The 288,358-nt window shown below is 40.5% G+C and overlaps 2 protein-coding genes and 3 pseudogenes across 4 annotated transcripts; 2 read left to right on the forward strand and 3 right to left on the reverse strand.

The window, feature by feature from the left end:
* Nucleotides 1-289: 289 nt before the first annotated feature.
* On the reverse strand, nt 290-115,950 carry AK9 (adenylate kinase 9). Of its 2 annotated transcripts, XM_037065033.1 has the most exons (40): nt 115,791-115,950; nt 109,900-110,027; nt 108,618-108,681; nt 104,451-104,503; nt 104,259-104,355; nt 101,177-101,289; nt 97,292-97,480; nt 90,787-90,915; nt 88,747-88,821; nt 86,457-86,555; nt 82,745-82,884; nt 82,483-82,663; nt 78,923-79,067; nt 76,084-76,182; nt 75,896-75,994; nt 71,732-71,871; nt 64,824-64,980; nt 63,675-63,789; nt 60,780-60,856; nt 57,856-58,014; nt 55,343-55,429; nt 54,677-54,877; nt 53,503-53,624; nt 40,558-40,770; nt 39,008-39,271; nt 37,956-38,080; nt 35,259-35,478; nt 29,587-29,649; nt 25,142-25,348; nt 24,572-24,790; nt 16,776-16,989; nt 14,388-14,589; nt 12,330-12,476; nt 12,004-12,224; nt 7,062-7,258; nt 5,777-5,946; nt 5,470-5,568; nt 2,685-2,787; nt 1,316-1,430; nt 290-971 (listed from the first exon to the last, which is right to left on the reverse strand). In XM_037065033.1, the coding sequence occupies exons 2-40, from the start codon at nt 110,014-110,016 to the stop codon at nt 769-771; spliced, it is 5,640 nt and encodes a 1,879-aa protein (XP_036920928.1). In that variant the 5' UTR covers nt 110,017-110,027; nt 115,791-115,950; the 3' UTR covers nt 290-768. The 2 variants fall into 2 exon arrangements, 1 of the variants encoding a protein (XP_036920928.1); XR_005069260.1 differs by lacking the exons at nt 290-971; nt 1,316-1,430; nt 2,685-2,787; ... (16 more) ...; nt 55,343-55,429; nt 63,675-63,789 and having other exon boundaries at nt 57,931-58,014.
* Nucleotides 42,067-42,605, reverse strand: LOC119000167 (chromobox protein homolog 3-like; annotated as a pseudogene).
* Nucleotides 115,951-117,546: 1,596 nt separating the features above from the next.
* On the forward strand, nt 117,547-221,087 carry FIG4 (FIG4 phosphoinositide 5-phosphatase). 2 transcript variants are annotated; one of them, XM_037065034.1, is made up of 23 exons: nt 117,547-117,846; nt 126,467-126,565; nt 127,823-127,946; nt 137,026-137,182; nt 140,032-140,082; nt 145,753-145,901; nt 149,431-149,559; nt 153,016-153,116; nt 154,312-154,474; nt 154,867-154,964; nt 160,218-160,351; nt 161,677-161,793; nt 164,200-164,245; nt 164,912-165,060; nt 166,511-166,677; nt 171,559-171,694; nt 175,544-175,602; nt 177,235-177,382; nt 180,377-180,460; nt 182,502-182,697; nt 184,353-184,435; nt 188,603-188,689; nt 220,593-221,087. In XM_037065034.1, exons 1-23 carry the CDS (start codon nt 117,781-117,783, stop codon nt 220,768-220,770), a joined length of 2,721 nt encoding a protein of 906 aa, XP_036920929.1. In that variant the 5' UTR covers nt 117,547-117,780; the 3' UTR covers nt 220,771-221,087. The 2 variants fall into 2 exon arrangements, with proteins under 2 accessions (XP_036920929.1, XP_036920930.1); XM_037065035.1 differs by lacking the exons at nt 117,547-117,846; nt 126,467-126,565; nt 127,823-127,946 and adding an exon at nt 129,895-129,917 and having other exon boundaries at nt 220,593-220,770.
* LOC119000361 (uncharacterized) lies at nt 150,254-150,427 on the reverse strand (annotated as a pseudogene).
* Nucleotides 221,088-245,890: 24,803 nt separating the features above from the next.
* Nucleotides 245,891-247,549, forward strand: LOC119000354 (60 kDa heat shock protein, mitochondrial-like; annotated as a pseudogene).
* Nucleotides 247,550-288,358: the final 40,809 nt, after the last annotated feature.

The raw sequence follows: 288,358 nt of genomic DNA on the forward strand, positions 1-288,358 counted from the left end.
AGATTTACCTAAGATTACACTGGTTGCATTTTTTATTTTTTAAAGAGCCAATCTTGCTACTTCACAGTCAAGATTTCTTATGCTGCTGCTAAAAATTGATAATCTTATTTTAAAAATCTCTTCCAAATTCAATTTAGTAAGTCTTCCTCTTGAATATACTACTTGATAATATCATATAAAACTCTTGATTTCATCCTTCTCAAAACCCCAGGTGATTTCTAATTACAAAATAATGTATAAAGCACACTTCATTTCATACTTAAAGAAAAAGAAAAGAGACAGCCATTCAGTTATCTCAAAATCCATTTATTTCTTTGGGAAAATGACGAAGTATCTTATGTTCATAGTTTACAAACAATTCCTTATTTCAAAAGTATAACCAATATTTCTGTTTCATTGTTATAAATGTTAATTTTGTTTCTTGAAGCTTTCTAACATTTGCTGAGTAATTTTCTATAACAGAGACTGACTTTTCTACTGAAAATGTTAAAAAGAAAAATAAACAATAGATTTATTAAGTAAAATGAATTACCTAGATATTCTAAATGGTAGTCTGACTAACCATTTATTACAGAATCAAATCCAGACAAAGAGCAGTAAACTTTAAAACTATATTAAAACGCGCCTACAGAAGAGTACTCCTCCCTGAACGGCAGAACCTGGAGTCCTTTGAGGTCTGGCAGCCGTGGACATCACTCAGAGAGGCCGGCCTTCAACTTCTCCTTCCTCCTACGTCTTTCAGATAACGCTTGACAATCTGGTTGCATACTACTCATTGATTGGGTCTATATTTTTAAGAGAGATAAAGGTCTGTAATTTATGATCAAAGTCAATTGCTCTAAACTGAGGTTCCTTGTATTTTCTGGTCATCTTGGCACCCAGGTATGTAATGAGTTCACATCTCTCTATAAACTGCTCCATCTTCTTCTTATACTTCTTTCTTGTATATTCAGAACCTTTGGGATTAAAGGCTGTAGAAAATTTCACAGACTTGTGAATGTTTTCTGTTAGGTTAGTAAATCACGAAATTACAGAGAAAGAGGACTGTGTGTGTGACTGAGCTGAGAAGGTAACCGAACCCCAGTAAAATCTGTGGATTATTCTATTTCAGATCATAACTGCCTTCCTTCTCACCTTCCTCTGTGGCATGAATTTTTGAGAGCTGCCTATATTAGTCAGAGTCCCTGCTTTAAAAACTAGGAATTCAGTTTTGGTATTTTCATTAAAATATCTGCACACGTACACATATGCACACACACCCTTCACAGTTAGTGTTAAATTACTTCTGAGTAGTGTATAATTAAAAAAGACATACCTTTTAGATGAAATGCTATATAGAGCAGTGCAGATTTCTCTATACTTAAGAAGGGAAATTTGGGCTTTAAGCATCCTGCTGCATTCATTGCTTTAATCAGAGAAGTTGCAATACCCTGCAGGTAGGGAACAATTTAAACATGTACATATTTGAGTTTGACTTCTTTTCTTAATGGCAAATAGGTAAAGAGGCTACTCTTTGCCTCTAATAGCCTCCTGGGGTTGAGAATGGGGCTTATCAAGATGGTTAGATGACCACTTAATCAACAAGAGAAAGCCAAAATACATTTGATTAGGAAAAATGAAAATCACATATTGGGTTAGTGCCAATAATGTGATGGACTTACTTCATCACACAGTTCTCTCTGTTTTTATACATTTGACATGTTGCATAGCAAAAAGTTGAAAAAGAAAGAAGGTGACACTGGACTTTGAGATGTCTTGGCCCATTTCTGCCTCTGTTGCTCAGAACTGGCCAGACTGCCTCCCACTATCAGGACCCCTGGCCACCTGACAAGGACTTTCAGAGACCGCAGAGATCACTGCGTCAAGATTCTGCAGCCCCAGCAGGCAAAGGAAGTGGGACGCCCTCCTGATGGAACTTGGCCGCTATAAGAATACCCTCCGTGGGTGGGCTGCAGCTTGTATTTTGTTTTTAAGTGAAGGCAAAACATCTGGGAGAGCTGGAAAAAAGTGGTTAAGAATTTTCATGAGAAAGGTATGAAATTGTGCCCTGGGTATTTATTTATAGACTTAAAAACAGTGTTTGGCTACTGTTAAGTTTTACTGTACGTAAAAAGAGTAATATTTAGACAAATAAAATGTCACTTCAGTAGACAACTTCAGTGACAGTGTAACTCAGCTCTGAAGCAAAGAGTAAGCCTATTGGACCCAGAGTCTGAACATTTTAAAATAAGACAATGTTGTACAGACACTGAAATTCAAAGTACGAACCAAACTCCATGTCAAATGTAAATAATGTTGTAACAATCTACTCTCTTCTCACTTTAGTGCAGGTATTTGGGAACTTACTATTTTATGTATCTTACTTTCATAACCACCCATAAAGAAAATAGGTTAAAAGTGGATTTGCAGAAATTAGAAAACTCTGCCTTGGAATCATTACCAAAATAAAAATTACTATTAAAGAAGAGATCATTGTGGTCTTCCAATGTTTGCATATATATATATATATGTGTGTGTATATATATATATATATATATATATATATATATATATNGTGTGTGTATATATATATATATATATATATATAGAGAGAGAGAGAGAGAGAGAGAGAGAGAGAGAGAAAGAGAGAGAGAGGGAGGGAGAGAGAGAGAGAGAGAGGGAGAGAGAAAATCGTGTAACTGAACCTGTTCCAGATATCCCGGCAAAGGAAGACTCGTGAGATTTATCGGTTCCTTTAATGGGGGAAGTTTGTATGGAAGCTGCTGATCCCAGTATTTCATTGGCAACCTAAGAACACAAAGTTCATTAGTCAGATGCTCTCAGATACACTCACTGTGTGAATATAGGAAAGTAGATATACAAGAGACAACTAAAAGACAAAGTTCAGTACCCATTTCTCCACTAGGAAAGTGATCCAGGTGGGAAGACTGGTGCTCCTAGAAATCCGTGACCATCATGTTTGCCCAGGTCCCTAGCCCTGCTTGCCTATTTCTTTACTTTTCATAGCAATTATATAAAATTTTCTTTGTTTTCTGCAAACTTTTGACTCTCCCAGAGAACCTCCTACACAGATGCCATGCTATACAAAGGGAAGTTCTCTAAGAGGAACTTGCTCGACTGCTTGTCACCAGCAAAGCCCATACAAGTTCCTCTTTCCACGGCAAAGTTTACCTCCCCCCTCTACCCTGTCGCCAGGTACCTTATAGAGCATTTCTTTCTCCCTCTCACCTTTGGCACTTCCTTCCCATGCACTGGATGTACATGGGGAGGTGTCTTTTTTTTAAACAGAGACTGACTTTCCTACTGAAAATGTTAAATGCATCTGCCTTTAAACACGCTCAAACCTCCTCCATTGGGAAAAAAGAAAAGAAAAAAGAAAAACCACCTTCAGTCCTTCAATCTCATATCTCTTCCAGCAACTCAGGTCTTTCTTTTTACAGTTAAACTTCTTCAAACAGTGGGCTTCCCTAGATATCACAGACTACTGCTGCACAGATCATGCCTGCGGATGTGACTGGATTCTCACATGGTTTTTTTAAATTTGAATCCATCACAAACATTTTGAAAATCAGAAAAATAAAATTAAAAGAGATTTCCTTTCCAACCTGTGAAAAACAGAAATGTCTGCCCGTAGACGAGCAGCCGCTGCCCTCTAGTTGGCATATGCACGCTCCAGGGTGCAGTGGTCCCCCCCCCCACGCCCCGCTGCTGTCCCTTCACACCCAACCTGCTGCCCTCGCTTACTCCACTTCCCAGCACTGGAGACCTCTGTGTTTGTGACCTCTGGGCTACAGGCAAGGTCTTCATTGCATCACCTTGCATTCATCCCTTGGCACTCTGCAACTGGCTACTTACTCAACTGAAATCATTCTTGCCAAGAACACTGGTGACCTGTTACAAACTAAATCTGACATACTTTTCAAATCTTGCCTTGCTTCACCTCTGAGCAGCATTTAAACATGTTGGTACACCCTCCCAGAAACTTTCTCTCCCCTTCATCTCCCCTCCTGGGTCTCCTTTCACCTCTCTGTGGGTTCTTCCTTTCATTCTCCGTTGTAAGCTCTTCTGACACTTGTCAGTGTTTCTCAGGGCTTGTCTTAAGCCTGCTGCTATTATGTCATTAGTCTTCATGAGTGCCCTCGAACATGCTATATTGTTTTGACAGGATTATTTCAACAGTATTCCTGGTGTTTCTGCCTCTAATCTGTTATCAACATTCCAGTGATGGTCTCTCTCCAAAGCAAATTTGATTATAGCACTCAGAACCAGTCCGTGTATTTGGACTGCCCATCAGATCAAGTCCAAATAATTTATGGTGACTTGACTTGATCTTCCACATTCAGGTCTGGCTCACTATCTCCAGCCTCACCTCCTGGTCCTTTCCCTCTCCACATCACACCTAGGCCATGCCAAATTTCTTGCAGTTCTGTGCTCACTGAGCCAGGTATGTAGGCCCCTCTGCTTAGAGCCTGTCCCTTTTCTCTTCCTCTAGCCAATTTCCACTTCTCATTCAGGTCTTACACAAACAATCTAGTCAGATTTTGCGGCACACTTTCCCAGAACTCCTGGCAATTTGCCCACCCTAAACCCCTTCACATTCTGTTTTGTTTTTTTTAAAAGATATTTTATTGATAATACCATTACAGTTGTCCCATTCCTCCCCTCCACATTCCCAGACCTTACAGGCTGCTTCTCTGTCAAATTTCAGTCCTTTCTCCCACTCCCCACAAGCAAATTGGGCCCTTCTGGTGCTGGTTCCTGGGTGGGTGGGCTTGTGTACATTCTAGGACCCCGTGGGTCTCTCCAACAAACTCTCCTGTGATGTTGGGAGTCTCCCCCAGCACATCAACCCCCGAAAGATTTTTCAATCATTGCTTTTAGGCTTTATTTCCCGTTACTGGGTCCCTGGGTTGTGTGGTCTGTCTCACTGCCTGTTTTTGTCTACTTATCTGCACGTGAATGTGTGTCTAGGGTCAGCCAGCTGCCTTGCACACCTCACTGGGTTGGGTCTGCTCATTTCCTCCCAGCGCCTGGGTCTGCTAACCACCACTTTTTCCTGCCATGACCCCTCTCCACTGGCCACCAACTCCGCCCCTCTTACTGGTCTGGATGAATGGTTCATTGTTGGACTTCCATACAGTTCAATTTTCTGTCTGTTCTGGTTGTGCTTTTGTTTCTAAATCTTTGTTGTCCTTAAATTTGGTTGTGTGAGGAGGCATAGTATTTCTACTTACGCCTCCTTCTTGGCCAGAAGTCTTGTTTTATATCAGATACTTAAAGTCTATTTACATCTGAGACTCAGGCTTTGGGACAGCAGTGATCAGTCCTTGTTCACCATCATATATGTAGATATAGACATATGTGTATGTGTATATGTGTATGTACGTGTGTACACACATATATATTCCAGCATGGAGCACTGAACATAGAAGATATTCAAGAAATATGTGACTTAGTGAATGGTCTCACCTCATAAATTTCTGAAGTTTTTCATTACTCTCACAAATATATATACGATCATGGTATTCTATGGCATATTCGATGTTACCAGGTACTAGGGCTTCATATCTGAAAGACAAAACAAACAAACAAACAAACAAAAAACTATAGTAAATTATATGCAGTATTGTATAAATAAAATGTCAAAACGTTTTCTTTCTTTACCTGTGTAACTCAAGGAAGAATTAGAATACTTTCCCATTAAACAGTGTAAGATTGTTTCATGAACCATTTATTGGGAGTGGAGACATCACCCTGTACTTGCACGCGGACTTACCTTTGATTTCCATCCTGATAGGTCACTGGACAGTAGCCCTGGAGCTCAGCACACTTAGGGAATCGTTTCTTAAGCTCTGACAGTGTCAGCCTTTTGGGGATCATGTCAGCAGGTGGGAGTGGATGAGGTGCCAACGGAGGCACATATAATTCTGGGTTCTCCAAAAACTTCTGTAAAGGATTACAGCAATAAGACCATTTATAACAGGGATACCATGCCAATCAAAAATCCCCTGAGGCTTTCCTGGCACTGTCCCCAATTTCAGTAGCAATGTTTGGTCTCCCAAACCACCTGAGAGCTGCTCTCAGCACTACGATCACTCCTTCCCGCCTGGAGGTTCCTTATAGTACCACTCGCAAGTAATGCATCTGTCTCTCCTCTCTCTCTCTCTCTCTCTCTCTCTCACTCACTCACCCCTAACACAAGAAAATATTTGTTGAGCTCTTATAATGTGCCAGGCACTCAAGAGGACACAGTCCCCTGCCCACCCGTCTTCCTGTCCTGTAGTATGAGAGTCCTGCGTAGGCACACAACTAGTTGTGCCTCTTGCCAGGTGAGATAACCTTTCCAGCTTCAGTTATCACTTTATAACATGGAGGGGACAGACCAGGTACATGATTTCCAATGTTACCTGCAGTTTTTAAATTTTGTGATTATTATTTAAATAAGCAGAAATAAACACTTGTATCCTTAATTAAATGATTTAAAAACTCTAATTCTTCAGAGGAAAATAAAATGTTTGGAGGAATCTGTTCAGTTTTTAACTACCAATCTTTTTATGTCATCACATTATGGACATTATAATATTAGAACACTTCTGTATTCTGTTCCACTAAACAGAAATATAAGGTATACTGAGAATTCTAGTGACAGAAAAAAATTAAAGCACAGGAAACATTACTTCATTTCTACTGACCTCGAGTTCCCTTCTGCACTCTTGGATCTGAATGCCCTGGACGCCCTTCTGTGGGTCGAGCCCCGATGTGGGCAAGCATCCCTCCTATTGGTGAGGCCCACCATTGGGTCTCCCTACCTGTTGGGCTGGCTAAGGCTGAGGGCCCATCACTGACCCTCAACTTCTGACTTGTGTTAAAATGTGTTTTGGGATGCAGTCCCAGGACTGGCCTCTGAGTTGTCTCATTGATCCCAGAACCATAGGTTTCAATAATGGGGCTCCTGGTCCCCAATTCCTGGGGACAACTGTGTCTACTCCTTCCTATCTGGTGAATTCTGAGACAGGAATTTTCTTTCCTTAGTAAATATTTGGAGTTAGGAATAAACTTACATTCAGTTTTTCCTCAGAATCCATTTTATAATAATGCCCTCTGAACTCTGCTGCAAATTCCAAAGACTTAGTTACAGAGCAATCAACTAATTCATATGATTCTGCCAGGCTGACAGGGCAGAACTGTCCGAATTCGCCCAGGCGAGAAGTCAGTTCTTGAGGGGTGATGCACAGCTTGTCAATGCAGGCAGCTTTCCCTAGTATTAAAAGACTAACTATTATTACATATACTTTTTTCCATAGAAAGCACAATGATTTTTTAAATTAAAATAACCTTCAATTACACAGCACTATAGAAATGCACACATGTTGTAATTTTCCAAACAATAGAGCAAAAAGTAAAAGTTTCTCTTCACACCTCTGTCCTCACAGTGCCGACTAGGGTAACCAGTGCTGTTTGCGTCCTGTTCAGACTTTTTTCTGTACAACCGCATGTACATGTGTGTATGTTTTGCATATAGTGTGCTTCCGCCACTATATTGTAAATCTTATGCTGCAACTCACTTTGTTAGTTGTGATCTTTCATACCAGGTTATATAACTTACGTAATTTTTAAAGTTGATGCATAGTATTCCATTGTATAAATATACATATAGTTTACTTAACCATTTTTCTGTGGATGGATATTTTGGTTGTTTTTAATTCTTAGCTATTATAAATTATTTATATTATTAACCATATATACCAACATATATATACACATACACACATATACACCCAATCACATATACATTTGCTTCATATTTCACATTTTTCTATTAATGGATTTTAGGAAGTGCAAATGGTTTGTTGACATGATGTTACTGCCACAAACTTGCCCCGAGCCCAGATGCCATTCAAAGGAAAAGAAGAAACATTTATCACAAAGTGACTACTGTATTTTTCAGACCATAAGACGCGCCTATGTTTTAGAGGAGGAAAATAGGAAAAAAAAATTGAAGCAAAAAAATGTGGTAAAATATTTAGTAACATAAATAACATAGCCCCCCTTCACCACCCCCCGCCAATAGTGAGCCAGGTAAGCTACATTCAGACTATAACACACACCCACATTTTCTCCCAAATTTGGGGGGTGCGTCTTATACTCTGAAAAATACGGTACATTTATCCTAAGGGATCTATTTTAAAAATACAGAGCTCAAATTTCTCAGTGGACATGTTTAAGAGTTTTTCCCTAATACTCCACTGGAATGGGGACTCAAAAGCAACATGAGATATTATAGAAAATAAAATTGTTTTTTACATCTCAGGTATAATTAGTAAATTTTGACACCAATATATTTATAGAAAATAAAATTGTTTTTTACATCTCAGGTATAATTAGTAAATTTTGACACCAATATATTTTGTTAATGGTACCTCTCAACAGTGAAAGGGTTTACCTTTAAAAATTTTTTTGATTTATTCATTTTTAGAGAGAGGGGAAAGGAGGGAGAAAAAGAGGGAGAGAAACATCCATTAGTTGCCTCTCACATCCCCAACCAGGGACCTGGCCCACAACTGAGGCATGTGCCCTGACCTAAGGTTGAACTGGTGACCTTTTATTTTTTGGAATGATGCCCAATCTAATGAGTCAGACTGGTCAGGGCTTACCTTTTTAAAATTATGCCAAGGAAGGTCTTAACTGTGAAATTATAAAGCAGTTATTTGATAGTAAGAACAGGTAGAATTGATCCTCGGGATCAGAGTGATATGTCTGCAAGCCACGGAGTGCAGGGGTTACTGAGAGCACTGGAAGCAGAGACTGTGGCATGGGACAGATTTTCTCTAGAGCCTTCAGAGAGACTTTTGCCCTTCTGACACTCTGATTTTGAGCTTCCAGCCTCCAGAACTGTGAGAGAGCACATTTTGGTGGTTGAAGCCACCCATCTCCTGGTACTTTGTTACAGCTTAGGGAACCAAAGCAGTTACAAAAGAATGTGGCACATGCCTCGTTGGCACCCTTTGTTACCTCCTCTTCTGTTCACTGGATAAAGCAAGCTGCCATGTTGGAAAGGTCCACATGGCACGTAACTGAGGCCCACAGTGCAACAGTCCTCAAGGGGCAAAATCGGGGCAAAATCCTGTCAACAGCACATGAGCGAGGCTCCCAGCTGATCCTTCAGATGAGGCCGTAGTCCTGGCCAATATAGCCAACACCTGGACTGAAGCTTTATGCAAGACCCAGAAGTAGAGGACCTAGTTAGGTTGCACCCAGATCCACAGAAACTGTGTGTGTTGTTAGCTGCTAGTGTGTGTTGTAAGCTGCTAGTGTGTGTTGCAACTGTGTGTTGCAAGCTGCTAAGTTCTGGAATAATATGTTATGCAGCAATAGACAAACTAATACACTATTCTACCTGCTGCTTATGAATGGCAGAGAAGAAGAAGCTAAAAAGCTCTAGTATCCCTTTCCTACAAAGAATATTACACTACTATAATACTTAGTGGTGTAACATTACTTTAAAGTATTATAATATACAGTGTTATGATATAATAGTATATGGTATTATTGAAGTATATAGTATTATATAGTGCTATCGTGTTATACTATAGTGTTCTATAGGTTGCTCTTCAGCTCAGATGTGCTGAACCTCACCGATTCTGACAGATTTAGTAATTCAGAATTATCTGGCTTCAAGTCCTCAGTGACACTTAAGTATCTTTTTCTGATTCTCGGGATATTTGTGACAACATCTGGCAATATCTATAGATCCTATTCTGGAATGTGGCAGAATGAGGAAGAATTTCTTTATTCTTCTCTCTCGGACTTTGCCCCATCTCATTAGCAGAGCAAACCTTGGCCCCTGACTGGGGAGGATCATTTGAATAGCACACAAAGGAAATGTAGAAAGAAAAAAAAAATAAAACTAAATTCAAAGAACTAGTCATAGGCTAGATCATTAGGCATGAGTTGAAGCTGAAGAGCAAGAGAGGCAGACCCCAATTAGAGTAAACAATTCCAGACAGTAAACAATTGGGGTGATGCTGTGGATACTGTGGCGCCCCACCCAGACCCCTTCTCAGTGTTCATGTACCCTCCCCCTGGCTGCTGGGAACATGGGTGCTGGTGACTCAGAGCTGCACTGGGAGTTGTCCCTGTCATAGGCTGTGCCTCCTTCCAGAGTGACCTATGGTCAATGGCAGACTAATGGGCCTGGCCCTTCTCCTTAATTTGGGAAATTCTGAAAATCCATCCCAGCCCCCCACCACCATAGGATCTACTGAGGCTTCAGCTCCCATGGCACTGCAGTTTAGTTTTTCCCTCTGCCCAGCCCTACTGTCCTTGCTTCCCCACAGGGGGGTCTCATTAGGGTTGGCAGATAAAATACTGTGTGCCTCATGCAATTTGTGGGACATAGTTATACTATCAAATTATTTGTTGTTTACCTGAAATTAAATTTATCAGGCATCTGAGTGTTTTTCTTTAAAAATTTTAACTTTTTTCAGAGATAGGGGAAGGGAGGGAGAGAGAGGGAGAGAAACATCAATGTACAATCAGTGGCCTGTCACACACCCCCAACCGGGGACCTGGCCACAACCCAGGCATGTGCCCTGACTGGGAATCAAAGCAGTGACCTTTCGGGTCACAGGCTGGCACTCAACCCACTGAACCACAGCAGCCATGGCAGTATTTTCATTTTCTGAATCTGGCAACTCTACTCCTCTACTCCTGACACTACTTTCTGATGAAGCTTCTGTATCTGTATAACTTTTCACACTATTGCAGACGTCCCCGTTCCTCCGCCCTGTGCCCATCTCCACCCAGCCCCTGCGCCCTTCCCTCTGGCCATCACTACTCTGTTGTCCGTGTCCACGGGTCCTTCATGTATGTTCTTTGGCTAATCCCTTCATCTTCCTTCATTCAGTTACCCCCTCCCCTCCCCTCTTACAGCTGTCTGTTCCATGTCTCCATGCCTCTGTTTCTATTTTGTTTTTCATCTTGAGTCTGTTTCCAGGGAACCCCATCCAAGGCAGGGAGGGTGAAATAAGGTGTCAGAAAAATAAATGAGGCATGAGTTTTGCTTTCAAAGTCTGTTGTGGAATGTTTTGCTAGTGTGATGCTATCCAAAACTTATTGGGAATAGGTTCCTAAAAATTCAGTTCTTCCTTCCCTTACAGTCTTCATGCCTTAGAACACTCAGGTGAAAACAAATTTCCAATTTGCAAACAAACAGGAACCAAAGATAATGGTTAAGCCTAAACAATGAAGCAAGTCAAGGTTCAATGATACAATTATTATCAGCATCTTCACTACATTTTTACTTGTACTAGATTTTCTTAGCCAAGTTGCTTTCTCATATCTTATTATGTCTTCTTCTTTATAGTTTCCAAAGTTAAACAAAGTCATTGAACAATACCCCCACAGATAAAGTGTTTGGAGTCATCACTGTTTTTAGACATATAACATACAGATAACTTTTCTTCTATTTTGGATATTTTTGGAGGAAACTCAAGAAACTTTTAGGAAATAAAATCAAACATTCTCTTTCATGGATTCCAAATATAGATGAACATACATTCTGTACTCAAGTTTAATTTTTATGGACTCAACATTTATATAGCATCACAATGCATGTAAATAGTAAAGATAACTTTGATTCTAGATCCCTAAACAAAATTTGGACCAGTATCGCTCCACAGACCTCTGCCTTCATACAACTGCCATGCTTGAAACTGACTTTGCACACAGTATTCTGAACACTGTAAACTCTTTGAGTGCAAGACCATGTGTTATTGTCTGTGCAAAGTTCACACAGGCACTCAGTAATAATAACTTAAATAGTAGCAGTCATTTATTAGAACAAATATATATGCCCACAAAAATTAAATAGTACTATATTTTTAAATACTGATTAAAATTGTGGGAACAAATGTTCAATTTGAATGAATTAGAGTACCATGAGCCTTGTACATGTAGACTTTAAATTCACATCTTATTCTGTTTTAACAATTGTTTTCTTACCTGCTTTTATTCTTTCCAGGTATATCTGCATGTATCTATTCACCATTTTAACGTTATTAATGGCTTCATTCCATACCCACCATATGCTGTGAAATCCATCAATCACATACCAGTTCTGATGCTGTTCTTGATAATATTGCCTAATCGCAACAACATTTTTGCGGTACTTTGAGTACCTAACAGCTGTAATCTGTGTGCTGTTGTGCAATGGATAAGGCAAACTAATAGAGAAACAGACAAGGAATGGAAAAAGCTGTTTAAAACATACTTTTTTTCTGGATCATTAAAGTGCATTCCTTAATTACTATTTTTATCACATCCATTACCTTTGTTTATTTTTTTTTTCCAGGAGCAATCTTTTGAAAATCTCCTTGGAAGGCACATGCAGCTCCAAGATGACCAGGGGGGTGATTGACCTGTCTTCCAAGAGGCTCATTTGATGCTCAGTTAAAGGGTATCCATCAATAACAACACTAACAAGGAGAGACATGAAAAAAAATTCCAGGTTTCTTTTCCCCCATGCCTTCCTTTCTGTCTTCTAGAACCACTCTGTCTCGTTAGGAGTAGCCTCATTGTCTTCCTTATGCAACCTGATTCATCTTCTTTGTGTTCCATCTCTTTATTTCTCTCTACATACATGTATTTTTACGATTTTATTTATTTATTCTTAGAGGGGAAGGGAGGGAGACAGAGAGGGAAAAGAACATCCATGTGTAAGAGAATCATTGATCAGTTGCCTCTCACACACACCCCGACAACCCGGGTGTGTGCCTTGACTGGGAATCAAACTCCTTACCTTTCACTTTAAGGGACGACGTCCAACCAACTGAGCTACACAGGTCAGGGCTATCGGTATTTTTAATCTCAGACAGCCCAAGACCCAGGAGGAGGGCAGCATACATAGGGAAACAGCTCTGAACTCATATACTTAGCATCATAAGTACACAAATCTTAGGATTCGAGAGAGAACACACATAATACCTTGATCATTGTGTTATTCAATCACGGAGGCTGGGCATGGGGAAGGGGAGGTGGAGAGCTGGTGAGAGGAGACCCATAAGACCTGGAAGAGAATCATTCTACAGGGCCCACCATGCCACTGAGTAGAACTGGAGGAGAATTTGTTAGTCCAACAGCTTGAAATAATGGAAGTGTTGCTATCAAACTGAGAGAAGGAATGAAAGCTGTTTGTAAATTCTGGGAGGAGTGGCCCCGAAAGTCAGGGGAGTGCTGGCTGATGGTCATCAGGCAGGGCTGGTTTGAAATAAGTCGCAGGATATCCTCACTCAATGCTCTCTAGCCAGATCTTTAGGTACTAACTAGTTCTACACTCCATGGCCAGCAGGATGGTAAGTGCACCTAGCCGGCCAAGCCTAACAGACAATGTATTGGGTGTTGTTGTTGTTGTTGTTGTTGTTGTTGCCTTTAATAGACAGTGGCTCAGCTTCCCTGTCTCGTGAAGGGTCACTCAGGGTTATGGAAATTGAGGGTGAATAGGTAGTCACTCTCCTAGCATTAAAGTGAAATAAAATCTTTAGGACTCAACCAAGATTCCTCTTATTGAGATTTCTTGTATGCAAAGCTGAGTGACAGGGAGGAAGTAACTCAATTTGCATAAGTCCCAGAGCCTTCACTGGGAAAAAATAATCTGATCCCCCAGAATCTGATCCCTCATAACTGAGATTGGAGAACTGTGCAAGGATTTGATTAAGGACCAGTTGCAGGGAAGGGCAAGGAAGCACCTAACATAAAACAGCTTTGAGTAAATCAGGGATTCTAGGTCAGTAACCTGGGCTCACGAGGAGGGCCTTAGGTTTCGCCATCTTACTACTGGGTGTGACCAGTGGCTGTGCAGGGGGAGCAATGATTGAGCAGAGGAGTGTAAACTGAAGACACAGCTCAAGCACAGAGAGCTCCCCTGACCTGGCATTAAGGGGAGGCGGAGGGCACCCCCACCTATGATGGGGGTTGGGGGGCACGTTCTCATCACTCCACAGGGCAGGGAGAAGCTCTCCTGGGCCGCGGAAGTCACACTATGAAACAGATGGTAATATCGCTCCTTCCCCAGAGGTGAAGTTGTCACCAGGACGGTTGTCACCAGTCCGTGGTAATGCCAAGTGGTAGACTGTGCAAGCCCAGAGACTTTTGGACAGCTCGGGGGTTGCTGCAGGGAGTCTAGTGGCCTGCTTGTTGTTCGGGCAGGTAGTATTCAAGCCAAGTTTTAGCCTGACAGAAAAATAAAATATGCGACCATATAAGTGCCTAAAGTTTAACAAGCAGATCGCATCTTTTATAAGAGCTTTAAACCCTATTTAAGATAAATGTTTTAAATTCCAGTGAGTCATTTCTTGAGTGTTAACGGACCCCTCAAGGCCCCTACTCACCCTGCAGTATTACACACATTTCCCATCAGAGACACTTCCAAGGCTTGAGTTGCCAGCTGGTCAGGCACTGTCATCCCTTTATGAAGATGCCAGTTTAACATGAGCGCCAGCTCTGTGTCTGCCTGGTGGTTTAACACGTAACGCAGAGCTTCTCCGACTGACAAACGCTCTAAGCCATATTCACTTGAAATTTTTTGGGCAACTGAAAAACAAGAAAACTTTTAAACTTACTCCATTTCATAAATTCATCAGTTAATCTTAGTTGCAGATTCTGGTTAACTGATATCAACAGCAAACTAATCTTCACATTCCTCAAAGACATTTTTTAAATTAAAATTGCTATATTTTACTGAATTAATACTGTCAAAGGTCAATCATTATTAGTATTTCAGGTATATCTGACTGACAGATCTGGGTAATGAGCCAACTCTGTGGGTTTTTCTCATAACCAAACCAACTTTTAAGTTTTCCTTCTTGCATGAGGTAGTAAAATTATTGAGAGCAAAAAGGCATCCTATGTATAGTACTATTATTGGGTATTGTGTCGCAAACAGCTCAGTTAATCCCCTAAGAAACAATTTTTTAAAATTATAATGGCAGCCCTGGCTGGCATAGCTCAGTGGATTGAGCGCGGGCCTGTGAACCAGAGGATCACGGTTCAATTCCCAGTCAGGGCACATGCCTGGGTTGCAGGCCAGTTCCCAGCAGGGGGCACACCAGAGGCAGCCGTACATTGCTGTTTCTCTCCCTCTCTCCTTCTCTTCCCCTCTGAAGATAAATAAAATCTTTTAAAAAATTATAATGGCATACCAGACATTTTAATAGTGATTTACAGCTTACAAGGCAATTTTTCTTCTGTGATTTTGATATTTTCAAGTATCCCACCCAGATGGGTACACTAGATATTGAAATTCTCATTCTATACATGAGAGAACTGAAGCCCAATTAAGTGCAATGATTTGTCCAATGTCACACAGATGTCACTAGTGGTTGAAAGAAAACTCACCTTGGCTTCACTTCTCCTAAATGAGACCAAGGCATGGCTTCCAGGAACTAGTGTAAGGGTGGGGTCTGTGTGCCCTGTCTCATCTCTGTCTGCAGACGGCAGCATGGAGGACGCTGAGAGAGCCCGTCCTGTCCCACGGAATGCAGGTGAACTGACTGCAGTTAAGATCCCTCGGAAGGAAAACCCTCATGAGAGCCTTAACCTCAGTTTTGCCAGAAATGCTAGAATCAGACCTATTTTTTAAAGTTCTAAAAATAATTAAGCTTTTACAGTTTGACATTTTGTTTAAAAATTAACCTCTGTTTCAACAAAGAAATGTGAAATCAGATGGTCTTGTCCCCATTTTTACTTTGTGCTGTGGTGTGGGATCTTATTTGAATGTCGATGTTCTGCTTTCTTTGGGAAATATCAACATCTTTGTGAAAATTTTAAATATAATTATTAAAGGCTCTCATCGTGTTAAGAAATTTAAATGGCGAGATAAATTCCATCTGAAGGAGTGGAACATAAAACTCCGCTTTATTTTTCCTGTGACAAATTCAAACTTAGCTTTGACCTCATCTCAGCCCTCCATTCTCTAGTCTGAGTCATGAAGTCCATTGTTTTCCTTGCAAATATCTCCTGTATCTGTCCTTTCCATTCCTATTCTCATTACGACAACCATACGACAATCAAGATATGGTTGATGTTGAGAGCATGTCACTTAGAAATGCCTACTCTATCAACTGTTGGACTATCAGCCTTTAAACACACACATACACAGAGTCCAAAGTCATACAATATTCAGACATTACAGGAATGCAGTTTACCAAATGCCTTATTCAATTCAGCAATAGTTAAGATAATAGACTTTCACTCTTTTAACTATTAATATAGATTATACTTGCAAAATTTTTAATACAATTTTTATGCTAGTATCTTAATATACTATTATTTGACTCTGTTTATGTTCCATTAGTTTATAATTTCTTTTCTTGTATTTCTTAGGTTTTAATATCAGGATTATGCTAATTTAGAAATGGATTTGTATTCTTTGTATCTTTTGGATTATATGGGCCATATTCCTTAATAAAAAGAAATTGAAAATAAGTCAGGAAGCTGTCTTTTCCCTCGCTCTGGACGAGTTTATAACAACACAGGAGAGATGTCTTGAGTTTTCAACCCTTTGGAAGTTTGCACACTTTTTCTCTAAAACCATTTGACCCCAGGCTGCTTTAGAGTGGGGTTGTATTTTCGAATGCCTTCTCGCAGATGGCTATCGGCCCACTGAAGTTTTCTCTCTCTCTCCCTGTCAGTTTGGACAGTTGGTTTCCTGAAGAAGCGGAACCGCCTTTTGGGGATTCTTTGATGCTTATTGGAAACAAAGGCAAACATTTCCTCACCTGTCGTCTTCCCAGACTTTGGAGGCCCCACAATTGCAATCTTAATGGGCATATTAGGCTTTGGTTTGGGTTGGCGAATGTATTTGATTGGGTTCTTCATAAATTTTTCTTTAGTTTCCTTACTAGATAAAAAATAAATATACTGACGATGGATTACAGGATAAACTGGATTCTCTGAACTTTCAACTGGCTTGAGTGTCTCTCCTTCACTTAGCTGCAATATATATAAAATTGAATTAGAAAGATAGCTTTAATTTATACAGCATTACTCCTAAATATATTTAAAAATAAAATAATTTGTTAAATAAGAATAATAAAACTAATTATAATCAAATATTAATATTTATAAAACTGTGTAAAAAGAACAAATTATTTTATACCTATATAATATATATATATATATATATATATATATATATATATATATGGCTTTCAGTTTATGACTGTGAGACTGCTCTGATTCTCTTTACAATGTCTTTGGTGTATATACTCAATGTTTCTGTCAAGGAGTATAAAGTTGTTTAGATACATTCAAGGGACAATTTATCTTTACAAATAGGTCTATTACTAAGGTAATGTTATGTATGGATATGTGTTCCCCCAAATGCACAGGTCAAAACCCTAACACACAAAGTTTCTGTATTTGGAGACAGTCCTTCAAGGAAGTAATTAAGGGCAAATAAGTCACAAGAACAGGGCCTAAATCCAGTAGGACCGGTGTCCTTATGAGAAGAGGAAGAGAGACCACGGGTGCAGTTGTAGTTCATCTTTCAGGGTATTCAACTAGGACAAATGCCACACACCTAACAGCAGCAGCCACAAAAGGAAAAAATTCCACCTAAAAGGCAGCGTAAGGGGCAGGGAAGGAATGAAGTGGGAGGAGGGATCCCACATGACTGAGGTGATGAGAGCTGGGTAATTTATTGATGCTAGGTTTGCATGTCTTTTTTACAGCATCAACTGGCCAGGCACCAGCCATCCCTGGCATTGATGGAGTAGATGTGTAACAGTTTGGTAGCAGCTCCTCCCCCAGAGCTACACTGGCACAGTTGTTAGTAGTCGGTGGTATTGCCAGCATTATCATTCTTGGGCTGCAGTGATATCTATGTCTGGGAGTAAGTGCTTCGGATAGGGGGAAACACTGGAATGGGGCGAGAATGTCTGCGCTATGTTTTATACTTGGTAACAGCAGAAAAGCTGAACGTTTAAGGGTTCCATGTCAAATTTCCCAGTTAAGTGTGAATCCTCACAGTAGGATGACACTCACACCCATGACGGCATGAAGTCAGAAATGCCAAATTACCAGGCAACAAGAGAGGCTCCCAACAGCTCTTACAAATGATTCCTTACACACTCAAACCCTCCCTCTGACTCGTTTTTCTACAAGGTGTTTTCCTACAATCCTAATTGTGTTTGCACATGGCTCGTTTTTCCTCTCGAAATAAGACTTCTGACTTTGCCTGCTTCTTTCCCTCTCTTACCTATCTCACAGAGAATGTTAGGTCCTGACCATACTCACACTCTTTCCAGGTGATTCTAATACATGCTTAACTCTACCCAATTCTCTATGGAGGGGGCTGCTATAGTGTTTTTATATTTTAGTATGACATTTGAAAAGGTTTCTCTTATGGTTAGGATAAAGAAGATAGCACAATTAGATAGAATTGAAAGTGATTGTGTTTCACAACATCAACCAAGGAGGTTTCAAGTATCAATGACACATACATGGCTCCATTTTGGACCCATCCTCCAAAATACTTTTTATCAGCAACCAATAATAATAATACATATTAATAACAACAATAACTCATATTAATTGGGTTCTTACAAAAAACAAGCACTGTTGTGAGCACTTCACAGTAATTAACTCATTTAATCATTGCAACAATATTTTCAGGTAGGGACTATTCATATCCCCATCGTATAAGTGGGAATGGCTCAGAGAGGTTAAGCAATTTGTTCAAGTGCATTCAGCCAGTAAGCAGAGGTTTTGAACCCAGGCAGTCTGGCCCCAGAGGCACTGGTCTTCTCCACTGTGCTACATCTCTGATAGAGACACACAGGCAACCTGGTTGAGTGAGTGGATCACTACTAGATGATATGCTTTTATTGTCTTATAGTGCTTAATTCTGACAAGAACCTGTTGATATGTTTACTTATTTATTGCCTATCCTCCCTCCCCAACCCAACTGGAATATAAGCTCTACAACAGAAGAAACCTTGTCTGCTGTGTTCACTACCTTATTCCCAGGGACTAGAACCGTGGCTGGTGTGTCCTTGGTTAAGATTTGCTGAAAACCACCTTGGCCATCATCAACAAATCATTAAACAACAAGTACTGATGAGGATGTGGAGAAAAAGGAATTCCCATGCACTGCTGGTAGGATTGCAAATTGTTGCAGCCACTATGAAAAGTGGTATGGAAGTTCCTCAAAAAATTAAAAATAGAACGATCTAGCAATTCCACTTGTGGATCCAAAGAAATCCCAAACACTAATTTGAAAAGATATATGCTTCCCTATTTCATTGAAGCATTATTTACAATAGCCAAGATATGGAACCAACCTACATTTCATCAGGAGACTATTGGATAAAGAGGTGGTACATATATATATAGCGAAATATTACTCGGCTATAGAAAAGAAGGAAATCTTTTATTATTATTATTATTATTATTTATTTAACTCTTGTTCAAGTAGTTTTCTTTCCTGTATTCCCAGCCCTGCCCCTCCCCCAGTGCTCCCCACCTCCCTCCCATCTCCGCCCCCCCCTTAGTTATTGTCCATGTGTCCTTTATACTTGTTCATGTGAGTCCCTCCCCTTTCCCCCTGTGATTCTCTCCCCTCTCCCCTCTGGACCCTGTCAGCATTTCAGTGTCTTTGGTTACATTTTGCTTGCTTGTTTGTTTTGTTGTTTAGATTTCTGTTAAAGGTGATATCATATGGTATTTGTCTTTCACCGCCTGGCTTATTTCGCTCAGCATAATGCTTTCCAGTTCCATCCATGATGTTGCAAAGGGTAGTAGTTCCTTCTTCCTTTCTGCAGCATAGAATTCCATTGTGTAAATGTACCATAGTTTTTTGATCCAGTCATTTACCGATGGGCATCTAGGCTGCTTCCAACTCTTGGCTATCGTAAATTGTGCTGCTATGAACATCGGGGTGCATAGGTTCTTTTGGATTGGTGTTTCAGGGTTCTTAGGATATACTCCCAAGAGTGGAATTGCTGGGTCAAAAGGTACGTTCATTTTTAGTTTTCTTAGAAAATTCCATACTGTTTTCCATAGTGGTTGTACCAGTCTGCAATCCCACCAACAGTGAACTAGAGTCCCCTTTTCCCCACAACCTCTCCAGCACTTGTTGTTTGTTTCTTTGTTTATGATAGCCAATCTGACTGGTGTTAAGTGGTATCTCATTGCGGTTTTAATTTGCATCTCTCTGATAGCTAGTGATATCGAGCATCTTTTCATGTGTCTCTGGATTCTCTGTATGTCCTCCTTGGAGAAATGTCTGTTCAAGTCCTCTGCCCATTTTTTGATTGGGTTGCTTGTCTTCTTTGAGTGGAGCCGAATGAGTTCTTTGTATATTTTGGAGATTAAACCCTTATCTGAGGTATCATTGGCAAATATGTTTTCCCAAGCTGTTGCTTCTCTTTGTATCTTGATACTGTTTTCCTTAGCCATGCAGAAGCTTTTAATTTTGATGAGATCCCATTTGTTTATTCTTTCCTTTATGTTCCTTGCTCTAGGGGACGTATCAGTAAAAATATTGCTGCGTGGAATATCTGAGATTTTCTTGCCAAGGCTCTCCTCTAGGGTTTTAATGGTTTCACGGCTTATATTTAAGTCTTTTATCCACCTTGAATTTATTTTGGTGTATGGTGTAAGTTGGTGCTCAAGTTTCATTTTTTTGCATGTAGCTGTCCAGTTCTCCCAACACCATTTGTTGAAAAGGCTGTCTTTACTCCATTTTATGTTATTGCCCCCTTTGTCGAATATTAATTGACTGTAGAGAGTTGGGTTTATTTCTGGGCTCTCTGTTCTATTCCATTGGTCTATGTGCCTGTTTTTGTGCCAGTACCAGGCTGTTTTGATTACAGTGGCCTTGTAATACAGTTTGATATCAGGTATTGTGATCCCTCCTACTTTGTTCTTCTTTCTCAAAATTGCAGCAGCTATTCGGGGTCTTTTCTGGTTCCATATAAATTTTTGAAGTGTTTGTTCTATGTCTGTGAAATACGCCATTGGTACTTTAATAGGTATTGCATTGAATCTGTAAATTGCTTTGGGTAGTATGGACATTTTGATGATGTTAATTCTTCCAATCCATGAACACGGTATATGTTTCCATTTATTTGTGTCTTCCTTGATTTCTTTCTTCAGTGTTGTGTAGTTTTCTGCATACAGGTCTTTTACCTCCTTGGTTAGGTTTATTCCCAGATATTTTATTTTTCTTTTTGCTATATCGAATGGGATTTTTTTCCTGATTTCTGCTTCTGCTGCTTCATTGTTGGTATACAAAAATGCCTTTGATTTCTGGATATTAACTTTGTATCCCGCTGTTATGCCAAATTCATTTATTAGTTCCAGCAGTTTTTTGGTAGAGGCTATAGGGTTTTCCATGTACACTATCATGTCATCTGCAAACAATGCCAGTTTTGTTTCCTCCTTTCCGATTTGGATGCCTTTTATTTCCTTTTCTTGTCTGATCGCTGCAGCTAGAACTTCTAATACTATATTGAATAGAAGTGGTGAAAGTGGGCAACCTTGTCTTGTACCTGATCTTAGTGGAAAAGCTTTTAGTTTTTGCCCATTGAGTATGATGTTGGCTGTAGGTCTTTCATATATGGCCTTTATTATATTGAGGAATGTTCCCTCTATTCCCACCTTGCTGAGTACCTTTATCATAAATGGGTGTTGTACCTTATCAAAAGCTTTTTCCGCATCTATTGATATGACCATGTGGTTTTTGTCTTTGCTTTTGTTTATTTCGTGTATTACATTTATTGATTTGCGTATATTGAACCATCCTTGCATCCCTGGGATGAATCCCACTTGGTCGTGGTGTATGATCTTTTTGATGTATTGTTGGATGCGATTTGCCAATATTTTATTGAGGATTTTAGCATCTATGTTCATCAGTGATATTGGCCTGTAATTTTCTTTCTTTGTTGTGTCTCTATCTGGCTTTGGAATTAGGGTGATGCTGGCTTCATAAAAAGAGTTGGGGAGTTTTCCCTCCTTTTGGATTTTTTGGAATAGTCTGTGAAGAATAGGGGTTAGCTCTTCCTTAAAAGCTTTGTAGAATTCTCCTGTGAAACCATCTGGTCCAGGGCTTTTGTGTGATGGGAGTTTTTTGATTACTTCTTCAATTTCATTTGCTGTTATTGGCCTGTTCAGGTTTTCTGCTTCTTTTTCATTGAGTTTTGGAAGATTATATTTTTCTAGAAATTTGTCCATTTCATCTAGGTTTTCAAATTTCTTGGCATACAGCTCTGCATAGTAATTCCTCACAATCCCTTCTATTTCTGTGGTATCAGTTGTAATCTCTCCTCTTTCATTTCTGATTCTGTTTATTTGGGTCATCTCTCTTTTTTTCTTGATGAGCCTACTCAAAGGTTTATCTATTTTATTTATCTTTTAAAAAAACCAACTCCTGGATTCATTGATCCTTAGAATTGTGCTTTTAGTCTCTATGTCGTTTAATTCGGCTCTGATCTTGGTTATTTCCTTCCTTCTACTTGCTCTGGGCTGTCTTTGTTGTTGTTCCTCCAGTTCTTGGAGGCGTCGGGTTAGGTTGTTTGTTTGAAATGTTTCTATTTTCTTTAGGTAAGCCTGTATTGCTATGAACTTCTCTCTCAGGACTGCCTTCACTGTGTCGCATAGGTTTTGGGTTGTTGTGAGTTCATTTTCATTTGTTTCCAGAAGCTTTCTGATTTCTTCCCTACTTTCAATCTTGACCCATTCATTGTTTAATAGCATACCATTCAGTCTCCATGATTTTGGGTGTTTTTGATTTTTTCCCGTGGGGTTAGTTTTCAATTTCAGTCCCTTGAGATCAGAGAAAATGCTTGGTATGATTTCTATTTTCCTAAATTTGTTGAGTCTCGTTTTATGTCCTATCATGTGATCTATCTTTGAAAATGTTCCATGTGCATTTGAAAAGAATGCATATTTAGCTTCTTTAGGATGAAGGGCTCTATATATATCAATTAGGTCCTTTTCATCTAGAGTGTCATTTAATGCTGCAATATCTTTGTTGATATTTTGTTTGGAAGATCTGTCCCTTTTTGAAAGTGGGGTGTTAAAATCCCCTACGATAATTGTGTTGCTGTCAATATCTATTTTGAGGTCCTCTAGGATTTTCTTTATATATTTGGGTGCTACTGAGTTGGGTGCATATATATTTACGATGTTAATGTCTTCTTGGTGGATTCTTCCCTTGAGCAATATGAAGTGACCTTCTGGGTCTCTCTTTATGGCCCTGTTTTTGAAGTCTGTTTTGTCTGATATGAGAATTGCTACCCCGGCTTTTTTTTTTTGTCCATTTGCTTGGAAAATTTGTTTCCATCCTTTCACTTTTAGTCTGTGGTGGTCTTTTGACCTGAGGTGGGTCTCTTGTAGGCAGCATATGTGTGGGTCATGCTTTCTCATCCATTCAGCTTTTCTGTGTCTTTTAATTGATGCATTTAATCCATTTACATTTAAGGTTATTATTGAAAGGTACTTATTCATTGACATTTATGTACCTGTGTTCCTCTCCATCTCTCTCTTTTGAAAAGAAGGACATCTTATCATTTGTGGCCTAAAGGGTATTGTGCTAAGTGAAATAAGTCAGACAGAGAAAGACAAATACCATATAATTTGATTTATACATGGAATCTAAAAAACAAAAATAATGAACAGACAAAACAGAAACAGACTCATAGATAGAGAGAACAAACTGAGGGTTGCTGGATGGGAGGAGGTTGAGGAGCTAGGTAGAAAAAAGTGAAGGGATTCAGAAGTACAAATTGGCAGTTACAAAGTAATCACAGAGATGTAAAGCACAGCAAAGGCGACACAGTCAACAATTTTGTAATAACCATGTATGGGGCCAGATGGATACTAGACTATTGGGGGAATCACTTTGTAAGTTACATAAATGTCTAACCACTATGCTGTACACCTGAAACTAATATGACATTGAATGTCAACTACAATTTTAAAAAATTAAAATTAAAAAAGAAAACCATCCTACATTTGAAGTTATTGAATTCCAGTTGGATCAAATCTCTTTGTACAGACTGTATAAAATTACAATGCTCAAATAATTTTGTTATGAACATTAACAGCTCATTCTGAATGGTGTCTCACACTTTCCAGAGGACTTAATACTCTTACATTTGGTCACAGTGGTCTGGCGGCATTATTCTTCCATCTTACAGGTGAGAAAACAGAATCAAAGAGGTTTTAAAAAGACTTGCCTAAAATCCGATAGCGAATTAGTATCACAGTTCAACTCTGGAGATGTTTAGTTTGAAAATATTTCCACTACCATCTTCTTTTGCTACAAAGTTAAAAACAAGTTGGGACTGGGCTATCTCTACAGAAATGAACAAAAGAAATTAACCTTTCAACTACTTTTTCCACTTCAGAAAGGTAAAACAACCACATATTTTTTACAGCTAGCTAAGAATACTGTACAATGTTTACAATTTTTGAAATTGCCACTGTCTTCTTAGACATACTTCAGACATACTAAAAAAAGGAAGAAATAATAGAACATAACTTTCAGACATTACTTTCCTGACCTTACCTTTACAGGATCCCAGTAGCCAAATGTGCTTGTATATTTATAGGTAAAGCTGAGCATTTTCTGGGCAAGGCGTGACGATATTGGATAACACTTCTCAAAAATGCTTGCACGATTCTCTACCAGTGGTTTCAGTTTTGTATTCAACATATATTGTACAATGTGGATTTTACGACCTCCGTTAATGACAATTACTGGTATCAAAAACCTTTCAAATTCATTCTGATGAAAAGAGCATAAAACCAAATATTTTTAGTGGGAAGAAGGCTGGTGGTACTTGGCGGGAGCACACAGACATTGCTGGTGACTGACAGTTTAGAGCACAAATATTTTCCAGCTTCTGCATGACTGCATGCTGGCAGCTGGAACCTTTAACCCTATGTGGCTCCATGTTGTCCTTATTTATTAACTTGTTTTCATAACTGTAAGTAGTGCTGACAAAAGGGAATATAGCCCTAAAATATACATTTCTTTTGAAAAGTTAAAAAGAAACCAAGGCATAAGCCAAATTTCTTTTGTTTCAACTCAAATGTCACTTTTTTGAATTATGAAAAGTAAAGAAAAATTAATAACCTGTATTGCTTGTAAATTACGCAAATCTGCTTCAAATTTTTCTCCCAGTTCACCTTTCAAACGTTCAAGTGCATCGCTTTCTTGTTCTTCGTCTTCCTCACTCATTACATCCTCATCTTTTGGAAATTCATCTTCAAGAATATTGTCAATATCATCTTCTTCTTCTTCAGCATCTTCTTCACTAATTTCTTCATCTTCTCTAGTAATCTAAGAAGGAAAATATTCCTTTTTATTATACATATAAAACATGTAACAAATGACACTGCTAACTAATTATCTGGAGTACTTTGTAATAACTGGATTTTACTTGGTATGGCATGGCAACATTCATCTCATAACATAGTAATATTTTCAATATCTGGCACCCAGAAATTGAATACCTTTAAAACTCTGAAGTTATGACAAGATATGAAATGATATTTATGTTTATGGGTTGGAATATTACATTTTTTATGGCCTTCAGTAAAACTATTTAATGCAACCCAAAGAGTATAAAGCACCCACTGTCTGCGTTAGCTTGGACAAGATCAGTCTCCTCAACTGTAAAATAGGAATAATAAAAGTACTTCCCTCACAAACTCATTGGGAACATTAAAATTAATATATGTAAAGCCCTTAGAAAAGTGTCTGGCACATGGTAAGCATGCAAATGATAGCTATTATTGCTATTATAGCTACTATTGTTACTTTGTATAAAGCACTCTACTAATAGACTAGTACATGCCCTCTAGGAAGTTAGAGCCTAGTTGAGGAAACAAGAATAATACAGCATCCTGTGACGGGATACCGATACGAAGTGGTATTATACAGGTTTTAAGTGCTATAGTTCAGTTTGTGTAGTACCGAGCCCTGTAATATTGATTCTTCTGCACTGCCTTCAAACTCTTCTCCTTGAAGCATTCTTTGTCTCGATCACAGCACTGCCTTCCAGTTGGAAACCTGAAAGTTACCTTGACTCCTTGCATTCCATCTCTGCACATCCAGTTTCCAAGGACTGTCATTAGAAATAATGTCCATCCTTTCCGATCTCACTCTACTGTTTGCTCTCTCATCTCTGGCCTGAGTCTTCTGATTAGCTTGATATTTCCTAATCCTTGTTAACTGCTTAGACTCTAGTTCTTCTAAAAGGTGCCTGAAGCTGGGATTTGAACTGAAGGTGCAGGGAAGATGAGAAGATGAGGGCCAGTTCCTCTCAATGTCTATGCTCCTTCCTCTTTACAAAAAAGGCTTGGCAATGGGGTAGTGTTTCTCAGTTCTGGTTCTTTTTTATTTACAGTTTGAAAGCACCCTGGCTGGCATAGCTCAGTGGATTGAGCACGAGCCTGCGAACCAGAGGATCGCGGTTCGATTCCCAGTCAGGGCACATGCCTGGGTTGCAGGCTGGTTCCCTGCAGGCCAACAGCACGGGACACACAAAAGGCAACCATACATTGATGTTTCTCTCCCTCTCTCCTTCCCCTCTACAGATAAATAAATAAAAAATCTAAAAAAAAAGTTTGAAAGCATTTGGTACTCTTACTACTTTTCCCTTTTTCTTATATGTTGGCAATTTTTTTCCCTGAGATTTGATTTTCTAAAGATCGTTGGAAGTATGGTGGTGGACTGGTGGATGAACCCACACTACCAGCTGGGGACATTTTAGTTTCAGATGACCTTGTGCTCACCATCGTACTTAGGGTATGTGTCAGTGGTACCTCTATGAACTACTCGCCTGGGCACAGTGTTGCACCATTCTGCTTACTTGCTGCCCTGGTTCCCCATCCTGGCTCTTCCTGGCTTTCTCCTGTCTGTGGCTGCTCCACACTTTGTAGAGGGGACACAGGCACCAGAGAAGCCAGGGGGCGGGGAGAGAGCCAAGACTGTGGAGCCAGGAGCAAGAGTAGAAGCCGGGCCTCCCGGGAGGTGGGAGATAGGCAATGTATATCTTGAGATGAAGGGGGTTGGCTTATAAAGTTTTTTCAGTCACATTTGAAGACTAAAGTTCTGCATGATGGTGACAGTTTCCTGAGAAATTACTGCAAGTAGTCACCTTCAGACTTTGAAGTGGTTTCTAATGTTAAACCACTTGAAAATTCTTACTGCTAAAATGTCAGACAGTGAAGGCAACGATTTCTGCTCAGGGTGAGATGACAACCCTGGGTAGGGCTTTATCTGCATATAGCCCCCCAGTTAGTTGTAAAAGGTAAATGACAGAGCTCTGCATTCAGTACAAAGAGGCAAATGAGGAGAAGGCTCCTGTTCCTGTTCACAAAGCCTGTGTGGTCAGGACGGATTCGACTCAGGGTATCACATTAACTGATTACAGCAATCACACTGAGTGATCCTTGAAATGCTATATTTTGTTTAGCGTTTCTTTGTCTGAGGCATAGCAGGGCATAGAAAATTTCCATCAAAGGAGTTAAAAAAATTATACAGCTTTAATCTTTGATTCATCAAAAATCTCAGGAATTGTCTTCCAAGTGTCAGTTTGTGTGGGATACATAACCAATTCTATAAAAAAGTAAGTCCCAGGAGAATTAACTTACAAAAACCTATTTAATTTATAAGATGAAATATCAGATCTTTGAATGAAAAATAATAAGAAACTCCTCATTCTAATGTTAATGAATGAGAAAGTTATAAATTAAGAACATTTAAAATTTATCTGGAAAACTAATTCTCGTAGGAAAAAATGTAAAGAATAGCAAAGAAGGAAAATTAGAGCATTATCAACTAGGGAAACTAGGTATCATTCAAATTTCCCATTTTATAATGAAAAAACCTAGGCTCAGCGAGATTAAGTAATGTTCAACGTTACACAACATCAAAAAGATGACGATAAGCTGCTGCCTGCTGTGTGTCAGCACCGCGGTACGCACGCACTGGGTACGCACGCACTGGGTACGCACGCACTGGGTACGCACGCACTGGGTACGCACGCACTGGGTACGCACCGGGCAGCCGTGGAACAAACTCAGAAAGAGCTGCAGCTCTTACACCAGTGTAGGTCAATTCCATCCGAAAGTCTGTAACCCTTTAGTAATACGTCCCTAGACGTCTGAGGCGATCCGTAAGGACTCCCAGGGGCTACAGGCAGCTAACTGTGGCTGGGCCCAGGTTAGGATGTCTGTTTTTTTTTCATCTGAGACATTAGCATGACATCTTTGACAGATTAGAATTTCAGAACATGTTTGTCCAGGGAATGAGCATTAGAATGAGGCTGGAGACTTCTGTGAATTCTGTTCATGGCTGATTCTCCAGTGTCTGAAACAGTGTCAGGCTAACAGTGAATGCTCAGTGAAGGTTTGCTGATGAACTGACTGGATGAATGAAGATCAAAACAAATAAAGAGGAGAGTTCTCATTCCTTAGATGGTGCCATAACCATCTTTCTTAGTTTAATGGTTTTAGATCAGCTTTTGGTTGTAAATACTTTGGACACAGAAATACTTGTTCTGGCCTCTCTTCTGCAATGTTCTGACACACAGATACAGTTACATTGTATCAAGAGTCTCCTGTACAAAAATCAAGCATATCCACACCAGGGTGATATATAGTTGCACGTATAGCCAGCCCTATTTTCTGTTATTCCTCTTTTATTGGATTAAATTTTTATACAGATGGAAATCAGATTACAGAAGAGTCAGCCTTCATAAGATGTTACGAGGGGGCCTTAAACAAGAAGGAAATGGGAGAAGGCAGAGACTATGTTATTGTTTGCCTTGGTTGCAGGGTACCTCGTAAGCCGATTGTAAAAATACAAGCCTCAGGACCTTTATAGAACTAGCTGGTCTAATCACACCTCCTCTTTGGCTCCTGCACCCCTAAGCAAGCTTGACTGTAGTGGGTCCGCAAGGCCAATTTGAGAATAACAGTCTTTGTGAAACAAATGAAACAAAATCCACAGTCTTCAAAGATTATGTTCTGTTGGTTTTCTTCTTAAATCAGCAGATGGAGAGAAGGAGCTGTACTGAGCATCCTACAGAGTATATGACTCAGGGTTCACAGGCTCTGCCTTACTCCATTCCTTAATTTGAAGTAATTAATATTTTAGTTCCAGTGCAGTTTCACAGGTTCTCTGTCCAGACCTCACCCCCAAGCTCCCAGTCTGTCTCCTATGGTATGGGGTGGAAGTGTGAAAGCAAAAGTAAAATTCTAAAGGAAGCATTGTTTAATGTAGAATTATATTTGGGTTAGATTATTTAAACATCTCTAGTGGTTTTCTTTCTTTTAAAAGTGTTTATTTTTCAGATTTTAAAAATAATAAAAGATCATCATGAACAGTAATGGAATAACAAAAGGTATTAAAAATAAAAATGATAAATAATCTCACTGCTTCCACATAAACTGTATTTTCTTCAAGATTTTTATCTATGCAACATTTATGTTCTGGTGTTCACACACACACACACACACACACACACACAATGCGTGTCCTGTTTTTTTTTGAAAAACCTTTTTACTTACCTGTTTCTTTTTTTTCTCTTTCTCTGCTATAAGTTCAGCTCTTCTTTTAGCAATCATATCATCCTATTAAAGAAAGATATAAAAAATTTTAATGTATAATGATAAAATTACTTCCTATGTATTAATGTTACACACACACACATTTTTCCTGAAGTGGGAATAACATTTGGGTGAAAGGGTGGCACACATTCCAAAAAAGAATATGCTGGCAGTGCTTACGTCACTGCATCCTTGTACCTTGGAACCACCTGATTAGCCGTTTCCCTTTGAGGGAGAAATAGCCCTTGGAGACAGTCATTCTTCTAGAAACTTCAGAATTCCCTTTCAAATTTATTCCTTACTGATTTGCTTTCGGTGAAGAGATAAATTTTGTACATGAATAGGAAAAAACTTGAAGGCAATCTGGTGAAAATGTTTGATAATCTTTTATCAAGCTATTAAATATAAGAGCATGATAAAACCTAAAACTGTGTCTCACAAACAAGTGAGGAAAGCACATGCACTTTGGGTGTGCTCACAGACACGGTGTGTGGGTGGTCCTCCAGGATTTCCAGGGGCCTCTATATCTAATGCAATGAATACTTATCCTTTGACATGTTCCCAAGGTTCACATGGAAACTAATCAGCCCCACTCAGGGTTTGCAGCTCATTGGCTCCAAATCAGCAATTTGGAATATAAGGAAGAAAAAAACCACATCCAATCAGAACAGCAAGGAGAAAAAGATTTAAAAAATGAAGCTAGTGTAAGAAGCTCCTGGAACAACTTCAAGTATATCAACACTTGCATCATGGGGGTGCCAGAAGAAGAGAGAAAGCAGAAATTGAAAACCTATTTGAAAAAATAATGACAGAAAACTTTCCTAACCTGGTGAAGGAAATAGACTTATAAGCCCAGGAAGCACAGTGAGTCCCAAATAAGAAGAACCCAAAGAGGCCCAAACCAAAACACATCATAATTAAGATGCAAAAGGTTAAAGAGAAAGAGAAAATCTTAAAAGCAGCAAGAGAAAAGTAGTTAGTTATCTACAAGGGAGGTCCAATAAGAGTGTCAGCTGATTTCTCAACAGAAATTTTGCAGGCCAGAAGGGATTGGCAAGAAATATTCAAAGTGATGAAAATCAAAGACCTATGATAAGATTATTTTACCCAGCAAAGCTATCATTTAGAATTGAAGGACAGATAAAGAGCTTCCCAGATAAGAAAAAGCTAAAGGAATTCGTCACCACCAACCAGTATTATATGAAATGTTAAAGGGTCTTCTTTAAAATGAAGAAAAAGATAAAAATATGGACAATAAAATGGCAGTAAATACTTATCTATTAACAACTGGATCAAAAAACAAAATGAACAAGCAGAACAGAAACAGACTCAAGAGACAGAGAACATTTTGATAGTTGTTAGGTGAAAGGGATTGGAGGAATGGATGAAAAAGGTGAAGGGGTTAAGAAATACAAGTTGGCTGTTACAGAATAATCATAGGAATGTAAAGTACAGCACAGAGAATATAGTCCATAGTATTTTAATAACTACATATGGTGTCACATGAGTGTAAGACATGGTGGGATGATCACTTAGTATGTTATATAATCTCTGGGGTACACCTGAAACTATTGAAATATTGTATGTCAATTGTAATTGAAAAATAAAAAAATGATTTAAAGATAAAAAAATAAAATTTGGGAGGAACAAAAAAAACCCCACCTTTTATATTATTCCTTTTTTTAAAGCCAGAGTTTTACCATAAGTGCTTTAACTGTATAGTTGTGAAAAGTCACCTTTGCATTTTTATAAGAGAACACCATATATATATACCACAGAGAAATGCCAAATGCGCAGAATAACACACATACATATTTTGAGTCTATTTTTTCTCTAGACCCTTTCACTGAAATAAGTTGTGGTTAGTGGTTTAACTATTGTATGTCTGCTAAATGCCATCCCTCTTATGAGCACTGCAGTGTATGCATACTTTTTGTGCCCAGAACATACCTATGAAGCAGACAGTATTATTCTACTCCATAGGTGAGTTAACAAAGTTGGGGGGTTTAACTCATGTAATGCCACACAGCTAGTGGAAGACAGTGTGAGGAGATTCCAGATAAGGGAATGGAAAAGCATAGGGTATGCTGAGTGCTGCAGAGGAGGGCTTGTATTTGCTCTAAATAAGAAACAAAGTTAGAAAAGGGGTCTGAAACCCCTTCCCTTTCAAAGGTGATTTTAGTTTTGAGAAAGGCAGAAGTCACAGGGTGCCAAATCTGGGCTGTAGGAGGGCTATCACCTGGGTGATTTAATGTTTCACCAAAACACATTTTGCTGAAGACATGATGCATGATGTGTTGTGTGATGACGCTGCCAAGCACCAGTTGCCCATAGCTGTAGCCTTTTGAATCACTGAAATAGTTTCCATGGAGGAATGTTCAAGCTTAACACAAACTTTGATGCAGATTCATTGCTCTACTCGTTTAGTCACTTCGAATGTGACAGCCGCACAGTACACAAGCTCACTCAATGGCGTCTACTGCCCCCACTGACAGGTACAGTGAAGTTGTCATTGTTCACACATGCACATTCCAGTCTACTCTCCTCGGCTGCCAGGTTCCATCAATGTTGCACAAACCATTCTCATTATATTAACAATGGCTAGATTTTTTCCAGACAGGCCTCATTGTATACCCAGAAGTGGGATTGTTGGAGCATATGATAGTTGTTTTAAATTTTTTGGTGAACTTCCATACCGTTTTCCATAGTAGCTACACCAAGTTACATTCCGACTAACTGTGAAGTGCTGCTCCCTTTTCTCCACAGCCTACCCAACACTTACCTTTTGTCTTTCTGTAACAGCCATTCTAACAACTGTGAGGTGCTGTCTCATCGTGGTTTTGATTTGCATGTTCCTGATAATAGTGATGTTGAGTACTTTTTAATGTACTTACTGACCATTTGTATGTCTTCTTTGGAAAAATGTTTATTCAATTCATCTGCCATTTATTTGTTTATTTATTTATTTACCTCACTTGAGGACATGCTCATTGATTTTAGAGAGAAGGGAAGGGAAGAAGAGAAAGAGGGAAAGAAGCATTGATTGGTTGCCTCTCCTATATGTGCCCCAGCTGGGGACCAAACCCTCAACCTAGGCAGGTGCCCTGACTGGGAATCAAACCCATGACCTTCTGGTTTAGGGGATGCTTCAACCAACTTAGCCACACTGGTAAGGGCCATCTGACAGTTTGTAATTGGATTGTTTATTTTTTTGATACTGAATTGTGTGAGTTCTTCATATATTTTGGATTTTAACCCCTTATTGGATATACAATTTGCAAATATTTTCTCCCACTTGGTAGATTGTTTTTGTTGATGGTTTTCATTGCTGCATAGAAGCTTTTTAGTTTGGTGTAGTCACACTCGCTGACTTTCACTTTAGATGTCAAGTCCAAAAAAAAACATTGCCAAGGTCAATGTCAAAAAGCTTACTCCATATCTTTTCTGTGCTGTAGTGGGACTGGAATGTGCATGTGTGAATAATGACAATTTCATTCTACTAGTCAGTGGCGACAGTAGGTGCTGTTGAGTGAGCATGTGTACTGTGTGGCTGCTGCATTCAAAATGACTGCACAGGGAGTTCTATGGTTTCAGGTCTGATGTTCAAGTCTTTAATCCATTTTGGGTTGATTTTTTTGTATGGTATAAAATAGAAGTCCAATCTCATTCTTTTGCATGTGGCTGCCCAGTTTATGAACATCATTTATTGAAGAGACTGTCCTTTCCCCACTGTATATTCTTAGCTGCTTTGATGTAAATAATTGATGATATATGTGTGTGGTTATTTCTGGGCTCTGTATTCTGTTCCATTGATTTTTTTTAAAGACTTTATTTATTTATCTTTAGAGGGGAAGGGAAGGAGAGAGGGAGAGAAACATCAATGTGTGATTGCCTCTCATGCATCCGCCGCCGGGAACCGGGAACCAGGAACTGGCCTGCAACCCAGGCATGTGCCCTGACTGGGAATCGAACTGCGATCGTGTGGTTCGCAGGCCCACGCTCAATCCACTGAGCTACACCAGCCAGGGCTCTGTTCCATTGATTTTTGTGTCTAGTCTCCTATTGAACTCTTCTGTTGAATTTTTCAGTTCAGTATTGTACTCTTCAACTCTGTGATTTCTGATTGGTACCTTCTTATATTTTCTGTCTCTTGGTTGAAATTCTCATTTTGTTCATTTACTGTTCTCCTGACCTTGCTTACCATCTTTATGACCATCATTTTGAACTCTTTATCAGGTAAATCATTTATCTCCAGTCCAGTAAGCTCTGCTTTTGGAGTTTTATCTTGTTCTTCTGTTTAAAACACAGTCTTTTGTTTCTTCATTTTCTTTGATTCTCTGTGTTGGTTTCTGCACATTAAATAAAATAGACACCTTTCCAGTCTGGACAGAGTGGACTTATGTAGAAAATTAACTTTTAAAAAAAGATTTTATTTATTTACTTTTAGAGAGGGGTAGGGAGGGAGAGAGAGGGAGAGAAACATTGATGTATGGTTGCCTCTCACACGCCCCCTGCTGGGGACCTGGCCTGCAACCCAGGCATGTGTCCTGACTGGGAATCAAACCAGTGACCCTTTGGTTTGCAGGCCAGCACTCAATCCACTGAGCCGCACTGGCCATGGCAGAAGATTAATTTTATTGATCAGCCTGGCCCTCATTCTTGGTTGTTTCTCAAACCTTTGTGATTGCCCAAGATACCTTCTTCGTTCTTTGTGGCTCCCAGTAGTTGAAGGTGAGCTACAACCCATCAGTGTCCCAAAGGGAAGATCGCAGTCAGCGCAGGCTAATGGGAGGTTAGACTCTCAGGCAGCAGCTCTTTTGACATGGGTAATAGGGGTTCTTGTTCTCCCAAAATACACGCCTAAAAGGTTCAAACTGGCTCAGCTAGTTTCTGTGTTTCCTTCAGAGGGAACTGCTTTGTTTACAGATTCAGTGTGTCCATAGGAGGAGGTGAGTTCAGGAGGCTCCTATGTCTCCATCTGGGGCCAGAACTCAGAGCACTCTAACTGAATGTCTATCACACTTAGTTTGTCCATTCATCAGGTGAAGGACACTGGGTTGTTTCCACTTTTTGGCTATTATGAATAATGTGATTATGAACATTCATATACACATTTTTTTGTGGACATATTTTCATTTCTATTAGATAGATTCCTAGGGGTGGAATTGTTCAGTTCCCTATGACACTATGGAACATTTTACGGAATGATTCTCGTGTTAACAGTTTCAGAAAAGGTGTTCTAAGATACTATCTGGATCTTTTTCACTACAGGCTTTACATGACCTTTATGGATGGTGTCACAATTTCAGGAGCTAGTGAAAAAGCCACTGATAATTTTACTTCTCTCTGTTTTAAGGCCTGCTTCACTTGCTGTCTGTGTCAGCCATAAGGGTACTTCGGTGCTACCACTATCTTTAACTTGCCTTAGAGAGAGAAGCATTAACACAATGATAATCACTTAGGCCTCAAATAAGTCTTAACTCTCTAATTATAAGAACTCTTTTATAGTTGATGAAAAATGTTTTCATGCTGACTGTGGTATTAAAATCAGAAACTACATTTTTGTAAAGACCACTTTATAAACTGAATAGATGCTGAAAAATGTACTCTCATATTTTTTACAAGAGACATACCTTGATTTTTGCCTTCATTTTTTTAATGAGTTTTTTCCTTTTTAATTTTGTCTTTTGTTTCAGTCTCCACTTTTCAATTTGAGGAGGCAGGAGGCGATCAGAAATATCTTGATCTTCCACTTGTAGTAAAACAGCAGCATCTGGGAAAAATCCATGTTCCGCCAGTAACTGGGCTTCATCCGGATAGCGTGGGAAACCATCTAATATAAAACCTGTGGAACTAGGTACACATGTCACAGTTTACTTAAAATATTATAAAGATTCAAAATGAAAAAAGTTGATAAGTCTCAACTTTATATAAGATGTATGAGTAATTTTAAAAGTGGTATCTTTTAGTTCTTGTAATGTTTCTACTTATATAAACATGATGTGTCTTCTCTCAAATGTATTAAGTTGGATTAAAACTCTAACATCTTATACTTATATTTACAATAGAAATAAGTTCTCTTTAACTGTAAGTAGCCTTAATATTTGATGAGAATTCTCCGCCAGCAAGGAGTGCCCAGCCTCACGAATGCGTCATCCTTCATAAACAGGCAGATCTGGCCACCCACCTTCACCGGGCATCCACTCCTTGGTAGTCTTCCACTTAGTGATGCTTCCTTTCCTCAGACAGTTCACACCCTCTTCCCTGGGTCCCCTCATGGCAGTTATTTGTGTATCTATCCCGGCTCATATATATTAAGATAATTATAACCAAATAGGATTATCAAACTTGTTTGACTATGATGAAACTTGAAGAATCATGAATATAACTGGACTGTTAACACACTTTCATTGTGGAGTAACTACAAAAGAATCAGGCTTTTTGAGAACTTGCCTTACGTAATTGAGAAAATCAATAGTGGTCCCCTTTTGAATGAGAGTTTATCCTGCTCATCTAAAATTTGGTTTGCTTAAATATTTGTATTAAATATGTTTTCTTCTTAATATAAACAGGAGTATCATGAACATTTGATACTTTCCGCCCTTAATTGGCATTACAATTTTTTCTATCTTATTAATGAGCAAATTTCCATCAAATGGCCATAGTAGGTGTCCTTTTCTTTAGAGATGCCTTCAGCATCATCTCTTTTGTGAGGAACAATTTCATTCCTACTCTTCCAGCTGACACTTCTTTGTCTAAATCTTCACCTTTACACCCAACCTGTGTTCTGAGTTTCACTTAGAATTTTCCAAGAGCTGTTTAGTTTCTCTATCTCAGTGCCCCTCAGGAGTTACAGATGCATTGTACTGTCAAAACCCTGATTATTGTTCATTTGTCCACACTGTTGTTCCTTCTAACTCAAAACTATTCAGGTGGCACACTTCACAGACATTTGGACCATTCCTTCAATTCCTTCTTGGTTCTCAAAAATACAAGCTAAGTCCTGGCATGCCCTGGTCTGTACCCACATTTCCATCTCTAACATTATACCTTCATTCAGGCTCTTAGGATATCTCTCCAGGACCAATGCAATGCCCTTTTTAAAATGTATTGATTCTTTCCATATTATAAAAGCAACAAATCTCCTATAGAAAATGTGGCAAATACAGGAAAGCATGAGAAATGCAAGATTATCTATAATCTCATGTTCCAGAGGTTATTGACATTTTGTTTTTCTTTCCAGTTTGTTCTTCATGTGTCCACCTCTCTATCATATCATAAATCATACTGCATCTTCTTTTTAAACTTACCATGAAATGCCATTTCTTATGCTATTATGAATTCTTTGTTGTAACACATTTTAATGGTTGTATAATATTGTTATTTTATTTAGGCTTGTACAACTTCACACTTAACTTTTAATTCTTCAAATCATATGCTTTTAAAAAAATGTATGGTATGAGGTCAGGAGCCAAATAATAAAAAACAACTCATGACTGCTATTGCAGGCAACCTACCCAAATTTACTACAAATACTGATCTAATTTAGGGAACAAGACATTACAATTAAAGTTGATGATCGATAATTCCCCTCACTCTTTTAGGCCAGGGACTGAGTGAAAGAATATTCAGAGGAGTGCGGGACTGGCAAGTTATTTGAATTCTCTATGATACAGTTTCCTTATCTCCAAAATGAGATAATAAAAGTTCCATCCCATAGGGTAGTAGCAAGGATTAAGTAAATTAATGTGAATAAAATATAGTGGAACAGTACCTGGCACATAGTAAGTTCCATGTAAGTGTTTGCTTATTAGTACTTCGAATATTATTTCACTTTCTTCTGGTGGAAACCAACACAAGAGATTCTGGTTTAGGAAAACAAAGTGAAGTTTGAAACTCTGCTGACCTGGAGATTCTTAGACTTGTCCTGTGTGGGGTCAGGCTTGTTCTTGGCTTTTGGTTAAAGGATAACACTATGGACAGCTATTAATTGTTCTTAACTGTAATTACTAAAAGGCATGTCATGGGTTTAGATCACAGATTCTCAACCACAACTACACATTAGAATCACCTGGAAAGCTCTCAGAACTACCAATGCCTGTGTGCCAACCTTACATCCTTAAAGATTTTGATTCAATTGTTTTGGGTTGGGGTCTCTGGCATCAGTATTTTAAAAATAATTCCCCAATTATTTTAGTGTATGGAATCAGTAATTTACATGAGAGTAAAGGAGAAAATTCTTAAATTTATGTTGGACTACACTTTAAACTTTTGAGTATTAAAGGCAAATTAAAGTCTATAAATGTATAATCCTATATAAATTAAAATACCGTATTGGTTCCTTAAACCACCACTCAGAAAGAATTGCATCAAGAATTTCGGGAGGCAGTGGTTCATTTTCCATTATATTTAATCTGATTGCTTCCTCTTCTTCTGTAAATTGTACTTCTGAAGTCTAAATATGAAAACAAAACAAAACAAATTTAAATGTTTATATTAATTAACAATGCTCTATTACACAGTTGATTAAAATGAGACTGGTTTTTCTCATGACATTTTTTTTATACTGTTGCTTGTAAACCTTTTAAAATTTGTGCTCTTTTCTTTAAGGCAATTTTAATATGGTTTTAAATATTAAATTATACATATCTAAGAGGAGTTACTAGCTATTAGCATAACTGATTTTCATATATGGACTCAGGATATCTGTCTTACCACTTTTTGTTAAAATCTTGTTCAGTTTATATCACAATCCTGTAAGGCTTCACTGATTTTTGCCATCTATCTTATAATGATTAAACCTAGTCCTGATTAAAGGGTGGGCCAGCTAGGTGGGCATCTGAAATACAATCTGTATCATTTACAAGGGATCCTCTGAGAAGCAAAGGGTCTAGCCATATCTAAATGGTTAAAAGGGGAGTCAGAATGAAGAACTTCCTCTTTACAACCCTGGATAGAAGCCACCTAGGAGTCACACTACCTTTCTTACGAGGCATCATGAGAATTCATATTCTGAAATCCCCACAGGCACGGGGGCTGATTTTTATGACACAAGATAAATGAAGGCAGGGAACACAATACTGAAAAACCTTACAGTCTAGGTCAGACATATCAAATAGTCCCAAGAAAATGCTACACAACACTCCTGTAAGGGAAAACTTTTCTGATTTTTATTGGAGCCACGTGGAACTCGGTAATTTTATATTCTAGATCAGCAGTAAGATCTGTATCTAACATGTGAGGAGGATGACTCTTCAATGACTTTTAGGGGCTAATATTTTCCTTTTTCTTAGAAAATTTATAGTGTTATATTGCTTATATTCTACTTGCCAAAAATAATACCAGTAAACACAACTATCCACAAAGAGAGTATCAATATTACTTCTGGCTTCTTTGTATTTTCTTCCTCAATCTTGACATTGGCCTGAACTGCAAGCTCTTCAAGTTCTTGTTTTGCAAGTTGTTCTTCCTCAGCATCTTCTTCAAATTCAGTTCCAATTTTCTTTTCAGTTTTGAGCATTAGTTTTTCTTGGAGAAATTCTTCAAACTGAATGTGAAAGATGCCCAACTTTTCTGCTAACTGTCTTGCACAGACAGTCTTGCCAGAGCCATGGGGGCCCAGAAGGCATATTCTTAATGGAGGAGCCTGCCACGAGGAATGGGTCAGGGAAAGGTGGGGTGAGGGAGAGTGAAGAAAAGACAGTTTGGAGTAGTTTAAAAAAAAGGTTAATTAACTGCCTCCCCCCCCCAAGACTGAATTACCACTTCACAAACTCAAGGACATTTTGACATTAGGATGCAAATTAACATGATTCACTGCATCAACAGTTGCTTCTCAGGGAACATTAACAATCACAAGATCATCTTGATCTCTGAGGCTAAAAGGCAGTTGCTAAAATAGAATTTTTTTAAAGTTTTTCTTTAAAAAGAATGGAAAGATACTTTTTAGCATGATAAAAACATCTGACAACTTATGTTAAAATGGTATGTCAAAATGATCAAACATTATGACATCTATATAGAAATACAAAAACTTTCTATGGTATAATGTTAAGAGAAAAAAGATAAAATATTTCATACACTAGAAAGAATGTGGAAGAGGATGACAAAGTAAAACATAGAAATGAAGACTTGCTTAAAGGTGGTATTACTATGTGTGTGCTTTGTTTTAAAGAATGAATAAAATATTGCCACAGTGTGTTTCTTTATTGTTATTATTGTGGCAAAATACACACAATGTAAAACTTACCATTTTAACCATCGTAAGTGTACAATTCAGTGGCATTAGTACATAAACAATGTTGTGCAACCATCACGAGCATCTCTCTGCAGAACTTTTTCATCATCCCAAACTGGAACTCTGTACCCACAAACAGCAACTTCTAGTCTCTCTTCTTCTCCACCCCGGCAACCACTTTTTTGTTTTCTGCCCCTATGAATTTACCTTGTATGAGTCCAATCATACAGTATTTGTTCTTTCATGTTTGGCTTTAATAAATATTTTTAAAGAAGGTAGAAAACTGGTCCAAAGGTGATAAACAAGTCAAAATAAAAATGTTCCCACAAATTTAGGAAAAGGTTGCTTGTTCTATAGCTTCTTAAAGCAATTTTAAAGCCGTTCAGTTGATCAAGGACAACCCCCCTCTGGGAATACTCTTGCAATCTTGCGAATCAGTGACATCCTTTGCTCTTCAGAGTCAAGCAATCAGGCACGAATTTGCCCCTGTAACCATGCCTCAGAGTTGAACCAGGTTAACAGCAGTGTCACCTGAGTAGCCCACTGAAGGCCGTGAACCTGTGAATCCCACACCTCCCCCAAATCCTATCTTATGATCAGCAGACTGCTCTGCTCAGAGACTAACTGGTTACGGATATAGTCTGTCCCTAAAAAGTGCACAGGATCAATGATTAGAGTAGGAAAATAGTTTTCACCTTTAATGGTTCTTTATGAGCTACATACTCCTGAGGATATGCCAAAAATTTGTCTCTAGCCTCAGGACTTGAAAAGTAGTAGATCTTTTCTCGATATTTAGCTGCATCTTCTGTGTTGCCTGGTTGGAGGACGAAGTTTTCTTTGAGAACCACTGGACAAAAATGCTTTGAGTCTCCCAAATGCCTTTTTTTCTCTTTTGTCTTATCTTCATTCTAGAAATAGTTTTTAACATTTGAAGAATATTTTTAAAAGTATTTTGATGCAATACTAAAGAAGGGATTAAAAAAGAATATTTCTTAAATAATATTTAATCCATAAAAATACATCTTTAAAACAATTTGTAAAGGCCAGTTCTTATATGGCCTTTAAAAATATATAAAACTATTCATTGACCACTGTTTACCAGTATTTACAATAAAGTAAACAATATGCAGTTGGATAACATTCTGTTTACTACCAAGTTATTGTTTTTCCTGGCTTCTGCTGAACCAGAAACCCAAATACTGAGACTGATCCTACATGTGAGGAATGATCTGGAGTAAAAACATGCAAGTCAAAACTTCAGATTACAAAATTTGTGAACTCATTTATTTTAGCACATCTAAATTGCCAAGGTCTCTAACCACCTGATTAGGTTTCCATGTATAAAGTCTCACACATTTCATGATCATAACTTTTTAGTCAATACAACCCAGGGATTTTAACTTTTTGGAAAGGAACGTCTTACTAGATGAAACCTGTAAATAAGTCTTGCTTGATTGATTAAAACACACTAGGGTTTGCCCAGTTTTCTCATTTGAGAGGAGAGGTTGTTGGTAGTGATGAGATTTTCCTTTCACCAACCTGCATTTATAATTGTAGGTATGGATTCTGATGTGGCTGCTTCTAAATTGTCCAGTTTGAATTGCTTACATTATATTTAAGTTGCCCAATTAATCACAAGTTATCTATTTAATTTCAAAGGTTAAAGCTTCAGGAAATATTTCAATTTAATGTGAAGTGATCTATTTCTTAGGTTGCTGAAAATGATGGCAGCCCAGGAACATGAGCTTATCTATGGTTTTGAAATGCTATTTTTGTTTTTGTTAAAAAAAATAAAGGAAAACCATTTACATTTACGTATGTATACACACCAACCATCCCCACCAAATAAACAAAAACCCACGATGACCCTTAGGCATATATGACTTAAGCACAAATTCTGACTGAGTAACAACAATGGAGGTTCCCCCCAACATTTAGAAAAGCTGTTCTCTAATGTAGAGCAAGGAATATACCATGGTACCAAATGTCCTTTTCTGATGAAGGAAGCAACTACAGAAAGCTTTTGTTCCAAAGTAACCAGTGCTGTAGATGCAACCCACCAACTACTCCCTCAGTACTACTTCAAAACAAACATCTCAAACTTGATTTTTATTAGAATATAATTATTTCTTCATGCTAATAAATCAAAAAGCCAAGACCCAGATTTTCATACATGTAAGTGTACATAAAAGGAATGCAAACAGTCATTGGGCTTTGTCTTCTAAACAAGAATGCGAAGTTAGAATCTTCATAAAAAGCAATTACAATTTGAAGACACTGCATATTTGCCTCTTTCGCCAGCACCGAGTCTGCCTCATCTCAGCCTTCCCATTTCATGAGAAACATTAAGTCTCCACTGCTGTCTGCGGCACCAGTTGTCCCTTCAGGATCCAGACCTCTGACAAAGCCTCTGGGTTTATCAGCAGCATCTCTTCCCTTGATTGATTTGCTATCATCAGATTCATCATCAGATAAAGGCTTTCTTTTTGTACAATCTTTTTCTTTACCAGCTCTTTGAGAATAAAGAAATGCTTCAATTAACTCTGGACAATCTAAATTTCTTCAGGTTCCCAAGTATTGTCAGCATCTGTGAATCCCTTCCACTTCAGGAAATACTCCACCTTCCTGTTCACTACACGTTGGTGCAATACTTTTTCCACTACAAATTCTTTAGGCTCTGTTTCTTCAACCTTTTTATGCCTTCCATTCTGTTTCTTTCCCATGTTTGCAAAGTAGTTTTATTGGAGGCCGTTTTTTTAAAATGTTTTTAAATATGTTTTGTTAATTATACTATTACATTGTCCCGTTTTTCTCCCCCCTTTATCTCCCTCTGCCCTGCACCCCCTTCCACCAGCATTCTCCCTCCCTTAATTTATATCCATGAGTCATACATATAAGTTCTTTGCCTTCTCCATTTCCCCTACTATTCTTAACCTCCCCCTGTCCATTTTGTACTTACCATTTATCCTTTTTATTCCCTGTACCTTTTCCCCCATTTTCCCTTCTCCTCCTCCCCACTGATAACTCTCCACATGATCTCCCATTTCTGTGATCCTGTTCCTGTTTTGGCTGTTTGCTTAGTTTGTTTTTATTTGGGGGTTCAGTTGTTGATAGTTGTGAGTTTGTTAGTTTGATAGTTTGTTGTCATTTTACTGTTCATAGTTTCGATCTTCTTTTTCTTAGATAAGTCCCTTTAACATTTCATATAATGAGGGCTTGGTGATGCTGAACTCTTTTAAACTTACCTTATCTGGGAAGCACGACATCTGCCCTCCCATTCTAAACGATAGCTTTGGTGGATAAAGTATTTTTGGATGTACATCCTTCCTTTCCTTAATGACTTTGAATACTTCTTTCCAGCCTCTTCGTGCCTGCAAGGTTTCTTTTGAGAAGTCATCCGATAGTCTTATGGAAACTCCTTTGTAAATAAGTTTCTCCTTTTCTCTTGTTGCTTTTAAGATTTTCTCCTTATCTTTAATCTTGGGGCATTTTAATTATGATGTGTCTTGGTGTGTTCCTCCTTGGGTCCAACTTCTTTAGGACTCTCTGAACTTCCTGGACTTGCATGTCTATTTTCTTCGCCAGATTAGGGAAGCTTTCCTTCATTATTTTTTCAAATAAGTTTTCAATTTCTTGGTCTTCCTCTTCTCCTTCTGGTACCCCTATGATTCTGATATTGGAACATTTAAACTTGTTGCAGAGGTTCCTCAGCCTCTCCTCATTTTTATTTGAATCCTTGTTTCTTCATTCTGTTCCTGTTAAATGTTTATTTCCTCATTCTGCTCCAAATCATTGATTTAAGTCCCAGTTTCCTTCCCTTCACTGTTGGTTCCCTGTGTATTTTTCTTTATTTCACTTTGTATAGCCTTCACTTCTTCCTCTATTTCATGTTGTACTCAATCATTTCTGTTAACATCTTGACTACCAGTGTTTTGAACTCTGCTTCTAATATCTCCTTGTCACTCAGTTATTTTTCTGGAGTTTTGATCTCTTCTTTCATTTGGGCCATATTTATTTTTTTTATTGCAGACTTGAAGAGCTATTATTCACTGCCTCCATGCTGTTCCTGATCCCAAGTCCATGGTGTCTCTGGCCCTGCACACCTCCAGCCTGAGCCACATCCAAGAAAGAGGGGGCCTTGGACCCATGCACTGGGCTGCTGCTCTGAGAAGGGGGTTGACCTTTTAATTAATTAATTAAAAATCAGTTTCTCATATCCCTTTAAGTTCATATCTCAAGCTTGTTTATTTTTCACAAAGAAAATATGCAGCACTGAGAATGAAGCTGCACCCAGCCCTCCACAGACACAGGTATAATGAAACCCCTAGGATATACTCTGGAGCAGAATTGGTTTCTAAAATAAAATTAAGAAGTAACAGCTGAATCAGGGTTACAACTTCTTACCTATTGAAAATGAAATGTGAGATGCTTCATGATTAGCTTATTTGCTACTAAGTGGATACGTAATCAAATAATTTGAGTCCTGGTTGATGTGGCTCAGCAGATTGAGTGCTGGCCTGCCAACCAAAGGGTCTCTGGTTCCATTTCTATCAGGGCATATGCCTAGGTTGTGGGCCAGATCCCCAGTAAGAAGTGTGTGAGAGGCAACCACACATTGATGTTTCTCTACCTCTCTGCTTCCCTTCCCCTCTAAGAGTAAATAAATAATACCTTTAAAAAAACAAATAATTTGAAAATATTTTATTTCATTCCATTGGTAATTTGTAACCTATTTTCATTATGAAAAATAAAGAAATTATGTGTAAAGCCCTTTAAGAATCCTTGCAATTTATTTACTTAAAGAGTTCATTCACTCATTTTTAGAGAGAGGGGAAGGGAGGGAGAAAGAGAGGGAGAGAAACATCAATGTATGAGCAATACATGGATAGATTGCCTCTCACATGCCGCGGAACAGGGACCTGGCCTGCAACCCAGGCATGTGCCCTGACCAGGAAATGAACCAGCGACCCTTCAGGTTGCAGGGCAACACTCAGCCCACTGAGCCACACCAGTCAGGCCTATTGCAATTTATTTAAAGCAGTGGAAGTACATTTAAAAAGAAGTTTCTGTGTTATAAAATACATGTTTATGTAAAATTATTCAAAACTTCTTGCAATACATAAAGAACAAAATTTTTCTCTCACATTTCCCCCTCAAATACTATATTAACATTCTCCAAAGTGGGTAGGATCAAGGGTGGGAAGTGAAGATGGCTGGGGTCGGGGGAGTGGTAGGGGGAAAATGGACACAATTGTACTTGAACAGCAATAAAAAAAAGTTTAAAAATGAAACGTTCTTAATGATTTTATGTGTACTTTTCCAGACTCTGTTTTCTAAGTATATCCTACCAACATACATAAGAGACATATAGACATCTAAAAATAGACATATACTTAGGCACAAATATATTATTTTTTAAATATAAACTAATATTTTATAAGATTACTCTACTACATGTCTCACTTTTTTGTCCAAAACAAGATATAATGAACAACTTTTGGTAAAGGTACAAAAATGAGACTAATCTCTATTTTCTTGCACTAGCCTTAAAATTACAAAAAATTTATATTATTTGATATAATTTTAAGATTTATTTTTTCAATCACAGTTGGCCTACAATATTATATTAATTTCAGGTGTACGACAAAGTGATTAGACATTTATATAACTCACAAAGTGATCACCCTGATAAGTCTAGTACCCAACTGGCACCATATACTGTTATCACAGTATTATTGACTGTATTTCCTATGCTGCACTTTACATCACCATGACTGTTATCTTGTACTACTTTTGTTTAATTTTTGTATCAGGGTTATGCAAGTTTCATAATGAACTGGGAAGTATTGATCTTTTTCTATGATGTGGATGGTTTTAAACAACATAGGAATTATCTAACCAACAAAGGTATATTAGAAATAATCTAAGACTCCTATTATTTTTGTTTGTTCAGCATTTATCTTTCTTCTTAAGCAAATTTTAGTAACTCATATTTTGAAAATCCATTTCACCTTTATTTTAAAGTTAATGTTTTAGTATAAAGTTCCTGTAATTTAAAATAACCCTCTTTTTATCTAATTATATATCAGTACTTTTTCTTTTCAAGTGTATTTGATTGCTTCTTCTTTTTACCTAATTTGACTTTATGGAAGTTTTTCTATTTTGTTGCCAGTGAACTAACTTTTTATTTTTGGAAATTAGGTCTACTGTTTTTATTTGCTCTTGCTTTCCTATTTCACTAATTTTGCATTTAATCTCCTGCTTTCTAATTTCTATTGATTTTTTTTGTTGTGCTTTTTTCTAGGTTCCTGAGTTGAAGGCTTAATTAATTTTTTAGGCTTTCTTATTTTTCAATAAATGCACTTATGAAGAAGGACCCCCCCAAAAAACTGGAATTATCTTCTGGAGGGTGGGCCCCTTGTAGTACAGGCTTCCCCTATTAGGTGTGTTCTAAGAGCTCATCTGTATCAGTGTACTAGCTGGCATTGTTGTGAGAGGCTGCATTTGGCTTCAGTGAATTTTATTTTGAAGACTCCTTCAACTCATTTGCCCATTTCATGATAATACACCTGCCCACACTACACTGAGAGTTCAACAGTATTTGACAAAAAACAGCAAGACCCCCATGTCCCACCCTGCCTACTCACCAGATCTTGCCCAGAGCTACCATTTTTTGTTTTCCCAGTAAAAAAAAAAATACTCAAAGGAAAACGTTTCTCTGATGTGGAACAAGTAAAACAAAAAAATAGCAGAAGCACTAAAAGGCATCAGAATTGACAAGTTCAGACTTCTGGCCAAGATGGAGGCATGGGTGGAGACACTGTGCCTCCTCGCACAACGAAATTTAAGGACAAGAAGGACTTAGAAACAAAAATGCAACCAGAACAGACAGAAAATTGAACTGTACCCAAGTCCGACAACAACGAACCATTCATCCAGACCAGTAAAGGGGAGGAGTTGGCTGCTGGTGGGGAGGAGTCCCGGCAGGAAGAGGCAGTGGTTAGCAGAACCAGGTGGGGAGAGGAATCGAGCAAACCCAGTGAGGCCCACAAGGTAGTTGGCTGACCATGGACACACATTCGAGTACAGAGAAACCAGGCAAAAAACGGGCAGTGAGACAGACTGCTCAACCCAGGACCCCACTGACGAGAAATAAAACCTAAAAGTACCGATTGAAAAAACTTTCAGGAGTCAAAGAGCCAGGAGAGGCTCCCTAGCCTCACAGGAGAGTTCATTGGAGAGACCCACAGGGTCCTAGAATGTACACAAGCCCACCTACCCAGGAACCAGCACCAGAAGGGCCCAATTTGCTGGTGGAAAGCAGCAGAGGGAACCTAAATCTGAGAGAGAGAGGAACAAGCACCATTGCTCCCTCTCTGATGCTGACCCCACATACAGCATCACAACCCAGTGACTGGGTTGCCCCACCCTGGAGAACACCTAAGACTCCGCCCCTCATACATAACAGTTGCAACGTGACCAAAAAGGGCTCAATCAGAAAAACAAATCAAAGCCCCAGAGCCAATACTTATAAGTGACCAAGAGATAGCCAACCTATCAGATGCACTGTTCAAAATACTGGTGATGAGGATGCTAACAGAATTGGTTGATTTTGGTTACAAATTAGATGAAAAAAGGAAGATGATTAGATGATTAGATGATTCCAGGAAGTCCAGGAATCTCAGACAGTCCCAAAGAAGTTGGACCCAAGGAGGAACACACCAAGGCACATCATAATTACATTAGCCAAGATTAAAATGAAGGAGAGAATTCTAGAAGCAGCAAGAAATAAGGGGACAGTCACCTACAAAGGACTTCTCATCAGACTGTCAGCTGATTTCTCAAAAGAGACCTTCCAGGCAAGAAGGAGCTGTAAAGAAGTATTCCAAGTCATGAAATCCAAAGACCTACATCCAAGATTGCTCTATCCAGCAAAGCTTTCATTTAGAATGGAAGGGCAGATAAAGTGCTTCTCAGATAAGCTCAAGTTCAAGGAGTTCATCATCACCAAGGCCTTATTATATGAAATGTTAAAGGGACTTATCTAAGAAAAAAAAGATAAAAAATATGAACAGTGAAAGGACAGCAAACTCACAGTTATTAACAACCACACCTAAAACAAAAGCAAACTAAGTGGACACCTAAAACAGGAGTAGAGCCACAGAAATGGAGATCACATGGAAGGTTAGCAACAGGGGAGTGGGAGAAGGAGAGAGGGGGAGAAGGTACAGAGAATAAGTAGCATAGGTGATAGGTAGAAAATATACAAGGGGAGGGCAAGAGTAGTGTGGGGAATGCAGAAGCTAAAGAACTTATTCTACATGGGCATGAACTAAATGGGGGTAATGTGGGTGGGAGGGGGTATGCAGGGTAGAGGGGAATTAAGGGGGGGAATGGGACAACTGTAATGGCATAATCAATAAAATATATTTTTAAAAATTGACAAGTTCAAAAACTGTTTTGAGCAGTGGAAAAATGTTTTAAAAACTGTATTTCACCAAATGGAGAGTACTTTGAAGATTTAAACATGTAGGAATAAATACACAATTTTTTATAAATACTGTTTTTTGAGGGGCTCTCCCCTCATATGTGTTTATCTGTGAAATCATCACCACAATCAGGATAATGAACATATTCATCAATACCACAATTTTCTCATGCCTCTTTCCAGACCCTATTTGCCTCCTACCTGCCCCACCCCCCAAGCAGCCACTGCTGTGTCTTCTGTCACTAAAATTACCTTGAATTTTCTAGAACTTTATACACATGTAATCATATAGTTTTGATTTTTTTTTGATCTGGCTTCTTTCTGTTACCATAATTATTTTGAGATTCATCCAGGTGGTTGCATGTATCAGCAGTTCTTTTATTTATTTATTTATTGCTGTGTACTATTCCAGGTTTAATTATCCCCATTCCTGATGCTTAGATCCTATTCAGTACTGCTCAGTGGGTGGTGGGAACAGGCATTATTTCTGGTCTTGTGTTAGATCTACGTATCTGTTCCACTAATCTCATCAGGTGGTACTTCCCCAAATCCAACCCCTTTCACTCCATCTTCCCCAGAAAGACTGTTGAGATTTTAATACATATCTTCCCAGAATTTTTCTTATAATGTGGTGTACATCTTTTGCTTTTCTCTGTATAGCGCATTTCTTCCCTTTTTCTAGTAACATGACCTTCCTCCCTCTTCTCATGGAGAACTGCATTTTCTACATTCTGAGGAGCTTGCGTGGACCAGGTGATCACAGTAACTCCCCACCTCACAGTCATTAGGTGGGCATGTTACCAAGGTTTCAGTCACACTAAGTCCTCTAGTTACTGTGATTAGTCAGGACAACCGACTGAGACAGGAAAAGCAAAGTTCTTTCCCACTATTTTTCCATGTGGATGTAAGGATAGTGTTCTTTTGCCTCCTAGATCAAAATTTCTAAGAACTTCTGGCAGCGATACCTGCTTTGTTTGAGAAAAGTGTCTTTGCAGATATAGTTAAGGATCTCAAGATGATATGTATAATTTACTTATCTGGGAGGTCCCTAAATCCAATGATGAGTGTCTTTGTAAGAGAAGACAGAAGAAGAGAAGGCCATGTTCAGACAGAGGCAGAGATGGGAGTTAAGCAGCTATAAGCTATAGATTGTCTGGAGGTACAAGAAGGTGCAACAGGAAAGATTTTCCTTAGAGCCTTAAACGGAGCGCCCTACTGACACCTTGATTTCAGAATTCTTACCTCGAGAACCATGAGGGAATTAACATCTGTTATTTTAAGCCTTTCAGTTTGTGGCACTTCCTTTTTCTTTTTTTAAATTTTACTATATTTTGTATCATTTCAGTGTTTTACAATGTATATGTCTTACTTTTTAAAATTATATTTTATTGACTGTTCTTACAGTTGTCCCAATTTTTTCCCCTTTGCGTCACCTCCACCAAGCTATCCCCATTCCCTCAGGCAATTTCCACACCATTGTTCAAGTCCATGGGTCATGTATGTAAGTTCTTTGGCTACCCTATTTCCTATACTGTACTTTATATCCCCATTGCTACTCTGTAACTACCTATTTGTACTTCTTAGTCCCCTCACCTCTTCGCCTGTTCTCCCCCACCCTCTCCCATCTGGAAACCATCAAAACACTCTTCATATCTGTCCTTCTTGTTTGCTTAGTTTGTTTTTTACATTCACTTTTGGTAGATATGTATTTATTGCCATTTTATTGTTCCTGGTTTTGATCTTCTTTTTCTTAAATAAGTCCCTTTAACATTTCATAAAATAATGGTTTGGTGATAATGAACTCCTTTCGCTTTTTCTTGTCGGTGGAGCTCTTTACCAGCCCTCTAATTCTAAGTGATAGCTTTGTTGAGTAGAGGAATCTTGGCTGTAAGTCCCTGCTTTTCATGACTTTGAATATTCTTCCCAATCGCTTCCAACTTGCAAAGTTCCTTTGAGATATTAGCCGATAGTCTTATGGGAACTCCCCTGTGGGTAACTAACTGCTTTTCTCGTCGTGCTTTTAAGAGTATCTTCTTCTTAACCCTTTGGCATTTTAATTATGCTGTGCCTTAGGGTGGGCCTCTTTGCATCCATCTTATTTGGGAGACTTTGTGCTTCCTGCACTTCCATGTGTATTTTCTTCACCAAATCAGGGAAGTTTTCTTTCATCATTTTTTCAAACGCTGGTGGGTTTCCAATATCTTGATCTTTCTTTTCTGCTTCTGGCACCCATATAAAGTGAATGTTGGTACAGTTGAAGTTGTCCCAGAGGCTGCTTATGCTATCTTTGGGGTTTTTTTGGATTATTTTTTCATCTTGTTGTCTGACTGGTTCTTTATTTCTTCTTTATGTTCCAAATAATTAATTTGATTCTTGGCTTCATTTGCTCCACTGTTGATTCCCTGTAAATAGTTCTTTATTTCAAGTAGTGTATCCTTCATTTCTGACTGGATCTTTTTTATGCTGTTGAGGTCCTCACTAAGTTCCTTGAGCATCTTTATAATCAGTATTTTGACCTCTGCATCTATCAGATTGCTTATCTCCATATTGTTTAGTTCTTTCTCTGGAGTTTTGATCTGTTCTTTCATTTGGGCCATGTTTCTCTGTCTCCTCATTTTGGCAGCCTCCCTGTGTTTGTTTCTACGTATTAGGTAGAGTTGCTATCACTTCGTCTCAGTAGCAGAAATAATGTAGTTAGTGTTCCGTAGAATCCAATGGCACAGCCTCCCCTATCACCCAAGCTGGGCATTTGAGGCACGCCTTTCATGTGGGCTGAGTGCACCCTCCTCTTGTAGTTGAGCCTTGATTGATGTTATCAGGTCAATGGGAGGGATTTACCCAGGCCAGTGAGCTGCAAGGGCTGGCTGTGACCACTGACCATGAACCTCTGCTCTCCGAGGAGGATCAGCTATGCAGGCACAGGATGGTGGTGCTCTAATGTGGTGTGTAGCTGTCACTGGGTACATTGGCTCTGGGGTTTCCCAGGTAGTGTAGGCCAAGGTCAGCCCCGACCTGTGTTTTGCCCAGGGCCACCCTGTCTGAGTTATAAAGCGATCTGAGATGGTTACTTGTGCTGGGCTTGGAGATTCTAGATGAAGCCAAGATATAAATCTAGGCTGGTTGCTACTAGTGCTGGGCCTGGGGCCACTTAGCAAGAGGTATAGGACCTGGGGACTCACTGAGGCTGTCTGTTGCTTGTTTGAAAAGATTTAAGAAATTGTGAAGCATGAGTCAAGATCAGCCATTCATATAGAAAAGCCACAGTTAACAGCTATAAGTTGGGTGGGAGAGAGCCTCCGGGGATTTCCAGGGGGGGACAAACAGGCCAGGTTGATAGAGTCTCAGATATGGCACTCACTGTTTCTGTGGCTCCGTGCAGGGAGCATTCAGAAAATGGAAAATGGCCTCTACCTACTTTTCCGGCAGAGAGAAAGCAGTCCCCCAGCTCCCTCCTCGATGCCAGACACTTCAGTTCCTCCCCATATGCTACTGGTACCTTTAAAGCTGCTACTCTGGTGCTGGAGCTCAGAGGGAGTAAGTCTGGGTAAGTTCGTGTGTGGCTTAAGAGGAGTTGCTTGGGACTCCAGACGTTTCTTCCACTGACTCACTGCCCATTGGTCTTTGCAGCCAGAAGTTGTGGGAACTTATTTTCCTGGCACTGGAACCCTGGGCTTGGGGCCTTGTGTGGGGCCAGGACCTCTCACTCCTGAGATACCCCTCTCAAATTTTATCCACCACACATAGATGTGGGACCAGACCATTCTGCATCTCAACCCCTCCTTCCACTGTGGATGGATGTGGTTTCTTTAATTCTGTAGTTGTCAGACTTCCATTCAACTTGATCTCTGATGGTTCTAAATGATGGTTGTTCTATACTTGAGTTGCAATTTTGATCTGTTTGTGCAAGGATGTGAGCTGCGTTTACTTATGCCACCATCTCGAGTGTAAGTTTTGGCACTTTCTTATGGTATCCTTAGGAAACTAATATAACAGGAAGAAGTGGTAAATTAGGGAGAGTGGAAGTGAGGAGAGGACATTGTTATCAATGAAGACCTTACCTAAAAATATGTTTTGAATATTACAGACAGCCTGAGACTTGTCCACAGATACAAGAAAGCAACATTGACTTTGCAGAACAGAACAAGACATGAAAGAATGGCAGAAGAAGGATGATTGAAAGAAGAGAATCTAAATACAGGAAGGACAAAACCTGCATCTAATAGCCACCTGACTTAAGTTCGCAGCAGCTCCTTAGTGATAAAGCACTGGAAGTTGTTGTCTGAATCACAGTACATAACATTTGTCGTTTGACATACACATATTTGGGTTTAAACTTAATTGGAACTGTCTGTTTGTCCAACTTATTACCTCATTTTGTTTCATTCATAAAGCCCAAAATTAAATGAATCACTTCTTCATTTATTATTGATAGATGCCTGAATTGGGTGGCTATCAATTAAGAATAGTTATCAAAATTCTTGTGACAAAGGGTAGATTGTTTGCTAAAATGAGTCATTCCTGTTTGAAAATACCACTCATTAGTATCATGCAAGCAACTTCTCAAAGTTGCTATTGCTGTATTTTACTTAAAACACCCACTTATGTTAAATTAATAAAAGATTTGTTTCTCCCTGGTTGGGTGGCTCAATTGGATGGAGTGTTGTCTTGTACACCAGAAAGGTTGTGGGTTCGATTCCCCAGCAGGCACTCTAGGAGGCAACCAATTCACGTCTCTCTGTCATATCTATGTTTCTTTCTCTCTCTCTAAAATCAGTAAAAAAGATAAATAAAAACATATCCTGAGATGAGGATTAAAAAATTAAAAAAAATACTTCTGTCCCTAATATCTATAGATTTGTCCATGAAAAACTTCTTTATCAATTTCCCTTTTCTTTTTTCATGGGTGTAACATACTGCCTAAGCAGCCCTGGAGTTTCGGGGATCAAGGGAAGCTGGGGTGGAAGCGAAGTGTGCTGAACACATTTTTTTTGAACATGTTTTTCTTTTTTATATGGAAACCCTTACTTTCCGTATAAAACTGACGAGGCCTGCTTATTTTCCTGAGGTCCAAGAGTGCTAATTCCCACTCTGGATATGTGCACTCTCACTGTGATGTGACCAATGTTAAGCAGCAGTAATAAAAGATGCATACCTCTTCCTCTTCCTCTTCCTCATCTTCCAGCTCCTCCTCAACCTCTGCTTCAGCATGAAAGTCCTCTGTTTCTTCCTCATAATCTTCTAAATTTAATTCCCATCCAGCATGCTGGAAAGGTCCTGTAAAAGAGGGAGGGAGGGAGGGAGGGAGGCGCAAACAAACATTTGGAAAGATATTTTTACAATAAAATGATATTAGCAATATTGGTTTGGCCAAGAAAGTCCTAAGTTTTTTTCCATAAAATAAAAGACACATTTTCATTATCACCAATAACTTTACTGATTTGGACACTTTGAGTGTGTCAGCTATCTCCCACGTGGTATAATGTGGATTATTCTCAGTTAATGTCTTGATTTGATCACTATCAACTTCAACTGTCCTACAGGACCGTGGAGTGGTGTCAGAAATCTCCAGCATGAACTTCACAAATTACTTTTCACACGTTTGGTCAGTCACAGCACCTTCTCCATACAGTGCATAAAGTTTTTTTTGCACTTCAGCTGCATTTTTACCTTTCTTGAAATAATAAAGCATAATATGCCAAAAATACTGCTGTTTTCTTCCACCTTCAATAGTAAAATAGCTACACAAAAAATTCACCAATATTATGGGAGAGAGGTGGGGAGCATGGGGCGGGGGACGGGCAGGGTTGGGAATATAAGACAGAAAGCTGTACTTGAACAAGAATTAAATAAAAAAATTATTTAAAAAAAATTCACCAATATTGATGTTTTTTTTAAATGCATGCTGATATGACAGCTGTCACAATAGAACCTAACAAAATTGTTTCTAATGAAGTTAAAGACAACTAAGTACTACTAGAGCCATCTTATGGAATAAACCAAATGAACGTTTTGCCCAACCCAATATTGCAGTAGTCTAAGGTTAGGAAAATTAACTGCAGTGTACTGATCTCTTACTATAAATGTGTATGCAAATTGGCCTTTAGAAATTCTTTAAGCGACAACTGACAACTGGCCAGTGCTGTTTGTGAACCTTGACTGTTCTGACTGGCGGGTGCCTGTGCTACGAGAGTCGTTAAACACTTCACACATTACCCCTCGGTGTATCGAATGTTACTCTGTGGAGCATCAGGAAGGCTGTACACTGGCAAGTGCTTTTAATAATGTCTCTTGCTCTGGACAGTAAATGTTAGGACTGCAGCCCTTACTTTCCATTGTCTCGACTGCTTTTTGAAGTAGTTCCTCTGGAGTTTTGCCAGCAATCTCCAAGTGGAAAATTTGAATGGAAGAGTCAGTGAATGTTCGTTCTAGAGATTTCCACGTGGTGATGAAAGACTTTATCTTCTCTTTAACAGGTTCCATTTCAGGAACATCAGGATAAGCGTCTTCAGGAAACTCGGGTAGTTCAACTTTTAAGTAAAGGTTAAAGGAAAGAAAAAAAGAGGCTTCAAATAAGGTATTTCACCCACACTGCCAAAATGGTTTGTACTTCATATTTTTAAAACATATGAAAGAAATATGTTGTTCTCAACAATAATGTACATTCATAAATTCATTTTTAATCATGCTTCAATTTCTTATATTGGCTAGATGAATTATTATGTATTAATAAAATTACTTGGATAATTAATATGTATTTCATATGGCATCTTTAACTGTTGATAAAATGTATAAAACTTGATAAAAAGTGTTATAAGCTGGACAGATACACTTTTAGTGTAATAAGCTACATTAGTACAACGCATCAGCTGGCATACGATGCAAAAAGAAATAAGCAGGAAGTCCGTGCTGTGCCTAAACAAGGGACCACACCCTTTGTAGGAGACTACAAAAAGCACTTTTATGCACTAACTCCTTTTATTTTACATGCTCACCTGTTTCAGGTAATTTAGCTTCCAGGCCCTCTTTGGGTTCTTTTGGAATTTCTGTTCCAACTGTAGTTTCCTCCGTAGGCTCAGATACTTAGAAAAGAAATATAATAGTGTTTGAATTTATGAAAGTTTCAGCACAAAGAAAATTTCAAAACACAGTTTAAATTGTATACATTATGTGTAACTGAAACTATAGTTCCGGTTAGAAAAGAAAAAGTATAGGCATAAAAATACCTAATAATATAAGACAGAAAATGAAGAATATTCTTAAATATACTAAAGGACAATGACCAGAATAATATCTGACACATGATACATTCAATTCTGACTGGTAACAGTCATGTATGTCTACAGCATTGAACTAGAGCTGACCCTAAATGGAACAGGAGGCTGGCTTTAGATCATCCCAAGAAAGTTCCCTGGGAGAAACAGTAGGGAGATAAAAAGCAATAAAACTAAATAATCTCCTAGACCTGTAACATTACTGTGAGATACTGTGGACACTAGAGCCCTCTGGTTTAATGTTTGATGTGTCATATTTAATGAATTTCTATTTACTTATTTGTTTTTGATATTTTATGGCCTGTCTTCTTGCACAAGGCAGGTGGGTAGGAGAAGAGTCAGCCTAACTGTACTGAAGAAAATGCTGAAGCCTCTGAGTGGGAGCAGAAGTCAGTGCAGGTGTGGGACTCTTCAAAGGAGACTGGGTGTTTTATCCTGCTAGCTCCTCTGCGGGGCACAAGGGATGTGATTGTCCCGTGAAGTTAATGCCAATCCATGTGATAAAAATGATCTATGTTGAACCTGAGATTTCTCAGTGTGAAAATTCCCATTAGTCCTGTTTCTTTTACCAGGTGACAGCAGGTTCCTAGTTACCCCAGGCTGGATTTGGCTGCAGGTATTTGAAGACCTTTAGTTCATAGCACTAGTTTCTAATCCAATAGTACCTGTGCTTGGAAGCATTTATGAGCCTCACTCCCACCATGGTTGGGTATCCCATCTTGCTGCTTTAAGCTCACTCCCCAGTCTGGAGAGTTGCTTTCCTCGTCCAAAGACTCCTCCTTGCCCTGCCCCACCCACCTCTGCAGCAGGGCTGGCTCCATGTGTGTGTGACCTGTGCAGTTGTATAGTCTCTCACTCAGGATGGCCCCACACTTACTGTAATGCTCTGTGGTTGTCAATTTGAAAATTTTAATAATTTTATCTTTGAACTTCGTTTTGTAATTAAAATCCAAAGGGGCCCCAAAGGGACAATAGAGCATGCATATGAGCAGAGATAGGTACAATATGGGTTAGCCAGTCCTCGTCATCTCACTCTTATGAGAGTTCCTGATGGCCCACCATGACTATAGAATTCCAGAGAACCCAAGATGTGTGGGAGTATGTATGACTGAGTGGTGAGGGCAGGCAAGCAAAGATGCTGACAAACACGAGCAACCATGCTTTCCTTTTGAACTAGGGTTTGCTTCAGATGCAGGAAGAAGGTGATAGCATTCAGAGAGACATGAATGACCAAGGAACCCCCACAGCCTCTCTTATTCACATCAATTTCCTGTAGTAAACACTTAGGCTGAAAATGATGATATAGAATGAAAGAAAAGATAGGGCAACCCAGTGTTCCTTTTCCTTTCAGTCTTTCTTTACTCATCAGGAAGTTAAAAGTAGAGAGTGTTGGTAGAATATATGCATATTAAGAAGTGAAATAAAAGGCTGAGTTAGTTTTGTGCACAAAACTTACCAGTATTACAGTAAGAATGAAATACCTATGTGTGTATGGGCTGTAAAATATGAACTGTGTTAATTTCAGTGATCTTTTTAAAAGATTTTATTTATTTATTTTTAGACAGAGGGACAGGGATGGAGAAAGAGAGGGAGAGAAACATCAATGTGTGGTGGCCTCTTGTGCACTCCCTAGGGGGGACCTGGCCTGCAACCCAGGCATGTGCCCTGACTGGGAATCAAACCAGTGACCCTTTGGTTCACAGGCCAGTGCTCAATCCACTGAGCCACAGAGCCAAGGACAATTTCAGTGATTCTTTATATGAGTTAAATACTCTTATATTTTTATTTAAAAATGGTATTGTACAATATAAAGATGAATGGTGAAATTCATGCTAATAATTTAAATTTTTAATTTTTCTTTACTCAGAATGACATTAAATAACAAATAAAAATCAATACATGACAACTTGTGAGAGAGATTATGGAAGAAAAGAAAAAGCTTTACATTTAGTACCTTTAATGGCATTTCTCTCCTGCTTTTTAAACAACATGCCCCACAAACGATGTAGACAGGCCTGTCCCTGAGTACTGAGCTAGGGCAGAGCAGAATCAGCTCAGCATTCCAAATCATGGGATTCAGAATAATGAGGTTTGGATGTTATGGCTGTTCCTTGGGCACTTATTCTCCATTGTTAGCCTGTTTCCATTTGCTTAACATATACACACACATGCACACACAAACACAGCAATGGACATGAGCAGAATTAAGGGCACGGCTGTCAATAAAGTCTGACCTGATTCAGATTCTGTTTCGGGCATCTCGGACACTTCAGACTCCTCAGGTAAGAAGCCCTCGGTCTCCTCAGCTACCTCAAGGGCTTCAGACTCTTCAGGAACATCAAGCTCCTCACCTTCAATCTCCTCATCAGCATCAGGGTCAGTCTCTTCCACTTCTAGAAAAAAATGAGAAGTAGTAAATTGCCATTCAGGTTAAGTCAGCAAATACTAATTGGGGGCTAGGCACTCTAATAAGTGCTGAAACCCAAACAAAGAATCAAGAGTGGTCCCCTGGCCTCCTGGGGGATGAGGTTTAATGAGGGAGAGAGAGAGAGATTTTCTATATATTTTACCTATTAAAATGTAGTGGTAAAGGATTCTCATCATATACTCAGGGTTCTACAGGAGCAACCAGCCTAAGGGTTCATTTAAAAGAGGAAATGGTTTTAGCAGCCCCAAATATTCTAACAGTAAGAAACTGAAAACATCTCAAATGTCCCTTCAATAAGGGGATGGGTAGACCTGCACCATCTGATACATGGCCACTACAATATGTGGCTATTGAACACTTGAAATGTGGCTATCATGAGATGTGATGTAAGTACAAAACATACAATGGATTTCAAAGCTTTAGTATGGAAAAGTGAATGTAAAATATATTGATAATTCTTGCATTTATTACATGTTAAAATAGTAATTTGGATACACTATATTACATAAAATTCATTTCACTGTTTCTTCTTACTTTTTATGTGGCTATTAGAAAATTTAAAGTTACATATATGGCTTGCATGATATTTCTATTGGGTATTACCAGGCTAGACTCTGTATTTTCTTATAGCTAATAATGAATAACAGAGTGGTTAATCAATACATTGAGTGGAAATTTTAAAAGCATAACTTCACATTTTCAATATTTGCTGATGACCATGTAGTTGCTGATGAACAGAAATACATGCATGGAAATCTTTCTGGAAGAATATGGGGTGAGTTATGGAGTCAGAAAATCCATCTTCTCAATTCCTTTAATAGATTTATGAAATTACTGAAAATGAAGGTAATTTCTTGGCAAAGATGATGTGAAAATAAATAAATGAACTTGATTTCTGGATTGTTGTGGAAATTCTTTCCTCTCAGTGAGTACCTTTGCAAGAATCACGTTCTAGTGGTGAGTGATACCTCTGGTGCCTGAATTTTAATAGAAATCTGGGTGATTAAGTCCCCAGATGAAAGCATCCTGAAGTGTCCTTACATCTCGAGGTCTGACCAGGACTGTAGAGCACGTGGCATCCAAGCATGTGACTTGGAATGTGGTGAATCTTCAGTGTTATACAGAGAATTTCATGGTGTTGCACAGAGGAAGAAGCAGAATTTGCTGAAACCTACTAGGGTTTGGGATGCAGTTCTGTGCTCTACACCAGAAACTCAAAATGTCTTTTACTAAATATCTTTTTTGGTTTAAAAAAAAAAGGTAAAAAGTTCTACTACTTTTTCCAAGAACCCTAGTGAGTAATCTGAGTACCATATAAGTCAGGAATGGATTGAAAAGTGTTCTAAGATCCTTTACTATCTGTGATTTTGACTAGTATGTGTTATATAATTATCTACTGCTTCATAATAAATGACCCAAAACCTTAGTGTTTAAAACAACAATAATCACATCAAATGTTAATCCGTCCCCCCCCCAAAAAAAACCCCAATGATCACATATTATATTTGTAGCTTCTGGGGTCAGGAACTCGGGCATGGCTTGTTGGTGACTCTGGCTCTGGGTCTCCCATGAAGTCATCATAAAGATGTTAATCAGGCCACAGTCATCTGAAGCCTTCACAGGGCCAGAGGACCCACTTCCAAGGTGGCTACTTAAAGTGACCACTGAGATCCTTCAGGAGCAGAGATAAGCCCCGCCCAAATTCCTGACTAACAGAATTGGGTGCACACTAAAAATGGAGGTTTACAGTGTTGTGGCGGCTTTTTGCCCAGCAATGGAAAACTGAAACAGATACTCTTTCTTCTTTTGAGGAATGGATTCCTTTGGTAGTCTGATAAAACATACGAATCCCATTTTAGAATAATGCTTTTGATCTTATAAAACAAAATACATAAGAAGCCAATTACATTCAAATACAGTCTTCAATACATCATACAAAATTCTGTGCTACAGGAAATTTGTGTATCTTTACTAATGCATTGTACAAGAACCAGCACCTGGTTTAATAATGACCATAATTTGGAAATAGCGATAAACACACACAAGATACATAAAACTGTAATGTGGTATCTTCATTTTTATTGGTGACAAAGTTAAATTATTGCTAATACTACTGTGGTTTGTTGCCTATATGAATTATTAGTTGAAGGAAGCACTACATTTTAATGAAAGATCAGTTAAAATAAAGTTGTAATTATTTTTTCATCCAAGTTCATAGATCCCTGAATTTATCCATGGACCCCCAGGTTAAGAACTCGAGTCTTAAAAGAAGTTTGTAGGGTAAGTTCTTCTATAATGTAGATTGGAAGTTTACGTGCAAATACAATGCGTATAGTAAGAGCTTGACCGTTTTATCAACTTCTGCAACACCTTTCTAATGGAAGTAATCCCAATAGCCACACATCACCCATGGCCAGGGCAACCATGAGAAGGCATGCTGCTCACACTGCCCTGCTGTGCACGCTGCTTTGAGGGTGCAGGAGTAAGTATCTGTGCCGGGAGTCTTTTTCCTATGGTCCATTACTCCAGTGACCATATAATTTATTACCCAAATTGAGAGTGAAAGGAGGTCAAATAAATAGTTTTGAACTATGGCCATAAACCTGGACTCTCATGGGAAAATGAAGAAATATGGTAACACTGTCTATAATTCACTGAAATACTATAGTTGCTGGCAATAATAATACAAAATTAAATGATATATTATTAGTCATATCGATCTGTGTTTGCCTTTTCTTTTCATATCCAGAGTGTCCAACAGCCCGTCATTTTCTTTTTCTAGTCTCAATGCCTCCTCTTTGGTTTTTCTGAAACAAAATAAAGTTCAAAATTTAATTATCTTTGGAAATTCACAAAATTATATAATTTAAGGCTTAGAATGGTAATAATAAACAGTACATTGTTCATAATAGTCATAATATTTTTTACTTCACAATATAAATATTTAATTCACTCTTATTAAGGCCAGTTAATTTTCAGGGTTTTTTTCTGAAGAAAATTTGGAATGTTACACTTTGTAAAGCTGTGGCTATTTTATTAGAAAACCTGTGAAAATTAGTAAAAGATTGTCTAACTACAAGTTAAAAAGGCAAATGAAAAAAATTGTACCTTTTTTCTTCCAATTAATTAAGAAATGTTCACAATATAATCTTAAGTGAAAAGTATAATATAGACCTATGTATAATACAATTTTAATTTTTTTAAAATATTTTATTTATTTATCTTTTTAGAGGGGAAGGGAAGGAGAGAGGAAAGAAACATCAATGTATGGTTGCTTCTCGTGCATCCCCTGCAGGGAACTGGCCCCTGCCGGAAACTGGCCTGCAACCCAAGCATGTGCCCTGACTGGGAATCGAACCGCGATCATCTGGTTCACAGGCCCGCGCTCAATCCACTGAGCTACACCAGCCAGGGCTTAATTTTGTTTTTAAAGTGAATATAAATTATTAAAAGACTAGAAGAAAACTAATCAAATTATTAATAATAGTTATCTAGATGATGGCATTATAAGAAATAAAATCTGAAATGGAACCAAAACCAAAAAAAGTCAAAGTCTCAAGTAAAGGCCTTGTAAGTTTTTTAGAAAAGAGATAAAGTTAACAGGATTAAGAATTCCATTTTAGGCCCTGGTTGATGTGGCTCAGTGGATTGAGTGCCAGCCTGTGAACCAAGGGGTCACTGGTTTGATTCCCTGTCTAGGGCACATGGCTGGGTTTTGGGTTAGGCAACCACACATTGATGTTTCTCTCCCTCTTTTCTCCCTCTTCTCCTCTTGGAAAATGAATAAACAATTTTTTTTTAAGAATTCCATCTTGGCCCAAATATCTAAAGACATGCAGAATTCTATAGCTTTTCCAGCATCAGCTTCCAAATGTGCCAGTCAAAAGCAGGATAATTTCTGTCATCACCATTAGTCTTTGGCTCATCTATCCAAGTGGTTTATCTAAGGATCTCATGACGGGCAGCAGAATCCTGCCTCATTCTTGTCAGGTCTCAGATTCTTATCAGCAGCATACTTTATCTAAGTTTTGGATAAGGTGAGTCTCACAAGAGTCCTATTCGAACTGACAATTCACACACAGTCAAAATGGGAAAAGAGTGTGGAAACAAGACCTAGTCATCGCAGAGGTCTGGTTATGAACAAAGAGAACTTGAATTATACCAATACTTCAGGCTGGATGGCAGGATTTGGCATACAGTAAAAGAACAGCCCCTATTAATAAGAAACATACCTGTTGGGAGAAGAGGTGTGGTAATGTTTTTTGAAGGAATATGTGTAACTAGAACCCAAAGAATGACGACTGGAAGAGAATGACAGGCCTACAGAATGGTCTTAGGAGGACTGTCCCAGAGTGTGCTGCTGACATGAATGGGCTCCACTTTACTTCACTGGTCCCCACTGAATACTTGGTATAGTTTTTTTGATATTATTTTTTAAAGATGCAGTTATTTTAACAAGAATGTTAACATTCTTTTTTAATGGAAAATAGAGGCATTTATTGAAAATGATACAAGAAACATTTCACATAGGACAATGACACCTCAGCCCCCTTTAAAGTAGACAGACACCTTGGGACCTCACACAGTTAGAATGTTAACATTCTTATACATATTCTCTTCTACATCAACATACTGATTCCTGAGGGCTAAAGTTCTAGATATACTTTCTAGGTCAAAAGCATACACATTTTAATTTTTTTAATCCTCACCTGAGGACCTTTTTTTCATTTACTTTGAGAGAAAGAGGAAAGGAGAGAGAGAAACACTGATGTCAGAGAGAAGTAATGACCAGCTGCCTCCCATACATGCCTGGACTCGGATTGTACAGGGGATGGAACCTGTAACCTAGGTATGTGCCCTGATGGGAAATTGAACCCACAACCTCTCGGTTATGGGACGATTCTATAACCAACTGAGTTCCACTGGCCAGGGCCATATTTTATTTTATTTTATTTTTAATTTTTTTAAAGATTTTATTTATTTATTTATCTTTAGAGGGGAAGGGGAAGGAGAGAGGGAGAGAAACATCAATGTATGGTTGCCTTTTGTGTGTCCCCTGCTGGGAGTTGGCCTGCAGGGAACCGGCCTGCAACCCAGGCATGTGCCCTGATGGGGAATCGAACCACGATCCTCTGGTTCGCAGGCCTGCGCTCAATCCACTGAGCTACAGCAGCCAGGGCCAGGGCCATATTTTAATTTTTAATAAATATTTTCTTTCTCTACCATTTTAGTTATATCACACAGTATATTTTTATTTACTTTTATCATATTATTTCTTCACTTTGTGAATTCTAGTTAGGAAAATTGTTTAAGTCATAGATAAATATGGTAAAAAGAAAAAAAATCTTATCTGTGCTCATTTTTTCTTACGGTGCCTTTTGAGAGTAGATGTTTGATTTAGAATAAATTTAGTTTGGGACTGTGAAAACATCCACAACTCTCCTTTAGAGATTCTAGAATATAGAGATTGTGAAATTACTGTTTTTCTTAGAATTAATTAGAGTTGGATTGGTTAGACCACCATTTTGATATTAAAGAGGTTTAATAAATACAAATTGTAAGTAGATATTTAACAGCTTCATAAAAGATTTATTAACCTGTTTTAATATTTCAGGCAGATTTTACCTTGCTGCTTCTTCCTCTATTTTTTTCTTTTGTAGTTCATCTAATAATCTTTCTAATATTTTAGAGTCAATTTCAGGCTTATTCTCCAAGTACAGTCTATTAAGTAAATATTTTCCTGAAATGCAGATAAAGAGAATAATATTAATTTTGAAGTTCTATAAAGTACAGTAAGATACATTTTGAAAATTTAAAAAATTTAATTCTTCCTAAATCCAAATCTATTTTCCTTTAAGCATTTATTTAAATATAGCCCAGATTCTTTAAAATATTAAGAGACCATCTTAATCCTTTTTAAAAGGTATATATTCACATGTCAAAAATTACTAAAACATGAAAAATGCAGAATATTTCCCCAGTAACTCTTTTCAAGTATATTTCCCTAAACTGCAAAATGGCAATATATTCTTGGCCCACTTGTCAAAGATTAGTTGGCCACATGGACATGGGTTTATTTCTGAGTTCTCTATTCTCTGTCCATTGGCCTATTCATTTGTTTTTCTGCCAGTACTATACTGTTTGGATTATTGTAGCTTTGTACAAAGTGACAAAAAAATAAAAATTGAGTTCTGCTATCTTGATGTACTTAATATGTCTCATTTGAGGTGAACAAAGACTATTATACAGCCTTATACATATTTCATTTAGGATTTACAGTGCTGACTGAGAGAGGAGGTGTTGAATTCTAGCTCCAAAGAGTAATTATAAGGGCCTGCTGGAACACCCAGTGCTCTAGCACATTATTCTGGCCACCCACTAGGTGGATGGATGCCTCATCTGTACACCTTTAGGTTGTAAAGGAATTGTTGGGGTGGTATTTGTCCCTAGTAAGGGTAGAACACTTTCCATTTTATATTTTAACTAAAACTATTATCAGCAATAAAAAAACTTCAGTTTCAGCCCTGGCTGGTGTAGCTCAGTGGATTGAGCGCGGGCCTGCGAACCAGAGTATCACAGTTTGATTCTCAGTCAGGGCACATGCCTGGGTTGCAGGCCAGTTCCCCGGCAGGGGACACACCAGAGGCAACCATACATTGATACTTCTCTCCCTCTCTCCTTCCCTTCCCCTCTAAAGATAAATAAATAAAATATTTAAAAAAAAAAAAAAAACCCCACTTCAGTTTCAAATTGACATGATAAATATTTACCAACCATTGTTTTCCATATCTGACAAACAGATTACTAAATCTGGTGTAATTCCTTTCTCGATTAAGGCTGTCCACAGCTCTTTTGTAACAGGGCAGTTGTCCAGTACCCATCCTCCATATCTTGGGACACCAGAAAACCTCTTCTTGTTTTCTTTGACTACCTGTAAAAAAATTGACACACTGATACTACCATCATAGCTAGATGAGTCAAGGATGCTACCACCATATATCACTTATGTGAACCTTAATCAACTGTTTTCTGAGTTCTTCTGACTTTCAGAAGAAAATAAGAGAACAACTTAATTTCAGAAAAGAAACTTAAAGCAAGAAAGCTATAAGTTTTAAAAATTAAGAATGAGAAGCAAAAGTCTTTATTAAATAAATATAACAACACTTTCCTTGCTATATTATTGCTTATTACAGAATTCAGATCCTAATTTAGAAGGTCTGGGATGAGGCCCAAAGGTCTGCATTTCTAACATGCTCCCAAGTAATGGTGATCTATGGACCACACTTTGGGTAGTAAGGTCCTAGTCCAGCTTGCTTTTTTAGTGACAACACTCTACACTTCCCTTTCGCTTTTCATCCCTCGGTGAGAGAGCTGTGAGGTATTGAGATGGTTACTAATAGCCAGAGAGGGAACTGGGTCAAAACAAATCTTCCAGGTGCTTAATGAGTTCTGCTAAACTCTCCCCTTCCCATCACTCAGCAGTAAAAGCTTCAATACAAGTATGGAAATCAGTAGTGTGGAACTGTGAATACACGGATTCTGAGGGTTTAAACAAGTTTGCATCACTTTAGGTAATCACAGTATGTTACAAGTCAAAAGGCAAGAGATGCCTATCCAGACATCCCTGGCCCACCCAGAATTTAAGATTATTTGCTTTATGAATTTCCATCTGAATGAAGTCTTTAGGAAAAAATTCAAACTTGTTGAAATGTATAACATTAAGAATTAGAGAGTAAAAAAGCTATAGAAAAGAAATACAAGTAATAGAAGACAGAGAAAGACAAATGCTGTATGATTTCGCTTACACATGGAATTAAAAAAAAACTAAACTCATAGAAACAGAAAGTATTGTTGGTTGCCAGAGGTGGGGGTGGGGACAGGGGGAAATAGATGAAGGGGGTCAAAAGGTACTTCCAGTTATAAGTCAGTCCTGGCGATGTGACTACAGCATGGTGTGACTACAGTTAACAACACTGTATTGTATATTTGAAAGTTGCTGAGAGAGTAGATCTTAAAAGTTACTACACACAGACAAAAAAGTAACTGAAATGATGGATGTTAACTAGCCTTACTGTGATAATCATTTTGCATACATTCATATATCAAATCATTATGTTGTACAACTTAAACTAATACAATATTACAGGTCAATTGTATTTCAATAAAACTGGGAAAAATATAAATGGTTAATAAAAATGTTACCATCTAGTTGCAAAGATATGAAAATTAAAGCGATATCAACATATTTATAATTTCCCCATCTCAATTTTTTGGAAAAAGTTTAATGACTTTATAGTATTTTATCAAATAAATTTTGATTTGTTTAATCATCCTCTGTTGATTTATATATGTAATTTATAAATATAAATTATATATAATTGATAACTTTATTATAATATTGTGCTCATGTGATGGACATCTGTATGTATAAATCTTTGTCCAAACATACATTTCCTCAGGCAAGGTTCCTAAAAACGTTTTTAGGTAAAAAAGAATAAGGAAACATTTTAAAGGCTCTGCATACACATTGCCACTTGCTTCCACATCAATTTTCACTTCTGCTATGTGACTATATCACTACAGTCTCCCTAACAAGATTGTTGTAAGTTTTAAAATATTTTTGCCAACTTTACAGCAATCATACCACATTGTTTTAATTTTCATATTCTAATTGAAACTTGAACATTAAAAATTTTCAATTAACCATTTGTATTAGAATTTTTTATTTATTGATTTTACAGAGATAGGGAAAATAAAAAGAGAACATCAAATAGAACATCGATTCGTTGTTCTTCTAATTCATGCATTCATTGGTTGCTTTTTTTTATGTACTCTGACCAGAGATCCAACCAGCAACCCTGATGTATTCGGACAACGCTCTAACCAACTGAGAGAGCTGTCGAGAGCTGTAGTTTTTTCCTTGATAAAATAGTCTGCTATGTCTCTTGCCTGCTTTCTTATTGGGATATTAGATTTTTCTTGATTTCTAAGAAATATTTATATTAAATAATTAATATGTCAGTTTGTAATAAATACTTTCCTCAATTTGACCTAGGCCTTAAACTATTGATTTTCATATTTTTTATATAAAGAGAATCATTAATTATTCTCACCCCTGAGATTTTACTTCCACTGCATTTGTGCCCAGAGTATTTGACAACTCCAATATCACTTCAATATAACTACACTTTCTTCTAGTTCAAAATGCAATTTTTAGGCCTGGCTGGTGTGGCTCAGTGGGTTGAGTGCTGGCCTGTGAGTCCAGGTGTTGGTTTCATTCCCAGTCGGGGCACATGTTTGGGTTGTAGACTAGGTTCCCAGCTGGGGGCATGGGAGAGGCAACCAATCTATGTTTCTCTCCCTCTTTTTCTTCTTCCCTCCCCCTCTCTGTAGAGATGAATGAATAAAATATTTAAAAATGCAATTTTAACATTTTACTTAATATTATGTGAAATTTAATTTTCATAAGGTAAGATTCTAAATTGGTTTTCCCCAATAGTTAATTTTATCAACACTATTAAATAATTCCTCCTTTCCTTTTGGATTGTGATGTAAACTTTATTAGCATATGGTGAATTATTAATCTATCTCTTTCTGTTTCTGTATCATCTCTGTGGTTCTGTTTATTCTTTTTTAAAAATACATATTTTATGGATTATGCTATTACAGTTATCCCAATTTCTCTCCCTTTGTCTCCTCCACCCAGTACCCGAATTTCCTCCAGCAATCCTCCCCTTAAGTTCATGTCCATGGGTCATCCATATCTGTTCTTTGGCTTCTCTATTTCCTATATGGTTCTTAACATCCCTCTATTTTGTACCTACCCATTCATACTTCTCAATACCTTCACTGTTCACCCTATTCTCTCCCTTTCTCCTTCCATCTAATAACTCTCTAAATGTGTCCATATCTATGATTCTGTTTCTGTTCTTCTTGTTTTTTTAGTTTGTTTTTTAGATGCAGTTGTTGATAGTTGTGAATTTGTTGCCATTTTAATGCTCTATTTTTACCTTTTTTGGTATATAGTTCCCTTTAACATTTCATATAATAATGGCTTGGTGATGATGAACTCCTTTAGTTTTACCTTGTATGGGAAGCACTTTATCTGCCCTTCAATTCTAAATGATAGCTTTGCTGGATAGAGTAGTATATTTTGCCATGTATAATGCACAGTTTTTTGCCCAAATTTTTGAGGAAAAAATAAGTATGCACATTATATATGGATAGTACTATTTCATATCTATATAAATGTTTTTAATTCTTTTATTTATGTTTATGCATTAAAAGTTTAGCTTTAGAAAGCAATAACAATATCTATATGCAAAATAACACCCTAGAATAGAATAATTGGTTTTGTTTCTAAAACCAATAAATAAAAAATTTGCATTAAAAAATTAAAACAAAAGATATTTTTCCTGAAAGTTTGGGCCAAAAATGTGGATGCACATCATACATGGGAGCATATTATATGCAGCAAAATACGGTAATCTAGGTTTTAGGTCCTTGCTTTTCATGACTTTGAATACTTCTCGCCAGTTCCTTCTAACTTGCAAAGTATCTTTTGAGAAATCAGCTGACAGTCTTATGGGAACTCCTTTGTAGGTGACTCTCTGCTTTTCTCTTGCTGCTTTTAAGAGTCTCTCTTTATCTTTAACCTTTGGCATTTTAATTATGATGTGTTTTAGTGTGGTCCTCTTTGGTTCCAATTTGGTGCTTTCTGTGCTTCCTGGACTTATATGTCTATTTCCTTGGACAGATTTGGGAATTTTTTCTTTCATTATTTTTTCAAATAAGTTTTCAATTTCTGGCTCCTCCTCTTCTCCTCCTGGCATCCTTATGATCCAGATGTTAGTGTGTTTGGAGATGTCCCAGAGGCTCCTTGTTCTATCCTCATTTTTTAAAATTATTTTTTCTTCTTGCTGTTCTAATTGAATACTTTTTTCTCTCTTATGTTCCAAATTATCGACTTGATTCCCAGCTTCATCCCCTCTACTGTTGGTTCCCTGTAGATTTTCCTTTATTTCCTTAATGTAGCCTTTATTTCTGCCTGGGTATTTTTTATGCTGTTGCAATACCCAACATCCTGATAACCAGTGCTTTAAACTCTACATCTGATAGGTTGCTTATCTCCATTTCATTTACTTCTTGTCCAGGAGTTTTTTCTGTTCTTTCATTTAGGCCATGTTTCTTTGCCTCCTCAATTTGGCAGCCTCCCTGTATTTGGTTCTGTGTATTAGGCAGAGCTGCTTTGATTCCCTGTCTTAGTAGCATGGCCTATTGTAGAAAAGGCACCTGTAAATTGTGTGGGGTGGAGCCTTAGGTAATTGCTAGGGTAGGGCAACCTGTTTCACCACTCTGTTGTTCTTTGTTGGGAAGGGCTCAGAGAGGGGACAATGCTGCTCCTTGGCCTCTGGAGTTTGCCTACGAAGAAGCTGTCTCCCAGCACTCGCTCTGTTGTCAGCCACTTTACTTTCTCCCCTTCTCCCCATATGCCACTTGTGCCCTTCCAGTTGTTACCCCAGTGCTGAATCCCAGAGGGGGTGGGTTTATGTGAATTCTAAGTCTGTTGTGGGCCCTTTAAGAGGAGTCTCTTAAGAATCTCATGGTTTCTTCCATAGCCCCAGCCTCTGCTGCTTTTTATAGCCAGAAGTTATGGGAATCTTCCTGGTGCTGCAACTCTGAGCTGGGTGTTCTGGTCTGGGGCTGGGATGACTCACTCCTGAGGTATCCCTCCCAATTTTTATCTACCACATGTGAATATGGGACCACCCATTCCGCTGCCTCTCCATGCCACTCTGCGCCTCTACTTCTCCTACCCATCTGGATGGATGTAGCTTCTTAGACCCCTGATTGCTGGACTTCTCTATAGTTGATTTTCTGATGAATCTGGGCGATATTTGTTTTGTGGTCTGGCTGTAATTTTTGCTGTAGTCGTGCATGGGGGCAGAGCATGTTTACCTATGCCTCTGTTTTGACTGGCTGTTTATTCTCGTATGACTATCGAGTCTCAACAGTAGTCTGTTGCATTTCGACACATTTTACTAGCTGGTAGAGCAAGGCTCTCTCTGTTATACTTTGCCAAACTGTTCTTTCCTAGTCTTGACTATTGCTTGTTCCAAACCACCTTTAGAGTTATTTTGCCATTTTTCAAAACATATTGAGATTTTTCTTACCATTGCATCAATCCATAAACTAATTCAATAAAGACATCTTAAGATTCTATCTTTACATGTACAAAATTAGTAACTAACTAGCTACACTATGAAAATAAGTTTCCTACTCACAGAAATCATAGAAAACAGATGATGAGTAAAACAGTCTTCCGCACAGGTCTCTGTTCTCTTGGGAAAGACAATCTGATACGAGATTTGGTGGTAAAAGCTCACGTAATTTCAACCCCCACAATCCCAGAGTCACAGTGTACCGTCTAATGACACTACATATATTCCTCTATCACAAGTATTTTATTAGTACTCCCTGTAGATTTGTATCCTCCAAAATAAACTCTGAAAGCAATGGAGAAATGCTTCAGTGAAGGGCAACGGCGGGACTTTCATAGTGCTAAAGATGTCCCTCACTTGCATGTCTCCTGCTCTGGGATGCTTTGTCTAATCTCACAGGCAGAGATGACAGCCCTGACCTTGGTGGAACTCCTACATCTGGTATATACCTATTAATCACTTAGCACATGGTAACTCAATTATTGGATTATTGGTCAGCCATCCCCCACCTGACCTGTATAACTCCTTAGAAAGAGCTGAGTTTAATCTTGATATCCCTAGAACCTAGTACAGGGCAAATAGTAGGTGCTTAGAGTGTTTCTGAAGGAATAAATCGATGACAGCATAACCTGAAGAGATGCAGGAGAAGTTGAAAGATCTCTTTTGGAAGCTCATAGGGAGATAGCAACTCATTCTGGGTACAGACTGGGGCTTGAAGAGCCCACCCAATACATTACAGAGTGGTCGTACACCCTCACAAAACAATTTTTTTCTTCTCACATAATTTTCAAATTACACTGCACTATTTTCAAATTAAAGAGAAATATATAAGTTTGTTGAGAGTCTAAAACTGATTTGTTCTCTTTGACTTTGCTCTGAATGCTTACTCAAGGTCTCTGTGTAAAACAGACCCATACAGATATCATATTCATTACAAACAAAAGATAAGCTTTCTGATTTGCCATTGGTAGGGAATAGTATCTGAGGCTTTACTTTCCCCTCAGATTGGAAAATCACTCATGTGTCCATCCATTTCCACTATGAAAACACATTTAGGGTGGTTGGATGAAACTATCTATGGAGAATAATTTGTCTTGGTTTACAACTAATTAGATAAAATATATAATTTTGGTATTGGCCTGATCTCTACCATCTTTTAACAAACTGAGTGGAATTAAAGACAATAAAATTTAGTGAAGAATTACTTTAAAAGTAATTTTAAAGTAATTATGAAATTATATTGCATAATTGTTGATAAATAAAAACTTATAAAGAACATAAGCAATTATTCACAAAGGTACATTATACATAACAATGTTGACTATAAAATGTACATGAATTTGAAGGCTACAGATTTCAGTATTGTCAATGAGACTCTAAATTAATTATACATAAACCAGGTTAACACTGTCTCAGTGTCTGTTAAATTAATGATAAAAACAAATAGCCTGGATTTCTTACCTCTTCCAGGACTTCCTCTAAGATTTCAGCATATTTTTCATTTGGCTGTTCAAAGGTCATATTCCTGGTCATTTTCACAGTCTCCTTTACCATAGAAACCACCTCGGGATGATCTGCAGTGACCTCATTTATTGAGTCTTCTGTCGAGTTTAAAGTAAAGTAAGTTAATAAATGAATGCTATTAATAATTTTAGTGGACAACTCTATTTGCAATAGAACATAATTGTTAATACCCAACAAAGTACTACCTGTGTGTTACTGTAGCACATGCTAGGAAAGTGGGGAAATAGACTCAGAAGAAAATGTCAGATCAGGAATCACAAAATAACAGAGCAGTGGCTTAAAGCCAGTGCATCAGAATGAAAGTGAATGAGGCAAGAAATCCTATTAGGCAGCAGTCAAAACTCAGAGAGCCAGAGAGAAGAGGTACGCTTCAAACGATTCCAGGGGTCAAGCTAAAACACGAGCATCTAGGGAATGAGTCAGAAAGTGAGATGAACACTTCTAATTACAAGCATGAGACTACACAGGACAGGAAAAAGACAGGAGATAGGCAAGTTGGAGGAAAAGAAGAAAGGGTGACATAGGCTGGTTTCTTATGTGTTACAGTTGATTCTTGCCCTCAGTGCATCCTGAGTGTCTCCTTACACAGCTGAGTTGGCTCACAGATGCATCATGTTGTAAATGAGACAGGAGATTGGCAGCTCCTCCTGATTCCTCTCCCTCTGTCTTTCTGGTTGTGCTTGCTGACCTGCTGCCCCATCAGAGTCTCCCACCAGAGCCCAACTGATCCTAGCCCAGGAAAACCCCAAAGGGCCTTCTGTGAGCAGCTTCCTGCTACACTCCCTGTTGTGAAGTTAAAAAGTCTGTTTTCAGCAGTGGGGAGAGCCCACAGTTCCTGGAGAGGCAGAGTGGAAGAGGCAACAACCCATGGTCTTGGAAAAGGGGGCATGGTGAGGCAGAAACAGTCAGGCAAAGATACTATATGTGCTAGAAGCTGCTAGTTTTCCACCCAGTATCCATTCTCTTCTTTAGTAACTTCCCTGATTTGGTTGGGGTCAACAAAGTGCCCAGTTCAAAACACCACATCTTCCAACTTCCATTATAGCTTAGATGGCCCATAGATAAGATGCAAACAGATTAAAAAAATTTTTGGTGAGTCTTTCTGTCATCTCTTTAACGAGAAGTAGAAGTCATCTGGGAGGAGTGCAGTTTTTGTCATTTGCCTTTTCTCTCTTCCTGTTAGGCATACTGATATGATGGCTGGAGCACCTGCAGCCATGTTGTGAATTGTTACAGTAGCCACATGCCAGGGATGGCAGAACAAACAGATAGATCTCCTGTCTTCCCAATATTCTTTTCTACCAAAACAATATTCCACATTATTTTTGTCTGTATTCCCACATGTCCAACTATTTATAATAGAGTAGTCTTTTAGATGAAGTTGGGTATTAATAATGCTTTTTAAAAAAATCTCATCTTTCTCCTTCAAATTCTGAAGGAACTGTTTGTGATTTTTATATCCACAATCTAAGAAAACCAAATTACCCAAATATTAATTTACCTTTTTTGACTCCAATTTTAGATTTGACTGCCTTGAGAACTTTTTTCCGAACTGAGTAGTTTTAATTTCTAATTTTTAATTGAATTTATTGGGGTGAATGACACTGGTTAATACAATTATATATCTTTCAAGTATACAATTCTACAATACATCATCTGTATATTGTTTTGTGTGTTCATCACCTCCAGTTAAGTCTTTTTCTGTCACCACTTACACCCTTTTTACCCTCTTTTGCCTCCTCTCACTTCCCCTTCCCTCTGGCAATCACCATGCTGTGGTCTGTGTCCATGAGTCTTTTTTTCTTTGCTTAATTTCTTCACCCCTCTCACCCAACTTCCAGTCCCTCCCCTATGAGAACTGTCAGTCTGTCCCCTGTATCCATGAGTCTGTCTCTAAGTTTATTTTGTTCATTAGATTCCACATATAAAGGAAATCATATGGTACTTGTCTTTCTCTGACTGGCTTATTTCACTTAGCATAATACTTTACAGGTCCATCCATGCTATCGCTGAAAGTAAATATTCCACTGTGTAAATGTATCACACATTTTTAATCCACTTATCTACTGATGGACACTTGGGCTGCTTCCAAATCTAGGCTATTACAAATGTTGCTGCAATGAACAAAGGGGTGCAGATATCCTTTTGAATTAATGTTTTGGGTTTCTTTGGCAATATTCCCCTTTTAAATAGAGACAATGCACTGGTTTCCCTTTTATCTGTGAATGCAATATTGTTAACACCTACAGAACAGTATTAAATTGCAGGTAATTCACCCAAAAAGATTGTGGTATGGGTCCGGGGTCCTGGGATTCATGTTCCTAATTATTTAAGTTAAAATAATAGCCATAGTGATAAAATAAACATATCTATAAGTAGTAGAAAACAAAGACAATGACTTAATTAACCTATAACAAAACCATGAGTAATTTCAGTTTCATATAATGCCATTAGATCTGAATCGAGAGAAATACGTATCAAATTTTCCCTTCCCAAGGCGAAGGCCATGTTTATCTCAGACACAGGGGGCAGGGAAGGTGAATTTTTACCAGAGACCACTGCCAATGGTGACATCCCTCCAGCAGCAGGTAGAGGCTCTGATGTCTGCTTCTACTTGGTGCTGCCTCTCCCAAGCATGGGACAGACATTCTGGGGAGGGGCTCTCTTAGTGTACTGGCTGGCAACTCCCAGAAGTCATTTGTCCAAAATTTTAATGTGTGTGTGTGTGTGTGTGAGTGAGTGTGCTAGGAGAGGTGCTGTGTGTACTTCGGGGCAGGAAGAATACCACACGTAAGTTTCTGACAGTGCCCAGTTCAATTCCTACTAGACTTGAAATACATAGCACGCCTGTCTGATTCAGGTGTAAGAACCAAACAAGAAACATCAGCTCTAGATTATATAATAAAATAAATTATAGCTGTACTTAAAAATTAAATACAAAAGGTTGGATAAATTGTTTTTAAAAATTAAAAAAAAGAGTATTAGCATATATGAAATCTCTGGTTGAGAAGATGACTTTTTTAAGCCTGAAAGTAAGTGGAAGAAATCAACAAAAAGAAAGTAATGATTTGAGTACCAAAATGTAAAAAAATCCCTTTACTTCAAACATAGCAAAGTGATTGAAAAGACAAACCATCCAATCTGGAAAAAGACTATTAAAAATAGTAATTAATATAGGAAGTTTATATAGAAATCATACAACAGATAAAACTTAGAAAAATGGGGAAAAGAAAAAAATGATTACTTCAGAAAAAAGAAATATAAATGGTTAACAAATACTAAACTTCAGAAACAGTTAGAAATTAAAATAGTATATAAAAAGAGAAAATATTGAGGAAGCAATGACATGTATTCTGCGTACTAATGAGGGGAACAGAATCTGAAACAACTTTTATGCAACACAATTTGACTCTGCCTACAGTTTCATACTCATTAAACCAGTGACTCCACTTATGTTAACTCACAGACAAAACTTTGTTTAAAATTCATTGAAGCATTATTTTTAGTACCAAAATAATCTGAAAAATGACAAGTATCCAACATAAAGAATTAGTTAAACCTATTATCTATAAATAGGAAAATTATAAAGTAAATTGAAAATGAGGGTTAAAATATCCCTTAAAGAAATAATGTAATTAAATGTTACATTATAAATCAAAAAAGGTAAAAACAGTTTACATTGTATTTTTTAATTATGTTAAAATATGATTGGAAAAATTTTATAAGGATAAATAGCACTAAATGATAACAGTTCACAGCTAAAACTCTAGGTTTATGATGGCTGAATCTGAATGCATTAAAAGAAGTAGAGAAATTTTAAGAGATAATTTATTATTATATCATAGTAATTTTGTTACACTTAGAAACATTTTAAAAAACTTAGGAGGACCTAATCATATTAGATGCCTCAGTTCCTATACTTTTCTTCTTTATTCTAGTAAATCTATTTTTGTTCTATAGCTTAAATCTGTAAGAGAGATGCTAACTCTTTTCTCCTGAACATTCCCATTTTGGGGGTATTTTAAGCTTCAATATAAACATGACAAAAATATAAAGAAAAATAAGTTCCATAAGTGTGGCATTAGCAGTTCATTTTGTTACCATCTTTATCAAGTTTAGCAGCTTCATCACTATCTGATTTCACTTTGGCTTCTTGATTGTCTTCTAATGAGCTTTCTCTTTCAGATTCATGAGCAAACCCTGTAGAGAAAGAATAATATGCTTTATCAGGCCATGTGTTTATATTTTAAAAACTGGCCAATAATAATAGAAGCAATATATTTCTTTACCATCATCATCAAGTGAAGAGAGCTCCCCTTCTAAGCTCTTATCAGAAGAGAACTTGTCATATTCCTTCGCTTTTAATTCACTTTCAAGTTCTCTTAAAGCTGAAAGACAGTAATTGGCTGTATTAGCAGAAGGTAGTGGAGGGTAAGGAGTCAGGTATGATGATTCATTCCTCTGCTTTAAAGCCAGATGGATGTGGGTGCAAGTTCAGACTCAGTCAGCATGGCTTTGTAAATCATTTTATCTCCTCATCTCAGTTTCTGCTTCGCAAAATGAGGATTGTCAAACGGAAAGCACTGCCACATGGGCGAAATACAACAATGGACACTGCAACTTAGAAAATGCATGGCTCAGAAAAACCCTGCAACTGTTAGCTGCCATCCTCTGTATTACTCTCTCATTTTCTGTGTTTGGAACCTCAATATTCTCTACTCAAGACTTTTTCTTAAAAAACATATCGGAGTAAAATTCACTGGCAAGAGTATTCCAATTTTTTAAATTTTAAGAAAGCTTAACCCTATTATCAGATTTAGAATAATTAGTGAATTTAAAAAGAGGGTTTTAAGTTTGTAACACATGAGAGATAGTATCTATTTCTATATTCTGATGGGAAAAGGCAATTTGTGGAATGCTCTAAAGTCCATGATTTTATGACATAATGGAGTGCAAGAGGAATCTCAACAAACATTACAATCATGGATCTTCCTCCAGGACCTTAGCTAGCTCCCCCTTTGTTCTAGAAAATACAACAGAAAAATTATCTCATCCAATAGTAACAAAATGACAAAATACCCAGGAATAAAATTATTAAGAAAACTATAAATAACACATGAGAAAAGTTACAAAATATTAAGGAAGGGCTCAAATGTTAGACCAAAAAATGGCGATTTCCTCTGTTTCCCTGGAAAGATTAAATAGTAGAGGTGCTAATTCTCACCATTGATTGTTTAATGTTAACACAGTTCTCCCACTGGAGAACAAATCCCACTGGGATTTGTTGTAGAACTTGAAAAAATTCTCCATGCATTCCAAAGCCAAGTACAGCTCCTGGTGCACATTAAGCACTCATTTTATGGAATAAGTGAAAGAACACATGGGAATAATTTCAAGACAAAATGTTTTGAGGAGAAACTTACATTACTAAATTAAAATGCATCAAGTTTTAATAACTGCATTCTGTATTAAAGACTGTAATAGAAAGATGAATAGAATAAAAATTCAGAAATTTACACACACATGAACTTAATATTAAGATCAAAATGGCATTTCAAATCTGTAGTAAAAATATGTATCATTTAGTAAATGTTATTTATAAAATTGGCCAACCATTGGGAAATTACAAACTTAAATCTCTATCTAACACACAACTTATAACAATAATTATATATTAATTAAAAAGAAGCATTCTTTTTAAACAAAAGAGTGCAAGTTTACATATACCATAGAATCACAATTAATTATTACAAATACAAATAGAAAAAAGAAAGGGTTGAAGAATGCATCGAATTGTTGATGGGATATCTCTGGAGTACAACTGCTCTTTCCAGTTTTCTGTGACCACCTGAGACACAGACGATAGGAGTGCAGACATCGATTTGAATACCAGTCACTTGCTGGCTGTCAACTGTGGGCAAGTACCTAACACTTCGGAGCCTTAGTTTCTTCGTGTACGAAAAATGGAGACAAAAACACGTACCTCATAGGCCTGTTATAAGGATTAAGCATGCAATGCATTTAGCATGGCCCCAATGTACAGTAAATGCCCAATAAATATATGACATTATTTTCATGATGAGAAAAACCTTACTAGGAAAACAATATGTGGAACTGTGACAGTGATGGTGCTATCAGACTACAATACACTGCCACGGCTTCCAGAAATCCAAGTAGTGGTATTTGAATCCAGTCTACAATACTGAAGCTAATCTCACATTTTGTTTCCAGATCTTCAAAAGTTAAAAATATCCCAAGTAGTGTACAGCAAGTGCTGCATGGTGTGTATCCCACTAAGAGAAGATGCTCAGATATTAAGCTACCTCCACATGTTCTAATGTCACTGGCTGCAACAGTACCAACTATAGATATAAATTCTATCAAAGCCAATCATAAGTTTCAAAAATATTCATGAAATGAGAACTCCTATTTTTCCTGGAGAAAGACAGAAAAACCGCCCCCTCCACAAGCCCTTGTGTCTATCCTTAAATATATAAGAAGTGAGTTACAGGAAGAGGCAGAATGGTCAGGAGAAAGAACAGCTGGGACTTTGGAAACTAGGTTCAAGCTATGCTACCAGCTGGGCGAGTTTCAGGAAGCCATTTGCCTTCATGTGCCTCAGTTTTCTCCCGTAAAGTTAGGGAATTATGTTCATTGATCTTAAGTTTCCTTTCAGTTTTCCTTTATGACTTTTTGAATTTAAAATTAATACTCCTCAAATAGAAAGGCTCAAATTGCAATCAGAGTGGACACACAAGTCTAAAACAGCAGCAGCAGCACCACCACTAAACTCCATGAGCCTGTTGGAGCGGTGGTATTGTCGTGATTGGTGTAGATAAAGGTAAAAATTCTGCTCAGTCTCTGGCCAGCAAGTAAACTCACAAAAGTAAAGCAATCTAAATTTGGAAGCTCTTTTTGATTCATTTCCTTGGAAGTCTAGATTGGAAATCTTTCCTCTGTTTATGAATCAGGTTGATATATACTCACTTCTTCAAGCATTTATTAAGAGGCTACAAATGTGCAAGGTGCCAGGATATTAAGATGAACAAACCAAGTCCTTGCCCACAGGTAACCAGGCTTAATTGTTAACTTAGCCTTTAAAAAACACATTTTAAAAAGACCAGTCACCTTTTCTCTTAGCTTCTACTTCTGTGCGAAGTCGTTCTTTCACAGTCTTAATAGCCACTTCAGTGGCCTCAGCTATAGTATTTTTTATTAACGTTTCAAGGCTTTTATCAAAACGTGGTTGAACATGTTTGACGTAGTCAACTACCTGCAAAGAATATTTGAGAAAACCAACATAAGCACAAGTTACTGTAAAATGTAATTGTTCATATTGTTCATCTACATCTATATTTCCATATATTTATATCTATATCTTTACCTGTCTTTAAAATCTTAATGCTACTTGAGGTATGTTATTTTTGGAATTTACTGATTTTTGAGTATTTGCTTTCATAAAAATTTGGTCATATTTTTTCATGTAAGATTATATATCTATATACGTATATATCATATAATGTTTTCAAGTTACATATATATTTTTAAAATTAATTTTGTAGGTATAATTTATATACCATAAATGGTACCCATTTTAAGTAAATAGTTTGATGAGTTTTTACAAATCTATACATATAATAACCACACTCGATATACAGAACATTTATATCTCCCCTCCAAGTATTCTCAAGCTTCCTTTTTTAAAAATTTTTATTTATCTTTAGAGGGGAAGGGAAGAAGAGAGAAGGAGAGAAATATCAATGTATGGTTGCCTCTCGTGAGTCCCCTGCAGGGAACTGGCCTGCAACCCAGACATGTGCCCTGGCTGGGAATCGAACTGCAACCATGTGGTTCGCAGGCCCGCGCTCAATCCACCGAGCTACACCAGCCAGGGCTCAAGCTTCTTTATAGTCAGAAGCTTGTCATTTTTTCCAAGGTTTTCTCCTTTATCATAATGTTTTTGAGATTCATCAGTGTAATTATCTATCAATAATCTATTAACTGTATTGCTGAGTATTATCATTATATTAATATACCATGTTTTTATTTATCCCTTGATGGACATTTGGGTTGTTTCTACTTTTTGATTATTATAAGGTAGAAATAAACTTTTTAAAAATTATATTTTATTGGTTATGCTATTACAGTCTTCCTGATTTTTCCCCATTTTCTACCCTCCACCCAGCACCCCCCACTCACTTAGGCAATCCCCTCACCAGTGTTCATGACCATAGGTCATGCATGTAAGTTCTTTGGCTACTCCATTTCTCCTATACTGCACTTTACATCCCCATGGCTATTCTGTACTACCTATTGGTACTTCTTAATCCCCTCACCTCTTCACCCATTTCCCCACAACCCCCTTCCACCTGGCAACCATCAAAAATGCTTTCCATATCTATGATTCTGTCTCTATTTTTCTTGTTTGCTTAGTATATTTTTTAGATTAATTGTTGACAGATATGTATTTTTGCCATTTTATTGTTCCTAGTTTTGATCTTCTTTTTCTTAAATAAGTCCCTAATATTTCATACAATAGTGGGTTGGTGATGATGAACTACTTTAGCTTTTTCTTGTCTGAGGTGTCTTTATATACCCTTCATTCTAAATGACAGCTTTGCTGGATAGAACAATTTTGGCTGTAGGTCCCTGTTTTTCATGACTGAATATTTCTTGCCAATCCCTTCTAGCCTGCAAAGTTTAATTTAAGAAATCAGCTGACAGTCTTACAGAAACTCCCCTGGAGGTAACCAACTGCTTTTCACTTGTTGCTTTTAAGATTTTTCTCTTCATCTGTAACCTTTGGCATTTTTATTATGATGTATCTTGTAGTGGGCCTCTGTGCATCCATCTTGTGTGCGACTCTGCACTTCCTGGACTTGCATGTCTATTTCCTTCATCAAATTAGGGAAGTTTCCTTTCATTATTTTTTCAAATAGGTGTCCAATTTCTTGCTTTTTCTCTTCTCCTTCTTGCACCCCTATATGTGAATGCTGGATATCTTGAAGTTATTCCAAAGGCTGCTGACACTATCCTAATATTTTTGGATTCTTTTTTCTTTTTGTTGTTAAGTGGTTTTTTTCTTCCTTCTGTTCCAAATCATAGATTTGATTCTCAGCTTCATCCTTGATGTGATTGTATGAAGAGGCAAGCCATGTCTGGCACCACTGCCATCTTGACTGGAAGTCTAGTAATGAACAATTTTGAAATCTTCCTGTGAACACATGTTTTCATTTACCTTGGATAAATATCCAGGAGTAGAATTACTGCATCATAAGTTGAGTATAAATTTGACTTTATAATTAACCATTGACCGGTCTCCAGAATGGTTGAACTATTTTGCATTCCTATCAGCAATATATGAAAAGTAACCACTTTACATCCTCATCAACACTTAGTTTGTGAACCTTTTAAATTTTAATGATTTTAATGGGTCTGAAGAAGTACTTCAATGTAATTTAAATTTATATGCCCTGAATTATTAGTAATTTTGAGCTTCTTTTTTTTGCTTCTTGATCACTCACCTTCTGTTTTTAAGCATTTATCAACTTTCATTCATTGTAGAAATTGGATTAAAATGTTACATGTATTCTCAATATAAGTCCTTTGTCAGGTAGGTAATAAACTTCATGTTGAATTGTTACAAGTAGATTCCTATATGCCTTTTAAGTTTAAATATAATTCCTATACCTCTAGATTCCATTTTACTTTTCCTTCAGTAGTCTTATATTACTTTATTCCATGCTAACAAACATCTACACTATCATTTTTAATGGATGAACAGTATGTATTAGCTGAATATATTACAATTTATTTAACTAAAATACCAATAATATATACTTAGGCATACATATTTTTGATGTTATAAACTAGGCTATAACCGAATACAGTTATGTGTATATGTTTGATAGTTTCTTTAGGAAAAATCTATATAATAGAATAGACAGCTCAAAGGATATGCATGGATTTTAGGTTTTTAAATGTATTTTCAATTGGCATCCCTAATGGTTATATTCTCCCAAGTAGTGTATGAGAACATACTTTCCCCCACCTGGTTAATAGTGACCTTTCAACTTTAACAGTTGACATGACACATCTCTGGCATTTTGGCATCTCTCTGTTTAATGGCTATTTGTATCTATTATTTTGTGAATTGCCTACTGGCCATATATTTTTTCTACTGGGGCTTCATCTGCATATTGATTTGTAAGAACTCTATATTTTACAATTATAACTGTTTCGTCTGATTCATATGGTGATGGAGAACAAGATCAATCAATGAGGGGAAAGGTCATGGAATTGACAGGCCAGGGAACTGGGAGGGTTACCTTTATAGCTACTGAAACCACCAAGAACTCTCTCCACAACATACTCACTCCCAGTGAGCCAGAAGGGGTGAAACCCAGGAAACAGACCAGTGGAACCAGGGGAGGTTATGGGTGGCATTACCTACACAACATAGTAGTCAAAGGTCTTTTGGGAAGCAGGGAGGGGCAATGGTCTGGAAGCTACAACAGACAGCTAGGGGGATGGGTGTCTTCCACCCTCCAAGCCCAGAAGAACAATTACCCAACTGATGGTGTTAAGAAAACTAAGTATAAATCCTATAAATCATAAAATCCTACAAATTATAATCAAGTATAAATAGGTAGAAAGCTAGCTAGCCAGCTAGCTAGCTAAGTAGTTACCTTTCCTTTGTAATGTTCTGCAAGCAAATTGCTAAGTGTTGTTTTCCCTGAAGACTGAGGTCCAAATATGAAAACTTTAAACGGTGGTGCTGGCATTGGTGGAAGAAGATAGGGACGTGGGTTCGACAAAAATGTTTTTAATGTTCCTTCTGATGACAGACAGTACATTTTACCTAGAAAACTTAAAATATGCGATAATCATAAACAACTGAAAAGAAATATGGGCAAGTTTTGAAATTAGGTTCTGAAAAATCTTACTTACCTCACGGAAAAGTCTAGCAATCCTGGAAGAATGTAACCTTCTTTTAAAACCACAGGACATGTTCGTCCCCACCTGCTTCTCTTCCATCTATATCTTGGTGCAATCAATTTATAAGATGCAAGAGTACGAAACAGCTCATCCTATTAAAAACAAAACCACATTTAATATGTCGGTGCCCTGGCTGGTGGCTTGGTTGACCGCAGGTTCAATCCCTGGTCAGGTCACATATAAGAATCAATCAATCAATGTTTCATTCCTCTCTCTCTCCCCATCTTCCTCTATCCCTAAAATCAATAAATAAATTTAAAAATAAATATGTAGGTATAAGTTTTGCTGAAATTAATTTTTTTATTTTTTTATTTGATAGTGCTTTAACTATTTAAGAAATAATTTAGAGAGTAAATTTTGGCTTTTTTCTTAATGGTAACCATTCTGCACTTGTCCAAAAGTTAATAGGCATATCATTTCCATTTCTGTTAAAAGACCTTGTTTAAATTTTACTGAGTATTTTCTATTATAAGGTAGAATAAGCATAAGGTAGACAGAGTGTTGTCTATTATCTGTTTCAGAAAACAGATACTGGAAAATTCTTATTGAAAAAGTTTGAAAATGTAACAAATTCTTAGTCAATTTACCTAAATTTTTAAATAGTAAGATATTATATATAGTCTGCTTTTGCATTTACTTAGCTCTTTCATTCTTATTAGAATGTACAGCTTCCCCCAGAAGTTCTTTCTGTTTATGTTCTCCAGAGAAGTTAACAACCACTTCTCCACAGACTGCAGTTGCTGAAAGGTTCACTGTCCTTGTGCTACCTTAGCAAGGGACAGGAGAACAGGAGAGAGATGGCATGGTGGGCAACTGCCAGGATGACAGGGTCCAGGTTGGCTCCCTTCCACCTCCAGATGTGGACCTCACATTAGCTGCTGGCTCTGAGCTGACTATGGAGAATAGACGAGATGAGAGCTATGGTCTTGCTTGGACCACTGCAACATCACAGAGCACAGAGGCATGCACAGTGCAGAGCTGCTGCATGAATGTCCCCAACTGAAAGCTAGGGGAAGTAGCTAAGCATAAAGGGAACTGTCAGTGCTTAGAGGATTTGCATGAGACTGAGAACTTTGTTGGTGGGGCTACCCACCTTCGCCATGCAGTACACAAGACGATGAGCTATGGACTGAAGTGTACCCAGTCAAGTGAGGAGGCAGCCTCTCTATCCTTATCATCCTTATTTTCTGTCCCAACTTGAGAAAAATGTGTTCACAGGAGACCATGTTTTTTCTCACCTTGAAGTCCCTGGAGCCACATGCCTACTAGTGCTGAGGGGTGCTGAGACGAGTTTTCAAACGAGTTGGATGTTGCAGTTTAACAAGGCAGATAACACCTGCATTTGTCTTTGCCACTTTCCTAAAACCCCATGAAAATGACAGCAGAGGAATGAACTCATGAGAACACAGAGTGGGAAAAGAGACCAGAGGAGCTGACAGTTGACCCTTAATGGCTACATATTTTTATAGCTGGAAAGCACATGGATGAGTGGTAGCTGACTTAGGTCAGAGAGAGGTAAAGGCTCAATGTGGTGGCAGTGATGGGAGTGGGGGTGGGGTGGGGATGACAAGAATCAAGTTGATTCACTCTGCAAAATCCTCCAGAGGCTCAGGACATGTTGATACCAGGGACATCTGAAGGCAGGAAACGGAGAGCAGAAGAGAGGAGGATTGGTTGAAAATCTTTAAAAGGATATTCTATTGGCCAGAGCCACTCTCCGTGTCACCCAATCAGCCAACAGCCCTGTCCCTCCAGTTGAAGACTGGAGGCTTACTGTCTGGAAAGACTGAAGCAGAGGGTCTTATAAGAGAAAACCCAGTCACAGCCACAGTCAGAGGGAGGCGCAAGAAAGTCAGCAGTTACAGCCACTACCCTCAAGCTCACCTCCCACCAGAGCCTCTCACTGAAGAACCTCTGGGCCCTCCCTCAATCCAGCCACTACCTCACTAATGCCCGGCACTCAGAGGTTCTTCAGCTCTGCCGCCAGCTCAGCTGGGACTAGCTGACTGAGCCTGCACACATCAGCTAATTTGCCAGGCTCTGTAGAAAATAAAAATGCAGAGCCCTTGTTTTAAAGTTCTAAGAATTTCAAGACTGTGCCAGCATAGCATTAAACTAACTGTGGGGCCCTTCTAAGAGTGGAGTTCTGTGTGACTGCACAGGTCTCTAGCTTGCCCCTTCAACACAGATGTTAGATATTTGAATATTACCATTGGTTTTAGGTACCTTACAAACATCATCTTATATAATTCTTATAATAATGCAATATGGTAGAGGATAGTGTCCCTTGTTTAAACAATTGAACAAAGGGTAAGGTTCAGCCAAGTCACAGACCTGGTGCCTACAGACCTGGAATTCAAATCCAGATGATTAGCCATTTAGAAATCCTCTTTGGAAATTTAAGTCCTTTATATTCAGCTCCTTTATGTTGATTTTCTTCAACTCACCTACCTTTAGCTCAAGGGCATTCCTCCAAAGTTCCTCAAAAACACTCAGAAACGTCAAGATTATCAACCAGGATAAGCCAGGATTCCTCAGTGCCCAAACTTCAAAGTGGCGGTTCTCATACTTAGGTGGGGATAGAAATCATCTCTGGGCCTTGTAAAAATACATTTCCAGGTCCCGCTGCCAGACAGCCTGGCTCAGCCGGTCTTGGATGTGGGCCTGGGGAATCTGTGTTTGTAGTAAGCTTCCTGGGTGATTCTTTTGGAGGTGGTCTGGACTGCCAGGGAGGAACACCACTTGAGGGGCATGAATAATGACCCCATTGTACACAGTCACAACCTCTGTCCTTTTGTGAAAAGAGGGCAGGCATCCTCAGGCACAGATCTTAGGCAATAATTTCTAAGACAAACTTTTTAGCTGGAAATTCCCACAGGTTTCACGGGTACTTTAAATTTCCCTCCACTGATGACCTCAAAGAGGAGGCTCAGGATACAGCCTCAGTGCTCACCAGGCCCATCTTCCGCCCTCCTCAGCATCGGTTAGTGTTACTGAAGTCCCAGCACATGTGCCAGCTGTGTCCGCTCATTAAGATCTTCCTTGAAATGTCCCCCAAATTTGACCACCCATTAAGATTAAGGGATTACACATTAGAGGATAACAAAAAGGTCTTTCTTCAAAGATTATTTGAATTACAATGTCTACTTATAAATTCTGGTATTTGCTTTTAAATTTCTATTCATAGCTGGGAAACTAAACTTTCCAGAACAGATTACATCTCCAATTAAACTTGTGGTCCCTTTAGCACTTAGCATTTATAATTTGATCACCATCACATCCATAATACATCAGTGCCAGGAATACAGGAGATATTCCAAAAATTGGTAGAACGGTTGAAAGAAGGAATGAACGCTCCGAGTTCAGGGCTTTTATGTCTTTGTTTTCTTTGGTGCTACAGAATTTTTAAAGTGAACTTGATTCCTTTTTTCTCATTATTCCTGACATTGGTGGTTCTGCTTTTACTGGCTTTTTGTTTCAAAACTTTGGTTTTGTTGTGTTTGATGTCTGTAAGTATATTACGCTAATATTACAGTTTTTCCCAGAAATCAAATCAATTTTTATAAAAGGCATCCCCAAACTCCTTTTAAACCTTGAAAGAATACAAATTCAGGGAATAGCACATAGTAAAAATGTTCACTTTCAAACAGTTAAAATAACTTACATTGTCCATTATATCATTCATTTCTTCCTCTGCACTCTGAAGTTTGGTTAAAATAGCTGCTCTTCGTAGGTTCAGAAACTTAAGTCGACTCATAACTGTCTAAATTTAAAGAACACATCTTTAAATACAACAGTATTTGAACATCTCAGATATTTTGAAAAAGTGATGAGCTCATGAGTAGAATATTTCCTTGCTTCCTCCAAGTTCTGGTTGTTTACTGGCAATCTTTGGTGTTCCTTGGCTTATAGACACATCACTGCAGTCCCTGCCTTTGTTGTCACATAGCCCTCTTCTGCCTGCGTGTCTGAGTCTCTTCTCTCGTAAGGGCACCAGCCACATTGCAGTAGGGCCCATCACAATTCACCAAAATGACCTCATCCTAACTTGATTCAACTGAAAAGGCCCTATTTGCATATAAAGTCACATTCACAGGTACTGGAGGTTAAGACCTCAAAATATCTTTTGGAAGGGAGCAACCCAACCAATACCAGTCTTCCCTCTGATCCCCAAATATTCATGTCCTTAGAGGTCTAGCTCTACCGGACCTCTGCAGGCAGAGGGAACAGTCACAAGAAGACAGGCAGAAATTGGAGTTAGGTTGCCACAAGCCAAGGGTTGCCCGGGGCTACTATAAGCAGGAAGTGGCAAGGATAGGTCTCACCCTGGAGGCACTGGAGTGAGCAGGACCCCACCAACACATTGATTTTGGACTTCTAGCCGCAGAACCACACAAGAATAAATTCTGCCATTTTAAACCACCTAGTTTATGGCACCCTGTGGGAGAATTTGAAACAGAGTCTGAGTTGAGAGATGGTGAGATAGACAAAGTACTGATGGTACATGGTAATCTGTAGTAGATTGTATTATTTACCCACAATTCACCCTTCCCTCCCTCTCCTTGTTTGTTTCCTAGTTCACGTTGAGTAAAGTACATTCCCTATCACATTGGTGTTGAGCTTCTCCATGTAACTTGTTTTAGCCAGTGGAATGTGGGCAGAAGTTCCAGGGTACCAATGCCAAACGGGGCTTTAACAGGCTTGGCAAGTTTCAAGCAGGCCTGTTGGAGTTTCTACCTTGAGGAAAGTGCATCTTAGGTTGCAGAAAGGGGTCAAATTTTGGATACGTTCCAAAGAAGCCTGCTGTGTATGCTTGATGCATTGAATGTGGGATGTAAGAAAAAGAAAAGAGCAGCTTGGAATTTTCAGCCCTTATCCTCCAGGCAAGAGAGAGGGGTTAGAAACAGAGTTAGTCACTCATCACGCCTTTGTAAGGACACCTCCACAAAATCCCAATAATATGGGGTTTGGAGAGCTTCCAGGTTGGAGAACACGTCTACGCCAGGATGCTGACACACCCCCAACTCCACAGGGACAGAAGCTCCTGAGTTTGGGGCCTTCTCAGACCCCACCCTATGTATCTCTTCATCTGCTGTCCATCTGCATCCTTCATTATGTCCTTTAATAAACTGGGCTTTCTGGTTCCCAGCCCCCATCCAGGACCCCCCAGGAGCCTATTCAGAGTCACCTCAATAGAACAAAAGATGCTTTTAGTGCTCTTATCACTTAGGAAATCACAAGGGTTTGGGGAGCTCTATGCCAGGAACCAGGGGCAGAGACAAATATTTATCTTCTATTATCGCACAGATGTCTCCTACTTACCTCAGATGTAAACGTGCAAGATAAAACTCATGATCCACCCTCACCACCAACCCACTCAAATACACTTCTCCTACAGTTTCCCCCCTCAGTAATGCCACATCCATCCTCCAGTGGCTCATCCTTAGAGTTTCAATTTTCAAATAATTTCAGATTATTTTTCACCAGACTATGTTCTGCCTTTCTGCTATACCATTTTACAACCCTACCAGCAATGTATGAGGTTTCCAATTTTTCTACATCCTTGCCACACTTGTTAGTCCCTGTTTTTGTTTTTGTATTTTTAATTTCATGTATCTTAGTAGGTATGAAATGGTATTTCATTATAGTTTTGTTTTGCATTTCTGTAGTGACTCAGGTTAAGCATTTTATCATGTGCTTATTGGTCGCTATTTGCTTTTATTTTTCTTTGAAGCACTTTTGATCATAAAGAGATTTTAGATTCAAGTGCAGTTTTGATTTAAATATAAACAAATGAATAAATACAACATCACATTTTTAAGTGTCAAAATGAATTTTTCAAGCAATAGTTAGAATTTAATATATTTCTCATGTTTGTTAAAATAAGTACAATCCAGTCAACAACTTTTTCATTTTCCAAACTGTGAAATATATTTTCTGAAAATTGCACTCACTGTGAAGAGCTCCTCTGGCGGCCTGTTTCCATCCAGCTCAATGAAATATAGGGAATTGTGTTCAGCCATTACTTCCTGCAAGTAATAGGAAAGAAGCATTATAACCTAGAATCACTGGGAAAACTGAATACAAGATAAGAATTTTAATATTCTATGAAGAAATCTTGAAAGCTGAAATGATATACTACATGTTATTTCCATTGCTCAAGCTATTCGAAATGACCACACTGATTTCTACTTCTTTCAGCGGCATGTGTTTGCTTTGTCATATTCTTCCTAGCATCAGGAAGTCTTGTTCTCTGCTCATCTTTTAAAATTTGATCATGGAAATAATACTTCATTATCTTGATTAGCATTTCTTCATACTCAGTGAAGCTGAACATTTTTTCTAGAGGCTTGTTACTCTTTTGCCTTTAATTTTTGTGACCTGTCTGCTCATATGTGTGGTCTGTTTATCTCAGAAGGGTGAGAACTTACAGGTTAAAAAAAACATTTCTATGACTTTTTCATAATTAATGTGGATATATTTCCAGTTTATCTTTTAATCTGAATGAGGTTTTTAAAAAATTTATTTTCCAAAGTCTTACCTGTAATGCAACTGAAGCCATCTTTTTTTCCCTTGTGATCTCATCACTTGTTCAGCTGAACATTTTCTAAGCATTTAGCACTCACCATACTTTGCACACCGCACTGGGCATTGGCGACGTGAGTATGGGAGACTATGCACTTACCCTGAAGAGACTATTTCTGCTTATTTCCCCCCTGTGAATACAGTTCTCTGATTTTCTGAATCTGCTTTTAATTATGCTTTATTTCACGCCCAGTGCCAGCCACTTTCGGACTGTGCATGGTATTTTTGTTGAAGGGAGACAGAATGTTATACACAGACATGTAAATTACTGTTAAAAGTCTATGTTTAAAGGCCAGGGACTGAAGAGGAGGAAGGGAGGAATAAAAGCCATACATAAGAAAACAAACTTGGTTCTCTCATGGACACAGACAACAGTGTGGTGACTGCCAAGGGGAGGGCGGTGGAGGAGGAGGAAGAGGGTATGGAGGGATAAATGGTGATGGCAGGAGACTTGACTTGGGTGGTGAACTCACAATACAGTGTACAGAGGATGTGTTGTGGAATTCTGCATCTGAATACTGTATAATTTTGTTAACCAGTGGTCACCCCAATAAATTCAATAAAAAGGAAAAAAGATTGGTTCTCATTTTGGTGGGTATATTACCAGAATTCAAGTGTTTACTTATTTGACTTAAAAAATACATAAACATCATAAAACAAAAAAAAACAAATAATTTTAGTTTCTCTGTCAAACAGGAAGAGGACTTGGGGAGATTGTTGTTCTACTGCCCAGCTATATGTCTGGACAAATACCCAAGTTCACTAAATGTTTGGTGAATAAATTTCCAACACAAATTTGGCAGTCTTTCTTAGATTTTTGACCATATAAAATATGTTATTTTGTAAAATAACTATAGTTTTAGTAATCATATTCTTAAAACACTGATTATTTTAATTAAAAATTCATTATTATAAAATATATAATGACCTTTTCATGTTTACATATAATTAACTTTGAATGGCATCGCCACAGAAACCAATCTGGGGATAATTCTCCTTTAGATTGCAATTTAAATAAACTAACAATTCCTTTTAAAATAAAAGATGCACCTTAAGTATACAATTGTTTTGATAAACTTATAAATTACAGATTGAAAATGATTTTACTAAAGAGTCTCTTACATGGGTTTTCCAATCTCCAACCATAAACAAATTCCCCTGGTGACTTTTGAAAACTGCAGTTCATTTAGCACTTTCAACAACACTAATGTTTTGTAAAAGTAAAATAATACTGTTCTTCGAAACAGCCTTCGGGATGGAAACTTTATTCTAAAGGCATTCTATACCAAATTCAAGAGGAGGAGCGTCAGGCAGATGATATACAGAGGTGAATAAATGTAAAAGCTGTTTAACTAGAGATAGAACACAAATGTTAATATTCCCATTTCAGTAATATATCTTGTTCTTACTTCTAAAGCATGAAGAACTGTCTCCTTATAAAGTTTAACGAGGTTCTCAACATTTCCCAAATAATCCTCAGGCCTCTGAACTAAATGTTGAAGAATTTCAGCTACGATCTTCATTTCGGCAATAAATGCCTAAAAGGAAAAAGAAAAGATTTTAAATAACTTCATGGTCATGATTACTTAAATACAACCCACATCCTTTCCTCTTTACATCTAGAGGCCATTTTGGAGGGAGAAGCAAGCAGAAGGGAACATCGGAGACTGAAGGTTTTTATTTAAGAGAGATTAAACACCCTAAAGGGCCTTTACAGATGAATAAAACTTGAAATTGACTTTGATACTTACTAATTTCTTTGTGTTCCTCAATGAGTTGGGAAGAGAAGGGAAAGAACATCAAATTTTTAGAGACCAAAAAAGGCAATTATATTTTCTCTGAATACCTGAGGTTTTAGTTTGTTCATTTACTCATTCAGAAAAGACTGATCAGGTGTTCACTATGTCCAGGCGCTTTTAGAAGCTTGAGATACCACAGGGAATAAAACCAACTAAGACACTGAGGATCCCGTATCACACATTCCAGCTGGGGGATAAAGAACATAAGTAAACAAACGAATATACAACAGGTTAGGTAGTGGATCGGTACAAGAAAGATAATGCAGGACACAGGGGATGAAGAGTAAAGGGAGAAGGTGTTACGTTAATCGGGTGGTCATGGAAAGGTCCTCTGACAAGTAACTGAGTAGAATCCAGAAGGAAATGAGGGAGAGAGGCACACAGCTTTCCGGAGAATGAATGTTTCCAGGCAGAGGGAATAGTGCATGTAAAAATTAGCCCAAGGCCTGAAAGTGTTCAATATCACACTTATTATTCTATTATTATTATCATATTTATTATCTAATTATTAATTCTAGTTTTAATCAGTGCATAAAAATCTGTATTTTATACCATTTGAACTATATTACCTATTATATAAGCTAATTTAGAACTTATCTGAAATGCTTTAATTACTATTGTGTTGGTCAAATAATATAATAACCTTAAGTATATGATTATTTAAGTATTCTAAAGTTGGAAAGCAAGGTTTTACATTTTCCACAATTATAAAAAACATTTCACCAAATAGCCCTGTAGATATATCTTTATATTGCTAATATTCTCCCTTAGAGTAGTTACTAACAGTAAAATTACTGAACCCCAAATCGTACATTTCAAAGTAGCTTAATACACAATACCTTTTCCAAAAGATGTCTTTTTTCCTCTGTAGCAGAGGATTCTGGTACATTCAGTCCCTACACAGCTTCTTATTATACCTCCTGTGTACGGAGGACGGTTACAGGCGTGGGGGATATAAATCTCTCTCCCAGTTGCACAAAGCTTACTTACATTCAGTGGTGCAGACAGATAAGCAAGTAAACAAACTGCTGAAGACTAGGTGGGAGACTAATGCAGCTGGAATAAGTGAGTAGGCTGGGAGAGACAGCGGGGATGAGATCAGAGAGGCTGGGTCCTTGGCCTTGTAAGCCAAGTGAGAAGGTGTTTGGATTTTCATCTAAGGTCACAGGTTCGTAGCTTTAAAAAATGGCTCTGGCTTCTGGAAAGAATAGAATGGGATGGGGAGGGTTGAGGAAGGTGGAAGTCACGAGAACAGTAAAAGAAATTCAGGGACATTGTTCACACTTGCCTGTATGTAAAAGTGAACACTTTCACACCATCAATCCAAGAGGGTGGCAGGTCTGCCTCTGAATACAGCTGTGCCGTTTGGCAGAGATTGCAACAGACTGGGCCCTGGGGGCTGAATCATGCCTGAAGGCATAATTTAATTATCTCCTGCAGCATTTAATTATCTCTAATTATCTTCCTATCTTCTTTTCCTATTTATTATCGTATATTTTTCCATTACCATTTAGTCCCCTTCTACCCCCAACCCTCAACCCTGGCAATCACCACACTGTTGTCCATGTCCATGTGTCCTTTATCCTTTTTGCTCAATCCCTCCACCTCCTACCTTCCCTTCCCCTTAGCTGTCATCCTGCTCTCCCTCTGTGAGTCTGTCTCTACTTTGCTTGTTAGTTCAGTTAGTTCATTAGATTCCACATATGAGTGAGATCATACGGTATTTGTCTTTCTCTGACTGGCTTGTTTCACTTAGCATAATGTTCTCCAGGTCAATCCATGCTGTTGCAAAGGGTAAAACTTTCTTCTTTTTTATGTCCCAGTAGCATTCTATTGTGTAAATGTTCCATAGTTGCTTTATCCACTCATTTACTAATGGCCACTTTGGCTGCTTCCGTATCTTGCCAATCGTAAATAACACTGTAATGAACACAGGCAGGCTTATATTCTTTCAAATTAGTGTTTTGGGTTCCTTGCAATATATTCTCAGAAGTGGAATCAGTAGGTCAACAGGCAGATTCGTTTTTAATTTTTTGAGGTATCTCCATGCTGTTGCTTTCCACAGTGGCTATACCAATATGCTTTCGCACCAACAGTGCAAAAGTGTTCCCCTTTCTCCACATCCTTGCCAGCATTTGTTGTTTGTTAATTTATTGATGATGGCCATTCTGACAGGTGTGAGGTGATACCTCATTGTGGTTTTAGTTTGCATCTCTCTGATGATTAGTGACATTGAGCATCTTTTCGTATGTCTATTGGCCATCTGTATGTCCTCTTTGGAGAAGTGTCCTTTGCTTATTTTTTATTTGGATTTTTTTTGGTGTTGAGTTTTGTAAATTTTTTATAAATTTTGGTTATTAATCCTTATCAGATGTATTGGTGAATGTGTTCTCCCCCATTTTGAGGGTTGTCTTTTTATTTTGTTGATGATTTCCTTTGCTTTGCAAAAACTTTTTAGCTTGATATAGTTTCATTTATTTATCTTTTTCTTTTTTTTACCTTGCCTGGGGAGATATATCTGACAAAATACTGCTAAGAGCAATGTCTAGGATTTTGCTGCCTATGTTTTCCTCTAGGACTTTTGTGGCTTTAGGTCTAATATTTAAGTCTTTAATTCATTTAGAATTTATTCTTGTGTGTGGTATAAGAAGTTGGTCTAGTTTCATTGTTCTGTACATATCTGTCCAATTTTCCCAAACCAGTTATTGAATAAACTATTGTTAGCCCATTGTATGTGCTTGCCTCTGTTGAATATTAATTGACTATAGAGAGTAGATTTATTTCTGGGCTCTCTATTCTGTTCCATTGATATACATATCTGTTTTTATGCCAGTACCATGCTGTCCTAGGGCCTTAGTGTATAGTTTCATACTGGGTAGCATGATTCCTCCAATTTTTTTCTTCTTTCTCAGGATCACTGTTGCTATGCATGGCCTTCCATACAAATTTTTGAAATATCTGTTCTAGTCCTGTGAAATACATCATTGGAATCTTGATAGGAATTGTGTTAAATCTATAGACTGCTTTGGGTAGTATGGACATTTTAATGATGTAAATTCTTCCTGTCCATGAACATGGTATGTGCTTCTACTTATTTGTATCTCCTTCAGTTTCTTTCTTCAGTGTCTTATAATTTTCTGAGTACAGGCCTTTTACATCTTGGTTATGCTTATTCCTAGGTATCTTATTCTTTTTGAAGCAATTGTGAATGGGGTTGTTTTCTTAATTTCCCTTTCTGTTAATTCATTATTGGCATATAAAAATGCAACTGATTTCTGGATATTAACTTTGTATTTTGCTACTTTGCTGAACTCACTTATTAGTTCTAGTAGTTTCTTGGTGGAATCTTTGGGGCTGTCTATGTACAGTATCATGTCATCTATAAATAAAGACAGTTTTACTTCTTTCTTTCCAATTGGGGTGCCTTTTATCTCTTCTTCTTGTCTGATTAATGTGGTTAGGACTTCCAGTACTAAAGAGGTGAAAGCAGACAACCCTGTCTTGTTTCCAATCTTAAGGGGAAGCTTGTAGTTTCTGCCTGTTGAGTATGATGCTGGCAGTGGTTTGTCGTATATGGCCTTTAGTATGTTTATATAAGTTTCCCCTATCCCCACTTTGCTGAGAGTTTTTATCATACACGGGTGTTGGATTTTATCAAATGCTTTTTTTGCACTTATTGATTGCTCATGTGGTTTTTATCCTTCATTTTATTTATGTCATGTATTACATTTATTGATTTGAAAACATTGTACCAACCTTGCATTTCCTGAAACAAATCCCACTTGATCATGGTGTATAATCTTTTTCATGCATTGCTCTATTCAGTTTGCTAATATTTTGTTGAGGATTTTAACATCTATGTTCATTAAGGATATTGGCTTATAATTTTATTTTTTTGAAATTTCCTTTTTTGGCTTTGGTATTAGGATGGTGCTGGCCTGTAAAATGAGCTTGGGAGCCTTTCCAAGCCTTTTGAATTTTTAAAAATAGTTTGAGAAGGAGATGTGTTAGTTCTTCCCAGAATGTTTGGTAAAATTCACTGGAAGTTATCCCGTCCAGTGCTTTCATTTACTGGGAGTTTTGATGACTGCTTCAATTTCACTAAGCATACTCTGTCTATCCAGATTCTCTTACTCTTCCTGATTTAGTTTTGGAAGATTGTATGTTTCTAGGAATTTAACCATTTCATGCAGGTTGTCCAGTTTTTTGGCATACAGTTGTTCATAATTTAATTATTTCTAATTATTTTCCTATGTTCTCTATTTTCTTTCCCCTTCCTCTTCTCCTTTCCCTTCATATCTTTCCATAATTTAATCTAGCCCGTCCTCTGTTAACAGCTTTCTTAATATCAAACTTTTCACAGACTACAGGGTGTTTTACAATTTTCAGATTACTTGCCAACTACTTTATTTTATGACGCTGATTTTGGTTTCTCTGGAGAAACCAGACTACCTGGTAAAAATAGGCCACTTTTCCCTCATGGCATGAGTTGGCTGGGCTGGAGCTGAGAGGGACATACCCTCTGAAGAAGGGCATGCACTCTCTAGCTGTGTAGAGGAAACTTCTGCAGTAATGGAGATGCTCTGTGGCTGTGCTGTCCAATGTGGAAGACAGACATGTTTGGTCACTGAGCACTCCAAATGTAGCTAGTGCTACTGAGGAACTAAATTTCTACTTTTATATAATTTTAACTAATTTAAATTTAAATACGCACATGGAGCTAGTGGCTACCATATCAGACAGTGTAGGCCTAGCCTGCCCCATTCTTCACTCTTTCCCATTATATCCCTGGCCAAAATCACAAATTGACCTATGGCCCCCATAACTGAGTTGTGACCTCTGTATCTCACCATTTTTTATTTAAGATGGTGTGTTCTATTCACACTAAAATAGCATACTTTAAAATTCCTATTTGCTACGAATAGATGCTATTATACAATGCCTTATTTGCATAGGGAAGATGTTTTTGTTTTTCAATAGGCTTTCTTATATGAATAAGTTTTTATTCATACATAATTGACATAACATTATATAGTTTCAAACACACAACATAGTGACTCAATATTTATATGCACTGCAAAATGATCACCATGCTAAGCCTAGATAACATTCATCGCCACACATGGTTATGATATTTTTTTGTCTTGTAATGAGAACTTTTAAGATCTAGTCTTAAATGAAAGAACAAATGTCAAAGATTCATTGAACCTATTAGTCAGGGAATCAGCAGTATGACAAAGCTGAAGTATATATAACCACTTAAATGAGATAGCAATTTTAGATGTAAAGCTGCTTAATATCCTATAGGGCAGTAGAACTGTGACCTCGGGAAGTTATCTTTTCTACTGAGCAATTTATTTGCAATGTATCCATCTATAAATTAATAGGGTCTAGGCCCTAATAGAAATAGTGTTTACTTGTGATATTATAATTATAAACTATAGAAAGTATAAAAATTATACAAAATTATAAATTTATAATAGAAACCACATGTATATTTCAGTAGAGAAGGAACTGGCCAACTATAGCCTACCCCACCCCAGTGGGCCAAGTCCAGCCCCTCACCTGTTACCAGATTTTTTAATATTAAATTTTCCTCACTAACTTGTGGTAGAAGATTCCTTTGATGCCCTATTGCTTTATGCTCACTAGTACTGACTTTAGGGTTGTTGTAACATCTATATGTGAAATTGGGCTATAGATTTCTTTTTATGTGCTCCCTTTGTCTGAGTTTGGAATTGGTTATGTTAACCTCATACACTGCATTATGCCTGGGCTACCTTGCTCTTCATACTATACTTTGTCTTTTATTGCTCCAACTTTTCACTAACTTGCATAATGCTTGATACACAGTATGCGACCAATAACTTTCTGTTGCTATGAAAGAAAGTAGATTAGCTGACAGCATGTAAAGGGACTTCCACCCTGTCAAGAAGGTTAAACTTACGACCTTCAGACTATGATTTAATAGCTCTTAAAAATGTGAAATATTTTTGCTATTTCCTCCAGACTAAATTAAAAAAATTTAAATATATTTGTATTATCTGTTATTTGTATTATCTAATGTAATTGTCACAAATTTTTAAGAGTACAGTATGTGCTATTAGGATATTACCTCTTCTTCTTCTTGCTCTTCTTCCTCTTCCCCTTCCTCTTCGCTTTTTCCTTCTTTTTGGGCTTCTTTCTTTTTCTTCCTTTGATTCTCAATGAATTCTAGATCCCACTGATCTCGTGTGTATACGTACCCTGTGCCACTGTGCTGCCTTTGCCCAGAAACTCTTCGACATAAATCATAGTCAGAGCACTAAGGAACATTAGTAATAATTTAAAACACGTTAAATATGCTTTTACTTCCTATATATATATTACACAATACATAAACCAAAAAATCCCTTAAAACCCTGAGCAAATGTAATATTTTTTAAGTGTTATTTTGTATCAGGTTACATTACATGCCAAGAGAGTCACAAGACACAACTTTTATGTTATGGCAACACTTTTCTTTATCCAAAATTAATATGTATGAGAAAATATCAGACATTTTAACATGAAAGAAGAGGGTTAGAAGAATGGCAGAAAGAGAGAAATACATTAGAAAATCAATTTAGCCTGCAAAGGTACACAGGAGGATTCTGTCAGATTAGTTTCAGAAGGATAAGAAGTGGTACAGACATGAAATGGAATATTACTTGACAATGATAAAGAGTGAAATCTTACCATTTGTGACAACATGGATGAACCTAGAGGTTATTATACTAAGTGAAATAAGTCATAGAGTAAGACAAATACCATATGATTTCACTTATATGTGGAATCTAAAGAACACAGCAAAAAAGCAAAAACAGAAACAAATTCATAAATACAGAGAACTAACTGATGATGGCTGCCAGGATTCAAGAAAGGCTGGGTAAAAAAGGCGAAGGAATTCAGAAGTTGGCAGTTATAAAATAGTCACAGGGATGTAAAGTACGGCGTAGAGAAAATAGTCAGTAATATTGTAATGACTATTTATGGTGCCAGGTAGGTACTATACTTATTGGAGAGATCACTTCATAAAATATATACCTAACCATTATACTGTACACCTGAAACAAATATAAAATAATATTGAATGTCAACTGTAATTTAAAAAAATAAAAGGATGAGAAGGGAGGAAAATGGGAGAATATACACATATTTTCAAAAAAAGTAATGTGTATTTACAACATTTACAGTTTTATAGGTGAAGTATTTTACAAAATGTCAATCATGAATGAGACCTGAACGGTCATCTATTCTAGTCTACGCTTTTAATTTTGTAAATGAGAAAACGAGTCTGGATGATAAAAAAAAAAAAGCCAACCCCAAACCAAAGTCCGTGAGTAATTTTCTTCTTTCAAAGTGCTTCCACATGTGTAATCTCTGACTCAATTCTCAAACTAATCATACAGGAGGAGTGATCCAACATCACGATGAAGCCGTTCTGCCGGTCAGAGAAGAGGGGCGCTGGCTGCTTAGGGCTCTGCTTAGGGCTCTCACGTTGATCACAACGTGAAAGGAGACTCCGACTGGGAGCCAGGCCTTCGGGTCCATAGCCCTGCCCTGTGGCACATTGGTAATGACAACTAGGGTTTGGGGCTATAAATCCTGCTCTGAATTTTCAGGGCAAAAAACTCTGGATTATACTCTATGGTTGTGGTTCTCAAACACTAGGGTATAACTGTACATAGAGAATTGTAAATAGAAGCTTCTGTTCCCCCTTGTGATTTATTAAGTCTGGAGTGAGGCTTAGGCATTATAGCCAGCATCCTCGGTGACTCTGATGCCAACAGTGCAGGTACCATAACTTTGAGAAACAAAGAAGTAAGAAACTTTAGAACCTTCCTTGCTCATTTTCTGATTTCTTCAGGCTACCTCTACGTGGAGATGGGAGGACTATTTATTGAGGCAAGACTTTTATTTAAGCTTCCAAATTTTTAATAAAAAAACATCCCAGCCCATTCAGGTAATTTTTGAAATGCGTGTGCTCTTATTCAGCAACACAGAACATCCACATTGTGGGTCCTTGACTAAGACTATTGCCTGGAGTTGTCTCCTGTTTCCACTTGTAGAAAGTAATTAACAAGAGGGTGAGTCTCGGACTCAGAGCAGCACTCCTCTAACTTCAGTGGTCATCAGGGTCACCTGAAGGACTTTTCAACACAGACAGCTGGACACCACCCCCAGACTTTCTGACTCATAGTTCTAAGGTGGGGTCAGAGAATTTGCATTTGTTTCTTTAAAAATTCTTCAATTATAGTTAACATTCAATATTACTTTGTATTAGTTTCAGGTATACAGCAAGAATTTGCATTTCTCACAAGCCTTCTGAGTGCTGCTAATGTGACTGGCTCTGAAGCTGGACTGTAGTACCACTGGCGCAGTGGACCACTGGCCCTTAACCATGTGTTTGTAGTACAACCCCCCTTCAGAATATAATGAAAGCTATAGGCTTTTGTTTCAGAAGGATGCACACAACACACAAAATTTTGCACATAATTCTAAGAGGTTAATGGATGCTGAAGGATTCATGGACCCTAGGCTAAGAAAGTTTGTCCTAGAAATTTCAGATTTTATCCCCATACATGACTAAACCATTAGAGAAGTGTGGGTTGTATCAAGTTCAGTCTCACATGAGACCCTTGATGACCCTCTGGCTACACTGCAGAAACTGCCATCGACACCCACTATCACACATAATATAAATGGGGTTCAGGATTACATTCTCTACATTAACAATCTCTTTCTTACATTAAGACCTATGTAAGATGTTTCTCTCATTTTTAATGTTTTGTGTTTCCTGAGGAATGGCTTATCTTTTTTATGGGTAATACGAATTTTATATAACTGGTCACATTTCCCCTTCAACTTTGGCTCATCAAACTTACAACCAAATTGACGCCCCAGATTTAGTAAGCCTTTGGGGCCCTGCAGCCTGTGTGCTCTTGTTCCACCAAGTCTTAAAGTTCCTACCCAATCTGTATGTTCCATCGCTTAGACTTCAAATGTTCAGAGATGTGATGGTGTCAATACCACAAGCATTTTGATAGGTCTCTGACCATAACCTGTGGCCCAGGCAACATGATCAGCACTGAATGCCACCTGTCTGTTACAGCTGGGTCCGCACACCTGAGCTGAGACCCATCTAATTTATTATGAGCTGACTAGCCTTTTAGGGAAGCAGGATATGAATATAAAAGCTTATCCTTCATTTTTATATAAACAAGTAGTCCTCACCTCACGTAATTCTTTTCACAACCCCATGAGGCAGTTTTTATCATTTGTGTAAAGAGAAAATTGAGGCTCCTAAAAGTGATTTACCAAATTCTATCAGCTGAGAAAGGAAAGAATTGGAAAAAGGTTTCTACCTTGATAATTTTTAATCTAATAGTGCTTTTTAACATTCGTATGTCCAAACCACTTGTTCATTCTTTCATTTTATTTAAACTGGCAAACTTGTTAGGTGTCAGCTAGGTGCCAGACATTGTGCTAGTTGATGTTTACGCAAGTAAGACATAACTCCTGCCTTCAAGTGAGGCACAGTCCAGAAGGAAAGAGTTCAATGTGAATATAACGAGATAATATGACAGAGCGAAGAGAGTGATATCAATGGTCATCAGAGAAGTACTTCCCTTTCCTGCAGTAAGTAACGTGCTCTGGGAGCAGGGAGGAGAGAGAGAATGCATTAGTTAATGAGTGTGTCGGGGTACAGGGGATGGCCCTGAGGAAAGTTCTGAAGAGATGATGCCCGAACTGACTTTCGGAGGAGAGCTAGGATTACACCTGGTGAAGCGGTGAGGAGGTGTCTGCTGTGGATGGAGCTGTGGGTGCAAAGCACAGAGGTGTAGGAAAGTCTAACTCAGTCCCAATGATGGATGCATAAATTAATATTTCCCTAAATATTTAAAATTCTTATAAATAATCCTTTCATTTCACTACCATAAAAAGAATGCTTAACTATACTAAAAAAAACTCTTCTTACCTTAATATTGATTATAATATCAGGTTTCAAATCTAAATTTTTAATTAAGTCAATTTGCTGCAAAGTAGTCATGGCATCCTGTGAAAGTGATGGTATTTCAGTGATAATATAACCTATAGAGTAAAATATAATGTTTAAAGTTTTACATTATCCACATGTGAAAGCATGGATTTATAATTATTACTTTATAAAATATCATTTGGTAATTGATGAACACTAATGAAGAACTAAAATTGCATATCAGAATTTTTTAAATCAATAGTTAAGGAAATATTACTATGAATAACATTTTTCTGATAATAAATAAAATCATTAGGCAAGGTGGAAACATCTAAAATTCCAAATCAATTTGCTTTAGGCATAGGAGGTGCCTAAGGAAATATATTTCATGTTAATAAGTCTTTTACCTCATTAGTAAAGCTCACACGATGAATGGTTAAGGTGTTTTATAGGGGTTGCATGATACAGTATTATTTTTCCTTCTTAAATTAACATTTCATAATATAACAGAATTATGTATAATGTTTATGTAAGTTATAGGGGGTAATAAAATACCCAAGTATCCCTCACACAGTCTCAGAAAGTATCAGTGATCTGGCTCAGCACACTCACTGTCTTGCATCCTTACCTGGAATCTCAATCATCCCATTGGAATCCACCCAGTTTTCCACCATCACATTAAGTTCCTTAATGCATTTCTTTAATTATGTCATTGTATTGCTTGAAAAATGTTTTCTTATTAATAGAACAAAGTCTCAACTCCTTCAGTGCTAAATGAAAGCCTCCAACAGATATTCCTGCTCCTTTAATAGAACCATTTTTTCTTTGAAGAACAACTGACAACAAACTATGGCTCTATAGCTTTAGACATTTGGCAGACACTTTATAAAAAGTGAATGAAGTGAGCCTCTCACTTCAAGGACAACTGATAGCATTTTGTCAATTATAAACTTTAAATGAAAATTAGTATTTTGAAAAACTTGTATCCACTGCCCTAAGCTTAACAACTTCCCAATTCTTAAAACTTGTCCTGATGAGATTGGTAGTGATATTAACAAATGTGATTTTTTTGATATTGTATAATGACATGTGCCAACATTTGGAAGGTCTGCATAACTCAGCGAACAATGTTTTCCAAACGACCAATGCCTGGTGCCACAAAATCACACCTGGTGATTTTGTGGCACCAGGCCCATTGTGGCACTAAGAGACCCATTCCAAGTACAAGACAGACCAATGGATTTTAATGGAGTACAGTTTGAAAAGTTCAGTGATATGTTTCAGATTTCACAGCGCAACTAACCTTTAATAGACTTTCCCTTGTCAAGTTTTGGTGTAGGATCAAGAATATCCACAGTTATTCTAGAGGCCCTCCCTTTTCCAATTACCTATCTGTGCAAAGCTGGATTTTCTTTAGGCACTTTAACAATATATTGCAACACATTGAGTGGGAGCAGATGTGACAAGCCAGCTAGGTCTTCTCTTAAGCGATGTATTAAAGAGATTTGCAAGAAATATAAAACAATACCACTTTTCTCACTAATTTTTGCCTTGAATATAATTATTTTATAAAATATGCTAATCATATTAACATGTAACAGTTTTATTATTTTTAAACAAATACTGTATACATTTCTTAGTTTATTTTCTAATATGATAACTACTGATAGATATAACCCATGCTATATCTGGAGCAAAAGCTCTTTTGAGGCCTCAACAATTCTTATAAGTGTAAAGGAGCCTTGAGACCAAAAAGCTTGATCTGCTATCTGATACTACGCCTAGCATAGTATAATAAAAAAACCTACTAAGCATCTGTTGGTAGATGAATAAATGTGTTTAATAAACCAACCTCAAAATCCTCACTTAAGAACGTGGTGATCACAATCTTTTACTTAAAAGAGTCAGATGAACAACTCCCAGGGTAATCCAAAACCTCCTTAAATGTGTCAACTTCTCCTAAGCTCAAATACTTTACTCTCTGCTGGAACATGGTGGACACTATCCAGAAAAACAGTCCTAACTAGTTTAACTTCAAAAGGCAGAAAGGGAGACCTGTTACATTGGGTTTGGATGTCTGAGTTGTATCACGATTCTCTCTTGTTTGGCTGTAATCTTTAGCTTCCAACTTGGCTTTCCTGTTTGCTCTTCTTGTTGTCTTTGAAACACTTGGAAAGGAAATCATGGTGGTATCCTAAGATAGTCACCCTCCTATTGAGGCTCTTTAAATGAGCCCAAGGCATCCCTGCAAAAATACAGCCACTGCATGCATTGATACTGTCTCAGGAACTGGGCCAGACCTTTTTCTGTTAGCCTCCTCTTTGTGTGTTTGCTTTTTTGCTTTCTCAGCACTCCCCTAGTTTGGTGTGGCTCCTGTTGTTGATCTAGCCCTCACTTGCTTAACAACCTTTTTTGAACTTGTTTTCAAGATTCTGATGTGATGATTGGCATTAACATCCAGGTCTGACACACCACAATGGTACTTTGGTTGAAGAGACAGTATGTCTAGCCCTAGTCTGAATTCAACCCTTGCCCAGCTCACCCGTCCTGGCTGGACAATTCCAAAGCCTCTGTTCAGCACCTGTTTGAGGGCAGGGAGACCTCTCAGGTCCAGAGTCAAAGGGCAGACTGGACAAAGAGGCTGGGGCCTGCCAATATCTGGACCACAGGGTAAGCTGGGGCTATTCTAAGTTTCCATTCTTGCCTGACAGGTGTGGATTAATACAGAGAAACCTACACCATTGACAGGACTTACTGTACTAATCAAACTCAGGGTGAAGGGGAGAGCAGTCAGCAGAAGCTGTCACCACTGTGAGGACTGTAGCAGATTTTTGATGCTTTTGCGGAAAATATTAAAGAAGACTAGATCACATAAACTTAATTTGTTTTTACAAGTGTAGAGTATGAAAAAAAACAAGTAAACAAGCAAACAAAACTATCTGAGCTGCTCAGTTGAATGCAGGCTCTGGGACCTATACTAGAGGCAAAAGAAACAGCAACTCCAGAAATTATATGTGCCTCAGAAGAAGCACGAGTTTTTAAGGCTGCTCTGATAGCCACTGATGTACAGAAATACACATACCAAGGTGACAGACTTCTGGGGACTTGAGCTTCTCCAGTATTAGCTTTATGACAAGTTCTTCTGGAATACTGTGACCACTGACCAGCATCGATTGCAACTAAGAAAAGCACAGATATTTTGCATTACTGTATAATAATACCTGTGATACAGAGCTTTTAAAAAATCATTATTTTGAAATTCAGCTTTGTTTACCATAACTCCTGTTTCAGATTCATTGGCAATCTGTTCTTCCAAAATTGTTAAAGCTGAAATATGAATTCAAAATATTAGCACAAACTGGTATTAGAATTGTCAAATTAAGCCCTGGCTGGTGTAGCTCAGTGGATTGAGCACAAGCCTGTGAAGCAAAGGGTCGATCCCAGTCAGGGTACATGCCTCGGTTGCAGGCCAGGTCCCTAGTAGGGGATACGTGAGAGGCAACCACATATTGATGTTTCTCTCCCACTTTCCCCTTCCCTTCCCCTTTCTCTAAAAAAAATAAATAAAAAAGAACTGTCACATTAAGAAAAACACATTCCTGTGCTTTGTAACTGATAACAAAGATTAACATTTGTATATCACTTTAGAGTTTACAAAGAATGTGTATACACATTACATCATTTAAGCCTAACCAAAATGCTGAGCGGCAGAACATATTCCACAGAGAGCATGCCTCTGCCGTCTTGGGGAAGCTGTCTTCCTAAACACTTCTGTGTCTTGAGCTCTCCATGCCCTATATAATATGCAAGAGACTATCAGGATGAAATGACATTGTGTATATGATGGTGATTTGGAAATTGTGAACCATGCCCAAAAGCGTCTGGACTATGAAACTGGTCCAGATGTTTATAACTATACAGTGATGTCTAGAGCCTATTAATATTGCACACTGGTTGTATAAAAAGAAACTATGCATCAAGAAATGATAAAATAGATAAAAACTGATCAGAAAAGGGTCTCAAAGCTGAAATTTGAACAATGTGTTTCCTTTATAAGAGGAAATACTCCATCACTTGTGGAAGACTTCCTGGGGGACAAATGACAGGGCCATGACCTAGGAAAGGACCCAAGAGCTATGTGATGTCCCTAGTGGCTAATAATCTATGGAACATTTGGTATTCTTTAATACTTCCTACAAATAAATTTTTTTGATCAAAGAAAGAGGAAAATTTAAAATTTTTTGTGCGCTTGAGTTCTTGAATTGTCCCCATCAAAAGTGTATCCACTTGCAATTTCACTAACAGCCCATGGATCGCTCATTTCATAACATTCTTGCAAACAATGACTGTAGAAACTTAAACAATTTACTGCTGGACTTCCAGTCCAGATGGAGCTGTAGGTAAACACATCTTGCTACCTCACACAACCACATCAAAATTACAACGAAACTATAGAACAACCATCATTCAGAACCAACAGAAATTGAGTTGAGTGGAAGTCTGACAACTACAGAATTCAAGAAACCACATCCATCCACGCTGGTAAGAGGAGCAGAGATGTGGAGTAGGATGGTCCCACATCCATGTGAGGTGGATAAAATTTTGGGAGGAATATCTCAGTAGTGACAAGTCCCAGACCCACACCAGTCCCCCACCAGCCAGGGTTTCAGTTTCAGGAAGGTAAGTCCCCATAACTCCTGGCTGCAAAACCCAGCAGGGATTGAGTCGCTGGAAGAAACTTCTGGAGTCCCAAGCATTTCCTCTTAAAGAAGCCACACATGAATTTACTCAGACTTACTCCCTCTGAGCTCCAGCACCAGGGTAGCAGCTTGAAAGGCACCAAGGCATATAGGGAGGAACTAAAGTGTCTGGCATCAAGGAAAGACCTGGGGAATAGCCAAAGAAAAAGGCAGGCAGAGGCCACTGTCCCTTTTCTGAACCGTCCTATCACAGCGCCACAAAGCCACAGAGCTGGCAGGTACGTGCCATATCTGAGACTCCATCAACCTGGCTCTTACTATTCGCCCTGCCCTGGAGATCCCCTGACACTCTGTCACACTCAATTTATGGGCCCACCCAAGCTGTTAACAGTGACTTTACCATATGTATGTCTAGTCTTGGATCATGCTTCACAACAGCACCCGACCTCTTGCTAAGTGGTCCCAGGCCCACTATTAGCAGCAGCCATCCAAAATCCACAGCTTGGCTTCACCTGCAATGCCTAGCCCAGCAGAAGTGGCAGCCATCTCGAACTGCTTTATAGCTCATGCAGGGTGGCCCTGGGCAAAACACAGTTGGAGGCTGACCTTGGCCAGCACCACCTAGGAAACCCCAGAGGCTGCACACCCAGTGGGCAGCTACAGAGGACACTGGAGCACCACAACCCTGTCCCTGCACAGCTGATCCTCCACAGATGGTGGAGGCTGGCGGTCCATGGTCAAAGCCAATCCTTGCAGCTGACTGGCCTGGGTAAACCCCTCCCATTGACCTGCCACAAGCAATCAAGGCTCAGCTACAAGAGGAGGGTGTACTCAACCCTCATAAAGGGTTCACCTCGAATGTCCAGCTTGGGTGATAGGGGAGGCTGTGCCACTGGACCCAATAGAACACCTACTACATTAGGACATGACATCAAGGCAGGGAGTCATAGCAACTCTACATAGTACATAGAAACAAACACAGGGAGGCTGCCAACATGAGGAGAAAAAGAAACATGGCCCAAATGAAAATACAGATAAAAACTCCAGAAAAAGAGCCAAACAGAATGGAGATAAACAACCTATCAAATGCAGAGTTCAAAACACTGGTTATAAAGATGCTCAAAAAGATTAGTGAGGACCTCAGCAGCTTAAAAAAGATCTAGTCAGCCCTAGATGGTGTGGCTCAGTGGATGGAGTACTGGCCTGTGAACAAACAAGCAAGCAAAATATAACCAAAAACACTGAAATAGAGAACAGGCTGACAGTGACCAGAGGGGAGAGGGGAGGGAATTTCAGGGGAAATAAGGGAGGGATTTAGAGGAACCTATATAAAGGATACATGGACAACAACTGAGAAGGGTGGAAATGGGAGGGAGGGGGGAGGATGGGAGGTGGGATGGGATGGGAGTAATAGACAGAAAACCGTACTTGAAAAATAATTAAATTAAAAAATTGAAAAAAAAAGAAAAAAAAATCTATCAACAATTGACTAAAAAACAAACTAAGCAAACAAGAATCATGGATAGAGAGTGTTTTGATGGCTGCCAGATGGGAGGGGGTATTAAGGAATGGGTGAAGAGGTGAGGGGAGTAAGAAGTAAAAATAGGTAGTTACAGTACAGCACGGGGATGTAAAGTACAATGTAGGAAATGGAGTAGCCAAAGAACTTGTACCTTTGAACAATGATGTGGGAACTGTCTGAGGAAGTGGGAGGTGCTAGATGGAGGGGAGCAAAGGGGGAAAAATTGGGACAACTATAATAGAATACTCAATAAAATATAATAAAAAAGTTTAAAAGCTCTCTGAGAAGGAAAAAAATGACCTCCAACTTGATAGGTAAATATCAATCAGTGTTACTTTAATTAGCATTTCTTTGAATAACAGTGATGTTAAACTCTTTTTTCTCATATTTGCCTATATTTGTTTCTACTTTTGTGAACTTTTTTTCTATAAGGGCATAAGTAGTTTTATTAATTGAGAAGATATTTATATATAATATCAATCCCTGTCTTATACATTGCAAAGAATGCAATTCAATTTATAAATAATAAAAAGTAAATTTATCACCGAAGATAGTTAAGTCCTGGAAAATACTCCCGAGAGCAACCGTAAGAGTTCCTTCTCCTTTCATTTTTCACAGGGAGACAACCCAGAGACACACATCCTCAATAGTCCTAAATCATGAAATCAGAGATTTGGAAACAAAAGAGAGAAGTAAAAACCCTTCATAAACCCCTCTAAATTCTATGAACAAAACTAGGACTAACTGAAGGGCAAAGCATGTTTGATGCCATCATCAAGATAATTCACTGGGTTGACAGTGATGTATGATGAAGCAAATCTGCCAAAATGTTAATAACAGATGATAGATAATGAGTAGATGGTAGATGATTTATATGAGCATTCACTGTGTAATTCTTTTTAAAAAATCTGTACCTGAAGATATGTTTATTGATTTGAGAGGGGTAGACAGAGAGAGAGAGAGAGAGAGAGACAGACAGACAGACAGACATCAATGTGAGAACACCAATCAGTTGCCTCCCATATACACCCCAACTGGGGATCGAGCCCACAACCTAGGTATGTGCCCTGACTAGGGATTGAACTCACAACCTTTTGGTGTATGGGACAGTGCTCCAACCAACTGAGCCATCTGGCCTGGGCCATTGTATAATTCTTTACTTTTTATGCATATTTGAAAATTGTTATGCCAAAATATTGGGTAAAAAAGTAAAATTTACCTTCCACATGAATACATTTCCATTCCTGCGCTATTTGACGGGCCAACGTTGACTTCCCAATGCCCTTAAAAGAAAGGTGTTATTTAAAACCCAATAAAATTGCTATTTGCCAGTGGAACAGATATTCTCATTTTAAAAGACTCTATTGATTGTTACTGTATTATCAAGTAAATTATTATGCAAATGAATTAAGAGTAGACCGAAGAGATTTATAGCTTCATTTTTCTCTACTAATTGTTGCATTTAGGAAGTGATTTAAATAAATCTTTTTGAATTAAGAAAATAGCCCTAAAACCAGGAAGGTCTACCAAAGTGGTATTCCAGGTATTAAACACTTTTGAATGTCAAATTTTGTAATTTTGAATATAAATCATTGTGATTCTATTGAGATACACCATTTTATTTTTTTCTTAAAGTCTATAATCATGAATGTTTGGAGACTTTCATTTAGTAACTTCCAGGAGCAAAAAAATTCTTAATGGACATCTTTGAAAAGTATCATATTTTTAAGATAAAAGATCGCTGCTATAAAGTAATAGCTGCATCTCATTACCTTCACTGTTGACTTTAAAAACACTAATTTGTTTTTAGAAACATAATAAAAGCTACTGGTATCTGTCCCAGGGTCATATGAAATTAAGTGAACAACAGGATCCAACCCTTGGACTCTGCTGTCCTGGAGAGGTTCTTTAATTAACCAGCCCAGGCCCTTTAATACCGTAACCACCCACTAGTTCCATGGCTGAAAACAGCTCTTGTCTAGAGGTTCTCATTAGATCTGCCTAGAAAGGGAAACTATCCCATCACCACCATCTTCGATTTCTTCCTGTTTTGTAGAAAGACACTGCATAGGTTCACTAACTGTGGGCAAAGGCCAGGCACCTTGCCCCTTAAGCTTCAGATATCAATGGGAGAACCTCCCATTCGTCCTTTGTTGTCCCACTTCATACATCCAAAGAACCTCACAACAAATTCCACAGAAAGTTTTACATGCAAATTGAGTCAGATATAACCTTGGGTCACATACTACTAACTGTCATGGTACAGTGCTTTGATGAGTTAATTCCTTTATAACATAAAACCAAAGATAAATACAATCTAGGTTCTTTTGGGATTATAATGCACAAGAAGAAAGTCATAAATTTACAACCAGTATCATATCAGGTTGTAAGTCATACAATGAAAGTCTAAAAACACACTGTGGCTTTCATTCTATGACAACATAAAGTTATGATTTTAAAAATTTAAAAATTATACTAATAAGTTACAAGAGATAGCTTACTGGTTTCCCAAATACAACAAAGCAAACAGGTTTAGACAACATAAAGTCTTCATCAGCTTCATCTTCACTAAATATATCCACAAAAGGATGCTCTTCTATCTTCTCTTGAGAAGTCATAATATAAAATACTGCAATGAGAAAGAGAAAGATTGTTAAAGTGTTTAATTTAGTCAGAAAAGGTGGGTAGGCTAGGGAGAACTAGAGTGTTCTGTCAGTCTGCTTAGCCCAGAAGCCTCTTCACACCATTAACCACATGGCTTTTCCTAATAACTGCAAGTTAAACTCATGTGTTAAAATCATAATAGGCCCTCAGTTTGAGGCAAAAAGCGAAATCCAGTTATAGTCTGGATTTTTAGCTAAAAAAGACAGCTAAACCAAAATGCTTCTGAAAGACTAAAGGGAAAACACATATGTGTACATGCACATACACATACATGTTAGGATGTGTATATTTTATCAAAGATCAAATTGAATATGTTATATACATGCATGCATCTATTTGTGTGTGTGTGTGTGTAGGGACTACCAATGGCTCTAAAATAAATCCTAATGATAATAATAAAATATGTAGAACTGAAAAATAATGAACATAATAGGTACCAAAACTTGTATAACACAGCTAAAGTAGTATTTAGAAGCCTTAAATACTCTCACATCAGAGCTAAAGAATGTCTGAAAAGTAAGAAGCTCACAACTTAGGAATTTTGGGAAAAAGAAAAAATATATTTTAAAAATTAATAAAATCAAATACAAACATTATATAAGGAGGCCCAACAAAGCTAAACAGTGGTATTTTGAAACAACTTATAAATAAAAAATCTCTGTCAAGTTTGATCAAGAAAACAAGATAGAAGATGCAATTAAACAATATTAAACATTAGTTTTTTACAAGTGTGTTTTCTTACAACTTAAAACAGAGATTTTTCTATGTTTTTGTTGTTGTTTATTTCTAATATTATATCAGAGGATGTTCTTCATGTTGGATTAATTCTCTGAAATTTGTTAAGGCTTGCCTTCTGATCTATCACAGGGTAATTTCCCCCCCAAAATCCCCTGTATCCTTGCACAGAATATGCAATTTACATTTATTTGACCTCATGTTCTTTAAATATTGTTTACACCAAGTTTGTTAATTTTATTGGTTGAATATTCCATAACACTGATTTACTGCCTATGTGATCAAACAATATTAGATATAGAAAAGTGGAAGGACTATAGAGATAATAATACTACATATATAGATAATAAAAGATACAAACACAGTTATCCAAAATAAATTTGAAAACTTAAACAAAATTATTTCATAGAAAAATCAGTTTCTCAAGGAAAAAAGAAAAGGAAGCTTGAGCAGTTCTATAACCATTAAGGAAATAAAATCAGTAACTAAAAAGTCTCTCCACACAGGAACCAGATGGTTTAATTGAAGAGCTCCACGTCTTGTGATCTAACATCCTTTCAGAGAAAAGATAAAGTATGGACTTCTTTTTTTCCCCCAATTTTATTTATATATTTACTTTTCAAGTACAAAGTATGGACTTCTTACATGATTTTATGTGTCTCACATAACCTCCATAGATGAACCAGAAAATAGTGTAAGAAACCAAAATTATGTGCCAACTGCATTTATGAACAAGATTTTAAAAATCTTAACCAACATAATAGCAAACTGAATCCAGCAATATATAAAAAATATAACAACATCATGATCAAGTTGTGTTTTCCTCGGGAATTCAAGGGTGGTTTAATATGAGAAAATGAAATTATCACCTTAAATAAAGGAGAAAAACCATATAACTATCTAAATAGAAAGGGTGAAATAATGATGAAATAATTCAACACCCTTTAATGATTAATCCAAGATAAACTATTAGGAACTAGGAATACAAGGAAACTTCTTTCACTTGATAAAGGGTATGAAAAAGAACAAACATTTAATGATTAAATGTTAAAAATGTCTCTTTAAGGTCATAACAAGACAAAAGAAAGAAAAGCGTAATTATTTCCAGTTGATACAATTACCTGCATAGAGAACCCAACCATGGATAAATTTTAAGAATTAATGAGATAATCCAATTTTCTGAATTCAAAATCATTATATGAAATTCTGTTAATTTCTACATATCAAAATAGCTAGAAAATGTAATAAAAATAAATATGACTTAACAACAAACATATAAAGTACCCAGGATTAAATAGAACAAAACCTATACAAGCTCTTTATGGAAAAACTACAAAACTTTATAAAAAGACTTAAATAAGCAAACTTCAAAAATGGAACAAAATTATATCACAGTGGTCTCGGACACTGTTCAGGGAAGAATAAACAAATGGGATGAGTGGATTATGTGCTTCCAGGTAAATGGGATGTAATTGTACTTTTCTATGAAAGTTAAGAATTTTCAAGTGGGCTTAATGTAACTACTTAAGTAGTACATTATTATTATGTAATAATAATGTACTATTTATTACATCTTAATAGGGTGTAATAATAATGTACACCTTATTATTTTAAGGTGTCAACATGAAACAAGACAGTGAGAAATATTACTCATGGCCCTGGCTGGTGTAGCTCAGTGGATTGAGCGCGGGCCTGCGAACCACACGATCGAGGTTCGATTCCCAGTCAGGGCACATGCCTAGGTTGCAGGCCAGTTCCCGGTTCCTGGTGGGGAACACACGAGAGGCAACCATACATTGATATTTCTCTCTCTCTCTCCTTCCCTTCCCCTCTAAGATAAATAAATAAAAATATTTTTTAAAAAATAAATATTACTCATATATTAACAAGATTTATGATGGATACTTCATCAACTACAGGGCTGAAATTTTAAGTTTTTTATACTTCCCCAAAAGTAATACTACCATAAATGTAGTTTTAAAGGGTAAAATGCATCTACACCTTTTGGAGACCTGATGAATTTATCAGAGGGACCCTATTATGTACTAAAACCAGGGCTCCAAGGCCTGAAATGCAGCTACCTAGGCAGATGTCTAAGCACCTTGTACCTTACTACTCTGAGTGCTCTGCATTAAGAGAAGTAGCCCCTCCTCCAATCTGGAACATAGCAGCCTCCCCTTGCCTGGCTTAGGGCAGATGCCTCAGGAGACAATGCTTGCCTTCCACAAGATCAGCCTTCACCTTCTCTCATTGCTTCTAGAGCAGTAGCTGGGGCTGAATGTCAGCCCAGCCTAACTGGGAGGCACTGGTACAGGAAAAAAGGGTATTAGGCACCAAAAGAGCTGAGGGGCCTGGTCATGACGTACCAATAGGAACCAGGAGAGCATCCTGGGAGATCTTGAGGGTGATTTATTGGGGGAATGTTAACTGGATAAGAGTTTACTGATATGTGGGCTCTCTCTCAGGACTCAGGCTTTAACGTCCTGCCTAGGACACCTGGAGTGGGTCCTAATACACTTGGTCAAGGGGCTGGAAGGAGCAAGACCGGAAGATAAAAGAGTTTGGGGGAAGAAGCATAAGAATGGACTTATGAGATGGATGTAATGAACACACTCTGAGGTGACCTCTAATGAGTCACACCTTTGTGGAATTCTTTTGCTTGGATTGCAGTCTGTGACTTGCTTCTAAATATAGCAAAAGTAATAGAAGTGTCACTCCCATAACATTATGTTATATAAATAAGATTCCATCTTAGTAGACTGGAGAGAGACACCTGATTGGCTCTGAAGAAATAAATTGCTATGTTATACAATGACCACATTGCAAGGAAGATCAGGTGGCCTCCAAAGGCAGAGAGCAGCCACTGGCCACCAACCAGCAATAAAATTGGGACCTCGGTCCTAGAGATAAATTTTGTCAACAATGTGAATTAGCTTGGAAGTGAATCCTTCCATAGTAGGGCCTCCAGGTAAAAATGGAGCTCCGCCAACACCTTGAATGCAGCCTTGTGAGACCCTGGGCAGAAGACCTAGTTAAGCTATGCCAGGTCTTCTGGACATGGAAACTGTGAGATAATAAACATGTGTTGCTTTAAAATGCTAAATTTGTGGTAATTTGTTATGCTGCATAGAAAACTGATACAAATCAACACAGAATATGTGAGCTTTGTGTCTCACAAAGCATCCATTTCAGAAGAGGCACTCATCAACCAGCATGTGGCAGGGATGGGCGGTGAAGGAGGCTGTGCTTGGGCTCAGCAACGAGGCTCCCTCTCACCAGGCTGGTCTAGCTACTACTTCTGCAGGACGTCTTCCCTGTCTGCAGCAGAGACTCAGGCTGAGCCCTCAATATGATACAGCATCTACTCAGTGACAAACTGATTACACAGGACCCCTTCACCTTGGAGAGGGCGGCAGGTGATAAGTGTTCCTAGTATGGTCTGCCCTCTGTACCTGCAGTGCCTTGGGCAGCACCACTTTCTAAGGGGTGGAGTTGTCTCATTTACCACCATGGGATCCCATGTAATATTGTTTTGGATCAAAGGAACCTCTTCATAGTAATGGGGATATGAGAAGGAGGATCCACCGGTCCTACCATATACCACCTCACCTAGAAGCTGCTGGTCTGAGATTATTAAAATGGCCTCTTAAAGTACCAGTTTACGATTGTGTGGGACTGAGTTGAGACACTACCTCAAAATGAGGAATGAGCTTTGAACCAAGCTTTGGGTAAGAGTGGCTCCTCCCACTATGGCTGTGATCGCCATGAGGAATTTGCACCAACCTTCTTCATAACCTGAGGAGGTCCTGGTTTTGACTGAGGAGAGAGATGCTTCTTTCAGGAGATCCACTTAGTTAGGTTTCACTAAACCTAAAATTGCTGCTGCCACCTGGTCATGTTTGGCTCCACATACATGTTAAGGAGTCATTACACTGGTGGAGACAGACCTGCATGAGTAGGGCAGGAATTACATGAGTAGGGCAGGGGGATGCATGTCTTGAACTCAGGGGATTCTCTGAGACTCCTTTTGGTGCTTTCTTAGCCAGTGAATGGGTAACTGTAGCAACCAGAACTTGATAACGAACGACACAGTAACCAGGGGTTTGTTTACATAGTTCAGGGACAAAAACTGGTCTCCCTACTAGCAAAACAACTTAGACCAGCAGAAATGCTGGCCAAGGGAAAGGGAAATTTAGAATGGGTGTTAAAGGAGGGAAGTGATGAATTACCAGTTACAGACTTAGGATTAATTGCAGCAGTGGATTCTGTAGCTTGTCCTGCTAATCATCTTTTTGTGAGTCCACTTCTTTTAAAAACTGGGGCCAGATACCACGTTAAAGAATCACTGACAGATAGCATAAACTGAACATGGGGGAGGAGTGGTTATGAGTGGCACAAATGTTGGAACAGAGCAGATGTTATTAGTGTCTTGTTCTTATCTACTTGACATATACTTTTTCTACACATGGCCAGCCCAACTTCCAACTGCTGGCTGGCATGTGACTCTTTGTCTAAGGGCTCTTTCTGGATGCCAAAATCTATTTTGCTGGAGCACAGGACAGACTGGAAGTTCCAAGGGAATAACTGGTGGGGGATGATGAACAAATCCCCAAGCTCCTTTGCCCTTTAAGAGGGAGTAAGTGAAGTAAGCCAGGGGGTAAGAGACAAATACCAAATGATCTCACCTATAAGTGTAACCTAACCAACAAAACAAAGGAGGGAGCAAAATAGAACCAGAGACATGGAAATCAAGAACAAACTGATAGTGACCAGAGGGGAGGGGGATGGGGATAAGGTGGAAAAGAAGGGGAAGAGTCATCAAGGAACATGTATAAAGGACCCATGGACAAAGACAATGGGGTGGGGGGTGGGTGGCACAGGACTGAATGTGGGAGGTGGGCAGAGGAGAGTAATGAGAAGGAAATGGGGACAACTGTAATTGAACAGTAAAAAAAGACAGGAAACAAAGAGGAAATAAGTGAGACATACATACCTCAAGTGAACTCCTCAGTGAATTCAGCCCACAGAGAAATTTGCTTAATAATATTCCTTTTATTAGCTTCTTTCACATCCCTGGTGTTGTTTTCAGGGTTACTCCTTGTATAAACTATTCCTACTCAAATTTTCATCTGAGGATCTGTTTCTGGCTGAAACAAACTAAGACAAAGTTTAAATGAAGTGCTTAATTACAGTGTAATCATTGAAAACTATATATTGGAAAACCAAAATTCAACAGATATATTAAGAGTTGTTATCCTAAATAAAAACATTATGCAAATATTTAACTCATTTCTATTATAAAATGGAACAGAACTAAATATTTTTCCCAGTTAAAAGACCCAAGTCAGTGCAAAAGGCCAGAACTGACATGGTCACCTTCCTAGTTTTTAACAAAAAGAGAATCAAACTGTGAAAAACAATGAAAAGTTATTAAATATTTTTAAAGTTTTTAAATTTCTCCATTTTGAATTTACAATATTACCTAATACCACATTGTTACATAATGTAATCTATATTACCACATCATGTGTTTATACTACAATATAATTCAACTCAAAATTTTAAGTTTCCTTACATTTTTAGCTGTTGGAAACCCCTCTACCAGTGGGTCCTGAGGTTTACAGGGGGCCAGACTCCTGGAAAACCTAACACTCTCTCTGCCTAGGCTAGGTTAGCTGCACTTATATACATCGTATGCTCTCATAGTAGGTTCTCAGTAAATATTTGTGGAATGAAAAGTCATTGAAAGGGGAAGTAGTTTTAAAAAGTGGAATTTCTGGAAACCGCGAAGTTTAGTTTTGCAAGAAAAGGAACTGGTCCGGTCTGGGGCCCGCAGTAGGTGGGATTCCATTCAATCCGTACCGCAAGGCCTTGGGTCAGTGCACTACCACCCCTAATTTACCTGGCCACTGCCGACCCCAACGGGCCCCCGCTGCGCTACAGCAGCCTCCGCGAACTTCTCAGATGTGTTGAGCGGTTGCCTGGGGAACCCCTGGCGGCGCGGCGCGCGGGAACGTTACGCGGGCGGAGCGGAGCAGGAACGTTACGCAGGCGGGCGCGGGGCGGCGGGACTGTAATTTATTGTTATTTTGAATGTTAACTTTTTGTGTATCTAATTTTGCACACAATTATAATGCACTGCTTTTCACAAATATGGAAGGCAGTCAGAGAGGGCACGTGCATTGCCACTTTGTGTTCACACGTATCAAGTGAAAGAAATCTTAACTTTTAAACGCGGAAGTGCCTGATTCAAGACAGAGCTCCACTACACGAGTTGTAGAATTTACAAACGGTTAGCCTCGGCACAAGCAGGTGGGAGAGTCCAAATGTCCAACTTCAGGTGAGCAAAAAAAAAAAACCAACTTTGAACCACACACTCTCCGAACGACAGACGTGAAACAGACAACAAAAAGACGTAAGGGGAACACACTCCGACACTCAGACGAGCACTATCACGAAGCAGGCTTCCAGAAAAATAAAGGCAGAAGTAGGGAAAAAACACACCATCTTGGGAATGGATCTGTCTACAACTCGGAGAAACGCTTCAAAAGAAGCTTTCCAGACTCAAACCTTCCTTTTTTTCCAAAAAGAAGGACCAGATTAACGAGAGACTCAACTAACGGGACCACCTACTCCACCCACTTTTCTGCTGCCCGCATCAAAGATGGCGCCCTCTCCCCGCGTCACGTGGATTCTGGGAACCTCTATCCTTCGTCTCTGTGGTGCGTCCTCCAACCCCGCCCCGCTGCTCCTGGGGCGGGGCTTGCCTGGAGGCTGGGCGTCGGGATCCGGAAACTCCTGTGATGTAGCCAGTTATCCATTTGTTTATCTTTATCTTTAGTACCCAGGAGCGTTTTCTCGGCTGGACCCGAGTCTAGGGTCTGCAGTGTCTTCTCTCTGGGCCTCCTGGGGTGGTCCGGAGGCTGCCGCCACTTGGGCCACGGCCTGGTGCCCTGCCCGGGAGGCTCCCATTTGCTCAGGCCATGCCTGCAGCCGCCGCTCCCATCATCAGCTCGGTCCAAAAGCTGGTTCTGTACGAGACCAGAGCTGTGAGTACCGGGCGCGGCGGGTGCGGGCAGGAGGAGGGCGGGCGAGCAGGTGTGGATCTGTAGGGTGCAGGCAGCAAACCCTTACCCGCGAGTACCCTCGCCCCAGCCTTGGGGACTGTGCCTGAGGGGGCTTCCCCCAGTTATCGCACCCAGGGTGCTGGTGTTTTTGCTTGTATGAATTTCAACTTAAAAGCCACGGTAGGAACACACTGCAAACAGGTCCCTGTAGTAGCGCAGAAACTTGTGCATGAGGTTCTTTAGGAGTTACTGGGTTCTTTTCAACTTTCGGAAAGTTTGTTAGAGTTCTATGGCTCACTAATTACAGTACAGGCATGGGTGTGAGAAAATATTTTGTCCTATGAATCCATAACTTGCCTGTTTTCCTCTTCCATAGCATACTGTCACTATGACTGATGTTAATTACCAGGAGTGTTATTGCTGAAATTTTTGGTTTGCTTTATTTGAAAGGAAAAGAAAAACTTTTTCTGTTTAAAGACAGCCGATTTGCTTGGATAAAATTATTTTGCTTTTCACTTGACTTTTTCCCAATACGTTTTTGGTGTGTTTGTTCTGTTACTCTAAATGGCCATGTAAACAGTTAATAGCCAGATAAGCAGGTCAGTTCTTATGTTTATGTTAGTAGCTCCCTACAGTTTAGGGAATGGAATTTGCAGAAAGACAGGATACATACTTTGTCATTTGTGTGGTTGGAAAATAAAGCATTCAGTTCAGCATTTCTGAACTGGGGTTTGGGGTCTGTTTTTAAAATTACACTCCATGATAACAAGATTGTATATAACAGGATGATGCTATGGAATATCTTGTAGCGCTCAGTAAGTGGCACTTGGGCTGTCTTCGTTAGTTAGAGTACAAGAAGGAACTTGACAGATTCTCCGTTTTAACGTGGTCGTAATAGCGTGTCTGCCTCAGGTCATCATTAGTGTAGAAAGTCTGTCGATCCCAAATAAATTTCGCTGACAACTTCATTTGATCAGATCCAGACCAGAAGATGAAATTATCTGATACAGTGCATTTGCAGATATTTCAGTTGAGTAGAGTCATACAGAAGTATCATTTTGACATTGAAGCAAAACTTTCGGCTTTATATACAATGTGCTGGTAAATAGTTAGAAACATATGGTAGATTATTTAGAACATAAATACTATTCTGGAAACACAGAAATTTCAGCCATTAATAAACTGAACTTTCATGGGGACTGCCTGAGATGTTAGTGTTCTTTGTAACGCAATTCGTGTTACAGGGCTCTTCCGCTCAGAAACCTTCAGTAGCCCCCCATTCTGAGGAGAGTAAATGCTGAATTCCTTAGTTTGTCATTCAAAATCATACACGATTGGTCCTGAACTTGTCTGTCTGGTCTTACATCTAATTTAATGCCAGTTCAGCAAACATTTGAGGATTAAGAATGTGCTTTTCTGTGCCTTACTCTGCAGTAAAATTGCATTTCTTTCAGTTCCCCATATCTTTGTGTTCTTCTGCTCTTTTCTCACCTTGTAATGCCCTGCACCTTCTCTTGTCAAAATTTTGCTGGTCCTCACAGCATTGATCTAGCACAGTGACTTGTAGAACTCACAGCTGCGGTGCCTCTCGGTCATCTTAGTAATGGAAACTAACTTTGGCCAATTTAGATATCAAAGGTGAGTTTATCACAAGGACCCGTTGCATAGAAGAACCATTACAGGAGCCTAACTCCCCAACCTGGGGGACGGCAAAAAGGGGACAGCAGGGTTTCAGGACCCTCTCAGTGCTGTCAAGGACATAGCATGGTGCTAGGAGAGGGAATCTGATTGACTCAGCTGTAATTGGGGATCTGCCCCTGTGTGCACAGACTGTGGTGGCCAGGAAGGACATGGCAGGAATGACCGGTGTGTGCAAACACCCCTTTGTTTCAGGGAATCGTTGGGCCAGGGCAACCACCAGAGAAATGTTTGCCGCATTTAATCTTTGAACCTCAGTTTCCTCATCAGTACCGTTGGCAATTCTTCCTTTTTATTTTTTTTGACTTAAGCAAAGGTATAAGCAGAAAGATTATTTTTGAGTAATAAGCCCAAATTTTAAGGGGTGTCAATAATTTTAAAGAGGCATAAAATTACTGGCAACTACATAGATCCTAGGAATTAAAAAAAGCAAACTGTAGCAGGTTGTATTATTCTAGTGGGTGTTGCCCACAGGAGATCCAGCAACCTGAAGTTACCATGGGTGAGATGGCAGATTACTTCAGATGATTCCCAGTTTATAATTCTTGCTTAATATTATGAGGGATGGGGGTCTTACCATTGGATTAAGTGATGGCCATTTTATAACACAGAAATGTAATGGTTGACTTTAAAATTGGTAGCTAAACAGAACGGTGGTGGATTTCCGTGTCTGCATATGTATTTTGTTGGGGCAAGGTTATTAGGATAATCTTTACTCTTGCTAGCTCAAAATTGTTTGTATGTATGTATGCCAGTAGGTAGGTATGTGTTTATTTAATTCCAGCCTTGTTCCTAAATGATTTGAGGAAACTTCTCCTTCCTTCCTACTCCATCATACAAAATAGAATAAAATAAGGAAAAATCACATCATGAGAAAGGCAACTTACTTAATTAGCCTTGGTATTAACCTTGATTAGTGTAATTATGAAATGGAATAGAACAATTTGGATGTGGTTGGCTCAGGAGTCAGAGCAGGGGGTAAATAATATAAAGTGGGAGAGGGAAGCACAGCCAATTTGGAGGGTGTGGTTGGAGCTGCCAGCTTCACACTTGTTTCTAGAGGGGCTGGAAGCTTCTCCATCGGCAAAGCTCTGACTCTGTAAAGAGTGGTTTGGAGTCGCTCCTTTCGACTGTCAGAGGCCCATTTCCCTCTCTGGGCTGCATTACTGACCGTGGGGTGGCTGCCATGGTGAGGAGGCAGGTCTGAGATACTGTTAGATTGTGAGAAGTAATAGCATGTGATTTTTAAAAATAATATCTTTATTCTGAAAGTTCAAGTGAAGGTGAACATTAATTGATGCTGTCAGACAACCTAAAATTTCTTTTTCAAGAAGGCAGATTTTCTTTCCTCAGATGAAAAGTGAGTGATTAATTAGCCTGTCATTCTGAAAGGAGATAATAGTGTAAGTAGGTACTGAGTTTCCTCTTAACTGGGTTACCTATTGTATTCCCTTTGGAGTTCATGTATATATTTTAGAAACACATTCATCTTATACTAAGTCACTGTTAAAGTTACATACCAGGTGTTTCCTTGAACACTGATGCTTAGCTTTTGGAAGCTCCGATCACTTTGTTTTAAAGGGAATTTTAATATGGTTTGTTCTGGTGTATAATTCTTCACCCCAACTCCTGAAGCTCCTCCCCCAACATATCAACAAGCACACACACAAATGTGTCCCCAGCAGAGGGGCGTCATCTGCTCTCTCGGGTATGAACGCATTCGGCCGTCCAGCTGAGGCAAGCCCGACTGGTGGAAATCCTGGACCCCTCCACTACTGCTCTCTTTCCTTCTCTGCTGCTTTTGGGCATTTTGTTTACCTCCCTTTCCACCTTCACTATGTGAAGTTCAGACTGCTAGTACTTGAGATGACCTTTCCTTCTTTCTACAATCCCTAATTCTTACTGCCGTGCTCTGGTCTCTCATGACGGTGTCCTTATTTTTCAGGATGCTGTGTTTTTCTCATTCTTGAGTTTTGCCCTCGTGTTGGTGGAGCACCTTTGCCAGTTGCTTCATGAGGAAGGGTTCATGGACAGTAATATTTTCAAGCCCGTGGGTGTGTGAAAATGTCCTTACCCTATCCTCATGTTTGATCAATAGATTTAATTTACATTAAAGATTGAAAGTAACTGTCGCTTACAATTTTGAAGGTATTATGTTCCTGTCTCCCACCTTCCAGTGTTGCTGTTGAGAATTTCTAATGTTATTCTATCTTGATCTTTATTTGAAGCCATTTTTTTAGCCTCTTTAGAAGCTGGTGCTATCTTTTTTATCTTTAGTTTTCTGAGATTTTATATTTCTATCTCCAGAGATAAGAGATGCCACAAATTTCCACACCTTTTAGAGATTCTGTGGTGTAAATTGGATTGCTTCTTGACTTCCTCACTGCCACCTTAGGTATGGTTTTCAGTTTTAAATGATTTTTTTAATGATTTTAATTTTTTTCTATTTTTTGCTGCTGACTCCCTCACTCTTCATATGGCCCTTTGGGCATGTGTTTAAAAAATAAACAAAAAACTTCAGAGTTTGCATGAGATGTGTGGAGGAACAGAGGTGTTCACTCCTTCGTCTTTACCCCGAGACTGCCCGGTTGCTCTTCACCCAGCTCCGTCATGGGTTTTGCCTCCACCTTCCTCACTGAGCTGCCCAGGGGCAGGCCACTCACAGGTTCTTACTGTCGGATCCTTTGGGCAGTTCTCTCTCTTCATCTCCCTGGACTTCTCAGCTGCATTTGATGTGAATGTCACTGCTCCCTCCTTCTCCAAATGAGCTCCTCCCTTTGCTCTGAAGCCTCTACAGTGTCCTCAGTTTTTCCTATTCACTGGCCCTTCCTTTTCGTTTTCTCAACTGATTCTTTTCCATATCCAGCCTCTAAAAAATGCAGTTCCTCAGCTTAGTTTTGGGGCTCTGCCTCTACCTTCACTCTCCCTAGTCTGTGTAAGCCAGTCCATGACTTTAAATGCCAAACATGTGCTGATAACACCTGCTGAGATCTCTCCTTTCAGCTCCAGGTTCATACAAAGTTCCCATCTGATCTCTTTGGGCACACTGTAAACAGAACTCTTGGTTTACCCTCAAACTGGTTTCTTCTCCAGCCATCCCTACATCAGTAAGCTGTACTACCATCTAGCGAGTTGCTCGCACAAAAGTAATTGGGGCAGGTGGTCCCTTTTTTATCAAATCCATTAGCAAGTAGTTATCTCCAAAATCTATCTTCAATTCATCTTTTCCCTCAGGTGTCTAGACCTGTGCCTGGCACGAACGAGACATTCACTAATAAGTAGTCACATCAATGATGTCGATAGAAACCCAGGAAAACTGGTGTAAAAAAACGTGAGCTCCTTGAACATGTTGAGGTCACGAAAGACAAAGACAGGGGGCCTTGTGCATGATCTGTAAGTGGATTCTGGATATTCACGTGGGGAAATTTGAATATAGATTATTTGTAGATAATATTGTATCGGTGATACCATGATTATGTGGATGTCCTTGTTTTTAGGAACTACAGTTGAGGTTTTTAGGGGTAATGTGTTATGATGCCTGCAACTTGTTTTGAAATGGTTCAGAAGAGAAAAGTTTGTGTCAAGAGGGAGGGAGTTAGTAAACAAATGTAGCAAAATATTAATCTAAGTAAAGGGTATATGGAATTTCATTGTATATTCTATTCCTCTTACTGTAGGTTTCAAAAATTTTCAAAATAAAAATTTAGAAAAAAATCAGCAGTGGAGAAGAATTTAAGGAAAAGATATTTCAGGCTAATTTTTAGGTCCCCAAATGCCGAAATCCATTTTGAAGCAAAATACTAACTGTAACAAAGTCTGAGGATACACATAGTTGTAGAGTTGATATATTTAACAGGAAGGAGATAAAACCAGGTAGAAATAAGGCCTTTCTGGAAAACTTACCACTTTTTAAATTTCGGTGTGAACATTGATGGCCAACTGCCTATGAGAGGGCAGTGCACTAGAGAGACCCTGCCTAGGGCAGGCCAGCTGAGGACTGTGGCTTTCTTTCCCACATAGCTGGCTCCACAAGAGGTCACTCTTCTCTGCACAGACATTTTTAGGATTCGTACACCGCTTTAGAAGAGAGAAAATGTAGTTGGACCGCTTCCTGATTCTTTCTCTCCGCTCAGATCTGCTTTGGCTCCTCTGCTTCCTGGAGGCCTTCCTGGAGGGGTTTGGGTACGGGAGCTGTATGTCTGCCCTCCCATGTGTCTGCCCTGAAACCAGCGATGAATTTGCCCACTAGGCTCTCAGGAATTAAATCTGCCCTTTTATTACAAACTGCCAAATTGTAGTCCTACTGCAGTTCATCTTTAGGTTTCCTAGGACTTATCTGTTAAGAGTCTAGAAATTCCATTTGGAATTTTACCTCCCTGAAAGCTGTGATCGGCCTCCTTACTGAGTGGCTGACTCAAAAGGGCTGCTTCTCTGTGTGCTTGCACACAGAGGGTGGGTAGTGTAAATGCAGAAAGCTACCCAGCACATGAAATGAGTGGTCGTCCTGTCACCTAACTTTCACCCAGTGCTGGTGGAACCAGATTGTACTGCCAGGACAGAGTTAAACACCACAGAGGTCAGGGTGTTAGCCCCAGGCTCCTAAGCTGCTTATAATTAGGTGAAGCATGCACACATGCCTCAAGTTCATTTAGACAAGGCCTTCAAAAGTAAGAGCTAAATTTAGAGATAAATAAAATTGCTGTGCTGGGGCAGGTGATGAGAGGATTGCTGCAGGTGGAGAGGGCAGGTAATCACTTGTCCTGTTTGGGCTCAGTACAGCAGGTCCTGTTTAGAGGTCCTTCAAGTCCAAACTCAACATCAGGACAGCGCCAGCCCCTCTGGATCGCCTGCTCTGACTTTCCTTAAGTAAATCGTGCTCCTTCTGTGTTGTCCAGTTCGTACCTCGATTATAGACCACTGGTTGTTGATTTGCATGTTCTTCTCCCCTGAGGACAAAGACTGATTGGTAATAGATTTGTACATTCTTCCATCTTCTGGTTCCATTCTGGTTCTGTATTATGCTTTTATTCCTCTGGGGTACTTTTCTTTCCTCTTTGTTTGTTTGTGTTTTGTCCTTTCCTCCAAAACAACAGCATAGTCTTGCTGATGCCTTACAAATGAAGGGGAGACAAGGAACCGACACTCAGCGAGTTTCTGTTTCTGTTCAGCACTGTTTAGTTCGGTGTTTTGTGAGCATTTTGTCACTTAATCTTATTCTTCTCGTGAAGGGGGAGAAGCAGGAAGCTTCTTCCCTTTTCATGTTATTGGCTCTTGCTATTTCCTCTTCCAGGGACGGTTTTTCCTGAAGTCCTCAAGAGGGTGGCCCTCTTTTCTAATAACAAACGTGCAGTTTTCAAACCATTCTTCTGAAGTTAATTTTATACATTGTTTACCACTCTCCTCTCAGTGGTGGGTAGGGTCTTTGGGAAGGAATTCTGAGGCCAGCTGAGAATCTTTGACTCCTCCCTCCCTGTGTCTCCCTGTTCTTCTAGCTGCTCCCCCAGTGCATGGAGTCCTGGTCATCTGATGTGAGCAGGGTGTCTCAGTGCAGCTGACTGATTTTTATTATAATTGTTTTTCCCACCTCATTAAAATTTATATTGTCATCCAGACTCTACCTCCCTAGGAGATAAAGAACTGATTCAGTCCTTTGGTTGGCCTTCCTCTTGAGATAGGCTAAGCCAGCATCTTTTAACATAGTTTTGTTCTTTATAACCTGGAAGTCTAGATCAGACCTTCATAAACAGATATATACTTAATAAGTAAATTAAGTGTATTTCCACAGGCTTAGTTTTAAAACAATAAAACCGAGTGCTTGTATTCTGATATACACTACAGTCTTACTTTGAAAGGTCTTACCCATCCTTTAAGGCTCAGTTCAGGTCCTGACGTCACTGGCAGGCTCGGCATCTCTAGTAACCAAATTCATCTTCCTTGCTCTGAATTGCCGTGGTCTGCTGTACTTCAGTGGGTCATTCATCTGGAGAATGCCATTTAATTGATCTGTGCGTCACACTCTCCTCGGACTGGTGAGGTAGTGAGGTAGGTGCCAGTTGGTGGCAACACTGGTGAACTTCTCAGTGTCCGCGGTCTTGGAGACGTGCCTATTTTAAAGGACATTTTTGAAGCAAAATATCTTTAAATAATTAATTTTTGCTATTGGAGGCTTATTTATTTTCTTAAATGAAATTTTAAAAGTATTCATTTGGACCAGGGTTTCTTAAATGCATTCTCATTTAAATATTATTATTTTCCTACAGTTCTATTATTTATTTTGCTCTCAGTGTTCATGTAAGAAGACTAATGTGTTCAGGTAAAATGCTCTGAGAAAGGGTTTAAGAAAAGAAAGACTATTAATTATTTCTGGTAGCTTATATATAAAAAGCCATTTAGGAAAGTACACTCATTTTAATCTTTTATAGGACTTTGGGGTAGATTTTTATGGTTGTTATATTAAAGTCATTTTGAGTCATCTATGGAAAATTTGTAAAGATTTATTTGATAAAATATAAATATTTTAATAGTGATAATTGTCTCAGCATTCCTAATTATCCGTGGATCTTTCTACCTCTTACCAGAGCTGCTTCCTCCTGGCGAAGTGTTGAACAGCAGCCTCCCATCAGTCAGGTTTATCTCCACGTAGTATGGTTAAGTCCGTCTGACCCGGTCACTGCGTACGTTTTCCATACCACACTGATCTCACACCACTATGGATATTTCAGTGTTACAACTGACCTTTTGAACCAGGCTTTCTTTAATCTGCCAGTCATACGTAACAGCGATATTCCTTTTAAAAAGCAACTTCACTTTATTAATGTATTTCATTTCAAAAACTGATACGATTATTAAATGTGTGCAAAGCAGAATGCCTTAAAAAACTAATTACATTTCTTTTTATTTATAGAGGTACTTTCTAGTTGGGAGCAATCATGCAGAAACAAAATATCGTGTTTTGAAAATTGATAGAACAGAGCCAAAGGATTTGGTCATAATTGATGATAGGGTAAGTAAGTATCTTGCAAACGTGAATATGAACAGAAACTTTGTACTTGTTTAAAGGATATAAAATGTCCTATACCTTCTAGTGATATATAATTTTTAATTATGCATCTAAAAATTACTGTTAATTTTCATTGGCTAGAATTTGAATCTCTAATGTGGTTTCCAGAAATTACTGATGTTGAGTAGTATGCTAGAATTGCACTTTGTTCCTCATTTTGATTTGCTTTACAAAGCAAACTCTTTGGATAAGAATGTATTTTCTTAAAGGGGTGACACTTTAATAACTCAATTAACTTTTAATATTGCATCTACCAAAGAGGTTGTTTATTACTGTGGTTTAATATGAAAGTACTTGAAGTCAAGGAGGACTTCTGTACTGCATACTTTATTGTGCTGCTGCAGACCACCTGCAGGGCCTCTTCTGATGGCTTACTATGCGCTAGAGAAATGTGAAGCTGTTCTTATCCTAATGTTATGTTATCCAGAGGCAGGAATATGAGATTTAATTCAGGTAGCACAAAACCATGAGACTGTTAGTTAAAGGAGAAACACAATATGGTGTGTGGAACAGTTAATTTTGACTCTTTCCAATGAAAGAACTTAACTTATCCTTTGTATCTTTTGTTCCTGTCTGTGAATATTTTTGAATCCATGTAGATTCCTGGTTTTTCAAATACATTAGTAGCTGCAGTTTAGAACTCACTTTCACTAAGCAAAACTATTTTCTGTGTTTTAATAATTTTAGATCATTCTATTTTGCGATTCCCTGAACTCCAGGGTCTTGTGGTCTTTTCCACTGCCCAAATCTAGGAGTTGTTATTAATATAATGTAATAATTCATGGCTCTATTTGGGAGCAGGAGTAGTTGAGCAGGAATCTCTTTCAGCTTCTAAGAAAAGCTATGGGCCTTCTTATAAAAATGCACATATGTACATATAACCAAAACTTGCCATGTAATTTTAAGGGGTTTACAGATTTCTTGAAATTTTTCCTTGGATCCCTTAAATCTCTGGTTCAGAAGATAAGGTTTTTATACAGTTTTTAGTATAGCAACACAATTCAGTAATTACCCTTAATTGCTAATGTTAAAGAATTTGTTGGCTTTTTAAAATTGCAGCTTAGCCTTGCACTTATTGTATACTTCTCTGTGAAATAGCCAATGATACTTGTGGGCAACTTTTTATTTTCAGGGATAAAGAATAAATAATCCATCTAAAAAGTAAGCACCACCTTACAGATCGAGTTTGCTTATTTTTAGCATGTGTATACTCCACAAGAAGTGAGAGAGCTGCTTGGCCGCTTGGATCTGGGAAACAGAACCAAGATGGGGCAGAAAGGGTCCTCTGGCTTATTCCGAGCTGTCTCTGCTTTTGGTATTGTAGGTAAGAAATGTACCTCCCCCTTCCAACCTCTTTTTTAAAAAAAATCTGCATAGACTACTTATAAAGAGCTTGTAAGCCTATATAGCTTTATAATTATAACCCATCGTCTGTGGCATTGGTTGTTTAACACGTCATTATTCATCGATCATGTATCAAACAGCCTTTATATAGCATCTGCTGTGTGCTCAGGTATGTGCTCAGTTTCATACAGGATATGGACAAATAATACAGAGACAGTTTAGGCCTTTAAGGAGTCTGCTCTCTGGCTTGTTGAGGGATGAAAAAGTAAAAATGAGCATGGATGGTGTACATCTGCCCTGTTATTTGTCAGCTGGAAAAACAGACCCAGATAAAACCAGCTATAAAACGAGCAGGAGTTTCTCCCCAGGACCTGCTGAAGCATAAAGTGTCATAACTCCTTCTCTGAATGATGGCTGCTTAATCACTGAGAAACTTGGTCCTCTAGAATCACAGACTATCTGAAACTTGCTGTTTGAAATTACATCAGTGAGAGAAAACATTCCGCTCTTGCCTGGATGATCTCAGTCACTTTGACACAGAGGAGCAACCTCGATTTGCAGCTCAGAGGCAGAGCTTCAAGTAAGGGGTTTCTGGGGACAATAGTCCACAGCTGTGCTGTTGTTTTCAAGGAAACAGCACCCTGAGTCAGCTTCATAGTCCAAACTTGATATTGATCTTTTTACATGCAGTCCTGCTTTGGTTTGAGCCTCTTTATTTAATTGTTACCTAAACTTTTCCCTTAAACCCTGTTGCATATAGCTCAGGTGGTTAAAGAGTCATCCTATAGACTGGAAGGTCGTGAGTTTGATTCCTGGTCAGGGCACATAACTGGGTTGCAGGTTCAGTTCCCAATCAGGGTGCATGCAAGAGGCAACCATCGATGTTTCTCTCTCACATCAGTGTTTCTCTCCCTCCCTTCCCCTTTCCCTAAGATCAATAAGAATGTTCTTAGGTGAGTATAAAAAATATTAAACTCTTCCCTTAAACCGTATAACTCCTTTACTTTAATTATTCAGGGACAGATAGAGATATGTGTTTGGCCTATAAAAAGTCTGCTCTGTGGCTGCTGGGGCATTTGTGAGTGTCCCATAGTTTCTCTGGTGTACATTGTCCCTCATTGTGCTGGGTCCATAAACCTGCTGTACCATGGATTTGTCCCTGGGCATCTTAGGATGATTGGACTGGGATGAGGTACAAAAACCATGGCACATGAGACAACTCTAGGAATGTAATTAAGAGCCAAGCTGTGGAGTAAAAGTTAAGTGGTGCTGGAGATTACATAAGAGGTCGATTACTTAATCTGGGATGGCGGGGAAAGACTTCCCAGAGAAGATGAGACTCAGGCTGGACCCCAAATGAGGAACAAGATTTGGATGGATGTGGGAAAGAGAGGAGAGAACTCTAGTGGGGATGAGAGCAGAGGCATAGGCGTGAACATGCCCACGTGTCCTGGAATGTTGGTGAGTTGGGTGAGGCCAGATTGCTTGCGGCCTTGGAAGCCACGAAGAGGGCACTTGTATTTCAGCCTCTCTGTTGGCAGAGCCTTATTTTGAATCTGTTTTTTTAACACTTAAAAATTATCTTTGTGCTTCTTAAATGTACTGGACTGTGTGCATTATTGACTGATTGGTATCTACAGATGTTAATGAAACTAATATAAACTGAACTATGCTGTATACCAGGTGGGGTAAGAGTATGTTTACAGTTGTCAGTATGGGAAACAGTTTATTCTTGCATTATTGTTTATTAATCATTGTGTCACTTTCCATATGAACAACTGTAAACCTACTTTTGCTCCATTCTGTATTTTAAGTTCTATTAGTTTTTCTGATTAGCACTTTCTATTTTGTGACTTGATATTTATTTGATACTTTAATTGTATTCTGCCATGTATTAGGTTTGTTTTTCTCAATCCTACTACTGTGCAGGGCTGTTGGTGAGTGCCTTGAGGTTACTTACAAGGTTACTTACACATTTCTTTCTCTTTTTTTAAATAATTTCTTTTTTTAAAGATTTTATTTATATATCTTTAGAGGGGAAGAGAAGGAGAGAAGGATCAATGTATGGTTGCCTCTCATGCGTCCCTTGCTGTGAACTGGCCTGCAACCCAGGCATGTGCCCTGACTGGGAATCGAACCGCGATCATGTGGTGCCCAGGCCTGTGCTCAATCCACTGAGCTACACCAGCCAGGGCTTACTTACACATTTCATAGATAAGTGCTTGAGAGTGTGTGCACATCTGTGTGTGTCATGTGAGTTCATGTATTTAAATTCCATAAATTCCATGTGTTAAAATTCACTTCGTATTGCTTATGTTTTAAAGAAAAAATGGAAATAAAAATGTGTCTTAAGTACTGTAGGCTTAATAGGTTAAACATATTCCTCTAAATACTGATACTTTATTACAACATTTGTTTAAATGGAAATTTTCTAAGGTGTATGTAATATTGAATGTGTTAGCCAGAGTTTATTATTCAAAATTTAACTCTCTTTGATGATTAAGTATAAATAAATAGCTGTCCTTGGGTATTCTGGAGTTGTCTTGGGCAGTTTGCCTTTACATTAAGTGCCCCCTCGATTGCTTTACTATTTTGTTTTTATGAGACTTTGGTCATTCTTTCCTTTTTTAATTTTATTTATTTATTTTTAGAGAGAGGGGAAGGGATGGAGAAAGAGAGGGAGAGAAACATCAGTGTGTGGTTGCCTCTTGTGCACCCCTTACTGGGGACCTGGCCTACAACCCAAGCATGTGTCCAGATTGGGAATCAAACTGGTGACCCTTTGGGTTGTAGGCCAGCACTCAATCCACTGAGCCACATCAGCCAGGGCAATACTTTGGTCATTCTTAATTATTCTTGGAATGTTTGCTTTTAGCAGTGTTACTTGCCTCATTTTAAACCTATTGATAACTAAGCTTGTAAAACCAGAAGCTTTATTTTAATCAATTGATAACCAAGTTTGAAACCAGATATTTATTTTGTACACAAGTGTTAGTTAGTAAACTCTGGGTGGGGGCTGAAGGTTTTCTTGTTTCTCTTAAAGGTGACATTCTTAGCTGTTGTGGTAGCTGCTTCTCAGAAAGAGGCCTCACAGGTTTGAGACTGTTTCTGGATGATGGCGTCATTGAAAGACTGACCTACCAGTAATATAACACACTAACGAGCCAAGCAGACACGTGTTATTTTTATGGAAATGCACTTTATGTATTGTTATTCAGCCATGCACATGAAGCTTAGAGTCTGTGAAGAGTAAACAGGGAGCTAATAAAAGTCTATGATTTGTCTAGTACTGTCTGAGATATTAAAATAGCTTAACACAGAATGCTTATCTTTGAAGAACATGTAGTCTGATTATCAAAATAATACATGTGAAATGACTAGAATGGTTGTCTTCTATTCTGTGGCTAAAATATTTTCTTTATTAACTTTTTTCAGCATTCTTCATTTGTGAATATTATTACTGGAATGTTTTGGGTTATCATGGTTAATTTAGTTCATAATCTATGAGAACCTAGAGCAGTGCTTCTCAATCATCTGTAGTAAAAGGACCGGATTTTTCCCCCCATCGGTATGTCACAGACCAGCACATGCTCTTCCTGTACAGACCTTGTCTGCTGCTTGGACCACACGTGACTCATCACACAAGTTTAGTAGCGTCCAGCTAGTCTGTGCCATGTTTGGGGCAGTTCCTTTATCATGCACTCGCATCCTGTGGCCATTTTCAATCTGTAAAGTTTTTTAACCTTTTCTTTCACTTTGTTTACTGTCCATTTATGAGCTGACAATAAAAGTTTGTGGATCATCACTGGTCCCAGGACATGAACTGATCTGTCCTGTGGCCGCACACACCTGGCCCATTTCTGACCTGCTCCATTGTTATTTGATGGCCAGCAGGAGGGTTGGATGGTGTCATGAGCATCCTTCACAAAGCTGTTTTGTCTGGTCCTGGGTCACATCAGTGGAGTTGGTGGCAGGCCATCTGTGTGACCCAGCCAGCCCTATTTGATACAGAGCCTCAGGTCTATGTTCTTTTTCTTCCTGTGTCACCTGTCAGAGGATACTCTTTGAAACTGCTGGTTCCTTGTAGGGGAGTGGCAGATTAAGAAGTCTCATTGTAGAAGACTAAGTGACGGCTCACTGGTAAAAGAATACCCTTAGAATCAATTGCAGATCCAAAATAACAACAAAAACAACAACCAAGTCTGAGCCTCAGGCTACTCGTGGAGCAGTAGATTTGGTGTTAGAGGATTACTTTGGTTCCAGAGGGCTCTGTTGTGCAAAGGCCTGAGGTATCTTGTGGAGGTTTTTTGTACTTCCAGAGTGCTTTCTCCTTATCGGCTGTCCAGGGAATGACTAGCTGGCCTGGTGACCTTCCTAAGTGGGATATTAGATTTGTTTTTGTTGTTGGGCTTGTGGGATCCTCTCTAGCCACAGTAACTACACCCTAATCCATCCTCTCATATGGTCCTTTTACTATATATTTTGCGTGGTGTTGTTTCACATGACAGAGTTTTCACTGCTTGGATAGACAGAAATTACTTTTGCAGGATGACTTTCATCAAGGTGCCTGGGAAGTTCCTAATGACATTGGTCTAAGATCAGAAGTCCATAGAATGATGATGAAAAAACTTACTCTGTTTTTCCGTGTGCTAAATGGTGAATAGGCCGACTCTTGGCAGATGTCTATGCCAAACTTAAGCCTTTTAATTGTTGGCTATACATATTTGATAGGAACCTTTTAAAAGAGAAAGTGACATTTCCAAATTATAGTCAAAGGAAGAAGAAAATGATCTTATCTATAATATGTGAAGACATTTGTGCTGGTAGAAAAATATCTCTTTTGTGAAGTATGCTTACTTTCCTTTATTTAAATTATAAAGGGAAAGGTAGGGTGATATAGTCTAGAACTAAAAACATAAAACTAAAATGCAATAAAAATGTAGGTTGAAAAAGATTTTTATAATTTTTTTGTATAAAAATAAATATATAGTAAGAATAAGAGGGAAACTCATTCATCTTAGAAATATTTAATACTAAACCCAATTAGAGGCTCTGGCTGGGTAACTCAGTTGGTTATTGCGTCATCCCTGTACACCAAGGTTGTATAGGTTGGATCCCCAGTCAGGGCACATGCAAGAATCAACCAAAATACATCAATAAATGAAACAACAAATTGATTACCTCTCTCTCTTGCTCTCTCCCTTTTTCCTTTCCTCTTTCTCACTCTCTAAAAATCAATTAAAAATATATACCCCATAAGATTCTCTTTTTGAGTGTTTTTGTGCTGCTTCCTAGAGCCTTACGTTTGTAAGTTTTATCCAAGGAAAAGAATAACTGCTTTCAAACTTGCTTTTAATGAGATCATCATCGCCTTTTTTTCCTTCACATTTCTAGGTCTAGCTATAAGTAAGGGAATTTTTAGCTTATCTCTAAGGCGAGGAAAGGAACATAAATGAACACATTTTTTAAATTAGTTTTCTTTTTTGTCAACTGAGAATAACAAGATACTGACAACCAGTATTTATCAATTCTAGAGCAAAAACTCATAGTACTAAAATCCTAGCTCAGACTTTATAGGTGTAACACACTGAGAGAGAGAAGGGTGTGCACAATGTGTTCACAGTAAAGTTTTAAAAGATCTTTCTGCTAGATACAAGGTTCTTGGTTGACTGTGTTCTTTCATTGCTGGTCTGCATTATTTCTGATGGGAAGTCAGCTGTATATGGCTCTGTCTGACTAGCCCTGTGAGTTGAAGTGAGGGGGATTAGGACCCAGTCTTCTTGACCAGTCGTGTTGGGGTAGAGCCTCAGCTCTATGAATGGGATCTGGGTAAAAGAAAGGAGCCAAGCTCTCAGCCATGCTTGCCTGGAATACGGCTTCTGTAACACAGAGCTGGAGGGGATGAGAAATTCTGGTGGCTGGTACCTCCTGAGCAGAAACCATGGCCCAAGACTGAAAGCTGAGTGGGGGATGGGGAGCACTGTCTTCTTGGTGACACCTGCCTAGAATAGATATTCTGTCACAGTGAACTAGGCAAGAGCTGGGGGAAAAAAGCAGGCTGTGATTCAAATACAACAGATCTCTGCCGTTCTTACCAAGATTTAGTTGGTTTTCTTGAATAAATATTTCTCCATTTGCTAAATGTCATTAGGACAATTTCTAGAAACTTTCATTGTTTTCTTTTTCTTTTTTAATATAATTTTCACCAGTTATGGTTGTTTCTATGGAGAGAGGGTCTGCCAAGCTCCTCATATTGCTATTTTGGGAATGACCCATCACCACTGCCACCAATTAGAGTCAGTTTTAACTCCCCAAGCAAAACATCTGGGGGCCAAAAAATTCGACCAAGACTGTATAGTAACTAGTGTGTTGCTGAGAACTTAGTCCGATTGGACATTAGTGATGCCAGATCTTTCCAGAAAGTATGCAGCCTTGTAATATGAAAATCTAGATTCATTTACTGAAGAAGGTACAAGAAACATTGTACATAGGACAGTAATGCCTCAGTCTTCTTCAAAGTAGGTACCTTGGGGCCTCATACAGTTCTCCCAGCATCTCTTCAACTGTTCAAAACACTCTGCTACATCCTTTGTTGAAATCACCATCAACTGCCCCGTTGTGTTTTCCTGAATCTTATCAATGGTATGGAATCTCTTCCCTTTCAAAGGTTATTGTAGTTTTGAGAAAAGCCAGGAAGTCATAGGACACCAAATCTGGGCTGTAGTGGGGCTGAGATATGTGGGTGATTTGATGCTTCACCAAAAACTTTGCATGAGATGTGATGGATGAGCAGGTGCATTGTTGTGAGGAAGCTGCCAATCTCCAGTTGCCGCCATTTTCATCATATCGCATCTCTAAACCAATGAAGAACATCGGGGTGTGTACTCCTTATTGATTGTTTGGCCTGGAGGTGTGTACTCGTGATGGATAACACCTTCCCAATCAAAAAACATAGTTAACATTTTCCTGATCTTGCTGTGATTTTGCCGTGCCTTCTTTGGTTATGGAGAAACATGTAACTTTCATTGGGATGACTGGGCCTTCATTTCAGATTATAGCCGTAGACTCATAATTCATCTCCAGTTATGACCTTCTTGAGGAAATCTGGTTTATTGGTAATGATTTAAATCAAGTTATTAGCAATGATGTTCCTTCTGCTCTGGTAGCAGAAGCCACAGAATGAATTTCGCCGTGACACGTTTCATGCCAAGATCCTGCATCAAAATCTCAGGCGCAGTAGTTTTTGGAATCCCCAGATCAGCTTCCAGTTCCCACACTGTTGCTGATCTTTGTTGATTGCAGCCGGTACATGTTCAACATTCTCAGGTGTTCTGCTTGTTGCAGGCCTTCCAGAGCATAGATCACTTTCCACAGATTCTCAACCATCTTGAAGTATTTGTGCCACACTTTTATTTTCACTACACTCATTGCATTGTCCCCCAAAGCCTCCTGAATTATCTGAATAATTTCCACAGAGGAATGTTCAAGCTTAATGCAAAATTTGATGCGGATTTATTGCTCTACTCCCTCAGTCATTTTGGAATGCGACTGCCACACAGTACACACGCTCACTCAGCGGCATCTACTGCCTCCCCCACCCCCCGACTAGTACAGTGAACTTATCGTTGTTCACACATGTACATTCCTGTCCTCTGTCCTTGGCTTCTGAGTTACATCAATGCCATGTGAACATTTCTCATTATACTAACAATAAGGCTGGACTGTTCCTGTACAGACCTCATCATAGTCCCTTTCTTTAATCACCAATACAGTATATGCATTCCAATGGTTTGACATAAAATACGACTTTATAATGTTCCAACATTAATAAAAAGCTTAACTATAGGAAGTGATATTTGTGGAAGATTACATAAAGATATGCAATTTACTGGTTATATAGTTTTGTTTGTTCAATGCCTCCACTTTTCTGGGAACCCGCCTGCCCCATTTAAGTCACTTAGTTATTGTGTTATAAATAAAACAACTTGCAATGCAGTGGGACTTTATTCCTTGTCCACAGTTGATTGGTTGAGGGCTGGGCACTCAACCCATGCTGGGCCAATCCAAGTCCTTCCCTAGGGATTCTGTAATTGAACTTGATAAAAACGTTGTTTCTTCCCAGTGAAGGTTTTAGGTGTAAAGCCTCAAGTTATTCACAGCTGTGTTTCTCACTGAGTGATCCAGAGAAGAGGAGGAGCCTGGCCAAGGGAGAGAGAAGAATAGATCACATGTTCAGAAATGCATCTGGACTAACTTTTCCCCCCTGAGGCCCAGTCATAGTGGCTGCCCATTGGTGTCATGGATCACCCCAGTATCCTTAATATTAACTTTTTAAAAATGCTGGTTCAGGTTGGGTTTTGCCTCTAGTGATTAAGGGTCAGCGGAGTTTGTTGGTACTTTTGAGCACCGTATTTCAAAGTATGTGTCTTAGAATATTTATCCATTGGCTAATTTCTTCTTTAAAATAGGGGATGAGGTTCCATGATTAAAGAGCTGTAGAGAGGTGCTTCATCTTTATCCCCTGTTGAGACTGTGTTAGCACAGTACCATGAGTTTCTAAACACTTATGTGGTTTTGTTTTTAAATATGTTTACTAATAAATATTGACTTATTTATAGCTATATGTAAAAACATAAAATTAAAAGTTGCAGTCTTAGCCATTCTGAAGTGTGCAGTACAGTGGTACTGTGTGGGTCGTGCTGTGCCAGGCAGGTCTCTGCGATTTCCATCTTGCAAAACCGAAACTCCGTGTCCCCCGGACAGTCGCTCCTCTTACCCTTGTGTATGTTTTTGCTCACTGCACCTTGGCTGCATCTGGAATGAGGCTGAATATGAAAGAGTACATGAATGGAGTAAAATTGTTTAGACTAAGATTTTTAAGTGAGATAAATGTCAGTATAGATATTTCTAGAGAATAATTGTAAGATAACTGAACATTTGTATGGCTGTAAACCACAGAGAGAAATAAAATAGGAAGTGTGTCAAAGTTATTTTGCCTTTTTAATGTGTGTCTAAAAGTATTACTATGTTGAAGAAACATTTATCTTTTTTGCTTGTAGGTTTTGTCAGGTTTTTAGAAGGCTATTATATTGTGTTAATAACTAAAAGGAGGAAGATGGCAGATATTGGAGGTCATGCGATATATAAAATCGAAGATACAAATATGATCTATATACCCAATGATTCTGTGCGGATTACTCATCCTGATGAAGCTAGGTAGGTCTTGCTGGTGACTGCTATTTGTTTAATGTGGTAGATCAATTAGAAAACAAAATAGAGCCAAAAGACTACAAATGTTATGTTAAAAATATAAAATACTGGCTCAGAGTTCTGCAACTTCAGTTCAAGGGCTATTACAGCCCTCCATTGTAACAGTTGTTTCAGGTGAGGATCAACAATGGCTGTTGAAACCATTAGGTGAGAGGTTATTATTGAGAAACAATATTTACCATTCTCAACGTACCCTGTATGAATCTATTATTTACAAAGAGGAACAAAATGGCAAACATCTTAATCACATGATCAAACTTAGCATTACCAATAATGAAACAAAACTGACATTATTTGCCTCTTAATGTGAAACAGTGGGAAAAACACAGATCCCTGTATAGTTTTCTTACTTAAAATATTTTACTTGAATCTAAGCATGCAGCGATAATCAGACAAATTCATATTGTGGGACATTTTGTAACACAACTGGTTTGGGCTCTTCAAAAACATCAATGTCTTCAAAGACAGAGAAAGCTAGAGGATTGTTCTAGAGTTTAGAACAGACATGACAACCAAATGCCGCACTTGAATTTCCACTGAGTTCTGGACTAAAATGTGTGTGCTCGCATGTGCACACACACACAGCTGTGAAGGACTTCATTGGAGTAGTGTGTAAATGGGTTATAGACTGGGTACAATCGGATCAATGCTGAATTTTGGGTTTAATAATGATACTGAGGTTATTTAGGAGGTTTTTCTTGTTCATAATAGATATATCTTAAGATATTTAGGAGTGAAGTGTGATTATGGCTGCCACTTACTAAAAATGGTTTAGAAAAATAAAATGTACATGTATGTTTAAAGAGTGAATGTATATATGTATATTTAAAGAGAAAGATTTAACAGTGAATTCTAATAAAGGTTATACTGATGCTAATTGTACTATTTCCACCCCCCCAATTTTTTTGAAAATTTGAAAAAGTTTTTTGGGGAAATTATTGGAGGCTTGGTAATATGCAAAAAAAGGCTATTAATAATTTGATAGAGACAATAATAGAATTGATTTATTTTAATAAGTAAATTTATTTATTTTAAGTATAGTGTAAAGGTTAAATGGAACAAAGTTAGTCATGCTTACAAGATTTTAGAGAAGGTAACAGATTTTAACTCTACTGGTTCTGGACACATGAACCAAAACTCCAAGGTGGTGTGGCTCTCTAAAAAATCCTTTTAGGTAATAGTTTTCTTGACTCTTGTGATACTGTCTTTGATAATATTTGGAAATAGGGTTGTTGAATAATGATTTATTTCAGGTGCAGGTAAGTAGAATTTACCAGATAAAGTGGGCCTTTGTCTTACACTAACACACACAAAAAAGATGAAGATAATCTTTATAGCTTACAGGCAGGTGTAGGATATTGATTAAAAGTGAATGAGGCACACCATCAGGTATGAATGCAAGGGTTGGAGAAAGTCAAGAGATTTATATTATTTGTAAACCACCTTTATGACTCTTTAGTTAAGACTAGTAACACAAGTTCTGTTGTTCTATATAGTGACTTGACTATTTTTAAAGAGTGAAATTATCTTATGATTAATGCTATGTTGCAAATAGCCATCCAGAATGAGATACAATTATATTAATGGCTTGTTCTACATAGACTGAAGTACTTACTACTTCTAGATAGTACTTACTACTACTAGGTAAAACTTTTTTTTTGAAAATTTTATTTATTTATTTGTAGAGAGGGGAAAGGAGGGAGAAAGAAAGAGAGAGAAACATCAGTGTGTGTTTGCCTCTCCTGTGTCCCCTAATGGAGGCCTGGCCTACAACCCAGGCATGTACCTTGACTAGGAATCAGACCAGTCAGTAACCCTTTGGTTCACAGGCCAGCACTCAATCCTCTGAGCCACACCAGCCAGGGTAGACTTGTAACATACTTATAAAACTATATAATCTGGTAATGTATTTAAGTTAAAATATTTGGTAAGATATTAGAAAGTAAAAGGTGGTGCTATTAAACATATACATGGCAAATAGATTATCCCTGTGATACATGGCTATATGAACATTAGAAAATTTGCCAGAATAATTTACCACATTAAAATATTGAAGGGAAAAATTATGATTACCTTAACATTTGTAAAAACTATATTTGACAAATTCAATACCCATTTGTGATTGAAAGTCTTTAAAAAGGTGAAATAAATATGAAAAAAATGTTAACCCATATTAATCCTGAATGGTAGACACGTGGATGTTTTTTTAAAGATTTTATTTACTTTAGACAGAGGGGAAGGGAAGGAAAAGGAGAGGGAGGAAAACATCGTTGTGTGGTTGCCTCTCCTGCACCCCCATCTGGGGACCTGCAGCCCAGACATGTGCCCTGACTGAGAATTGAAGCAGAGACACTTTGGTTCACAGGCCAGCACTCAACCCACTGAACTACACCAGCCAGGGCAATATGTGGATATATTATTCTATACTTTTTTTTCACTTTAAAAACTTTCCAACTTAAAATTAGGGTGATCTACAAACATTGTGGTTGTTTTAGTTATGCTTCATCTCTCCAACCTCAAAGCATTTACAAAGCACATTTTAAAAACATTGTCTAAGTGGCCCACAGGTGTAAGTGGGTGACTTCCCTGGCATTACCAGTGATGAGGAAGTGGTCAGACTGTAAGGTCAGGGTCTCTGAAGGATGATCAACAGACTTAAAAATTGCTTCAGATGAAATCCTTCATCCAGTTAGGGATTGGATCCCTCAGTTTTAATGGGCATATTTACAGACATAAATGTATATTTGAGTATGTTAAGCTGTCAAAAAATATGCTTTATTGTTTTCTTTTTTTAGGTATCTACGAATATTTCAAAATGTGGACCTATCCAGCAATTTTTACTTTAGGTAAATTTGAGCTTAATTTTTCTCCTATCAGCCACTTACATGTTCATCTTATTTTCTAAGAGGTAAAAACAAAACCAGAGGATATATTAATACTTCTTCTATTCTTTTTTAGTGGCTAAATTATTTTATCTAAGCTTATAATAATAGAGGTATTTCCTTTTGAAAATATGGTGTTTGAATGGAGAAATTAAAGGGTAATTATTCTCACTATAAAAGTCATTTTTGTTTTAGATGGGTTTTTAATGAAATATTCTTATTCTGTAATTTTGCAATACAAAAAATGAAATTTGCATTCAATCTCTAATATAGAGTTGCAACAATTTCACAGTTCAATTTTCAGGTACCAATTTAACAAAATTAAATAAAAATAAATTCAAGACAGGAAGAGCTCTTGTAATACCAATGTACTGTTAATGGCATTGTAAATGAAGAGTTTTCCTGGAGAGGAATGTAGCATTAAGTATATATGAAAATGTATTCTAAAGAAATAAGTCAGGAGAGAAATATTAATTGCTATTTTTAGAGACAGTTGTGTTTCTATTTAGTGTAGCCCAAACAGGCAACAGACAACATAGGGACAACTCAAATATCAAGCATTGAACAACAGGCAAGTACATACAGCAGAGCGTCATGATAGAGTATTATATCACCACTGATGTGACCCGTGTGTGGACCTAGTAGATACAGAGTTGTGCTAAGTAGAAAATTCTATCAGCTATAATGTCCAAACTACAAAATAGGACACAGAATAGCATGCATCAGTAAGGACTTGAGCCATAGGGACTAAACAAGGGCCTAGAGTGTTGTAACTATTGGTGTTCTACACTGATGGAGTGCTCAGTGTTCTTTTAAATTTATTTTTTAAATGTTGATATAATTAACCATTTATCTATTAAACAAGTAAAAATATGTCTACTATGTAGGGTGGACTATGTCTTCATTGATGTAGAACCCTGAAGGAAGTTAACTACATTAATAGTAGTACTGTGTAGTCAAGAGCTCCTAAAGACATCTTTTTCACTCCCACAAATATTTATTTAATGATAAACGTGTACTTCCATTGTGTTTGTTGCAGCCATCTGCTTTTCTGTCTTTATTGCTTCATTTTATGTTTATAGCATCTGTGAATTATTACTGAAGCTGGTGGTACTTTAGAAATGGTCTTCTCTTTCTTCATGATTTCCAACTTTGTCCCCATCCCCATTTTGACTTCTGATCAAGGCATTCCATAAGTAAAAATATGTAGGTTAAAGTTTCTGTGTCTCATAGGTAAGCTTTAGAAAACACTGTGGTACATTTTTAAGATTTAACTAGAATAAAGCAATTGTTTTAAGTAGAAAGAATTGATCATGATGAGTAAAAAGAACTTTCACCCTCCAACTTCATTGAGATATTATTGACATACCATATATGTGAGTTTAAAGTGTGCAATGTGGTGATTCCATACATGTATGCATTGCAGAATGGTTACCATGGTAAGGTTAGTTAATACCTCTTACCCCTCACATAATTTTGATTTTGAATGTGTGTGTGGTAACTCTTCTGATTACTCTCTTAACAAATTTCAACTATATAAATCAGTATTGATAATTATAGTTACCTTGCTGTGCATTAGATGCCTAGATCTTACCTTCTAGCTGTGAGTTTTTACCCTTTGACCAACATCTCCCATCCCAACCTCCCATCCCCCACCTCTGTCAACTACAGTTCTACTGTCTACAAGGTCGGCTTTTTTAGATTCCACATATAAATGAGAACATAGAGCATTTGTCTCTCTCTGACTTATTTCACTTAGCATAATGCCATCGAGATCCTTTCATGTTGTTACAAAACGCAAGGATTTCCTTTTTATAGCTGAATAATATTTCATTGTGTGTGCAAGCACCTGTGTGCATGTGTGTGTATCACATTTTCTTTAGGTATCCACTCGTTGATGCACTCCTAGGTTCTTGTCACATCTTGGCTATTGCAAGCCATCCTGCAATGAATATGGAGGTACAGATGTCTCTTTGAGAAAGTAATTTCAGTTTTCTTTGTTTATACACCCAGAAATGGAATGGTTGGATCGTATGGTAGTTCCACTTTTAATTTTTTGAGGAACTTCCATACTGTTTTCCATAGTGTCTGTACCAATTTGTATTTCCATGAATAGTGCAAAGCGTTTCCTTAACCTCCTTGCCAACACATGTTTCTTATTAGAATAGCCATTCTAATAGGTATGAGGTGATATCTCATTGTGGTTTTAATTTGCATCTCTCTGATGTGATGTTGAGCATATTTTCATGAATTTGTTGGCCATTTGTATGTCTTTGTCTATTCAAGTCTGTTCAGATCCTTTGCCCATTTTTAAATTTTATTGTTTATTTTTTGCTGTTGAGTTTATGAGTTATTGTATACTTTGGATCTTAATCCCTTATCATATAGATGGTTTGCAGATATTTTCTCCCACACCATGGTTGCCTTTTTATTTTGCTGACTATTTCTTCTGTGCAGAGCTCTCTAGTTTAGTGTAGCCCCACTTATTTAGTTTTGCTTCTGTTGATTGTGCTTTTGTTGTTATATCAGAAACATCTTTGCCAACACCAACATTAAGGAGCTTTTTCCCAAAGTTTTCTTCTAGTAGTTTTATAGTTTTGGGTCTTATATTTAAGTCTTTGATCCATTTTGAGTTAACTTTTGTGAGTTGCATAAACAGGGGTCTAATTTTATTCTTCTGCAGGGGCTTATCCAGTTTTCCTATCACCATTTAGGGAAAAGACTACACCTTACCCATTACATCTTTTTGGTTCCCTTGTCAAATGTTAGTTGAATGTTTATGAGTAGATTTTTTTCTAGGCTCTCGAATTTGTTTAATTGGTCTATGGGTCTTTTTATGCCTGGATCATACTTTTTGAATGCTATAGCTTTTTAAAATAGCTTTATAATAAAAGTTTAAAATTATGAAGTGTGATGCCCCCTGCTTTGTTCTTCTTTCTTAAGATTGCTCTGACTATTAGGGGTGTTTTGTGGTTTCATATGGATTTTAGAATTGTTTTTTCTACTTGTGTGAAAAAATGTCATTGGAATTTTGATAGGGATTGCACTGAATCTATAGCTGTCTTTGAGTAATATGGGCATTTAAAAAATATGAATTCTTTTCCATGAACACAGAATATCTTCCTTTTTATTTATGTCTTCAATTTATTTCATCAATATCTTATAATTTTTTACCATACAGAGCTTTTACCTCCTTTGTTAAATTTATTTCTAAGTATTTTATTTTTTCCCTGATGTTCTTGTAAATGAGATTGAAAAAATGATAGTTATTATGTGAGTTATTCATGTGAGGTTAGATGCTAGTAAAATTAATTTCTCTATCGTGGTAACATTGAATTTCATAGATAAAACAAATCAATTTCAACTAGATTACTTGACTAAATCAAAGAAGAAATAATAATTGAAATAATGTATGTGTCTCCAGACAGAATTGTAGCCATCTTAAAATATTGCTAAAATAATCTTGGAAAAAGAAGAAAAAAGTTGTTGCAGGGTTCATGAGACCTGAATCAAACTATACTACAAGGCCACTGTAATCAAAACAGTCTGATACTAGTGTAAGAATAGACACATAGACCAATAAACAGAACAGAGAGCCCAGACATAAACCCATGCCTTTATGGTCAATTAATATTTGACAAAGGAGGCAAGAACATACAATAGGTAAAGATAGTCTATTCAATAAGTGGTGTTGGAAAAATTGGACAGATAGGCACAAAAAAATGAAACTAGACCGTCTTCCTATACCACACAAAAGGATAAACTCAAAATGGAATAAAGATTTAAATGTTAGACTCAAAACCATAAATTCTAGAAGAAAACACAGGCAGTAAAGTTTCAGGCATTTCTCATAGCAATATTTTTTCTGACATATCTCCTCAGGCAAGAGAAACAAAGGAAAAAATAAACAAATGGGACTACATCAAATTAAAAACTTCTGCAAAGCTAAAGAAACCATCAGCAAAATGAAAAGGGAACCCACCATGTGGGAGAACATATTTGCCAATGATACATTGGACAAGGTTTTAAATGTATAAAGAACTCATATGACTCAACACCAGAAAGACAAACAATCCAATTAAAAAATGGGCAAGGAACCTGAACAGACACTTATCCAAGGAGGACATACATAGGGCCTATAGGCATAAGAAATGATGCTCAGTATTACTAGCCATAGAGAGATACAAATTAAAACCTCCTCATACCTGCCAAAATGACTGTCATTAATAAGTCAACAGACAAGTGCTGGTGAGGATGTGGAGAAAAGGGAACCCTACTACACTGTTGTTGGGAATGCAGACTAGTGCAGCCACTCTGGAAAACAGTATGAAGTTTCCTCACAAAATTAAAATGGAACTACCTTTTGACCCAGTGATTCTACTTCTGGGAATACATGTATATCCAAAGAATCCTGAAACACCAATTCAAAAGAATATATGCACCCCTGTGTTCAAAGCAGCATTATTTACAATAGCCAAGATTTGGAAACAGCCTAAGTGCCCATCAGTAGATGAGTTGGTAAAAAAGCGGTGGTATACTTACACAATGGAATACTATGCAGCAGTAAAAAAGAAGGAATTGTTACTTTTTACAACGGCATGGATGGAACTGGGGACTATTATGCTGAGTGAAATCAGCCAAGCAATGAAAGATGAATGTCATATGATCTCATTTATAACTGGAATCTAAGGAACAAAATCAACTAGTGAGCAAATAGAATCAGAGGCACAGACTGCCCACTGTAAAAAGGAGAGGGGAGGTTGGCACTAGTTGAAAGGAAATGAAGAGAGATTAGGCAAAGAACATATATGATAGACCCATGGATGTGGACAATGGTGTGGGGATTGACTCGGGGAAAAGGCCTGGGGGAGAGGGGCTACAGGGAAAAATTGGGCAACTGTAATAGTATAAGCAATTAAAAACTAAAATATGACTAAAATACTTGGCAATTTTGTAGAAACCTACAGAGTTCTAGATACTTTCTGAAATTTTGTGCTAAAATATATATAGCTAGAGATACTCATAAAAATGATTAATTATGTGAAATTGGAATTTAAAGGGTTTCTTTTGGCTTAAAGACCAAATTTTATTTGCATACCCTGTTTAGACTGTTCTAATTTCTTGGGTGACTGTTACTTCCTAAAACATGTTTCACTGTAATGGCTTATTTTGTATTCTTATTTCTGTTTTATTAAAAAGCCAGTGATGCTACCACCATTAATAATTAATAGAATTACTTTTGTTCATAGTTAAACTGGGCTACAGACTACACCGTTGCAATGAACTTTGTAACATCTATAGACCTCCATTCAGATGCACCTTTACATAAGCTGTGAAGTTAGATTAGTTTCAATGTGAAGCAAAACAGGCACATTACAAATCAATGAGTGTAGGTTGCTGACATTGTATTGTATATTTCTAGTCATGCAAATGCCTAGGTCATGAAATGATTTTTAAATTTCCAATTACGTGTATGGTTTACTATGTGTTATAGTACTTACTTGAACAGCATTGTTTTAGGTAAACTAACAGGTGCTAATTAATTTTGTTCACAATTTTTAGTAGCATATGGGAGCCAAGACCCCAGTATGTTTTGTTTTTGTAATTCCCATTAAGTTTCAGCTCTGTTCTCAGTTACAGCTATGATCTGTCCCACTCACTTCAGTACAATCTCACTGTCTTGCGGATGCCCCTGGAGATGCTGAAGTCAGAAACGACCCAGACTCGCCAGGAGAGTTTCGACATCTTTGAAGATGAAGGACTGATTACACAGGGTGGAAGTGGTAGGTGGTTTTCAGCATATCTAATGTGTGTTAATGAGATGGCATCTGTGAGATGCCATCTCATTAAATTCACTCACATTTCCCTCAGATACCTCCATCCCTCACTGCTCTGTGTCTGTACATGGGGTTGTTTCAGATATATGAACTTGACCAATTCATTTTCATAGAGATCTTTAATCACTAGGCAGTCTTATTTGTGGGCTAGACAGAAAATTGTATGCTGACATTTTGTAGCAAGTTTTCATGTACCTTTTGTAGAATACATTCAGGTATACACTTTGGTGAAGTGAGAATAAAGAATTTCGTTTTTAAGTGTTGGAAAATACATACTACCATGTTACTTACTTTCATAGTTACCTGTTTAATATGGGCTGAGTTTTAGAAAATAATTACCATGGGCTGTCTATTTTGTCCTGACATTTACGTACAAAGTCCCTAATCCTCATAAAAACCGCTCGATTGACAGAATGCAATAGAGACTGAGCAGGAGACTGAGGCCCGAGATTGAGACCACATGACCAGTGTCCCCAGGAACCAGTGCAGCAGGTCCGAGGCCATTCTTACTTTGGTCCCCGCTCACCCACTGGCCCCTCATAGGCCTGGCTTCTGTCAGGACCATGGTAGGACCACTGCAGGACCCATGTGTGACTATTCTAGGGTGACTCTGGAGATCCTGGACTAACCAGTCACACAACAGAATTGGTATCTTTACCCCTAGATTTTGGGGTTGGTCCAGAACTCTAAAACCAGAGGCATTGCTAAAGCAAATGTTGTGAAGGAGTCATTTCAAACTTAAAGCTAAGGTAGTTTAGCTGAATTGGAGTTACTATGGAAACAAAGTGAGTCAATAGTGTCTTGCTCTTTGCAGCCTAAATAATAGTGAAGGTGTGGATGCGGAAGATAGAATGAAATGTAAACTTCCAGAAAGTTTGTCCTTGTAGGTCCCTCAAGAAGAGGCTGTGCCCTGTTAGCATTTTGTCACGGGTTCTGGTCTACTCTAAGAAGACTTAGGCCATTACTGATACAGAATGCTGTTTCTGTCATTGCCCTTAGCTCTTGTTAGTTTATTAGATGGACTATCACTTGAGCCAAGATTAAACCCAGTGCATGCTCCCTACGCCAGAGCATCCAGATTACACAAATTTGCCCTGATTCAGATGTGAATTGTAACCTATGCTGTTAGACACAGGTGAAGAATAAGGTAATGTGTGCCTGAATATTTGTGCATCATTTCTTCTAAATACCTCCCTTAGTAATAGAAAAGCTTAAAGAAGTACTAAATTAGCACTACATGTCACCCCAAATAAATATTTGAATATCTGTTTTGGGATCTGTATTAAGCTTATAATGCCACGCAGTTTTTTACTATCTCTAGAGCAATTCCACTTGGTAGATATGAATAACAGTGTGTATTAGGTTTTATAACTGTTATAACAAATTACCACAAACTTAATGGTTTACAACTACACAAATTTATGATCTTACGGAGGTCAAAAATTCAAAATAGTTCTCAGTGGACTAAAATTTGGGTGTTGGCAGGGCTTCATTCCTTTCTTGAAAATTTAGGAGAAAGTTCCTTTTCTTGTTCTTTTCGTCTTCTAGAGGCCGTCTGCATTTCCTGGCTCACGGCCCCCTTCCATCATCAAAGCGAGCAGTGGACAGCCAGGTTTTTTCATTTTACATGGCGATGGCACTCCTGATTGCCTCTCTATTCGTAGGGGTCCGATTGCATTGGACCTAACTGGATAATACAAAGTTGTCTCCCCATCTCACGGTCATCTCATTAGCATCCCAATTCCATCTGTAACTCATTCCTCCTTGTGTAATGTGACGCATTCACAGGTTCTGGTGATTAGGACATAGACACGGTAGTGCTGGCGGAGTGGGAGGTGGGGGGCGACATTATTTTCCTACACACAGAGGGAAACTGACAGGAAACAGAGAGTGAGGGTAGAAGGTATATGAGTAGGCAGAAAAGAAAAATAATACACTTTTTAAAAGTCTCTGCTGCCTCAAGTAGTATATTAGTTACTTCGCATGTATTATTTAATCCAAACAATATCTGTGAGATGAGTAGTAGTAGTATCATCATTTTACAGTTTGGCAAATCGAGGCTCAGAGATGTTAAGTAACTTACCAAAGGTCACAGAGCTGGTAAGTGGCAAAGACAGGACTCTAACCCATAGCTATACTCTACATGCTCTGTAATGCATTGAAAGGTCAGAGAAGATGTAGTTTTTATAAATCAAAACAAGTGTATTTGTCATAGTGTATAAACACTCTTGGCATGTTATGTTTTAAGATAAAAGATAATATTAACTGTTGCAGTCTTTTAAACCATTATCTTATAAATATACTTTTGCACTTCATATAACTTTTGTAAAACTCTGTAGACATGTTCAGTAGACATGTTCAGTAGACATGTCTGATGAGGTTGTTTTGATGAAATTAATTTCTTCATATAGAAACAGCTTGAAATAATAACTGCCACTATTGAAGTATCACTAAGGTGCCAGGCTTGTTCCAAGCATTTTATACACATTATCGACTTAGCCCCTCTTTCTAGCTACCACATGGTACAGGTACAGGTACAGGTGAGGAAGCAGGGGCACTGAGATAGCAAGGGACACTGNGCTCAGAGATGTTAAGTAACTTACCAAAGGTCACAGAGCTGGTAAGTGGCAAAGACAGGACTCTAACCCATAGCTATACTCTACATGCTCTGTAATGCATTGAAAGGTCAGAGAAGATGTAGTTTTTATAAATCAAAACAAGTGTATTTGTCATAGTGTATAAACACTCTTGGCATGTTATGTTTTAAGATAAAAGATAATATTAACTGTTGCAGTCTTTTAAACCATTATCTTATAAATATACTTTTGCACTTCATATAACTTTTGTAAAACTCTGTAGACATGTTCAGTAGACATGTTCAGTAGACATGTCTGATGAGGTTGTTTTGATGAAATTAATTTCTTCATATAGAAACAGCTTGAAATAATAACTGCCACTATGGAAGTATCACTAAGGTGCCAGGCTTGTTCCAAGCATTTTATACACATTATCGACTTAGCCCCTCTTTCCAGCAACCACATGGTACAGGTACAGGTACAGGTGAGGAAGCAGGGGCGCTGAGATAGCAAGGGACACTGGTGGTCACTTCTGCCACCCTACTGATGAGAGGCGGAGCCAGCACTGGGACTCGGGCACTCTGCCCTAGAGCGGGGCTCCCAAACCGTCTGCGCTGCCTCTCAGCCTCACGCCCGTGTTTGCATTTGCGCCCTTCATTGCCCTGTTGCTTCCTTTTCTCTTAGGTCAAAACTCTCTCAAATCAAAAAATGTGCTGCTTCTTTGACTTGCTGCGGTGTCAGCACAGCATTACGGACAGTGAGATGAATATCTACTGAAAATGGCTCTGCGGTTCGTCAGCATCTTACTCTCAAGTTACAAACAGAAGTTTGAGGGCTTAAAAATGAGTTGAATTTCAACCAATTGCCTAGTCTTTCTGACAGCACCTTTCATCTTTCAGGTGTATTTGGGATCTGCAGTGAGCCTTACATGAAGTATGTGTGGAATGGTGAACTTCTGGATGTAATTAAGAATGCTGTGCATCGTGACTGGCTGTTGTATGTCATTCATGGGTTCTGCGGGCAGTCAAGTATCCTTTTTAAGAAAAATTAAGATACACATTATTAAATTTATGCTGTACCAACTTGTAGAAAGCTATCTATGAATTGTAAGATTATAATTATCATGCTATGTGCCCAACAGGAGAACTTGCCCATGATGCCATGTAGTAAAACCACAAAAAGGAATACAAACCACTTGAACAGATCTATTGTGTACAGAGAAAGATAAAACACAAGGAAGAAAATAGCTTGTGCATGTAAATTATATAGGTGATAAGTATTATTCTTACCTGAGAAAGGGAGCAGTCTTTGAAAGGTGGGAAGAGTGGAGAAGGCTCATAGGAAGAGTTGAACTTGGCCTGGGACCTGACAGACGTCAGGCCTTAGCAGTGAGCAGAGAATGAGATCATGGGTTGGGGAGCACTGTGAGTGAAGAGATGCAGACGCTCATGGATGTATTTTTGTGGCTTGTGGTGTTTAAAGCCCCTGGGAGGCGCAGTCTAGTGGGAAGGAGCTTGATAGGGAAGGATCAGATTGCCAGTCACCAGGCTGCTTTGGTGGTCAGACCAAGGACTTTGAGTTTGGTGCTAGAACTTTCAAAGTGTTTTTTCAAGAAGGTGATGTATAAATTAGTACTTAGGAAGCTCGGAGCTGACAGCTGTTTTCAAGCTAGAGTAAATAAAATGAGACTAGAACAAGGGACATGAGCTAGGCAAAAATCACAGTGGTTCAGGCATAGTGTAATGGAGACCAGGACTGGAAAGGCATGTGATAGATTAAATAGGAATAGCCATGGGATGAACCAATGAGTTAAATTTTGTAAATCTTCCCCCCCTTCATTTAAACTGGCAAGAACAGATACTACACTTGATCTTAGCCAAAAGGCCGAGAATGATTCCCCCTTCACTTAATTGCTAGCTGTGTTGAAACCTTTCAAGAAAGTGCTATTCTGAGGTTTATAAAGCACTGTGCATGTTTTCTAGAAGTGGTATTTACATTTTCCTATCCCTTTTTGACTCATAAAGGGGTGTTCGACCCGCGACCTGTGGGCCACATGCGGCCCAAAATGGCTATGAATGCGGCCCAACACAAAATCGTAAATATACTTAAAACATTATGAGGTTTTTTTGTGATTATGTGTCACAGTGTATTTACTGTGTGGCCCAGACAATTCTTCCTCCAGTGTGGCCAAGAAATTCCAAAGGTTGGACGCCCCTGAGAGGGCATTTGTGCACAGAGCATGTTGTCTAGTTGGCATTCTTCCTCGTATCTCAGATTTTTTTTAAGACCTATCATGAAACTTCAAATGAATGGGTGTTTTGAGATTAGTAAGTGGGTGAATGGTATTAACCAATATTGCTTTCATGCACCAGAGCATTTCAGAGGAGCGGAGTCAAGGGGTTCAGCTGGAGAGGTTAGCCTTGAAGAGGGCCAGTGCTGCCTTCTTTCTGGCAATTGAGAGAGAGGAGAGGCTAGATAAACAGGAATTTCGAAATGAAGATGAGTGAGACTTTATGTGCTACACTTGAAAACTAGGCTTATTACTTTAACAGCATTTTCAACCAGTGAGTGGTATTATCTGCTTGATTATTCACTGAATAATGACATTTGGCCCTGAATTACTTACTCTGTTTCCATTAGAAAATCTACATGAGAAGAACACAAGGTTTTCGTTGCCAAGGACACCAAAAAGAAAAGACCACTCCAAAGTGTTTTGTATTTACAAGAGAACTCAGGGCCTGCTTATATTAAGCACAATAAATGTTTGCTTTTTCAAGGTAGCAGCTACCACCATAGATTATAATTTTAAAGCTCATTAGTTTAAATGATGACTGTAGTCTTCTAGTTATCAAGTATTTAATGAATTCTTGATATCTATATGATGATAAAAGTAGTTACTATTTGTTAAAATCACAGTGGTTCAGGCATAATGTAATGGAGGCTGAACATTTATTAGAGGCCAGACGCTACTATACCCATTACCTAATCTGGTCTCCCCAACCTGGTAAAATGAGTTACTTTATTAGTACTTACACCATTCTACATAAAATGAAACAGAGGCTTAGCAAGTTTAATGAGGTGACATAACAATAAGCTTTATGTTGGCTAAGTAGTTCACACTTCACAGTGTTCAGTTTTTGCAGTTAGGTGACAATTTGGATTGCTGATGTTGGGGACTGCCCTGCCTGGTTTCAGGAATTGTAAACTGTCTCCCATGTCTAAGACTGAGTGACCTCCAGAATGCGAGCCACTGAGGAGACAGGGCTTGTCTCTGGCAGCAGATGCTGCCCCTGCTTCATCTCCCTGTCCTCAAAGTATGGTCTGGTGGTCAGAGGCAGGTGAGACCCCTCAGAGGAGGGGCATCTTAGGCCAGACAGGATCACTTGGGAGGCCATCATGGAAGGACCCTGGGGGCTGCGACAAAGAGGGAGTGATGGACCTCTCCCGCCCGCACCCCCCCCACCTCCCCCCGCTGTGATGAAGCCGAGTTCCCATGTCCCCATGTCTTCCGGTCTTCTGGGAGAAGCGTTTCCTAGGTCTATGGGTCTAATCCATTTAAGCCTAAAAACCTATGATGGGGAATGGCGGGCTCCCTGGGTAATTAGGCCTGAGAAGGAATGTGTGAAACCCTGTGAGACCTGCTTTGTTTTAGAATACTTTTAGTTAGATGATAAGGGCCTGAGCAGAAAAAGAGTTTATGTTCCCAAAGTTCTGTAGCCTTTTAGCTGACAGGCCCTGATTTAGAAGAAGGCCTAATGGTTCTTTGTATACTATCTACTGTTTACTGCTTGACAGTGATTAATAAGCTGTACCTGAACTCCTGTGCAAAAATCCCAATAAAAGCCTGACTAGGTAAGGGTCGGGCTCTCTCTCTCCCCTGGGAAAGAGTTGCCTGGCCTTTCCAAGCCACTCTCCCCTTGAGAGGGTGGCGAGGCCATTCTGAGGCTCTCCCCTCTTGAAGGAGTACCTTGCCAGCCCTTTTCCTCCACAGGACTCAGTAGTCCGTGTGAATTTGTCTCATGTCTCATCCATGACGCTGCGGGCACTGCTTGTCAGTGCACATGTCATTGCTGCTTTACTCACTCCATTCTCTCAGTTTTATATATTGCTTCATAGTTTAAATAGCCTGTTAGGTGACAGGTGTATGATCTCTGAAGACTAAGGAAGGATTAGTTGTACCTCTTTACATCCTTTAATTGGCTACAAGGACAGACTAGGTCTTCTCTTGCCTAGTATTCCTACACCTGGTTACCATTCCCTCTGAAATTCTTAGAAACCACTTCTTGGGGAGGTCTCTTTTGCACTAAATATCTACACAATTTGGAAGAACAGTTGGACCCAATGCTGCTCATTCTTGGGTGGAGCTTTTGGTCTTCTTTAACCTACTCAATAAGATGTATTTAAATGTGTATTTTAGATATAGTGATGCTCTTGGTTTGGTGTGACATTCATGAATGCTAAACAGCTTTAACTTGACCTCTAAGAGCTGTTGATCTATGGACGGCCAGTGTATGTCACTTTAATAGCCAGAAGATCCAGCAAGTTTGCGGGGACCCGTTTTCTCAAGAGAGGTGCAAACTGTGAGGTAAGATGGGAAAAACAATAGCGCTGCTGGCCTTTTAACCTTTTCCATCCACTTTGCTGACAGATGAAGTAAAGCAGATTTTTAGAAAGTGCAGCATCTTAGTTTGGGACATTATGAAGGGAATGGTTCTCCAGAGTATCCAAAATTTATGAGAAATAGGAGTAATATACAGCTGTTCTGAACTATCAGCTATCTTAGAGCAAGTTATGCAGTGCCTTAGGGAGTTATAAAATCTCTAATGTTTTGGAGGATGAACCATTTCTGTAATGTATGAAAAAATGTTAGAACATACTGAGTGTAGAGACTAAAATAGCAAAGCACCTCCAGCCAAGGAATAAATGGAGGGGAGCACTTGTTGGAAATGCATCCTCGAGAAGAAGAATGGGGACAGCAGAACCAGGGAGACTCCTCATTCTGGTCACCACCAGAATAACAGCAACAAAAGTTTATCTACCGTGCCATCGCGATGGAATCCCCCTTGAGTGTTCAGTCTCTATTTGCAATAGACAACAAGAGTCTTAAGCAGATATGTGACTGAGTGGACCAATTGAGATGTTGGGTTTTGATCCTGGCTTAAAATAGCAACATTATTCTTCATATTATATCCACAGTGAACATAGTTATAACTGGTGCTTTAAAAGAATCAGCATTTTGTAGCTGTATTATTTAGTTTTAAATATTCAAAGGGTAACCCAACAGACCTGTTATTAATGCCTCTAAAATTATTTTTGTCATATCCTTACATACTTTATAGATAAAGCCACCTCAAGACCCCCCTTTTTTTCTTCTGTCCATCAGACGTTCTGTGAATCTCACTCTTTTCCTTTCATTTCTCTTTGGTCTTCAGAGTTGAATTTTTGTATTCTGCTGGTCTTCCTAACCTGCCATATAATTCCATGTAATTTTTTCTTTCCTCTCCCTTCCTGCCATTTATGTCACTCATGATGTTTTCAACGATTTGTATTATTGGCTATTTCCTTGAATTTTTCCTAGTTTATTCCCTGCTATTTTTAATTGCCTTCCTTGATTGCATTTTAATTGATTTTCCTTTTCTAATATACACAATATTGATCAACATTTATCTCTTTCAAAACATTCTAAGAATAGGAATTATAATGTAATTGTATACTTGAAATTTTTTTTCATTAAAACATTCTAAGAACATAAAATATCTCTAAACGTACCTTTCTTTCAGGGTGATGTTGCAAATGAAGTGGAAACTGAGCAGATTCTCTGCGACGCTTCTGTGATGTCTTTCACTGCGGGAAGTTACTCTTCTTACGTGCAAGTTAGAGGATCAGTTCCTTTATACTGGTCCCAGGACATTTCGACTATGATGCCTAAACCGCCTATTACATGTACGCGGGACAGTCTTTTTAGTAGCACTTCTTCTTTCTCCACAGTTAGAGATCATGGACTTTGTCACAGAAATCTCACCAATGCCTATGTTTTGACAAACTTTTAGTACTGGAAAGAAGATCTTTTTTTCCAATGACTTTATATTTTTATTTAATTTTGGCTGCTAGTATATTATTTATATTTTACTTCAGAAATGTAAAAATTGTTCAAATTTAAAAAATACACAACAAATTAGTGTCTTGATAGGGTCAAGAGGAACTTGGGAAGTGAGACCACTGAATTAGTTGAATTGCATTTCTATAAACATGAAGTAACAAAACAAAACCCTATACTTTTATTCTCGCTTTATAGTTTCCATTCTGGTATTTATTCCTCATTTTTCTCTCCTCAGTGGATCAGGCAGACCCATATGCACATGTGGCGGCCCTTCACTTTGACCAGATGCTCCAGAGGTTTGGCTCCCCCATCATCATCTTGAACTTGGTGAAGGTATGATGTGCTCACCTTTCTGGTTATGAAGTTCAGTCACACTGGACAACCTCTTCCTCAGCACAGAGGGGTTTAACAAGCCTGCTCTTCCTTTCTCCGGACGAGAGACTTGTTGACTTAGCCTGCTCTGATGGCCCGCTGTGGCTGAGCCGTCCGAGCCGCTGTCCTTCGACTTTAGATGGCACGTGGCCTCTTCCCTGGTACCTAGGAGAATCAGCGATGAGTTTCCAGGAGAGGAGTGTGACGCAGTGTGTCAGACTCCTGACTCCCTTGGGTGAACTAGATGTGGGTGAAATTCTGCCATAGTCTCCAGGACACCTTGGAGAGGGAGCAAGGAGACCAAATGGCCACAGCCAGGCCCTGGTGCAGCCAGTTCCCTTGACAATCCAGAAGCTCTCCTGGGCAAGGTAACGCATAGTCACAGGACCTAAAGGCTAGATTCAGAGGGTGGGGTGCTGTTGTGGCTCCTGAGTCAGGTGGGCAAAGCAGTGTCATGTAGTTCTGTGCTTCCTTGTCAGGTTACACTTCCTGGTCACTGCATCTTGTGTATCAGAGGCCTAGGATGGAGGACATGGAGACCAGGTAGTGAATCGTATCTGTGTTTGTTGCAACCAAGTGGTTTGGAAGAGTCTCAGCCTGCAGCCTAGAGTATGGAAAACAAGGGCTGCATTGTTGTTTCATGAGTGGCCAACAGCCTAGTAGTGTCTGAGGTTATTCTGAGCAGTTGGTTACTAAGTCTAACGCAGTTCAATCAAAACCCAAGAAATCCTGTGTTCATTTAGTCCATTGATTAACAAGTATTTTTGAAGGTTTTCTTTGTGCCAACACAATCATAGAAACCATTCCTGCCCTCAGAGCTGGCGGTCTAAAGGAGGAGACTGTGAAGTAATGCAGGGTAAATGGGGCCGTGAGAGCCTACAGTGTCCCCTGAGGATGTGGTAGGTCAGTGCCACTGAAGGAAGAGGCACTAACTAGTCCAAAAAGACAGAGAATAGCACTCACCTCAGAAGAGTAGGTACCAAGGCCCTGAAACAGGAGGGGATGTGGTGTGTTTGAGGAAGGAAAGGCCTGTGTGGCTGTGGCCCAGAGAATGAGGGCGAGAGAGCCTGCTGGGAGACGAGGCTGAAGGGAAGGGAATCTGGTCCTGATCCTGAGAGTAATGGAAAAACTGTCCAAGGGTTTGCATGGTTAGAGGATCATGGTTAGATTTATGTTTTGAAAACATTGTCCTGGCCTTTATGTAGAGAACAAATGGATTGGTACAAGGATAAAGCCAGAGCTAGAGGGCTATGGAGGAGGCTGTTACCGTTATCTAGTAAAGGGGTGGCTCCGGCTTGTCCTGTGGGGGTGTGGTGGAGAGGCAGAGAGGTGGATGGAGGAGGGGGTAGCCTTGGCGAAGGGCAAGATTTAAGATGAGGGAGAGGGAGATGTCAGGCTTGGTTCTTAGGGTTTTGATGTACTCAGGTGGACAGATGGTGATGCCATCCATTCACTGACACAGGATACACTCAGTCTGTGGGGGAAGATGCTGAGTGTGGTGTACACATGCTGAGGTTTATGTGTATCTGAGTCCTCTAAAAGGAGATGGCAAATAGGCTTACTTGGGAGCTGGAAGCTCAGAGGAGAGGGCTGGGCCGAGATGTCATTTTTAAAGGGGCGGGGGGGGGGGGAGTGGGATGCCCCTACAGAGGTTATAGAGAGAGGAGAGGGAAGAGCCTTCTGTCCAGCCTTGAGGACCTCCGCTCTTTCTGTCCAGTGAGAATGGTCTGAGTCCGGAAGGAGTCAGAGAAAACCCAGACAAAAGTAGGAGGAAAACCAAATACGTGCTATGTTATGAAAACGAAGAGAAAACATGTCTCATGATGAAGGAAGTGAATGGAAAATGTGGACAGGTCAAGTAAGATGGCAAGAGAGGAAATACTCCTGGCGTCAGTAACGCCAGGGCCCCGACCAAAGCAGCTGAGGTGTGCGGAGAGAGTGGGCGGTGCTGGCGGTGAGCACCTAGTGAAACTCGAAGAGGAGTGGGTGTTTTTATCAGTTTTTAAAAAGAGATCAGGCCCTGGCTGGTGTGGCTCAGCTGCTTGGAGTGTCATCCTGTGGCTGAAAGGTTGTCGGTTCAATCCCTGTCCTGGGCATGTATGGGAGGCAACCAGTTGATGTTTCTCTCTTTCCTTTCCTCTTGCCCATCCTCTCCCTCTAGGAGCCATGACAAAATGTCCTCAGAGGTGAGGGTGAAAAAGAGAGAGAGAAACAGAGAGAGATCATGATGATGTGTTTAAACGACTATGGGAAGGATCCACTTGGGATCCTTAAGGAGAGGCATAAAGCACAGGAGAGAAAAGGGACGACCAGTGGCATCACGTGCTTAGGAAAAGAGGAAAGGGAGAAATCTGACCCATGGAAGGAGGAATCGTGCTATTGGGGTGCAGAGAATTGGAAGGGTGCAGGGCTGTGTGTGTGTTTTAAACCAAGGGTCTAGAGGAAGGTGGCCTGAAAGTGGCCAGGCTACGGGGAGAAAGTGGCCAGGCTACGGGGAGGAAGGCGGTGAGAGGGGAAGCCTTGGGCAGTGAGGCATTCAGCTTCATTTCTTCCGTTGCTGCTCTTCGGTTTGTGTAATTATTGCATCCTACCAGGGACTGACTTTGTAAAATAAATTGTTCAGCTATTAAATACATCATTCTCTAGGCTTTTGTTCACATTAATTTAGAAATTTCATTTTCACCTCTCTTTCCCTATCAACTCAGAATAATCTAAGGTAGCAGCTGAATAAACTATAACCTCAGCCCAGTGTGATTGAACAGTAGCTATAATATACATTATTTTAAAATTTAAGTAGGACAACTCTGGTAGCAAAGACTGTCATAAACACTTTTCTAGGAAATGTATAAGTAAGGTATTATTAAAATATAAACATCGACCTAAATTGTGGGTATTCTTCATGGTTTACAAAGTCTTGATAGCTGTAGTTAAATGGAGATTCAGTCTGTGACATTTAAAATAATTCTGCATTAAGTATACAGATTCAAGAAATAATATCTGATATATGTGATTTTGCAAAGGTTTTTTTTGCCCAGATTTCTCAAAAGTACATTAAAAAAATATTTAAAGGCCAGTCTATTGTTCTGTTATAAAAATCCTGGCAATAACTAGAGATTAACTAAAAATAGATGGAGATTGAGTGGCTGTATGTGGAATAGAAAGAAAATTGTTGTTGTTTTTGTCATTGGTTATTTTATTCACAGGATAAAAGAGGATGTTTATTCAGTTCCCTTGGAAGACGTCCTTATTAACTTGTGGTGGAGGAGCCAAGGAATGTGTGTGTGTGGAACAGTACTCAGGGATAGTCACTCTTTACCCTGCCTCCACGTGTAGTTACCGAAGTGGAGTACTTCCCTTGGTTTCTTTTCCCTTTTACCCTGTGTCACGAACCCTCCACCCCCAGCCCCCACACCGCAACTGCGGAAGTTTGAGGTGCTAGTTGACAGACACATTCCATCTATTCCTATGCCTTCAGTGCTGCTACTGGGGATCAGAGAAAGTCCACCTGGGATGAAGCGTAGCTGTACATCGGAGGTTTTTAATCTGGGGCCACAGGTGGCCATTAGAGGGGGGTCTCTGAACCCTTTGAACTTACATGCAGAATCACTTGCATATGTGAAGTTTTTATTTGGTCGTTAAAGAGGTCTCTGACCCTAAGAAGGTTGGCTGATCAATCCACTAACATTCATTCCCTATGGACAGACAATGCATGAAGCAGATTCTTTGTTTAGAGATGATGAAGGGTTGATTAAATAATCTTTTTTCTCCATCTCATAAAATCTCAGATTTTAAATTTTTTTTAGAGAGAGAGGGAAATGGAGGGAGAAAGAGATGGAGAGAAACATCGGTCGGCTGCCTCTCTCACGCCCACTCCAGGGACCAAGCCCACAGCCTAGGCATGTGCCCTGACAGGGAATCAAACTGGCGACCTTTTGCTTTGTGGGACCATGTCCAGCCACATGGGTCAGGGCTAAAATGTCAGATTTAATATAAGAATTCCAAAAAGTTTTGGTTTTCCTAGTTGATTTAAAATGCTTTTGAGAAGAATTCCAGATATATAATTTAATTTCCTCAGATGTAAAACTAAGCTAAATCTGTGTTTATCCTAACCTGATATAACATTGTTTTTAATCAGCCATTTTCTCATTTGATTTATTTCACTATACAAAAGAGACACCCTTTTCCATTCCCACAGTGGTTATCTAACTAAGTTCGTGAAACTGAGAAGTAATCACCATGATGGAGAATAGCATGGACTCATTTCCATGCCAGTGGTCATGCTGCAGTGGCCACGTCAGTTGTTGCTGCTGCCGAATTAACTGTCCCGTTGGTTTGTTTGTGTCCAAGTGAAGACCTATCAGGATAACAGTAAAAATAGTTAACTTTTATTAATACTGACCATGTTCCAGATGCTAATAATCATGTTTTGTCTCATTCAAACCTCACACAATGCTGTAACAGAGATGCGCTGGTTACCCCATTTTATAGATGAACAAGTGGAGGCCTAGGAAAGCTGAGAACCTTGCCCTAGGCGGCGTGGCTCGTAAGGGCCAGAGCCAGCTCTCCAACCACAGAGCTGCACAGCAGTGCACGAGCCCCTCCTGGATGGGCGGCAGTGTAATGTCTAAGGAGGTAACGCAGGCAGGAGGCGGAAAGTAAGGGTTAGTGTCATGAACGCCTCTCACTCTCAGTTCATGTAACCACCGTGTACACAGTAAAAGCGTACCTGCCTTGGCTGCCTCACCCGGTATTTTGTGAGCCAAATTTAAAGACATGTATAGGCTGTGAAAGCTCTCTCTGTTTGCCAGTGTAGGGATCATCCACCCAGACCCAGTCGATGTGTGTGGTCCTTAGATGGCTGGAGTTCAGGAGTTCCGCTCTTCTGGTCCTCGGGGATTCTCTTCTGGAAAAGTAGGGTGTGGAGGGTGTAGGCCGAGGCTGTGGAGGGTAACCTGGGCTTCTTGGGGCTGCAGGATGTTACTAGGAAGAAATCTGATCTCCCAGAGTCTTTATAGCTCATTATCTGTTGACTTAAATTCAATGAAGCATTTATTTCTTTGCATTTATATTACTTTAATTTTCATAGGTAGGTTTCATTTCAGTACATTTAAGATGGACTTTTTGTCTTATCTTTGCTGAAAAGTAAAACGTTAAAAGTCTGTTCCTCTGATTTAAAGTAATTAGAACACTGAAAATGTTTGATTTTTGATAAAGGAACGAGAGAAAAGAAAGCATGAGAGAATTCTGAGTGAAGAACTTGTAGCTGCGGTGACATACCTCAACCAGTTTCTCCCCCCTGAGCACACTATTATTTACATTCCTTGGGACATGGCCAAGTACACAAAAAGGTGAGTACATATTAATAAGTCTGATTGCTGAGTATGTGTTCCTTTTTTGTGATGTAAAATAGCAGAAAGTTGATTGATATGATAAAGTAAGTTACTTTTCTGACTTCTTTCATGAAACTGCTAACAGGCTGTTGAGTGCTTAAATTAATAGACCAAGTCTTTTTTGCCCACTTTTTATGCCTGTTTCAAGTTCTCTTTGAAGTAGCCTGTCATTTCAGAACATCTCTACTCCGCTCCTTTTCCTTAAAGGCCTTCATTCCACTTTTTTCTGTTCTTGCTCCCTGCCTGGTAAATCCAAACTCCTGGATGAATGTTAAAGCCCCATTGTCTGGTTGGTTCCAACTTGTAATAACTTTTTTATTCCCAGTTCTGTCCTGTTACTGAAAAACGTGACTTCACGCTCTGCCCCCAGTGTCGCCGCTGAGCCCGTTCTTTGTCCCTGGTCTTCACCCCTCCTTTCCTGCACTTCTCCCAAGCGTGCTTTCCCACCTCTTTTACTTGTCACAATTTGGTTCAGAACATCTCCAAGGAGCTTTCTTTCATTCATGTTGCATTGTCTTTTTACTCATCTACTAGGCATCATGCAAACAGTAGGTTTATTTTGAGGTCTTTTAAAAAATGTTACTGTATTGTTTTGCACTAAACTCATTATATACCTTTTTTGAAATCATTTTATGTAATGAGACACACACACACACACACACACACAGTGTTTTCTTCACCTGCCACTTGTACTACGCATTGTGCTCTCTTCACAGTCATTTTACAAATGCATATTGACTTGACTTGACCCTTGAGGGGTGAAAAGCTTTGGAAAAAGCTCTTGTAGGCACATGATGTCCGAGTGTAAGGCTTGCCAAAAGTTGATATTAAATTACGGGCCCTTGCCCTGGCTGGTGTAGCTCAGTGGATTGAGCGCAGGCCTGTGAACCAAAATATCGTGGTTTGATTCCCAGTCAGGGCACATGCCTGGGTTGCAGGCCAGTTCCCAGCAGGGGACTCACGAGAGGCAACCATACATTGATATTTCTCTCCCTCTCTCCTTCCCTTCCCCTCTAAGGATAAATAAATGAAATCTTTAAAAAATAAAAGTAAATAAAAAAAATTACAGGCTCTTAATGTCTTTTTGCACCAAATCTTGTTACTTATTGAGTATAAATTATATTCTAGAAATTGCTACCATGTCCCTATTGAGTACACACCAGAGGTTTCTAAAATTAAATCCCTGAATATCACTTCTATAAACTTTATTTGCTTTAGATATTGGGATAGATAGGTATTAAAACTTGAGTTCTCACCTTTCTCATTCTTCCTCCCCTCCTCAGCAAACTGTGTAACGTTCTTGATCGACTGAATGTGATTGCAGAGAGTGTGGTGAAGAAAACAGGCTTCTTTGTAAACCGTCCCGATTCTTACTGTAGCATTTTGCGGCCAGATGAAAAGTATGTATGATATTTAAAAACTTAAATCAAAAAATTTTGGTCTATGGATAAAGTTATTCCAAATATGAGCAGAGTACTCATCCTAATTTGGAAGATGGATGGATTTATTCCTTTGGGGAGAAAAGCAGCACATAATGAACATTCACTGTGGGCATCAGATTTCCTCAAGTGGTTAATAAGGTCTGTCCAGAAAAAGTCCAGCCATTGTTAATATAATGAGAACAGTTTTCACAAAATCAGTATAACTTCACAGCCCAGAAGAGAGGACTGGAATGTAAATGTGTGAACAATGACGACTTCACTGTACCTGTCAGTGGGGATGGTAGATGGTGTTGGGTGACCAGGTGTACTGTGTGGCTGTTGCATTCAGAATGACTGAGTAGAGCAATGAATCTGCATCAGATTTTGCAATAAGCTTGAGCATTCCTCTGGGGAAACTGTTTGGATGATTTAGAAGGCCGAAGCTATGGGCAACTGGTGATTGGCAGCTTCATCATGACAGTGCACCTGCTTATGCATCACATCTTGTGCAGTTTTTGGTGAAACATCAAATCACCCAGGGGATTTAGCCCCCTATAGCCCAGATTTGGTACCCTGCGAATTCGAGCTTTTCCCCAAACTAAAATTACCTTTGAAAGGAAAGAGATTTTAGAATGTCTGTGAGATTCAAAAAAATACGACGGGGCAGCTGATGGTGACTGGGAGAACTGTGTGAGATCCCAAGGTGCCTGCTTTGAAGAGGACTGAGGTGTCATTGTCCTATGTACAGTGTTTCTTGCATCTTGTATCTTCTTCAGTTAATGTCCCTGTTTTTCACATTACATGGCTGGGTACCTTCTGGACAGACCTTGTGTACCTTGCGATGGAAGCCATGGAATTTTTGTATCTTACTTCATGGAATAAACATTACATAAAATATTTTTATAGAGTAAAATTTCTGCAATGAATTCTATTTTTCAGTATCTAATAGGAACAGGAAAATTTTTCTCTTACAGACTAAATACTAACATTTTAATACAAATAATATTTATCATCGTACTATAGTTAGTTATTTGCCCACAAATCTTTCTTCATTACCATTATATACCAAAATATTTTCTCAGCTTGTTCAGATCAGGGATCCATGTTTTATTTACTTTTTAAGGAACCAGTATTATATGTTTTGAGCACTTTATTTTCAGTTAACAAAGTTAATTATAATGATAAAAATGCAGAAAAACAACCGACTAATCATGTCTATGTCTTTAGAGACATGTGTATGCGTATGTCCTTTTCTGTAGTTTGAATTTTTTGGCTCCTGTCATGGGGAGCTTCTAAGACCACTACTCAACACAGTGATTTACCAGGAGAACTCAGAGGACACGGTGTATTATACTCATGGCTGTGATTTTTTACAGTCAAAGGATATAGAACAAAATCAGCAGAGTGAAAAGGCACCTAGGCAAAGCCTAGAGGGAATCAGACGCAAGCACCCAGACTCCTCTCAGTGGAGTCACACAGAACACACGTGATTACCCAGCCACTTGTTATGACAGCATGTGTGAGATGTTTGCCAGCTAGGACAGATTATTGGACACCCAGTGCCAGGGTTTGGTTTTATTTTTTAAATTGAAGGCTGGTCCTGTAGGGAGTCTGCTTGGCATGTACCAAGATTGCAGACTCCCAGAAGGAAAGGGGATGTTCAGCAAAACCATATTGTTTCTACGAACAGTTCAGACCCAGTGAACCACTCGTCTGTTCTGGGCAGTGAGAACCCAAGTGCTCAGATGCTGGCCAGCGGGCAGCCTTGTAAGGCGGTCTTTCTGAGGAGAGCAGGCAGGCCTGAGAACTCTTTTCTCACTGCATCTTCTTTCAAATAGTAAAAACAAAGTATTAATATCATTATAGAGTGCTTAGAACATGTCCCCATGCAGTCATTAGCACATGGAGAAGAACACAAGTAAGGAAGGAGAATAATAAGGAAGGCCGCAAAAACAGCCGGAGGAATGAGAAAAGCCGAGGAGGTGCAGCATCCTGATACTGAGGAGAGAAGGATAAGGCTTGGAAGATTTTAATAGAAAGGTATTCTGTAATTATTACTTATCTCTGTAAAAACCAAGCAAAAATTCGGCTTAAAGTTAAGCAAGAGAGGTTTCAGTTGAACATGGGAGACAATGCCAGCGTGTGGGGCCCTGGGACAAGGTCAGACACTCCTTTCCTGGGCTCTCTTTGAGGAAAGCGTGGATAGCCTTCCATCCCAGTTGTTTGCATATTAACCTACCCAAGAGGATGAAAGTAAGCAGAATCAGCTGATTATATTGGTGCATGTAGCTCTGTTCGTTTGATTCTTAATAGAGATCTAGTAGCAAAAATGAATACAGATTATATTATCAAAGCATTTCTTTAAAAGCATGTATTTTTAAACAGGTGGAATGAACTAGGAGGATGTGTGATTGCCACTGGTCGCCTGCAGGTATGGACGACATTATATTATTATATTAGTAGTGAATAGAATGCACAGGAGATGATGTTTTCTGGACGCAATCATTGAAAGTTATACTTGTTTAATGCAGAATTATTAGTCATTTGGGAGTAGTTTTTTAAAGCCTTACTGCTGGAGTTTAAATCCTAAAGGATGTGCAGCTAGAGTAAAAATGATCCACAGATTTTTAAAATATACATTTCATTATTGGAAGTAGAAACATAAACAGAAATGTAGAAAGAGTGAGTTAGAGTGACTTTGGAAAATGAGCCAGGTATGATCACTGTATGTACTAATTTTGCTTTAAGAATGATATGACCTCAACTCTTGAATATTTGGTTTGTACAGTAAAGGAGGCGCATCAGGAAAAGAAGCACGTGTTTTAGTAATTGGTACATGTGGAAAGTGTTATGTGTTTCATCTTGTTGAACTACAGAATTCAAATACAAACTAGAAGGTGTAATGATGCCGCTGCAGCAGTGAGTGAGCGGCCGCTGTGCCCTTTCACGAGCTGAGAAGTGTTCATGGTTAGTTGTTCAGGGATAATACCCTACCTATAGCTTTTCTTCCACTTCTTAGGGAAAGGAAATCTAAGTAAGATGGAAGTTGTTTTGGTGACCGAATAATGATTGAAAGTCTTAAGGTGTCTCTCTTTAGACTGGTGTTCTTCGAACCAACTGTGTGGACTGTTTAGATCGCACCAACACAGCGCAATTTATGGTGGGAAAATGTGCTCTGGCTTATCAGCTGTACTCCCTGGGATTGATTGACAAGCCTAATCTTCAGTTTGATACAGATGCAGTCAGGTGAGCCTTCTTTTCTGCCTTTTGAATGCTGACAGAGAGCAAATGACAGAGAGCAAATCTGATTAATAATAAGGACTTTTATGAACTCGTTTGTACTTTTAGCTTCTCAAAAATTGTGTTGCTATTTATGCAAATTAATTCTGTAATAAATATTTCTGTTAAATACTTGTGTATTGTTTCTGTGGATTTTTGCATTAATTATCAATAAGCACTGTGTTCTTTAGAAAGTTCCAAAGTGCTCTAAATAAATCCAAAATAGTGGGTTTTAAAAAAAAAAGTCCAGGCTACATTATGAATAAATAATAATGTGCCTTCATACATTCTGAATTAAAAATGGAAGACATAAAATATTGGTTTTTCATTAAGGACTGATTTCTTCCCTGTCCATTGGATCCATGGCATTGTATGAAGTACGGTTTCTTGAAAACACAGTGATAGCTCTTACTTGTCATCTGAGATCGTCGGAAAGGCTGTTAGAAGAACAGATCAGCTTACAAGTAGCCGGATCCACAGATATCACAGCACTGAAGGTCTTTACCAGGCACTCGAAGGAATACAAGTTTTTTCAAACGTGTATTTCCAGGAAAGAATATGGTTTATCTCTCTGTGATCAGAGGGTGTCCTTCTTTTCTCAAGGCAATTCAGAGAGAAAGGAAAAGTCTGCCATGGAAGATAAAATGATCAGGCAGGCTGCAGAAAGTTAGGCATCCTTTTTTTTTTATGTTTTATTTATTTATTTTTAAAGAGCGGGAGGGAGGGGAAAAGAGAGGGAGAGAGAAACATTGGGCCTGGTGGGTGTAGCTCAGTGGATTGAGCACTGGCCTGTGAACCAAAGCATTGCTGGTTCGATCCTAGTCAGAGAACATGTCTGGGTTGCAGGCCTGGTCCCCAGGAGGGGGCATGTGAGAGGCAACCACACATTGATGTTTCTCTCCCTCTTTCTCCTTCCCTTCCCTTCTCTCTAAGAATAAATAAATAAAATCTTTTTAAAAGAAAAAACAAACACTGATGTGAGAAACATCGATTGGTTGCCTTTCACATGTACCCTGACCAAGGACCAACCTGCCACACAGGCAAGTGCCTTGGCTGGGAATCGAATCAGTGACCTTTTGCTTTGCAGGAGCCCAAACAACTGGGTCACACCGGTCAGGGCAAGTTAGATGTCTTCGAATAAGTTTAGAACCAACTTGGTCTGACTTTGTTGGGTTACGTTTTTAGTGCCCCTGCTGTCTCTTTAGTTTTTTTTTCTGTGACTTTGTTGCTCATTAGACTGTTACTGTAAAATATAAAATATTTTGCATTTGTGCTTATCTTCAAGATGTTGAAGAATTTACTTGAAGGAACGGCTCAGAGAATTTATAAAGTAAAAGACTTGTTTTGAGTCTGTGGCTAATTGAATAACATGTAATACTTTTTCCAAAATTCTTTAATATTTGGATTTTTTGCTTAGGTTATTTGAGGAACTCTATGAAGATCATGGGGACACTCTGTCCCTTCAGTATGGGGGTTCTCAACTTGTTCATCGTGTGAAAACTTACAGAAAGATAGCACCGTGGACCCAGCACTCAAAGGATATCATGCAGACCCTGTCTAGATACTACAGCAATGCTTTCTCAGGTAATTCTGGAGTACCTGGCATTTCTAAGACTTGTCCCAATGTGCATTTTTCTTCCTGAGCATATGCTTTTTTAGCTACTTGGCTAGTAAAATTCAAAATTAAATGTTTAAGAAGTTTAAATAAAATAGAATGTCACTTAGAAAGTGCTCAACAAACATTTGTTCAGTAAATGCATGAGTACACGTTGTATTTTTAAATAAGGCCTGTTTGTACTTTGCCACCCGCTATTGGAACTTTTACACAATGCACATTACTTTGATTCCTTGGCTTCTGTCTCTGTATTTCTGCTTGTGATACATAGATTAAAAAATGTTCGACGGTATTGAATCATTATTTTTAAAATGGATTCAGAGTCTTAATAATCGTCTAAGAATGTAAGTATCACTGTTTTTTTAAAATGTCAGCCAGAAATGCATGGTAACATTAACACTGAGTCATTTTCTTATTTGATGACTTGCGAATACTGAAAGCAACAGGTTGTTCCAGTGGCACTTTTCCTGCCTCCATTCTGATGGGATTTCCAGCACAGCATATGTCACAGAGCAGAGTGATTGAGAGGCAAGTCCCCATGCACAGAATTCACAGAAGCATGTACAGGGACTGAGTCTGCGAGTCTCTGGCTCTTGAACCAGATCAAGGAGAAAGAAGTTTATAGAATACAGAGAAGAAGATTTGCAAAGACAGTCTTTGAAGAGCACTGTGGCCGTGCAGTGACTGTCACCACCCCACTCCTTCACCTCAAAGCTAGAGAGGGCTGGTGTCAGGAGGACTCAGGGCCAGCTCGATGGGCGGCCTACAGTTGGAGGGAACCCGTGGAGCTGCTGGCTTCAGACTGCTGGGTAGAGAAGCTGGAGCAGAGGAATGGGCTGGAGAGGGCTGCCGTGTTGGAGAGGGCCTGCCTTCTCGGAGTTGGTGGGGCCAACAGGTCCTGGGGGGTTTCTTGGTGACCAGATTAGGCTCAGGGGGGAGGGTGATGGTGTGGGGTTGGCCTAAGCCCTGGTCAGAGGGAACCTAGCAGTAAGAACCAGGAGATGATCGCTAGATTCCTAAGGAAGCAGCTGCAGGAAACTGATACAAAAAGTACATGTGCCCACACCAAAGGAACTGCACGAGTCCCCAGTGATGATGAGAACCTCCGAAGCAGATTCGAAAGCATCCACAAAAGGGTCATCTTTCAACGTTTTTCACGCCCAGAGAAAATACAAAGCCAGTTGGCTACATTACTGTTTAAGTCTATTAGTTTTCTATGCTGTGTAACAAATTACTAAAAACTTAGCACCTTAAAACAACATGCATTTATTATCTCACGATTTCTATGGGGCAGAATTCCAGGCACAGCTTAGGGGTCTCTGCACAGTGGACATCAAGCTGCAGTCAAGATGTCATCCAGGCTGTGGCCCCATTTGGAGTTCTGACCGGGGAAGGAGGCGCTTTCCACTCATGTGTTTGTTGGTGGAATTCAGTTCCTTGTGCTGTAGGACTCAGCAGCCTGCTTCTTCACAGCCAGCAGAGGCAAGAGTCTCTAGAGTGTGTCTGCTAGCAAGACAGTCTTACAACATAACGTAATCTTTGGAATGATGTCCCATCCACTTGCTGTATCTCATTGCTCAGAAATAAGTCATGGCTCTGACCCACACCAAAGGAAATCTGTATCAATACAATGAAAACCACAGAGTGTACCATAGACCTTAAGAGTATTTAGATATTTCTCTTTATGCATGGTTCCTTGAACTGGGTGTAGGGATTTAAAAATCAAAGTCTATTATTTTGAGCAAAAATTGTTTTTTGAAAGTTGTAACTTACTACTCTCTTTAAACTGAGACTGCAGTTCTCCAAAGGATGCTCAAACCAGCCTGACAGACACACTGCATTGTCCTGGTGTGTTCGTTCTCCCACTCTCCAAAATGACCATTTCACACCTGTCTTCTCTCTCTAAACCTACAGCCCCCCAGTTTCAGCTGATGATCTTGCTTCATACTTTGTTAAGAAAATGAATCATTGTGACCTCCATCTCCACCTCATCACCAAATAAGATGAGTTTTCGGGCAGAGCCTGTCCTTATCTGCACACATACTCTTTCCCTTGTACTCTGTTGGAGTGGTTGCAGTGCCCCTGCCCCACCTTAGGCCAAGCCCCACTGTGCTCTGAATCCCATCATTTTTCCTGTGGTCCCTGCACGTCACGTCTCCCTCTTTAATGCCTCTGTTCCGTTAGCACAGAAGCACACTGTAGTGGATTCCATCTAACCTTTCCTTCTATCCTTAATTCTCCATCCTATTTCTCTGCATAAGCAAAATGTCTCAGAAGAGCTAACTGCATTTCCTCTCTCATATCCTATCTTCTCCATCTGCTTTGCTGGGCATGTGCCCCATCATGCCACTGAAACTGTGCTTGTCCGAGTCACCAACAATCTGGACGGTGCCAAATCCCAGTGGTCGCTTTCCTGTCTTTATCTTGCTCAGCCTTTCAATATCTATTATCACAGTTGAATAATGTTTCTTTCCATTGCTGATTTCAGAGACCACTTTTGTCACACACAAACTTTGATATTTCTGTATTATAATAACAGATATTTTAGCTCCAAAATAAAGTTTTTGGCTGAATAAAAAGAATTGTTATATTCAAGCCTGATCTATTTGAATGCAGTGCATAATAAAACTGGTTAATGTTTAGCTGTTTGAATGGAGGTTAAATGATACATATTATTTTTTCCTTTAAAACATGATTGAGTACAAAAATACGTAAGCCTTTTGTCCTGCAGAGAACCTACCTGTTTTAAGCCCTTGTCCATATCCAAAGTCCGACTGTCTTCCTGAGGGCGACTGTCTTGTTTGCTGTGAAACATAGCCAGGAAGAAGTCCTCAGGTTCATGAGGGCTGGCATGGTAGTCCAGGCTTCGTGAGTGAGCATCAACTCCATAGATACTAAGTTATAACGACAGCAGTGCAGTCGAGAAGTCTTTATTGTGATCCTTTGAAAGAATATCTTTTATTTGGTTCTTTTTCTCACATCCTACATTTTGTCATATTTGCTTAAATTAAAGGAAGCTGCTATTAGGTTTATAGGATGAAAGAAACTCCTTGAAAACATGGCTGAAAAATGGAAAGCTTCTCTAGATAAAACAGGGATATTTTGAGGTACTGCATAGAGGAATTAGGAAGGGCCACTACGGCTGTTCAGGAAGTGTAAAGAATGTGGTTACTATGAAGGCAGTGCATTTGCTTTTATATTGTGTAAAGAGGGGACGATAATGTCTGCATCATTTAATGTTTGATATTTTCTCCCCACAAATGACAAAAGACCCCAAATACATTCAGCGTATAAACACATGCCTTTTGTATACTGTGTGTTAGCCCGAAAGGTAAGTGCTGTTTTAATGGGATGCTTCCTGTTAAAATACTAGTAACTCAAATACATATTTGATGTATATTTCATTTATTGTTTTTGCTGAAGTGACTAGCCCAAGGAGAATGATGTTGCTAATTTCAGATATATCCATGTTTACAGTTGCTGTTGGAAGAAAATTGATTTCATCATAATATTATCTTATTTCAAAACCAGTCATTACTACTGTGCTGTCTTTTGAGTTCTGTACTCATTCTAAGAAAGAGGTTATTATTTATATTGTGGATGTCTGTCCCAAACTTGAATACACAGGGCTCCGAGACAAGGATGGAAAGAAGGAAATGAGGGGGAAAGAATGAGAATGCCAGGAAGAAGTCAGTGCAGATGAGAGGCGGGAATCATGAGACCGTGGCAGTGCTGGTTGTCATTTATACCAAGATTTCTTGAGAAAAGGAAGAGAAAAATACAGTATATATATATATATATATGTATATGTATATGTATATATGTATATGTATATATGTATATGTATATATGTATATGTATATGTATGTTTACACAGTCAGTAATTTTGGAGTGATCGAATGGTTAGAAGGAGGCTGTTATCTGTGTGCCAGCTCTGCCTTCATTATCAAACACAAAAGCGAGTGGGCCAGGTCCATAGCTGGAGGGTCAGGGGGAACAGAAATGCTGTGAACATACTCTCTGCTAAAGAAATGGAGAATATCTTTTCAAGGATTGAAAGTGGAAACTATGTAAAACTAACTTGTTCAACGTCATGCAGTAGAATATGGGTAGTAACTGAGTTATTTTATTTGTCTCTAATGTCTCTGCTTTTCTCTGAAATAAAGTGGACATGTATTTGTTTCAAGAAAACTAACAAATGGTGAAAATATATTTACTCTAAAAATGAAATCACTTTGGTATTATGGCACTATGGTGTTATGAATCATTCAGAATTCAAGAAGCAGTTTATATGCACTGTCTTCTACATCATGAGAGAGATGGAGTAAAAAGGAAGTATTTTAAAGCAAATTTTGAATTCTCAAATCTTGGTGACTGTTTTAGATTTTGTGTGTATGACTCTTGAAGTATAAATATTATTATTTTAAAGGTACCATATTTTGCCATGTATAGTGCACAGTTTTTGCCCAGATTTTTGAGGGAAAAATAAGGATGTACATTATACCTGGGTAGTACTAATTCTGTCTCTATATAAATGTTTTTGATTCTTTTATTTATGCTTATGCATTAAAAGTATAACTCTAGAAAGCAATAACAATATCGATATGCAAAATAATACCCTTGATACAATAATTGGTTTTGTTTCTAAATATAAATAAATAAATGAATTAAAAAAGTAAAATGAAAGATTTTTTTCCTGAAAGTCTGGGCCAAAAACGTGGGTGCACATTACACACGGCAAAATACAGTCCATTCCGTGAAATCACAGCTGTTCCCTTCTCCTCCTGAGAAATGTCTGTGTTGCATGTGTCAGCAGTGGAATTTCTGAAATATGTGTGTTTGCTTTTCAGATGCTGATAGACAGGATGCCATTAATCTCTTCTTGGGAGTTTTCCATCCCACTGAAGGGAAGCCTCATCTCTGGGAACTCCCCACAGATTTTTATTTGCATCATAAAAACACCATGAGACTTTTACCAACAAGAAGGTATTTTTCTTCTTACTCTACTATATAAACTCAGATTTGATACTTTTTTGAAAATGAGATACTTATTTTTTTTTGGAAAAATAATCACATAGGCTAAGTAGTTAGTCTTCTTCCATGTTTGCCATGGGAATTTAGTGTCGGTGCCCTGAGAGTGGTTTTGGAAACCATCGTTAACAATTGGTGTCGGGCGTTTTCCATAAGATAAAATGTTTCAGAGCTTCATTAGTGAACATAAGTCACAGCCCCACAGACCATCATTTCTGAGTGCTTCCAACAAATACGGAGCCCTTGAGCATTCTAGGAGTCCATCTCTGGTTTTTCAACTATGGGGTCTAAGCAGCATCGCTTTGGCATTCTTTCCTTCATGAAGCACAGCTGACTGTTGCTGACACTAGTGAAGACAGGGAATTAGGGCAGTGGCTTTAGTGGCAGATACTGCTCCCATCACTCCTACCACTCACTTTGGGCTTTCTGAAGTCATTCACCAGTACAGGTTATTTTGATGAGAGTTAAACTTATAGTAATAGTCTCAAAACAAATGAACTCTTTATCCCAGGAATTTTAACAGGACACCCTAAAACGTGGGCCTCAGGGTCAGGTAGACTTGAGCTGGAATCTCTGTAGTTGTATGATCTTGGACTGGTTACTTACCCTGTCTCCTGGTAAATGACAGGACACACCACACAGAGTTATTGTGAGGATTTAATGAGAAGATTCTTTCATGTTTTTAACTGAGGAGTCACATACTAATATAATAAATCTTGCCATAAGGGCAAAATGTTCACATATGTGAGCTTAGAGCCTGGCACTCACTCAAATGTCAACTTCCTTTCATAGTGTTCCTCTCTCCCAGCATCAGTGTGATACAGCCCTTATTTTGTACGATGATGCCTCCCAAGCACTACAGCATTCATTAACAGTCTGTGAAACTGTGTGAACAGACCATGAACAACTGGTGAATCAGCAAATGCTGATGTTACAGCTATTACCAAACTCTGTGTCACTTCAGGAATCTTTAAAATGTTAAGGAAATGGTTCTGGCTGAGTAGCTCAGTTGATAGGAGCATTGTCCCAATACACCAAGGTTGCGGGTTTGATTCCTCGTCAGGGCATGTACAAGAATCAACCAGTGTAGATCCAAAATCATAAAAATCATAGAGGAAATGTAGGCAGCAAAATCTCGGACATTGCTCATAGCAGTATTTTATCAGCTGTATCTCCCCAGGCAAGGGAAACAAAGAAAAAAAAAATAAATGGGACTACATCAAACTAAAAAGTTTTTGCACAGCAATGGAAATCATTAACAAAATAAAAAGACAACCCAGAGAATGGGAGGACATATTCGCCAATACATCTGATAAGGACTTAATAACCAAAATTTATAAAGAACTTATGAAACGCAATACTAAAAAAAACTCCACACAACCCAGATTGGAGTTTTTGGTCCCAGAAAGGACCTACATAGACACTCATCCAAAGAGGACACACAGATGGCCAATAGAAAATGAAAAGATGTTCAACATCACTAACTGTCAGAGAAATGCAAATTGATAGCACAATGAGATATCATCTCACACCTGTCAGAATGGATGTTATCAATAAATCAATAAATAACAAGTGATGGCAAGGATGTGGAAAAAGGAACCTTTTCACAGTGTTGGTGGGAATGCAGGTTGGTGTAGCCACTGTGAAAAGCAGTATGGAGATACCTCAAAAAATTAAAAATGGATCTGCCTTTTGACCCAGTGATCCCTCTTCTGGGAATATATCCGAAGGAACTCAAAACACTAATCTGAAAGAACATAAGCACCCCTGTGTTCACTGCAGTGTTATTTACAACCACCAAGATATGGAAGCAGCCCAAGTGTCCATTATTAGATGAGTGGATAAAACAACTATGGAACATTTAGACCTTGGAAAACTACTTGGCCATAAAAAACAAGAAAATTTTACCCTTTGTAACTGTATGTATAGACCTGGAGAACATTATGCTAAGGAAATAAGCCAGTCAGAGAAAGACAAACACTGTATGATTTCACTCATATGTGGAGTATAGTGAACAAACTGAACTAACAAGAAAATGGGGACAGACTCACAGATGGAGAGCAAGATTATAGCTGGGGATGGGGAGGGTAGGGGGTGGAAGGACTGAGCAAAAAGGAAAAAGGACTCAGGGACATGAACAACAGTGTGGTGATTGCAGGGGGGTGGGGGGGTATAAAGGGACTTGATGGTAATGGAAAAAAACAATTAAAAAAAAAACCAGTGAATGCGTAAATAAGTGGAACAACAAATCAATGTTTCTCTCAAATCAGTAAGTAAAGAATGTGTATAATATATATATATATATATATGGAAGTATCAGAGTTTATGTTTTTCAAATTTGTTATTGCAATAACCAACTTAATATTTGAACTCACTTTCCTTATCAATGAAGCACTGCTGGATTTTACATTAAATGTAGTGTAAATAAATGGCTATCTGTATGAATTTTTTGCAGATAAAACATTTGGAACTAATTATGTTTATTTCATGAGAGATGAATATAAATACCTATATTTATCTTTGGTGAAGCTGTTGACTATAGGTAAATATTGATGTTCTGAAATTGTATAATACCTTAAAACAGCAATTATGAACCTTTTTTAATATCATGATACAAATAAACTACTAAAATCTGCAGCACACCAATAATATAGTTTTAGCAAATCTGACAAAAAATAGATATAATTTTGACTCATTCACACTGAATCGCTATTATTATGTTGGATGTTATAGTCAGGTATTGCATACTTTAAAAATTCTTGTGGCACACCAGTTGAAAATCACTGCCTTAAAGTATTGAAGCTATTTTGATACAATTTTCTACTGCAAAAATTAGCCAGCATATTATAAGTGTAAATTAAACCCCTGTTTACATTGAGTTACAAAATGGAGGCAGGCAGTGTTGGAGCAGCTTATTTGGGACTAAAAGGAAGCGGGTGTTACATCCATTTTCTTTAAAAAAAAAAGCATAATATGTGTGGAGAGAATGTCTTGACTGAAATTATTCAGCTAGTTAGATGATTCTACAAGCCTGCTACTGAACATCATTTCCTTTCCTATCCATCATGAACTTTGATATAGCATTTTGCCCCTAAATACCCATTTCAGAATTTAACTTAGAATTAAGTTCATTTTTTGGAGAGAAGGCAGTTCAGGGTTCTTTCAGATGCCCCGCTCACAGTGGATGAGTGCGCTAGTAGAAATCCAGGTGACTGCAACTCCCTCCCTTACTCTGGCCTCTGATCATGTCGTGATTGTAGAGATTAACAGGGCTCACACTAGTTTCTGAGTGAACTTGCTGTTTAGGGCTATCCATTCACTTCATGACTTTGCTTGGCTCTTTGAATTAGCTGTACACACAGACCCACACACATAGAGCAGAGTAATCTAACTCTCATAACTATATGCAAGAGAATCCTGGTTGTGGGATGTGGGTTAGGGTCCTGCCGCTCCCCAGGTGACAGTCCCTGGGGAGAGTAAACAGCAGCTCAGAGAGCCTTGGGGAGGATAAGCAAGTCTTTTCTTTTTTTTAATCTAAAAGTAAGTGCATTAGAGCATCTTGACTCGTGGATGTGTTTTTAGACCTGTCACATAGGTGAAACAAGAAAGGGGTTGGGACAAGAATTAACATGTTGAAGATTTATTGTGGCAAAGGCTTCACAAACATGTTTTAAAAAGAAAGAGAAATTAACTTTGACATATGAGGCAGCATCTTACTGTGGACCGCACAACCCCGTTCATCCAGTGAATCGTAGAGAACTAATGTTTACAATTGATCCCTCTTATGTTTTTTTCATTTTTTAGTTATACTTACTGGTGGACACCGGAGGTAATAAAACATTTACCACTGCCGTATGATGAAGGTAGGTGTACTGTTTCCTTTTAGTTTTTATACTAACATACAATGGTCTGGCACAAATAATGTCCCCTTTTTATTACCAAATCATAAGCTGTAATTCTGTAACATAACAATATCACACTCGAGCACGCCATCTGATATTTCAGGTGAGATGTTAAGTTAAAACTGTACATCATTACAGCCATGTCATTACCCTACCAATCGCACTCAAGCAGACTTTACTTCTGCTGGGCCCTGTATTTTGGAATTATTCCTAAATGAGCTCAAAGCACTACATTCTTTGCATATAATTTTTTATTAGAAAGAAATGAATGGCTGCTCAGTGCTGTGTTGCTGTTACAATGGATAAGCTAAGTTATCGTGACATCTCAGCTTTTTAAAAAGCAGGGATTGTGTTAAACTTCTTTTATCTAAGTTGGCCGATGTCTTGTATTGTGTCTTATTATAGTTATTAGATATGTCCCCTAAATAGTTGGAAGATACATTTGTCATTTAATTTTTTTAAAGATTGTATTTATTTATATTTAGAGAGAGGGAAAGAAACATCAATGTGTGAGAGAGACTTGGATCGGCTGCCTCTTGCACCTGCAACTGGGGTCCGGGCCCACTACCCAGGCATGTGCCCTGACTGGGAACCAAACCAGTGACATTTTGGGTCAAAGGCCAGTGCTCAGTCCACTGAGCCACAACAGCCAGGGTAGTTTGTCATTTTGAATTACTACTGATTCTATTTCTAAATATTTGGGGAGAATGGGAAGAAGGAAAGACCATTCACAAGGAGATGTGAAAACTTTCCTGTGTCTAAACTGTGAAAAAAGTTACAAATGTGAATATAAAAGTACATATTAGTCACTAAAGTTTAGATTAAATTTTGTTGTCAGAAAGGCAGGAAAATTTTTGTATTAAAAGAGTACTCTCAGATGCACATACATTAGGATGATGTTTCCTAATGTAAACCATTGCCCGGTTTTAAATAGAGTTTGATCCTGGCTCACAGTGATGTCCCTGACTCGGGGTTTGCCCGTTTTCCAGCTTGTGAGCGAGTGATCCTGCCAGGCTGGAGCACTCTGGCTGCAGACTCCACCTGGCCACGCTCAGCCACCCCAACATTGGGTGGTAAAGGCCACAAAGTAAGAAGATTGAAAATGATTTTTAGTACTTAATACATTATTCATTGATTTTTAAATTATTTGTGACCTTGAAATCCTGGGTAAAATCATAACTTATATTGCTATGAAGTTTTCGTGGTTCTGGAACAAAGGAAAGGACTCGAACAGCCTAACATTGGCCCTGAACAGGATTTGAAATAGGAAATAATTTTAGTGAAATAACGACATGATTTTGATCTAGAAAGCAGAGGGTGTTTATTTAAGAGCAAAAGAGAATTTAAAAAGATGAGTAATTTAACTTCTACAATAACTCCCTGCTCTCATCCTGACTCCCAAAGGCCCTGCCACCTGCTTGTCACACTCTGCATTGTAAATTCCGTGCCCGGCTCTTGCTTCCCAGTGTGTAAGTACTGAGGCAGGGGCTGAGCTTTGTTCAATGCGTTCTCTGTGAATACAGTTGATGTTCCAGAAGTGACTGCTAGATGTAATCTAAGGACTTGAAAAGTAACAGACAGCATCTCTTTCAGTTATCTGTGCTACGAACTTAAAGAAGTTGACAGTGAAGAAATTTCACAGATGTGAAGAAGAGATTGACATCCACAACGAGTTCTTCCGACCATACGAACTGAGTAGTTTTGATGATACCTTTTGCTTGGCTATGACCAGTTCAGCACGGTATGTTGTGAGCAGTACTGTGAGGATGGGAACTGTGGTTTTCCTAGTTCATACAGGCATGTCTTACTTTACCGGCAGTCTGTTCTGCAGGCAGCTTTAGCCCCTGAATACCCGCTGTGATTGGGGGCCTGCTACTTCCCAAAACAGTCCTCTCTAGTGTTAGAAAACTGGACTTAATTTCTTCCCTTTAATAAGTTGAAATCTTTCTCCCATTGGTCCTAGTTTGCCATTTGCAGTAAACTCAATTTTTCAAATTGAACATTAGAGTTGAGAGCTAAAGTAATTAGCTGGAAAAAGCACAGTCTTTGGCACTGAAAGACTGGGATATGAACCTTACACCAGCCACTGTCTACCTGTGTTACTTTAAGAAAATTATCAAACTTATGTAAGTCTCAATTCCTTCATTCCATGTAGATAGGGAAACCACACATATATTCACACAGATACCAAGTGCTAATATAGTACCCAACACAGGTGGATGACTAATGAATGGTGACCATCATTACATTTCAGTTTTTATTGGGCGCACGTCAAGTCCAGTTCCTCTGCTGTGTGACACCTCTTCAGGGACTTGAGGAAGTGTGATTAGTTTTTTTCAGAGTAAATGTCCTTCATTCTTTCATAACCCATGTGACATTGTTTTCAGACTTTCCATCCTGATTCATCACCTTTGAACAAACTTTATTTTTGTGTATCTCTTGTAGACTTTGGTGGGACCTTTTAGAAAAATGGTCCCACCAAAAAAAGACTACAATAAGAAAATTAGGCAAAGCAAATCACTTCTTGATTATTATGTTTAAACTACAGCTTACATTTTTGTATTTTAAATTTTAACTGTAAGGTCATTGTCATCTCCAGAATTTTTCGGTTCAGCAAAGGATGACTGAGGTTATGTATGTGTAAGCACAGGTATGTACAGTTGATTCCCTTTATTACAGGAGTTATGTTCTATAAAGCTCCTGCAGACACCAAATTAGAAAACATGGAACCTTTGCTCCTAGAAGTACAGGCTTAGGTTTCTATAAGCCTCTTGTCACAATGTGTCATCAGCCACTCAATATTGTAACCTTATTTTCTGTGTTTCTGTTTAAGGATACTTTATTTAGTATTGTCAGTTCATTAACATTGAGTACACAGCCAACAGCATTGCAACTCATGCCTGAGTGAAGCTTCTCTAACATACTTATTTTCTCTGTAACACACAACTTTCTCATGCTTAGAAACTCAAGACTGCTTCAGCACTAGCTTGGGAGCCGCATTAGCTAGTGAGATCACAAAAATAAAAGCACAAAAATGTGAAAAGCATGGTATTGAATAGACTGTGAAGAGGATAGGTGTTTACAGTATGGGAGCTAAAACAAGAAAGCAGAGTTCTGTCTCTGCTGGGAAATGAGCATTGGGTTTCTCTAGTTCCTCACTGTTTGGCACATGGGCACATGCCTGTCTGGGGGTGATCATGAAAGCTATGAGTATTGATTTGGGGTTACAAATAAATTTTCGTAAGCAAATTCTCAAATATGGAGTCGACAGATAATGAAGATCAACTGTAATACATTCAAAAGGAAAAAAGAAAAACCACTTAAATTTTTAAAAACACACAATGAACTACTACTCATCTATAACAAAGAAGGAAATCTTACCATGAGCAACAGCATGGATGGACCCGGAGAACATTATGCTAAGTGAAAGAAGCCAGTCAGAGAAAAACGAGAGCCGTATGATTTCCTCGTGTGGAATCTAATGAACAAAATGAACTAATAAGCAAAATAGAGGCAGACTCATTGATAGAGAGCAAGCTGACAGCTGTTGGGAGGGTGTTAGGGGGCTGGGAGGGAGGGATTGAGTGAAAAGAAAAAACTCATGGACACAGACAACAGTGTGGTGGTTACCAAATGGGGGGAAGGTGGATGAGGGTGTAAGGGAGATAAATGGTGATGGAAAGAGACTTGACCTGGGGTGGCGAACACACAATATAGTTTACGGACGATGTGTTGTGGAATTGTGTGCCTGAAACCTGTATAATTTTGTTAACTAGTGTAACCCCAATAAATTCAATAAAAAGGAAAAAAATATAAGTAGGAAAAAAACAATTTTAAATTTTTATATTTGCCTTTTAAAAAAACTATGGAACACCTTTTAAAAATAACATGTAATAAGATACTGTGCAGCAAAAAACCAAAACAAAGCACTTTCAAATAGTTCAAGAAGCGTTTTGTGTTGATGCAGCATTACTTTCTTTATCTTAACAAAATGTAAGATTGACTCACACTTGGAACAGCATCCTTGCCAATGACTGGTGCCTTTCTGGCATCCAGTGAGGAGTTGGGTCTGGCTTTAGCAGTAATACATAGGCATGGCATAGTGAGGACATAGCTTTAACTCTTAGTAGGTGGTAAATTAAAGTTTCTATTTAAAGTGTCCCAACAGGGCTCTAATGAATTAACCTTAGCCTGATGAGGTAGATGCTGATACTTAATTCGTACCACTGCCTGTTTGATCGCTGTGTCAGCCTCCCTAGGTGGTACAGTGTAATAAAAACATTGTCCACAAAACTGAATGGCTTAGTGGCTTGTCATTGGTTTTTATGAGTTTAATTTTACTTGAAAACTAATCATGATATACAACCAGAGGGTATATATCTTAGCAGTAATTCAGATATCAACTCTGTACCAGTAAACAAAATCTTAAATTCATAACCACCAGGCTGCATAATCATGAAGAAAATTCACAGTGAAGACTGATGACATTGAAGTTACCCAGTGTCGTTAGCGCATGGGGTTTTATGGGCCTGTTCACCTCAGCTCCCTGAGCAGTTGGCTCAGAATACAGAATTGACTCTGTGTTTGTGCACTCGCAGCTATATACCTACTCTGGCCCACCCCTGTGTGTAGCTCCGGGGGCTAAGAAGGAATGTATAAAAATGTGAATTGAATGGAAGCAAATATTCTCTGGATGGACAGCGATTCATATGGAATGTTTTTCTCCTTTCTTCAGTGACTTTATGCCTAAGACCGTTGGCATTGACCCAAGTCCATTCACTGTGCGTAAACCAGATGAAACTGGAAAGTCAGTATTGGGGTAAGATTTGCATATATGGATAGAATGACATTTATTTTCGAGGGAAATTTTAAAGCTTCATATAAAATAACATAGCACTTGCAGTATATCCTCCACCCGAAACCAACAACTTAAGTCGCATAGGTTGGGGCACAGCCCACTCACTGCTCCTGCACGGGGAGTTTGCACCTCGCACTGCGGTCACTGGAGCGGTTCACCATGGAAAATGGAGTTTAGGGGGGTTTCAGCAACATGGGGCATTTTATTATTTTCAATTAGGAATGTCACCGAAATAAAGACAGGTAGCAGGTATTATGCGCTGTGTCCTATAAATAGCTCAGTATCCTCTATTCCCCTCAACATAAAATACTTAGGTAAAAATTTATATTCACAGTATTTAGTTTTTGTTTTCTTTGTATTATTTGCTTGTAATTGCATCCTGAGGAAACATTAAAGCAAATATGCTCAGAGAGAGATTAATAGATTTTCTGTGTGTTGCTGCAGCATGGTCTGGGCGAAGACTGTTACGCTGTCCAGCAGGAAGTACAGGGAAGAAGACAAACAATGTTTACATCTTCGTGCTTGGAGACTGGAGTGAAATGTGTTGGTTTCTAGAGTAAGAACCGCTGGTTCTGCCACTGACTTGAATAATCCCAGTGATCAGGTTTCTCCTAGACCCTCACCAGAATCCCTGACCAACTGCGGACAGTGTCCCAACTGTATTTAGGAGCATGTGTGGGGTCCTAATTAGGTTTTAGCCACGTGCGACTCATACAGTGGGATATGTTTACTCTTTTCCAGACACACCATTTCTATGGCTTAACAAAGTGGCTTTAAATAGTGACATGTTAAGCTCTGGACCAGATGCTAAGGAATTTAAAAGAAAGGATCCTCAGGAGTTTAGAATTCAAGGATTTCCTAGGACAAATGCATAAATGACCAGCTATGTTAGTGTATGGCGCAGAAATGCTATCAACTTTGAAATTTTTAGTTGCAGAAAGTCAGAGGCTAATTTATTTTCTGTGATATCTAACCTGTGGTTACAGAGTATGGCATTTTCCTTTCCTAGAACATTTCAGAATATTATGATATTTTAAGTCCCTTATAGATATTTTTTCCCAAAGAATAAAATCTTAAACATTTTTTATAAAAGCCAAAAATTATAAAATATTTTCTCAATTAAAAAAAACATTCTGCCCTGGCTGTTGTAGCTCAGTGGATTGAGCGCAGGCCTGCGAACCACACGATCGCGGTTCGATTCCCAGTCAGGGCACATACCTGAGTTGCAGGGGACTCATGAGAGGCAACCGTACATTGACATTTCTCTCCTCTCCTTCCGTTCCCCTCTAAAGACAAATAAGTAAAATCTTTAAAAAAACAAACAAACAAAAAACATTCTTACTATTCTCAAATTTGGAACTAAAACATAAGTAGTTTTGTAAGTGTCAGTTCTTTCTGTTTGGTATCCCTATTTATTTCCTACCATTAGAAGCTATGTTCAGCAAATATAATTATTTACTAGTAACAATAAATTTTAAAATTTAACTCATGTTTGTCAGTTGCTCATTACTCTGGCACAGATAATCTGCTGAAACTGCAATTGATGAAAACACAGAAAGGAAGGAAATATACATCGATTTGGCTCTTGACCTTTTTTTGAAGCTTTTACAAGTTACAGCCAATTTTACTAATATCTCAGAACATATGATCTTTTATTGTACTATACATTTTGAAAATATTGATTTTAGTTACCGAGGAAAGGCCCAGTAAGACTTTTCTGCACCGGTTTACATGCACATACAGGTTTAGTTCCAAAATTTATAACAGTTTAAATTCCTAGTAGGTCAGTACTTGTTATACGTTGTAAAATGTTATACACTGTAAAATGTTAAATTTTTCTGTTCAACTTGTACTCAGACAACTTGAACTCAGAAACTCGTTTTCTCACGGTCATGGTCTCATGCTTCACTAGGACTGAGGCCGTGGGGCAGAGTGATGATGCACAGTGATTGTTGACGGTTCTGTTTAAAGACGCTTCACCTTCATCTTTATCTTTCCAAAGAAACAAAAGCAATAGAGAAGAAGCTGTGTTGCAGCGGAAAACGGCAGCCAGTGCCCCACCACCCCCGAGCGAGGAGGCTGTGTCCAGCAGCTCCGAAGATGACTCTGGGACCGACCGGGAAGACGAGGGCTCTGTCTCCCAGCGCTCCACTCCAGTGAAGATGAGCGACACGGGAGACAGTGCCAAAGTGACCGAGGTGCCTGTGGGGGGAGCTTGTGTGGGCCAGCGTGAGGCTCTGGGGAGTGATCTCTAAAACCCTACTTTCAGTTCAAAGGCTGAGAGCAAGAGATTCACACCATTCTAATGTGTGGTGCCCGAGGGCACTGCAGAGAGAAATCTGTTTAGCATAGACAGACAAAAGGAAAGTGGCTTCATTTTGGAATAAAATTGGTGTTTTGTTCCCGTGTATAACAGTGAAATTCTTATTACTTTAGTATTGTTAAGAGAATCCTGTCTCTCTCTGAACAGCGCATCCACTTACAGGTTTGTTTACTTCCTTGCTCAACACAGTGTTGGAACTCGGGCTTTGGACCTGGGCCTCACGGCCTTTGTGTGGCCCCGTGCAGTTTGGTATTTCAGCGTATGACAGGGGAAGGAAAGGGAAGTAAACAACAAAAGAACCAAATCAGCTTTGGGGGGAAATTTGATTTCTAGAAATAGTGAGAAGTCATTAGAGGTCAATATGACAATAAAATGTGGTGATACAAGAACTGAATTCATTATCCCAGGAGTTGGCCAACTACAATCAATCAGCCCTGTCCAGGCGGCTGTTTTTGTAAACAAACTTTCCTCGGCACCCAGCCATGCCTATTTGTTTATATGTGTCTGTGGCTGTTTTTGTACTCCAACGACAGAATCGAATAGTAGTTGTAGAAATGGTATGACCCAAAGAACCTAAAATTTTTACTGTCTGGCCCTTTGCAGAAGCATTGCTAACTCCTGTAGTGTACTAAAGCAACTAATAATGATTTAACAGTTTTTTACCCTAAAACAAATTGTTTTTAGTAGAAATAAAATGAAATTAAAAACACATTAACTGAGAAGTTTAATAAATACAAGGTCTGTCCAGGAAAGGCCCAGCCATTGTTAACATAAAGAGAACAATTTGTGTGACATTGATATAACAAGGAGAGTGGACTGGAATGCACATGTGTGAACAATGACAACCTCACTGTACCTGTCAGTGGGGGCAATAGACACCGCTGAGTGAGCATGTGTACTGTGTGATCATCATATTCACAATGACTGAGCAAGGAGAGCAACAAATCTGCATCAGGTTATGTGTTAAGCCAGACATTCCCCCATGGAAACTATGCAGGTGATCAGAAGGCCACAGCTATGGGCAACTGCTGATTGGCAACTTTATCATGACAATACACCCACTCATACATCTCATCTCGTGCAGAGTTCTTGGCAAAACATCAAATCACCCAGGTGACTCAGCCCCTCTACAGCCCAGATTTGGTGCCTTGTGACTTCTGGCTTTTCCCAAAACTAAAATCACCTTTGAAAGGGGAGAGATTTCAGACCATCATTGAAATTCAGGAAAATATGACGGGGCAGCTGATGGCATTTGGGAGAACTCTGTGAGGTCCCAATGCGTCTACTTTGAAGGGGACTGAGGTGTCATTGCCCTATGTACAGTGTTTCTTGTATCTTGTATCTTCTTCAGTAAATGTCTCTTTTTCACATTACATGGCTGGATACTTTCTGAACAGACCGTATAGATTCAAGAAACATTGTGATTTCTTTTGTGGAAAAATTAACAGGTTTATTGTCTTCACTTCTGGAAGTAATTAATATGCTAGATATCTAAAAATTTGTCCTGGTTCTTTTTTTTTTAAACTGCAGAACATGGTCCAGCCCATGAAAGAAGTATATGGAATTAACCTCTTTGATGGCCTCTCAGAGGACGATCTCTCCATTTATTCCAGGTAAACTACCACGTAGAGGTTGAGACAAAATGCCAATGTCTTATTACAATAACTTATATCTAGTTTAACTTTTCAAAAATTAAAATAGTCAGTACAGAAGGAAATGAATTTACAAATGTTAAATTCATTTGTTTCTGAGTACAAATAAATACATTTCAGGTAAATGAATTTACCTGGAATACAATAGTAGCATTTAGAAGGTCAAATTCAGAAACACTGACTTACATTTGGAGGTAAAAGGCCTGTTTCCTGGTCTCAGGTTTCCTTGGTGCCTCTCATGATAAAAATGTATGATGCAGACATGTGTTTTCACCGCTTGCATATAAGCTGCAGACTTAAGCACCAGCGCAGCTCAGTAGTAACAAATCCTCAGGACGGGTACAGACAAACCTGAGATATTGCCCAGTGAGGAATATCTTGCAGTCACTTTAGCTCTGGGCTGCTGGGAATGGTATCTGAAGAAGAAAAGGGGAGCCGTGATGTTAGGTGCCCATTCAGAATGTAAAAGACCTTAGAGGGGCAGATCTAACTGAAAGGAGAGGGTCCACCAAAAGGCATTGCCTGAAATCACAGACATGAAAATACACATGTTTATGTGTATTTTTCTGAGCAGACTTGCAGTTACCAGATTCACAAAAGAATCCCTCACCTAGAAATCCTGAAGAAACTGATGAGACCACTGTAAATACTCCCTCAGCCTAGTACATGCATTGAGAAGACAATAATTTTTTTTTGCTGCTTCCATATAACTTTATTAGCTGTTATTATGCCAAAATTCAGTTACAGGATCCAAAGGACTGTCTTAGAAAATTCTAAAGCATATGTAGTTAGACTTGAAGAGTAAGATAGAACATATTCTCATTATAGTACATCCCTTAAAAAGTGAAGGATAATAGAGAATGAAGGACAATTCTGTTCAACTGGAAATCACTTGTGTGCACCATTCCCCTTAAAGTCAAGTTCCATGAAAGTATAATATATTTCTATGAATATGAATTTTAGTGGCAAACATCATTGGCTTTCAAACAACTGACACTAAAGGAATTTCCAATCAAAACGCAAGTGTGGTGGCTTTCATTAGTCATGATAATTCTGTAATGAGATCCTTCACTCATATAAGTTTGCATATGTAAACACTGTAATATAAATGAGCACTGATCATCCGTAATTTTTTAAGGAGGGTATTTAGTGTATAGAATTCATCATACTGGATATTGCCACCTTTCTTACTTCGAACTAGCAAGATCTGCGATATAATATGTAAAATATAAAAATTCACAGTATTTCTTGACTGCAAAAGCACTGGTGTGAATGCATCTCTGTCTTAAACCAGAACCCAGGTTGGTCATTCAGAACTCAGCCACGCCCTCCTCCCCCACCCTGGACACAAAGACATGCAGTCACTTCTTCATCACATTGTCACAACAGTGTAGCTAAACTCCTTTTCAGTTGAAGTGGGCATGGCTGGAAGAATGAACTATCTGGGGTTAGTGACTGAATAATATGACCTCGCTTGTGGCAGAGGGCCTGAGTGGACACATCAAGGACTAACATTTTGGCTCATGTTAATTAAGCTAAAAGTTGCTTCAGGCATGACTTTCACCTGGAGCCTTTTTAGCTCTGACTGCCCCTGAGGGCCCACCTCCAGTTCTCCCACTTTGGGGAGTGAGATATGCTTGCTCAGCCACAGCAGCCCTGGGGGACAGTCTAAGAAGGGTGCAAGCGGCGGGCCTGTAGGAAAGGGACTGCTGCAGGGGAGGAGGGACCCATGTCCTGGAATAAGATTCTGTGTTTGCCATTATGACGATCAACAGGTCCCCCTCTGCAGGTTATAACACTTCAGTGTTTCATCTGTTCTTGAGACAACTCTGTAGTAGTCTGAAGACGTCGTTATCCCTCTTTATAGGCTGAGAGCACAGAAAGCGCCATTCGGTGACTTATCCTGGAGACCTCTCCTGTGCTTCTTGGGTATCTGTGATCTTAGGCTGTGCCATTCTCTTTTTTTTCTTGATACTATCAGCTGCCTCTGCTTATGCAGACCTGGGGGAAAGGGGTGAAGCAGGGGCCTGTCCATCTCTTCCTCTCTCTGTGAATAGCCCCTTCCTGTGGTGAAATGCCCCCCATTGGCAGTTACGGTGTCTCCCCTCTCCACCTGTCATGGGCATCGCTATAGGCAGAGGAAGCCTCCCTCCATCATATCTGGGCATTGGGTAGTTGTGCTGGGGGCTTCCAAGGATGTTCAGGGACTGATTGGGACCCCCTCTTGCCCCAGCTAGGTCCTGGGGCTCTCTTCTGACTCCTCTGATCCAGAGAGCAGAGCTTTAAGGGCAGGGTGAGAGCCCACGTAGTTCTGCCCAATATTGTGAAATGCCCTCTCACATTGCTGTTCTGCACCCATTTGGCTGGACTCACGAAAGTTTGTGCATGTAAACATGGTGCCCTCTCCTGGCTTGCCTGTCACAGCTGCCACCTGGGCTGCCTCACCGCATCGTGGGGAGGGAGTCGCTACAGCTAGAACTGGCTTCTGCAGCCTGTCTTCCAGCTTCCTGTTCTCCTGCCTGTTTTTCCTGTGTTGACCTTCAACCATCTTCAGACTCCTGAAGATTTCTTGGTTTTGTTGTTTTATTATAATTGCTAAGCCCTATTCTCTGTACCTTCCTTTGCTTTCAAGTTTTCTAATAGCTTTTGTTTGCTATTTTGACCACACCCAGAAGTTAACTTACTTCCTCAAAACCTCAGCCCCCTGCCAAATTTTTTTTTTAAATTCTGACCATGACCATGCAAATGATTTGGTAAGTTTAAAGTTCTGTACAAATATTAGATGTTATATGACATTCTTTTAAAATGCATAAAAAATGTTCACTTGGTGAAGATAAATTGAGTAAAAGTAAGCTATTTATTTTAGTTTTTTGGTAGCACCATAGTGATTTAATAATTGGTAGTTTTTATGACACTTTGACCTTTAAAAAAGCTGATTAAAAAACAAATTACAAAAAAGTCCATAGTCATCAAGAGAAACTATTTTAAGTAGAACAGTGAAAAGGGAATCAGCTCTTTAATCCTGCCCTGCTGCCTTCTTGAGGCACATTAGAATAAAGCTGCCAGCCACACTTCAGACAGGTCTGCTCTTGAGAAATAAGCTGGTGGCCCTCTGCCCATCCCATGTATCCTCTTACCCTGCTGACATGGCCTGGGTGATTGTCTTTGGCTCCAAGATTTAAGACTGGCTTAGTGTTGTCCCAGTCTTCTCTAAAGAGGGGTGGTATACAGTGGTGCTCGGTGGGTGGTCTCCTCAGCCCCTCGTGGTTGAAAGTACTCTTTGGAGTGACTGGACTATCCTTGGGGATTCTTGTGGTCCTAAGGAAACTGAGTCCATGTCTTAGGTTCTCAGCAGCATCCCTGCTTCTGGAGATGGGTCCCTTGCCTGATCCTGCCCTCTCCTTGCCCTTTGTCTTACTTCAAACGTCTCCCTTAGTATTTCCCCACATTTCCTGCTGAAGTCACCTGTAGATGTGTGAGGCCCTGAAAGATCATCTGTTTGGCTTCAGGAACATTTTGGTTCAGGTGTTTTTGTTGTATTTAAATAAACAGAAATGCAATAAGTACACATTTCATGTCATTCTTATAGCTATGGTCTGACTTACGTTTTAAGCTAAATCCCTCCTCCTTTACTTCTCACCAACCCACTCTAAAATTAGGCAATCATTTATAAGTAAAGTCGTGTGGTACATAGGGTGCTATATTTTGTCATGTATATGCACACTCTTTGCCCAAATATTTGAGGGAAAATGAGGATGTGCATTATACATGGGTAGTACTAATTCCGTGTCTACCTGAATGTTTTTAACCCTTTTATTTATGCTTATGCATTAAAAGTGTAACTCTAAAAAGCAATAATGATATCCATTTACAAAATAATACCCTGGAATGTCATCGGTTTTGTTTCTGAGTATAAATAAATTTAAAAATTGAATTAAAAAATTAAAATGAAAGATATTTTTCTGGAAGTTTGGGCCCAAAATGTGGGTGTGCAGTATACACAGGAGCACATTATACACAGCAGAATGTGGTGTTGTTACTTGAAAGCTTGTCCCATTGTGTGTGATCTGCTGAATTTATCGCAAGTAGTTTCCTCTGCAGCTCACTCTTACCTGTTGTGATTTGTAGATTCGTTCAGCTGGGTCAGAGTCAACACAAACCAGACAAGAGCAGCCAGCAGCTCTGTTCCAGGTGCCCAGATGGAGTTATAAAACTGTGAGTACTAGACTAGACCTTTGTGAAAAACACTTGTGGCCATGCCATTCCTTGTGCTTTTTAAAAAACCTTTGTAAGAAAAATGTTATCTTGTCACCACATCAGTATAAGCACTAAGGCGTCCCCTCCTGGTACCTTATTTAAGGAAGACTGCGTAGCTGTGGGGTGGGGAAGAGATTAGCAGCCCTGACTGTGCTTACAGTGCACCCTCCGGAGGTGGGATTGGAAGGTGGAATTCGAAGGAGGCTTCTCTCCCCTGGGTAGAGAGGTTGGATGACAAAACGGCTCTGACCCTGCAGATAGGCTCTTCAAGTTCAATGTAAGACCCTTGAGGTCAAGAATGGGCTGGTCTCTTCTAACTGTACATCCTCACAGTTCTTTTAACTTGCTATAAGTTAAGCATGTATTTAGTAAATTCTTAAACAGTACTGGTGTCATATCCTGAATCACAGCTCTACCACTTCTTGTTTTGTTTGTTTTTACCATGAGCGAGTAACTTAAGCCTTGTGTAGCCCAGTTTGCTCATCTGCAAAATGGGACACCTGTTTTGTAGGCTTAGGTGAAGTGATACAAAGTGCTTAGAGCAGTGTCTGGAAAAAGTTCTCAATAAATGTGATCATCGCCATCATCAACATCCTTTTCTTCATATTTGTCATGATTCTGTGCTCATTGGGACCAAACAAAGCAAAACTTGTGACCAGGAGAGGCTCTCTGATGCATATGTGCTCAGTTGAATTTCTTGTAGACAGTGGGTCGGTGTGGAGATTAAAGGAGGTGGCATGGAACAGGTGTTTAGATCAGTGCCTGGCATAGAGCTGACATTTAGTAAAGGCTCTCTTCCCTTTTCTCAGCCTACTTCATCAGTCAGTAAACTATTCGGTGGACACTAATTGCCTAACCTCACTGTGCACTACATCTGCGCCTTCCTGACTGATGGCTTAGGGGCCATTGCACTAAACCAGGGGAAGACTGGTGCCTTACAGGGTAGTGGCTGGGAGGAGTTTGGAAATGGGATGGATTCGGGAGATATTTAGGAGGCGAAATGGGCAGGACTTGGATACTGACTCATCTTGGAGGAGGAGGAGGAAGAGGGCCATATCAAGGATAACCCTTAGGCGTTTTGGTTTGTGTACCAGGTTTCATCGATTCATTCACTGATTCATGTAGCAGATAGGTATTGTGTGTCCCTGTGTTAGGACCATTCGAAGCTGGTCCTAACATTTACCAAGATAAGGAGCACTACAGAGGATCCAGTTTGCCTTTAAAGTAGCATCACAGTGGCCAATTTAGGAAGCAGTTGAGTCAACTGATTTAGAATTCAGAAAAGAGCCTTCTGGGGACGTAAATGCACTTGGGTGATGATTAAAGCCACTGGCTAAGAAGACTATCTCGGGAAAGGGATGAGGTGAGAAAGGAGCTACAGTTGTGTTCAGGGTCTGGTCTCACAGCTGAGACGGAGGGAAACGCCAAGGGAGGCGGAGAGAGCCCGTCAGGAGAGGAGGGCAGCCTAGGCGGTGCTTTGTCACCGCCTTCAAAATGGCCCTTTGTCCCTTCTTCTCCTCCCTGTCACTGTTTTTTCTTTGTTTCCCTCTTTTTAAAAACATGCAAACTCATTAATTTAGAAGCAGTTTTTCTTTCTTATGTCTAATTAGCAGGTGGAAGTATGGGCTCCCAAATGAATTGAAATATTATGTGGCCAAAGAAGGAGAGTATTTGAATGTGTTAGTAAAACAAGAGACTCTGTCAACCAAATTGTTTTACACAAATTGATGATTCCATCAAAATAGTATGGCACAACTTAGGGGAAGATGATGAAATTCATATAGCATACAAAATAAGAGAAAAATGTCTTCCTATTTTCTTTAACATTGGGACTACTTTGATCCACAATGGATCTTGTAATTATTACTTTTAAATTCTTTTCTTAAAATATTTAGTACTTGCTTTTCTGAGTTCTAACACATATGAAAATCACATGGCTCTAGATTTTTAACCTTTCCAATTAATTAGTAAAGAATCTAACATGAGTGGTTTTTTGCACAAAATCTTCAGCAGGATAACAAAGAGCCTGGTAGGCTCTGCATTATGTTGTCATGGCAACTGCCCAAGAGTGGTGTTGTTTTTGTGTGTGCCTGTGTTTGTGCATTGGTGTGCATTTAAAAATGGAAACTCTGTAACTGGGTTCTTAAAATACCCACAATGCAGTTTTACATTTCTAAAGCTCTGATAAAACCAAGAGAATTTTGATTTATGTGAGATTATCAAAATTCTCATCTAGTTATATTTTAGGTTCTAGTAGATTTTAAAATGGTAGTAAGTTTATTTTAAGTTTATATCCATATGTATCTACTCATCTCTGGATAATACATAATGTGACCAAGTTTTCTTACAATCACGAGGCAACCAATGTTTCTTTTCTAAATATGTGGTAAATGCAACCCCAGAGGAGCAGTCACCTGGATGGGGGAGCTGGACACTTCCTCCCAGGGTTTGGCAGGACATTTTCTAGAGGTGGGTGTTAAACCCAGACCTGCCGAGGTCTGCGCTGTCGGCCCACGCAGAGCTGCATTTTGTTGAGCGATCCCTCGCTGTGACTCGCACCTCTTCCGAAGTGGGTGGGTGGTGACCAGGGACAAGGAGCCTCAGCCAGCATTTATTCAGCACTCAGTGTGGCACGGGCACCGTCCTACGTACCTTAGCCCTCATTCACTCCATTCCCACAGTGACCCTGTGGGGCGCATCTCACTGTCACCTTCCTTCTGCAGATGGGCAACCGGAGTGCAGAGAAGTGTGTAACTTGCCCGAGGGCAGACAGCTGTCCAGACTGGACAGGCTGGCTCGCCGTCACTAAGCTCCAATTGTCTGGTGCTACCGCTGCTTTTATAACCACAGTGGTAGAAGTTCTTTATCATTAGCATGAACATTCTTCCCTTTGACTCTCTGACATGATCTCTATTCCTACATAATATTTCTTCTCTGTTGATCTTAAATTTTAAAAACACATTTTAAGGTAACATACCCTATTCTGTTCCCAGGCCCCAGTCTGTTGTCCCGAATGAGGACGTGTGTCCTGGGCAGGCAGGCCCTGCTCAACTCATGACGTGGCGTGGAGGCTGTTTCCCCGTCGGCAGAACAGCATTGCTGCTGTTTAGGGTTATTGCTCCCCTACTAGGTTATAGGTCATAAGTTCTTAGAGGGCAGCCCGTCTTTGTGTCTTCTGCTGCCCCCAGAATAGCACCTGAAACTGAGGACTCAGTAAATACTTGCTGAAATGGACTGAATCTCACCTCACCCCAATCCCTTCCATTGTGGTCAGAGTCTGTACGAGGTCCCCTGAGCATCCCTAGAAGCCCCCCTACCTAATGTCTCCCTAGTTCTTAGCCATCCTCCCTGTGGCTCCCCTCCCAGTGCTGAACATTTCCTAGTTCTTCCCCTGTGCTGTTTTCTGCTTTAAGTCCTCCGTGCACCCCCCTGTTTCTTTTTTGTTGTTGTTCTGCCCCTACTGCCTTCTGCTAAAAGAAAAAAATGAGCACACCAAGGTTTTAGCTTTTTTTCTCTTTTTCTGTTCTGCTTCTACTTGCACCTGTGAGCAAATGCAGGGTGCTATGCAAGGGCAGGTGGGGCCAACCTGTTCTCATTTTATCCTCCTACCAGTTCTCTGGGAGTTTTAAACTAAGCAACAAATGCCAATCAGTGTAGGTTAAAAAGAACATGAGCACATATATTATTAGTGCCTGCTCTTCTGTGGCTCATCTATTCCAGGAATATGTCTCAGTCATTTAGAAATTACCTCTAAGAAATGGTTTAAAATATAACACATAGAGTTTGAATAAATAGTGTTTAATTTAGGATTTCTCCAGTTCAGGATGAGCTGAAATATAATATAAGGTAAAAAAGTATGTTTTAGGATCGTGCAGTTGAATTTGTTTCTTAAGTGCATCCTATAAGAAGCCTTTATTGACCGTAGAATGAACACCCCTGGGTATGAGCTTCTGTCAGGCAAGTGTTTCACAAATCAGAGGGTGCTCTTGCACAGTCAGAATTAGCACAACTTTTTACACGAAGAGAGGAGTGTGACACAATGGCCACAGTTGGCCACAGTTAGCTGTACTTTTTTTCCTTTTCATGATAGCATGTTCAGTCATGTGCTGCCTCTGCAGGAGTCGCGGGGGGAGGCCCCCCACCCCACTGATTTCATCAAGTCCTCTGCAGATGGTGCTCTGGCCTCTGTGCTGCAGGCAGAGTGATTTCCCCCCTAATGGGTAACTCTTGTTATCTTTCCCAAACACAGGGGAGCACAGTTTTTAAAGGCTTAAGGATTAGAGCAGTTGGGAGGCCAGGATCAGTGATTAATCAGCTAACTCCCTCCACAGGCGGGAGATGGTGATAGGAGAGAGACATCACCGCAGCCCGAGGAGGCTGTGACCCCTTCTCCCCTAGAAATCACCTCCAAGTCTTGCTTTTTTCATTCTGGCCTTTACTTTTCTCTTTTTTTCTTTAACCCTCTCTGGTTTTTCCTGTATATCTTATTTATTTATTTATTTATTTATAGAGAAAGGGGGTAAGAAAGAGAGGGAACATGATATGCAAGAGGTTACATCAGTCTGTTCCCTCACACACGCCCCCAACTGGGGACCTGGCCTGCAACCCAGGCATGTGCCCTGGGACTCGAACCAGCAACCTTTCAGTCTGCAGGCTGGCACATAAACCACTGAGCCACACCAGCCAGGGCTACTGTGTATCTTTTCTATTTCTAAATTAGCTTGTTCTGTCTCACCTCTTCCCCCACCCCCAGCCCATTTCTTTTACTTTTGTTTTTCTGTCCCCCTTTCTCCCTCCAGAGTATATTTTTCAAATAGTAGCCTCTCCAAAACACAAGTTTCCTTCGTGTATTCCAGGACAGTGCTTTTCAGGCTGTAATTCTTGACTCCTTAGTGGGTCAGGAAATTAGTAGCCCTCCACACAGGGAAATGCAATAAAACTGAACTGAGTCCAAAAGAAAATTTCAGTGCACGGCGTATAGTATGGTTAAGTCTTAGTTCATGAGAATTTGTTTCTGTGCATAAATGTAGATTCATCAGTACACACAAATAAATATGTGTGTACCGATTTGCCATGCAAAGTGCCTTCTTTACTATGGGTAACAGTCACAGGTGTTAAAGGTGGGCATAGGTAGCCGTGTTCTTGGTGATCGCCAACAGTGAATTGAACCAAACACAGTTTATAGTAGAAAGAGAGAGTGCAGATTTATTTAGCAGTGGTACACTCCACAGAACAAGGGAGCGGGTCAGCTCTGAGCAGAGACTGACCTCATGGCTGGAGGGATTCTACTCTTATAGGGCAGATCTTTCCTGGCTAGTTTTGGTGGGCTTTTATTGTTCATGTACAAGTAGTTGTATTACTTTTATGCTACTGTTCATGTGGTCTCCCATGATTTTTCTTGATTGTGGGAGAGGGATCCCACAATGCTAGTTTATTATAATGCTATTTAATGAAGCAGGGATCACGTAGCATCTTCTGCACAGGAGCAGTCATGATTCACCACAATTTAGCACTTTTCCAGAAAGTGGGAACAACTGGTCTTAGAACAGGGTCTCTGTCCTATATGGATGTCTTTTATCTTAGCCCCGAGGCACTGTGGGAGTTTCCTCACTCCTGACTATCTCCTGCCTCAGTATGACTGCACCCCTTCTGGAATCACATGGATTAAAAACTCAGCTCCATTTCTGGTCTCTAGGCACTTAATAAATGCTCGTTGGTTGAGTGAAAGTATGTGTAAATAATTCCTGGGGGAAATAATTAGAAAAGGAGAAGAGCTAAGTCAGGAAGAAAAGGGGACAGGAAGAGATGAGGGAGGTTTGTGCGGTGTATCCGTTGTAGGTGAAATAAGCATAGGCCCTAGAAAATACATTCTTCATACTTAGACCTAATAGAGAGCTGGGATGAGCATGCAAGGAAAGGATGGAGCAGGAAGCTGCAGCTGAAAGTCAAAATGAACAAGCCACTAGATAAAGTGGATGCCTCTTTGTTTGAATATCATCTACAGAAGCGTCTACATACTGTTAAAACAAGGTAAGTGTAATGGAACAGTGGATTTGTTGAAACTTTCAGGAAGGGCTATCCTGCAAGGTTTCTAGCATATAAGGAGTAATAAATTTACATTTAATTGTGGGCGCTTGTGTTATTAATTTAAGTATCCAAAATGACTTTCATATTTTTTAACTAAGTGTATTGCCTGTTTTATTTTGGTGACTAGAAAGCATACCATTTATGGAAGTTTCACAGGAGGTCTTAAGTGCCCACCCCCCTTGACATGGGTTTTTGTGGCTGTTTTTTTGAGGAATGTCAGTTTCTACGAGGGAAGGTATAACTGGTAAGAGGCACTAAAGGCACTAAGTGGCAGATACTGAGTGCTCCTCACTGTGTGCCTGGTTAAGTGCTCACAGTACAAAGCTGAATGAGATAAAACTCCTGCCCCTGAGGGCGTACCTTGTCAGGTTTAGTGTCAGTATTCCAGGTGGTGGAGAGGTATGAAGGCATTAGCAGAGGAGGCTGTGGGACTACAGGGAAGAATACAAATCAGAGATTCCTGGGCAGAAGTAAATTCTAAGGGACAGATGAAGTTATCTGGCTGAAGAAGGACAAGAGGGCATGGGGCAGAAGCTCTGGACACCACTTTTGGAGACCCATTATGATAATTCTGTGTGTCTAATGCCAGGGAATAATCAAGGAAGAGGCGAGAGATGGAGACAGTGAAACAGGATCAGGAGGAGATGCCGAGTGAGGGAGAGTGACCCTTATTTTATTAAAAGCTCGGTTTTAATCAGGAGAGTGATAGGCTTGTATTTGCATTTTAGAAAGGTCACTCTGGAATCAGCGTGAATGGATTGGAGGCAGGGAGATAACAATATATCTGTTGAAAAGAGGGCAAAGTGATTAAAGTATCACGGGCAATTGAAATAAAGAAGGGGGTTATTTTGTAGAAGTGGAATTGTAGGGCTTGGTGAAACTTGGTGGTGGATTAGTTGTGGAGACCACGTGAGAGGCTGCAGCTTTCTCACTTGGGTAAGGAGGTACGGTGGTAGGCCACCAGGATTGGAAATGCATGACAAACCAGATTTGGGGGCTCAGGTGGTTTTCTGTGACAATATGGGACATCCAAGATGATTTTCTGGAGCTAAAGAGGTTTTAGATTAAACAGATTCAGCAATTTGGTTTTTTTCTGCTCTTGATTTAAAAAGCAAGCAAAATTCCTTAACTTCCGAAGGGGTCCAGGTTAAATCAATTACTTTGTACTTAGACATTTCCTGGAAATTTGTGGCCACATTGAAGGGGAAAACAATCCTTTAACTACCGATAAAGAGGAAGAATTTATGATGGTGTTTGGTGTATTTTTAGTTCATAAAACACTGCTTTGTTTTTTTACATGAGCAAGCAGGTTAATTCTGTGGGAACACAACTGGGTATCTGATATGACCGTGTGAGGGGTATTACTCATGGGTTTTCTTAGCTCTGTATGCAAGACTCGCATTTAGTAACCATTTAACCTTTTGATATTTTGCTGTTTTACCCAATTACCATCCGTTTGTGTTTGGGAGGTAAGTGGGAAGATTGGGGGCAGACGGAATGGTCGCTGAGTCCGTGCCGTGTCACCGTGGCTTCCTGACAGCTGTTTCCATTGCACAGTGAAGGTGTCTGCCCAGGAATGACGTATTCACTGCTCTTTTCTTTGACCGTATATGAGAAATCTTTTCAGCTAAGATAAATTTTTGGTTAAAATGAAAAAAACAATTTAATTTTATATTTAAATGTAGCTTTACCATCCTATGCATGACTTAGGACCCCTTGGGGCTTTTACACATGGTTTTGAAAGTAAATCACAGATCCCATTAAATCCTAATTGTGTTTAAAATTCGCCAAGTCTTTCAAATGATACATAAGTAATTTTTCATGTTTAATATTATAATGTTGCTATTTATTTCCCTTATGGTTTCATAAAAACATTTGGGAAATACCATCATGGAAATTAATTGCAATATGTCTTCATAATAAAATGGTTGCTCACACTCTATCGATGTCTGTCTGCCATCCCTCCCAGTTCTAGGGGCACAGAGAGTCCTTGGTAAACAGGACCCTCCATGTGCTATTTTTAATCTGAAATCAAAAACGACTGAGTTGCTTGGGGCCAGGGCTCATCTGCCTTTGTCCCCCCGGGCTGCAGCACAATGTCTGGTATAGAGTAAGCACTAAACATAAGTTGCAGATGAGTAATATTTGATATTCAATATTTTTACCTCTTTTAGGAATATTATGCAAAATTAAATGTGAAGGAGTAAGGGAAATGCCAAGATTAACAAACTAAGCAAATGGCAAGGAAAGTGATAAATGTTTGTTAGGTGTTTGCTTCACTATAATTTATTTTCAGTTTTAGATGTAACAACTCAGAATTCTTGGCAGGTATCTCAGGATTTTTCAATTGACAAACTGTTGCTGACCTTATTAATTTATACATTATGTTAGTAGGATGGGCTAAAGTTACAATCATGATTTTTAAAGTTAAATTTCAGTGTTTTTCCTGCTTTTTTGAAATATAATTGACACAACATGTTAAGTGTAAGGTGTACAGTGTAACACTTTGATATATGCATGTACTGCAGAGTGATTACCACAGGGTCAGTTGACACCTCCATCCCCTCAAATAGTCTGTATGTGTGTGTGGTGAGAACTTTCAAAATCTACTCCCTTAGCAACTTTCAGATACACAATACAATATTATGAACTGTAGTCACCATGCTGTGCATTCTGTCCCCAGAACTTACAGCTGGGAGTTTGTACCTTTTGACCACCTTCACCCATTTTCCCTACCTCCCACCCCTGCCTCTGGCAACCAGCAATCTGTTCTTCATTCCCATGAGTTTGGGTTTTTGTTTTGTTCTTATTTCTACGTATTAGTGAGATCATACAGTATTTTTCTTTCTCCGTATGACCTAGTACACTTAGTATAATGCCCTTAAGGTCCCACCATGTTGCAGATGACAAGGTTTCCTTTTTTCTTCTGGCTGCACATCTGTAGACACTTAGGTTGCTCCCACGTGTTGGCTATGGTGAATGACGCCATAATGAACATGGGGCACCTATCTTTCAAGTTGGTGTTTTTCTTTCTTTTTTGTAAATGCCCAGAATTGGTATTTCTGAATCATAAGATAGTTCTATTTTTAATTTCTTGAGGAACCTATAGCTTACCTTAGTCGCTATACCCGTTTACTTTCTATCAACAGTGTATGAGGGTACCTACCCTTTTCTCCACATCTGAGCCAGCACGTCTTATCTCTTATCTTTTCCATAATAGCTATTCTGTTAATTAATAGATTATTGTGCTTTTGATTTGCATTTCCCTGATGATTAGTCATGTTGAGCACCTTTTCATGTTCCCGTTAACCATTTATATGTCTTATTTGGAAAAAAGTCTCTTCAAGTCCTTTCCCCTTTTTTAATTGGATTATATGGTTTTTGCTATTGAGTGGTATGAGTTCTTTATATATTTTGGATATTAACCCCTTACCAAATAAGGGGTTTGCAAATATTTTCTCCCATTTCTCCCATTCTGTAGGTTGCCTTTTCATTTTGTCAATCATTTCTTTTGCTGTGCAGAAGCTTTTCAGTTTGATATAGTCTTCTTTGTTTGTTTTCCCTTTTGTTGCTTGTAATTTTGGTTTTATATCCATAAAGTCATGGCCAAGCCCAGTTTCCAGGAGCTTTTCCCGTGTGTTTTCTTTAAGGAGTGTTATGGTTTCGTATTTATTTTCAGTTAATTTTTATGTGTGGTGGAAGTTAGGGAAACATTTTCATTCTTTTACATGTGAATATCCAGTTTCCCTAGCACCATTTATCACCAATATGGTCTTTTCTCTGTTGGCTCCCTTGTAAAATATTATTTGCCCGTATACATGTGGGTTTAATTTTGGGTTCTCAATTCTGTTCCATTGGTCTATGTATCTGTTTTTATACTAGTACCATACTATTTTGATTGTTATAGCTCTATAATATAGTTCAAAATAAGGAAGTGGGATGCCTCAAGTTTTTTCTTCTTTCTCAGGCTTGCTTTGGCTATTCAGGGCTTCCATACATATTTTAGGACTATTTGTTCTATTTCTGTGAAAAATGCCATTGGAATCTTAATAGAGATTGAAAGTAATAGATTAATTTTGGTAGTGTGGACTTTTTAACAGTATTAATTCTTCCAGTTTGTGAACACAGGATATGTTTCCATCGATTTATGTCTTCCTCAATTTCTTTCATCAATGTTGTATAGTTTTTATTATATAGATCTTTCACATTTTTTGGTTTAATTTATTTCTAAGTACTTTATTGCTTTTGATATTACTATAAATGGAATTGTTTTCTTTAATCTTTTTTGATAATTTTTTTAGTATATAGAAACTCAACTGATTTTTTAAATTTTGCTTTAATGCTCTGCAAATTTACTGAATTCATTTTTTAGTTCTAACAGCTTTTTGGTGGAGTCTTTGAGAATTTTCTAAATGTAAGATCATGTTATCTACAAACAAAGATCATTTTACTTCATCCTTTCTGAGATGGATCTCTTTTTCTCACCTGATTGCTCTGGCTACAGGTTCCAGTAGCATGTTGAATAGTAGTGGTGAGAATGAGCACCTTGTGTTGTCCCTGATCTTAGGCAAAAAGCTTTTAACCTTTCATAGTTAAGTATGATGTTAGCTATGGGCTTGTCATATTTGAGTTTTATTATGTTGTTACATTTCTTCTCTACACAATTTGTTGAGAGTGTTTACCATGAATGGATATTGACTTTTGTCAAATGCTTTTGTGAATCTGTTGAGATGGTCCTGATTTTTATCTCTCATTCTACTGTGATGTATCACATTTATTGATATGTGTATGTTAAACCATCTTTGCATCCCGGGATGAATGCCAATTAATTATGGAGTATGATGCCTTTAATGTTCTGTTGACTTTGGCTTGCTAGTATTTTGTTGAGAATTTTTACATGTATATTTATTGAGGATATTGACCTGTACTTTACTTTTCTTGTAATGGCCTTACCTGGTTTTGGTATCAGGATAATGCTGGTGACATAGAATGATTTTTATGAAGAGTTTGGGAAAGATTTGTGTCCTCCTTTAAATTTTTAGAATTATCAGTGAAACCATCTGGTCCTCAGCTTTTCTTTGTTGGGAGGTTTTATTGTTATTATTATTTTGATTAAATCTCCTTACTCCTTAGTAGTCTGTTTAGATTTATTTCTATTTCTTTATGATTCAGGCTTGGTCGGTTATATGTTTTTAGATACTTATCCAGTTCTTCTAGGTTGTCTAGTTTGTTGGTGTATAGTTGTTCATTGTTGTCTCTTACGATCTTTGTATATCTGTGGTATCAGTTGTAATGTCTCCTCTTTATAGTTTTTTTGAATTGGGTTCTCTGTTTTTCCTGTTTGGTCTAGCTAAAAGTTTATCTATTTTGTATATCTTTTCAAAGAACCAACCCTTGGCTTATTCATGTTTTTGTTATTTTTTAATTTTTTATTTCATTATTTCTGCTTTAATCTTTATTATTTTTTTCTTCTGCTAACTCTTAGCTTTGTTTGTTCTTCTTCTTTTAGTTTCTTGAGATGTAAGCTTAGGTTGTTTATTTGAGATCTTTCTTTTTTCTCAATGAGTGTTATCTCTATAAACTTCCCAGTTAAAACTGAACTTGCTGCATCCCATAAGTGTTGTTATGTTATGTTTCTATTCTCGTTAGTCTTAAGATTCTTTTTACGTCTCATTTAATTTTTTCTTTGATCCATTGGTTGTTCAAGAGTATGTTGTTTAATTAATATGTGTTTGTGAATTTTCCAGCCTTCATCCTGTTATTAATTTCTAGTTTCCTTCCTTTGTGGTTGGAAAAGATACTTGGTATGATTTCAGTATTCTTGACTTTGTTGATACTTGTTTTATGGCCTAAATATGATCTATTCTTGAAAATGTCCCATGTGTGCTTAAAAAGAATGTGCATTCTTCTGCTGTTGGATGCAATGTCCTGTATATGTCTGTCAGGTTTGTGTGGTCTCTGGCGTTGCTCAAGTCTTCTGTTTCGTTAGTGGATGTCTCTCTGGATGATCTGACTATCCATCGTTGATAGTGGGCTATTAAAGTCCCCAACTGTTACCGTATTACAGTGAATTTCTCCCTTTACTTCCAGTGTCAATGTTTGCTTTATACATGTAGGTGCTCTGATAATGGGTGCATAAATATTTACAGTTGTCATTTCTTCTTGGTGGATTGACCTTTTTCGCATTATATAATGACTTTGTTCTTTGACCATTTTTGTCTGATACAAGCATAGCTACCCCTACTTTCTTTTAGTTATCAATTGCTTATAATAACTTCTCTCAGTCCCTTCACTGTCAGTGCGTGTGTGTCCTTAAAGGTAAAATTAACTTGTTGTAGGCAACATAGCATCTTTGGTTCTTGTTTTCCACTCTGCTCAGTCACTCTGTGTTTTAATTGGAGAATCTAGTCCATTTATGTGTAAAGAAATTATTAATAAGAAGGGCTTCCTGTTGCCATTTTGTTCACTGCTGTTTTGTAGATCCTTTATTCTCTGCTTCTTCTCTTTCTGTCTTCCTCTGTAGTTTGATGACTTTTTGTGGCATTACACTTTGACTCCTTTATCATAAACTTTTGTGCGTGTACTGCAGGTTATTTGTGGTTACCTTCAGGCTTATGTAAAATATCTTGTATTTCTAACATCCTATTTTAACATGATAATGCCTTTAGTAACATTCATAAACTATATTTTTATAGTCCCCCCTTGTATTGTAGGTTACTGATATTACTATTCACATATTTTATACTATATGGTTATAGTATAACCATATAGTTATTATTATTATTATTATCATTAATCCTCCCCCAGTGGCATGTTCATTGACCTTAGAGAGAGAGGAAAGGAGGGAGAGAGCAAGGGGGAAAAACATCAGTGTGAGAAATATCGATTACTACTCTTTGCATGCACCTGAGGCCACTGAACCCACGGCCCAAGCACATGCCCTGCCTGGGAATCAAACCCATGACCCTTCAGTTTATGGGACAATGCTCCAACCAGCCAAGCCACACCAGCCAGAGCTATATGGTTGTTTTTAATGTTTGGGTTATTTTTAACTTTTAAACTAGAGTTGCAAGTGAATTATACACCACAATTATAATATTAGAGATTATAATAATCTGACTTTGACTATATATTTACTATTACCAGTGAAATTTACACATTCATGTGTTTTTGCAGTATTAATTAGAATCCTTTTATCTCTACTTTTCACCAAGCTCCCTGGCCAGATAGGGCCACAAGCTTAGCTCTGCAGCTGGAAAGAGCCTCTGGCAGGGATCTGTTTTCAGCTGTCCCTGAAAGAAGGAATGGAGTCTTCCCAAATCTGAGTGCTGGTTGCTGTAAGCCCTTGCTTCTCCAGTGTTTCTGATTTTCTGTGGTCAGGACCCTCAGATTTCCCCAGTGATCCCTGTGAAGCAAGACCCAAGTGGGCCTCCTGGGAAGTACCCTGCAGTGCTGAGGGAGCTGGATAACCACCTTGGGCTCTTCCCCCAGCCCCCACTGTAGAAACTATAAGCCCAGGGGGACCCTCAGTTCAATGTTGTCATGGTCCAGGGGAGGAGCAGTGAGGCCAGAGTGTTGCCATTCGTCTTACGCTGCTAATGCTGTCCTTCTCCATCTCTGTGGGTGAGGGGTTCTGGGATGCCCACAGTGATACCTTGACTATGGATAGTTGCTAGCTGGTCTTCTTGTGAGAGGGGTTGCAGTGGGGAATGACCTATATAGCCATCCAGATGCATGATTTTCTGAGTTCCAGTTCTCTGCTGCTCCCAGATGCTGAAGCACTTCAAAAGAATATGCCCCATACATAATGAGCTCTTGGGATTGCTTGATGAACATACCTAGGTTAAAACATGATTTTCTGATTTTCATTTGCCTGCTGTTTACACATATAGGACATTCTAAAAGTTTTGTTTTATTTTTTTGTATGTAATTCACTCAAAATCTTATGATTGAAAAATTATGGCAGTTTGATATCAGTTGCAAACAAAGAAAATTTTTACATTTTAAACAACCTTCTCTCAAGCCCACTTCCCATTAGCTTGCAAAACACTCTTTGTAAAGTGGTTTACATTGGTTAGTAGAGGGTCAGGGTTTCCATTCTGTGTGTATGATGTCACCAAAACACAGTTAAGCCCCAAATATCTGAATAAAATGTATCCTGTTCTTATTTAAAAGAAAGAGACTAAGACTATCCTGGCTTTTTAAACCATTTTGTTTTACTGTTTATAATTGTTAGAAGCTCATTACTTAATGTCAAAATAAAGTCATTCAGTGCTTTCTAAGCATTGTACATCAAAGTACTACTTCTTTGAAAATGTTAGGCTTGTTTCAAAGATGAATAGCTCAGTTGGTGGTTCCTTAATCATGTGGTTAGAAAACAGGAAAGTAAGTTGGCTAAACACAGTATGTTCAGATACATTTAATTTTAATAATAGAATAGAGCTATGAGAAAAACATTCTAATAATCTCAGGAGCATCAGTAAATGTTTAGCAGATAGAAAAGGACCTAAAATGTTATTTTAGTTATCTTTTGGAGAACTCTAAATTGAATTATATTTGAAGTTTTGCAGACCAATAACTTTGTCCCACACATGGTTTTCTACTCATTATTATTCTTACTTGCCCCCAAATTTTGCTTTTACATGTTTTGAACAGTTTTAACACAGTAGGCAATACCACTCTTGGATTTTCTCATGCTGTAACAGAATCAGTTGTTGGTCTTTTTATAGACCATGTAGATAATATAATTAAATTGAATTTGTTTACTAGTTTAAATTTTTAATTTCATTTTAGCCTTTAATTTTTTTAAAAATCTGGAATCCTGGGTATTTTTCAAGTCTCATAATGAGAAAATCAATTGCAGTTATCTGAATTTTTCATATACATCTCTTTCCCCAAAGCCTGTCTATAATAGCTTCTAGAGATACAAAGGTACAATCAGACTTGTGTGGGGAAGGACAAGGTGGCATTCTTAGAATGTCTTAGCATGTGTTCAGGTATATTAGGACCATGAAATCCAAGAACTAGAAAATGCCTAGGGATCATTGGATTCAGTCCTCTGATTTTTTTTCTGAGAAAATAAGGCCTGGAGAAGGTCAGCAGCTCATTCAGAATTACAAAACCAATACATGATAAAGCTAGGACTCGAATTCATTCCTTTGGGACTGAAACATTAAGCCCAATGACGTGCTATCCTGAGCCAGGCAGCTGGAATTGCCCCATCCCATCCCACTATGGGGTGCAGCTAAAAGTAGGGGAGCCTCCCACAGGCATATGAATAGTAACCAGCAGTGACATCCAGCAGGTTGCCACCAAAGGAAGAAAAAGACAAAGATAAACCTAAGGCAGTGAATTCCAAAATATGGTCTGTGAACTCCTGGAGGTTGTGGCCCTTCCCGTGAGCAGCCATTTTCTTCACTGCTGCAGTCTTGAGAGAGAGAGAAGGGAGGGAGGGAGGCAGGACAGCTGCTCACACTTAAGTCCTTGATGAAGCAGGAAAAATTGTCAACCCTTGATAAAATATTTCTATCATGTCTTTTTAGTATCCATTGTGATAAAACAGGAAATATTCATAAAGCACTTTTATTGAATATAAAAATATGGTGGCCATCTCAAGGAAAAGCAGTTGCAACATTGTCTAAGTTGCCAGCCAGACTTGCCACTGTTTTCACGGACACCAGTTGCAGTAATGGTGACAGACAAGCTGTGGTTCATTAGACTCAGGTATTTGGCAGAAACTCTCTCAAAACTGAACAAAGTAAATAAGCTTTTTATTTCAAGATAAACAGTTGAGAGTTTTTGTTAACACTGATAAAATCCAAAATCAGAAATTTAGACAATACTTGAAGATTTTTCTGATGAGATTGGTAACGGTCTTAATAAATATGATTTTTTAAATGTTGTATAATGAAATGTGTTACTATTTGGAAGATCTTCATAAGTCCAGGAATCAGTATCATCCAACTGACCGATCATGCTGTTTAAAAATTATCTATGTGTAAGAAAACCCATCCCAAGTGCAAGGTAGGCCAGTGGATTTTAAGATAAAAGCATATGGCCCTTGCTGGTTTGGATCAGTTGGTTGGACTGTCATCCCATACACCAAAATTTGGGGGGTTCGATTCCTGGCCAGGGCACATACATAGGTTGCAGGTTTACTCTCCAGGTGGGACACACATGGGAGGCAACTCATCCATGTTTCTCTCTCACATTGGCAACTCTCTCTCTCTCCCTCTCTCCTTTTTTCCTTCCCTCCCTCCCTTCCTTTCTCTCTAAAATCAATAAACATATTTTTAAAAATGTTAAAGATAAAAGCATGTGAAAAATTCATTACTATGGTTTCAGATTTCACATTGCAACTAATCTTTAAGAAAAATGTCAGGTTTTGGTGTAGTATCAAAAACATATCCACAGTTATTTGGAAAGGGTATTAATATACTTCTTCCTTTTACAACTACTTATCTCTTTGAGGTCAGATTTAACTCATGTATTTCAACCAAAACATGTCATGACAGTTTCAGAACAGATTTGAGAATTCATTTTTTTTTCTTTTTTTGGTTTTGTTTTGTTTTTTATCCTCACCCAAGGACATGTTTTCATTGCTTTTAGTGAGAGAGAAGGGGGGAGAGATAGGAAGAAACATCAATGTGAGAGAGAAACATCGACTGGTTGGTTGCCTCTCGTAGGCTCCCCAACTGGGGATCAAACTGGCAACCCTTTGGTGTATGGGACCTTGCTCCAGCCGTCCAAATCACACCGGCCAGGGCCCATTGTCTTCTATTAAATCAGGCATTGAAGATATTTGCAAACATGTAAAATATTGCTACCTTTTTTGCTAGTTTTCTTTTGTTTTAGAAAATATAGTTATTTTTCATTAAATTATAGTATTATTGTTAATATTTATTGGGTTTATTAATGTTATTTTTGTTTAATTTTTAAGATTTTATTTATTTATTTTTAGAGAGGGGGAAGGGAGAGAGTAAGAGAGGGAAAGAAACATCAGTGTGTGTTTGCCCCTCGTGTGCCCCCTACTGGGGACCTGACCTGCAACCCAGGCATGTGCCCTGAGTGAGGATTGAACCCATGACCTTTGGGTTTGAGGGTTGGCACTCAATCCACTAAGCCATACCAGCCAGCGCTATTATTGTTATTTTTAAATGAGTTAATACATATTTTAATTTTTTTTGCTATTTTATTTTGAATTGAGTTTATTGGGTTGACATTGGTTAATAAAATTATATAGGTTTGAGATGTACATCTGTATATTGTATTGTGTGTTTAACACCCCAAGTCAAGTCTCCTTCCATCACCATTTATCCTCCCTTTACCCTTTTCTACCTCCCTCTGACCCCGCTTTCCTCTTGTAACCACCCAGGAGTCTTTTCTTTTTCTCTGCAGTAAATTTCTAATACAGTAAATTTCAGTAGATACAACCCCATATAAGCCAAAGCTTACTAGGGTCCTCAGTGATGTTTTTAAGAGTATAAAGTGTCCTAAGGCTAAAAAGGCGTAGAATATTTGACCATTTATGTCCGGATGCAGTGCTGAGGCAACCAAGGCATTACTGCAGTGCAGCCTTGGGTAGTCTGTGCCAGCAGGATGACGCTCGTGACTGGTGGAATAAATGTTTGTTTATTTGTAATGTTTCTTTAAGGAATTAAAGAAGCAGCTATTATTCTGAAAGGTTTCAATTAAAAACTTGTTTGAACCTCTTAAGATAATTTCTGCTCCAGATAACAGAACATCCGACTCAACTGGTATGATCTATAAGACAATGGACAGTTTTGGCTTCACTGAGAGATTGCATGAAGAGCAGGTTCCAGAACTGGTTGATTCTGGAACTTCACAGGATCATTCAAGTGCCCAGTTTCTCTCCATTTCTGTCCTATCTTTAGCCTGCCAGCAGGGTAGCTACAGGAGGTCCAGGGGCTGTATTCAGACATGGTTGTGCCTATAGGAGAAAAGGAACATTTTCCTTGCGTCTTCTCTTTAGGAGTAAGGAGTCCCAAACCCTGCCCAGCCGACTTCTCATCGACTCAGTGGCTAGGATTGGGTCACATGCCAATCCCTAACCTTGTCACTGCCAAGGGCCGTGGGCTGCGATTGGCTTAAATTAATTGTTTTGAGACACAGGGGTGTGAAGAAGTCACTCACAATGACTTAGTTATTGAAAAACAAAATAAAACAAAACAAAAAGTTCTTTATACTTACCCAGTTGCCTGGCAGTTCTTTTGCGAAGACGCCCAATAAAAGAGGCAGTGTGAATCTGTGGAAAGAACCCCAGTCTTGAGAATTGGGAGCCCTGGGTCTGGCCACACATCTGATACTGTCTGCTCCTTCCCCATCCCTCCCATGCTCCCTCTTCTGTAAAATGAGGGCTTGGACTAGAGCGCTGGTTGTGACATCTTCTGGCTCATTGGTTCCTTTATTCACCCACCTACTCTTTCATTCAGTAATGTTTATACAGTGCTTACTCTGCTGTGGAGGAAGTCACGGGGAAGGATGCAGGTCTGCACGAGAATGCCACCTGTTTCACCACAACAGATGCTCTTCCTCCGGTTCTACACACACATTGAAAGTCCAAAGGGAAGTAAGGTCCACACCATTTCTTTACATGTAGAGTTAACTGTTCAATGCCCTCAGCAAAGAGCCCTTGCCACAAAGCTTATTAGCAAACAGTTACATCATGAGAGTTCTCTCTCATCTTACTAAAATTTAAAATTTATTTGAAGTGAGAACATAAACCCACAAATACATTCTGAAAAAGGCAAGCCCTTGTCTTTGGGAAAGATGCTTGTGGACCTGGCTGTCCATGACTGTTGCAGTCTCCTCCGTGTCAGCAAGAGTGTGATGTGGAGAAGCAGGCTGTCAGGAGAACGGAAAGACAGCGAGAAAAATGAGACCATGTTCTCTGAATACCCGAGGGCACTCTTATGCTTTATTTTTTAGGTAAAATGCTTAGAAAGGTTTTATTTTATAAAACTAAGCTGCTAAAATTTTGGAGACCTTTCTCGTGTGAATTGTTGGTTAATTTTTCATGTCACATGAAGTGTTGAGATAGCTGGAAAGAGAATTAGAAGTCATGTGATCACTCCCTCAAGCAACAGGCCCTGTGAAGCAGGGCCTTTTGTAAGTCACTTTGGGGACCAATAAGTGGAACACACAGGGAGGAAGATTTAGGGCCACTGAAGAGAAGAATCTTTCCTGTAAGTGGAGGTATCAGCAGTGACATGTATCCATCCCAGCAGTTAGAAGTTACGAGTTCTCCCATTGCTGAGAGTATGAAAGCAGAGGCTGGTTAACCTGTCAGCCATGCAGTGGAGAGTTTCTTCATTTGATCTGAGCTTGGACAAGATGATTCGGAAGGAAGGTCATCTCTAAGATTCTGTAATTGTCATTCTCACAGCCTTGGGACATCTGATGGTTGGGATCCTTAGCACCAAAAAGTACATGATTCATTTATTCACCAAATATTTATTAAGTACCCACTGTGTGAGACGTTGGAGATACGGTAAAGAACAAGCCTGACAAAGTGCCTCAGGGGATTTATGTTCTAGAGTAAGCAGACAAACATTGAACTAATAAATAGGACAATTTCACGTTTGGATAAATGGCCCAAAGAATACAAACCAGGGTGATGGGAAGGAAGGATTTGTTTTAGATTAGGCTTTGAGGAATAGTCTCCTTGAGGAGTTAACATTTAAGCTAAGACCTAAATGAAAAGGAGGCATCTGGCCAGAGATGACTGGGGAAGACTGTTCAAGGCAGAGAGAACGTGCACAAAAGACCAGGGTGGGAACCAGCTTGGCGTATTTGCGGAGCAAGCAGAAGGCTAAACGAGAGGTCCAGAGGAATGTGCTATGGATGGAGTAAGGCATAGGCAGGCTGTTCCTGTGTCCAGTGGGAAGACAGTGGAGGTTTTCAGTAAAGGGTAGGATTCTCTGACTCATGGCTCTAAAAGATGACAGGGTGCTTTCTGGAGGATGACTTGTAAGGGGCAAGGAAGTAAGCCAAGAAGGTAATAAGAAACTCAAGAGAAATGTGGTTTTACCGGGTCCAGGAATGTAGAAAAATCAACAGGAAGGTTATTGATGGCCCTGATGAGAAAATGTCGAGGACAGTAACTTTGCAAGCCCATTTGGAGTGAATTCAGGACAAGACGGGAAGTTGTGAAAAGAACATGGGGAACAGAAATCATTCTTTAAAAAAATGCTGCGAAGGGGTGCAGACAGGACTGCGTCTGAAGAGGAGTATGGAAGGAAGACACTGTTTCTAAGGGGTGAGTTACCACAGCAGCTTCTCTGTGCTGAGGGCGACGGGGCTCCCGATGCCGTAGATGCTGGGGGTTCTGCGCAAAGAGAAGCATTTTGCATTTTTATTGAAATCCGTAATTTCATTACCTTTGATGTTGATTGGTGTGTTGAGATTTTCGGTAATAAGTTGAACCACAGGAAATTACCAATATGCATATGTTTTTTTACCTACAAAGCAGCAGTGTTGTATAATTCTACCTAACGGAATTCAGATTTTCTACTTTAACTTAGACCATTTTAATTTTCTTTCATAGGTCTTTATAACTTGTATATATTTTTAACTTGGAAACCATCTCAAAATTATCTGAAAGCTGTAATTACAGAACAAAGAACATTCCTCTCCCCCCAAACCACTTGAGAGGAAGTTGCAGAACTCATACCCTATCTTTCCCTAGCACTTGAGTAGGTATTACCTATAAATAAGAGCATTCTTATTTATAAGAAATCATAATACATCCAGTAAAATCAGAAAATTAGCATCAATACATTGCTAGCAGCTAATCTTCCAATGAAACTACCAAAACCTCATTCAAGTGTTTGCCCATCATTTTAATATCTTTAATCTCCAAACGCTCTAATCTGACACCTCACTTTGCATTTAGTCGTCATATGTCTGTAGTCTCCTTCATTTGGGAACAGCTCTCCAGTCCTCCTGGATGTTCATGACCATGACACTTCGAAAAAGCCAGGCCCATTATTCTGTAGAATGGCCCTCAGGTTGGGTTTGCCGCGATCACCTGCAGGTTGTGAATCTTTGTCAGTGAGGTAGCCAGCCTTCCCATTGGCCCCACCTCCTGTTAGTCACACGCTTTGCAATGTCCTCCCACATTGTACCCGAGTGGATTTTTGTGACCAAGAGCATATCTCGGAAGTGATCAGGCTATAAAGGTGGTCTCTTGGATTGCTTGCTCTGGGGGAAGCGCACTTCATGCTGTGGGTAGGCCCGAATGGTAAGGAACTGAAGCGTCTGGCAAATAGCCAGCAAGAAACAGGCCTGCTAGCCATGCTGAGTGAGTTTAGGAGTGGATTCTTCATCGCCAATTAAACCTTGAGTTGACTGTTGCCCTGGCAGATAGCTTAACTTTGACTTTGTGAGAGACTTTGAACCAGAACCACCCAGCTAAGCCCCTCTCAGATTCCTGACCCCCAGAAACTGTGACATGGTGAGTGTTGTTAGCTTAAGGTACATGCCGATTGCAGGCAGAAATGTCACAGAAGTGACGGAGGCTTCCTTTCATTGCACCCTGTCAGGTGACACAGTTCCAGTTCATCCCATTACTAATGATCTCTTGATCACAGGGCTATCTGTTGGGCTTTTCCACGGTGTGGTGGCTCTTTTTTTTTTTGAAATTTTTCATTTATTTATTTTTCTCAGTATGAGACCTTGGTTTCCTGTTTTATTCATCAGGGAGTAACTTGTTGCTATCATTATTTATTTTGATGTTCAAATTGTCCCTAATTTCACAAATGTACCTTTAATCTGACTGCTGTTCTTAAGACATGTCCTCATCATTTTTTTTTTTGAGCACTTACTTGATTTCTGGCACAAGATGTTCTAATCTCATCATGTTCTTTTCCTTGCCCTAGCCCCGAAATCAGTCCTTTTTCTAAAGATCCCTGGTTCTTTTTAGTGGAAAATGGTATTAAAGTTAAGATGTGGTCACTAGGCATGCCTGTGCCACTGGAGTTCTGCTGTTCCCAGGCCCATTCATAGGACATACGCACATTTACACACACATCTATATGTAAACTTATGTAGACCTGTTATTTGTAAATGTATACATACATGTATGTATATGTAAGTATATACTACATATGTGTTTTTATATTATATAAAATAAATATCTATAAAATATAAATAAATGTAGGTAAATACATACATACATAAATACTTGCTTATGTAAGTCCATAAGCTCACACTGACACCTCTAATTGCAGGGTACCCAGCGTTGTTTCTGTCTTTCTCTTTTTGTATTAGCACTTCCTTCTCCGGCAGTGAGAAGCTGGGCTCCTGTATTTACCTGGCTCACTGTATTTACCTGGTTAACTCCCACATACATAACCAGCCTCCCGTCACTAGTGCATGTACCCTTTCCCAAACATGGCTGCCCCCACCCAGGCTCTGACCATATGGCAGAGTCACCCACCCTCATAGACACCCATCCCATCGCCGTGGGTCACCTCTCCACACGGGCACCCACACCCACCTCTCCTTGCTCAGGCTCCAACATGCCTCCTCAGGCTACACCCTGCACGGATGCCCTCCTCACCCCACAGCCTTTAACTTCCCACCTCGACCTGTCCTCTGTTGGGTTGTCCTTCTCACCCCCCTTGGGCTCTGACTCCCCACGTGCTGTCACAGCCTCTCTCCTTACTCTGCCTCATTTAAAGGCTTTACTTAAGGAAGGAAGGAGAGGAGCAGGGCTTTATGATGTTATAATGGACATCGGCAGTGAAAAGGGGACATTCTACTTCTGCACAGCTGATTTGAGAATTTCTTCTGTAGTAGTGGGTTCCAAATTTCCCATTATACTAGAGTGTCTTATGAAGCTACTTGAAATACAAATCCCAAAGCATTCAAAAACAATAATAAAAACAGAGAGCAATCAGTGCCCTAAAAAATTGTTAATAGATTATATGGAGAGGCATTCCTTTTCAGTTTGGACTTTAGGTTATTCTTTAAAGTTTTTACCTTTATACTTTCATTTATATTAATAATACTGACACCATGGGCTGTGTTTTCTTTATAACTTTCCATATTAAAAGCAAAATTAGCATTATTATTTTATTTTTAAAGGGATACAAAATACAGAATTCTGGACCCTACTACTAGAGATTCTGATCCATTATAGCTGGCCTAAGGCCTGGGAATGTGTGCGTTACAAAATCTCCATTGGAGTATAATGATGAGGCAGACTGGGGAAGCCCTGCTCCCCTGCGTTCACCGCAGAAGTCCCCTCAGCAGCTGTCCGGACACCTGCTGGGCAGCACACCCAGCACTTCCTCACTCTGGACACTGAGATGAAGCCACAGTCTTTCCGAAACTCAGAACAGTTGGATTTTGTTTCAAAGGCTCATGATCCTACTGATCATGTCTTTTTCTGAAAGACAGTTCTCTCTGATTCTTATTGTTAGTTTAAAAAAAAAGGCCGACTCTGAGAAAGATGCACATTAAGTACTCATCAAAACTGTCAGGTTCACTGAAAACAAGGCAAGTCTACTGTCACCACCAAGAGGAACCTAAGGGGACATGCTGAGTAGATGTCATGCATCCTGGATGGGATCCTGGAACAGAAAAAGGGCTTTAGGTCAAAACTAAGTATGGACTTCAGTTAATAATAGTGTGTCAGTATCAGCTGTTTAATTGCAATAAATATCCCGTGCTAATGGAAAATGTTAACAATAGAGGAAACTGGGTGTGTGATATATGGGATCTCTCTCTACTCTGCACACAATTCTATAAATCTAAAGTGGCTTTAACATAAAAGGTTTATGAGAAAAGAGATGACGTTTACGTCAAAGAGATGACGTGATGATGTGTCATGGCGAACTCAGTGGTTGTCGTTTGTACATCATCTGGGAAATTCCTTTGTCCAAATACCTGAATGGGCCTGAAGAATGTATCAGTACCAGTAAGTAGTGTGTCACCACTTTCACGTGGCGGATACGACCGTTACTGCAACCCATTGTTCTGAGTCTCCAGGACTGACAGGCCATTGCTGCTGCTGTTGTAGGTAATTGAGGAGAAAAGGGACCCATTACTCTCAAGGTCACAGCGTAAGTGTTTGGTGGTTGAGGGAGAGCCGGGGCCTGTGCACAGGCAGGAGGAAAGGATAATTCTGGGCACTGCAGTTCATTCTTTGCCCTTTGAGAGCAGCTGTTATGTCCTTGATATCACCCTGTCCTTTACCAGCAGAACAGACCCAGTGCTGTGCGGGACAGCCAGGCCCCGTGGCCAGTGGCTCAAAGCCAAGTGTTCTCTCGTTAAACAAGGGCTGAAATGTCCAAGTTGTAACCTACAAAACAATGCAGCTGAACACTCCCCGCCACTCCCCCGGTGTTCGCAATGAAAACACAGCTGGAACAGAGAAAAACTGCATTTCATTTTATAACATGATAATACACTCTGTAGATGGGAGGGAAACCATAAAGTTTATAAAGTGCACCCTAAATTGGAAGCATTTTACCTATTTCAAGTCCAAAAGTCACTCTGCTTTATTTCTCTAAAACCAAAACTTCTTTTAGAAACACAAAGAACATTTTTATTTTACAGGTCTCAGAGAGAGTGTAAAACCACTGTCATTCTGTCGTATCTGGACCAATAAAAATATTAGTGACTGTGGCTAAGACATTAAGCACTGAAGTACTACCACACCTACTGGCATATGTGCTTGCTGTGGACTGTCCCTCCTACCTCCCTGGGCAACAAACATGTGTGCCCAGTTGCTGGAACCAGCCCCTTCCCACTAGAGCCATCTAGGGGCCGGGGTCACCCGGAGCCGGCCTGCCTGCTCCCGGGTAAAGCCAGGGAGAGCTGAGCTGGCTGTGCTTGCTCATTGGCTGGCTGAGCAGAGGTCAGTTGCAGAAAAAAATAATCCACTTGAGGTGGATTAAATGGAGAGTAATTTATTATAAGATTTTAGGTGAGGTTCAGAATCACTAGAGGGCCAGAGAAATAGGCTATAGGCCAAGCTTCCAGGAACAACTCTCAAAATCATATGGCAAACTGTCGGAGTGGCTGCTGCATCTGCCCTGATCAGGAAGCTCTCACAGCAGCTGCTGGCTGCCACACCAGCCACCTCAGTCCCCATCAGGAAGCTGCCACTGCAGTGGCCAACTCAGGGACATGTCACGTTTGCCACAGTCTTCAGAACAGATACTGTACATCTTGCTTCTTCACATATGACTCAGTTCCAGATCTTAGCCTTCTGTAGTACCAGTGGTGGATAGAGCTGAAGTCACATTTTGAACCCAAATTGCAAGGGAGTCCAGGTTTTTTTGTTTGGGGTGGTTTTTTTTTTTTTTTTTTTTGAGCCTCTGTACACTAGGAGGGGAGTTCAAGTGGGTACTGAGAAATCTAATCTGTTATTTGTCACATTCTGCTCCTCTAGCTATCCAGTTATCCAAGCATACTTCTCTTGCTATAAGTAGAATCTGTTCATATCCTCTCCCCCCACACCGCCCCGCTAAGCTACTGCATTCTGCTCAAAGTCCAGGCCCTCAAGGTTTTTGCAGTTATCTTTATCAGGTCCAGATGAGACTTCTAATCTAGTGACCTGTAAGCAAAAAGACTGCCTGTCTGCGCCCATCATGCAATGGCAAAGGGAAGGAAAAACTCTCATTCAGAAAGGAAGAGAATGGGGCCCTGGCTGGTGTAGCTCAGTGGACTGAGCACAGGCCTGCGAACCAAAGCATCACTGGTTTGATTCCCAGTCAGGGCACATGCCTGGGTTGCTGCCCATATCCCCAGTATGGGGTGTGCTACAGGCAACCATACATTGATGTTTCACTCCTTCTCTTTCTCCCTCCCTTCTCCATCTCTCTAAAATAAACACAATCTTTAAAAAATAGGGAAGAAAAGAAAGGGAGAGAATGGGAAACATACAACTGCCATTAGTATTAGCTGTGCTCAAATTCCATTAGGCAAGAAGGAGGAAAGCACCCTGCTTGGATAGTGGAGTAAGGTCCTTGGTGTGCTAGCCATCTCCCATTAGCTTCAGGAAAAGTGTAGCTGATAGGCAGTCAATTTTTTTAACATCCCTAAGTCAAGTTATACTTCTCCTGCTGTATAAAGCGCCTCCTGATTAGCCAGATGCAGAACTATATGACTAAGGGCTCTACTGTCTTCTGCCCTCTTCCCCCTCTAACAAGCTTATGACAGCCTCGAAGGCTCTTATGTGTATAGAGTGTATGTGCGTGTGTATCAGTAATATATATAAATATAACAGTATAAACAGTACCTTTTAAAAGCATGGTGTTCCAACTCTATCTAAGAAATAGTAAGTGTTTTAATACATTATCTAGAATCATTGGCTCCATTACCCCAGATGCTCGTCAACTATACTTTTGTTTCAGTGTCTGCACAATAGAATGGACATCGTCAAAGTGAGTTCACATGGATTCATTTGAAGTACATCACTTTGTGGTGAACATGGGAATACATATATATTGCCCCTTCCTCATCATTGTTTAAAGAATACTTTCATGTAAGATATTAGTGTATATAGGCATAAATATTAATAGATATTATATATCCATTATGTGTGTAGGCACACGTACTCACTGAATTTTCATTTAGAGTATCTGATGGCAAATGAGTTAAAGACAGAGGTTAGCAGCCTTGGAAATTGCAAATGCATACATTTCTTTGAAATATATTAAGGTCACTTACACTTTTATCTGTAAATAATTATTCTGCGTTATTGATATTGCTTAGGCGTTGGCATAAAATCCTCAACTTCTGCAAGACCATCCACACACCTTGCATCAGCATGGCTCCCTCACAGTCCAGAGGCAGATGAGTGTTTGAGAAACACGCGCAGTGAGAGTTTTGCCATCCTCATGCTCTTTCAGGAACCAAAATGCCATTTATTCCTCTCTTATCAAAATCTTTAAAGACTGACTCTGTTTGCCCTGGCCGGTGTGGCTCAATTGGTTGGAGAGTCATCCCATACACCAAAAGGTCACAGGTTCGATTCCTGATCGGGGCACACGCCTAGGTTGCAGGTTTGGTCCAGGTTGGGGTGTATGTGAGAGGCAGCCGATTGATGTCTCACTCTCACATCAGTGTTTTCTTCCCTCTCCCTCCCTCTCTTCCCCTCTGTCTAAATCAATAAGCGTGTCCTCAGGTGAGGATAACTTACTGTTCTAAGAGTTGAGATTCCTTGTTGCTGAGCCTTTGATGGGCCTTATATGCATCCCTGTCTGCAAGGTTGTACATTTTCTGTTCGAGTGGCCCCAATGTTTTTCTTCACTTCCTTCTTACCCCTTTTGCCCCTTGGAATGGTAGTTTATTTAGGGACCGGCACTATCGTCATCTTTGCTTTAATGAATTTTAACCTGCCTGTGAAATTTCTGACCTCCCTGGCAGCAGCTCCACTGGAGGCCAGTCCAATCACCCGTTGTAACAGCAGCTGTCAAACGGATTTGGAGAGGTTTGCGTTTGAAGGAATCAGACTTGTTTACTATTTTTATCATGTTCATTAGCTCTCAATCACAGTAAGACTGAAATAATTGGACTTTGTTGGGGGTCCTGTATTAGACTCATAACATTTTCTGTGTGTATAGATTCGTGTGTGTAGACTCATGTCTTTTAGCAGGAGTAAAAGGGGAAATAATTATTCTTTATGACCAAATTCAGAAGACATTTCAGTCGGACCAATTAAATATTTTCTGGGCATATGTCAGAAAAATACTTCAGGAATTGAACTTTAAAAGGGGCTCAAACATCATTTCTGCACCCAAGTGTAAGATACAGTTATTAGCAGATGTGGTCAGATTTTAACCGAGCACGCAATGCCACATTTAAGAAAGAGCATGAAAGGGCACCAGTAAGATTTTCTGTAGCAATAGGTGGTGTGTCTAATGGATTTCTTCCTGAAGCATTGCTCTTCTGTGGAGGGGACTGCAGTTAAGGCTGTGTCACTCGTCCCCGGAGTCTGAGCGCACCAGCAATGTGGGGTAAGCAGCCCATGAATGAGCTGGCAAATACATTATTCTAAATAAGGCTTGTAACGTTCCTTGAGGGGAGATACAGAGCTCTCCTTAAAGATGGAACTAGGTATTGTAAATAAGGAGAGATGAGACTGCAAATTTATGATTGTAGTGTTTTATTTCCGGAATTACAGCTAGCATTTGAATTCAAGGCCGGAGGTCATATGCCTTTGGGGGCTGTGAGGAGAAGCTAGAAAAAAGTCATCTCCCCTCTGTTTATGGTCAGGAGAGAAATATGTGGATCCACTTTTTCCCCACCGAATACGGTAATAAGCCAACTCTACTGGAATGAATAAAAAAAAACAGTCTCACAATTTCCACCTCATTTAGTGTTTAAATACTGTTTTTTTGTTTATTTGGTTTTTTAAATTCAGAAACAAATGCCATCTAAGCTAATAAAAAAGACAATCCCATGTAGTATTGGAAATGTTATTGGGTTTACCTCCATCTCTGTTCAGGGCCTGCAGAGACAAAATGCCAAACAGCAGCCCCTGTGGGGGTCTTGGATGTTTTTACATCCTTCTCTCACCTTGGATATATGTAAGTCAATGGGGAAATCATTAAGAAATGTGTAATGAATCTAATATTGCAGCTTATCTTTATAATTAAATGTTAAATTATGCCTTCTCCATGTATGGTTAGTGACAGTATAGAATTCAAAAAGAAAGTTGTTGCTTTAAAATATTCAGTTCTGCTCATTGTCCACAAATACATTATTTTAGATAATTTTGGTCTTTGACCACAGATTCTTAAACGTCACCAAGTGTCAGAATCTCCTGGAGGACTGTTACACCTTTGCTGCCTGCCCCCCACCCCCCCGCCCCGCCTTTGAGTTTCTGATTCAGTAGGTCTGGAGCAGGCCTACTGAGTTTATGTTTTTATGTTTTTAACAAGTTCCCAGGCGATGTTAGTGCTGCTGGCCTGGGGACCACACTTGGAGAACCAAACACTGCCTTAAGACTACAAAGAACTCATTCTGATTATGGGTTTGCCTTAAGCCTTTTTCTGGCTTTTTCTTCTATCCATTAATAAACATTTTAACATTTCAATGTTGTTACTTAGTATGGAATTTGAACCTAGAAGAGTAAAAAGGACATGGGGACGGTTGATGCATTTCCTGACTCCCTGCATTGCTCTGAAATTACAGTGAGGTGGTGTCAGAGCCCTGAACACACCTGCCACTCAGTTCTATACCGTTTAAGGTGAATGTCGGGCACTTCAAGTTAGAGTGTGTGTAATGGTTTCCCATCATTCCACACGGCAGGGAAGCAATTTACTGAGAACAAGGGTGAGGACTTCTGACTCACTGAAACCCGGGGCACTACGTGGCAGTGGCTGGCCTGTGGCTCCAGTCTCAGTTGTCCCGGCCCTCCATCGTCAGACAGTCACTGGGCCCTGGTCCTGTCACCTCCTGCAGCCTTCCTGCCGTGTCTTCAGTGGAAGCCTTTGAGGGACAAAGCAGTGACTGGGTGATTTGGCATCTTTCCTTCTCAGCTGCATTAAGGTGTAGTTCCAAGATCGTATCTCCCTACGTCGATGTCTGGTGTGACTGCAGCCAGAGAGGGTGTCATTAATGCCCAGAGGGCTCCGGACAAAGGTCTGGCCTCAAAGGCTGGACAGGAACCACTATCGCCATCTAAAAATTGATTTTAAATGTCTCCTCTGCAAAATGGAGAGCATAATCCTGGTGCTTCCTGTCTCCAAGATGGGTGCAAAATTTAAATACGATGATTACATGTGAAAGAGATTTGAGAAGGAGGAGATACTAGACGGGTATAGCGGGTGTGGCTCAGGAGGCATTGTTACGGCTGGCGCTTTGATGAGACTCTCTGAACACGTTGACAGAGCCTCCTCTTTAAAGGTCAGGTTAAAATGGTTCAATCTGAATATTATCAACCATTAAAGGATTCTAGCATCTCACTTTGAATTATGTAAGTGACTGTAGAGTTGCTGTGTTGTTTTTTGTGAGGGAAAATTGAGTTCACATGTTAATCATCCTAATTATTCTCCATCATAATGTGTCAGCCACAGGCACTGCAACAACTGTGACTTTTGTGTTTTGGAGAAAAGCACCACCACCACACAGGAGTGCAGGCTGAGATTCAGAGTCCCAGGATTCTTTCAGCAGAGCCATTAATTGTTTATAACTTTGAGTAAATCATTTTATCCTTCAGTTTTCATTCACTTAAGTGAGGATGTAAGATTATCGGAGTGCTTTGAAAAAAATGCCGGTATTTCATAAACGGTATACCAAATTTGAATTGAAATATATTATAGAGGTGAAAACAGTTGAGGTTAGCTCCAGGGGTCCCAGCTACCCCAATAGCCAGGCACCCAGGCTGTCTTCCTGATTCCTCTGCTGAGATGCACAGGAGCAAACCTAGGTGCCAGCCAGCAGAGCGGGTTCCACAGGTCTTCTCCCTGGTGATCTTGGTGCCCGAGTTGGAGGGCTACCCTCCCAGCCCTGGGCCAAGGGGTCCGGTGTGTTGTTTTTGCACTCCCAAGCCCTCACAATGTCTTTTTAAATTACCACCCTCCCCCATTGGTGGCCTCCCCTTGACCTTCCACCCACACTGTGCACATACTTACTCTGCATCACACCTGACTTGGTTGACTCAGCCCTCGGGGACCTGCCTCCAACTAAGAATGTAATAACTGGTAGTGCTCGACCTTCCTTGAGGAGAGGGCGTGTAAGATACCAGGCTGCATTTTGACACGGGCTTTCTGGAGACAGCGCCTTCCCTAAGGCGTGGGTGGCAATTTCAAGCACTCCAGCAGGCTTGGTGGGGTGGGGACAGGAGGTTGTTTTTGAATAGAGAGATTCTTGGGTGCTTTTCAAATCACCTCAGAAAGGAAGGAAGCTACCTGTGACAGATCCACAACCAATCCCTCATCCTAAGGACTGAGGCCAGATGTGTTTCAGAATTCAGAATTTGGGAAAGATTGGCATACCACAGTGGTACGTATGCCTTGTAACAAGTGTGATCCGAGGCCTTGTCTGGTAGTTAAACACATTACTGTTCACATGAAGTGGGATGAGAATTGCCAGTTTATGTTAGGATGTGCCTCCAAGTGAGTTTCAATTGGATCAGGTTTTGCCAGCAAACTAACATAAAGCCATGAAAACTTTTAGGGTTTGAGAATTGTAGATAAGGAATTATGCACCTGAAATCAGGAGCAATGATTCACATTGACTGAGCACTCAGTGTGCCAGGACTATGGTAAAGGAGCACTTTTCACATATGCACCCATTTACTCCTCGCATCACCTGTGAGGTAGGAATCATTAATACTTTCTATTTCTCTGATTCCTACCAAATCTTCCTTTACAAAACTATTAACTTTTACAGCTAATCAACGAAATCACTAAAGTTGTAGGATGCAGAGAATATATACACACAAAAAATGATTGAGTGCCTACCGTGTGGCCAAGGAGCACGGAGTTTCCCCGGTCCTGAGGGGGCCTGATGGGGGCGCACACACGGGTGTGCCCACAGCGTTGGGAGCAGAGGGGGAGCCTTCTCAGCCTGTGCTTCAGGGACGGCGTCCCGGGCAGGTGCTCCAACTCTGCCCTCCAGGCAGAGGAGGAAGCCAACCAAGAAGGGACAGAGGAGGCCATGATAACCCCTTGTTACTTCTAAGTCCGCATGTTCAAGGTCAGCAGCTCTCAAACACTTTGAGACCTCGGGGAGCTGTGGTCCTTCACTTTATTTTCTCTAACATAGCCCTCTCTTCTCTTCTCCTTTATAGATCACCCATCTCAGCTTTCTCACAAGATAATATCTATGAAGTCCAGCCTCCAAGAGTAGACAGAAAATCTACAGAGATCTTCCAGGCCCACATCCAGGCCAGTCAAGGCGTCATGCAGCCCCTTGGGAAAGAAGACACTTCTGTGTACCGTGAATACATCAGAAACCGCTACCTGTGAAGGGAGAGTGGGCCCGTGGTGGCCCTGAGGGGGACCAACAAAGTCAGTTTTCTGCTGTCGTAACCTGCTTTGCCTCATTTTAATTTCCTGTCAGTCCTTTATCCTTTACATCTGAAGGAATTTGGGGTTTTTTTCCTAATTATAAATCATAGGTAATAAAGAAATGACTGACTATTTTGCTGCCATTGCCTTTGCTTTATTTTAAAAATACTTTGTTCAGAAATGTGGTCAGTATCGCATCACACTGTCACACTGAGAAATTAACAGGTGTTCATGGAGCACCCGCTGTGTGCCAGGCGCTATGGGAGGGCCCGGGAGCAGCACAGGAACCAAAACAGACCAATGAATTCCTCTCTTGTGCAAAGTGAACTCAGATTATTTTTCTTTGTAGTTAACATATTTTTATTTATTCTGATGGTTTGTGTGTTAACTTTGTGTTTTGATAAAAAATTCATTATGCTGAAAGCCCCGAAATATTTATGGATAAAGGGATAAGACGTCAACAAAGTGCTAATGATTCAGGAATGAGGAACCAATAGGGCCATGTGTTAGTTGTCGTAAATCCGGGAAAGAATAAACAGGAGTTCTGTGAACTATTGTTGCGGTGTTTCTAAAGATATGAAATTATGTAGAAAGAAAACATTAAAATTAGTTATCTGTATAGCTTCGTAGTGTGCCGTTGGGGTACGTGGTATGGACTCATCATGCGCACACATGGTGTGTGCTGTCTTGTTAAATATCACGTGGACAGCTCCCTGCATTGTGTAACACTAATGACTTGATCTCGTTATGTCTATGCCGTTTTCCCCCAGAGTTGTTTCAGTTCTCCCTCCTCATAAATAAAATAGAGAAGAAACCCAAGATTCTGGGATTCTGTGGAAGATGCTACATTGCAGATCAAAGATAAGCCTCCGATAATAGGCATGTTTGATTGATGCCTCACAAAACCAGGATTAAAAATGGCAAAATAATAGGCAAGAGGCATTTGCTGTTGTGTGGTCAGAATGAAATCGCTTAGAGTGGCCAGAGAAGGGGAAGCTGGCCCAATGTCCCAAACATGGTCCCAATGTCCCAAACATGGTCCCAATGTTCCAAACATGCTTTCCTTGAAGTCACGTTTTTGCTCTTTAAAATACATTCAAGTTTAAAAATACATTCTCTTTCTCTGATTCCCGCCCCACCCCTGGGCATTTTTAATTCGTTTTGTTGAGATAAATACCGCTTCTCAATCTCTCCTGCCTAACAAACAATATAGCTAACTGATGATTGTTATGGTTAAGTGAATCCTTTATTGAAGGAAAAATTCTTTTCCTTATTGAGACTTAATCTGCCCCCTTTGGTAGAGGCGACAAGCTGTTCTGGAAGCTGCACGTGTTCTCGAGTGCTCCCAGCACAGGTCAGGTTTCCACCCGAACATGAGCGGCTTCCTTCAATAGACTCTTGAGGCTCCTTTTCATTTTCAGGTGCTGGAGGGCCATTTACTAATAAAGAACAGTAAGCTATCATTTAACTCTTACTACCCACACACAAAATATTGTTGTGGGTACATTTCTTTGGTACATTCATCTGAGTGGACTCCAACGTGGTTGTCATCCAATTGGTAAACAAGAACTGGAGTCTGAAATCCATCCTCGGTAGTTTAAGAAAAAGTCACAAAACTAAACCACTTGGGTTGGTTTATAGAGAAAAAAGAAGGCCTGGGAACTGGGAAATAGGATTTGCTAAACCGGGCAGCAGCCAGGGTGCTGCCTGGAGGCGGGGGATGGTCACACACACTGTGGCCTCAAGGTTAGCTGCAGAAACAGGGAAAGCACCTCCTCCTGCGTTTTGTTTGTTGCCAAAGAGCAAATGATTCCAGTACTCCCCTACCATCATCTTTCCCTTAAAAAATCGGAATTATAATTTAAACAATTTTTTCTCTCATCTTTTCCCTCCCTCCACCCCAATAACTGTACTTTAGAGATAGGTGGGTTGGTGATAAAATTTACCATCTGGTCCCAAGGTGGCAGGATAACTAAGACAGGCACATTCCAAGGACCCTGTGCTTAGGGACCAGTGGTGTCATGGTGTCACTTGTAGCTGCAATAACTGGGTGGGGCTCTGAGTGATTTCCTGTGGGGAGGGAATATGTGCCAACATTTGTGTGGGGTCTCTCTGGGTATGTTAGAAGACATTCCTGAAAGTTTTAGGGGGAAGGAAGAAGGTTTGTGTGTCTGCCCGGCAGCCAGGGTTTGCACGTGCACCTGCTGTTTTGTCTAGTCCATCTCATCTATGCACTGCACCGCCCACTATCGTGCCTCCTTCTGACCCAGAGTCTTTAGGTCAGGGCAGGAGAGGGAGACGAAATTCCTCTCTGCTTTTCCTTTGCTTGAATTTGTTGAGCACCAGCAGTGTGCTTGGAGCCACGCTATCTGCTGGGGTTGAATGAGTTAAAGATGAGGAAGACTGCTCCTTGTCCTGCAGACTCCACAGTGTGTAGGGAAAGACAGCTGTGTGAACCATCTCATACAAAATAGCTTTTCAAGATCACACTCTGCACAAAGCACCTGGGTCCCCGGGGAGAGTGTAACTAAATTTCTAGGGAGATGAGGGAAATTTTTACTGAACTTGGTTTTAAGAGAATGACTAGAAACTTGACATATAAGGGTAGCAGAGAGGGCATACAAAAGAAAAATGGAATGAGGAATGCAGGCTATTTGGGGGCCAGAAACTCATTAGTCATTGCTGGACATGGGGCATGGTGGTAGAAGGAGGGGACGAGAGATGAGTAGGAAAAGGTTGGGAAATAAAGTTGGAAAGATAAGTCAGGAAAGATTATGAACGGCCTGATAGGCTAGCCCAGTGGTCCTCAAACTGTTGATCTCAGAACCCCATCACAATCCTAAAATATTGAAGATACCAAAGAGCTCTTGTTTACATGGTCTTATCTTCGATATTTGCCACATGTAGAAACTGAAAGTGATAACTTTTAAGTGCATATTAATTTATTTAAAATAATAAACTCAACCCTGGCTGGCATAGCTCAGTGGATTGAGCACGGGCCTGAGAACCAGACGATCTCGATTCGATTCCCAGACAGGGCACATGCCTGGGTTGCAGGCCAGTTCCCAGCAGGGGATGCTCGAGAAGCAACCATACATTGATGTTTCTCTTCCTCTCTCCTTCCCTTCCCCTCTAAAGATAAATAAATAAAATATTTAAAATAAAATAAAATAATAAACTCATCCCATGTTAATATAAACAGCATATTTTATGAAAAATAATTCCCAAAACTAAAGATCATAAACCCATCACATGTCAAATAGCATTTTGGCGGGGCGGGCGGTGAAAAGTAACTGCTTCCAAACAAAAAAAATTGACAAAGATTGGCATTCTTTTATGTTTCAAATCTTTTTAATAGGAGACAGCTGGATTCTTGTGTCTTCCACACTCAGTCTGTTATATGTTGTTTTGGCTAAAATACATGAAGAAAATCCATCTTCATACAGATAAGTTGGAAAAAGGAGTATTTTAATAGTCTTTATATATATATAATATGGATATTCTTTCCTACTGCATAAACACTCAATAAGTGGCAGTTTCTTAAAGGTCAGTTGCATTCTGGAATTGGAAACTGTCAGTGGGCTTTTCACTGTGTGTGACTCTATAAGACCTTTGGTCCTCCTTGACCTTGGAATGGATCTGTCGTCACCCATGCTTGGTTTCGTAGCAGCACGCACTGGTCGTTTGGAAAGTATTGGCTCGCTGAGTTAAGCAGATCTTCCAAATGTTGACAAGTTCATTTATAGCCAACTTGAAGCAATGAGAAGCCACTGGGCCAAGTTCATAGTGGTGGATATAAGTTTTCCAAAATTCTAACATTTGCTTAAAAGCTCAGATTTTATTATTGGCAACCAAATCCTGCCAATTTTCCATGTAATGACAGGCAGGCTTGCTTCATCCATTTTCAAGAATAAAGGCTGCCAAATAAGCAGGCATGATAACTGTAGTTTGTCTGACAGTTCTTTCAGGTAAGGTAAAACCGGTCTTCCTTGAACAAAGTGGCTAGTTTAGCTGACAACTCAAACAGTTACAACATCCCTCAAGGGAGCTGTTGTCCGTGGGTGTGCAGCTCGAATGCTGTAGGGCTGGGTCCCAGCCCCTGGAGCAGGTCACATCCCTGGGTTGGTGCAGATGTGAGACATCTCCACCGGCAGCCAGTTCTGCCCGGATGGAGAATATTTGGAAGACACTGCGCGAGGGTGGAGATTTAGTAAAATTAATCCGTTTTACTGCTTCGTCGGGGACATTCTTAAGTGAAGCCAGCAGCTTACCTACTGAGGGTGCACAGTGGTGAAGTGCGCTCCGCCTTGATTTGGTGCCCCTGCCTTGATTTGTGCTCGGGCTCCAAGCGGTTCTCCCCTGTGGCTTTTGGATAATCAATGCCAATGCCAACACAGAGAGAAAGGCAAAGAGTACCTTTGGGTCACTGTGAAAACAGTTTGACCCCGCTGACCCCCTGAACGAGTCTGGGAGCTCCCGTGGGCACAGGAGCCACATCTTGAGAACTACCATGCTAAGAAATTACAGGTTTTGAGTGTTAAGTTGTGGGCAGGTGGGACCTCCGAGGGTCTTGAAGAGAGAGCCTGGGTGGGACACATTCTGTTCCGAGAGCTTCGGCATCCTGGCTTCTCACAGCACTCAGTGCGCTGTTCTGTGGGGTGTGCCAGGAGTCTGCCTCCCCGGGGAGACTGAGCCCTGTGAGTGCAGAGCCGGGCCTTGCTCAGCAGCGTCTCCCAGGCCTGGAGGCCCCTAGTAAATGCTGCTCAGTGAGTGCTCCGAGGGGGACTCTGGTGGCATTGTGACACTGTGCAGGCTCAGGACCAGCGGGAGGCGTGAATCATCCTGTTGCCTTTGAGAGTCTGACCCATTTAGAAAAATGTTAACTCATGCCTGTTTTAAAAGACATGTGAAGGAGATTAGACCGCACCTTCCTTTAACCCTTTACTCCCCAACCCGCTGCATGATTCTGCTACCAGTGGGGGGTCTGAGCACAGTAGGTGCCTTGTCTTTCTGGAGGAAAAAGGGTTATGTGAATATACATTTTGCTTTTATGTATCACATCCAAAAGAATCAGTTAGTGCAAAACCTTAATTTTGTTGGATCTGGTCATTGAAACATACTGAAAATCATATTGACAATGTTGAAAATTCTTAACTATACTTTTTTATCTCTATTTGCTTTGGATGTTTCTTTTTAAGCAGGGGAAGGTAGACTAGAGATGATATTAATGTGCTGTTTTTTATTATTCTCTAAACTGTGGAGAATTATAGTGTAACTTTCCACTTCCAGATGAACTAGCTATACGGGTCTGCTTTTTTCCAAGAGATACGGATTAAAATTTTGTGTTTGGCTTTGATTCAATAAAAGCTAATGCCTCTGAAAAATCAACTTGAGAAAAGATACCACATGTTGGCAAATCACGTGTGATGAAAGCCTTTATGAATCTCTCTTCCCTGATTATGAAGTCATCTTTAATTCAGTTCAATAAAACATTTAATTTTGTCTGTATTCTCAGAGAGGGAAATTCACAGGTCAGCTTGTTCACAGAAAATATTAAGAAATGGAAGTAAATATAGGACTCTGCTAATCATCATTTCAGGCCAATTAAGCTTGTGTAAAAAAATCTGTTTTATATTTTCCTCATGAAATCTTTGGTATAATAAAATTAAATGCCTCTAAGAAACTTCTGAAACTCTTTTACATTAAAAAAAATGTTCAAGAAACTGAATTTACTACCTGCACTAAGGACTCCTATTTTACATACTTTCTGGGGTAAATTTATGAATGTTTTCAAACCAAATCAACCTGGAGGGGGCTGGCAACCGCAGTGAAGGGTCTCCTCTGGATCCGGGCAGAACTGGCGGCCGGTGGAGATGTCTCACATCTGCACCAACCCAGGGATGTGACCTGCTCCAGGGGCTGGGACCCAGCCCGGGCTACGTGGAACTGTGCTTCTCTTTAATAGAGTCATTGCTATCCACCCCATGCCACAGGATGTGATATTTTATGATGCACAATCTTGGCCCATGAGGAGGGATCCCTTTCAAAGGTTTCTACTTGGCCAGTCCCACTCTGAAACTCTTAACCCATCCATAGTCCAAGGGTCCAATGGGGATATTGCTCCAGCTGCCAAGTATAACAGTTCCAGTGATACATTAAAGGCCTGGGGAAGTGACCACCACAGACCCAGTGGGCCCACAGTGAGCTGGACTTACTAGCCTGCTCTCCATTTATCGCCTGGCCCCTGCGACCCCTCAATCTAATAGGGGGCCAGGTATCACCGCCACCTCTGACCTGTGATTGAAATGTCTGCATAGTTCCCTTTCCCCATCGTCCAGGTACTCAAGTCACCGGCCAGAGGTCACTTGGGGAAGAGCCAGGAGGAGCTGCCATGGAATACACTTGCTGTGTGTTGTAGCGTCCTTCTTTCTACAGATGCAGCCACTTCTTCGGTCAGTGGCTTACTAGATGGGAAAGTTGCTCTGGTCTGGGAACTGAGCAAAAGACTAACCTTTTCTTGGGGTGTCCTCAACCTCCTGCTCTGTCATTCCTTCTCTGGTTGTTAAGCAGCACTCCTGTTGGTTGCCCATCTATGTTTTCCCCCCTGGGACATCATGCTTTCTCATCTTGACCTTGTGGGTCTGTCCCAGGTCCTGGTCATCACAGCAAGTGCAGCCACCCGACTTTTGTGGTTTCAGGACCCCACTATCCCCATGGTTATCATTTCATTTTCATTTTAAAAAGTCAATCTGATACCCAGAAAAATACAATATGTAAAAATCCTTAGGTCATTTTACATATATATATTTTAGATTCCCGTTTTAGCAGTTGGAATCTGATTGAGTGGAGGGTGTATCTCCAGTTCAACCAACATTTTCCTTAGGCGTCTGGGCAGCAGAGCCACAGGACTTGAAACAGGCTGAGGCTGGGCTCCGCACTGGAAGGGGCTGGGCCGCAGCACCAGCACTGCAGGACAGCACTGCCGGACTGCTGTTCCCATGAGACGGGGGCCAGCGCACCCCCATCTGCCGTGGATATCCCTCAGGGCCTCTGAACAGAGTGTACTCAGGGCCCTTGATAGCCCTGGTTTTCTGACTATTCCAATTAATGGATGTCAGCTCTGTGGGTTTTTCATGAAATCTGGTGATGAGGCAGTTACTTTGTATGTGATAATGCACAGAGGTCAGTTTCAAGGTAAAAAAGTGTCAACAGTGGTAGCTGTCTCTTTGTTTGGGAAACATATTCAGGAAATTGCATGCTGAAACCTGGGACAGAGCGAACATTTCCCATGAAGGACTCCACAGCAGGGCTCCTTCCTCTGTAAGAAAGTGGCGTTATTGGGGATCCGAAGAATGTAGAATCCCAGCCAGCCTTGATGGTGGGGATCGCAAGGTAAAGATCGAGGGGAAAGGAAGGAACCTGGCAGGAAGGTAGAGGCCTAGTGCCTGTGTCTGGCCAATGGGAGCCTCAGAACGTGGGAGGTAGCCCCATCAGACAAACCCTGGTGTACTGAAGAAGTCCTCAGCCTTAGGAGCGAGCCGCAAATCTTGATGCTTCTGGAGATGAATGTTCCTGGGGACCTTCTGAACCAGACACTCTCTGCCCAGATATCCTTCCCCCAGAGCTTCGACCTGTCCCACAGGCACATACATGTTCTGGGCATCGACCCCTCCTATCCCCCACCACACAACCACCAGCCATCTACATCACCCTTCCTGTCTTAAGTTCCCAACCTCCCTCACCTGAGCCCCCCCCAAAATGATAAGATGGTTACCTAAGTAATGTGAATGCTTTTTTATCTTTTTGTGCATCCACTAGTGAAGTCTGGATGGACACCCACACACCCACAGACTGCAGAATCAGGGACCAGGTGTGTCCAATGTGCCTGCCAGTTAGCAGAAAGAAAAGGCAGCCCTTGCCATGGACAAAGTTGGACCATGATAAGATGAGGCCTGAACCCCTTCTGTGCGCTAGGCTTTTTGCTAGAGATTGAGAATACACTAGCAAGAGAAACAGAGTTCCTTTCCTCAAGGCAGTGAAAAGGACACTCTGGACCCATTCCAGTAAGCGTGCTGTTACATGGTAAGCACAGGACACCTGGTGAGGGCACACAGGTGGGCACTGAGGCCAGCAGGACTGGGTTGGTTAGGTAAAGACAACACTGAGAATAAGGTTTTATGAGGACACACTATGTAGAGGTTCTTCATTGGTGTAGGAACACCTTCACAAATATGCCACCAATCTTTGATCGGGATATGTAACTAATTTAATAACCACTGTGTGTCCACAGGGCAGGGTGAGCTCTGAGACAGATGTGAATGGGGCTGGTTGGGCAGCGTGGTGTGGAACAGGCAACAGGGGAGAAGTGGAGCACAGTCACGTGCCTCCAAGGAGAAAACTTCCACATACAGGACTGTGGGAGAACTTGGCCCAGAGCCCTGGAGAGGTGTCCAGGCAGTAGCTGTTCTGCACAAGCTGCCAAACTGTGCTGAAGGTGTTGATGACAATGGATCAATCATGGTGCAATATGGCAGTAAGGCTTGTGTTGCAGAGATTGTTGGCAGGTTTTGCATTGCTCGCACCTTTCGACACCTTCACAAACACCACCAAGCCTTTCAGTATTAGAGAGAATGCTGTGATCACACACAAAAAGTTGAGAATTGCTGCATTATAGTCTAAAGTGTCGCACTTTCTGCTTCCAACATCAGAAACAATAAACAACCCCGTCTGAGCCCATGTCCTGCCTCCTCTTTGCTCTGAGAGGGTAAAATCTCACCCAGAGAAAGAATGAGGTAAACTTTTCCGTTTGCTGTAAATGACAAAGCAATTTCTCTACACAGTTTTTGAAAGATTGTTTTCATTATGAAAGTTGGACTTTAGTTCCACTTTCTGAAGAAAGGGCAGGGGCAATATTAACAGTTTCTTTGGTTGTACAGGCAACAAATTATCCACAAAAGTCTTTGAAGGAGGAGCGGTGTGGGAACATTACCGCTGGCCACAGCATTCTTGTGGGTTGGCCATCTGAGGAGGGGGAATGTGACTCCTTGTGAGCTGGAGCTGCCTACATCCCTGTGCTTTTTGTCCCCAGGTGTGGCAAGGAGCTGTAACCTGACAGGTGGGGGCACTCCGAAGACTCCACTCTTTGTTGACCGAGACACTAAATTTGAAAAATCACCACACACTCCACACTCACCTAGCCAAATGCCCCCCAAACCTGGCTTCCCCATCAGCTCACACAGATGGTCTGGTCTGAAGTGAGGTCTTCCAGGGTGACTCCCAGGGCACTGGGAAGCCGGTGAGTGGAATGGACTCTCCGGAAGACCGAGAGGCAGTTTAGAGCCATAAAGGGCCTTTGGAAATAGCGTTTCTCTCCAGATGCTCTTAAAGGACTACTTATGTATCCCTACCATCAAGTCCAAGTTTAGATTAATTCGCTCTCCTCAAGTCAACCCTGCTCAGCAACAGCAGCTCTGCTGCTGGGCTGAGCCTTGCACGGGGTTGTCTCTTCAGGGCAAGGGCAGACGAGTTCAAGTACGATTTTGATTTCCAGGGCTTTACATATTCTCTCTCTAATTCTCACAAGTCTGTTGTTGACACTATTATAAATTTCCCCCATTTCCTTCTCTTTGCCCCCCTCTGCCTCTACCCAGCCACCCATGCCCCATCCCCTGGCCTTCGTCAACAATAAAATTTTTTTTTAATTAGCTCTCACAAGTTTGTGAGCTACCTGTTATTTTCCTTGCGGTGGGAGAATATATGGGGAGAGGAACCTTTCCCCTGATAGTTACTCTTTTACTACTTCTCTCCCCTCAACCAGGCCCTAGGGACCACCCCCATTGCGAAGGAAACAAGGCGGGTGTTTCTGGTGGGTTTCCATGAGCCAGTGAATGAGTAGTCTATTGGAATTGCTGGGTTCTTTGAGGATTTAGAAAAGAGAAAGAGGAATTCTCTTTTGCCTCCCCACCCCCACACCCTAGGAACAAATGATGAGGAAACAAGAATACACTTGGGAGGGTCCTAGAGAAATGGCCTGTGGTCACAACAATGTCCCCCATTCCACATACTCTCCTTACAAAGGACTGTGACAGACTTCTTAGAGGGAAGTGGGGTCTATGTCCCCTCACCTTGAGTGTGGGTAGACCAGAGGCCATGGCAGTGGCAACGTACTTAACAACCCATGTGACTCTGTTGGGAGCAGGGACACTCACCTACAAGCCAGCCCTGAGCAGACAGGCTGTGGGGAAGAAATAAAGTCTACTGGGCCATGAAAAAACAGAAAGAAAAGAAAAAACAAACAAACAAGAATTGCATATTAAATCATACCCATGTATAAAGAGCCCACGGTTAGTGTGGAGGAGGCCAAGGTGAGCTTGGGTAGAGTTATCTTGGACACCAGAAGGAACAGAGACGGGACTTCTGAGTCCTGCAGGAAGGTGGGCTCAGCCCGGCACTCACCTTCTTTCTTGCATTGAGCTGCCAGGACCTGGGAGGAAAAGGCTGATGGGACTTGCATAGGGCCCAACCTAGAATAGGAACGGCTACCTGATCTGCTCAGGCAGAATGGCCCCTGAACTTCCCCAGTGAGATCCTGGAACTCTGTTCCAGCAAGTCCCAGGTGAAGTGAGGCTTGGAAGTCACAAAGGCTCGATGGACGTGGAGCCTACAGAAGGGAACAGAGGGTTCTTAGTGGTGACCTATGCCAACCAAAGGCTCGTTACAGAGGGGGTGGCGGATGTTCTAGTAGATTGAGAACCATGTAGGACCATCCATTGACACAGTGTTCCCCAGATCATGTGGGCAAGGGAATAGTCCTGGAAAACATGAATTAGCAAGGACACCAGAGGGATTCAGAATGTGCCGTCTCCAAATGTGCCACCTTGGGACAGTGGTTATTTTGTGGTGAAGACAGTTGAGAAATACCAGATGCAGGAAGGGCTTTCTGACCTCCTCCTTTCTACCTAAGAGCAGGGCATAGACTTCTTGTGAAAAGGTGCCCCTCCTCCACTGTACCTGAAAGAGGAGAACATTCTTACACCTGGAAATGGGAGTGGACATACGGCTGACTCTGTACAAATAAAGCTACCGAAATAACCTTTGCCTTCCATTAATTACCCTCAGATATTCCTAGTCACTTTTCCCACAACGTACTGCCCCTGCCAAGCGCCCTTTTCTTTGTTTTGTCATCTCCACAATTTATCATTTTTGTTAAAATGTTGTAGAAGCTCTATGGCCCATTCACTTACTTAGGTCTCCATTACTTCTATAAGAAGGCCTCTGTGCGCACATTAAAATATCAACATCAAATGAAACTCATATGCTTTTCTCCTGTAGATCTGTCTCCCGTTATTTTAAGTCTCGAGTCCAGTCACAGAACCTAAGAAGGCAGAGGTGAAGTCTTCCCTCCCTGATAACGCAAAAGCGATGGAAAGTACGTCTCCATCGCCTTTGGGGGATGTGGAGACCAAATATAGAAATGGGATTACAGAGAAACAAATAGATGTATTTTATGTACACCTGAGTTTGGGGTCTGAGATTTGTACTAACTGTCACAAGTTGGCTCCCCAAATACAACCGATAGAATCTGTTGATAAGACAAAGTTGAGTTGATTCCTTAACGCCTAGGAGAGAATACCACACATCTTGGCAGCACCTCGGAGTGGCAAAGGGGAAGGTCAGAACTGATTTTCCTTGAGGAAAATCTGCTGTGCCTTTACCTAGCACTGCATTGTACCAACTAGTTTCTGGTTACACTACAGCTACCAGCGTTTGGGCCCCCAGTGTAAGGCTGTCTTCCTGCAAAGTATATAGCTGTGTTACCAACACAGATGCTGTAAGACCTGGCATCCCACCAGATTAAGTGGCCCCAAGCAGCAAGCATCCGTGGCCTTTTCTCACCAGCCTCTTCTGTGGAAAGGAAGGCACCTACCACATGTCCCAAAGCATGCCTTGCTTAGACTTCAGGGCTGACTGTCTTAATCATTCATTTGAAAATCATAGTATGCCTGCCTTTGGTCAGAGGAATTTTGGGTATGTAACAGGAATATCAGGGTCCCCAACATGGAGAAAATACCCACTAACCTTGTTGGGGGATGTGGAACAGGGCCATTGAGAGATACTTTGCATGTTTAAAGAACTTACGTTTTAGTAATACTAATTGCTGTGCCTGGTGCCAGGGAGGTGGGCCTACATTACTCTAGCTGGGAGGCAATCCCCTGACTACTGTGCCCACCAGTGGCTTGGAGGAGGTCCTCATGTCACAGGGCCATGTCTGCTGGGATTAACAATGGCGGCCAAGAAGGGTAGGAGATGTGGGGAAGAGCAGATGTAACCCCATGTGGGAAGTGTGGGAAATGGGGTTATGGAGGAAGAGCCACTCCAGGATTTAAACCCAAATGCAGGGCAGCCATGCTGTCTTGGCCACACCGTTTGAAAAGATGCAAAAGGACCCCCTATGGCCTGCCATGAGGAAGTACTGTGGGGTTTGGGATTAAGGGCAGGAGCCTACTGAGCACAGATGACTGGAAGAAGCTGGAATGCAGATGGGAATCTGCCCAGCTAAACTACAGACTTCTGTTTCTTTTCTTGAGAGATGGTACCTCTGACTAGCCTGGTTTGGCGAGGAAAGGCAGGACCGTATGATTATTGGTGTTTTGTTTGTTTGTTTGTTTCCAAAGGGCATGGTATTGAACAGCAGAATTCTGCCATTATTCTAAACCTGTACAACTTTTGAATAAATAGTTCCTTTCCTTTTCGTAAGACTCTGGCATTGGGAGTCATGCTTTTTCAGCGGTGGGCAATAGAACTCAGAGGAACAGAGCCCAAAGTAGCTCTGTTTCAGGTGGATTTCTTCTGAGATGAACTTGGTGAGTTTTTTTAGTTGTGGTTAGGACAAAGTCAGGGGGATTGTTTTATTTGTTCCACTCCATTAACAAGAGAAAACAGAGCAAAACAACCAGAGCAGAAGGTTACACAAAAAGTTGGTGTTTGATTCTGACATCAAACTGCTCCCTGGGCATTCAAGACATTATGCAACTCTGACTTCACTGGCAAAGAAAATTTTAGATGTGTTTTACAGTACTGGATGAACTGAGGTGAGACTCCTTTAGGAAAAACTGTTACTGTGGAGCTAAAATGTCATTGCCTTTCCTGACTCCTATAATTAACGTCTGTAGCCTCCTTCTGGGGAAGATGATGAGTTTTAGTGTTTTACAAAATCTGGAGGACAATGACCTTAGCCTGTGATTACTGCTGCCTGCTCTGCTTGAGGGCCCGAGCCACCAGTCACTTCTCCCCGTGGAGCACACCTTGCTTTCCCAGATCTAGGGTAGTATATCCAGGATGGGTGATCCAGGATGGGTGACCCAGGCCCTGAACTCCCAGCAGGATAGGTGGAGAAATAAAAGATGCAAAATTACAGCTGGCTGTTGTGGTGGAAGAAAAAGGTAGGAGGGGGAAGAGGAAAAGGAGAGGGGCAGAGGGGCAGAGGGGCAGAGGGCTTGTGGAGAGTGGCCTAGTACCGGTAGTGTCAGGAGCCATGACTTGTCCCCCACATCACTCAGCTCCAGACGTGACAGTGGACACGTTCCTGGGTGGGAACAGAAGTGCTACATGCAGTGAAATTCTGCCATACACGCAAGTGGGGTCTGAGAGCTTCAACTGTCCAAATGCTAGGTCAATAGGAAACTTTCAGCCTGAGTTGTCACATAAAGCACAGAAACAGAGTGAAACTTACCCACTACAAGCTATACAAGAAACTCAAAGTCCCAAATGATTGAGGGCATCTCTTCCCAAGGACCCACTTAATGCCTTTGAACCTTCTGGTCACAGGACTACAGCTGTTTTTCTGGTTGAAACACAGTGTTCCTCCATTCAGCCTCTGGGCTCATGTTGGTTTCACATATTTACTCATGAATTCATTTGTTCACCGAATGAATGCCTATTCTGTGCCAGACAGGTGCTGGGAACTAGAGACACAAACATTATCTGCCTCTTTAATGAGAGCCCTGTAATCTCTGGGGATGGCCACCTTCAAGTGTGAACATTCAAGTACATATTGAGCACTTACAGCCAAAGGCTGTCCTGAACATTTGATATGTGATAACTCAATTAATTGTCCCAACAATCCTTTGAAACAAATATTAGCATTCCCATTTGATGCCAGAGGAACTGAAGTCCAGAGAAAGTAACTTCTGAGTAGAGGAATGGGATTCAGATCAGGCACTTTGGCTCTGGATCCCAAGCTCTTAACTGCTGCGCCCAAACTACAGTGTCTTGCAACAAACCACAGGGCAAGACAGGGCTGCTTTGGGACAATTGTAACACAATGTGGCAGAAAGTTGAGGGAACAGGACTTCCCCCGGAAGTTCTCTGAAACAGCTTGGGAATGTTGATACAGAGCAACTTACAGGGTGGACACTGAGGGGCAGAGACAGCCATGGCCCCCAGGGGGAGCCACAGGAAACACAGCAAGTGCCAGCCTGTTCTGCCAGCCTGTTATAGAGTCTCCAGGGCACCTCCTGAAGCAGGGGCAATTGTACCGTTGGCAACACACAGTGATATTGCAGGGTTCTCTGAATTTAGTGCTTCAGTAGCAGAGGTAGAGGAGAAAGGTAATACCTGCTGCACACCCCCTTGTGGCTGGGTAAGGGCAGGGGCTGGGCTCACCAGCTCAAGCAACACCCATCTGGGAACTCTAGAGATACCTCAGGGGCTCCTCTGAAGAGAGCCAAGGCCCCCCAAGAAGGGAGGATTAGAAAGCAAGAGGTTCACTGTTTCTAATTGTTTGTTTTACCCCCAAACCTGGTGAGACCTATAGGAATAGAGTTTGTGTCTAGAATGTCAGGCCCCACCCTGTGGAATTATTCTGCTCACTGCAGAGACCTGGGCACAGGTGCTTATACAAAACTGAGTGTCACCAATAGTGGCCTGCTGAAAGTCTTGACGTGAACAGAAAAACGGTAGGGCAGAAGCAGCCTCACTTCTCCTTCACCCTAAGTCCTTGATGCATGCATAAGAAAACTGAGACCTACACACACTGCTCGACTTTGAGATCATATATTAGGGTGTCTGGGGGCCAAGTGAGGACCCCTCATATGTTTTGTGTTCTTTGTGTGCTATTATACGCCATCGGACTTTGAACATGAGGGGCATTATTCCTTATCTTTCTCTGTAGCTATCTCAGCATCTAACACATAGCTGGTATATGATAGGCCCTCAAGGAACATGCGCTGAATGAACACCGCTGGTGGTTGATCTGGAAGAAGAGCAGCTGGAGCGACAGGTGCCCGTGGCTGCTTGCCGCGGCCCAAGCTCCCGCTCGTTCGCGGCCTGTGTGTATGGCAGGCGGGCACAGAGCAGAGGCCAATCCACGGGCTTTCTCTGGCTGCTCTTCCAGCCACTGAAATGATCTTACCTCCTAAAAAGTTCTGGTTTAGCAATTCACTCTGCACTTCCAGGAACACTTTCATGAAGGAAGATGGCTTTAGTCTCTGAGATGGGCTGGACTTGCAGTCATTTATGATGTAGAGTCTTCATATTTTAATTTTCAGGGCTCCCTTCAAGTCCTCCTTTTCCAAAACTGGCCTGACAATTTGGCAGTTGGATTTCTCCCTCCATCTGGTTGCTGCACCGCTCGTCTCTGCAACCTGAAAGAAACTCAGCCTCAACTACCGATCCGGGCTGGGCTCCCACTGTGGGAGCTAGATTTATTTATGGTACGGAGGTGTTTTTCCTTCCTTCCCTGCTTAGTGGTCTGTTTGCGGCCAGCAAGTACAGTTTTTGTGATTTGGGGGTTTTAAATTTTTTGTCCAGTAGCAGCCAGCACTGGGAGGAGGAGGAGTTTGTGAAGATACCCTAGGCACCAGCCTGATCGCGCAACCCGAGATTCGTGCAACTCCCCCCTCTGGTAGCAGAGAGGGTGACAATCCCCCATGCTTCCGACTGCTGACATGAGGTTTTGTGCCTGCGCTGGTCCTGTGGGACATTCACCCGGCCAGGCTACTGTCCTCATTGGCACAATGAGAGAGAAGCTGCTCTCCTGACCCTCGCAGCTGGGTGGGCATGTGAGAGCACATGGGGAGCTCTGGGAAAGGAGGCTGCCCCGCCCCCTCCCAGGACTCTGATTTAATTGGTCAGGGGCTGGGCCTGCGCACCAACGTTTCTGAGCTCCAGTGGGATCCCTAAGGTTAGCCTCACCTGAGATCTGGGGAATGAGATTAAATACGGTGGGACTGAGGAAGGCATTGCCTCTTCTTGCTGATAGCATCAAAACTTCTCCAAAGGTTCTGAGTAGGACAGAAGGTCGGATAAGGTGAATTCCAACCTGGAGAGTCCCTGATTCAGTGAGTGATGCTGATTTGAGCCCAGAAAATTTAGTGGGGGTGGAGGGGGGAGGCTCTCTCCATATAACTACTAACAGGCTGTCAGCCAGCTGCTTCTTAAAAAGAAGTTAGAATCCAGTAATTTTAATAAATGACCTTACCTCTGTGGGGAGATTAAAAAAAGAAAAGGCAGCTATGTTTTAAGACATTAACAGTAATAAGTGAGAGTTAAGCACAGAAAGTAGAATAAAAATTAGTGGCTCTGACTTCAATCTCCTTTTCTTACTTGTGAGGTGGCTTTCTAAGAAATTGCTCCAAGTCTTTGTCAGATAGCCTCACATCAGACCTCTCAATTTGCTCTGAGAATCAGCCAGTGAGAGCCTAGAGACGTGGCTAGGCTAGGTTGTACCCTCTTAGACCAGGAAAGAGGGGCCCACCCAGGCTCTGAGCTTTAGAGGATCCAGCTCTGGCCCAAGCCCCATCAAACTCCTGCCTGTGGGCCAGGAATCCACAGGGTCAAGAACATGTGCTCCCTCAGAGCTGATGAGTCCTTGCCTCCTGGGCTGGGCACCAGGTTCCCAGGACCCAGTATTTCCTATGTGCTGTGGGATGAATATTTGCATCCCTCAAATTCATATGTTGAAACCCTAATCCCCAATGTGATAGCATTAGGAGGTGGGGCCTTGGGAGGTAATTAGTTGTGATGGCAGCGCTCATGAGAAGAGAGACATGAGGGATGTGTCTCCCTTGTGTGAGGATGCAGCAAGAGGTTGGCCATCCATACGCCGGGAGAAGTCCCCCACCAAGCACTGCATAGGCTTACACCTTGGCCTTGGACAGAAGTGTGAGAAATAAGTGTTTGCTGTCTAAGCCACCCAGTCCATACTATTCTATTGTAGCTGCCCGAGCTCACTCCTGGGCCCTGAGTGGCCCTTTTCCCCAGGCCCACAGCTCTGTGGTACTCGTGTCCATGGGCCTGGGGGTGGCAGCAGGCAGCTGTTTATAGGGATGTGGACATGTAGGTTGGGGTATCCACATGGGAGGTGGAGCTGAAGGCAGGACAAAGATGGAGGTACCCCAGGCTGGTCCTTGCTGTCCTACCACATTCAGGCATAACACTGAGACCCTAAATTTCCTTCTAAGTCATTATGATGATGTATTTGTTAAAATAGGAGGATAAAATACACTTTTTCTTGGTGGCTTATTACCTTGATTTACACAACTTCTAGAAAGTCAGACCTATGAGGTGTGGATCTTCCTCTGCACTCCTGAGGTTCAGAGTGTAATGCTTAGGTATGCGCAGCATTGCGTGTGCAAAATACACAACCAGCCATCTCCCCGTGCCAAGGGCCTCTCTGCATTTTTATTGTATATTATGAAGGATGTGCATATAGAGATCATTTGTATTTGTCAATTGTTTCTCTTCATCCCTATCAGATTTTTCAGTGCTTGACTTGGAAATGCCTTGTCTTCTTACCGTCCTATGAAAGGCAATCACTTTATGAGCAGTATGCTGATGATAAAACTCCCACGGCACTCTTCTGAACAGTCAGAGAAATACTAACAAGTCAATGATTTCTTCTTTAGTGGAAAAAACAATTCTAAAGGCACCTGCTTCCCAGCTCACAGTCAGTCACGCTCCCTTCAGGCCCTGGTAGGTGAGCATTTCACAGGGCTTGCAGAAAGATGTTTGATCCCTGTATTCCCTGCTAGGTTCACAACAGCTCTTTTTTTTAAAAAAAAATATTTATTTAATTTTAGAGAGAAGGGAAGGGAGGGGGAAAGGGAGAGAAAAACTTCCATGTGCAAGAGAGAGCTCCTCAAAGCAGAGATTACACCTTCTTCCTCTTTAGATTTATAGCGCCCAGCCCCTGCTCAACATATCATGAGTATCATGTTGTGCTAATAAAAAAATATATGTTTGGTTTCCTGGTTCCTGGCACACTGCTCCTAAAACCCTTGAAATTTCTCTAATAATAGGAGCATCTTTTGTCTGCTAATGAGCTGACTCAAGGTGGGATAGAAGGTTGGGTAGTTTTAGGATGAGGACCTGTGGCCAGAAAAAGCAACCACATGATCCAAGGGTTGAAAGTTTCAGCCCCTACTCCCCAACTTCTGTGGGAAGGAGAGGGATGGGGGTGAGTGCAATGATTAAATTGATCATTCTAGTAATGCCGTCTTGATGGAATCTCTGAAGCAGTGAGGCGAGGGGAGCTTCTGTGTCAGTGAACACCTCGCTGTGCTGGGGGGTGGTGCTCCAGGGAAGGCGTGGGAGCTCTGTGCCTGCTCACCACTGACTCCTTGCTGTTCATCTCTCTCTTTGGCTGTTCTTGAATTATACCCTTAATAGCAAACCAGAAGTTGTAGGTAAAATGCTTTCCTGAGTTTTCCGAGTCCCTCTAGCAAACTATCAAATCTGAAAGGGGATAATGTGAATCCCGAAATTTATAGCTAACTTTGATGCAAGTGCAGGTAGCCCTGGGACCCTGGTGTTGCAACGGGCACCTGAAGTGAGTGGCAGTCTTGTGGGACTGAGCTCTTAACTTGGGTCTGTGCTGACTCTGGGTACTGCAGTGTCAGAACTGAACTGCATACTGAACACTTACTTGGTGACAGAGAAATGCAGAATCAGTTGGTGATGGAACACCACACTTTCTGTTGGGGAAGAGATACCGCATATGTATACTAATAATTAAGAAAAAGTGTAAAGCATGAAGTGACTTTAAGGGCAGACTTTACTCCAATTTATTAAATAAAATGAACAGGGGGAGGGCAAGAGTTGTGTGGGAAATGTCGAAGCTAAAGAACTTATGACACATGAACATGAACTAAAGAGGAATGTGGGTTAGAAGGGGGTGTGCAGGGTGGAGGGGAATGGGGGGGGAGAATGGGACAACTGTAATGGCATAATCAATAAAATACATTATTTAAAAATAAACAAACAACAACAACTAAGAATTCTGCCTATGGCATTTTAACACTCCCACTGAGAGATGGGGTCCATGTCCCCTCCCTCAAATATGGGCAGGTTTGTAACTCCTGCAACCGGCAGAGTATGGGGAAAGAGACACCATTTGCCTCCAATGCTAGACCATAAAAAGTCATGCAGCTTTCGTCTGGGTCTCTTGCGGAATTCTCAGCCTGCAGATTCTCCCTTTTTGCACCCAGCTGCCATACAGGGAGGAGCCCCAGCTCCCAGGCAGGCCATGCGTAGGTGATTCGGTTGACAGTCCCAGATGAGTCCTCTGTCAAATATCCCTGCTGGGTGCCAGCCATGTGAATGAAGAAGCCTCCAGACGTTTTCAGCCCCCAGGTATTTGAGACACCTCAGCCATTCAGCTTCTCAGAGAGAGCCCCAGAAACCTGAAGCAGAAACATGTCATCCCTTAGCCAAACTCCTGACCCACCAAATCCAGGGGCATAAGCAAAGCCTGCATTTGAGGCCGTTTTTCACAGCAGTAGTAACTGGAACACAGTGCTGTCAACACTGTGTCATGGCCAGCTTTCTAAAACTCTTTTTCTTTATTTTGAGTGATTCCATTTATTATAAGGGCTGTGGCATTGCAACTATATGTAAAAATTAGACCATCAGAATTCTGTTAAATGTTAGTTATTGAAAGAACAGGTGATTTTTTTAACATAAAAATAATGACTTTTCAAGATGTGGGGAGATACTTTTTGTGTATGGAAGTTCTCTTTTTACGTGAATCTTTCTACATATCTCTGATTGTTCCCTTAGATAAATTCCTGGAGATGGATGTGCTGGGTCAGGTGGTGCGTGTGTTTTAAAGACTACTATTGATTCACAGGACCGAGCTGTTGTGGTTCACATCTACCTCAATGCCTTCTTTCCCCCAGGCTTGGCGAGCTGCTGGTGGAGAGGGCGTGGCTGCTCTTTCAGGCTTCCTCCTCCCCACCTTACTCTGCTGCTTCCAGGTCTCCCAGAGCTGAATGCAGGGAGGGAAGGAGGAGATAGGAAACGGGCAAACATCTTTGTCCCTCCTGCTGTCCTGTCTCGGCTTGCATGTGCTCTGGACCTTGGACATGTAGATGCTCACTCGTTGGTAGAGCACGCAGGAAGTTCTTTGGGAGCTCTGTGGGATGCCTCCCCTCAGTGTAACTACCTCACTTAGGAGACGTGCTTCTCTTGAATGTGGGTCTCCCCTCAGATCCAACCCACATCAGAAAAATGCACAGTATCTTGCTGCTGGTCTGTCTGGGCAGATGGCAGCCAGGCAGCCCAAACCTGGCTGTCTTCCCGAACATCCACTTGGCTGCAGCATCTCATGCCCCGTCGTCACACCAGATGACATGGTTGGGCCTAGAGCTGGAGACTCCCTGTCTTTGCAGTGCCCTCTCTCACCAGCTCCTCTTCTCCCACTCAGCCAGTACAGAACACGGATCAGCAGTTGCACTCTTAGCAAATGTTCACTGGGCAAGATGCCTGTCTCCCTTGCAGACACTCACAAGCTCTACGGGCCACCTGGATGTGGCGCCAGGGGAGCGCTCTTCCCTAGGTCAGGAACTCCCTATCCACAGGGTCCTCCAGTTTCCACGCCTTGGGCTTATAGAACTGGTGGGGCGTGGAGGGTGAGTAGAGCCCTGTGGGGATGGGCCTGTGAGCCCGTGGGTTGAAGAGATAAGTAGGGCCTCTGCTTCTTGGCTCTGGCTTTTGCCCCAATGATCAAACAAGGAACAAATTGCCCTCGAAGTTCTCTCATCGTAATTAGTTAATAATTACAGTATATTCTCTATTAAGAAGTAAAATGTAGCCAGTCAAAATCTGAAGACTACTTAATGAGAAATATTTATTGATATTCATCATTCATTGACATATTTAATGAGATATTGCTGAATAAAGAACTCAGTCTTCAAAACCACATAAAACTACATTTGTAAAACACATAGTGTGAATTTATAGATGCATTTACAAGATTCCTCACACCATTGTTTTCCAAGAGGGATGGAATTACAGGGAATTTCCTTTTCTTCTCTGTGCTTTTTGGGGGTTGTCACATTTCTTTGAGCACATGCAACTTTGATAAGTACAATTTTTTTCTGAAAAGTAAAATGAAATGTTAATCTCCCTCTTATCCACATCCCCCTGCAAGTGTTCTTTTTCTTTATTAACTTGTGACTTTTCAGTAATGACAAAGCTGTTCTTCTTCAAAGCAAATGAAGGAGAAATAAAAACCACAGGTGCCGATTCCAGGTTCTCAGCAGGCAGCAGGCGCAGGCACGTGCAGGACCTGCTGCAGCAGAGATTAGCAGAGTGAAACGAGGCAGCCTCATCCGCGGGCGCTCCGGGAAGAGTGCCCGGAGCAGAGGTGTGCATCCCGGAGCAGAGGTGTGCATCCCGGCTGCACGTGGGAACCACCGGACGCTTTTAAAACAACTGATGCCGGGACAGCAGGAGTTAAAACCTACCGTGTTTCCAACAGGCAGCCAAGGTTAAGAACCCCGCCCAGCGGTGGGAGCCTCACCTGCAAGTCTGTCTTCCTTATTGTCCAGGCACCTTGGCTGGGAGTTTCCCACCTCCTCTCCTGTATCAATCGTCTGAAGGTATTGGATTACAAACGTAGCCTCCAAAAGTATAACTGAAACAGGAGGCAGGAACGTAAAGGCATTTACATTTAGACCATGTGTTGAATTGAATAGTTTCCCCCAAAGATTCATGTCAACCCAGAACCTTAGAATGTGACCCTACTTGGAAATAGGGTCTTTGCAGATATATATCAGGTTAAGATGAGGTCATTCTAGATTAGGATGGGTCCTAAAGCTAATGACCGGTGTCCTTTAAAAAGAGGGAGTTTTACATATGATCTCACCTATAAGTGAGATCTCACCTATAACCTAATCAACAAAATTAAAAAGTGAGAAAAATAGAACTAGAGACACGGAAATGAAGAACAAAATGACAGTGACCAGAGGGGAGGGAGTAGGGGGATAACAGGGGACAGAAGGGGAAGGGTCAAAGCAAGGAACAAGTGTAAAGGAGCCATGGTCATGGACAATGTGGGGAGGATCGAATGTGTGAGGTGGGGGTGGCAGGGCAAGGGAGAGTAATGGGGACAACTGTAATTGAACAACAGTTAAAAAATATGGCCAAAAGAAAAGAGGAAGGTTTAGAGACACACAGTGGGAAGAAGTCTGCATGAGGATGGAGGCAGAAATCGGAATGATGTAGCTACAAATAATGCTAAGGATTGCCCGCTGCCACCAGAAGCTAGGAGAGAGGCGGGGAGTGGATTCTCCCTCACAGCCTCTGGAAGAGCCAGCCCTGATGACACCTTGTGTTGGCCTCCTGGCCTCCTGAACTGTGAGAGACTAAGCCTGTTGCTTCAAGCTCCTCAGACTGCGGTAATCTGTTTCAGCAACCCTAGGGCACGAATGCAGGCTATTTCAGAAGGCTCCCTGGTTCCACCTTGAAGAGGCAAACGCCCTCCTCAGCGCAGCTGTTTTCTGGGCCTCAGAGGTCTGTCTCCTACATGCTCAGTGTTCTCTGTGCACATGGGGAAAAAGGCTTCTTCAATAATTCATGTCAATTTTCTTTCAATTATGTGGAGTGCAGGAGCTGTCTGGTTTGCAAGGTGGGAAAAATCCCTACTCTGTATTTTGTTCTGTTGCTTTTCCCAGCTCAGTCAGGAGACTTTTCTTATTAGATTCACTCACCTGGTAACTAATGAGAATTGCCAGCCTTTGAAAAGCAATTACTTCTAGGTAAAATAAGCACAACTGAAAGAGTCAGGAAAAGGCTGTACAGACAAGGTACCGTAGGAGAGATGTGTTGCTGTGTCTGTTTCACCCTTGAGAGACTGTTTTCATCAGGACCATCGTAGGAAAGAGGGGGTGACCTTGAGGGGTCCAGTGGCCATTTACTTTATTTTTCAGCTTTCCAGTGGGTAGTACCAACGATGTAAATTAAGTCCCATTCAATGGAATAAATAATGATTGCATGCCTCCCCCCCCCCTCGTGCTAGTGGCTGGAGATGCAAAGAGGGCACTGCTCTCTGGAAACCGACCGTCCACAAAGAACGTAGAGAAGTAACGATGGATTAGAGCTGAAGTGTGATGCAGAGGCATCTACCGGTCGAAGTGGTGGCCTGAAATGACTTTCCAATTAAACCTGGTGAATTAAGCACGAATGTTTCTCTCTGCTACTCTGAAAATGTACCAAAATGAAAGTAGTAGGAAAAAAGACATACATCGAAAAAGACAAAGAGAATTGGGGAAGAGATGGCAACACATGAGAAACATTACCAGATTTGGTAGGATGAAAAACCGAGGAAGAAGAGAGCAGAGAAATCTGACTACCGAGTGCCTGTAGGAGAACTGGAGACAGCTAAGCTATGGGAGGCAGTGGTAGGTCTGAGGTGGAAAACAAGAGGTTTGCTTGAAATTCTGATTTAGGAGCAATTAGATCCCAAGTTCCCTGCCCATCTGGAGCAGCTGAGGGGTCAGCCCTTCCCACCCGAGTACAAGATTTGTTGTTGGAGAGCAGGCCCAGGATGGATGCAGTCACGGCAGAGAGCGGCAAAGTGCTGTTCTGGGAGTGGACATGGATGTCTAGAACCATGAGGCTCTCCACCCCTGCCCCCAGCCCCCACTCCTAGCAGGCTGACTCCAGGCATAGAGCCTTCAGGTAGGAGACTAGTGGATTTTCTCTGGAGAAAATAAATGGCCCCAAAGAAAGGGGTTTCTTGGGGGAGGGAGAGGGGGGAATCCAAGTCTTCAATGAATCATCCTACAGATCCCTGCCCTAAACTGCACACATGCGCAGACAAGCCCCTCCTCCACCTAGACACAGGGCTTCAGTCAACCTTTCAGTGTTCGATGATCAGCCCAAGGTCCCCAGACGTCTCAAGGAAGTTTCTAACATGGAAAATGGAAATCAGAATAAGGAAAGAGAAAAGTGCTCAGCAGAAAGAGAAAACAAGGAAACTAAAAACAAAATAAAAATCCTATCGTTAATAGCCTTGGAGAGAGAATGCATTTCCAAACCAAGAGGAGCCTGCTATTAAAAAGGAATGTTGGTCACACTCGCTCAGATGTGGAAACAACTTAAACATTTACAGACAGATAAATGGACAAAGGAAATGTGGTATATACTACATACAGTGGAATAGTTCCCAGCCTTAAAAAAAGGAAATTCTATCACATGTGAACATGGATGAACCCTGAGGACATCATGCCAAGTGAAACAAACCAGTCACAGAAGGACAAATACTGCATGATTCCACTTTTATGAAGTATCTGGAGTGGTCAGAATCATGGAGGCACAAAGCAGAATGAGGCTTGCCAGAGCCTGGAGGGAGGAGAAATTGTTAAGTGGATATAGAGGTTGTCACAAGATGAAAAAACTCGTAGAGGTTTGCTGTACACTGAACAGTACTGTATGGTACATGCACAATCTTTTAAGAGGGTATATTTCATGTTATATGCTCTTTACAACAATTAAAAAAGACACAACTCTGCTTTGGCCCACACCAGCTGTGTGATGTTAAGTTACTTACTTTGCCTTCTGAGCCTTCTTATCATTATAAAGTGGGGATAAATAACTACCTGCTGTGTTGTGAGGACTCGGCTACATGATGCACATAAAGCACTAATGCCAGCAGGAGAGGACAACAACAACAACAAAAAGGAGTGTTGGGAGAAGGATAGAAAAGTCATGGGCCTTAAAAATCTGGCGGCAGAGCCGTCCCTCACTGCCGAGGGCCTGCCTCGCCACTTGCACGCCCAGCTGCTGGCCCACAGCAATGCTTCGTTTACACGAGGTCCTGCGCCAGATTAGGCCAGTGTGCAAGGCCCTGGCTCCTCACCTCACTCAAGCTTATGCCAAAGACGTAAGACTTGGTGCAGATGCCTGAGCATTAATGCCTCATGTATAGACATTTTAGCCAATGCTGTAGCTGTTACTATGGGGCCAAAGGCAAGAACAATGATTATTAAATATAGCTGGGGAAATCCCAAAGTAATAAAAGATTGGTGTGACCATTGCAAAGTCCTTTGATTTAAAAATAAAAATATTGGCGCTAAACGTGTTCAAGGTGTTCCAATAATGCAAAAGAAGAGGCTGGAAAAGGCACCATTACTGCAAAGGTATTGGCATGCTCTATGGTCAAGGAAGGCTTTGAGAATATTAGCAAAGTGCTAACCCAGTGGAAGTCAGGAGAGGTGTGATGTTAGCTGTTGTGCTGTAATTGCTGAATCTAAGAATCAGTCTAAACTTGAAACAACCCTGAATGAACTGCTCAGGTTGCTACAATTTCTGCAAGTGGAGACAAAGAAATTGACAACATCATTTCTGATGCAATGAAAAAGTTGGGAGAAAGGGCATCATCATGGTAAAGGATGAAAAAACATTGAATGGCGAGTTAGAAATTATTGAAGACATGAAGTTTGATCAAGGTTGTATTTCTCCATACTTGATTAATACAGCAGAAGGTCAGAAATGTGAATTCCAAGATGCCTATGTTCTCCCGAGTGAAAAGAAAGTTTGTACTGTTTAGTCCATTGTACCTGCTCTTGAAATTACCGATGCTCAACATAAGGCCTGGGTCATAATTGCTGAAGGTGTTGATGGAAAAGCTCTAAGTCCATTCGTTTTGAAAAGGTTAAAAGTTGGTCTTCAGATTGTATCAGTCAAAGCTCTGGGTATGGGTGGCAATGGACAGAACCAGCTTAAAGACATGGCTATTGCTACTGGTGGTGCAGTGTTTGAAGAAAAACTGACCGAAAATTTGAAGGTGTTCAGCCTCACAACTTAAGAAGAAGTTGGAGAGGTCATTACGATGAAAGATCATGCCGTGCTCTTGAGAGGAAAAGGTGACAAGGCTCAAGTTGAAAAACATATCCAAGAAACCACTGACCCATTAGATATCACAACTAGTGAATAGGAAGAGGGACAACTAAACAAACATCCGGCGCAACTCTCAGGTGGAGCAGCCGTGCCGAAGGCTCTTGGGACAAGGGATGGAGAAGTGAATGGAAAGAGAGGGTAGGAGCTGCCGCCATGGAAGGCGTTGTTCTGGGCGGGGCCATGCCCTGCTTTGGTGCCTTCCAGCCACGGACTCCTTAACTCCAGGGAGTGAAGACCAAAATATGGGTATAGAAATTATTTTTTAAAACACTCAACATTCCTGCAATGACATGGATAAGAATGCAGGTGTTAAGGAATTGTTGATAGTTGAAAACATTACACAAAGTTCCTCAGAAGTTGGTTATGTCGCTTTGCTTGGAGGTCTTGTGAACAGGGTGGAGAAAGGAACCATCGGCCAATTAAGGTTGTAAGAAGCTCTTTATTGGATGCTGCTGGAGTGGCCTCTCTGTTAGCAACAGCAGGGCTGGTGGTGACAGAAATTCCTAAAGAAGAGAAAGATCCAGAATGGGTGAAATGGGAGGTGGCATGGAGGTGACATGTTCTAAACCTAGAACGATGCTGTACCGTTGTTAGTGAGAGTGGCGAGAGGAAGTTCAAGGCAGTGCTCCTGGCCTAGAACTTCAGAAAAGTCAGCTGAAGGAAGTGACAGAAGAAAAAGCTAGATGATGTTTAAGAAAATCACTATAACCATCAGTTACTGGTTTCAGCTGACAACATATAATTTGCCACCATCATTGTCCATGCCTACAGATAATTTATTTTGTATTTTTGAATAAAAAGATATATGTACATCCCTGACAACTAAGTACAACAACCCTGTACCAATGTACTGCTTTCAACTTAAATCACTGAGGTGTTTTTTCTACTAGTCTGTGAAAGTGAGGATTTTAGTGCTTGCCGTCACTCGATGAGAAGTTAAGAAGCAGCCTTTCAGTGGAGAGTAAGAATAACTATGTGCAAGGTAGAGAAATATCCAATTATGTGACAACTTTTGTGTTACAAAAATTTGTTTAAAGTTAAAAACGTGATAGCAGAAATAAATACGGAACTAAGTGATAATTTAATCATGTGGAAAATGGCATTCATAGAAGTTTGACAATTCTGTTGGAGAATTTATAAAGAATTTGTGGTACTAATATAAACAAGTAAGCTAAAAAAGAAAAGTTTATTACTATCTATGAAAAAATAAAATTGTACAAGGAAAGAAATGGAATTTGATCATAGTATTTGACCTGACAGTGAATGACAAGTAATCAAACTCATGTAAACACTGAACACTAACTGCAAATGTGGGCATTATGCTGAGTGAAATAAGTCAGATAGAGAAAGGTATACAGTGTATGATCTCACTTATTTATGGAATCTAAAAGGACAAAAATAAACAAAACCAAAAAGCAAGCTCATAGATACAAGAACAGAATGGTGTTGCCAGAGGGGAGGAGGTTAGGGGGTGGGTGAATTGGGTGAAGGGGTCAAAAGGTACAAACTTCCAGCTATAAAGTAAGTCAGTCATGGGGATGTAACATACAGCATGGCGACTGTAGTTCCTAGTGCTGCGTTGTATATTTGAACGTCACTAAGAGAGTAAATCTTAAAAGGCCTCATCACAAGTTAAAAAGGGAAAAACAATTTTTGTGTTTACATGTGGTGATGCATAGCAGCTGAACTTAGTACAGCGTGCTCACCTCACAATGTGTATAAATATCAAATCATTATGTTATCCACCCAACACTGATATGATGTTTTATGCCAAGTGTATCTTAATTACAAAATAAAATTAAACAATGATGCGGACATTGAATACTAACTGAAAATGTAATATCAGGGAGCCATGAGGTTAGAAGGAGGGGGGTGGTAGTGGAGTATAAGAGTGCTAAGTCCTCATAATAGCAAATCAATAACTAATGCATAAAAGTGGTAAGTGAAAGAATAGCAGTTTAAAAATTAGCACTGAATGGGCCCCCGATTTATAAGAAACAGCTGGAAGAGTTGAGAATGCTTTTTCCTGGGGAGCTGGACTCAAGCTAGAGATTGGGAGAAAGCCCTATTATAAGCTCTGTAGTACCACCTGACTTTTTAAATTATGTAAATGTCTGACTACGGTAAAAAGTTACTAAAAGGAGGTGGTGCTAAGGGAGACAGGACAGCTTTCTTTGGAACACGCACAGTGTGTTAGCCAGGCTGCACCACCAAGTACTATGGGCTCAGGGGCTTGAACGACTGAAATGTCTTTTCTCACCATGGTGGAGGCTGGAAGTTGGAGGTCAGGATGCCGGTGTGGCTGCTGTCTGCTGAGGCCTCTCTTCCTGGCTGGTAGATGGCTGCCTTCTCTGCACCGTCTGCACGTGACCTCGTCTTTGTGCACGCTCAGGGAGAGAAAGAGCAAGGGGGCAAGCTCTCTGCTGCCTCCTGTTGTAACGACACTAACCCCATCATGAGGGTCCCATCACATGACCTCATCTAACCCTAAGCACCTACCAAAGGCTCGCCTCCAAATACCACCATTTCAGCGTTACGGCTTAGATGTGAATTCTGTGTGCATGTGTTCTGTGTGCATGGGAGTGGGCCCAGGGAGAAGGGGACACAATTCAGTCCCTAGCGCTTGGTAAAGACTTCTTAGAGGAGGTGGCATTTCAACGGGTACTGAGAGTAGGCAAACTGGAAGGGGGAGTTCTTCCGAGAGGAAGGTACAGAGCATGTCATTGTGTACAGCGTGCCTCCCTCCACCCATGGATTTCATCCTGTGGGGAGCAGGATTTCCTTAAGCAGAAACCTAGACCTTCTTTGCCTCTTTTCCTTGTGGCCTCTGGGGAGGTGGAGTGTCCCTCCCCGCCTTGCCCCTGATGGGGAGCCCTGCTTTCTGTGAGCTGAGCAGTGCAGGAGGAGACAGCTGGCCCCTGTGCGGAGCTGTCCCCAGCCTGCTGGTTGACAGACCTGAACCACCTCCAGCTTAGGCTCACTCAGCAATAGCTATTTGCACTTCGATCTGCCACTTCTTTTCTTTCTTCGTTCTTTCATAGAGTTGTAACATGTCTTGGTCACTAGAGAAACCATAGTTCCTCGAGACAGTGCCCAGCACTTCACTGAAAGGACATCCAGCCATCTTTTATGCCCATTTCCAAGCCTTTCACAAAGACATTTAGATGTTCCCTAACCGTCTTTACTAATCCTTCGTTGCCAGAATTCTGCACAGGAAAATGAACATGTTCTCCTGTGTTTACCATATTGACTCTATAGATTAGCAAAGATGGGGAATTGAGTAAGGCAAGAAGCAGGCTTAATTTCGAAAACATTTTTATAGAATATATTGGGGTGATACTGGTTAATGAAATTATGGAGGTTTCAGATGGACAGTTCTATAATACATAATCTGTATATTGTATTGTGTGTTCACCACCCCAAGTCAAGTCTCCTTCCATCACTATTTACCCCACCTTTACTCTCTTCCACCGCCCCCACCCCCCTTTCCTTCTGGTGACCACCATACTGTTGTCTATGAGGGTTTTTTTTCTTAGCTCAATCCCTTCACCTTTTCACTCAGCCCCCCAACCCCTCTCCCCTCTGACAGCTGTCAGTCTGTTCTCTGTATCTATGAGTCTATTTCTGTTTTGTTAGTTAATTTATTTACCCATTAGATTCTACATCTAAATGAAATCTTTCTCTGACTGGTTCATTTCACTTCAAAAACAATAGTGGTGTTGCCACCCGTTTCTCCTCTGGTGTTTATTAAAACATCTCCAAACTTGGTCAGATCCTAATGACACAGTTGCTTTTAATCATGGGGAAATGTCTGTTCGTTTTCTAATAGCAACTTTCTCTTAAATGTCAAAAACAGTCACTTAAAAAAGAAGAACGAATTAACTTGAGAGGAACTACCTGTAATTCTATGTACTCGGGAGAACCTTTTTTTTTTGTCTGAGCTTAAAAACAAAAATAAAAGAAAACAAACAAAACACAGCTAAACAGACAAAAAACCTTGAAGACAATATTTTAAAATCAAAGCACTTACTCAACCAGCAAAGGAAGCAACCCTATCGACTTGGCAGATTGCCCCAGAGATGTTTTTTGGAAAATCCCCAAATCCAACTTTTTGCACTAGCGGAACCACATTTCGAAAAAGTAGTAAAATATACAGTCTAGTCTTTTAGCCTTCAGTGTGTCACCCTGAGTTGATTCTGCTGCTTTCACAGAGCAATGAGCAAGACAATATTTTTTTTAGCTGTTAGGTACTTTGTGTAACAATTGAGTTGCCAGTATTGTGATCCTCCATGTAATGGTGAGAATAAAAGTAGTAAAATATACATGACTTAAAACTTAATCATTTTAGCCATTTTAATGTACAATTCAGTGGCATGAAGTGCCTTCACAGTGTTGTGCAGCACTCCCTGCCATCCACTCCCAGAACCTCGTCGTCATCTCAAAGTGAAACTCCGTATCAACCCTCAGGAGCTTCTCATTCTCCCTACCCTGGCGCTAGTAATGTCTGTCTCCGTGGTTGTGTCTGTTCTAGGTACCTCATAAAACTGGAAGCAGACACTTGCCCTTTTGTGTCTGGCTTCTTGCACGTGGCTAGATAGCTTCAACGTTCATCCCTGTTGTAGTATGGGGAGTCACATTTTATAAAAAACAAGCCCAAGTCCCAAAGATGACTAGGCAAGAAGAAGCAATCCTTCCTGCCTCATTTAGCAGGTTCAACCCTCCATATGCGCCCTGGATGACCAAACTTACTGAAGTTTTACTAGTCACCTTCAGAGGGCAGGGGGCACCTTCGTGTCATGTTCATTCCCCACTTCATCAAACAGTGTTAGGAGAGGCCCTTCCTTTCATCGTTTATTAAGCTTCTATATATTTCTGGATACTCTGGGGTCAGGGAAAGCATCCCGGACTTGATGAGACCTTGGGCAATTCAGTTAGCTTCTAGGACCTTTACTCATCAGGGAAATATCGAATCAAAAGTTATTTCAAAGTGCTTTGCAAACTGCAAAATATTATACGAATATCAAGTCAAGTTGATCAGAGCAGACCCTTGTGGGGCACATGACTAAACTGCTACCCTTTCCTGCAAAGTTGCCCCAACTGTTTGCAAATGCGGCCCCTACCCTGTAGGTAAGATCAGTACTGAACAGAACCTCACAGAGCTAGGGTGGTGGTTGTGTCTGTTATACACGAGATAGTGTTCCTCCTGCAGTCTTGCTGCTATATTGAGGATTGCAATACTGGCGCCTCAGTTATTATATAAAGTAACTAAAACCTAAAAAAGCAGTCCTACTCATTGATCTATGAGACCAGCAGCCAGTCAACTCTGGGTGACCCCGCTGATAGCGGAAGAACTAGAATGGATAACTGTGCCCCCAGAGAAGCAGACCCTCATTCTGCCAGTTGGTTCAATCTGCCCACCGCTATCTGTCCAGAGTTGCTAATGAGTGGTGAAATTGACTGCTCTCACCTCTTTGCCCAGCCAGGGCTGGCTTCTGGTGGAAGTGCTAATGAGCCCTGACACTGTTCCCAGCAGGAGGCCAAGGAGAAGTAAGAGTCCTGAATAATCCACTCACTGTCCCAGAATATTCCAGAACCAGCTATCAAATGGGAACAACCATTCTTTCCCCAGCTTCTCCTACTTGGTCAGCAACCCCAGATTCTGCTTTTCACACCAGGGTCAACACAAGTATCTCATTGTTTTGACCCTCACACCTTCAACAAGCTGAGACCAGAGAGGGATTCGGTGCCTCAGTTTATTCGGCCACTGGCCCCTCAGAAAGCAGAGAGAGAGCCCACCCCATAGACTGTGTGTCCCCGCCATCCTTCCTCCTCTTTCCCCATCAGAGTAAGTAATGGCTACTCTGGGAACACTGAGCACAATGGAAATGCATACGATAAAAGAAGTATTAAGCACCCAATTTTATTTTTTAATTTTATTAATTGATTCATTGATTTAATCTTTATTTTATTTTTTCATTGCCATTTAGTCCCCTTATACCCCTCTCTCCTCAGCAATTGCCACCTGTTGTCCATGTCCATGAGTCTTGCTCAGTCCCTCTACCCTCTAACCTCCCCACCCCCAGCTGTCATCCTGCTCTCCATCTATGAGTCTATCCCCATTTTCCTTGTTAGTTCAGTTTGCTCTTTAGATCCCACATATGAGTGAGATCATATGGTATTTGTCTTTCTCTGACTTATTCCACTTAGCGTAATATTCTCCAGGCCCATCTACTCTGTCACAAAGTATAAAATTTTCTTTTTTGCAGCTGAGTAGTATTCCATTGAAACACCTGATTCTAAGTGGAAAAGGTTGAAGAGCCCCCCAAACAGGCCAGAGCTGCACCAGTGCATGTACATGGGAATGTGTGTGGACACCTGCCCGAAAGGCATAGCAGGATATGGCCAGGCCAGGCCAGACTTTGCCTCAGGGCAGAGAGTAGTGGGGATTGAAGATGCAACTGTCCAGTGTCAGCATCCTGCCTGTCTGATCTGTAATAACAAGCACGGACAACTTTTGTATTTAAAAAGTTCAATAATGTGAAAGGAAACAAACAAACTAGGGTTTTTCTTGTTGAACAACGTATTTCATATCCTGTGAAACTCTTCATATTATAGAGGAGACAATGCTCCTGGTCTCCTGAGAGCCTAAACTATGACTGTGGCTGCGTTTGCCTCTTTCTAGGTAAAAGAAAGAATGAGTTTCAAAATAAAATTGGTTCTTTTATGACACCCCAAGGCCCCAGTTATCTAAGAAGAGGAGCTGTTGGAGACTGGAAGCCTGAATAGCATAGAAAGTAAGGGGTTGTGTGGCCTTCCGTCACAGGTCCTGGTTGGCCTGGCCCGTCAGCCCCCAGGCATTTTAAGGACCCAGAGCTCATGGGTGCAATAACCCAGGCAGTTATTGATGCAATTAAGTTGTGGTGGCCTTTTGTAGTGTTTTTTTTTTTTTAACAGCTGGTAGGCACCTTGGGAGCCAGCAATGACTTAAACTTGGTTTACTCTGAGGAAGCAAAGGGCCCATTATGAAGTTCCTCTCGCCCCGGGTTTCCTCTACCTGAAAGACATGGCCTGGAAGTTGCTATAAATTTAGCTATAAACCAAGCTTATGCACAGATTCCTCACCTCAGAGCCCACCTTCTGCTGAAATCCCAAAGCCCATCTTACAGTCTTTTCTATTATATGAGCTTTGTGCAGTTCTGCAGGGAGAAGTAATAAAAAAGTGATAGTCATACCAGAAATTTTTATAATTTAGGGAAGAGGCTCATGAATAATATTGGATGACACATCCCTCCCACCAAAGGTGGCAGCAGACAGAATGAAACGCAGCCTACACTGGTCTTCTGGTGCAGGCTCCAGAGAGTGCTGGACCCACGCATGCCTCTTGGAGCAGGGCAGCAACATCGATCACGTGATACAACAATCGGTCCAGTCTCCCAATAGTAACACAAAAGGAGTCCTGATGTAGATATTAGACCAAGCACATAAAGATGAGAAAAGAAAAAGTAGGGACTCCAAGGAGAGGGCAGTTGTTTACATTGCATGTAACAAGGAATTAAGTTGAAAACAAAAGACCCTTTCTTTTTTTTTTTTAATTTTTTTAGATTTATTTATTTATTTATCTTTAGAGAGGAAAGGAAGGAGAGAAGGAGAGAAACATCAATGTATGGTTGCCTTTTGTGAGAGGCCTGCTGGGAACTGGCCCGCAACCCAGGCATATGCCCTGACTGGGAATCGAACCGCGATCGGGTGGTTCGCAGGCCTGCGCTCAGTCCACTGAGCTACACCAGCCAGGGCCAAAAGACCCTTTCTGATAGTAACCTGTGTACTAGACCAATCCAAGAACCTTTACAGATCCTCCTGTTCTTGGCACTTAGAGTCTTCCTTCTTTCTCTATGCTGCTGTAGATGGCTCCTTGCCTGCGTGCATTGAAGCACTGGGGCTTTAGGGACTCCTCTTGTTTTGGTCCATAAGACTTTCTCCCTTTCTGGCTTCCCGCCATTCGTCTTCCACTCGTCAGTGATTCATGTATGGCCTTGGCTTTCTACACAAGGAAATGCATGCTGTGACCTCTCTGAAGAGCGAGAAAGGATACAGATGCCTCAGGGTTCCAAGAAGGTCTCATGGTTTCTTTTAGTACCTTCATCCACAGAGATGAGTTACCAAGATACGGTATTTTCATATTTATCATCCCTTTTCCAACTTTTCCCCAAAATACATTTTTGCCCCTTACAACCTGCTTGGCCTGACATCACATGTTGAGTGAGTCAGAGCTGTCTCACTTAAATGCAGCTAACACAAAAATTGTGTTATCGATTTCTGATGCTCTCCTTGCTTTTCCTTGCTGTTGGTTTGCAAAAGTTGGTTCAACTAATATTACTCTAAATATATAACGTTGTCCTCGGCTGTGTCTCTTCTCCCACTTGCCTTGCTTACGTCATTCACGGGAGTCATTTACGTAAAAAAATTGTTTTTACAATTTCAAATAGTGGATTTTTTTTCATTCTAAAATAGTTCTAAATGTTATCCAGTCTCCTTTTGGTCATAATAGAGCACATCCATGCTGATACGGAGTATTCCTTCTGAAATGCATAGGCAGGAGTAGACCAGTGTTGATAGTATACAGGTTTGAGCACCGGAAGACCAGCGAGAAATCCTGGCTCCGTTACTGTTACCTGTGTGATTTTAGGCAAGTTGTTCATTTTGTTTGGACCTCAGTTTTCTCAGTTATAAACTGAGCTCTTTACATTTATCTCACAGGGTTTTTGTGAAGCCCAAATGGGATTTATGTAGGTAGGGCTGTTTCATTAATATTATTACTATTACTTTCCGACATCACTACACAACTCTGTCTTAAATTGGAAACACAACCAGCTAAGGGAAGAATGGTCTTATGGAGACCATGAGAAGGCCCTGGGCATGGGAAGAGCTATGTCTCCTTGTTGGTCTCCTGGCTAATGTCATCTTGTCTTTCAAGACACCGCCTAAAAAATCACCACCTTAGCAGACACCCTTGAATCCCCCAGGTCAACATGGGCTTCCTTTTCTTTGTTTTCCAACAGTATCTACCATAAATTTCTCCCTGACTATGCAATACAGAAACCAGAAAAGCCCGAGAGAATCAAGAGTTTAATGCCTTAAATGGCAATGTAGAATTGGGAGAAGTTATGAATGACTCTATTACACTATTTATTACATTTACTAAATAAAATAATAAAGATGACATCTTAGATAAAGAGAATGGTAATACCATGTATACATTGTACATTAATTTGTTAAAGTAAACATCTTTAGGCTCTCCCATCCTTGGCTGTTTCAGTGAAGTGCTTAAAAGTGAAGACTTTACATTCTTATAGGTAGTATGCCTAATAAAATGTATTCACTTTCCCGTCTGCTTTGCTATCCAAATATTCAGTGCTTTTTCCGATTTTATATCTCGGAGTCGTTAGCTCCCGACTTGCAGCTCTCACTAAGTTAAAATCACTTGGAGAACCGAGAACCTTAGCTGCATAGGTCTCAACTCCCTCCCTTCTTGCACAAGGTCATTTAGTTGTGATTCTGTCCGTGATAACTTTATGCACATCCCTTCCTTAGTCCTTCTAATAAATATTTCTACTTCCCTCCCTCCTGGAGGAGATCCTGGTTTCCCTGCTGCCTCCCCCAACATGGCAATGAAAATGTGTTCGTTTTGACTCTGTCATTGATGATACCTCCCTGTGCATTCTCTGCCCCAAGTTTTATCCTTCCCACTGCCTCGGTCTAATTACCTCAAATGGGAATGACTTGAGGCATAGATACTAGAACTGGAATTCCTAAGATATGTGCTAGAATTTCAGGTAAGGGACACTGAGGTTCTGGAGAATTGTCGTGGTGATCACTTCTTTAGTGCCTGTTTTACCCACAAACTGTGAACTTCTGGAGGATGGGCATATTTTATTAGTGCAACAGTTTATCTTTCATATCAGAAGTCTTACACACCCTCACACATGGGAAGCCCTCGATCCGTATTGGTTGAGGAGACGCATGCTTGCCGAGACACCACATTCACATCTGGTCTACTTGCTTGCCCCTTTCAGTCAGACAAAATGAAATTTTGGGATGTGTTCTTCCCAATTATAGCTTCAACTGCTAAATTGGAAACCTGTAAAAAAAGGTACAGAAGGACAGGGGGAAAAGAAAGTGAAGGAGGAAAACCAGACTGGCCAGGAGTCTTGGGAGAGCAGTCCAGGACGTTGGGAAAGGCTTGGTGCACGTCAGGGGAAAATGCCAGAAATGTACCACATGTCTCTTGCTGTTTGCTGTCACAGTGAGGGCTGCTGGCATTTGGACCAGCCTGTGAGTTGACCAAGCCATACTGGATGCCTGGTTGTGCCTGTGTTGGAAGCCTGGGACCAATGTGTCTGCGTGGATTGTACTGCCGCATCGCTCTCCAACTCCTCCCCAGGGTCCAGTCTGACAGCTTCTCGTGAAGCCATTAATACAAACATTCACTCTGAGTGCTGACTAACCCTCAGCTTGGGCATTTTCCCGGGCTGCCCAGTGCCAGGGCACACACAATGACAACCTCTCTGCCCAGCGGGAATGCACTCTGGGGACAGGAGCAGACTGTTTTTATGGGAACTAAGCCATACTGTGCTACTTTTTTCTCTTGCACATGAAAAAAGAAAAAAAATTTAAAGGAGCCAAGTTTCAGGACAAGCCAAGAAGACAATGCCATTCTCTCAGTGGGTACAGACTGTGCCAGGGTGAGGGTGGTGTGCAGAAAGAGGGACAGAAGTGGTGAGACTCTTGGCACTGGGACAATGGGATTCAGACATTCATAGAGAAACTACTTACCTTCTCTATTTGCCCAGTTACCTATAGCAAATTTGGGGGTATTTTCACAAAAGAACTAATACGTGTTAGTCAAAGATCCTAGAGAAAAAAGTCACATCCCCCAGATTCTAGTTACCCCAAGACCATGTCAAAGTACTAGGTCTACTCTTTTCAGGTGTCAACTCAGTGAAACAATTGGCTCGACTCTTTTTTTAAAAAAAGTTAGTAGGCTTAATTTTTTAAGAAAATTTTTAGATTTACAGAAAAATCAAACAGAAAGTAGAGTTCCCATTACCCCATCCCTCACTGCCCCACCAGCTTCCCCTATTAACATCCACACTGGTGCAGTATGTTCATTACAATTGATGAACCAATACTGATGTAATGTATTACTATCTACTTATGTGTTTCTTTTGGACTTGTATAAGTCTCATTTGTTATATAGTATATATTTTCATTATTATGTTAATCGAGACCCACAGTTTACATTAAGGGTCACTCTTTGTACTGCACATTCTGTGGATTTGACAAATGAACAGTGTTGTGTAGTCACCATTACAGTTTCATACTGAATAGTTTTGTTGCCCTAAACATCCCCTGTGCTCCACCTTTTCTGAGCTTGAGTTAACACTATGATTGGAAAGAAAAGCTTTAAATGGGATGAAGACTGAAGTGTTGATTTTAGACAGACTTGGGCTTCTAATATCTCAAAATAACCACATAAAGCTATGGGATCTACCTAAGATCGCGTCTGGGGATGAAATGGCCTAACAATGTGAGCATGGAAAGGTAATGGAGAAAGGAAATAAAGTTGGTTTCTGCTTATACCCAACAGAATCCATGTGTTTGTTTCCTTAGGCTGCCAGGAAGGTACAGACCTTTAAAGTAGACATCCAGTGTTAAGGTGTCGGCAGAGCCAGGCTCCCTCCAAAGCCTCCAGAGGAGAATCCGTCCTTGCGTTATTCAGTTTCTGGTGGCCCCAAGTGTTTTCTGATTTGTGGGAGCAGGACTTCATTCTCTGTCTCTGTCTCCACGTGGAGTCTCCCCTCTGTGTCTGTATGTTTCTGTGTCTTCACACTTTGTCCTCCCTGTGTGTTTGTGTACAATTTCCCTCTTTAAAGAACACCAGTCATATTGGCTCAAAGCCCACCCTAGTCATCTTATCTTAGCTGCAAAGACTCTATTTCCAAATAAGGCCACATTCACAGGTACTGAGGTTTAGGACTTCAGTATATTGGGTGGGGGTTGGACACAAGCAGACCCACAGCGGTCTACCCTGTCCACATACTGGTTCTGCACGGGCTGACTTCTGAGCTGATACCCATGCGACAGCACTCTGTGACCTACTCATGAACGAGCCATTGGGTTTCATTCTCTTCCTCATGTCCTTCCTCTGTCCTCTCAGTTTGTCCTCTACTTCACTGTCTTCTTAGAGAGTATGTTACCGAGCAGACTGGGGCCCAGCTGCATGACACCTTGGGGAATGACCCAACAATTAATGGTGGAAGGAACACATCTTTATTTACAACATTCCAACCTTGGGGGAGCTTAGAGCACTTCAGCTCAGAGCCCTTCTTTCCCATGAGACCCAGCATTTTCCATGCTCCCCACCAGGCTACTAGCCAAAACATCTCCAAAAGTTTCCCTTCATCTTATCTGGTCTTAATCAGTTCTCCAGTCCCTCTGGAAGGTACCCAAGTCACCATCCTCACATGGCAGTTCTCTCCTTCAGGATCTGTGTGCATGGTCATCAGCCCCCATGTAATAGTACAGAAAAGCATGTGCTGTGTTACTCTGGATCATGGTGTAATTCAGGAAAGGCACAGGTAAAATCCAGGTGCAGCAGGACAGGATCTTGCAAGAAAGTCCTTTGCAGCTCTGGAGTCAGCTAGAGCAGGGGGGATCACAGCAGCGGCATCTTCTTTCTTATTGGCCCAGGCTGCATGGCCCCCTTCCTCACTATAAGCTACATAGCTGCTCGCTTACTTCTCCTTTCTCACTGCTCTCTTTCACACCACATGGCAAAAATGCCTTACTACAGACAGCATGCCTCCTCCCTCGCTACTACTCCCTGTTTAGCTAAGTCAGCAAATGGCTGCCGTGCTTGAGTTTAAATCCTCACCGTGCACCTCCTCCATAACCCCATTTCCAACTCCTTCCACACTGGGTTACACCTGTCGGTCTCCCATATCTTCTGCCTTTCTTCGGCTGCCATTGTTAGTCTGGGCAGGCATGGCTCCATGATGCAGAGCGACCACCTCCAAGCTCTCCAGTCCTCCAGCCACAACACCAGTTAAAGTCACAGCCATCTCCCTGGCTGGAGTGCTGGCAGGCACAGCTATTTAACATGACTAGGAAGCCAGCCAAGTGGCCATCCAATCGTCATGCTCTGCTTCTCCCATCCCCCAAGCCAGATGTGTGGGGGGTGGGGAGCTTTTGTCTGACCCCTGCTCTACCTCTGTTGCAAGTAGACAGGGCGGAGACCACGCTGAGCAACTTTCTGTGTGAAGTCAATGGCAGTGTTAGGTACATGGGCTCCACTAAATGTGTTTTGGTTGTGAGACAGGGTACTTTCTACATATCTCCCTAAACCCCACAGTTAATAAGGTAAGAGAGCATGGAAATGTCCGCCCAGAAGCAGGATCGAACACAGTGTTTAAGTCTCACAATCTACCTGAACCAGTATCAGAATGCCATTCAGCAAGTTTTATGTACTTTGGGCAAAAAACACAACACTTTAAAAGCAGAATTCAAAACATTTTAAAGCAACATTTCAAAAAGGCAGAACCACACTTCTGAAAGGAGAAAACCAGAGATTTCCTCCCCCCATGGAATCTGCTCTCATCGTTCCTTGTGGTGGGGAAGGGAAGTTAGAGCAGAACCTCAGTACCTCTCTCTCTTCCGCGAATGGAGGGCAGAGAACAGCAGCCTTGTAATGTGTGGCTGGTGACTATAGAACCAAAATGAGCCTTTTTCTCCCAAACTGCGAAGGTTGGTGAAGACACAGAAAATTAATCATTGAGAGCATGATGTGTGTGCAAAGATTAAAATCAGCAATCATCTGACTTTGTAATTTTGCCATTAAAATACATCACAAACTCTTACTAATGGGAGGTTATTGGAGATGAATACTGAACCCACACACGGGAGTGAAAAGGGCATGGAGAAAGAATTGCCTTGCTGGACTTAGAAGAAATACTTACCCCAGGTGAGCTCAGTGTCTTTCAGACTTCCCACAGCCTTCTGCATTAATTTCCAAACTCAACTGCAGTTTGAAGAGTTCTTCCTCTCTTCCCTGGTCCCATCCATCCATCCATCTGCCCCTCTATTCAATGACCCACTTATCAAGAGTGCTTTGATTTGTTGATGCAAGAATGTCCCAAACCTGTAGAAAATTTTCATGAGTTTATTTAAGCCAAACAGTGGATATACCTGGAAGCAAAATCTCAACAGGCAATGAAAAGAAAGCTTTGGAGGACAGTTTGCAGTTTCTTTTATGCATTTAGAGTTAAGGAGGGAATCAAGGGAAATTACGTGAAGGTGGGAGAAAGCAAGGCAAGGATTAGATCACGAGGGTTCTGAGAGGTCTGAAAAATAGGCATTACAAAGGCGTGTTAACCTAGATACGCAGGATTAATAGACGGCTTGCTTAAGGCAAAAATAAACCCTTTACTGAAGAAGTTATATGCCTGGGGTGTAACTACCCACCATGACCTTCCCAGTTAGGAATTTAGGGGTCTTCAATAGTCACTGTCCACCCCCCCCCCCCAATCCCAGTGCCCTTCTCCAGAAAACTGTGGTTGACAGGTCCTCATGTCTTCTCACAGCTGAAGGATGAGGGTCCAGGAGTCCCTCCTCAGACACCCAGGTCACACCCACTATTCTTGGTTGTATTGGGACACTTCGGGGGGATGGGGGATGCATAGACACTGGATACATCAAACTGGTCAGAGATGAAGCCAAGTCATGGAGGCAAGTCATAGTCACTCCTGTGGGTGAGGGGCAGGTATTTGGTTGGGATGCAGTGGAGTCCTGTCTCCAGGCTGCTGCCTACGGAATGGCTGTCACAGTCCCTCACAAGGGGCGCTGGGGCTGCTGGGCCCTCGCAGGGTGGTCATAGTCTCCCCCGGGCCTCAGGGCCTTGAAGGTGGCTCCTGGTCGGGAGTTTTGCCAGTTCATCCTCTTGCCCCCCACCTATACCCTTGTAGGCCCAAGGCAAGGATGGAAAATACAAGGGTGTGAAAGACAAGTTAACATTTTATACAAAAAGGAACTTACTACAGCAGCCTTCTAGCGCTCTCTCTCCCTAAGACAGCTTCGAGCTATTTTCATATCATACATGTAGCTCTGCCCCATTCTTTACATCCTGGCTGCTTTATTGAATGCTCATCCTCCTGACAAACGTGTGAGTTATGTGCATCCTTCTCTGTATTTCAAAAGACTGGTACATTTGATTTTCTCAAAATTAAAAACTTTCTTATGTCAAGACAATTCTTAAAGAAAATAGAAAAACACATTTGTGTTTATTAGCATAAACACAAGGAATTAATAACAAGGACACCCCCTCAAAAACTTCCAAATCAAAAAGAATCGGGCATAAAAAGAATTTCACAGAAAAATAAGTGCCAATGGAAAAAATGAAGACCTGTTCAACTTATTAGTGATAAGGAATATGCAAATGAATGCCTGTTTATGCTATTCAGTTAGCAAAAATGAAGAAGTCTGACAATACCACATATTAAAAAGATTTTGAAGCAAAAGAATCTTTATGCATTGCTTGTCTGAGTGAAAACTGGTACGGTCACTTTGAAAACCAGTTTTGGTAAGTTGCAAAGTTCCACACACACGTGGGCGTGTTTCTGGACTCAGGTCAGTCCTATTGTGTGTTGCTGGTGTGTGGAAATGCAATCGACTCTTACCAATATTTTACAAACGAGGAAACCAAGGCTGCAAGAGCTTGGTCGTATGTCCCAGCCACCAAGCCTGGGAGTGCAGGACAGTGGCAGCAGCCCAGGGGGTAAAGGGAGGCTGCGAGCTGAGACAAGGTGATGCTCAGTAGCAGCTACTTTGCACTCTCCCTGAGGAGCATTCGCCGCCACCTCTGCACAGGCAGTGGATGAACGTGGGGTGCCGTTTTTCTACCTTCGATCATAATAATGCTGGACACGGTTGCCCCTCTCTCAGGCAGTGTCGCTGGGGCAAAGGTGGCCTTGGGGCAACCTTTCCTATCCCCCTGTCCAGACCTCCATCATGGTCCTATTTTCAGGGTAGGAACTGTGTCCCTCCTCACAGATGGCTTCTGGTAACTGTTTCCAGAAGCTCTACAGCTCTGCCTGTTAGAAAGATTTCCTCCTGCTCTGCTACTGCTAACAAGCTGGGGACCCCTCAGTTGGGGCAGGGGGCAAATGAGGGGGGCATGTATGTGGGGGTGACCTTCTGACATAACACCCCCTCTGTGCTGCCCCATGGATGGGGTTAACACAATAGACTGAAGCCAGGCCACTGAGGAAAACTGTGCTCTTGTTTTCTTCCTTCCACGCATATTTGCTTTTATCTCTTTGATTTTTCTCTTGGGATTAAAAACAACAACAACAAAAAGCCATGGGTGAGAAGAGGCTCCTGTAGCCCTGTTGTCTGATGGCCCCTCCCCTCCCACCACCACTCATCTCTACTGCTGCTGCAGGTAGAGATCAAAGCGGTTTTGTGCAAAAGCAGCAGGGAGTTCTGTGGAAACAGGGTATTTGGAGTCTGCCACCCCTTCATCCAGAGTCACGGAGACAGTTCAGGAATGGGGCGGGGGCGGGGGCGGGTGGGGGGGCCAGGGGCCGCCCACCCAATCAATCCTGAGGACACGTGCCGGATTGCAGGGGTTCTAGAGGATTTCTGCTTCTTCCCTGGAGAATTCTCAGAGGAAAAGTGACCATTTTACATGTGAACAATACTCAAATAAAAATAGATAAAAAATAAAAACGGGTAAAAATAGACATCCTTTCACTTGAATGGGATAATTTTCAGAAGCCCTGTTCCATTTGCGGTAAAACCCTAAGGCTGTTCCCATGACAGCCTGTGACAGAGGCCTCAGCAGGCTGGCCCCGCCAGTCAGTCACTCGGTCACCGTCACGCAACTGGCCTCCTGCACACGCATCAGGGAGCCAAGGGAACGGTGGCAGCAAACAGGATTTGAAATCTGACTGTGGGGGACACACACTCTGAGGGGATTGCTTTGTCTTGTGATTCTTCGTGAAAATTTGTTTTATGAGAAATACCGGGGTGTTTTAAAATCAGAAAATAAATAAGTCTGCTAAAATTCCTCCACTCTGAGAACAACCACTGGAGGTATATTCCAAAATTTTCTCCAGTGTATTGGTTTTCTAGGGCTCCATTACAAAGTGCCATGGACTGAAGGGCTTAAACACAGGAAATTATTTTCTCACAGTCCTGGTGGCTGGAAGTCCAAGGTCAAGGTGCTGGCAGGTTTGATTTTACCCGAAGCCTTTCTTTTTATCTTGCAGATGGCCACATTCTTGGTGTGTCCTCAAATGGTCTTCCTCCATGCGAGTGAGTGTCTATGTCTGAATTTTCTCTTTTTATAAGGACACCAGTCATACTGGACTAGGGCCCTCAATTAAAGACCTAAAGACTTAATTTTAAATTAATTAGATCTTTAAAGATCTTATCTCCCAATACACCCAATACAGTTTACATTCTGTGTTAGGACTTTAACATATGAATTTTCGGCATATATAATCCAGCACGTTATCTCTACTAGTTTTTATGTAAAAATCTATATTTCCCCCCAGATGGGAATCATAATGTAATTATTATTTAGTAACCTGCTTTACGTTTTTTAATTTTTAAAATTATGCTATAATAGTTGTCCTGATTTTTCCCCCTTTTCCCCCCTTCACCCAGTACCCCCCTCTCCCTCAGGCAATCCCCACACCACAATTCATGTCCATGGGTCATGTGTACAAGTTCTTTGGCTTCTCCATCTCCTATACTGTACTTTACATTCCCATAACTATTCTGTAACTACCTATTTGTACTTCTTAATCCCCTCATCTCCTCACCCATCCCTCAACACCCACCTCCCATCTGTCAACCATCAAAATGCTCTCTGAATCCAGGATTCTGTCTTTGTTCTTCTTGTTTGCTTAGTTTGTTTAGAGTCAACTGTTGATAGACATGTATTTATTGCCATTTTATTGTTTCTAGTTTTGGTCTTCTTTTTCTTAAATAAGTCCCTCTAACATTTCATATAACAATGGTTTTGTGATATGGACTCCTTTAGTTTTTTCTCATCTGCGAAGCTCTTTATCTGCCCTTTGATTCTAAAGGACAGCTTTGATAGGTAGAGCAATCTTGGTTGTATGGCCTCACTTTTCATGACTTTGAACGTTTCTTGCCAATCCTTTCTAGCCTGCAGAGTTTCTTTTGAGAAATCAGTTGACAGTCTTATGGGAACTCCTCTATACATAACTAACTTCTTTTCTCTTGCTGCTTTTAAGATTCTCTCTTTATCTGTAACCTTTGCCATTTTAATTATGATGTATCTTGGAGTGAGCCTCATTGCATCCATCTTGTGTGGAACTCTTTTACTGCCTGGACTAGGGTGTCTATTTCCTTCACCAAATTAGGGAAATTTTCTTTCATTATTTTTTCAAATAAATGTCCAATTTCTTGCTCTTTCTCTTCCCCATCTGGCACCCTTATGATGTGAATGTTGGAAGGCTTGAAGTTGTCCCAGAGGCTGCTTATACCATCCTTATTTTTTTGGATTCTTTTTTTCATCTTGTTGTTCTTTTTTTAAAGACTTTATTTATTTTTATTTTAGATAGAGAGGAAGGGAGGGAGAAAGAGAAGGAAAAAAAACATGGATGGATGAGGGATACATTGATTGGTTGCCTCTTGCACACCTCCAAGTGGGGACCTGGCCTGCAACCCAGGCATGTTCCCTGACTGGGAATCGAACTGGTGATCTTTCACTTTGCAGGCTGGTGCTCAATCCACTGAGCCACACCAGAAAGGGCTCATCTTGTTCTAATTGGGTGTTTCTTGCTTCCTTTTGTTCTAAATCATTGATTTGATTTTCAGTCTCATCCACTCTACTGTTGTTTCCCTGTAAATGATTCTTTATTTCAATTAGTGAATCCTTCATTTCTGACTGGATCTTTTTTATGCTGTTGAGGTCCTCACTAAGTTCCTTGAACATCATTATAACTAGTGCTTTGAACTCTGCATCTGATTGCTTATCTCCATTTTGTTTAGTTCTTTTTTTCTGGAGTTTTGATTTGTTCTTTTGTTTGGGCCATGTTTCTTTGTTTCCTCATCTTGGCAGCCTCCCTGGGTTTGTTTCTATGTATTAGGTAGAGCTGCTATGACTCTTATCTTGGTAATGTGGCCTTATATAGTAGATGTCCTATAGGGTCCAGTAACATAGCCGCCTTTATTTCCCAAGCTGCATATTTGAGGTGCACACTTCGTGTGGGCTGAGTATACCCTCTTCTCATAGTTGAGCCTTGATTGCTGTTGGCAGGTCAACAGGAGGGATTTACCCAGGCCAGTCAGCTGTGACCACTGACCACCAACCTCTGCCCTCTGTGGAAGATCAGCTGTGCAGGAGTAGGGTAGTGGTCCTTCATCATGGTCTGTAGCTGTCCACTGGGTATACAGGTGCTGGAGTTTCCCAGGTGGTGCAGCCAAGGTCAGACTCCACCTGTATTCTCTCAGGGTCCACCTTGCATGAGCTCTAAAGCAATCTGAGATGGCTGCTACTTGTGCAGACTTGGAGATTCACAGGTGAAGCCAAGCTGTGAATCTAGGCAGGCTGCTGCTAGTGCTGGGTCTGGGGCTATTTAGCAAGAGGTCTGTGGGCTGGGGGCTCACTGGGGCCAGCTGTTGCTTGTTTGAGAGGATTTAGGAAGTTGTGAAGCATGAGCCAAGACCAGCCATTCCTATGGAAAAGTAGCTTGAGTGGGCTCGTAAGTTGTGTGGAATAGAGTTTCAGTGGATCTCCAGGGCAGAACATACAGTGTTAGCCAGGCTGATGGAGCCTGAGATATGGTACTCACCTGCCTTCTCTGTGGCTCCGTGGGAGGAGGGTTCAGAAAATGGGCATGACCTCTGCTTGCCTTGATAACAGACACTTTAGTTCCATATGCCACTGGTGTCTGTCAAGCCACTATCCCAGTGCTGGAGCTCAGAGGGAGTGAGTCTGAGTAAGTTCATGTGCGTGCATGTTCTTTAAGAGGAACTGCTTGGGATTCCCAAAGTTTCTTCCACTGATTCAGTCCCCACTGGTTTTTGTAGGCAGAAGTTTGGGGGACTTATCTTCCTGGCACTGAAACCCTGAGCTGGGGGTCTGGTTTGGGGCTGGGACCCCTCACTCCCAGGATATCCCTTCTGAACTTTTATCCACCACATGTGGATGTGGGACCAGCCTGTTCCACATTTCCACTCCTCCTACCAGTGTGGGTGGATGTAGTTCACCTACTTCCATGGTTGACAGATTTCCACTCAACTTGATTTCTGATGGTTCTGAGTGATGGTGGTTCTATATTTTGGTTGTACTCTTGATGTAATTGTGCAAGGTGGTGGAGCCATGTTTACCTATCCAACTGAGTCCATTTTCATACTTGTTGGTCCTTGGGAGAAGGGATGCGGTGGCTCCAGAACAGAGAGACGAGCTGGTCTATCTGGTGACACAGATGGAGTTCCCCAGTCACTCCAGTGCTCATGGGCTCCCATGGACCAATCAGCCAAGCACTTAAATTTTTTTAATATGTGCTATTTCTATGCCAGTAGACACAAAATAGGTTTTGGCTCAAGATGGATGGACTGAGTAGGTGAATTTGCTTTCTGCTCCCTCTTAAGTCTGAATTAATAACAATAGCTCACATTTAGTGGGTGCTTATTATGTGCCAGACATTGTTCTGGCTACTTGGCATCCATTCAATTATTTAATTCTCACAACTCTGTGAGATGGCCATTATCTCCATTTTTCAGAGGCTGAGGGGTGAAGAAAGTCAATACTAGGAGGGGTGAAGTCAATAGTGAGGGACTAGGAGAAATTTTCTTCCCTACAGGGAGAGCCTGGGGTGTTTATAGCCATGGGGAAGGACTGGGAGAAGGGGAGTCTGCCAGATGGCTCCTCCAAGGTCAGGGTCACACCCTAGAGCATGGTCCTGTCCACTGAAGCTATCTGCGTGTCTTGACTCCTACTCTAACCCCTGGGTGCCCATAACCCAGCATCCAGCAGTGCACTTGATGATGATAAGCTTGTGTAAATATCTGTTGAAATAAATATATGTTAATATGAGCACCCTGAAAGGCTCTCTTATAGAATTATTCTTACATTTTTAAAGGTTTTAAAAACATTTTAAAACTTTGTAGAGGTAGGGGGCAAGCATTCTTGATACAGTGGGTCCCATTTCAATCCACAGTTGAATATAAGATATTTTTCTTGTTCAGTGGAAGAAAGCATGAAGAAATGCAGAAAATCCCACTGTGCTTCTTTAGAAAAAAAAAACAAACAAACAGACACACTTGGCTAATAGCAATAGCGTGAATAAAAATTTCACTTTATCATTTGCAAAGTACCATATTTTTTGGACTATAAGACACACCCCCCAAAATTTGGGAGGAAAATGGGGGTGTGTCTTATAGTCCAAATGTAGCTTACCTGGCTCATTGTGGGGGGTGGTGGTGGTGGAGCAGGGTCACAGGTTATTAAATATTTTACCACATTTTTTGCTTCAAAAATTTTTTCCCTATTTTCCTCCTCTGAAACCTAGGTGCATCTTATGGTCTGGGGCATCTTATAGCCCTAAAAATATGGTATTTCAAGTAGTAGAGGTTCGGGGCCTAAAATGGAAATAATTACTTGCCTAGTACGGATGCCAGTGCTCTCACCACCCCCCATCCCCATCCAACTCCATTTGAGCCAGCTAGTTTCCCCAAGACCATCTTCAGCCTGTTTCATGCCCCAATCCAGCCAGCCTTGCATGTTCCTCCCCTCCTCCAGTAATGTGTGCCCAGCCAGAGCATAAGCCCTCTCCATCTTTTCTATACCACCTCTCTGTCTTCTTCACACTGCCTCTCCCTACTAAAACCCTACAGAAAAGTTGCTTCCACCATGAAGTCCTCCCAGACTCACTCTCCCAAATTCTCTTGCTCAGCCATTTCTTTACCTGCTGAGTCCACACAGACCTGGACCCCTGGATGAAGGAGCTGGCCATTAATTCTTCCCCACTGGCGCCCCCAGCAGAGACACACAGAAGCCTCATGCCTGTATCACTGGCCCTGATGAATCTGTACCACTAAAAACGCGATGTCCACTGCTCCTCCTGGGGTACAGGCCAGTGCTATGTGTACAGGCTGGAAGGATGTTTTGTCATGAGGACTGAGGAGCCTTGTCAGGGTTGGCCAGTCATTGTCGCTGTCCTTGCTTTCTAAGAGTTCTGAATTACTGCAGGGCCTTTTCAAAGGGAACATTACAAGCATTCACCACCTTCATCTTAGTGATTGACGTATCTTGATGCTAAATGTTTAAAAAACATTATGTTGCTTTCTTTTGTGTCTATCTCCTTACTACAAGGAATAAAAAGAAATTAAGAAGTGGAGAAGGAACAAATGACTAGGCCCCCCTGCAGCCCCTCCCTCCTGTTTCCCAATAGCTGCTCAGGCCAATAAACTGATCTCAACCATAACTGTGAAAACACAATCCTAATCACACCACTAGCAATTTCCCTTCTATCTTACCAAAAAGAAAATTCCCAAGTTCCAAGTAATGTGTACACACACACACACACACACACACACAAACTATGAAGAGAACAACAAAATGTGCATTGTCCTTATTAGCGTGGTTTCTCTCTGTCCCCCGAAGAGGATGAGCTGTACAGGAAACACAAAGTACTACATTTGGGGGATTATAAACAGGCAATTCTGAAGAAATTATTTTAAACAAATAATTGCTAAAAGAACACAGCTTAAAAGAAAGTTCTTTTTTTAACAAAAAGGAAGAAACTCACAAGACAACTGATTGCCTATTGCCATAGCTGTTTGTCCTTCAAGGTAGAAACGAGGCTCAAACTTCCCCTCTGTTGCCATCCAGTGTATGCAGAGTGGCTGTGGGCTGCTGTTCTCTATCTGCTGCTTGGCCTTCCTCCCCAGCACCACACAGGTTCTTAAAGGGAGAGAACACCATGGGCATCCACAGCCTATAAGACACTGTGGTCTGGGCAAGCAATTTTCCACCTATGTGTTAACCGTGGTCTGAATCAATTACAAGCCCTGGGTGTGGGGCCAGCAGCTCCCCCAGCCAAGAGGAAGATGCTCTCTTATTTCTCCAAAGCTGGGGTGGTGGGGTGTGGGCTGGAGAGGGAGCAGTAAGCAATGGTCAAGAGTTGCTATGAGTGACCCCTGAGAGACAGGAGGGCTGTGGGTTTCATGGAACCCCCTTCTAGAAATTCTAGCCCACTACAGCCTGAGAAGTGCATGAGAGAGGGAGCCAGCCCCGAGGGCTATCTCACAGGGCCAAGAACTGCCGGGGACAGCGATTCAGCGGTAATGAAGAACCTCTCATCTCAGTCGGGAGATCTGTGGTTCAGTCTGGGGACCTTCGGGAAGTCACTTTGCCTCCTGGAGTGGTGGCTTGCTAAACTACAAAATCTGAGATTTACCCCAGTAACACTGGAGCTTTACTCTGAAGATAAAACTATATAATGTGTATTAAAGTCACTTACTAAAACTGAGCTCACTCTTCTCATACAACCCAGCAATCACACTCCTTGGTATTTACCTAAAGGAGTCGAGAACAAGTCCACATGAAAACCCTCACACTGATTTTATAGCATCTTTATTCATAATTGCCAAAACTCAGAAGCAACCAAGATATCCTTCAGCAGATGAATGGATGAGTAAATTGAGATATACTCAGACATTGCACTACCATTCAGCACTAAAAAATGAGCTAGCAAGTCTCTCTCTCTCTCTCTCTCTCTCTCTCTCTCTCTCTCACACACACACACACACACACACACACACACACATACACGATATGGAGGAATCTTCATGCATATTACCAAGTGAAAGGAGCAAATCTTTTTGTAGCCTTTATTGTATTTTTTTTCCATTTCAATTTAGTCCCCTTATACCTCTCTCACTACCTGTTCTCCATGTCCATGAGTCCTTTGTCCTTTTTGCCCCATCCCTCCACCCCTAACCTCCCCACCCCCAGCTGTCATCCTGCTCCCCATCTATGATCTGTCCCCATTTTCCTTGTAAGTTCAGTTGTTATTAGATTCTACATATGAGTGAGATCATATGGCATTTTTATTTATCTGACTGGCTTATTTCACTGAGCAAAATGTTCTCAAGAAGCAAATCTTAAAAGGCTACATTTGGTATGATTCTGAGTAAACAAAATTCTGGAAAAGGCAAAGCTATAGAGAAAGAAAAAAGATCAATGGTTGCCAGGAGGTTGGAGAGAGGAAGGGGTGAATAGATGAGGCACAGGGGAGTTTTAGGGCAGTGAGATTTTTCCGTATGATGGATATAAGAGTGGATACGTGCCATTACACGCTCGTTTAAATCCATGGAATCTACCACACCAGGACTTTGGGTGAGTATGATATGTCCATGTAGGCTTATCAACTGGAACAAACTTTCAGTTGGGGAACCTTCTGGTGGGGAAGGTTGATAGCCCGAGGCTGTGCTGGTGGAGTATGTGGGAACGCTGGTTTCCACTCAGTTTTGCTGTGCACCTGAAACTGCTCTAAAAAATAAAGTCTAAACTATGAAGTCTAAAAATATACCTTGGTAGCATTATTTTTTAAAAATTATTACTCCTGTTGGTGACCTCAGTTGTAGAGTCGGCTGGTACTGCTTGACTGAATCTTTAAACACAGGCATATTGTCAAACTAATTTTCCCTATACTGAAAACTTTATAATTAATAGTAACACCTACGGGAATAATGACTATTACTCACAACATGCCCCAGATTGAACTAAAGATAGCAACGTTTGGAATCGACTTTAAAAGTGAGTTCCCCATTGCAGCCTTGGAATCTCACACTCAAATCAGACGACTCTGGCAGGAGGGGTGGGTGTGTGGCTCCCTCAGGAGACCCCAGAGTTTCGGGCAGGTGGGCACACTCAGGAGGTCACAGGACACAGTAGAATACAGTGTCTGAGGCCACTCTGCTTAGGCTCAAATGAAGCCCTCTGCCTGGCCCATCTGTGAAAATACTGAGGGGTCACCCAGCGGCAGGGAAAGACGGGGTGGAAAGCATAAAGCATCAAGTTTTAATGGGCGAAGGGGCTGGCAGTGCCCCAGGCGGGGAAATGCTTGCCGGAGCCAGTGGCTGGGGCAGAGGTGGAAAGGCAAGAATGGAGAGGATCTGTTCGGTGGAGCCTGGTGCAGATCTGGTGGGTGGAAAGGAGACAGCCTGAGCCCTGACTCTAAATGCCATTTATCACTGACCTCCCAGGCCTGCCTTTCCTCCGTGAGCATCACAATGTGGGTTTCTGCTGAGCATGTGAATAAATTTGGGTTTTTTCCAGCCCCACAGATGGATGGAGTCGCTGGCCACCACTTCTCATGCTCAAGAAAGCTTGAGGCCTTTTCTCGCTCATAGCTGCCTTGAGCCACACTCTCGTCCCTCACTTTGGCCTACAGTTGAAACCTGCGTGCCACAGCCCCTGTCTGTTTAAGGCCACGTCTCAACCCAAGAGTGTGGCTCAGATGTCTCTGTTGTAAGGAACAGAAACATAGCTCCACTCCATGCATGCCATGAGGAAATGATTTTTTTAAGGAGCAGAACTATCACTGAGGGCCTAGGGAAGCCCCAGATGGAGGGACCCAGAAGACAGGGGGACACTTTCTAGCTGCTGTTTTTATTTCTCCTCACACTTATGTCTTGCTGCAGACTGACTTATCTTCATGTCAAAACAAACATGATTCAGTAAAGAGTTTTCAAGTTTTATAATCTATAGTTTTGGCTTTCAAACACATTCTTGGTCCTAAGTCCAAGAATCCCCATGAAAACCCCTAGTGGACTTCAGCTGGAGTTAAATGCCCACCCTAGGGCACAGGACACAGTCATGCCATCCAATTCCTGGGGCCAAGACTTAATAAACTGTTGGCTATTCTGAGTTTTTCTGTCTTTTCCCCTTGCCTACTAAAGGGAGTGTTGCATTTACCCACTCATTTAGATGAGAAGATGAAGAGCAAATATATGTGAAGGTACTACATACATGTCCAGTGACATTATTTTTATTCACTAGGGAACCCCCCTCCGGCTGCTGCCTAGGGGGAATTTCTTCTTTGCCAACCAGCTCTGGTCTACATGCTCTGTGAAGAATAGGGTTCAGAGACTACATGAGATAGGTTGCACAGGTCGCAAAAGAGGCAAGGGTTGGGGGAGGAGAAGGAGGACTCACAGCTGTGGGAGAGAGTTGGGCGGTGAGCACCTTGGCAGAGGCTCTGGGAAGCTGGAGCAGTGAGGGAACCAGGCAGACTGGAAGTGGGGTTTGAAGAGGACTGGCGGTGGGTGGTGCATGAACTGGAATCTCAGTAAAGGTCTTCAGGAAATGTGACTAAATATTGGAATACCTTTCTATTTAATGTTGGCTCCTGAATAATATTAAACTGATGAAGAGAATAGACCATGTGGGGCTTTCTTACTATCACATACAAAAATGTCTAGAATTTGGGGGGTAATCAAATGCTGAGGGTGGTGGTAATGATAGAAGATATTTATTGAACATATACCATGTGCCAGACTCTGTGCCAAGTGTGTTACATGCAGATGATGTCCCAAACAATACTTCAAGGAAGGGATGATTATCATCTTTAAAAACAACAAACGGATGCAGCCATTAAGGCCTAGAGAGTATAGATGACAAGTCCAAAGACATGCCTGTAAGTGGCAGAGTGGGGATTAGAATTTGGGTGCTGGGATTTCGGGTATGTAATGGATGGGTGTGTGAAGTCCTGATGGATGGGTGCATGAGGTGGTTGCATGGTAAGAGATTAAGCCATGCTTCGAAGATGGGTGCAGGGCAGACAACCCTGCTAAGCCAGGTAACTTTAACCCCAGCAGGTTTACAGCTCCTGCTGGGCTTCTCAGCAGAGGACTACTCCTTGCCGTTCGGATCAGATTAAAATGTCCTCGTGTTGTTTCAAAGTTCTTTGTCAGTCCCTATTGACCTCTCTCCCTGAAATCTAAGCCCTGAGCTGACCTCACAAATCAACACTGGCCAATGTGTTCTAGTGACTCCTGTACATAGCCATCAGGTCACCTTACCTGTATGCCTTTCTCAAAGCAATAATCAGCCAGCAACATCATCCTTCACCTGATCTGTTTATCTATCTATCTATCTATCTATCTATCTATCTATCTATCTACCTATCAATCTATCTATCATCTATCTATCTATCTATCTATCTATTATTTTTAGGTCCTTGTTAATTTAAAACAATGTGACATCAGAGGATTAGGCAGCATCAGACTACAGACCCAGGGAAAGTAGGAGAGTAACCTTGGGGAGCTTACGTATTGACATTGGAATCACCCCCTCTGGGTGAGCACCAGAGGCCTCTCAGCAGACACTGTGGAACCCAGAGAGAGGAGGCTAGTAATGGTCACTACGCTGCAAAGGTGGCTGGTATTGTGAGACTGTATGACACGGCCTGGGAAACTGGGGAGTAGTGAGGCAGCAGCAGGTCCTATGGGCCTGAATGAAGTTCCCGCAATTTCAGGTTGAGGTAAAGACAATGGAATGTTTTACTCAAAAGCTGATGTGGCCCCAGAATCACAGGTCTTGTTGCTGACTTGTTTGCTTCAGGGTGCTGGGTTTTACCAATGTCACAGTGCCCTCCTGTAGGACATATTTCTGAGTCCACACTCTTTGTTCAGAGCATCTTCAAGCCTGTGTGACCACTCCCAGGGCAACTCACTGAGTACATATTACCTGGAGACTTATGCTGTGCAGCCATGGTCAGGGGAAGAATTTGAAACACATAGAAATCTAGCAAAACTGGCAGACTTCCCAGAGTGCTAGTTAGCCCAAGCTGTTCTCTGAGAACTCCTCAGGGCACCAGAAAAGGACTTATGTCTCTCTCCCTGATTAGCACTGGCTACAGTGAGGACCAGACTTCCCTTGGAGCAGCAGGATGAGGCTGGAGGGAGGACCCCAGGAGGCCATTGATTCCCTCATCATTATGGGTCACGGCACTTGTTAACTATGAGAGCCAAAGACCCATTAGTGATAATGCAGTCAAAATGGAAACTCAAAATGGCTCAAGCCCAAGACAAGAGCAGAATCTGTGAACTAAGAGATTGAGTCATCTTTTCTACACCTAGGAAAAATACATCAATTTATAGATTGTCACCTCAGTACCTGAGAGGTAGGTAGTTCAGAGAAACAAGAGAAGGAGGAACTTGCAGAAGTTGAAGTTGGCTTGTAGTCTGCTAAGTCATTTATAATAGTAGTAGTAGTAATAATAACAACAACAACAACAATAATAATAATAATACTTATATAATATTGCCATGAACCAGGCACCATTCTAAGCATCTACATGTATGAATTCATTTAATCTGACCACCTGACTGATAGGACCAGTATGGGACTGCCCATTCCCTTAAGTCTGTGATTTCTGCCTTTTACAGGTGACCTGGGCTCATGTGATATAAGGAATAACTTTGTCATTAGCCTACAGCGAATGCTTGAAAGTCTATCATGACACTAGATTAAAAAATATTGGTATTGGTTAAGTGGAGACCCAACTGTGAGGGACAACCTTTTGCATTTAAAAAAACCATGTTACATCAATTGTGGTAGGCACTGTCATAAACATTATTTCACTCAATTCTCACAGTCCTACAAAATAGGTGGTGTGTCTAAAATGAAGTTAAGAGAGCCAAGAAACTCACTCAGGTTTTCCCAGGTAAAGTGGAGGAACTGGCATTTGAGCCCAAACACTAGCTCTGACAGATTACAGCCAGCGTGTTCCATCTCCCGTACCTTAGGGCTTTAGCCCTAGATGAATGCCTTTTCATTCATTATTACTTTGTTGTATATATATTTTTCTAAATATTTTATTTACTTATTTTTAGAGAGAGGGGAAGAGGAGGAGAAAGAGTGGGAGAGAAACATCAATGTGTCATTGCCTCTTGTGTGTCTCCTACGGGGGACCTGGCCTGCAACCCAGGCACGTGCCCTAACTAGGAATCGAACTGGCGACCCTTTGCTTCACAGACCCATGCTCCATCCACTGAGCTATACCAGCCAGGGCTGTTATATATTTTTAATAAATAATGAGCTTAGCATAATCACAGTAGAATCACCAGACCCAACAACTTTAACAATAATCCACAGCAAAGCCCATGTTCCATTTTTCATGGTTGTCTGGAATACGTCTTTTTAAATCAGCTTGTTCAAATCGGTGTCCAAACGAGAGTCACATGGCACATTTGGCTTATATGTCTTTTTCTCCCTTTGACTTAATCTTTAAAATATATTTTATTGATTATACCATTACAGTTGTTCTATTTCCCCCCTTCATTCCCCTCCACCCTGCACACCCCCTTCCCCACCACTCCCCCCTTTAGTTTATGACCACGTGTCTCAAGTTCATTAGATTCTATATTTCCCCTACTATCCTTGCTGTCCCCCCTATCTATTTCTACCTACTGTCTACGCTATTTTCTGTACCTTCTCCCACCTTCTCCTCCTCCCACTCCTCTGTTGCTAACCCTCCATGTGTTCTTCATTTCTATGGTTCCACTCCTGATCTAGCTGTCCTCTTGGTTTGCTTTTGTTTTAGGTGTGGTTGTTAATAATTGTGAGTTTGCTGTCCTTTCACTGTTCATATTTTTCATCTTCTTTTTCTTATATAAGTCCCTCTAGCATTTCATATAATAAGGGCTTGGTGCTGATGAACTCCTTGAACTTGACCTTATCTGAGAAGCACTTTATCTGTCCTTCCATTCTAAATGAAAACTTTGCTGGATAAAGCAATCTTGGCTGTAGGTCTTTGGATTTCATGACTTGGAATACTTCTTTCCAGCCCCTTCTTGCCTGTAAGGTCTCTTTTGAGAAATCTGCTGACAGTCTGATGGGTACTCCTTTGTAGGTGACTGTCCCTTTATCTCTTGCTGCTTCTAGGATTCTCTCCTTCATTTTAATCTTGGCTAATGTAATTATGATATGCCTTGGTGTGTTCCTTCTTGGGTCCAGCTTCTTTGGGACTCTCTGAGCTTCCTGGATTTCCTGGAAGTCTATTTCCTTTGCCAGACTGGGGAAGTTCTCCTTTATTATTTGTTCAAATATGTTTTCCACTCGTGGCTGTTTCTTTTCCCCTTCTGGTACCCCTATAATTCAGATGTTGGAACGTTTAAAGATGTCCTGGAGGTTCCTAAGCCTCTCTTCATTTTTTTTGAATTCTTGTTTCTTTATTCTTTTCTGGTTGGATGTTCTGTTCTTCCTTCTGGTCCATTCCATTGATTTGAGTCCCAGTTTCCTTTCCATCACTATTGGTTTCCTGGGCATCTCCCTTAATTTCAATTAGTTTAGCCTTCATATGTTCCTCTAATTTGTGACTATAATCAACCAGTTCTGTGAGCATCCTGATCACCAGTATTTTGAACTGTGCATCTGATAGGGTGTCTATTTCTCGGTTGCTTAGAGTTATCGGCTCTGGGGTTCTTTGAGTTCTTCTTGAGCCATATTTTAGACTGTTTGTGCCTGTTACATATGAGAAGCGGAGCCCTAGGTGTTCACCAGGGCGGGACAACTCAGTCGCTGGGTTGTGACGCTGTATGTGGGGGCAGGGTCAAAGGAAATCAGTGGTGGTCCCCTCTGCCTCTTCCTGCTGCCAGGGCCGCGTGGTCTGTCTCACTGCACATGAATGTGTGACCTCGGTCAGCCTGCCCCGCACCCTCACTGGGTCCTCGATGCTACCCCGGCTGCCTGTGCGCCTGGGTTGCCTGGGCCGCCTGGGTTGCCTGCATTGCCTGGGTCGGGGGATCCTTCCTGCCTGACCCAGCTCTGCTGCTGGCTCTGCCCCTCTTACTGGTCTGGTTGAATGGTTCACTGTTGTCGGACTTCTGTATAGTTCAGTTTTCTGTTCTTTGGCTGCGTCTTTGTTTACTAAACCTTTGTTGTATTCAAACTTGGTTGTGGGAGAAGGCACAGTGTTTCCACCTACGCCTCCATCTTGGCAGAAGTTCTGACTTAATTTTTATAAGAGAAAAAATTTCAAACCTTCAGAGAACCTGCAAGAATAGTATAATTAACATCTGTATATCATTCAACAAGAGTCACTATATTTGGTCTAGTTTTAAATCTCACTTCATCTGTAATTGTTCCACTTATTTTTTAGAAAGAGTCACTTAAAGAGTCACTTATTTCTGGATTAAATTGGGTCATTTGATTCATAGCATTTCCCATGTACTTAATAATTCTGATTAAATCACATGTGATGCCATTTAATATGTTCCTCTATGAACTATGAGTTAGATCTAGAGTTTGATTATATTCAGCTTTCTTGTTTTGGAGGGAGGGACAGAATATATTGCATGCTTCATAAGTGATGCTGTGTACTTCCATGTCTAGCTTATCAGGATACCCACAATATCTGCTTCATTCAACATTGATCTTGGATTTAGGTGGTGTCGACCTGATCCATACCTTACAGAATTCAGCTGGTGTCAACCTGATCTGTCTCCAACAGCCTTGAACTCTAATGGCTTAAGCAGCCCTTGGTGACTGTTGCCTCAAACCATTATTCTTTTAAGGTTTATGGATTGGAGAGTTCCCAATTTTATCATCCCTATTGGGCTTCCTACTTGTGTTTCTTCTGTAAAGAACTTTCCCATAACAACTATTTGGTTGCCAACAGGTACAGTTTGTTTAGGAAAAAGGTAAGATAACTACTTGATTCCTTTATTTGTCAATTTTCCAAATATTGAGTTAGTGCTCTGGCTACTTCCAAAGGGGACTAAGGAGGTTTTGCCTATTGTGGTAGTGGGGGAGGCGTGGGAGGGGTGTAGAGTATTGCTATGAACCCAGAAGCTTTTTTGTATTTGATGTATTTTAATCCACTGCAATATGTTTCTTTCTTTTGATGATCAAACTGTCTCATCCTTGGGAGGTGGGGGCCCCTTCAAGTTGGCTACTATGTCATTTTGATGTGATCACAGTAATCTTTGATAGCTTCCTTGCTCTCAGGCATGACAAGATGTTCTAGCTCAAGGAGCCCTTGTTCCTTTTAGTGGGAAATGGCATCTAGACTACAGTCTGGGAAGCAGGGTGCTCGTTGTTATTGAGTTGTCTTTGCCTCTAAATCTTTTTTGGTGAATATCACTAGGAAATATCAGATTTTTAGAAAAGAAAAGTAAACCATGAGTTTATACTGATATTTTCAATTTTGAAGTAAGAATAATGGGTATTCATTTTAATTCCTTGATTTTATTCATTTATAGGTCTATGTTTTATTTCCTTATATTGTAAATCTTGGTTCCTTCCAAATGTGATTAGAACAAACATGTTTTTTTAATTCTATTTTCAAAATAACATCAACCCCCTACGACAAGCCCACTGCTTGCAGAGCAAGGTTTCTTGATATCTTTGCGGTTCTTTTTGTCCTTGAGCTAGGTCTCGCTGGGTCTATAGTGAAAATACTGTGGTGTATATTACTTGAAATAAGCTTCCTACGAGTGGTTATGCTACCGACTAGGTAAATAAGTAGGTTGTTTCCTGTTCATTTTAAGTCATTACTTTTATTTAGTTATTATTTTACAATTGCACGTAACATTTACTGGTTCTAAAATCAAACTACAAAAAGTGCATTCAGAGAGGTCTAGTCCTTATTCAACTCAACTTCCTTCTGTCCTCTCTCTTCCTCCATGGTAATATATATTTTTAATGAGTGTGTGTGGGTGTGTGTGTACATATACACCTATATATACACATATACATACATATGCTGCTATGTATATGTGTATGTTATATACATATATATGTATGTATGTATGTATGTATGTATGTATATATATATATATATTGTGTGTGTGTGTATCCTGTGGATCACTTCATAGCAGTTTATGAAGACCTTTCTCATTCTCACTGACAGCTGCATAGCCTTCACTTGTAAGTGTGTTACATAGTTTATTCAGTCAATTCCTTGTATAAGGACATTTGGGTTGTTTCCAGTCTTTGGCTCTTACCTATTGTGCTGAGTGAATACTTCTACACATACATACGCCATCTAGAAATTTTTCCAGTGTGTCTTGGAGGTTGAATCCTAGAAGTGGAGTGATGGGGTCAAAGGTCGGATGAAGCTGTAGTTGTGGTAGATATGGCCAGATTCCTGTTCCTAGCAGTTCCATTTTGAACCATGTCTGACTGCCTGCTGTGTGCTCCTCACTGTCCTGGGCTGTTTGTAAATATTAACATCTGGGAAATTGTGCTACACATGATCTTCGGAAAACTTGACTGCTAGTGAATCAGTGAGGTTTTCAGCTAACTTGAGAGCCTCCTGCTTTCCTTCTCCACTTTGAAATTGCAGTTTAGTTTGGCGTTATAAGCACATGCCAGGGGCTATGGGTATGAGCAGAAATGTCCCTCTCAGAGTGGTTCAGAGGCCTTGGGACATTGTATGAGCTGCTATGAGATCTCGTTTTGTAGCCAGAGATAATATTTACATTGCATTGAGCCTATTGGGCTGATGGTTCTAAGTATAAAATCCATCACAGATGTGGGACTTACTCGTAGCAACTGAGAGTGAAAGAAAACCTCAAGCGAGTCAGTATCCCTGTGTGCCCATCCCAACAAAGCTTATAGTAGGGATTTGTAGTAGGGAGATTAGAGGTGTAAAGGCCTTACGACCCAACTCCATGGCCACCAGTTCCTTTCTACATTTGGTCGCCAAGTTCTTCTTTCATAGATTGCCCCAGGTAGGGGCTCTTGTTCTCCATTTTTTATTTATTTCTACTTTTTATTACTTTTAATCCTCATCTCAGGATATATTTATTGATTTTAGAGCAAGAGGAAATTAAAGAAAGGGAAAGAGAGACATCAATCAGTTGCCTTCTCTATGCTCCCCAACCAGGGATAAAACCCATACCCTAGGTATGTGTCCTGACTGGGGAATCAAACCTACAACCTTTTGGTGTATGGGACAACATTCCAACCTACTTAGCCACCCAGCCAGGACCCCCCTTCCATAAGTAAAGTTGTGGGAATGGGGATCCCCCTTATTGTATCTTAAGTAAGATACCTTATGTATAATCCTCATGACAATAATTCTATGAGACAGGTCTTGTTATCTGCAATTTAGATGCAAAACACAAGGTTCAGAGAGGGTAAGTGAGAGCCTTATTTCAAACATTACATAAGCAGTGAAGTCAACTTCTGCTCTTAACTGCGGTACCGAGGCCAAAACCTGCAGGGGTGGGACACACAGAGCACAGGCAGGCTAGATCCAAGATGCTGGTAGTCCTCACATCCCTCCCCACACCATTGCCGTATATTTCTTATTCTGAGGAAGGGGCCCTAGCAGGCTGTTGGGGTGGATCATTAGCTTGCACTGTGGATTTGTTTTTCTCATTGAGGTCCCAGAAGTCATCATTTGCCCCCACTCACCTTGCCCTGGTTGGCCGCAGATGCTGATGTCCAGCCTCCCTTGGTCTCAGGCCTCTTCTATTGGCAAACCTACAAGAGAAAGGCCAGGTCAGCCTACGTTCTCAGTGAACAGAGGCTGGAATACAGCATCGCAGCTCATGGCAACCACATGGTACTTGTGTGAGCATCAAGTGGCACCTTTTTGCCCTTCCTTCCTGTCCCTCTCCCCCATGTACTGTTTCTGACTGGATGCTTTGATCCTTACATCATGCTCTCCTAGAAATAGCGCCCCCCTCCCCCACACACTCCCAATGCAATCTGCCAGGGTATCTGGCTGGAACCCTGTGCTAATCAAGACAGCCAGTTCTAGGACTAGAATGCACCATCCACCTATAAGTCCAGAGGCTGACCACAGAGCCCAGGTGCTCAGCACCTCTAAATGTTAACATAATATTCAAAGAATGTTTGTTATTACTGTTATTGGCAGCAGCATCTAGATTCTTAGGTTTGGTGTATGATTGTTCCAAATAATAAGCAGGACCCCCCAGTTTAGCCATAGGATTCCAAACACCTATTGAAATGATGGAGAGGGGGTGGGTAATCCAATAACATCTGCAAAAGCCACTGCCTCATGGCTTTTGATGGTCATTAGGTCCTAAATCACTGGCCCAGAGATTCCTGTGCCATGACAATTATGGGTGGCTCTTCTGGGCTAAAGATCACACCTGATTCTCCTCTTGGTTTATGGTGTCTTTCAAGGTTTTGGAGTTTAACGGGATCTGTCATTAGTATTTGCTGTTACTAGTGATATGACTTCACCAGAAGCCACAAGTGTGCTATGAGAGGGCTGAATAGACCCTGATTTCATAGCTCATCCTTCTGGAGAGCTATCTCATCAGGGTCGTAAAACACTCATTGGGAATGATTCTGCTTTGGTGCCTGAATGATTCAGGCTGTGGCTGGGAAACACTGTAGAGGAAGAGCCTGGAAGAACCTGGAAGCCAGAACCTGTGGACTGAACCTAGCAGTAAGGTCTTTCAGAGATTGGTAGGGGGAAAATGTTAAGTAGTCTGTCACCCAAACCTGTCTGCCATCCTTAATTCCGGTTAATGATGAAATTATTCATACAGCCACCCAAGCTAAAGACCAAAGAGTCATTCTAAATTCATTCTTCCTCCTCTTTTTCTCCATTCATCTAAACCACTAAGTCCTCTTAGTTTTGCCATAGTAACGTTTTCCCACCTCACTGCCATGGTCGTAGTTCAAGCCTTTATTTACTCAGCTCCTTCGATCATCTCCTCGCTGGCCTTGGCCCTCAGTCACAACTTTCCATCCAGCCCCCAAACCTAATCATGTCACTCTCATGTTTAAAACACCTTTCACATGACTCCATGGCCCAGAGTATTCGACTCCTTAACACAGAGAAAACCTGCTCCCAAATCCCCTGCCTGTGGCTCTGTCCTCTCAATGCAGATCCTCCAAGCAGAAGAGAAGAGACACTGGAGACTCACAGGAGGCTTCCACTGCCTGTGCATGCAGGTGGCATACATCACTTACACTTGCATTTCATTGGCCAGAGCTAATTTGTGGCTCCTCGTGCCCACAAAGGGGGCGGGAAGTTTAGTGTCTCACAAGGTCAGGAAAGAAAGGAGAACCAGATACTACTGAATACTAGTAATGTCTGCCCTTTGCTCCTTATGCTTCAGGTATTCCAAAACCCTGTGGCCTGCTTAGCATACCTTACCATGAGATGTCTGTGTGCCTTTGCACATGCTGTTCCAACTCTCTGGAATGCTTCACTTCTCCCACTTTTCCCACCTCTCCCAGCCTTTCTTTCTCGCCGACACGTGTCCTGGGAAATTCTCCTAGTTGGTGTTCAGAACACGGATTGAGTGTCTTTTCTATGAACCTTCTCTAACTGCCCTCAGGCCCCAACAATGAGTAGTGTGCACCTTCCTCAGTGCCATAACACCCTTAGGATACAGACAAGTTATTGAGATTACCTTCCCCTGTTCACATGGTTTGTTGATGTACCTGTTCTTCCTGTTGCCTTATGTCCCAAGATTTTGACATAGACCCTGGCAGTAACAGTTGCCCAATATATGTGTATAAAATTGCACTGAGTGAATGAAGGTGACTCATTACTGGGGAGGACTCGAGTCTTTCTCATGGGTCCCACTCCCAGGTCCAAAGAGGTTAAACACAGTGGTCCACTTCAGGGTGGGTGTCCTCATCTCTCCCAACCCTCTGCTGATGCATCAGATGGGTCTTGTCTCCTTGGGCCTCATAGGCACTGCTAGGAGCAGACGAGAGGTTAATTCTGTGGGTTCCTGTGAATGTCCTTCGCACTCATTCTTTAGATCAGTTCAGGAGCCAACAGGAAAGGGGAATAATACTAAAGGGGGCAGCAGCTTTGGAAAAGGAGGAAAAGGTGAAAGGTGGCTGACATCACCAAGGAGGTGAAGGCATTTCTGCCATTTCCTTATTGCGCAAAATCACCCTGTATTAATGTCAACCTCTGTCCAACAAGACTCCCGTTAGCCACTTATCCCCAGGACCCTGAGGCAAAGAGGTCTTACATCAATTTTTCTTTTTTTCAATTGCTCCTTAGCTTCTCCCACTAAGGGAGGCTGCTTCAACTGGTCACTATTTTTTCTAGTAGGACTCAGGCGACTGGATCCCTACCGCCCTCATTCTGTAAGCATAGTCTCAAACCACCTGCCTTCCTCTTTTCTGTCCTTGAAAACTAATTTTCCAGCTAATATTCCAGTCTTCTCTGGGGATCCCATCTGTGGGCACGGCCATGCTAACTCAGTGGTCCTGGTGAACTGTGGTGATGATCATTGGTATTGCCTTCTTCCAGTGATCTTTCCAATAAGCTGTGCTTCTCATATATTTTCTCTCTCATTTTCACTCTCTATTGTCAAAACTCAGTTTTGTTGTTCTCATTCTACATACTTAAAAGATCAGAGTGAGTTAGTGTGGCATCTGTGCTTCCCCCTGGCTAACCGTGCCTTCTAGATTAGTATCCACAGTGGATTTAATTAGCAGAATGTTTACCTCTGCTTCTTGCTTATTAATAAAGATATCACAGCCGAGCAGGCTCCCGTGACAGCCTTCCTGAGCCATATCCAGGTGTTTGAGTGGGAGAAGGAGGCCATCTGATTATTTGTGTGGTAATTGACATAATAATGTGTTCATAATCATTTTCCCAAAGGTTCAACAGACTCCTCAAAAGCAATTGTCAGACAATTATTAGTTACTTTCAAAACTGTATTTTTAAATCAATAGAGCATTTCTGAGGTCTTTAAAAACATTCCCTTCACTATTCTACCATGTCCACAACTTCTCATTTACCTGGAGCCTCTAAAACGGAAGAATATGGAACAAAGCCCAAGGTCACAGAGCAGCAGGAAGAGAAGAGGAGTAATGAGCAAGCCTTGGGCAAGGTCACTAGTGGCTACATGCCATGGGTGGGAACATGCCTGTCTGCTATGCCCTGAAAGGTGTGACCCTTGGGCCTTTTTTGTTACCTAGCAGTTTCCTCATCTAAACCAACTAGAACTCATGTTTGAGGACAGAAATTTCACAGATCTATTCAGAGATCTCTGCAGCACTTAACTGTGACCTATCTAGTTAGTTCCAAAGCTCCGAGGGTATTTGCGCAATGCAAAGAACACTTTTATGTAAAATAGGACAGAAGGGTTGCCGAACGGGATTGTTATATATTATCAGTGTCTCTGCTGATAAGAGTATAAGCTGACCGCCCAGGATAATGTTCGTAAGACCTCTGTGAGAAGGGTGAAGTGACACAGAATAAACTTGGGAGTGGGATGAAGATGATAGTAACAATAAGTTACAACTGGATAACGTGGTGACACTTACTTAAGGCTGCATCAGAGGCTTTCCAAACACCCCAAAGATATGGCTTCAGTTGATCGGGGACTGAGATCCAGGCACGTGTATTTGGAATGAGTTCTCCCTGGGTACTTCTTCTGCCCAAATGCTCCTTTTGAGAAGCACCAAAAGCAGCCCGTGGTTTTTAAAGTACATTTCCATTCCACACAACTGCTTCATGAGACTACTCCTGTGTTGTCAGATTCAGGATCACTTTTCTGAACTTACTACTTGGCCTCTTGGCCTCTCACTCTTCTTGATCAGATGCTCCCTTCTTTTCTTGCCTTCTTCTGCATTTTTTCGGACCACAGTGACAGCTCTTTCTCATCTCTTTTGCTGGATCCTCTTCCTCAGCATCCTCTAAATGTTGGCAAGTTCCAGGGCTCAGCCCTTGCATATCCTCTCTCTCCCCAGGTGACTCATGCAGTCCCATGGCTTCAAATACCTCCTCTGTAGTGACTAATTTCTTCATTTCCATCTCCAGCTCTGACTTGCCTATTGAACTTTAAACTCCTATATCCTACTATCCAGATAACATCTCTCCTTAGATATTTAAGACAGTGCAAACCTAACGTGTCTCAATTAAAATAGAATTCTTGATCCCTGTAAACCTTTTCATTCTCTAGGCTTCCCCATTTTACTCAACAACCTACTCAGTCCAGAAATCTGCCCGATCCTCTACCTCACCCTCATTCTGAAGCAATTGCCCCTCCCTTTCTCTTTTGTTTATTTACCTGCATACTATTTACTCCCTATTTATTATTTTTGCTAATTAGTTATGCACATTAGAATAAAAGCAGGGACCTTCTCTCATGCTTATTTGAAATATTCCCAATCCTAAATAACTATTGAATGAATCAATCAATTTACCTAATTGAACCAAGTTGGCTGTGAAGAAGGCTTGATCATCTTTTTTTTTTTCATAGATGAAAAAAAAATGTCATCTAGTTGGGCTAGATGACTTTCTCAAGTTCTCATAGCTAAATCAGTGTCAGGACAAGACTTCTGAGTCTTACTCCTGCCCCCTTTCTTTCCACTTATGTTCAGGCTGCCTCCACATAAAAAAATTCCACCTTAGCCCTGGCTGGTGGGGCTCCGTGGATTGAGTGCCCACCTGCAAACCAAAGGGTCACTGGTTCAATTTCCACTCAGGGCACATGCCTGGGTTCCCAGCCAGGTCTCCAGTAGGGGGCACACGAGAGGCAACCACACATTGCTGTTTCTCTCCCTCTTTCTCTCTCCATTCCATCTCTAAAAATAAATAAATAAAATCTTAAAAATAAATTTCACCTTAATAAAATATCCTCATTTTCCACTCTGGCCAGGTGGCTCAATTGGTTGGGGTGTTGACCTGTACAACAAAAGGTTGTGGGTTTGATCTCTTATTGGGACACATGTGGGAAGCAACCAATTGATGTTTCTGTCTCATATCAATGTTTCTTCTCTTTATCTTTCCCTCCTACTTTCTCTAAAATCAATAAACATATTCTTGAGTGAGGGTTAAAAAATGTCCTCATCTTCCTTTTAAAAAATCAGATGTACTACACACCAGTGCAAAGTAAGAATGGTGTACAGACTGGTTCTCAATGCAGAGAGAAGTAAACTTGCCTGAGTCCTAAGGTCCGGTCAATTTCTGCTGATCTCCAGGAAGGGAATGCTATGGAGCACAGCAACAATCAAACAGGGGCTCTGTGTGTGTGTGTGTGCGCGCGTGTGCGCGCGTGTGCGCGCGTGTGTGTGTGTGTGTGTGTGTGTGTGTGAATGAATACGCAGTGCCTTTGTGTTTGTACTGAACCAAGGCTCCTGAGGTGAGTCACTGTCACCAGCACACATTCCTTGAACTAAACCACCAGCACCTCCTTTGCCGATCATTGTTCACCTAGGAAACAAGCCCGAGGGGAAAGTTTGAATGCACCCGAGGACAGAGTTTGCCAGCACTCCTAAGATTAGAAATGGGATTGTCAATTAGTTTTCAAGTTGGGAAAGGGCACTTTAGTTTCTGTCTTTGGTAGGTAACCACTTAACCACTCTTTCTCGAACTGAACCCATGGAAGTACCTAGATTAACAATGGCAGTGTTTAGACAGGCCTGAGCATTTCAGAAAATGTGTAGGAAATTGTTCCTATGGCAACAAGGAGATGACAGTTCAGGTCTGCTGCTCCAGCTGGATCACAGAATGCAGCAGGCAAATTCTCTGTCTTCAAACTGAAGCTCTCCTTGAAAAAGAATATGATCGTATTCTTACACTCCACTTAGCTTTCAGATTTGCCAGCTCAGAAAACAGCCAGGATCTTTCAGGCTGCACTTCCAAACTGTCAAGGGCATCCAAGGAATGGAAGAGGCTTGAAACTTGCTCACCTCCTGCTGGCTTTTCTTAAGCCTCTGGTATTCTGGGTTCTGTGGTCAGTTCTGTTTTGCCCACTAATCGTAAGCCTTAGCGCCTGGGCTTGAAACTCTGGCTGCCACCATCCACTTCCCTTGGTTTCCATGTTTGAGGCACAGAGATCGTCCTGGGTAGGGAGGATTAGCAAGCCTCTGCTGCTCTGAGCTCTCTACCCTGAGTGAAAAGAATGGGCTGAGGAACAGAGGAAGTCAGCTGGGGGGTTGCCAGCTGTTGGACAGTGAACAAATCCCTTAATCTTGCATGTGAGCGTCCACATTTCTAAAACCAGACATATATATTATAGGATTATTGGAAGGATTTGGCTCAAAAAAGTAGAGAAAGCACCTAGTGCAGTGCCCGGCCAGTGGTGGCTTTCTACGAATGCTAGTTCTCTGTTTCTCAGACCACACCTCCTTCAGGAAACAGACTTTCCAGGTAGAGGCAAAGATTTTGGGGAGGAGAGGTCTTCCCTGATGGGCAGGGAGGAAGGGAAGCGGTGGACACCCAAGGATGTTCTTTGGGGTGGGGTCATAGAGCATGTGTTAGGTAGAATCCAGCCAGGAAAAAAATGCATGAACCTGTTTTGTAATATTTGATAGAAATCTTCAAATTGGTTTTTAAAAGGCTGCTGAATAGCA

The sequence above is a fragment of the Sturnira hondurensis genome, unplaced genomic scaffold (assembly GCF_014824575.4).
Source record: "Sturnira hondurensis isolate 20B ecotype Veracruz unplaced genomic scaffold, ASM1482457v3 Scaffold0015596, whole genome shotgun sequence".
NCBI lineage: Eukaryota > Metazoa > Chordata > Mammalia > Chiroptera > Phyllostomidae > Sturnira > Sturnira hondurensis.

What these genes read in the sequence shown, in the direction of transcription:
- FIG4 (XM_037065034.1), top strand. Translation starts at nt 117,781, where the DNA reads ATGCCTGCAGCCGCCGCTCCCATCATCAGCTCGGTCCAAAAGCTGGTT. An exon ending in AGAGAGGTGCAAACTGTGAG is followed by an intron (nt 153,117 to 154,311) that starts GTAAGATGGGAA and finishes CCTTTCTTTCAG; the next exon opens with GGTGATGTTGCAAATGAAGT. An exon ending in TTTGATACAGATGCAGTCAG is followed by an intron (nt 165,061 to 166,510) that starts GTGAGCCTTCTT and finishes TTTTTTGCTTAG; the next exon opens with GTTATTTGAGGAACTCTATG.
- AK9 (XM_037065033.1), bottom strand. Translation starts at nt 110,016, where the DNA reads ATGACTTCTCAAGAGAAGATAGAAGAGCATCCTTTTGTGGATATATTT. An exon ending in CAGAACATTACAAAGGAAAG is followed by an intron (nt 79,068 to 82,482) that starts GTAACTACTTAG and finishes TATTCTTTGCAG; the next exon opens with GTAGTTGACTACGTCAAACA. An exon ending in AAAGTCTGGGAAGACGACAG is followed by an intron (nt 14,590 to 16,775) that starts GTGAGGAAATGT and finishes CTTGTTTTTCAG; the next exon opens with TTGCCCAAAAAATTTCAAGT.